This window comes from Symphalangus syndactylus, chromosome 1, assembly GCF_028878055.3.
Source record: "Symphalangus syndactylus isolate Jambi chromosome 1, NHGRI_mSymSyn1-v2.1_pri, whole genome shotgun sequence".
NCBI classification, from domain to species: Eukaryota; Metazoa; Chordata; class Mammalia; order Primates; family Hylobatidae; genus Symphalangus; species Symphalangus syndactylus.
The window spans coordinates 20,677,714-20,966,071 of NC_072423.2; the positions used below are offsets into that span (position 1 = coordinate 20,677,714).

Genomic DNA, 288,358 nt, shown 5'->3' on the forward strand with positions numbered 1-288,358 from the left:
AATCCTTACGTGTGTAACTACAATGCCTGTGATATAAAACACTAAGCGAAATTGGCTTAGATCCTTTACTTCGACATGTACACATCACCTTCCAAAAGGCCAGTGATCTTTTAACCTTGTTTTTCCTATCCTTTTAAAGACTTTAATTTTTGATATAATCAAATTTATTGATTTTTAGCCTTAAGATTTGTGAATTTGTTTTTTTTTTTTAAATCTTATTTAGCAAGTCTTTCACAATATAGAGCACAATGAATATCTTCCACAGTGATATTACCAGTAGGGTAAAACTTGTTACAATCAGGTTTTTAGTCTCTCTAGAGTTAGAAGTAAGAATTAAGTTTTATTTTTCTCCTTTTGACAAATCAGTTTTCTCCAAATGTTTGGTTATTTATTCTTTTCTTTTGATTTGGGGGCCACTTTGTTGTAAATTAGGTTCTTATAAAGTTATATTCCCAAATAATATCTTCCACTCTTCTGATTAAAACCTCCAAAGCTTTTATGTAGTTTAAATGACAAACTCCTTAACGTGGAATTTCTTTCTTTATTTATTCCCAAAATATCTACTATGTGTCAAAGCTGTCTGTCAGAATTAAATACTGTCTCTGCCTTCATGAATCTTGCTGTCAGATATCACCGCCACTGAACAGGTAATTACAAGTGGATGGTGATTGGAAAGAGGAAGAATAGGTTGCTTTCAGACTGTTCTGGGTGCCTGCTAAAGTCTAGGGGTTAGTGCATGTTCTCATTTATAAGTGAAGGCTAAACATTGAGCACACATAGACATAAACATGGGAAGAGCAGACACTGTGAACTACTAGAAGGAGGAGGGAGGGAAGGGATCATAGGTTTAAAAAGCACTTATCAGGTACTATGCTCACTACCTGGATGATAGGATCCATACCCCAAACTCCAGCATCACACAGTATTCTCATTAACAAACCTGCGCATGCACTCCCTGCATCCAAATTAAAAGTTGAAATTTAAATAATAACAATAAGTAAATAAAAATAAAAATGTGGGAATAAGCCATTAATAAAAATAAAGTCTGGGGATTAGGATAAACTGCACTATGCGAATGACATTTCCCCTAAGAAGGCAACGTGGAAGCAGAATGTGGCCAAATGAGGGGCAGAAGACACATGAAGCAGGTTTCAAGTAAAGGAAATACTATGTTGAAGGACGTAGAATGCATGGAGATTGTGGCTTCCCCTAGACACTGGGTCACTTCTCTAGTACAGTTGAAGCAAAGAAAATGTCAGAGGTCAGATCCAGATTGCAAAGAAGTGTCAGAGGTTAGATTCAGAAGGTCTTGGAACACCTGCGAAGACCTTTCCCATCTGCCCAATAGCTGAGCTTCATTTCTTTTACTTTCCTTAACATTCTTGCTATTTTCAAAACATACCATGTATTTTTACCTGTTCTTGTGTCTTTCAACCTGTTCTCTCTGCTTGTGTTACGCTCTTATTTCTCCCCATCTCCAGTAAAATCCCACATGTCCATCTTTATTTAATTCAGCCTTTACTTCAGTCCTTAAGGTTGTCATACTTTCATCAGTCTAAATGATGTCTTGGCTAGCAGAACACATACCTGTCACCTCCATTAATATGCACTTAGATCCATTTCTTCTTCACATATTACCAAAATGCTATGTTGTATGTAAGTACATTTTCTCATCTTTCTGAGATAACTGCATAAATCATGGAATGGCCATAAGGATTAAATGAGATTATTGATGTAAAGCACTTGGCATGGTGTCTGGTACATAACATACCTTCAAGAGAATTCATTATTTTTATGATAATTATCATGTTTGTCACTACTACCATCATCGTCATCCTGCATTTTCTAGAGCCTTCTCTGAAATCTTTCACTTCTTAGAAAATATATGTCTCAGAAACTATTTTTATCCATACGTACTTTTCTTTTATATTTGTTATGTTCTGTTTCCTTCATCTTCTCTGGTGCTGAATCAGGGTTTGTGACAAGGCTGGAAGAACATTTGGTCTGGCTAAAGTGTGGAAAGAGGTAAAACCATATTCAAGCCATTCTGAATCCTTTGCTTTCTCCAACTTTCTTATACACCTCAAAACTCCCCAATAATAGAAAATTTGTAGCATTTGTCTGCCTTATTTACCTCTAAAAGATATCCATTTAGATAACTGTGTATTCAAAAAGTAATATAGACCTAAAGGATGCCTTCTTCCCCAAGAGCTCTGTTCTTAGTACTTCAGATGTGCTTCAGCTCTATGGTGACCATGGCTCAGGAGGCATGAAGCTTTCCAGCCCAAGCAAAAGTTCACCATAATTGAGGTCAAATACTTGAAATATGCTGCATGATAATCTAATATTTTCTCAGTACATGTCTGTCTAGTTATATACTCCTTGCTTATGACAATCCATATTCGTTTTGTCATTTGATTTTTTCAGAGTAGCTGAAAGCATTCATTTTAAGTACTAAATTATAAGAATGTATGAAATTACAGAAATTAATTTATAAAAACAAATTTTAATGTTGAATCTCTTTAAAAATAAGCTTAAATGTGATTAATATGTAGCTCTTGATAAATTGGTATGGTAATAATGAATACATTAAGTATAGCAATGATAATTCTGAGATCATAGAAGATAAATAATGTTAACAGATATTTTTATCCCATGCCATTAATGATCTCTGATAACCAGGCATTAATTATACTAGCTATAAATCACTGTTAAGTTTAACCCACAATGTATTTATAGTTTAGTTTCTAAAGAAATCTACATAGATAATCATATATATGCATTCCTCTTTTTTTAATTTTACTTTAAGTTCTGGGATACATGTGCAGGACATGCAGGTTTGTTACATCAGTATACATGTGCCATGGTGGTTTGCTGCATCCATCAACCTGTCATCTAGGTTTTGAGCCCCGCATGCATTAGGTATTTTAACACACCCTTCTTTCTCCTCCATTTGTATTTCCTCTGCTCAGTGATAAATTGATTGCAGCTCAGTTCAGACACAGAATTGAGCGCCAAGGGACTCTGACTACAAAGTGTTGTTAGAAGGTCAGCATGAATCATTGCAGCTAATTTAGATCTCCATACATGAAAAAAGATGAAAGAGACAACCTGCCCATAATTTTCATATTATAGCGGAGGGGGAAAATAACAAATATAGACAAGGATTTGATGTTATGCCAAGCATTTATTTTTCCAATTCATGAAAGTTCATATAAGCATAAGTTATCATTTTATGTTGCTATGGCAGTCTTTACGAGAGCTGCACACAAAATGTGCTGCCAAGCCACACACAAGAGAATTGAACTTGTATCTTGAGAGAGGGAGGAAGAAGGAAATGTGGCAGTTGGTTAAAATAAGGAGTTTATAAGATGAAATATAAAAACATAAGTTTGCGATGTTAGAGACTTAAGCATCCAACAGAATTTATACACTCCTAATGTTGAAAGCAAGACACTAAAGATAGAATCCTTTCCACTGACAATATTTACATATCACACTTGAAGGAATATATATGCTTTAGTAGTTAAAAGAATACTTGAGCTAAAGTCAAATATGAAGACCAGAGGGCATGGACTAGCGATAGGATAAGTGCTCAGAGAATATGAGTATTTGTCTTTTAGAATGGGAGCAGCCACCCTGTAAAGTAAATGACTAAGAGAAGAATTAGCACAAAGGATTTTTAAATGTTGTTAAATGATCATATAATTTGAAAGAGTCATAAAGTTTCCATTATTATAAGGACTATACAGAGCACTTACATATTTTCAATGCACTTTATGATCATTAACTAGTGATTAGCAGAAAAAATTTCTCATTCCAGAGAAATAAATGAAAATACATATTTTGCTTTCCTTACCATATAAAATCTCCTATACAACTTCACCTAGCTTGTAGTGGATTTAATTCCTTGTTTTTCTCAGTATCTAGCAGAGGTCTAAACCTTTATTATTCGTATCAGTGTATTTACAAATGATTTAAAACATCCTTAAGAAGTTAGTATTCAAACATCATTAAATATTTAATACTGGAGGGATGCTAAAAGTTAGCTCCTGTTCCATGAGAATAGTGTTAAAGAACTCAACAAAAACTTATTAAAACTGCAGAACTGGAGCAGCAGAAAAGTAAGAGAATCCGAAATTAAAATCATTGTCTCAAGGCAAGCTATGACTAATGAAAATGTACTACTGATCATTGCCTTGCATGTAAACTGCTTTTATTGACAATCATATAAAATCACCAGAGGAGGTATGGAGAGTTATAGGAAGGAAAGAAAGCAACAAAAACATTAACTCTTACAGTAACCATTTCAAGTATTATTATATTAATTTACACGTGAAGAAACTGAAACCGAGAATGGTTAATTTAATAGTCCAAAGAATAGAGTAAGTGAATGTCAGAACAAGGATTCGAAGTTTATCTGATTCAAAATGGCTTCATCTCCTTGTCCTTCTATTTTCACTGCATCCTCTGCCATTTCATTACATGCAAAAATAGGGTCTAAATCTGAGTCCTATACTAAGAATTCTGTCCTATAAAGAATAGATAATGTACCTAAGTTCCTGAGATGTAAGATTTGATACTCAATATTTTCCAAAGTGGGTGGAGTAATGGGGTAAACAGGGAAAATGAAAGTTATATTGCTGTTAAAAATGCTGCTTTGTGGCAAAGCATAGTGATTTTGCTAGTGTGCCTTGTATATCTACCCAAATGGGTTTCAAGGACATAAGGAAATAAACAAACTGGTATATTATGTGTTGCTTTGGAAATGGCTAGGCAGCTGTCATGAGTCATTCATATGTATTAATTCTTAATGTTCCTCAAACATAACTTAACTATTATTGTTGTCTTTGTAGATTCATGCTCGTGCCAAGTATCAAGAAGGATATTCTGATGGACTGTCCAGAGCCCCAATTTCTTTAACTATCACTTCTCAGTGTATTGAAAGCTGCTAAACATTAGAATCAACTGAACTGACTTTATTATTTTATTACACTATATCGAATCGGGTTCTTTGAGATTCTTATTCTCCAAACAATGAAAGGAATAAATATAAACTATGTCTGACAAGTGAAGAAAAGATGGAGATCAAAAGCTTGTTAAAATAATTTTGATGTAAGCTATTATTATAAAATAAAATTTTTGTAGAATAATGTAGGTATGTCGCTGTCACTAAAGAGTTTTTTATGTATTCTCATCATTTAAAGCAAAGATAACAATATGTATTAATTTAAATTCAACAAATTTTACTATTAAAGTTATATCTAGATAGAAATTTATGATATTCAAAACTGGCTAATAAACAGGTTAAGAAAATGATCTAATTTAAGAAAAAATTATAGTTACTAGCTTGTTCTTTTGAATGGCTAGTGCAAATTATTAACAATTTCAGGAAAAAAAATTAAATTAATGATACAAAGCATAATATTTTGCAATGTCCTTAGGTATTTGTCCTAAATTTGATATCATATGGTTCCATATTTATGAAGAACTATTTCGACTATGTCCTAAGTTGGTTTGCTACAGTTTTCATATGACATCAGTTGAACACTCGTAAGACTAGCGTTTGAATAAAACGAGTTAATAAATGATAGACATTTCCCTGAGCACTTCATTTTATAGCAGTCTCAGAGTTTTTAGGTAGAAAGGTAAGATTATTCAAACAGTGAATTCACACTTCGGCGTGCTCAGAATCACCCGGAGGGCTTATTAAAGTTTGCTGGGCCCTACTTACAGAGTTTATGATATAGTAAATCTGAAAGAAAGATTTAGGGTAAAGGAGACTGGAGCAAGATTTGCATCTCTAACAAGTTCTCAGGTAATGTTGATACTTCCGCTCAGTGATCATCCTTCGAGAGACGCTACTATAAAGAAGGGTATTGAAGGTGGTTAGCCACCTGAGTATGAGCATTCAGAGTATTCTATATAATACTTCATGACAAAATTGATTACATTGATCACAATAAGGCAATTTTAAACTCATTCCAGAAAGAAAGGTTTGATTTTAATAAATCATTCACAATGTAGTTATTTTATAGCCTTCATAATTAGGTGAAAATATTTCATAAGATTAATATATTATCTAAATACTCCTTTGGGCTACTGGTCAGATTTAAGTTCACCATGCATATATGTCACTTTAGGTCATGTGAGGACTATCCAATCTAAGCTAGACCTACTTTGTTTAAATTAAACAATGAGACTAAAACATCAGAATGCGTGAAACTGAAAACCCAAGGTGACATTCTCCTAAACATTTAGCCATTATGGGAAAAAATAACAAAACAAGATAAAAACATGAAACAAAAATGACAGTTATTCATGTGTTTCAGCCCTTTCTGATATTTGTTAACCTTATAACCTAGTATATTTTGGTCATCTGTAACCTATTGTATGAGTTACCCACATCATTAAACTCCTTTTGGGAAATAAAAATGATGGAATATATACAACATATTAGATGCAGCCAATAAATAAGCCATCCCATTATATATATTTGACCATGCCTACCCTGAAGGAACCTAATAAAATCACACTTTCTTAGCATATCTTTGTTAAAACATAGCTGGTAGCAGATTTGAACAAAATCTACATGGTTCATTATGGGAAAATGAATTTGCAAAGTTTATTGTTTTAACGTGAACTAGAGTTTTGTTTACAAACTCTAGGGTTACAACTTAATGAACAAAGCTGATTAAACTATGATTCAAGAAAAAGATGATTGAAGAAAGAAAATTACCTGTGACTAAATATAGATAAATTATGGGTTAATTACCTGAGAGCCAGACCCAAAACAGAGAAATAATGTTTAAGGTCCAGGATATACTTAATATATAGGTAACGAGTATCATGAGAAATAAATTTTAAAACCCTAAACTATAATTAGGAAACATTTAATAGGTTTTCTTTTATCTCTATTTTACTCTCTTCCTTTATTTTGATGATAGTTTCAATGGTTTGAAGTTGTAGTTATGAATTTATTTCAGAAGAACCAGCCAGTACCCTTTATGTATGTTCTGGCAGTATAAAACAATGATTTACAGTGACTTATGTTGATAAAGAAAAACTTTAAAGCCCATCTGGCAACTTCAATGCAGATGGATTCACTGGACAAATATTGTCTCCCTAAGTTGGGGTGGGCCATAAGCAGATTAGCCATGGGTAATTATTAATTCCCAATTGTTTGCTTGGGCCGTATGGGAATATATTCAACTATGAAAAGCATCAAACTGTTCCACTTCATATAATAAGAAGGGCAGATAATCAATGACTTGAAACAAATGCTAATGATAGTTCTGTGTACAGATCTGAAGCTGGCACTTGAAGAATGTATGCAAATATAGTAAAAAATATGTGCATTATAACAAGCCCAGCAATATTAGAGGGTAAATTTTATGTCTCTAGTAACAGACTATCAAACTAATTGTTCAGAATAAATGTAGAAACCTCCAATAAATTTATTTATTTGTACCTCAGGTATGGAAGAATGAATCAGCATGGTAAAAATAGAATACCACATTTAGAAGGGCATGGCCCTTGGAACACTTTGAATGACAAGACTAAAATATATAAGGAAGAAAGATAAAGTACTGAAATGCGTAGGTATAAATGACTGTTATGTAGGTAAAATACACACGGCTTCATTGGAAGAGGGCTAAACATTTAATTGTGTATATGGGAATCTCTACTCTGGTCAAAATGGAATAACAGAGACTAGATTTATTCTCTACAATTGCAAAGCCAGAAAAAATAAATAAAATCACTCTTAACAACGTTAGACAGAAGACAATGAAAGACACTGATTTCTGAGGGACAGAAACAAATTACATGAACCCTACAAATGCCCTCAGATATATTACCAAAAAAAAATTTTGTGGACAGAAAAAAAGCACATGAAAAGGACTCAAGATCATTAGTTATTAGATAAGCACAAGTTAAAATCACAACTAGATAGCTCTACGTATCTACTTAAATGCCTAAAACTAAAAAGACTGTGCTTGTAGAGTGTTGGTGGGGATATGGAGCACTTGAAATGCTTATGTACTAGTGTGATAGATAAACATATACCCACCACAGGGCACAGCCATTCCTAACTTAGAGGAGATGAATATGTACTTTCATTAAAAGATTTCTACACAAATGTTTGTAGTGGCTTTGTCTGAAATAGCTAAAAACTGCAAACAATTGAAATGTCCACCCACAGGATTACAGAATATCTATACAATGGACTCTGATACAGTGCCCTCAGAGGAAAGAGGCCAAATAAATAAATAAATAGACATAAAGAAAAAGAAAAGAAAACAAAAAACAGATAGTTAATGCTCACTAATAATAAGAAGAAACTATGGACACACACAGAAATGCAATGTGGATGGATATTAAGTATTTATGCTGAACAGAAGAAGCTGGATAAAAAAATGCATTCCTTTCATATAAAATTTTAGAAAAATAAACTATTCTATAGTGAACCAGATCATTGGTTGCCTGTGGATGGTGGAGACACAAAAGGGCAAGAGAATGAGATTATGAAGGGGCACAGAGAAATTTTGGGTGGTGATGGATAGGTTCATTTTCTTGATTATGGTGATGAATTATCACCATATGTGAAAATATATGATACACTTTAATCATGTACTATATATTACAGTTCAATTATACCTTAATAAAACTGTAATAAAAATAAGCAAATAATTCCATACATTAGAGTTTGTGGATGTGACCTATCTATATTGGAAAATGTCAACTAGAGCATGGTGAAGAGGAGAAGTTGTAGGAATTCAAAGTGTTGCAACCATAGCTCAGAATGTGAGATCCTGATAATCTTTGGTATTGTAGAGCACTATATATATATATAATATATATAAAATAATGTATCTATAAAGAATTACAGTTTTGAATTCATAAATTGAGAATGTAAAAATAAGTTTTCAAAAATAAATCCTATTATATAATTTGAAGAATTTTATGGGACAAAGAATTAGCAATAACAGGAAAGTTAATAAGAGAATATTAGGTCAAAGTTGTACTTTAATTTTTTGGTATGACAAATCATATAATCCAAGCAGCATTAAGAAGAGAGATGTCTGAGAAATTGCAATGTCCAACAGTAACACAAATATCTAATCACTTTGGTTGCTTCAACATATTGAATTTAATGTGTAACTACTGAAATTGTGCCATTTGTTAAATGGCATTAGTCACAACGAGTTTGGCTTCTCTGACCAGCTTGGGTGCCCTAGAGCCCTAGACTTTGAAAGGTTTGTAAAAAATTTTTTATTCCTTTTAGGAACAATTTATGATATGTTGGACAGTGAGGGAAAATAGCAAAAAATTCGAATATCGGATGGTTTGATTATGGACTAAAATTACTTTAAATGTGCTGCAAGTATCATAACTCATAAGGCTAATTAATATCATTATTAATTGAAAGGCATTGATGCTCTTTACGAATTTATAACAGCTGGGCTAGAACATTTAGGGGATAACAATTATCTTGAAACCACAAAGCTTAATTAAATTGGGATAAATAAATAAAATTTGTAAGTCAATCTACTTAGGATCAAATGCAGTGGTGCAATCATATGTTATTATAAGACAGAACCCATGGAGTTGAAAAATAATCAACTTCCATGAAAAATACATTAAATGAACAGCAACTTTAAAGGAGAAGCTGAGAAGAAAGTAACCCATTATACTAGGTCATCTTAGTCTCAGGTAAGAGAACATGTCATTATTTTAGTAGTATCATAAAATTGAGTCAGAGCCCTCTTTAATTTTACTTTATATAAAAGTCAAACAAGGATACATAGTTCATTAAAGAGTATAGCAAACACAATTAAAAAAAACTTTTAAAGCAATATAACATGCAACTTTTCTTAATGATATGTAGAATTAAGTAGGAAATATTTCAAAAATTACCAAAAACAGGGGCTAAAGTGTACATTGTTTTCAGAATGTTATATTATCCTTCTAAGAAACTATGATGTTTGTGACTTTAAAATAATTATGTTACAGGATAGAGAAGTAAGACTCCCAATGTCCAAAACTAAAACAATAAAAAGTTAATATCTTCATTACAGAAGAGAGAGTCCAGCCCTTTGAGATGAGCAGGGACCAAGTAGAATCTACGGGCAGTGACCACAGACCAGCCTCTCTCTGCTTGCATTTCCTAACACACAGAACTCTGAAACAAAAACACTTCCAGTTTAGTTCATTGATCATCACTTAATATTATTCTGGATATAAAAACTGTTTTAATTGCACTGCAAATAATGTCAAGATAACTCCAAGTTTTCTCTGCAATTTAAGAAACATACCTTGAAATTGTAAATATTTTCTGCATATTTTATGAAATAATGAATTAAATAACCAAAAAGTGGCAAAGAAAGAGGGCCCATTCTAATCGTTGCCCGACTAATTTTTTCAACATATATTTTTGAGTCAGTGGACTTTAGAGTAGAATAGTAGAATATTTTCTAATGCCAGATCTCCTTGTATAGCACTCTGAGCTATACATTTTCAGTAATTCCTTTAACTTTGAATTCACATCAATAGGCTTATTGTTAACTTCTAACATCTCTTTCTCACAAAACTTAGATCAATAATTAGACTCATCTTCTTTTTAATATGACAATGCTCTTAATTTTTGCTGATGGTATTCATCCTAAACACTCTTTCCAGTTTATGTGACAGTCCACAAAGTTTATAGTATACACAGAATCGATATTTCTCCTCTTTGTATACACTACAATTAAGTCAAGTGTGAACTCATGTTCTGGATATGAGCAGTTTCATCCAAGTGTTAAAAATTTATATCCTGGTTTACAAGTGCGACGGCTTTTGTTCTTCCATGTTGTATAGCATTAATGCGAGGTGTAATTTAATAGTGCCTTTTGACAAATGATCTTGCCAATGGCCCATTTCTGCTGGTTTACATGTTTCTCAGCAATAGTGTTTCTTGTTTCCATTCTGGCTATGACACATGTCACTTTGAATTGTGCCTTTGTAATTTTGTCTACTTTTCTACCTTTTAATGTTAAATAATTAATTATATGTAAGAAGTGTTTGTTATTATGCTTGCGGAGAAAAAACGTATTGATTCACCCAAGAGATTAATGCCTTCTATAAATCATGTTAAAGTATTGATGGCTCATGCGACTTTTGATAAAGTTTCATATTGTGCACCTCTGCGGAAGCTAGGGCTCTGTGAATTGCAAAGCTAATATAATGCAATTTTTACTATTCATGGAGCTTCTTTCTTCATTTTTTAAAGCTAATTTTTTAAAAAAACAGCTTTTCATGAGTTAATTAATGCAGCTACAGAATCACCTGTTCAAGAACATATACATTCACATTCTGTATTGGCACTAGGCCCTAATTATTTGCATTAATAATGTTATTTTTAGTTGTAATCATTTTGTTAATAACATTACTACATTTATACTTCAATAACCCATATTTTGGCTAAAAATTCCGTCAGCATTTTGGAGATTTAATAGAATACAATAGTAATGGTTAAGCTGCAAATTTAATAAAGATAATGACAAAAAAGGGATGTAAAATTACATTTACAAACTACCCTCTGCTAATTTAGTATCAGCCAAGACAAACTCAACAAGGTAGGCCATATAGCACAAAGTAATATTGTTTTAAATGTAATGACATTTGCATAAAAAACTTATAATAAACGCTTTATTTCAATTTGTAAAATGAACATGCATTTTTGTTTCAAACTCTGTTTCCCTCTAAGTCACAAAACTGCCCAAAGACCAACAGGTTTTTGGAAAACTTGCCCCAGTGACTTGCTGACTCAGTATTAAAAACTTATTCTCTAAAAGATAAACCTTCTAATTATTTTAAAAGTTATTTTAAAGAAAAGATGATCATGTTCCACTGACATTTCCAAGCTATATTAAACCTATATTCCAAAAAGATTTTTCACTTTTCACATTAATACAATTTTTCGCACTTATTCTCTGATTCATTAAAGAATTTTGCTCAATTGTCATGGCAAATAGTCTTTTGCCTCATTTAGCTGAAGATTGTGACACCTAAATAAGAATAAAATAGAAACGAAATAATGAAATGTAGGACTAGAAGGAAAAAAAACTGAGGCAAAATCAATATAAGTAGAGAGTTTATTTGGGCCAAGCTTGAGGATTGCAAGCAGATAGCATAGATTCAAGTCTCTCTGAATATACACTCCAATTAGCAACAGTTACAAGTAGGTTTTTAAAGAAAAAGAAGAGGCAGTTCTAAAGTTGTTCGCCAAGAATTTACATTAAAATAACCTAAACTGGCCAGGCATGGTGGCTCATGCCTATAAACCCAGCACTTTGGGAGGCCGAGCTGGGTGGATCATTTGAGGTCAGGAGTTCGAGACCAGCCTGGGCAACATGGTGAAACCCCATCTCCACAAAAAAATACAAAAATTAGCTGGGCATGGTGGCATGCACCTGTAGTCACTTGGGAGGCTGAGGCATGAGAATCAAGAATCGCTTGAACCCGAGAGGCAGAGTTTGCAGTGAGCCGTGATTGTGTCAGTGCACTCCAACCTGAGCAACAGAGCAAGACTCTGTCACAAAAAGAAAGCACAACCATAAACTATTAATTGTCTATATATTGTTCTTTATTATCACACATTCCAGGAACGTGAAGATAATGGATAAAGCAGCCAGTCAGGAAAAAATTGGCTTTAAACAATTGCCCCCAGTCATCAGTGCCGTGGCAGCCTCAGACTGAAGTTCCATACTCCTACCACTCTGGGCCTGATAAATTCTGCATGCCGCACATAACTCAAACTGCTCTGGGCTATCTTCTTTTTCTCAGAAACCTGACGGAAATTTAAACACCTAAGAACACCTATGAAACCTACAACTGAAGGTGCGGTTGTATAAGATGATTAGTTTTATCCCCCTCTCTTTTTCCTGGGGCACACTTTGCTTATTCTTTGTTTTTGTTTTTGTTTCAAAGGCCAGTGTCACTTACAGTTTTGACACTTTTTTTTATATAAAAAGCTAATAACATAACCCATCAGATTATGTTTTGGAAACACTGGATTACAATAATATCTAATGGAAACAGAACTGTATGACCTTCAAAGAAGCTCAAGGAAAAAATATGAAAACTAATGAATTAAAACAAAAAAGTTGATAGATGAGGCAAATGTAGCCTATAGAAGGAAGTCTCATTTCTGTGCCAGTGAGAAATGAAGATTTCTGCTTTTTTTTTTTGGGACAGGGGGTCACGCAGGCTTATGATCTGCAGTGCCATAGAGGAAAGCGTATTTGTAAAAATGAATCTGGAGTAAGCTAATCTGACACCAGCTTTAATAAATTCCTGGCTTAGAGCCAAGGGAGCTGAAGTACAATGATAAATTAAGTTAATGACAATGGTTTTTACGTTATACTAGGACAAATCACCACTTTGCAACTGATTGGGGGAAATAACAACAAACTTTGTTTCTTAATCAAATAAATACTAATGGGAGAGAGGGAAAGAAGAATGTAGTTTAAAACTTAGTGTTTTGTTGATGAAAAAAGCCAAACTGTAAAATATTTGACTAGATTCTGAGCCAGATGTGAGGGCCATGACCCATGACACAGCCTCAGGAGGTCTTGAGAACATACCCCCAAGGTAGTTGGGTCACAGCTTGATTTTATACAATTTAGGGAGACAGAAAGCCAGGTGCGGTGGCTCATGCCTGTAATCCCAGCACTTTGGGAGGCTGAGGAGGCGGGCAGATCACCTGAGGCCAGGAGTTCAAGACCAGCCTAGCCAACACGGTGAAATCCCGTCTCTACTAAAAATACAAAAATTAGCTGGGCGTGGGGGTGCACACCTGTAATCCCAGTTACTTGGGAGGCTGAGGTAGAAGAATCTCTTGAACCCGGGAGGCAGAGGTTGCAGTGAGCCAAGTTTGTGTCACTGCACTCCAGCCTGGGGCACAGAGCGAGACTCCATCTCAAAACAAAACAAAACAAAAAACGTAAATCCATACTGGATTTTATTAAGAAACTTTTTTTTTCCCTTGGAATACTTAGGTAAATCACTTTAAATGAAAGCGGCAACAACAAAAAGCTCCTCTAATTGATAGCTGACCATAGCAATAAAATGCCATATAGCTAAAATGCCATATAGCTATTTTAGAAATTACAACCAATTTAAAAATATTTCAATCTGGTTTGCAGGACTTCCAGAGTCAAATCACAACTCAAATCTTAAAGCAATATTTTCCTTCTGCCCATAGTCTACAAGTTGTCCATTTTGGCAATATTCTTGCGAATGATGCAATTAGCGATCCCCAAACATGAAAAATACTCAAAATTCCAACCGATATTTTATAATTTTCTAAAACTTGTTTGAAGTTAAACTACTCTTTTAAAAATATATAATAAATTAGTGGCTCCATATCACTGCTTCAAAAGTCTACCATTAGGTCCATTGTTTGTTTGACATGGCAAATGTTAATATTACTGAGAATTTGTTTTCCCCAATTAATACCTATCAGTTTTTGAACTACTAAAATTTCTCCAGTGCTAGGAGATTTTTTTAACCTAGTACAATTATGTATAAACCATGATCATAAAAATAAGAATCATAAAAATACCGAAGCTGGGAACACTCATTCTATTTCATAGAATGAGGTAACGGCAGTTTCAAAAATCAAGAAAGAAAAAAAGCAAATCGTATCAAGGCCTAAATTATAGCATAGAATCTAAAAAATAAGGACTCTTCTGTTACTCTGTGCCATTTTTATCTTTCTTGCGTCAAGATACAGTATTCTTCAAGCAAGTACAAAGATTTTGAATGCTAGTCCACATGCTAGTTTAGAAAATCCTTTCCATTTGCAATCCATTATTTTTGAAAGCTAAGAGCACATACCCTGAGGCATGGCTTGCGCAAAGGTAAGGAGGAGAAGGAAAGAGTAATTCAGAATAAGTAAATAATCACTTTTTTGGTGGCTGCTAATGTGCCAATCATGTATTATAAACATTTTAAACATATTAACACATTGATTCTAATATTAGTACAGGATTACTAAATAGAAATATTTGTTCATTGAAAGCACACGACAGCAAAGAAGTCTCAGAAACAGCAGATTTTGATAAACTTCTTATCTCTGCTTTACTAGTTTTCTTTGTTGCTAAATTGATGCTGATTTTTAATCCTTTTTTTTCCTAGATGTAACCTTTATTACTCTCTTAAGTGGCCTTGATTTTTATCCTTTAGCTATTCATTTTTTTCTCCTTATGAAATTATGTTTTAAGGCCTTATTTGATTATAGCTAGAGACCCAAAAGGCCTTAAAGTTCTCCTCAGTTTGCCTGCAGTTTAGACAGGCTTCTTCCTGAGAGTAGACTAGACCTCTGATTTACCTTTTCTTATAACATTTACTGTAGAAAACTTGTCATTGTTAATCCTTTCTCTGTCACTTTGAGATGTAAATCATTTTAAAACCTCTTTATAGTTTTACAACCCAGGGATGTCTTTCTCAAGGACCTGGGAGCCATTCCTTTGAAATGTAATAATCAAGCAGGATAGTGCCCCACCTCCCAGTCTCTGTGGGAAGGTAGGGTCTTAACTTCACTGGGCACTTTGCCCCAAGTTGTAAAAACTACTCCCTGTCATGAAGATAGGAGTAGAAAATTTACTTTTCCTTCAGGTAAAGCCAATTAGCAAACATAGAAGGCTAAGATCTTCCCACTCCAGCTCATAAAAATTCTGAAGATTTCCACCCCGTTGTTTCAGGGGAGTTGAATGCAAACAGTTCTGGCCTCTCTCTTCCATTGCAAATAGCCTTAAACAAATTCTTGCTTGCCTGTTTAACAGTCTGGTGTAAATTTTTGCTTTGACAACAGCATTTCATAATAAGTTTGCATGTGGTCACTATTTTTAATTTTAAAATCACTTCTGCATGTACAATCTAAAATGCATCTTCTCCATAACTTGTAATCGGGTAAGAAAGTCCCTTAAAGTACTAACTTTTAAATGTTATTTTGCTTGCCCAAGAACACAAATAAAACCATGGCTACTGTTTATGGATCTCTTCCTACTTCCATAGGTAAGTCTATTGCATACATTAAATTAATTCCCATAATTACCCCATAATGTAGGGAATTGAGCTGCTTCATCAGGAAAATTGAGGCCTCTAAATGAGGCCAAATCTCAGCCATGTTGCAGCAGCAGAGAGATTCTGAGAAGTGTTTTGATAAAATGATATGCAGACTTTTGCTTTTTATATATCAGTATCTCAAAGGAGATAGATCAGAATAGTGTTGTCAGTTCTCTTCCATGGAAGGACAATTATAAAACAACAACTGTTATAAAATTGACTTTGTAAAGGAAAAATTACTTTGAAAACTAAAATTAGAAAGGATGTTATTTGAGAGTTAGGATAGCTTTTTAAATTAATTAAATTTAAATTTCTGTAGGAAATCATCTGTCTCATGGTTCTTATTGTCTAATTTGGAAATCATTAGTTCAGAATGCATAATAATATTAAATCTTGGAATGAGAACTAAAGTATTAGAGAGAAAGAAAGCGATGGAATATGGATCATTTAGGCATCAGTATGAGCATTCAAGACAGGTGGCTTGGTTTACTTACCTATGGAACAATGAACAGTAATTACACAGATCTGAATTGGGTAGGGTTGAAGTTGTTTCAATGCTTGGAAAGACCTGAGATCCCCTGTCTAGATCAATATGAATTTTGCATTAATTGAAAAAGGTGATGTCCGCTCAGAAGTCCAAAGCACAGTGGTGCTTGATAAGCCTCTAAGTGAAGAAAAAGGTGGCCCATCCTCCAAGCTGAGGCAGCCCTGGGACAGGGCACATGGCTTGGCTAGGAAAGAACCGGCTGGATCTCAATCTGTACTCCTTGTTTTTGCTGGGTGCTGTTATAAATTTCATAAACTGTGTTTTATTTTCTGCGGAGCAGAGGCTCTGAGGTCACAGATAGTGTTTATGTTTTGTTCTCTCTAGCTGATTAACGCTTGTGCTCAGCATTCTAGATAGCATAATAGTGTAAATCTGCCCTACATAGTTTGTCCATCATGAAGAAATTAGTTTTTAGGGATAAAAAAGGCAAAAGATCCAAAAATTTAGGAGAATAAGGCCTGCTTTTTTCTTTTTTTTCTTTTCCTTCAGGTCTTCGGCCTGCCAGCTTGCCCTATATATTTTGGACTGGCTAACCTCCACAAACATGAGAGCAAATTCCTTAAAATTTATCTCCTGCTGTCTTGCTCTCTCTATCTCCACATACACATACACATAAATTGTTACATATATGTATATATGTTATGTATGTGTATATGTTTATATGTATGCGTGTACATACAGATATATACACGCATGATTCATATGTGTATATATACATGTTATATACGTGTGTGTGTGTAAAAGACTCAGATTTAATTAAGTGCCCTGCGTTTTATCTGGCTATCCTAGTTTGAAGGGAAGTCACAGGAAGTGTAGAACAGACCTAGCGTGACAGACTGATTTCAATCATGTACCTAATGATGATTAATTTATCAACTTATTTGTATTTTCTTTATGACAAGCAAACACATGAAAAGCTTATTTTAGTGCAAACTATGCATGTCCACTGTCATAGATGCTCAATGTCATTGGTCCTAAGGAAAAAGCAAATTAATGTTAAAATCACAATGAGATACAACTACACATCTACTAGGAAGGTTAAAATTAAATGGACTGATTGTACCAAGGGTTGACAGAGAAACTTCAACTCTCAAATATTGCTGGGGGGAATAGAAAATGGTACAAGTTTGGAAAAGTTTTCCAGTTTCTTAATATAGTTAATAAATGCCTGCTATATTATCCAGGCATTTATACAAAAATATGAAATCCTATGTACACACAAACGATTATGCACAAATGGCCATAAAAGCTTTATTGGTAATAACCAAAACGGAAAAGAATCCAAATGTCCCTCAGGAAGTAAATGGATGAACAAATATTAGTATATTTATTAATAAAATACTAATGAGCAGGAAAAAAGAATGAACTACTGTTTCAACATCAATAAATCTCAAACGATTACCCTGATTGAAAGAAAACAGATTTTAAAAGATTATTCACAGTATGATGTAATTTACACAAAATTCTAGTAACTAATCTATAGTTACAGAAAGTTCAGTGGTTTCCTGTAAAGGGCATGGGTAAGGGGCAAGAAAAAAGAATTATATTTAACAGGAACACTTAGGCAATCAATTTCTTTCTAGGTACTACTTTGACTGCACCCTAAACCTTTTGAAATGTTAGGTTTTTGTCGCTTATCTTAAAAGATTTTATAAATTCTCTTGTGATTTTTTAAAATCCTATGATTTATTTAATAGTAATTCCAATATTGTGGGGCTTTTTAAAGTATCTTCTTGTTTTTATTTCTAACTTAATATTATTGTGGTCAGATAGCATAGTCTATTAAGATTTCACTTTTTAAAACACATTGGTCCTTATTTGATGCCAAGCCTATCCTCTGTTTTGGTGGGTATTAAATATGAACTTGGAAAATATAATTTATATTTTTCACTTGTTCAGTGTAATTTTCTATAGGTATCATTTAAGCTGTTTTGGTTTATATTGTTCTTTATATTTATTGCTGATTTTTAAAATTATTTTTATTTCAGTACGTCTTGGTATACAGGTGGTTTTGCTTACATTAAGAAGTTCTTTACTGGTGATTTCTGAGATTTTAGTGAACCTGCCATCAAAGCAGTGTACACTGTACCCAATACGTAGTGTTTTATCCCTCACTCCTCTCTCAACCTTGCCTTCCGAGTCCCCAAAAGTGATTGTATCATTGTTACGCCCTTGCATCCTCATAGCGTAGCTCCCACTTACAAATGAGAACATACAATATTTAGTTTTCCATTCCTGACTTACTTCACTTAGAATAATGACCTCCAGCTCTAACCAAGTCGCTGCAAAAGACATTGTTTTGATCCTTTTTATGGCTGAGTAGTATTCAATGTTGTATATATCCCACATATTCTTTCTCCACTCGTTGGTTGATTGGCACTTAGGTTGGTTACATATCTTCACACCTGAAAATTGTGCTCATATAAACATAAATGTGCATGTGTCTTTTTCATAAATGACTTCTTTTCCTTTTGGTAGATACCCAGTAGTGGGATTGCTGGAACAATCTACTTTTAGTTGTTTAAGGCATCTCCATACTGTTTTCCATAGTGGTTATACTAGTTTATATTCCCACCAGCAGTGCAAAAGTGTTCCCTTTTCACCACATCCATGCCAGCATCTATTGTTTTTTTTTCTAATTTTTAAATTATAGCCATCCTTGAAGAAGTAAGGTGATATCTCATTGTGATTTTAATTTCATTCCTGAAATTAAAATTAAAATTTTTTAAATCTCCATGTATTAATGTAGATTTAGCTTTTTTTAACTGCAGACCTTCCAGTTTTATTTCATAAATTCTGAAACTCTAATCAATACACGTTTTTACTTGTTACGTTTTCTTGATGAATTGATGTGTTCATCATTATGAAATATTTTATCTCTGGTGAGATTTATTACTTTGAAGTCTGTACTCGTTGATATTAATATAACTGCACAAGTTTTTAAGCAGAAAGTTTGTATGGTGTATTTTTTCCATATTATTCATTTCAACCTATGCTTGTTTTGATATGCACACCTACACTTTGTGCATCTTTTATATACAACATACAGTTATTTCTTGATTGACATCCAGTCTGAAAACCTCTTGTTTTCATTGAATTATTTTTTCTAATTATATTTCGTGTAATTTTGGTATCTTTTGGCTTAAGTCAACCATCTTGGTATGTGTCTTTCATTTATCATTTCTCCTTTTTGTTTCTCTGTTACTCCTTTCTCATATTACTTTGGCTTAATTGGCTGGGATTTTTTTCTTTTTTTTTTGTATTTTCCTTCTTTCCTCTTTGGGCTTTTTAGTCACTTTTTTTCTATCACTAATATTTAGTATCTGTGCTAGTTTAATGATATTCAACTTTAATCTATCAGACTGCTAAATTTCAAAGTTAATCACTTCACACTTCACTCATGTGCTCCTTTTCATTCAACAGCTGAACACCCTCTGGTTTCGCCTACCTCTATCTTCAAATGGTTATTTTTCGTCTATTTTAATGATAGAGTGTATCGTTAATTACAGGGAGATTTTTCTGATATAAGCTACTCCACCATCACTGGAAATGGAAGTCTTCATTTAATTTTATACACATGATAGCATATATCAGAAATTTCAGAATAAATAACACATTATCAAATATCTCTAGCAGGTTATTAAGACTACTCCAGAGATATTTGTTGTTTGTTTGTTTGTTTTCACATCATGATGTCTATTTTAGATCTGAGATACACTTCTTTAATATGTAAGGTTGAATGTATCTTTAGTGGATCACTGAGATTACTTATTCAAATTATGTTGATAGCCTCACCTCTTTTTCTTCTAGATTTCTTGTTCAAAACAATATATTTCAAGTATATGCTATGTGTTGCTCAGAAGCAAGTCTTCATATTTATTGAGTGAAATAAGACAGAGATTTTATCTTGTCTCAAGAAGTTTACTATATAGTTGAATACAACAAACATGTTTAACTTCAGATTTTTAAACCTGACAATAAAGTGTGTAATGGGTGTATAGATTTATGGGTCATAAGGTTTAGGGAAGTCTATAATGTCTAATTCGAACACATTATTGCATCTTCTCTTACTCTAAATTAAAGTTTTTAAGCTAGAACTCCTGAAGACCACTCACTAGCTAGAGTCAGATAAAGCAAATTAGAATTCACACAAAAGGTATATCCCTTTTAAATGGAAATAATGGTGTCAGCTCTTTCAAAGGAGTTAAGAGAGTCCTCCAAAACCACTGAATCAGAAGCTCACATTTTTAAATACTTTGCTTTTCCTTTGTTCCTTGGTTATGTGTTCCTTGGTTTACACTTGTGTTTGTATTTGGAAAGAGTATAGTGCAGTCTATAAGCTCTCTGTATGTTTATGATAAAGGAAGTTAATTATTTCTCGTCTGTTAGAATTATCTTGGAAAAAATAAAATGCTCAGTATATTTGATATGATGTGTTTGCCTTTTTTTTTTTTTTTTTTTTTTTTTTTTTTACCATTTCCAGATAATTAATGTTATTACACGGTTATTATCAGAGAGTTAGAGCTATCACATGGTCAAATTGAAAATACTTCCACCGGCCGGGCGCGGTGGCTCACGCCTGTAATCTCAGCACTTTGGGAGGCCGAGGCGGGCAGATCACCTGGGATCAGGAGTTTAAGACCAGCCTGGCCAACATGGTGAAACCCTGTCTCTACTAAAAATACAAAAATTAGCTGGGCCTGGTGGTGGGCGCCTGTAATCCCAGCTACCCGGGAGGCTGAGGCAGGAGAATTGCTTGAACCCGAGAGGCGGAGGTTGTAGTGAGCCAGGATCACACCACTGCACTCCAGCCTGGGCGACAGAGAGACTCCGTGTCAAAAAACAAGCAAACAAACAAACAAACAAACAAACAAAAAATACTTCAACCAGAATTTTAAAATACTTTGTCAATACAAGTATTGACCAAATACACAAACCCAGTTTTCCACTCTCAAAGAATGTACTGTCTGGGTACTTCCGAACTGTTTTTTTGTACAACACTTGTTATTATTTTTTGGGTTGATGCGGATTTTTTTCTACGCAATTATCTGATTTGTTTATAATAATGCAGGCATTCTTTCAGAATACAACTGGCATCATGCATCAAACTCAATTCCTCTTTAGCAAATTTTATGGCATGAATTCCAAACTTATTTCAAATTAGCATGCTCTTCACTGGGTCTGGAGTAAGAGAATCCCATAGAAACGGTGAAAAAGCACCAGACAGAGCAAAAGAATCATGGGGCATGTGAACAGTCACGTATTTCAAGTTGCTAAGGGCAGTCTTGTAAGATGCTAAGGGACTATTGCTCTCTAAATTGTCTCTTTTCATCCTTCTGTGTATTTTATGCTTATTTGAGAGGCTCAAAGGCACTGGATTTATTTCTTGCGGAATGCAGCTTATATCTTAGTCTCCTGTGTTCAATTTCACATTTTCCAAAGTGCACTACGTTTAATAAATCTAGGTTAACAGTTCTCACATGAATATAGGCAATTGTCAACAGAACACAACATATTTCTGAGCTGTTTAGAGGTTGTGGCACACACTCAGGAATCATGACACTGAGGTGATATGCACACATGATTAAAAATGCCTTTTCACTGCTTGCAAATGATGTACAATTTAAAAATCAAATCATTTGACTTTATTTTAGCTTTAAGCATAAAGTTTGAAAGTGATACAGAACATTCTGAAATTGAATGTCCAAGACTAACAATACCTGCAGAAATACTCAAAAAAATAAATTATTAATCTTCAGATAGTTCAATTATATCAGCACCTGAATTATATCCTGTTGCTCAATATGAAAGGAATAAATATACTACTTGAAACATTATGTCTTTTACACAGAAAAGAAATTCTAAAAAGTGAGTCAATCACAGCTTCAAAACAAACTTGAGAAAATAAACATAGAGGAATCTCTTGTATTAAACTGGGGAAGCACCTACAAAAGGAAGTATTCATGTAAGTTATTTTCAGTGTGATGCAAAGGCTTATCTCTAAATTTTTAAAAAATCCTTAATAAAGGAAAATGAATTTAATGATTGCCATTAGATTAAATCTTTTTTTCCTAAAAGAAAGGTAAGATATCATTAGTTACCTTTTAAGAGATACTGTGCACATGAAGGCCATTACAGTTATGTGCCTAGTTCAGTAGGAAGATGTATGAGTTTGCTTTATTTATTTCCTGAATTATAAGTAACTTAAATACCCAGCAAGCTGCAAAGAAAAAATAGTCTTTCATCTTGCAAAAGACTTCATGCAGCTATCCTAGTTTTGTAACATTATAGGGGAAAAAGTTCTGCAAGTATCAATACCCACATTTTGTCACTGAGGTATAGTAATGGGAAGTACATTTTCCAAGGATGGTGATACAGTTATTTGTGTTTTTTGTCCTCACCCCAATCTCATCTCGAATTGTAATCCCCATAATCCGCAGGTGTTAAGGGAGGTACCAGGTGGGGAGGTAATTGAATTATAGAGTTGGTTTCCGTCATGCTGTTTCTGTGATAGTGAGTGAGTTTTCAGGAGATCTGATGGCTTCATAAGCATCTGGCATTTGTCCTGCTAGTACTCTCTCCTGCCACCTTGTGAAGAAGACGCCTGCTTCTGCTTCACCTTGCACCAAGATTGTAAGTTTCCTGAGGCCTATCCAGCCATGCAGAACTGTGAGTTAATTTTGTATAAATTACCCAGTCTCAGGTATTTCTTTACAGCGGTGTGGAAATGGACTAATATAGGTGGTCTTTATGTCTTTGGCAACTTATAAATAGAAAACAAACTACCTGAGTCAGAACTGAATCTTGGAATCCAAGTTGAGTGAATGGCAACATATATACATACGTACCTAAGAGGATAAATATTTGACATCTGGACTCCTTTCTTTCATTAGTAATTCTGGTGGTGTTTAAAACAAGCTTTCTAAGTCCCAGTAGTTTGCATATTCATAGTAAGTATAATAATACATTGACTTAATATCCGCAGGCTAGAAAAATAAAACTAGTTCTCAATATTAGATACGTGAAATAATTTCTTTCTTAAGTTGCCTTTTCTTTCTTTGTTCAGGTTATAGTTCCAATTTTTAATCTAATTGGGTTTCAGAAAGGCAATTTTCTATAGTTTAAAAATATTTTTCTTGTAGACAATATCCCCAACTCACATGCTCTCAAATGGTTTGCAATTATTAAATACTTTTTATTCTCATATTTCAAACTAGTTATCTAATTAATCTGTATTTACTCTATAATACAACAAAATGAAGAAGTACTGAAAAGTTTAACGTTTTCTGCATACCTTTACCATCATTTCTAGCCTTCACAGGAAAATAGCTATGAAAGGGCAGAAACAGACAAATAGTGTTCAAGCCTTTATTTGTCCTTAGAAGAAAATGAATGTTTTAATTTTTATACAATTCACGCACATTTACTGTGTCCTTGAATGTAAAATGCAATGTAATATCACACACGGTAACTTTTGTTTTTCTGGGTACTGCCTGTAAAGCAAGGCAAAATTGTTTCAGAAGAAAAAGAAAATCTTTGAAGAGCATTTTTATAAAGTAAAAAGAACTTCATTCTTAATAATTCCGATCGAATGCATCTCCAAAGAGAAAACGATAAGTGCAGTTAAATGTCCTGTCGTATTCCAATAGAACCTCATTTCTCCTGGGTCGATTTCAGCTCTTCCTGTGAAGCTCTTGGGCAGTGGCAGTTTTTAGGCACCATTCCTTGTCTTAATGCTTTGCTGCTAAAATAGGTAAACTTGATGACTTTAGATTATTGCATTCCCTCAAAATTTAATCACATTTTACTTCTTTCAAGAAGATTTAGATACTTAGAATCCTAGAGTCAACTAAAGAGAATTTATTTCTCTTAAAAGTTTTATTATTTGAATTTCTATAGACCTGAGAAAGAATTTTCATTCAGTAGACCTCATCTTTTCAGATTTTCTTAGAATTTGTGGACATGTCTTACAAATCTCCAGTCATACAAAAAAGTAAAGCATAAAGAGAATTAAACAAATATTTCAAAAGTTTAAAATATAATATGAAAACTGGAGCAATAGAATAGTGATGAGTTGCAACAGGTTTTCACATTGGGGATGTCCTTTGATAGTACACAATAATCCTTAAAAGTCATGTTAGCTAATTGGATGCATTCAAAATATGATATTCCGTTTTTTAAAGGGGCTTTCGGGGGTAGTAGTGAGCATAAAGAGTTATTCAACAATATTGTCTTTGGATCTCTCTCTTTCTCTCTGATAGAAATAACAAAATTAAGTAGGCAAGAATGTATTTTTTTACTCATACAAATGGCCAAATTAGTGATGTATTAATAATTGATTATCATTAAGTGGAACTGAATATTTCTTCAACATTTTTTATTGATTTGTTTTTTGTTTTGTTTAGTTTTTATTTTTATTTTTATTTATTTTTTATTTTTTAGAGACAGAGTCTCACTCTGTCACCCAGTGTGGTATGCAGTGGTGCAAACATGGCTCACTGCAGCCTCCCGTCTTAGCCCCCGAGCAGCTGGGACTACAGGCACATGCCACCATACTCAGGTAATTTTTTATGTTTTGTAGAGGTGAGTCTCCCCTGTTGCCCAGACTGGTCTCAAATTCCTTGCCTTGAGCAATCCTCCCCCCTCAGCTACCCAAAGTGCTGGGATAGATGCCTAAGCCATGATGCCTGCCCATTCTCTAACTTTTAGAACAAGTTTCTACCACTACTCTTCTAGAAATAACAACAAAATGATGCAAGAATGCTTGGGCAGGTGGGAGGAGCGCTTTCATTCGTGGGTGGCTTCATACTTACACAATGGAAGTCACTCAGTAATGCCAACCATAATCTAGACCACAAAGACTCCCAAATGACTACCAGAATTAGACATGTTGGCAAATAGGCCACAGTGATAGGCTGTTTCTATTAGTTCATCCATTTGAGTTTATTTTTCCAAAGTAATCTAGGGAAAAAAATGATACAAGATTCCAGTTTGGTAAGATTTCTGTTTATTTGGCAAAGGCAGTGCCTAATACTGTTCTAAGTACTACTTCATAAGTGTTAATACATTTAACTGTTTTAGCATGCATAGGAAGTAGATTCTATTGTTATGCCCACTACATAGATGGTACATTTGAATATAGAGAGGCAAATCCTAGAGAATAGAGTCACTAAGAGAATAAGTAAGCTAGGAACCAGTAGGTCTACATCTAGTGGCTAGAAGTGGTGGTGCCAGGTGGTCTCTCCTAACTACTTCTGAAAAATTCACCTTAAGATGTCTGTGTATGTATGTGTCTGTGCATGTGAGCAGGTTGATAATTTAGTAAATCAGAAATTAGAAGGTCAATACACACCTTTGCTTAAATAATACATGTACTGTGTTGGGATATGGAAGTGTAGGGACAATTTTAGTTGAATTCTGGACATGGTCAATAAGTTCAGTAAGTGTTGAGCTCCTCCTGCTGCCAGAGGTTCTAGGATGTTTCTGTGATCCTTTCTCTCCCCTTAGTTATCTACTTTGCACTTTTGTCTCATCCATCATTAATATTTCTTCCACTTCCTCACGTTCCACTGATGATTTTGCTCTTCTGTTCAGCAAGAACAATAAAAGTAACCTAAGAAGAAATTCCACGTGTTCCCACTTGAACACGTTCCTGTTGATACTGGAATCATTATGCCTTATTATCTCTCATTTTTCTATTTCTGGACTCTTCTTTTTTCTACCTAAGACCAAACTTTATGCACTCACTATACCCATTAACTCTTACCTTCTAAAAGATATCACTTCAGAAATTTTCTCCCCTGCATTAGCTAGAGAAATATTGAACTATTGTCTTATCTTTTAAAAAAACTCTCCTCTGACCTTGCATTATCTTACAGCTATGTCGTCCTCTGCAATCCAACCACGTCACCGTCCAGCAGCCAAAGACTACCAGTAATAGACATATATAGTTCAACAATACTGAGTTTAGTTGTGATTCCCAACAAAGGAGAACACACAGTACATAATTGTTGGGCATCTTAGTATGAGGATGTTAGAAAAGGCATATTATCAGAGCTTGTGTTTAAGTGACATAGGAAAGTTTCAAGAAAGCAAGGTCTCTGAATTTGATGCTGCTGGGAATTAGGATGATATCCTGATTGAATATCTTAAGAAACCTTATCTAAAAGGTAGAAGGAATAAAGGGAAAGGTAAACTCATTGAGTTCATTATAGACAATGATATTTTATTTATTTATTTATTTATTTATTTATTTATTTATTTTTGAGTTGGAGTTTCTCCCTTGTTGGGCTGGAGTGCAATGGCGTGATCTCTGCTCACTGCAACCTCTGCCTCCCAGGTTCAAGCGATTCTCCTGCCTCAGCCTGCAGAGTAGCTGGGATTACAGATGCCTGCCACCACGCCTGACTAATTCTGTATTTTTAGTAGAGATGGGCTTTCACCATGTTGGTCAGGCTGGTCACGAACTACAGACCTCAGGTGATCTACCCACCTCGGCCTCCCAAAGTGTTGGGATTACAGGTGTGAGCCACTGTGCACGGCCCACAGTGATAATTTAAATAGGATTAAGACACAATTTAAGGTTCTTCAGTGGCAGATATTTAAAGGCAATACTATTAATTACACATAAAATTATAATTATATTTTATCTTTTGCCAGCCTTTAAAGCAGATAAAATAAGTCCCCCTCCATTTTATTTTATTGTGTTAGAGTGTATTTTGTCATTTTTACCTTCACTTACATATAATAATTTAAATTTCTTAAAAATACATTAATATGCAAAATGCTTCTCTACTATACTCTGAATCTGTCAGCTGGAAGAGTTTTGACAGTAAATAATACTCAGCAATGGCTTAAACCATTAGGCATTTATTATTTTCTTAATAAGTACAATGAATAAGAATGTATCACTTAAAATACTTCATGATATTCGCAATAGCTGCCATAATTTGAGTTAATATTTTCTAAAGAAAATTTCTAATTTTAAATTTACATAGATTTCCATTAAGCAAATCTATATCAAACCAATCAAATACTCTGTCATTCCCATAGTATTAAAAAGTGATGTCGGTTACAATCTTTATAGACCTTTATTTAAAAAAAAACTAATTGGCTTATTTAAAAATTAGTTATTATCACCTAATATTCCAATAATAAAATATGACCATTACTAATAATTACAATAACTAATTTTTAAATAAACCAATTAGTTTTATTACATATATATATATATACTTTATAGATCATCTCTTAGAATTTTGGAAAAAAAAATACTGTCATATGGAAAAAAGAATTACTGATCAGCAACTCTTTGGCAATCACCATAGAAACTATTGTACTTCCAAGTCTGCATTGTATATATCAGTATTGTCATGTGCAAATCTATCTTATTTTATCTTATCTATTTTGATTTATCTGGGGAACTAAGACAATGCTGTCTTTACTATTCTATTTCTGCTGTAATTAAATATATCATTTGTTATTTATTAAATACAGAAAGATTTCTTTATGTGATCTCGCAGGAGCTAGACTGTCAGGTTGTAGTTTCAGAAAAGCATTTAGGGAAAAAATTGCCTTCTAACTGTGAAAATAATTGCGTTGCATTTATACATTTTTTTTTGAGAATCTGGAACCTTCTCTAGCCTTTCTTTATATTTGTCGATCTTGACATTTTTGAAAAATATAAGCTCCTTATTTTGTATAATGTTGTTTTATGGTTTGTAGTGTGTCCTTCTAAATAGAAATAGGTTATAAATATCTGTCAGTAATAACAAAAGCAATGTTGTGTCCTCAGTGCATCATATCAGGAGACGTTTCACAATATTTGTTTCTAATCTTATTGATCAGCTAATTCATTGGTTCAGGCAGTGTCTCCCATATTTCTGCACCAGAAATTATTATTATTATTATTATTATTATTATTATTTTTCCTCTGTAATTAATAAATATCTTGTGAAAAGAAACGTTGAGTGTTATGTAAACATGTTTGTTGTCTCATGTTATACACTAGTTTTAGTAACCTTTGATGAATTTCTACTTTCATCATCCCTTCAATATTTATTGGTTGGCATCCTACTATAAGAAAATACTTTTATTAATCTTTATTTGTTTGTGCCAGCATGGACTCAGGTTATAACTCAGGTTATAATCCATGCTATTAAAGCGATATCATTGTCTGGAGCAATACCCCGGGTTTGTTTTCCCACAGCTATGGCAAACTGGATGTGGACACACCAGAGTGAGGTTAAGATTGGAAATTTAATAGGCAAAAGAAAGAGAAAAGCTCTCTCTGCTGCAGAGAGAGGGGTCCTGGAGAAAATGCGTTGCCACTTCTGTGGTGAAGTGCAGGACGTTTTATAGATGAGCTTGAGGAGGCAGTGTTTGATTTACATGGGGCATGAAAGATTGGTTAGACCAGGTGTGTGCGATTCGCATAGCGTGCAAAAATCTGGCCACCCCTACTCTAATCTTTGATTATGCAGTTGGGTTCTTTACCTGGCTGGTGCCATGTTGCCTGCTTCTTTTACTGCATGCATGGTGACAAAGAAAAGGGAAGATGGAGCCTCCATGTTGAACATACCCGGCCCACAGGTAGCCTTTTCCTAATGGAACAGCTGCCGGCCTTCACCCATGTACGCTTCCAGCTTGCTTATCTATGTCCGCAGCTTGATTTTTCAGGCTGCTCCTTGTTAAAAAGGAAATGATTTGGGTGCTGATTTTTATTAAAAAGAAAGCCTTGCCGAGGACCCCTTTACCCTCACTATCTGCCTAAATGATTTCTTTCTAGCTCGTCTATCACTCACTATTAGTACTTATTTTGATGGTCAAATTGCAAAAGACTATTTGAAGTGCTTCAAATCAATTATGATTATAAAACTTTCCTTACTCAATATAGAGACAAGTTGGTTCCCTGCATAATATTAGAATTAACATATAATGAATTTTATTTGCTGATTCTCATGGTGGAGAACCTGACAGAGGCACCGGTTGGGACATTTATTTTCTTTCTTTTCTTTCTCTCTTTCTTTCTTTCTTTCCTTCCTTCCTTCCTTCCTTCCTTCCTTCCTTCCTTCCTTCCTTCCTTCCTTCCTTCCTTCCTTCCTTCTTTCCCTCTTTTTTTTTTTGAGACAGTCTCGCTCTGTCACTCAGGCTGGAGTGCAATGGCATGATCTCAGCTCTCTGCAACCTCCACCTCCCGGGTTCAAGCAATTCTCCTGCCTCAGCCTCCTGAGTAGCTGGTACCACAGGCGCGTGCCACCATGACCAGCTAATTTTTATTTTATGTTATTTTATTTTTTATTTTATTTTTTTAATAGAGACTGGGTTTCACCTTGTTGGCCAGGATGGTCTCGATCTCTTGACCTTGTCATCCACCTGCCTTGGCCTCCCAAAGTGCTGGGATTATAGGCGTGAGCCACTGATCCTGGCTGGGACATTTTTCTGGTAGTTGTTAGTGATTAGGAGGAGAGGATGCCCTGAAATGCTAAGCTTTTCACTCCTAAAATTCAATGTACAATATGAAGTCTGCGGAAACACACAACAAAAATTCTGTTATGTAACAAGAATTACTATGACTTAGGTAATCCAAGAACCACATTCAGAGAAAACTGTCTAGTAGCTCTATAGTAATAATATCTCTTTAACTGACTGTTGTATGGCCAGTCACCACGCCATACAGATGCTTACTTCTAAATTAATGAATCAAGGGTAAGATTTGTAGAAGCTGAATTGAAGATGGGGAAGGAGTTTGACATGAATTACAACTAATTTGAATAATAATTTTCTATAAATATCTTACTTTCTTGTTTTATAATTTTTTGGTCTTATTTTTATCAACCCCTATTCTGCTCTAAATTACTGTACTTTCAAGGAACATTGTTTGAACCTTTCGGTAACAGTTTGAGTGGGTTTAAGAATGCAGACACCTTTTTCTAATTGTTTATATATTAATAGCCTTGAAGATGATTTCAACTGCAAACATAACATAGTAATTATCATAACAAAACTGTCCCTTGCCCGTTTCTGGTAGGTGCATTTGATCTCAGTGTGGTTAATACCGAGGATTTTTGTTTCCATCATGCCTTCTACTTCTAGCCCTCATCCATTATGTTTCGCTCCTTCACTTCTAATCTTTACAGTTGCCCAAAATGTTTATCAGGAATTCTTTTGCATTCCTGTTTGATTTGTATATACACCAATGTGGTGCTATGAAGGTGTACTGATATTTAAAACTTAAAGACTTGCCTACATAAATTTGACCATAAGCCTACTTCACACATTTTCTCACTGAAACATAGAGCTTAAAGGGTCATCTTTTTAGGGACCGTTCCCCTCTGACCACCTGAAAGAAAAACAATAAACTTTAATTACTTATACTTACCTACCTATGTGATGTTAATACATACATTTAACAGGTGAAATTACAGTATCATTATATGAAACTTCAAATTATGAACGTTCACAACAATGTTAAGGCAGAATGGAGTTAACCTGGTTCGGGTCCTGCCCTATCACTCAATGCTTGTGGAATGTTGGCCAATTCATCGAAACTCTTAAGAGTTTTACTTTCCTCGTGGGTTAAATGCTGGTAATAATACACGTCCTCAGAAAATATATGTGCAATAATGGTGAAATATACCTTTTTTATTTTTATTTATTTATTTATTTATTTATTTATTTTATTTATTTATTTTTTTTTGAGACAGAGTCTTGCTCTGTCGCCCGGGCTGGAGTGCAGTGGCGCAATCTCAGCTCACTGCAAGCTCCGCCTCCCGGATTCACGCCATTCTCCTGCCTCAGCCTCTCGGAGTAGCTGGGACTACAGGTGCCCGCCACCGCGCCCGGCTAATTGAAATATACCTTATATAAATAAGTTTCTTAAATTTCAGTTCAGGAGCATTTATGTGATTTAAACCTCTCCTATTATAATTATACATAATAAAAATAATAATTCATAATGCATATTTAAAATTTAAAAATGTCCTTTCTAAATAATTGGTACATATTATTCAACTAATTATTTTCATTTTGGAAACTAGATATTACATTTTTAGATTAAGCAAAGTGGAATATGAACCTTTTTAAGTTTTTTATATGAGTGAGACTTTTCTTTGGTCTCTTCCACATGCTTATAGTCATGTACACATTCTACTTAACCCACCATGAACTAGGAGACTAAATTTTATTCATTTATTATTCCTTTTGATGAGGGAACTGGATGGTTTTAGCTAGAAAGGATCTATGCCTGTCATACAACCCTGGCCTTGTTAACAGCTTAGGAAAACAAGTAGTGACACCATGCTCACCTCTGACCCACCATTGATGCTCAAAAAAAAAAAAAAAAAAAAGATAGCAATCTTTGCCTTGAACTAGAACTAAGAGAATCCCCTTTACTACCAAACTGTGAAATGGCAAAAGCACAGCTTAGTTATCTTTATGAAACTTTTAATCAAGATATCGAAGACCACCGAGAAGCAGTATAGATCAGAATTACTCACTGATACATCAATTGAGAGCTGAAGAATTGACCCAGTCCTCAACTCACCCGATTTTCTGGCTATTGAATATATTGTTAAAAGGATTTTGATGGACTAAAGAAGTAGGAAGAGAGCATTTAAAAGAGAAGAAAGGCCGGGCGCGGTGGCTCACGCTTGTAATTCCAGCACTTTGGGAGGCCGAGGTGGGCGGATCACGAGGTCAGGAGATCAAGACCACGGTGAAACCCCGTCTCTACTAAAAATACAAAAAATTAGCCGGGCGTAGTGGCGGGCGCCTGTAGTCCCAGCTACTCGGAGAGGCTGAGGCAGGAGAATGGCATGAACCCGGGAGGCGGAGCTTGCAGTGGGCCGAGATTGCGCCACTGCACTCCAGCCTGGGTGACAGAGCGAGACTCCGTCTCAAAAAAAAACAAAAAAAGAAAAAGAAAAAGAAAAAAGAGAAAAAAAAAAAAAAAGAGAGAAGAAAAAACACAAAATCTTGATTTATGCCACTTAAACCCTGATTATATTGTATCTTTTCTGCACAACCTAAATAAATCCCCCTTTTATTAGAGGGAAAAAATAGGGCTTTATTTTGATCTTCAATAACCCCAGAGAAAGTAATCCAAAACACCATAGAGAGAAAAGATAAATGAAAACACAGAGCCATATTTAATTATCTGATTGTAATTAAAATTGTTTGGGCATCCTGATCACTTTGCATAGGTGTGCCACACATTTTGGTGAATGTACATAATTTATTTTTGCTAGAATTGAAGCTTCATGAATTTATAACAATATTGGTTAAATGGACCATTAAGCTGAATAAATTAAACCAAGTCGTACAACGTCGGTAAAGCTTCCTATAAAGATAGTGGCATAGGAGGCTTCAGGTGAAGTTAAGCTACGATTAAAAAATGGGAAACACCTGGCATGGTGACTCACACCTGTAATTCCAGCATTTAGGGAGGCAGAGGCAGGAGGATAACTTGAGGTCAGGAGTTAAAAGCCAGCCTGGGAAACATAATGAGACCTTGTCTAAAAAAAAAAAAAAAAAGTGGGGGCAGTGGTGGTGTCACATAAGGCAGTGGAACATTCTAGAATTCTGATTAACAAGGATCACACTGGTTATAAGCATGTTAAACTCTGTATTTTATCCTTGTCCCTTATGTTCTGGCAGGTTATCTTTTTTTCTCTATGTGGCAGACTAGCTAATGTATTGCATTCTATTTTTTAGCTTCACAAGTTCCTTCTTGCACAGTGTCTAATATAGTATACACACTCTCCCTAGTACTTCTAGCTTCAAAGATATATTTAAACCTTAAATATACTGTTTGGTTATTTTGCAAGTATACACCATCATAGATCATCTTTTCATTATTCCTTGTGTTGTATTCTATATTCTACATTTTTCTTGTCATGTTTCTGATAATTACCTGAATTATCTGAAGTTCTTGGAGATTTCTATGAACCACCTCCTTCATGGTGGGTTATCGTCTGTGTTTGGTCATTTTTGACTGCTAATTCATATTCGGTCTAAAATAATCTATGGGAGGTAAGGGTGAAACTGTCCTCAGATGACATGAGCACCTTCATGGATCTTGGCTTGATGCAGGTACCTTGCTGCCTTCCACGAGCCCAGCACTAGGTTGGAACTACCCCCGTGGCAACTTCAGTGGACCTGTTTGTTGCTAGTTTAGCTTCATAAGATTTAGCTTTTTCTTTCTTTTTTTTCTTTTTCTTTTTGGAAAAGGTGGAGTGCTTGTTGGGATTTTTCTCCTACCCTTGTGTGCCAACTATTCAATAACAAGTTTATGAATCTGCAAAGCAGGTAACCCTCAGAAAATCCGGTCTACTGTGTTTTTATGCTCTCGTCCATCCTTACAACGATGTCCTACCTCAAAGACGTAATAGAGAATAGATTAGGACATACTGGTGAAGTGTCCTTGTAATGACAATATAAATATTTCTATTTTTCTCATTACATTGAAACAGAATTTAATGTCACTTCCTGATTAAGTCATTTTTAAAAAAGAATCATAAAGAAGTTTCATAATCCTAGTGAGGAAACTAAAGCATAATTAAGATTGGAAAGTTCAATTATTAGAGTTCCAGCTATCTTTTCCTCTTAAACCAAACCATCATTTATTGACAGTCTAATGTAAAAAGATAAAGGGCAAAATGTCCCAGTGTTGTTTTTTTTTCTTCTTCTTCTTCTTCTTTCATTTCTACCATTTACTTCACGTGTTTTATTTTGTTGTTGTTGTTTGTTTGTTTTGCATAAGTTAGTTATTCTGGGCATCAAAGTTTTTCCTTAAAAAACCTAACACTTCCTAACTTGAGTGATTCACAGACTTATAAGAAAATTGAAATCATGTATATTTTAGAATGTTATGGAACTTAAAATTACATATCTATGGAAAAACTTTATTATGATAATTTTATATTAAAAATTCAGTCACTTAGAAGAAAATGTTAAACTTTAATTACAATGATACTCATTTTCTGTATCGAGTTGTCAGGAGGTATAAGTTGGAAACCAGGTTGGCGCCACCATCACAGCTGAGAATGATGACAACAGAAGTCTTCATTGTAGTGTGTCAGGTCTTTTGAGGTTCCAAGAATTGCGGAAATTATTTTCTTCTATGTATCTTACTCTGTGACAATTTTTTCTTATTTTTTTTTAAATACAGCAAAACACACAAGAATACACAGCAATACACTCAGCTCTCACATTCTCATGGCTTGTCTTCCTACACTTATTCCAGTTCAGAGTACACTTTGTATACATCTCTTCACTTGTTAGTTCTGAAACAGTACTCTATTTCTTATATTTGTTTTAAACATCTCCGATACTGAATATTGTAGGAGTCTATTTGCCTGAAAGATAGCACTTGAGCTGAACGAAAATAATCTATTCGGTTCTGACACACATCCTGACCTCAGATTTTATGCTTCATGTCTCATTTCCAAGGTTAAGTGAACTGGATTTTCAGGATCAATTCTGCAGTCAATTGAATTAACATTTTTAAGGCTCTTTTACTATACAAGTGACTCATATATAAGCAAAAACATTACAAAAGTGGTTTTAATTCTTTTCAATGTAATTATAATGGAATCTCATAAACATAAAAATTATAGTTTCATTGAAAGTAATGCTGTGTGTTTTACTAATGTGAATTGTTCGTTCCTCTAAATTTGAGAAAAAAAATTCTGAAATCTCTACTAAAGAGAAGCTTTATAAGTGTGGAATTTTTCCTCAGTATGCTCATATAATTTAATTGTAGAGGTTGGATCTAATAGACATCTTAAAAACTACAAAGAAAATATTTAAAAGTCATTTACTTTACTTCAACATTTCGCCTCAAATTGTGTGTGTTCCTGCACATGTGTATGTATGTGTGCACATGCTGTCTATATATATACACACACATACACACACATAAGTCAAAGACAAATACATAATATATACTATATATAAGTTGTGTAGTGAGTTATTGTTCCTTTTCCTTTTATTTTTGGGCATTTAAAATTACTGCATGTAAAGTGAAATTGCTATATAGTTATCTAATGGTTTAAAACTTGATTGTTCTTAAAGTATTGGTCATATACAATATACAACATATTCCAGATCTTGATATACAAACACATAGCATTTATACTCACAAAAATAGAACATGAAGCTGTAGGGTAGTGAATCATATAATTTTTTCCTGCTTATAAAATATAAACCATTAGCATAATTATATTCATTAATAAAATGAAAATGCAAGTTTGTTTTTGAATGAAAGTATGCTGTACTTCTCAACATTCTCATTGGTTACATAGTTATTAATATATTTGTTTCTAGTATCTGTTCACATGAGCATAAAATAACCAGATAGCTAAGAGCTAAAGTTGAGAAGAGAGCTTATTAACATTCATCTTGGCATCACTGACAAAAAGTAATATCCATTGTATATTATTTTTTAGTTTCCTAGAGTTTCTTCATTTATAAGAGATTAAGATGAGCTGTTGTAAGATATAAGTGAGTTTGAGTCATCAAGAGTGCATTGCATTCAGGATGGTTTTCATGTTAAGTCAATATCATTGCATCTAATTTTTTCAAGTGTATAAATTATTAATTACACATATGTCATCGTGACTTTAAAAAGTATTGTATCCTCTAGAACTTCATTTTCTTTATCTACTCTGGATGGCTGGAAGACCACTTAACTTATACCCATTATTGTCTTTTTCTCTATTCTGGTGTTTTGTGTTCAGCGATGAGGGTGGGATCATCTAAAGGCAGGTCTTTATCTTTCACTCAGTTATCATCTTAAGTAGGAAAGATTTGTTCTTTATTTGTAATCCCATTCACATATGGATATCATTAATTCATATGAATGGTTGAATTATGTTGAGTTAAACTTCAATCTTTTAAGATCTTATGACTGTATTTGAGCGGCTTCAATTAATTATGACAATTATCTATTTGAATATTATTTCCCAATTTAGGATACCAAGTTGCATGTATTTTTCCTTTATGTATATATCTCCAAACAGAAATTCTCCGTTTACCACATAACAATTATCAACCTTTTTACATAATTCCCATAATAAAACTTTATCTTTTTATAGGGTTTTACAGTTTACACAGTCTTTCACTTAATCATTCATAAGCCTCTGAAACAGGATAATAATTAACTCAATTTTAATCATGAAGCTATAAAAGTTCAGAAAATCAAAATGGCATCTAGGGCACAGCAAAAATGTGGCGAAACTGAGCTTCTGAACTAGATTTTATAACCACAGACCAGAGGTAATTTCTGGTATACCACACTGACACCAAAGCCCAGTAACATTTAATAACAAATAATTCACACTCTATATTCTGTGTTAACAATGAGATTAAATCTGCACAATAATACGTGACAATTATACAAATAATTCAGCTAAATGTTCTTTCCTTAGCCACCAAAATCCTTACCTTAATATAAATTAGATTGTTACAGCAAATAAGATATTTCTCCTTTCATTCGGTACCATATTTTCTAGTCTTATTGCCTAACAGTCGCTTGGCAGGTGACAACAATATGCCAGCATTAACCAGGAATTATGAGACTCTTATTTTTACATTGCTTCATATAAATCTCTCAAGGTTCCCAATCACACACATAAAAACACACACACACGGCCGGGCGCGGTGGCTCACGCCTGTAATCCCAGCACTTTGGGAGGCCGAGGCGGGCGGATCAAGAGATCAGGAGATCGAGACCACGGTGAAACCCCGCCTCTACTAAAAATACAAAAAAATTAGCGGGGCGCGGTGGCAGGCGCCTGTAGTCCCAGCTACTCCGGAGGTTGAGGCAGAACGGCGTGAACCCTGGAGGCGGAGCTTGCAGTGATCGGAGATCGCGCCACTGCACCCCAGCCTGGGCGACAGAGCAAGACTCGGCGTAAAACAAAACAAAACAAAACAACAACAACAACAACAAAATACACACACACACACAGGCACACATCCTTTTCAGTTACATTCTAAGCCAGTAGAAGTTAGCACAACAATGCAAAAGTGTCAGAATGCAACACACACTGCCTGTCTTGATTTGCTTGAAAAATTTCCCACAGAATTATACGTTACAATGTCTGCCAAATCACAGCCTTAAACATCTCCCATTTTTCTTAAGGGCTTATCCCACTCTTCTGAAATAATTTCAATTACATTTAAAATGCAAATACTATTATTCCTTTCTTGTTGTTTATTATATCCAGCCAACCAACTAACATGATTATATTAGCTTTCATTGCCAACTTTCATACACCGTCATATATACACACAATATACATTAATCATAATTAAAAAATAAACACACACTAACAGAAAATAAATTGGCTTATCTATTATTTGTCATATATATTTCACTTGCCTCCAGGCATCGTGGACCAGAAAGAGTTAAAAAATAAGTTGAAGCTTACATCAACTTTAATTTGATTAGGTCAACTGTAAATAAAACTTTAAATGGTGACTTGGAAAATAATTAGGGTTATTATTAGAACAGTTTGTAAGTGAATACATGTTAAATTGAAAATCTGAAGATTAATATTTACAGCTAGTGCTTTAAAACTTTAACATGTTTAAACTAAATCATTTAGCTTTTTGCAGTTTAGCTTAGTTTATTTTAAGCTGCTTTAGATTTTATATTTCAATATAAATGCTTACACTATTTGCATTTGCGTTTCTTGGGCATGTGGGTCACATCATAAATATCATTCCTACATTGTGTAACTATGCCGTTGACATGAAAATAATTGCCTATGTCTGTTTATCGTCCAATGTAGTAAATGTAATTGTGCATGAAGATAAAGTAATTTAAAACTTCCTCAGAGGGCAGAGTGAAAAGGCAGCTACCATTACTTAACCACTACTACCTCCTGCGTCTATCTTGTAGACAACTAACCTCATTGTAGTCATCAGCAGAGCTTCCTGGCAAATAAAGATATTTACCAGATCCCAGATCTGGTGATTGCTTGTAGAAAAATCAAAAATCTACTTATTGCCTGCAAATTACTACCCAATTTTTTCTTGATGTCTCTTTCCTGATTTTGTTCTTTAGCTGGCTGATCTTGGAATATTTCTTTAACAGACTAATTTGTGAACTGAGACTGATAATTTAAGCTTGATCTCCAGAAATCCATTTTCTTAAGATTTGATTTTTATATTTTTATGTTGATTTTTAATAATGCAATGGTGACAATTCAGATTAAAGGCTTGGGTGTATTTCCTTGACATAGACAGTAACAAGTAAAATGCATCTGATTTTTCAATAAATTAAACTGTTCAAAATGGGCATAATTTGGCACACCCTGAGTTTCTATTGATGCTCCTGTATGGACAAGTGGAAAATAATTAAATGTATTGACTTCCTGAACTATTATCTCTACTTGAAATTTAGCCATTGTTTTCCATAAAGAAGTGAATCCTCTCCCTGTCTACAAGTAGCTCCAAGGATTTCACATCAGGAAATCACTACCACATACATTGATATTTAGTAGTAAAATATGGCATAAATTCCTTACATGTCATTATTTTAAACCATATAAATTCATACTATATTTACAATTATGACATTTCCTTTTATAAAATAATTTAAGCAGTAGAGTGCTGGTAAATGTTTAACAACTTGTTCTCCAGAGAAAAGGGTAGTGTTTGCTGATTACTGTTGTGGTCTAAATAATCCCACCAAGGCTGACATCAACCTACCAAAATGATATCACTGTACCTGGAGTTGGGAAGAGATATGCAGAATTAGTTCTTGTGAGCTCATTCTAGTTGGTTTCAGTATAATACTGAATTTAAGCAACTTGATAATATATATTTATTTAAATGATATTTGGAGAATTTGCCAACTAGATTTAATATTAATTTTATCAATCAACTCTTCAATCTCTGTTTTTGAAACAAAGCCTATATCTCAAGTATTGTCAGTCATCATATATAGCATTAGATTTCAGAAGAAAAAAGAAAACTAAAATAAGCAATGGCAAAAAATTTACTACTATTACAATTAAGCTTAGAATACTTCATATAAATACTACCTATATTAGGAACATTCTTCCAGCCATCTCAAGAAATTTTTTTAATTAAAAAAAAAACCACTGAATGAAATGTAATACTGTATTGATATAATCATCCACACATAAATAGCAATTGGGTATATGCAATAATTTTAAATTATTATTTAAATGTGAACCTTTCTTTTTCCAATCTATCATTGGTAACCATTTGAAGAAAATAATGAGAAAAAACACACATTTTTAAAGCAGAAAAAGCAGAGTGAATGATGTGTGTTCCTTTTCTAAAATACATCCACACCTCCGTTTAGTGGTATGTGCAAAAATCAGCAGTTTTGACAACATAATCCAAATGTACTAAACTATTTCTTCTTCTTGCAGACAACAAGGGGATTATTACAAACTGTTTTCTCAGCACCTTGCTGACTTAATATCTATGTAATTCCTGCACCACACTCTGATTTTATTGAACTGGGTAAATACACTGTTTTTTTGTTTTTTTGTTGTTGTTGTTGTTTGTTTTTGTTTTTTTTGTTTTTTTTTAGTTTGAAAAACTTGCATGTGTGATTAAAAGTTATGAACAGTATCTTTCACTATTATAATTTTTTAAAATATATACGCATATTAATACAGCAAGAAGCATATCTATATAGTCATAAAACAATATCTACAAAATTCTATTCAAATTAAAGAACTGTTTGCAGGTAATCAAATTTATTGGATTATTTATATTTATGAAGTTGAAGGCCACTTTTACATACTTCATTTCTAAAGTTTGGCTGCAAGTTTACAGAATCCTACATAGTTCTTCTTTGTGTAATCAACATATTAATATTCTAATTCCACTGTCTACCTTTCAAAAAGCACTTTTAGAACATGATTCTCTACACAGTGTTTACTATCTGTAAATGTATTAGGAACCCAACAATGAATTATTTTTAAAAGGAGAAAGGAAGAAAAAAATAAATCCATTCTTACTTGAATATATATGCACATTAGACTAGTATTAATCTAGGAAAAATAATAGGTAGGAACATCATTTTGGTCATGAAAGTCATACTGTAAGAAGCTCAACTCAAACACATGATGACTTGCAATTGCCTTCCTTCCTTTGGCACATCTAAACCACACAGAAATCATACATTGCTTAATTCTTGAGGGACATATTTGCATCAGAATTTGAAGACGGATTTTAATTTTTATAACATTATATTAAGACTTTTAAAAGCTCAATATTTTACTCAATATGTTTGCAGCAAGAAAGGCTGTGTTCTCGAAAGTCTTTGGAGCATGTAGAACTCATGATATTGAAAAATAATTCTTGCATCAAAGAAAATCTCCATTCCCTCTGAAGTCGTTCTAAAATACAAATATTTTATTTCAATGTTTTGACATTCTAATGGCTCAGAAGAACAAGTTATATGTCCTTGTAGCTGTGCTCCTCTTTGAGATGTGAACTGCAACAGGGCTCAATTGCTTTACTATTATTTCTCCATTTCCATGCTTCATTTCCTTCATGTAGCTCGGGCTGGAGAAAAATCAGCATGTTCTGATGAGTTTAATACTATGAGGCAGTATGATGGACCTGAATTTAGTGGAGATTGGAGCTCCAAAATAAATACAACACCATGTGTCAAATAAAAAAGAAATTCTCCTGTACAAATCAGAAGAGGTAATAAAAATCAATGAATAGACAGCAACTTTTTTTTGATCATACCTACACAAGCATCTCAAAATTATCAAATTATTTACCTTTTTCTTATTTGGAACACTTTATAATTTATTGGATAAACAATGGTTTATATTGCCTTAAACTAAATTTTATTGGCTTTGTGGTAGGGTTTTCAGTTAGGAAGGAATTTCTGAGAATTTATATATTCCTAAATAAAATATGTCTGTTAATCAAGAGCAATATAATTCTGTTGGATTCTATAATATAGTAAGCTATAAGCATCTCTGTAAATTAAATTTGTCCCAAGTTTTGATATTCAAGAAGTTCCAGGGTTTTTCAATAGCTCATCATGTTCTATTCCTCTCAATGACAGTACCATGAAGGTATGTACAGGGCATCTCTGACTCACTGACAACACAGGGCACTACTTTCTCATAGAGGTTTGGTGCCTTTGCAGGTATATGAGAGTTGCTATCTATTCACAAACCACTGAGCACTTATTTTCATCAAAACACCTTCAAATGCTCAGTCTGTGGTCAGTGCAGTCCCTTAGATAAGTCTAATGAAGATATGCCTCACCAAGGCAGAAATCTAAACAATTAAAAATGGAGAAATATTTACAACCATCTGTCTCCAGCAAGTGGAGTTCTTGTTTTCTGTATGTAGTGGTTTATTATTCTATTTTATTTTATTTTTTGCTGTTACTTTTTCTTCAGTACATTTCAAATTAAGGTTCCAAGGCTATGAGTACAAACTCTCTTGGCCAGTCCCATACATGTCCGCGAGTCGTTTAAAGCGAGGTCCCCAGTCACTTAGGTAGTCATAGTTCTGATCAGAGTTTGAGCTGATGGAATCTAAAGAGCTAAGTGATTCAGCAACTGAGCCATTTCCTTCAAAAGCATATGTCTGGAGGGAGTCATAAGGAGGAGCACCAGGATCAACATCGGCTTCTTTTAATCTTTCCCAAATAAATTCCCTAAAGATGACATTATCTGGGATACTTTTAAAAGCTGGTCGACTCAGGAATTGAATTTCTGGAGTCACATCCCTCCGGGTCTTGGTGTCTCGGATGACGTTGAGGTTTCTCAGTGCAGCCATGTCAAAAGCTTCTGTGTCCTCCTCTCCCCCGCCCTCATCATCATATCTCACAATATTTTCTCTGATGTCTCTTTCTTCGTCAAAAATAAGGGGCTCTTTTTTCCGTCTTCTCATAGTGATAATAAGGAGGATCAACACTGAAACAATGAGACAGGAAGAGAAGTTTCAGTAAACTCACCCATTGCCCCATGTCATGGTAAAATTAGGCCTAGGAGGCTGAATTACAGGTTTTCTTCCCTTTAAAGAGAAATGAATTGGCCACCTACTTCCACGAGGATTCACAGCGGTAGATGTGCTAAACTTGCTAAAATGGCTTTAAAATAGAACACTTTTATACATCAAGGAACCCTTTTCCACACCTGTTCAGAACTGATGTCTTCCTCTTTAACGTAACCTCCAATGTATTTGATAGAAGAAATTGAAGGGCCAGTTCATAATAAATATAATCATTTCAAAGCCAGGAAACACAAAGGGATTTTTTTGAACTCCTTAATTGCTGGAAAGGCAAATTGCAATTCATAAATGTTTTGTGTCTAATTTAACAACTGCAATTTCAGAAAGAAATGGATTATAGCATTCAGTCAGGTTCTTTGAAGAAATGCCTACTCCTTCTCTATGAAAGTCAACTGTTAAATAAAATCCAGCATGTCAGGCCATTTACAAAGATTAAAAGCTTCTCTATAATAAATTGAGTCCCACTTTCATGTATAAAATACTGAACTTGGTCTTTATCCATTATACCTACAGACAGAATACAAGCTGTGAGATTTTCAGCAACTGTCAAAGATAAATTTAAGAAATGAATCACCCCTTTAATGTTAGGAATTTATCTTCCTATATCAAAACTAAAAATCACATCTTAAAGCAGGAGGTTGCACTGTAAAGCAAATAAGAACAACTACACTGGCTATTTGGGGGACTTCAACAAGCAATGTATTCTGTGCATCTTTCACTAGTATACACAGATAAGGAAAGTGCTCTGGCCTCTGAGTGACTGCATGCTCCTTGAATTGGGAATACATTTGATTTCATTGCTACTTCAACTAAACTACAATGAAATAAAAAGAGTATTGTTGAATTCTGGAATTTAAAATTACTCCTTGTATATCTTTCTGTTCCCATAAGTAGTCTGGTATTCACCTTCCTTCCCTGTTAAGTGCATTGTCCTTTCTTGTCTACTGAGAATTAGCAGTTTCACCACTCTAATGCCTTGTAGTTCTCAAGGTACATGCCAGAATGCTACAACAGGAGCTGCAGCTTTGGTGTTACAAAGGTCTTGTCCAACCTTCCTACATATTAGCTGTGTGATGTTGGAACAAGTAACTTTCAAACTAACTGAAATTAGCAATATATGATAATAATAGTCAACATCAATCTTCACAGTGTGGACTGAAGAGATAAAGAAGATTGGAAATAACATAAGTAGCGTTAGCAGAATCCCAGTTACTTATCAGTATGCAACACAGCAGTTTGTTTTTAAGGTAACAAGCAGAGTAGAAAGTGTACCATATATGGCTAGGCATATGTACCAAAGATTAAATGGGAAATAGGAAAGGTGGTACCGTGAGAAATGAAGGTCTGCACACAGGACATATTATTTAACACTCACAACAATTCTCTGGGGTAGGTGTTTTTCCATTTGATGGTTGTCTTAGACACATAAAATAACCTGTCTAAATGTGATTAAATGCAATAGTGAGGGATGAGGCATACTCCATCTCAGTCTGTCTTCGAAGCCCTCGCACTATTTATAACACTGTATGCTTAGTACTTTCATAGAAGGTGATTAAAAAACAAAGGCTAAGGGTGACAAGTATGAAAGCTCAAAAGGCAATTTGCTTGCTCAAGAAAGATAACAATTTTTAAAAATACATGGATGAATAAACGATTATTTTATATTTATATACAACTTTAGTTTCTGAAATTTTTCACACTTTCCCCAAAATGAAAGTAATTGTAGTAGAAAGAAAGTAGAACTCAGTAGGACTTCTTAGTGAGAAATCAAAGTAAACCATGGAATGAAGAGGGGTGTTGAGAGAGAATAGTGATGAGATGCACAGATGGAGGCAGGTAGAAATAAGACATCTGTTACACATGTTGAACAGCAAAATTAAGGAGGAGAAATGTCCAGTTGAGAACAAAAGGATGTAAGAAATGAATGAGTATGAGAGTCAGTTAGGGTATAAAGAGGGTAAGAGTTATATAATAATTAGATGGTCTTTTATTTTAAATCAATGTCTAAGTAGACAAAACATTTCAAAATTATCAATTATTTAATTATAATAAATTTTGTCATAAATATATTGCTATAGATAGTATATATCAATTATTTCCTATATTCTATTGTAAATGTATTTCATGCTACTGATAAACTTGACTTTTGATTCTCAAGTCTTCAATCAAAGTAAAACTCTATAAAGTACCTGTGGGTATTTCAGCCCTAAGGTACAATACACATCAAGGATATTGATGTATTATGCAGTTTGCTTTATTTCCCAATCTTGTCCAAGGCAAAGAAAAACATGGTATTTTGGAAGGTTAGATAATTTAACATTTGAATGATCTCGGAAAATATTAATTTCTAACCATGCAAGCGCATACAAAAAATAGAATTTAATGTTTACATAGAACAAGAATTAACTGTTCTTCATAGACTATGGTGCTAGTCACTGTATTAAGAAGAATACTCTGCCTAAGTAAGCATAAGATTATATATTTTAGGCTGGGTGTGGTGGCTCACGCCTGTAATCCCAGCACTTTGGGAGGCCGAGGTGGGCAGATCACGAGGTCAGGAGATCGAGACCATCCTGGCTAACACGGTGAAACCCCGTCTCTACTAAAAATACAAAAAATTAGCCAGGCATGGTGGTGGGCACCTGTAGTCCCAGCTACTCGGGAGGCTGAGGCAGGAGAATGGCGTGAACACGGGAGGCGGAGCTTGTAGTGAGCCGAGATTGCGCCACTGCACTCCAGCCTGGGCAACAGAACGAGACTCTATTTCAAAAAAAAAAAAAAAAAAAAAGATTATATATTTTAAGAGGTTTTATCATTTCTCTTTTCTGTCATATGACCTCTACTTCTGAGTGGAAATAGAAGAAAAGATTTAGTTCTAGCTGAAATTTAGCCATGTGTGACACTTAGATTGTTCTGGTTGTTCAGGAATTTACATATCTGTTTAACAAAAATATGTTAACCATTTATTATATGCATTAGGTATTGTAGTGTAATATTGCACATAGAAGCAGACATACAACATTTACTCATGGACCTTACAATTCAGTGGGACCAACAGATATTGATCCAAACATTAAAATAAATAAATGTAAAAGTAAGATTGCAATAATTACTCCAAAAGAGGGAAACATGATCTTATAAAGAAGTGTACTAGGGGAAATAGATACAGATGAGAAAGACTTAACTGATGATAACTGGAGGCTGAGGATAGGGACGGGAAGGAGATGTGATATGGAAGAACATGTTTGGTACAGTGAGGACAGTGAGCAAATATTTGAGGCCAACGTGGCTGGAGGGCAAAGAAAGAGGTGAGGTAAGGTTGGAGCTGTAGGCATGAGTCAGACCCTACAGGTCCAAGAACAAACATATTTTAAGGACTGCATGATATAATCAGATTGTTTCAAAAAAATAAATGAAAATCATTCTTACTGGACCAAGGAGAGGAAGATAGGGGAGAAGATGTCACAAAAGAAGTTAGAGTGCTATTACAGCAGTAAACGTATGATGCAGGCCTAAATTTCTGATTTTGGAATTCAGTCTTACAACATTCAATTAAACATTTTCTGAGCAGTCTAGTAGGTAGGAAATAGTGCTGGATATTGGCAAAAGCATATCAACAGAGGGTTCCTACAAGTAAGCAGTTCCAACACTGTGGACTGTATATTCACAGATAAATACAGTATGAATCTTAGTGCAATTCACTGTACGAATATACAGACATGCACAGGTGCAGAGAAATATGCAGAAAAGAGAATTACAAGAATAAAATTATATAAAATTACAACACTCTACTGCGAACTATTTTACAAATTTGATGCAATTCTTTACACTCTTGAACTGATGTGTTGTCAGTTTTATTTATTTATTTATTTATTTATTTTTGGAGACAGAGTCTCACTTTGTCACCCAGGCTGAAGTGCAGCGGTAGGATCTCAGCTCACTGTATCCTCGACCTCCTGGGCTCAGGCAATATTCCTGCCTCAGCACTCCCAAGTAGCTGAGACTACAGCCATGCACCACCACACATGGCTATTTTTTGTACAGACAGGGTTTCACCATATTGCCCAGGCTGGTGTCGAACTCCTTGAGCTCAATGGAGTTTTGCCATTTTGCCCAGGCTGGTCTTGAGCTCCTTGAGCTCAAGTGATCCTCCGGCCTTGGCCTACCAAAGTTTTAGCATTACAGGTATGAGCCACCATGCCTGGCCTTTTTGTCAGTTTTAAATTAGTTTTAGTTGTCCAGCAACTGGATAGAATCATTCTCCCAAAACAAAGATAGATAAAAGGAAGGGAATACGGAGAAAAATATCAATGTGTAAAACACACACCATACTACAAATTAGTGGGCAGCTTTATTCTCAGCTTTACCGTGATCTTTGGCAGATGTCTATCTGCACAGTAAACTGCAACATGATTTCTACTGGACTATCATCAAGTCCTGTGGTCCTAATCAATCTCCCCACTTGATGATAACCACGGAATTACTGGTCTCTACAATTAAGTATCCCTTCTTTCCAACGAAAGTATTCTATTATGAACAGTCATATCCTCTTAAAGATGGCAGACACTTCAGAAGTCACCTAGATTTGCTCTACAGCAGGGGTGTCCAATCTTTTGGCTTCCCTTGCCCACACTGGAAGAATTGTCTTGGGCCACACATAAAATACACTAACACTAATGATAGCTGATGACCTAAAAAATTGCAAAAATATTTCATAATATATTAAGAAAGTGTACGAATTTGTGTTAGGCCAAATTCAAAGCCATCCTGGGCCACATGTGGCTCGCGGGCCTCAGGTTGAACAAGCTTGCTCCACATGCATGTGTAGTATTTAGCTTGTCTGGAGTTCAAAACCTCGTTGTCATCCTGAGTCCCCTACTCTGGATGTTCTGTGCTTACAAATGTCAGAATTCTCAATATTCAGTTTTGGCACCCAGAAATAGCAGAATTCTGCCAATGTGATCTGATCACCACAAAATGGTACCATTGCTAAATAAGGCCACATATCTATATATACATGTATGAAATTATAAATATATATATACACTTATATATGCATATATAAGTATATACATATAAAATAGGCATATTTGAATTTTTTAATTTTTATGTATTTAGGGAGTAGAAGTGCAGATTTTTTACATTTTACATTTATCTTGCAGTGGTGAAGTCTGGACTTTTGGTGTACATTACCCAAACAGTGAACATTGTACTCAACAGGTAGTTTTTCAACCCTTACTCCCGTCAACTCTCCCACCTTTTGTAGTTTCTAATGTCTATTATTCCACCGTGCTATATCCATGTGTATGCATTGTTTAGCTCCCACTTATAAATGAGAACATGAGGTATTCGGCTTTCTAAGGCTACTTATATTAAAGAGAAAGTAACTCCACTAATGCTTTTTTTTTAACATATTTAAAATGTTGAATCTGGTATCCTTTTAAAATCACTCAGTCATGTAAACTACATCCCACTAGGTTTTTTCCTAGCCTAAAACTCTGTAAAAAATGTTTTTTAAAACCAAATTGCATAAATTTATATTTGTATCTGTTAAATATCACTTTCTTAAGTTTAATCCGTTGTTTAGTGGCTACTACCACAGGTTTAAAGCCTAAATTCCATTTAATTCAATAATATTTTTAATGAGTACTGATTGCTAAAACTGTAAGCCATATGAAGGGCAGTGACTTTGCTTTCTACAGATTTACCCTAAGCACAAAGAATAATACATGATAGTAAGCATGTGCTCAATAAATATTTGTTAAATGGATTAATAAAGTATGGGCAAGGAAATGTGACTAGAAATATGTAGACTTGCTGGACTTGCCATCAACAAGCCAAACATTTTGAATAAAAAATAAACAGTTAAATATCATAGAATGAATTAAATATATAGCACTATAAAATATGCTAGGAAAATATGTATGGGAAAGGGATTATTTCTGCCCAGGATTCTCAGAGAAAGTCCAACAGAAGAGAAAACATTTGAAATGTGACTTGAGGGATGAGTAAGTCTTTACCAAAAACACCATCATCTATATGGTCTCTTATGAACAATCATCATTTCTAATTAGCCATAAAACAGTCATTTAAATTTTTGTTGTCTACCGTAGTTGCCAATAGCTACATGAGGCTATTGAGCACTTGGAATGTGGCTATTCTTCATTGAGATATGCTCTATGTGTAAAATAAACATATGATGTTCAAGACTTAAGTTTCTCCTTCTAAAAAAGTAAAATATCGTCTCAATAATCTTCATGGATTACATACTAAAATGATAATAGTTTGGTATAGTGTGTTTGAAATATATTATTGGCATTTATTTCAATAGTTTCTTTTTACTTTTTCTAATAAAACTGCGTGAAAATTTGAAATTACATATGCGTTTCACACTGATGGTTCACAATAACTTTATTTTGGACAACTGATCTGAACAAAAGACTCAAACACCAGAATACTCTAATTGCATATGGTGTTAGAGCTATTCTCAGATTTATTGTCAAATGACATATTGAACAAAGGACAGCTATAATCAGTTTAATGATTAGTGTACCGATAAGGTATACTTGAAAAATAATCTAATCAAAATAAAAAATCTGCCAGCACAGTCTGTATACAATTGCAATAATTTATTTTAAACAATCATCCACATTGATATGCAAGTATAACTTAGCCTTCCAATAACTTTCTATTTTTTAATTCTTCACCATTTATTGATCCTGTTGATTTACATGAAGTTTATTAAAAATCTGTCTTTTTTTTCTACTGGGCACTAATTAAGTTTTAGTAATTTTTTTGTTTAATTTCAAAAATTGTTTAATTCTGTTTTTTAAATTTATTTTTAATTTTTAGAGACATTTTAATTTTTTAAATTAATTTTATTATTATAATTTTTTCTCACTCTGTCACCCCGGCCAGAGTGATTATGACTCACTGCAGCCTCAAACTCCTAGGCTCAAGCAATCCTCCTGCCTCAGCTTCCCGAGCAGCTGGGACTTTGGGTGCATGCCACCATGCCTAGCTAATTGTTTTCTTTTCAGGGTCAACTTGAAACTCTCTCCACTATCTCCGGGCACACTATTCCATCAGAGCTCAAAAAGGGAGGACATTAAGTGGAAAGAGTTTCCTGAAATTTTCCAACCAACAATTTATCTTCATATACCCTCAATATTATTAACTTTTATTTTATGTAAAAGTAGCCTATTCCACATTTCCACTTTCTTATATCCTGATTGCTCTCAAACCAGAGCAATCTGAGTTTTCCCTGCTATTCCCCAGGGACCAAGGCTACCAATGACTCACATTTTGCCAAATCCAATGAGCACTTTGTGGCCCTTTTTTTTACATGGCATGTGTGTCCTATTTGACACAGAACTTCATGGGAAATTGTGTGGGTCTGCTATCTTGAACTTACTCAATAGTAAACAATGCAGCTGCTTGCAGCCAGTTTAAAAGAAAAAAAAAAACAATTTTCTTCTTTCAAACCATGTTTTTTTGTAGCTGCTCTTTTCTAAGAAGTACTTACAGTAAATCTGCCTCAAGTTCTATACTTGGTTTCTTGGCTTTTCAGCCCACATTCTTCCTAGGCAAGCCCAGTGAAACCCCAGGTTCAACTGCCTCTTGTATGGCAAGAGCTGATGTCTCTGACATCTAAATCTCTCACCTATCTCTTTGGATAACCAGACCGTATTTTAAAATGACTACTCCTATTTTTGATAATACAAATATATATACTCATCAGAATATAATAAATGTTCAAAATGGTAATTATTATCATTGTTATGATTTGTTATGACCCCTTCCTTTACTGATAACAACTTTCTGTCCAATGGCTCCCACTCATACACCATTCAAACTCTGTAAGTTTAATCTCATTAACGTTCCTCTGATTTGTTTCCTATCGTGTGCTCTTTTCTCAAGTAAGAGAATACCCAAACCAGAAACTCCAAGTCTTCTTTGACTCCAGCTTCTTCATTTCCTCTTTGCTTCAACTCTCCATCACTGCATGCTCCACTCAACCAATTCTTCTTACTGTAACCCAGAATATGCCTCAAGTCCTGTCCCTCAGCCCATAGCTCCTGCCTATTTAAGGACCTCATCTGCGTTGCATCCCTCTTATTCCATTTCTTGGATGTATGGAGGTAGGTGAGATACTTTATTTCTCCTTGCCTCAGTTACCTGCTCTCCAAAATGAAAATAATAGTCTTTACCTCTTAGAAACCACTTCATAGTAACTTTATGAAGATTAAATGAGTGTCTATTTGTAAAGGGCTTAAGTAGTGCTACCCCAGTAGGCAATATCTGTTTTTATTCAATAATAGGTCATACATTGTGGAATTTCTACAATAAATTCATACGATTCAGTTCCAAATTTTTTGGGCCTTGCTAAAATTTGAGTCATGTAATTCATACACAGATAAAATGTAAACTTTACCATGCTCTCACCTGTGATATTGATGACCTCCTGTAATGTAGTTAATTTATCTGATATCTACTCTATTCTATCTAACTGATGGCAGAATAATGAATTATAGAGGATACTGGACCTATTCTTGAAGGGATTAAAATATGTGGAAAAGGCTGCAAAATTTACAGTAGAGTGCAATAAATAATATTTATGTATTAAAAATATTGTCTCTATATGTGCCTATGACAGGCCCCAATAATATACTGGTTAAGAAGATAGAGAGACAAAGATCACTACATTCAAAAGCTTTTATGTTTGAGCAAAGAAAACAAACATATATAGTTACAAGTAAGTACTACAAAAGAAATAAATACTATGATGGAGAATAATGGTGCTTAGGACACTCCTCCTGGGGAGATAACACTGAAGCTGAGGCAGTAAAGATATCTAAACTTGACAGATGAAGGAATGCAACAAGACTGTTTCAGGAAGAGGGTAGCACACTTGAAAATAATGGAAGAAATGCACTGTGGGTCCTCCTACTGGGTGAGAGAAAGATCAGACAGCCTGATACTGTAGAGAGGTAAGCAGGTGGCCAAATATGCCTTGCTTTGTGGACCATGAGAAACATCTGGATTTCATGTAAGTGCATCTGAAATGTTTCAAGCAGAGATGTAAAATAATTTATGTCTTAAAAAGGAAAGTGAGAGGAAAAATGCAGGAGTACCAGCACCATCTGGTTGTGATCAGAAAAGGATGTCATCAGAAGTGGCATTTAAGCAAAGATCTGAAGGATGAGTAGATTTATGTGCTATGGAATCTGAGGCTCATGCCGATCCCCAGTCACACAAAGCTAAAATTTTATCTTGCACTTACAGACCAACTCTACTATTTTTATTTTTGCAAAGGATAACTAAAGATTCATAACTGGTATGATCCAAGTGAGTGACTGAGATATCAACTGTAACATTTAACTGAATTTTAAACTGATAAATAAAATATCTCTGACATCTCTTCTGCAATATTTTCTCCATCTACCTTTAGTCATATATTCTATTTTTCTTCTTAAGCCCTTATATAGTTCCATGGCTACTAACCTGCAAGCATCATTTAAATTCTTTTAATCTGTGACACATCAATTTTTCTGAAGAGTTAAGGAGATAGACTAAATCTCAGAAAAATGTCCTAAAAATACAAAGTCCTGGGAAATAGAAAAAACAGGGTCTAATGGAGATACTCCTATGGGTAATAAAAATAAGTCAAATCAATTATTCTTTTCCACAATTCAGTACATTCAAATCATTCATGCTTCATTCAGCATGCATGTATAGAATGTTCTGTATGTGTCAGATCAGCATCTGAATAGCTGATATAAATAATGACAAAATAATGCTCAGTCCTTGCCTCTAAAAGCAGTCTACTGGAAGAGATGGACAAGGAGATAAACCAATTAAACAGACAAGTCAACCATGTCAGATGCTCGAAGACTGCTAGATGCAAGGTATTATGGGGTCCTTAGGAACAGCATCCAACCTGGACTCAGAAGCCAAAGTAGTGAGTCTTGAATACAAAAAAAAAAAAAAAAAAGTGACCCACTTGTAGATTCTGAGAAGAGGTATTCCAGGCAGAAAGACAAAGCAGAATGAGTCTTAGAAAAAAGCAACGGATGCAGTTTGACTGAAGTACACCAAGTAAGTAGAGAAAAATAAAGTCAAACTGGATGAGAGCTGTCTGGTACCGGAGAGTGTGATTTTAGTCTGCAGACAATGGGATTTCATGAAAATATGATTTTAAGCTGGGGTGTTTCAAAATCCCATTTATTTTTTAAAAGCTTACTCTGAAACTCTGATGGGTTGGTTCTGATAGAGAATAGTAGAGTTGCCACAACTCAGGAGGAAAAGAGAAAAAGACCCTGGACAAAAATCAGGTGCAACAGTAAGAGACAGAAACAAATTGATTCAAAGCCCAAAAACTAAAGTTAACAGTATGTGCGGACTAATTGACCATGGAGGATGCAAGTGAGAAGACGGAAGTCTGACTGATTCCACTCAGAAAAACATATAAGTGGGGATTCAATCAGGAAAAGAGGCAAGAATGTAGGAAAATTGCTCAGGATTGATGTTTCTCTGGAGATTTGTAGTTTCAACTCTCCAGTAGAACAAGGAACATACATTGGTAGACCTCCTGTAATAGATCATATATGCTAAAAGGGGCTAATTCTTTCCAGGTCTCAAGAAAGGGGAAAGTTTAACTAAAATGGATCTTTTCTTTTCCCAAAACAAGTATCACAAAATTCATTTCCTTTAAATATGAGGGAGAATGATTTCACCTTAGTCTCAGTTAATATAGAAAAAAAATTTCCTAAGTACAATGAATGGTTTATGCACAAAGACAATTTGTGTATTAGATTTTGGTTGTACTGAAATATAACCTCATATTTAACATACACTCTTCTAAATATGTTTTCTAAAGACTGGAAGGAATTGGAAGATACTGTAAAATAGATACTCAGAGTTAACTGAATAAATAATAAAGCCACTATGTGAAACAGAGCAAAGATACTCCTGCACTTAATTTGGCAGTGCCCAGGCTGTAATATCCACAAACCTATAGGCATTTCCTAGAAACAGAGAGGTCTTTCACGTGGGGAAACATGTATGGAAAAATACCTTATAAAGAACAGGCTTCACTGTGTTTGGGTCCAGACTCTGACACTCGTTCGTTCTATAACTTTTCGTGTATTTCCTCTAAGTTGTAGTTTTCCTATATAAAATGTGGGCATAGTAATACTTGCCTAGGAAATCTGTTATGAGCATTAAATTAGATAATGCTTGTAAAACACTTAGGCTGATGTCTTGCACATAGTACGAGCTGATGAAATGCAATTCGTTTTTTATTATGCTCATGCTTGTTTGAAAGAGGAACACATCTGCTACCATAAATTAGCCAACAGTAGTCTGCACACTATTATCTCTAGGGCTGCCATGCCAGTTATGTTCTATCATTATAGATTATGATGGGGATCTATTTTTTTTTTACATACTGCTACCACTTTTTTTTTCTCCACAATTTAACGTATTTTTTCCTTCAGTGATGTTCACTATCATTTGCAAAAACAAGAAAGTATTTTTCTGCTGGAAAAAATCATGAATAGCCACAGTTACTGGTGGCCAAATATAGTTCAGTACTTGGGAGATCAGGGAAGAAAAGTGAAAATATGCATGACAGCTAACTGTCAAGCTGACCATTATAGACATACTGGAAGAGACTGAATCCCATGCAGTAAACAGCAAGTTTCTATAAACACCTTATTAAATCTGAGTTTATGAAGCTGGGCTGGTCTAACTAATCCCAGTTGTGACAGAAGAGCAAAGAACTGGAAGGAACACTACAGGACTTCAATTACGGGGCCTTCGAAGTCCAAGTACAGAAACACCCAAAACTTAATATAAATATAGTAAATTCAGTGGCAGCCTTATTGTGCAAGAAACAGGTTTTATTTTTGTGTGTGCCAAGGAACAGAAAGAATTTAGCTGTACTATTTTAAGAATAGGGGTACAATATTTAATATTGAAACCATATTTTTAAACAAAACAGTTGAAATTCTTCTCCTTTATTAAAAAAATCTACTGAATAAATAATCTAATGTCTTATTCATAGAATTTTTTTTCTTTAAAGTATTTTTAGCCTGGTGGAAGAATAACTGTATATGTCTATAAGTGTGAATTTAACTATGATAAAAATGCATAATTAAATTGGTATTGATGTCAGTTATGGGTTGTAATTTCTATTCAACATTTAGAATACAGGCCGGGCACGGTGGCTCATGCTTGTCATCACAGCACTTCGGGAGGCCGAGGCGGGTGGATCACGAGGTCAGGAGATCGAGACCATCCTGGCTAACACAGTGAAACCCCGTCTCTACTAAAAATACAAACAATTAATTGGGTGTGGTGGCAGGCACCTGTAGTCCCAGCTACTCGGGAGGCTGAGGCAGGAGTATGGCATGAACCCAGGAGGTGGAACTTGCAGTGAGTCGAGATTGCACCACTGCACTCCAGCCTGGGTGAAAGAGCGAGACCCTGTCTAAAAAAAAAAAAAAAAAAAAAAAAAAAAAAAAAAAAAAAAAATTAGAATACCAGAGTATCTTGCCATATGTTGATGAAATTTTTCTGCATGAAAAATAATTGAGGCATCTAATTGATTATTTTATGATGAAATGTGAGTATAGCTATAGTGTATCTCATTCAAACTGTACTCACTGTAAATAAAGGAAACCCATGTTCTAATTTTTGGATTTTTTTTTCATTTAAAGAATTCAGGTGCAAATAAATTAGAGAGAGAGCAAGAATGAGAAATCAGAAAGCAGTTCATCCATAAAGTTAGAAGAATACAGATAGAGATAAAGACTGACAAATACAACTTTGGATAACATGAATTATTTCAGCAATATATAGGCGTAAACATTTTTATATTTCACGATGTATTTCTTGCGCAGTTTAATAAAAATCAGTGATTGAGAATAAGGAGACCTAGAATCTTACCCCGTCATATCCTCTAACTTGTTATATGTACTCCTACAAACCTTCGAACTTACGCTACACCTCAAGTTTTCCCTCTGTAAGGTTTGGGTTAGCATCGATACCTGGGATGCCTTCCAGCATTAAACTTCTGGTAATGTCAGTGCATCCCCATCCGTCATGTTACATGTAGCTTTAATTAGTCACAACCCTGGAACACAAACTTAACATGTAGTCAAGTACCTTTATTTTTAAGATACTTCTATAGTTTCATTCTTAATTGAACTTGATTTTTAAGTTCTTATTCCCCATCTCACCTCCTCACCTTGCTTTTTCCTAGTAATATTTGTTCAGAAGTCTTAAAAGGTTTGAGTTACAAATCCTGATACCTAATGCCTAGAAACGAGATTCACACCACTTTCTGAGGTGTAATAAAGAATGAATTACTTGTGTACTAGAAATCAATTTTCATGCCAGGCTGTGGGCCCCACTTTCTCACCCTGTGAATACTTAATCTCATTGGCTTCAGCACTTATTGTGTGAAAATCCAAAGTCTATAATAGTAGTGACAAAACTAAAACAGTGTAAAAATTCCTGATTATCTGCTTTTAAAAACTTGGGAAATAAGACACAAAGAGACCACATTTCTGAGCTAAAATGCTAGTATTTGATGATACTGATTATTGTGTGGTCACTATAGAAATGGAAGCTGCAGGCAGAAGCCCCTTGTTCCAAACTGTATTTCAGTACAATAGACTTTGTTTTACTTACCGTTTTGGAGACTTACAGTAACTCTTAAAAAATGAATAAAATATAGGGCACAAAAAATTTGATCCTTAGAAGTGGAAGAGGCATTTCAAATTTGGTGTCTACTTAAGCAATATGTTCAAATTTAGCAGAAAGAGTAGCCATACTTAAATTTTGACAAAATCCCCCAAACTTTTATGCATAGACACACACACAAACACAAATGCACATACTGTATATGTATACAGTATATCTAAGAATGAAATCTAATAAAACTCTATTTCAGTTACTTTCAGTAATAATTATCTGATAATTCTTAATTAATTAGAATCATCAAGCAACCTAAATCGCAAAAAATCCCAAAGTCAAAGTTGAAAGCGTTTACTAAAGTGAAGCAAGCTTCATTAGACGCCTTAAAATAATAAAAAAACAACAATTCATTATTGAGGATAATTAAAATTTGGGGAATGCAATCTTATTCCTTTATGGCATAATCTAAGTTGTTTATGATACACTGACCAAACTTAAAAAGTCTTCCACACATCATCTACTTATTCTCTCATTATTCCTTCTCATTCTGCACCTTCAAGCTAAAGATATTCTAAACATGAATAGAATTTTTTTTTTTTTTTTTTTTTTTTTTTTTAGATGGAGTCTCGCTCTGTCGCCCAGGATGGAGTGCAGTGGCATGATCTCGGCACACTGCCACTCCACCTCCTGGGTTCACGCCATTCTCCTGCCTCAGCCTCCCAAGTAGCTGGGACTACAGGCACCCGCCACCACTCTCAGCTAAATTTTTTTTGTATTTTTAGTAGAGACAGGGTTTCACCGAGTTAGCCAGGATGGTCTCGATCTCCTGACTTCCTGATCCGCCCACCTCAGCCTCCCAAAGTGCAGGGATTACAGGCGTGAGCCACTACTTCCGGCCCATGAATGGAATTTTAAAATCCTCTAATGTAGGTTATTCTGCTACTATAAAATAAATATTCAATTTACATCTTTTTTATTAAGTTTTAGATTCCAAAATCTAAATTTTTTTGGCTTCCCTGGGCCACATTGGAAGAAGAATACTTGTCTTAGGCCACACATAAAATAGACTAACAATAGCTGATGGGCAAAAAAAAAAAAAAAAAAAAACAAAAAACAAAAAACCGCAAAACATTTCATAATGTTTTAAGAACATTTAAGAATTTGTGTCGGGACGCATTCAAAGCCATCTTTAGCTGCTTGCGGCTTGCAGGCCACAGGATGGACAAGTTTGTTTTAGAAGCTTCTAGACCAATAAAAAGTTGTTTGCAGTGGTTCTACCTTTTTCAAACTTTAATCCCTTATATTCTAATTAGATTTAGCAGGTAATTACTTCCCATTTCTAATGAAATTCTGAAAGTTTCTGCATCTGTGTAAAGTTCTATGCAAAATATAGTTTATTTTCTTTTAGATTTACTTGTTTAGCCTAAGTTACTTAAGACAATAACCTCCATTTTCACGACAGCATTTATAATGTATTAGTAACTAGGTCTTAGCTTATAATTTTCCATCAGTAACACATAAAATTTATTGAACATTCACCATACGGTATGGTATATTGAATGTTTACTTTGTTCTTGTTGTCCGTGTTACAGGAAGTTACAACGTGAAGAAAAATGTTGCTTTGGAATAAACCCATTACCCAATGTCCACATTGGACATCTCCCAATTTTTAAAAGGATGCTGCAAAATCTGAGTTACTGCAAATATGAGTTATAAATCTAATTTAACCAAGTAATAAAGTAATCATGGAAATGTACAATTAAATGTGTTAGTATTTAATACTTTAAAAATATAACATTTGCATTGCTGAAATTGCAATCATTTCAAATTTGCAAATAATTTAAGAAAGCGATCTTAAATATTTTCTTTAAAAAGTAGAATATAAAGCCATAATTTCTAAAATAAGCATATTATCAAAACAATATAGAAAATGTATTCTCCAGTCTAGTGTATCTCCTCTGTAGAGTGCTCTAAAGAAAAGAACTGGGAGAAGATAGATTATTTTTAATCCTAAAAAACATTAATTTAAAGCATAAGCCATTTATCTTCACTGTTGCTTTGAAAACGAAATTGATATAACTTGTTGTCTGAGTTATACTTTAAATACACCACTGGAAAGTGTGGCCAACAATTGTATTACTTAGTGAGCAAAACACCATCCAGGCCAGGAGCTGTGGCTCACTCCTGTAATCCCAGCACTTTGGGAGGCCAAAGTTGGTGGATCACCTGAGGTCAGGAGTTCAAGACCAGCCTGCCCAACATGGTGAAACCCTGTCTCTACTAATGACACAGAAGTTAGCTGGGTGTAGTGGTGCACCCCTGTAATCCCAGCTACTCGGGAGGCTGAGGTAGGAGAATTGCTTGAACCTGGGAGGCAGGGGCTGCAGTGAGCCGAGATCATGCTACTGCACTCCAGCCCGAGCAACAGAGTGAGACCCCGTCCCTAAGAAAAACAAAACAAAACAAACACCATCCAGTAGAATATCTGCATATGTTCACCAAATGGAGAAGTAAATAGGCAAGTCGTGACACATGGTTATTGTGACAGCTCTTTCAGAGCAAGCCCTGCAAACAGTACCTACCCAATAATGTCAAGACACAGGCGAGTATTGCTATCAGGGCTCCTGTACTGAGGCCAGCAGGTAAGACATAAGCCTCTGCATTGCAGGTCTGGGCTACGCCGTCAGCATCACAGTCACACACGCGGATGGTGAGGGTGTTGGTGCTGCTAAGTGAAGGAGAGCCACTGTCCACAATGAAAATTGGCAGATAATAAACTGATTGTTCCTGTCTCCGGAAGCCGTTTCTCCTGGTTAGTATTGAGGCTGTGTTGTCTAGGATAATGAAAGCAAATGTATAACACAAGATTTCTGATGGAATCAGTCTTCCCAAACTTTATTTAAGTCACTCTATTTACTTTGATGCCTTAATTAGGGAAATCTCTGGAGTTTCAGATTTATTTCAACAATTTTCTTTCAATTCTCTGGGACAGAGGGACATTTCCAGTTTAATACATTATAAGATATTTATGTTATTCTATGCAGTATAACAAAAGAAATAGTTATAAAGTAAAAAAATATGAAAATGTTTATGAATCACTTATTACATTAATTGCAACTTTATAAAAACTACACCTTTTACTTATCTTAAATTTTACACCATAAACTTATAGAAAGGATGGTACATATTAACTGGTTAAACATTTTGCAGCATCATCATATAGTACGGATGAAATTTTCAGTCTATCCTGTCTTAGACAAGTTTCAAGACCAATATTTAAAAAGGGTAAAATCAGCTACTTCAGCTTTATTTAAATTGAATATACAGGGATATTCAGAAGAATTTTATTGTAAAATTTTAAAAATTGTATATTGGTATTTATAGCTACTCTATGTGTATAAACATTTCGTCAGTGATAAAACAGGCCATTTATGTTTAACTTATATTCAATATTTGTGAATTCATCTAAGCAATTATAGTAATTATGAACTTTAAAAAAGTGATCAATAAGTCTATATAACATGTGTGATTTATGTATCAAAAATATGTTTCGTGTCTGTTAGCAGTTTTCCAACTAACTTGTCTTAATTAAATAATTACAGTGAGATTTTTAAAATTAATAGCTATTAATAAAAATATAAAGGAAAAGAAGAAAAATCAGGATCAGAGTTTCATGCAGTGTGCTTTTATCTATTTTTCTCTCTTCGAAACTGTCAAAAAGATTTATTCAATCATAGCATGAAAAAATTAACGGTACTCTAGTGAAACAGCAAGACGAAATCTGTCTCAAACAGCACAAAACAGCAAGCTCATATTAGACTGTAGAAAATGTATTACATGCAATTATAGAAGAGACAGTAATAAAACGGTTTGATTTTCAGATTCCATCTGGTAGATTTTTATGTAAACAAATCTTTTATTTTAGAATGTATGAATTCGAGAAGGTACTCACTAAAAAATTAAGCTGGAGCTGTTGAAGGATACTGTTTTGAGTAAGTTCCTGTACATTTCACAATAGCACGCAGGCCTAAGCGTCTGCCTTCTACCAACTCAGATGTCAGATGCATTTATGACTTGATACAAAAAGTTTTAGAAAGTTGTTGATTTGTAATCTAAAATGACTGATATCAAAATGACACACACACACACAGTGAATTGAGGAACACAAGCTGAAATGCCCAAAAAGTGAGAATATGACTCTATATTCAGAAAAGTGATCATACGGAAGACTTCTTAAGAACTGACTTTCTCTGTATTCACGTTTTCCTTCAAGGTACAGTCAAGGGAGCTCTGGGCTTAAGGTAGATAATTTTTCAATTGTGTGGCAATGTGGATGTCCTATAAATGCAGACATTTTAGTGCACGTGCTGTACAGCAGTCATGGTGGTATTGGATGATGACACGTGGGGGATATATTCACATTCTCCTTGTGAAGTTCATAGATTCCCTTCTCTGCATTTGTACCAGATGAATCTAAATGCTGAGAATTATCCTTCTTAACTATGATTAAGTCAGTGAGTCTGGAGTTACCCATGTAGAGAATGCTCTACCTTATATATTACTAAAGGGATACAATAGTATTCTCATTGAGTAGGAAGTAAGATCAGAAAAAATTATTATCTTCAGATTGAATTTTTTTGAGATTGAAATTTTTTGAGGCCTAGGTTGCACAAAATAAGGTGATGGCTTCATGCAAAACTTCTTATCCACCTTTTGGTAGTAAGTCTGTTTTAAACAAGCCAGTAATGACTAGCAAATCCAATTCTGTATTTTTTTCCTAAAACCAGATTTACATAAACAATATAAAATTTTCAAAATAGATATTTTCCATGTTGTTGGGGGGTACTATTCACCCTCTACATGAGTTTCAAATGCTCTCCTTCCACTAAAATAAGTACCTTGAATAAAAACTCATTCGAACATATAATTCAAAATTAGACAATGATAGCAGGTTCTCATGCTTTAAGTTCTTATAACTGTCAATATATATTATTAAGCAAAACTAAAATCTACTTGTAGGTATTTGAAAGTTATTTTACTACAATGATATTTAGGAAACTGCTAAGAGTGTTTACCTTTGAAGCAGAGAAATACAATTTGACATGATAGGGAGTTATTTTGTTATTTTTAATATTATATTTCTTAGCATCATAAATGTGTCATTATTTTATTATTATTTGCATGAATTACATTTGCATTTATGTAAAAATAATAAAGTAAGGGGCGTTATTGAAAACATTAAGTCAAAGTTGATTTAGATTAAAATGTGTAATGTCCAGTTCTTTTTCTTACGTCTCAAGTTGCATCTATGAGCATAGTACTTATTAGGGTATTTAGTTGACCATCAACTTTTTAGATTATTTGGATAACGAACTTGGTATACAAATAAGAAAATGAGTGCCTATAAGAAAAGAATAAGAAAACTCTAACTTTCCCTCCTATTTGGCTTTAGGCCTAAGATAATTTAAATAGCAGCTTTTCCTTCATGACAGTAAATCCATAGATAAAAATTACTTGAGTTCCTCATTGCCCTTTAATTATTGTCCTTGCTTTAAAAAAAAATCCATAATCAGCATTTCTGGGGACAAAAATACTTGCTTAGAGTATCTGTACCTGCTGCCTCTATCAGTAACAATACATTACCTTTGTTATCTTTCAATGAAAAGTTGTGGTTATTTGTTGCATCCGTTGTTAAGCTGAAGTAAAACTGGTGTCCATTGGATGGCTCATCTTTATCAACAGCACTGATTTTCTGGATAACCTAGGAAAAGAGAAAGTAAAAGATGAAATTGGTGTGCTATGCTTAGTTTTCTGTGGCAGGACAAAGCAATTTTACACTTTATAATAAATGCCATCTCCCTGAATGAGCTAGGGAGAAAGGATCCGATGTATTATTATGAACCCAATCTAAAAAAGGGCTCTGAAAAACAAATCATGTCCTTTTCTTAGTTCATGTTTGAATTCACTTATGTGAACTTCAGAAATAAGCGGTTCCAATTGATTAGACATCCCAGGAAACATCACAAGACACTGAACAATAGATGAACAAACCAAACTGAGACTGAACTGCACTTAATTCTTAGAATTGTAAGACACTTAAACCAGGTTGTGCAAGGTAGGAAACAGCCCAATCAGCTTACTATGCTGTCTTTCTCCGAAAGGAGTCTAAGTTCTTAGCCATTTAACAGAGCTTTTACAATGTTTACCTTTCCTTCCTGAGGAATTTTCATCACCCCAATTAAACTGGAACTTGCAGGTTCCTTTAATATTAGTTCATGCTGCACATCAAAGTGTTCGTTTTGCTGAAACAAGCTGATTATATTTTATCTTAAAGCTGGAAGAATTTCAAAGGCAACTGCTGCTGGATATTTTTTAAGAAACCACAGATTAGAAGCGAAGTGTTCTGAAGACTCTTACCTGCCCTGGCTGGGCATTTTCACAGACGGTGGTCTCATAGTCCATGGCAAATTCAGGGGCATTATCATTGATGTCAAGTATAGTGATGGCCACATAGCCTCTTCCTACTTGAGATGGATTCTCTAATAAATAAGACAGTGTCTCATCATTTACTCTTTGACTCTCTAAAGCACAATTCTAATAATAAAATGACGAAGCTGAGAATGAAATCTAGAATTATAATGCTGTATTACTTAAAAGGAGCTATAGAAAATATGAAAATATGATCCAAATACACACACACATTCATATGTATGTATTTGTATGTGTGTGTATATATATACACATACAAATATGTATATACATATATGTGTATGTACACATACATATGTATATACATATATGTGTATGTACACATACATATGTATACCCAAATATATACATATACATGATTATATGTGTGTGTATTTGGATATACATGCATATATATATATATAAATGTATATTATGGTCTACATGTGTACTCATAGTTTTTTAGTCCCTGATGAGAAAATTGTTGAAATAAGAATAAATGGTAAACCATGAATTTCAATATTCTTTGATGTTAGAGCTCATATTTGCATGACTATACATTTGTATTATCAACACATGTATTACAAATGCATACATATTAAAATACACAATATATCATATACATATATGCATGCAAATATGCATTCCTTTTTCAATAGTTTTTATTTTATTTTATTTATTATTTTATCTTTTATGAGGGACTAAACTTAGTTCAATATCAGAATATTCAAATCCAGATGTCTTGGTTATAGATCAATTTACTAATTATTATAAGCTATTTCACTAACTCCATAACAGCATAAACACAGTATATGAATTGCGATCAGAAAACAAGAAATCCTGTGAAGGTAATATAGGCTCATTGTTTTTTAGTCCTTGGTTTTCATAAATTTTGTAAAAATTAGCATATAAAGACAGTGAAGGTAAGTATATTTCACAGCTTAGAAATTTGGTATTCTCAAGTTTTTGTACAATTCAAATAAGGAACTACTTTAATTAAGTTGAATTTACAACCTCATGACAATCGATTCTCCACTCACTGTCCTCCATCTTAATTTAGTTTTAAGCCTCACAACTTACGGCTCTCCATTGCAAGGACTGTGATATTGTGAATAGCATTTGTCTCTCGATCCAAAGACTTGGCAGTTGTGATGACCCCACTGTTGGCATCAATATTGAAGTATCTCTCCAAGTCTGTGTTTCTGTCAATTGAGTACCTAATTGAACATTGAAGAAAGGAAAAGCCTTCAACATGTACGTTTGATTATAATTTGCTGAAACTATTTCATTATTTGTGTAGCTCATTACTAAATCCTACTGACTCTCTGATCTGTCATATTAATCACATAAATGCATGCCTTGTTTAAAACTCTCCCCACATATTAGATGGTTTATAACCTGTGTCTCACTAATATGTTTGCTTTCCTGTCAGACAGTACTAAATGAACACCACAGTAATCTTCACAATGGCTTTGAATATGTCATTAGAACTTCAAGTTCATTATTATTACTATTATTATTTATTTATTTTTGATACAGGGTCTTGCTGTCACCCAGGCTGGGGTGGAGTGGATCACTGTAACCTCAAACTCCTGGGCTTAAGGGATTCTCACCCCTCAGCCTCCTGAGTAGCTAGGACTAGAGGCATGCACCACCATATTTGGCTATTTTATTATCATCATTATTATTATTATTGTAGATGCAGGGTCTTGCTATATTCCTCAGGCTGGTCTTGAATTCCTGGGCTCAAGTGACCCTTCTGTCTCAGACTCCTAATATGCTGGGGTTACAGGCGTGAGCCACCGTCACTGGCTAAATTCATTATTATTATTATGACTCCTGTAAACCATTTACAATATATTTGGTAACCCTGGTCACGATTATGGACCCTTCTAAAATGAAACATGTAACCATCTTGCCCATTTGCATATACTTAGTAACATCTTTTGGTCTGACAGCACCAACCTGTTACTAACCCTTTTACTTTTTTTTTTTTTTTTTTTAATCTTACTCAGTGGTCTTGACCAGAATTCTAAAGACATGTTTCAAAGTGGAACCCCTAAGATTGCATGGCTATTTTTGCATGTAAAAGCCTCTTCTAGAAATATTTGTAATCCAAATATTTTTTCAGCAGTGAAAAATTACTACTCCACTTGTATTTTTAGTCCATGCTATTATTTGTTTTATACACAAAATTTACCCTCCCCTCATGATGATCGTCTTTAGGTTCCCCTCACAGGCTTTCTGGTTGGGTGAGATGGCTCTCATTTAAAAACAAACAATTAAACGAACAAATGAACGAAAGAACGAACAGGAAAAAAACATATACCCACTTTAGGCATGATGATTAGCAACTGCTTCAACTACACTCATGATCCATTAAACATAATGGCCTTTCATGTTCTTCATCTTCTTGATTCTTGATTTGCTCCTTTACTCCAGGTGTCATGGATTCTTATGAACATACCCTTGACTTGTCAGCTCTAATATACGCATTACTATTGGAAACTCTACTTCAAGCATCTTATTCTCTGTCCACCACCTCCCACTCCAGCAATTCTTCATCCTAATAGGGACCTACAGTTTATTGATGCTAGCAACACTTTCTTAAAATGAATTTGCCTTTATTTCCTCACATCTCTTACCAATTTATGTACTGTGAGCCCTCGTTATTATTACTCCTGTGTATATGGATATTACATTGTAATACATCAAATTTAGTGACATCAAACCATAATAATAATATATCTTATTTTGTTTATGTCAGGAATTTGAAAGTGTGTTTGTAGGGCAGTTTTAGCTCTTAATCTCACAGGAGGTTGTAGTCAAACGTTGGCTGGGTCTACAGTCATTTGATGATTTGACTGGGATTGGAGGATCCAGTTTCGAAGTGTCTTATTCACATTGATGGCATGTGCATGGCATGGATGGCGAGTTGGTGCTGCCAAATGGACTCCTCTCCACAACACTGCCTGAGTGTCCTTACGGCGGGAGAGCCAGCTTTCCCCATTTTTTTTTTTCCAATTGATTTGACAATGTGTTTTTTCTTCTTTAATTTCTTAATATGATGAATTATATTGATGAACTTTTGAATATTAAACCAATCTTATGCTTCTGGGATAAACCCTACTTTATCATGGTGAATTATTCTTTTATATATTGCTTGATTGAGTTATCTAAATGTCCTGTGGAAAATATTTGCATGAAAGTTTTGATCAAAGTTTTCTTTTCTTGTACTATGTCTACCTGGTTTTGGTAGTAAGAATAAGGCTGTACTTGTAAAACAGTTGGGATGCATTCCCTCTTCTCGTATTTCCTGAACAATACTGTGTAGACTTGGTAATTCTTCTTTAAGCGTTTAGTAAAAATTTGTCAGTGAAGCTATCTGGGCTTGGATATTTCCATTTTCAGTAAGTTTTTAACTAAAATTATAATTTAATAGTTATGGGATTATTTAGGTTATCTATTTCATATTGAGTGAGTTTTGAGCATTTACACTTTTTGAAAAATTGATCCATTTATTCTAAATTGCCAAATTTCATTGAAATTATAAAACTTATGTCAATAGATTTGTTTATAGTATTTTCTTATTCTGCTTTTTATGTTTGTGGGGTCTGTAACATCTCCTCTTTTGTTCTTAATATTTATTATTTTTTCTGCTTTTTTTTTCCTTTGTCAGTGTTGGTAGAGGTTTATCAATATTTAGGTCTGTTCAAAAAAACAAGCTTTTAATTTTATTGATTTCTGTATAATTTGTTTTGAAATGCATTGATTTATGTTCTTATTTTTATTGTTTTATTTCTTCACCTTGCTTTGGATTTATTCCACTGATGTTTTTCTAATTATTACTCTAGGACACAGGACAGTAGAGAGAAAATAATGATAAACTCATCACAGGTTTGGAGATACTCTGTAGTACTCTTCTTCACTAAACTACCTGCTAATTACTTTTCAGAGGCCTGATGGCTCCACTCTATCCAGGTTTCATAGCTGCATTTACTGTGAGATACAGGGTGGAATATGCTTACTTAGAACAGAGTTATGTGTGTATCTATGTGTGTGTGTGTGTGTGTATATATATATGTGTATATATATATATACATGTACACATATACTACATATATACGTATATGTATGAACCAATATGCATATATAAAATACACTTCTATATAAGTCATATCTAACGGCAATAGGACAACTGATATTAATGTTTGATAAGAGGATTATAACTTAATGAGATTATAACCCATACATTCATGCATCAATTAAGCCAATATTAAAACCTGAATTGCTCTCTTTGTCAAACCTCAGTTAATAACTGAGATAATGTTTGAATATTCATGAAAAAATAAATGTCTAGATTCCTAAAAGCGAAAAGGCCTTGAACTTGACAGACATCAGTCTAAATGAATTCATGTAATTCCCCACAGGGCTAAAGTCAATGACTAAAACACTTGCTTCTATTATCAATAGTCTCAAAGATCCTAGCATTAGAATAAAATTAAAGTTGAATTTATTTAATATGTTAAATGTCTCCAAGCAGTATTTGCCTCATAGAAAACTACAAATAATTTAGAGATCTAGTTATAACCTAGGCCTCTGTTTTGAAAAACATGGGCAACAAAAGTTTCTATCATTCAAATATTTACAATTTCTAAATTATACACTCTGCAGCTTCCCCTTGTAGATCTATTTATTTATTTATTTAGACAAAGTCTACTCTGGGGCCCAGGCTGGAGTACAGTGGTGCAACCACAGATCACTACAGTGATCCTCCCATCTCAGCCTCCCAAGGAGCAAGGTCTACACACGTGGTCCACTGTGCCAAGCTAATTTTTGTATTTTTTGTAGAGACACGGTCTCACTGTGCTGCCAGGGCTGGTCCCAAACTCCTGGGCTGAAGCAATTCTCCTGCCTCAGCCTCTCAAAGTGTTAGGATTACAGGCTTGAACCACACACCACGCCTGGCCCCCCTTTCTAAATTGTGTGTATTTGTTAATAACTATAATCCCCACTTAGATCTCACTAAATAGCATATAATATACATATATATGGTAATTTATGATGTTATCATTTCCTTATGTCTTCCATTTATTCATTTATGCATTCAGCAATTATTCTTTAGCACCTGCAAGTGACATACTATTTCAGGAAATACATTACATAAACAAATAATTTTTTTAATTGCAACCAAAATAATAAATATTGAGGAAGAAACTAAAGTTGTTATGAAGGAGGTCAGGGCATGTTTGCAGAAAGGTATTGACTTGAGATGAGATGGGATGCTTTGGCAAAGACAAGGATTAGACTGACCATCCAGAACAGTCCTGGTGGTTTTTACATTTCTTAATGGCAAGGACTTAGGGTCATCTAGTATTAAAGGGGTTTCCTATTTTCTACTAGCCCCTCTGGACATACCAAAACCTTAAGTTGTTGAATAAAGCATTAGCTAATGTATAAAGTTACTTGAGAAAAAAAAAAAATCCTTAGGTAAGAAAAATAAAGAAAATACAGATGCTTTTTAGAATGAGAAGTATAAAATATCTCTGCCTTAGTAATGTGGGATGGCTGATTGAGCCAAGAGAAGTTAGTGGTGGTTCATGACTAGGAAATCACCTATCCTGCACTTCTGACGCCATTAGTGGTGTGTGGACTTACAACAATCTCTCTAGATTCTGCAAATTACAGCCTAAAATACTTGGCTTCCTTTAGTGTATGTTGGAGTGGACAATTAGAGAGATCACTTCCATATTTTTGCAGCAACAGCAGTTAAGCTTCTGCCCCATCCACTTATTATGCTGACAGCTCTGTATCTCAATATCCAGCCTAAAACTACTTCCTGAAATTTTTGAACATTGCTTTATAGATGCCTTTACCATCATTAATTCAATCTCAATATATCTATGAGCAAATTCATCAACCTTTTCCCCAAATTACCCTACCTTCTGAACTTTTCTCTTTGCAGGATATAATATTTAAAATATAGTTTACCTTTTTTCCTTAACTCTCAAACAAATATGTAAGATCACATGTGGCAGAAACTTCCATTTGCATGCCTAATAATTATATTTCTCTTACTTCTTTTTAAGAGAACCATGTTTTTATTAGATGCAGCCATACGTCCCTCTGAAAAACTATATTTGCTAGCCTCCCTTGTAGATGTGATGTCTTTATATCTAAGTTTTGGAAAATGAGGTACAAAATACATTTTTAGCCTACAGCCTAATTGAAAAACCCCTTAAAGCATAAGTGATAGCTGTTAATTTAACTGGTATTTGATTTCTGCCCTTCCCCTTTCTCTCACCTGGGGCATAAACACAAAGGAAGAGATCCAGAAGCCATATTGTAAATAAGTGGCGATAAGTGCTTAAAAAATGAAGCGAAGGCTCTTGATGGCATTATACTGCCAACATGTCAGTCCTTGAGAGCATAGCTCCAGACTTCTCATTAGTATGTCATTAGTGTTAAGCTTTGCTGCTACTAGCCAAGCACAATTTCTAACTAACGCAAGCATGTATTATTATTGAGGTTATTTCAATACTGGACTCTAAAATTTCACAATTGGGGGTTGGATCCAAGATTTAGAATCATGACTATTTGAGTCAGTTTTCCGGCATACTATGTTGCATATAAATTAATTGTAGTTTCAGCCACCTACATCTCTATAACTCAGCTTCTATTTGTTTTTTTCACCCCTCTGCTTTTCTATCTAAACTCATAACCAGTCAAACTGATGTATTAATTGGTGAACAAATATACCACACACATCTCCAATTCTGTGCCTTTTCTCATGTTGGTCATTCTGTATTCCTGTTTTTCCTCCTTTCCAATTATTTTAGTTCTGCTATTCCTTGAAGACAAACTAGTAGCATTAAAGCAGCATGCTTTTCCAATTACATCAGAAGTCCTGCTTTTTTAAGAAAATCTGCAGGGTGTGTGATCCGTGGATCTTACCAAATGCTCCTTGTGCTACACCACCAGGAACCACAGACTGAGGATTAAAGGACGGTATTTCTGGCCCTGACCCCATCACTAACCTACTGTTCTAATTGGGGCTTTTCATCTGTGCTTTTCCGTTTCTTCATTTGTTCAATGAGAAAGTTTTACAAGATGAATTCTCATTTCAGATCTAACACTGAATTTTGTAAAATGAGTTTTCATGTAAGATCTCTTCTACAGCTACATAGCAAGTGGGTTTCTGCAAAAGACCATATCTCATACATCTGTGTGTCTTCAGTGTTCTGAACATCTGTTACAAAATGAATTCCTTAATGAATACTGGTGATTATCATGGCAGCTATTTGATGAGCTAAAGAGATCAATTAAAATGTTCTTCTTTATATTCACAGGTAGCATTCTTATCACCAGCTATTAATGTGCATATCAGTGTTCACAAACAGAAAGTGCAGGTGAGTGAGCTAGATTAACACAAATATATCATCAGTACTCCCAAAGTGGCAAAAGATAATGTAATAAAAAAGCATCAGAAAGTTTAATCAATTGAAATAGATGAATAATTTGAATTGAAAATTTATTCTAGTATAAAGTTTGTTGGTATGTGTGTGTGCATTTGTGTGAGTATATGTGGATTGCTGTAAGGATCATGCAGGTTTGATATAGACCTCACTAAAATCCTGGAACCATATTTTCTAACTGTGTGGCCAGGGACATATTTACTTCTAACATAGGAATAATAATGCTTGTCTCTTAGGAATTTAATGATAAGTAAACTTCAAAATAAACTATTGAGGCCGGGCACTGTGGCTCATGCCTATAATCCCAGCATTTTGGGAGGCCGAGGTGAGTGGATTTGTTGAGTTCAGGAGTTAGAGACCAGCCTAGGCAACATGGCAAAGCCCCGTCTCTATAAAAAACTAGCTGGGCATGGTGGTATGTGCCTATTGTCCTAGCTTCTGGGGAGGCTGAAATGGGTGGATCACCTGAGCCCAGAAGGCGGAAGTTGCAGTGAGCCATGATTGTGCCATTGCATTCCAGCCTGGGCAATAGAGTGAGGACCTGCCTCAAATAAATAAATAAATAAATAAAAAGAGAATAAAAATGAACTATTGATTTCTGAACTTAATGATAGCAGACACCTTGCTTGTATCCTCATCTCTCTTCTGATTATGTCAACACAATTTTCCTTTATGGTTTTAAACTTTTTCAAATCTCATATGCAATCTTCATGGCACTCAAGATGTCCAGAACGTTTTGGAGAAGAGACGGCCACATACATCAAGATATGCACAAAAAACAAAAACAAAAACAAACAAACAAACAAAACAAACAACTCTGCAGGAAATGTGAATGTGAATCTTAAACAGAGAGCTGCAAGAAAAGAGTTGCAGCTGATTCATCACAGTTGCCACATTCTGAAGAGCCTGCGACCCTTGCTACAAGTATTCACAGAGGAACCCTACTCCTCTCCTTTTCTGAAGACTGACCATTCAATTTTTTTTCCTTTGATTCTTTGAGCTGTACCCAATTATTTCAATAAACTTCTTTCTTTTTTTAATTAACCGTGGCCAATTTCTGTTGATTACAGTTAAAGAATGTTAAGAGGACAGTACATGATAAAAAGTAATATTCCCTAACTTTTTAACCCCATGAATAATTCTCTACCATTTACACCAAGAACATTGAATTTTTGTATTCCTTTATTAATGTGACTTTTCAACAAGTATTTAATTTAATAAATTATATTTTTAATATACATATTTGTGTGTGTGTGTGTGTTTGTGTGTGTATGGCAGGGTATCACTCTGTCACTAAGGCTGGAGTGCAGTGGCATCATCTCGGCTCACTGCACCCTCCGCCTCCTAGGTTCAAGAGATTCTTCTGCGTCAGCCTCCCGAGTAGCTGGGATTACAGGCACACACCGCCACACCTGGCTAATTTTTGTATTTTTTGTAAGGACGGAGCTTCACCACATGGGCCACGCTGGTCTTAAACTCCTGGTCTCAAATGACCCACTCACCTTGGTCTCCCAAAATGCTGGGATTACAGATGTGAGCCGTGCCCGGCCCTCAATAAGTATTTTAGATATGAAAAATACTGTAAGAAACAAATCAGAACAGATGTAATTTTCAGTGAATTTATTTTACCTGGAGTCTTCCAAAAAGGTAACTAAGAAAGTCTTTGCTGACAGCAGAGCTTTGTAATTCTAGAGCAATAGAATAAAACATGAAAAAATGGGCCAGGGGTGGTGGCTCATACCTGTAATCCCAGCACTTTGGGAGGTTGAGGCGGGTGGATCACCTGAGGTCAGGAGTTCAAGGCAAGTCTGGCCAACATGCTGAGACCCCGTCTCTACTAAAAATACAAAAATTAGTCAGGCATGGTGGCGGATGCCTGTAATGCCAGCTACTTGGGAGGCAGGGGCAGAAGAATTGCTTGAACTTGGGAGGTGGAAATTGCAGTGAACCGAGATTGCACCACTGCACTCCAGCCAGGCAAAAGAAAAGAAAGGAGGAGAGGGGAGGGGAGGGAAGGGGAGGGGAGGGGAGGAAGGGCTAAAATAAATTAGGCATTTCCTACAAAATTTAACCTACAAAAATTATCTCTGGATAGTAAGTACACTACTCTAACGAAAAAACACTATGTTTTCACCATACATGAACACATACTTTCTTTTTTTCATTTTTAGTGGTAGTTATGCTAAAATGAGCAGCATTTTGAAATAGAGTACAGATTATAGTCTTCTCACAGATTTAATACCCGCTATTTTTTAAGTGAATCAGTTTTACTGCTGGTATTACTTTTCTGTATGTTATGTTACTGGCTTGCTAATTTTCTTTGAATAAAATAGATATTCACAAATAATTTAGATTTCATATGTGCACATATATGAATGAATACAAGCTACTTAAAAATACACATTGAATTATTCAAACACCCCAAATACGTTCACACTAATCCATCACATAAAGTAATTTCCAACATAATATTATCACTTTTTATGTGAGGATATTCAGTAATAGGAATGCTGAAAAAGCCCACAGGTAAATATTATCCAAGTGTCCTTTAACATAAATACAAACATATTTCTATATTTAGATTATTAGACATTCTTAAAATGATGCCTATTACTTTTTGTTTTCCTGTCTTCATATCTGATCTTATTTGTAAAAATATCATGTTCTATTTCATTGGCCATTTTTAGCATAGGAACTTTGGGCTTGCTGTGATGCCTACAGAAATGAATTTGCCGATTTCATAATTTAGTACTAGGCTTTTAGGATATAACCAAATAAAACATAAATGTACTTTGCATGATGTTTTCTTGGCTTGTCCAAATCTTGCCATCCCTTGAAGCCCTACTTACACTACCACTCCTTCAAATGAAATCTCACAGCCAGTGAACTTGGAGTGCTGATTATTTATCTTACAGTTTGCCATATTACAGTGCTGGCATATTTTCCCTCATATTGGTTAACTTTTATGAGATCTTATTAGTTCATCCAGATTGTAAGTTCCTTGAGGTCAGAGGAAATGTTTTATTTATCTTTGTTTTCTCATTAGCATTTTCCCCAGTGCTTGCATAACACAGGCTTTTAAGGAATGCCTGTTCAGTCATTGATCAGTCTGCCAATGCTGACATGAGAAATGAGTCAAATCCTCTAGACTCTAGGCTGTTCTCACAGCTTTTACCATCTTGGATGAGAAACACAGAAGTGAAGTTTCTATCATTCAGAAACGTGACCAGAATCAGCAGACCACAATCTGTCCTTCCAAGTTCAACAGATAAAGCCCGATATTGAGTACTTAGGGCCAAAATTTACATGAAGAGATAAACAGCTACTTATCAAATAACAAGCCAGAAACGTGCTTGCCCTCAATTACCCACTTTTCTTTAAAAAAAAAAAAATTTTTTTTTCCTCTAAGTAATCTCAAGTATTAACTAACTTCCACCCTTGGCTTTGACTGCAATTTTAGTTTATGTATGGTTTTATTTCCACATACCACCCCTTGCCACAAAAGGACAGTACAGTGTACATGAAATGGTGGTCTAGATAAGCTATCTGGATGTTGGGTAAAGTATAAAAAAGACCTAACATTCACAATCGTGCTATGTTCTGGCCAGTTACTGGGCTTTGGTTTTTTTAAATCTTTCCATGTATGATGACTACACTTGTAAACGTCGAGAATGACCAAGTTCCAATAGTCATGTAGGTGCCCCAGTCTTTCTTTAAGGAAAAAGCAGATTCATAGAGAAGAGTTATGTATAGCCTTTCCTTGGTACTTTAGTAAAGTAGGTAGAAATTGTAAAATGCTGTGCAAGGCAGGGATCATATAGGAAGACAATATCAACTTTGCCTTGCTGGGGGCAACTAAGTGCATATTTTTCTAGAATTCTAATTTATTGCCTCATATACCAGAAAATACTACAAACATAAATGACATATGCTGGATTTCAGTATTATTCAACAGAGAATGTCAATAAATTCAAAACTAATCATTCCATTGGCCACACTGTTTTACAAGTCAAACCCTACTGGTCTCATTTTAAACAATTACAACAAAACATATAATGCTTTTCCATTCCTCCAAGAACTATAATATTGCTAAAGGTGTAAAGCACAAAGCTCACAACTGTTAAGACTCCTCATGTCCCATCTCAATCTGGAGATTCACTTTTCCTAGTACCTCAGAAGACTGTGCTATTTATTCATCCATTAACATATGTTTTATTATGTTAAACATATGAGACAAGATTTAAATTTTGATAGTTATTGGAGTGCCTAATGCAAATACATGTTTATATTCATCAAAAAGCCATACAATATATCTATTGGAATATGCGTGAGTACAAGACAACCTGCAATATAGATTGCCAATATGGTTGCATATAAAATGCTATGTCTCTTTTACTGACTTCATTAATCTCAGAATTAAAATGGCATGGAAACCCAATAACCTATAATAATAGCAATAATAATGATAATACATGGTAATATTCAAGTCATGATTCACAGTTTAAAAGCTTCATTTACTTTCTCACTCTTATTCAATCATCAGAAAAGCTTGGGATAAAGCATCAGTTACTTTTCCTTTTTGCTGGCTAATACAAAAACACAGGAGACAAGGTGACATCTCCTAGGCCATTCCACAAACAGCAGTGCTGGGAAGGGAACCAGTCTTCCAGAGAATGCATGAGAGTAATGCATATGCAACAAATTATAAAATAAGGAGACTGGCCTCTTAAGGGATATTATATGAATGGATAGAGGAAGAGAAGTATGTGAGAGACAAATGCAGAAAAAAAAGGTATAAATAATTGTGCTGACCTTATGAAAATTGTGTAAAAACTTTCAAGTATGTAAGTATTAAACATGACTCAAGAAATTGATTCTACAAATGCAAAAGAAATATTCATATATATAAAATAAAATTTTAATTCACTGGGGACAAAGTCCATCTATTTCTCTATTTGTGAGATAACGATGTAAGCTAATAGTAACCTGAACTTTCAGGTCACCACCATCACTTTTAAGGAAATGAAAGTGGGGTAAAAAATATGGTGCTGGGTAGGTACTCTTTCACTGATAAAGAACACAGAGATTTTTACTTCCAAAATCAGAAGTTCAGCCTTTGACCTCTGTGCTTCAGAGAACAGAACTGGAGCTCACTTCATCTCTCTCCAGTCACTACTTGCTCTTTCTCAAGCCACCTCCCATTTGGGCCCACTCTTCCTTCTTCTTCCTCAAATTATTATATAATAATATTGACATTTTTCAATGAAAATATTATAAAAAGTGAAATATTTTCTATGAAAGTCTTCAACAGAATGACAACAAGGGAGTGGGAAATAGAAGAATTTGAAAAGGATAAAAATATCAATGCAATCAATGAAAATATTCTTAAATCCTTTCATTTTTCTTATTCACTTATTTATTTTAGAGATAGGAGTCTCACTATGTTGTCCAGGCTGGAGTGCAGTGGTTATTTACAAGAGCAATTGTAGCTCACTGCAGTCTAGAACTCCTGGTCTCAAGTGATCCTCCTGTTTCAGCCTCCCAAGTTGCTAGAATTACAGGCATTTGTCACCCCACCTGGCTCCATCATTCATTTTAGTAGTAAATTATGATATATATTAATGTCTTTCAGTCATTCTCCATATCCCCAACTTTATGAAAGCATGTCTCTCTTTCTTTCCATTAAATTAAATAATTCAAGCAAAAATCAAATTGTCCTAAGTAGCTAATCTATGCCAGTAACTGTACTGTGGTTGATTGTTCATTAAGGTTTCACTAAGAGATGGAATGCTATAACAAAAATCAAACTCATGTTTGCCCAAATTAATATAACTTGGTATGTGGGGCTGAACTGCAGTCAGGAAGTTTTCTTGACCATGAAGTCAGGGCAATTACAGAGAAGAGGGGAAGGCTTATTCTATCTGCTATATTTGTGATTCATAAATATTCTTGTGCACAGATTATATTCTCGGAAATGGTCTATTATCACCACATTAAAAACAGTATAATCATCAATACGTTCTGAATTTGCTGCCTAGATAAGCACATATTACGTATGATTTCACTTTTTAATGAACTGTTAATCTATACCAGTCCTTTACTAGGTTCTATATACATATGTGTGTGTATATATATATATATATATACACATATATATATATATACACGTAACATATGTGTATATATATATATACACATATATGTATACACGTATACATATATATATATATACTACTTTAAAATATGTGTGTGTGTGTGTGTAAATGTACATAATCACTTTATTACTTTAAAAAGAAACAACATTATGGGCTTTTTTAAATCAACACATATTAAGTAATTTTCATGACAATTTAAGAGCCAACAAAATGTAATGTTGAAATATTTTGAAATGCTTGTATATCACCATTGTGTCAATCTTAAAGATATTATTTGGCTATAACAATATCTAGCCTAGATACAAGACTACTGAAAGGATATTTTTAATAGTCTTTACATGTAGATAGTTTTTTTTAAATTAAGTGGAAATATTAAACTGAACAAATATATACTGTTCAAGTAGACCAATATCAATAAAATGACTGGTTTACAAATTAGTCCCTAATTTGAATTGTTGATACAATTATTTTTTCTAACATATGCATGTATCCTACAACTAAAACATGCATCGCTTCATTTTTGAACATGTTTTGCTTTAAAAGAGATTCAGGATAATTGGTTGAATAGAAACATCAGCTATGGCTCGTGGATAATAATGGAGGCCTAAAAATATGGCTCAATGATAATGGCCTTGACAATCAGATGATATTTTTGAGTTAGTAAAATGTATGTTTCTAATGCTGTTTTACCTCTGCTGTTATAACTCGATATATATATATATATGGTATATATACATGGTATATATATATATATATATATGTATATATACATGGTATATATACATATATATGGTTTTTATTTGTTATGAACAAAGAAACATCATAGCGTAAAACAAGAGTTGTGAATAAGAATGCATTGTTTGTAAAACCATAGAAAAGGAAAACAATGAGTTTTTACCTCACAGGGCTATTGGAAGAATCTGGGTCATGAGCTGCTACAGTGCCAATGATATTCCCAACCTGGGTAGCTTCTGACACCTCCATAGGGTACAAGGGTGAAGAGAACACAGGGGGCTCATCCACATCTTCCACAATTATCTTCACGGTTGTCGTGTCGCTGAATGGACCCAAGCTTAGAAAGCGAGGGTCGGCATCTTTATTTGCAGCTTCTATCCGTAGCGTGTAACTTGTTTTGGCTTCAAAATCCAGCTCCTGTAAAGAAAGTCGTTAGGAAAATTAAATTACCAGTTAAACAGTCAGCAAAGCAGAGCCTTTTCATTTATGAATGTCAATAAGCATAGGAAGGACTCTGTCATGTAAATGCACCATCAGCATTCAAAAATAATAAATAACAATGCCAATCAGAATTCTTGGTGCTTTCCTGGCTCACAAACAATGGTCAGTGCTTTTCAATCAACTTCATGCACTCTGCTGCTATACGCTGCATAAACAGACAGATGCCAGTCTTTGGAATAATGATTTGAAAGAAAAACTGGTCAAATTTATTTTTTTTCCAACAGGGACTGTCAATGTAATATTCTTCAACCATGTAATTTAACTGTACTACCCAGGGTGCATTTTAAAAATTAAGAAAAACATTACTTTCTATTGAATTTCTCATTTAAAAGGTCAGTAATTGTGGGGACTACATTAGGATTCTGAGTTTTCAGGGCACTCAAAGTGTGGCTGCAGGGGCAAGTGTGCCATCCTGAGGTCATTCAGTCTGCAAACATGGCCAGTTCTTCTCCATGAAGCACCCATGACGTCTGCCTTCACTATTCCTCCATCAAAATATACTAGGATTCCATTTTAGAAGGTTAACAGTTATATCTCAGAATCTTTACATTGTATCTAATTTTCCAAGAGGATTTACATGCTACAATTTTCCTAAAAATTAGTGACCAACTCAAACCGCATGAGAGCTGAAAAAGGTTGTAAGGACAATTAAACTAGTTGCAGTAGCACAGCACCATCTTTGAAAATAAAAATCATATACACAACATATAGACGTTGGTTGTGACAATAACATGCTTCTTTTTCTTCAATGGATATAGAAAGTAACAGGTTTTAGGACTTTCAATTTCAGTCTTACCACTGCAAAACTGTCCCCAAATTCTTTTTACATTTAATGATGTAAAACAAAAAGAATTAAAAATAGTGAAAAAAAAAACTTTACAGGAATACTGCAAAATATAATACATACTTTACTTAGTTGTCAGTATACAAAAATAAAGCATTATGAAATGTGAGCTAATATGTAATACTGAGAACTGTAATTCAAATTCATTCACTATATGCTTGGGCATATGTGTGTGTATGTATGCAGGCACACATTTATTCCAACTTATCCCACAAAGGATGTAATAACCAAAATAAATAAAACAATATAGTTATATAAGTATAAAATAGGATATATATATACACATACTATACTGTATATGATATATCCCATACTGTGTACAGTGCATATTCACTTTGCTACATAAAATATAACACATATATACACACATATACACATTATATATATAAATATATGTATACACATTACATATGTATAAATATATATGTTTGCACACAAATATTAAAGAGATCCCACAGCTTATCTCCGAGTAAGAAAAAGGAAAATATATACATATATATATAAATCAATATACAAAATAGGCTTACAATATCTAGACCAGACAGTACTTACTAAAATGCTTATTTAACATCTATCTTAGCCACTAGATTTGAAGCCCTGACCATTTTGTTCATCACTATTGTTCCTAGTACCTAAAATGCTTTTGATACATACGGGAGTCTCAATAAATCCTTGAGCCTCCTTTTCTTGAATTAACACAACAACAACAACAAAAATTAGAACACAGTTATTCAGTGTAAAAGAGGCTGAAAACTGAACTATACATCTGACCCAAAGAATCTTGCTGGTCAAAATGAGAGATAAGGGAAGAAATACAGTCAAGTATATTGTTTTTCTTGAGCACAAAAACACTTTATAGAATTGCTGCAGGACAAAAAAGTTTTAATTTTTATCTGAGGTTTTACATAAAAATGTTGGGGCACATAGAAAATACTGCCATGACAACATTGTATTAACAAGCTCAGTAATATTTTTATGAGGCTGGCTTTTTTTGTTTGTTTATTATCTAAGAGTCGGTTTTGTCCAATGGTGGTCAAAAAAAAGGTGAGAATCAGAACCTACCAGAGACCCTTCTAAAACATGTGTGGCCCCTTCCAAGGGATTTTGATTCAGCAGGTGCAGGACGAGGCACAGGCAGATATATTTTTGGAAGGCTCATCAAGTGATTCTGATGCAAATCTTCTCTTAAGAAACCTGACCTATTCATTAAAATTTTCCTGGGCCTATCTATAAATTCCAGCCTTTATATTGGGGACACTTAGAAGCATTCTCATTTACCTAAAAGCATCTACTGAGAAACCAAAACATACTCGTAGTTTAGATGATAATCTCAGTTTGTTCTTATATTCTTTATAAAAATTAGTAACTATAAGACAAACCTTATTTTCAAATATGATGTGTCTATATGTAAAAGAATACACTTAGAAATCCCATTTGTCAGCTCCTTTCAAATCAATGCAAAACCACAACCTTTAAGTTATTTATTCAGGTTTTCACATTAGCAAAAGGCATACCAAGTATTTCTGTATTCAAGTAAAAGTTTGTCTCTCTTATGAAAGAATAATTTAAAATTTACTGCAGAAATGAATGCAATTTTTTATAGCAATTTGTTTTTTTAAATGTATCTAAAAAGGAGCAACATGAGGTATAGACATCTGGCTGCTAAAAAGTCATGAAGAAACACATTATTATGTATGATGATTGGTTGCCTAAAAGCTATTATGAAAATAAAGCAATAAAAGAATTCATATGAAAGTCTATGAATCAAGATTACAGACAAAAGGAATTGCTTCACAAATTATTTTCAGAGTATATCAGAATATGCCGGGATCTAGTTTTCAAATATGTGATGAATAAGACTGTTAAGCATTTGAATAAAAAAATAAATTTTTACAGTAAAATTTACTTTTTATATGATCTCATTGTTGATTTCTAGATAAGCAATATCGTCCATAACTATTAGAATTAATTATTAAGATTATACTTGAAAAATAACAAGAAAAGACACCAAAGAATGAAATAGAAAAAAAATAAAAGTAATTTCTAAATAAATTATCTCGATGTTTGGAAGTACACTGTATTAGTTTGTTTGCTCGCTGCTGATAAAGGCATACCCAAAATTGGGCAATTTACAAAAGAAAGGTTTAATGGACTCACAGTTCCAGGTGGCTGGGGAGGTCTCACAACCATGACAGAAGGTGAAAGGCACATCTCACGTGGTGGCAGACAAGAGATGAGCTTGTGCAGTGAAACTCCCCCTTATAAAACCATCAGATCTCATGAGACATATTCACTATCACAAGAGCAGTATGGGGGGAAACCACCTCCATGATTCAATTATCTCCCACTGGTTCCTTCCCACAACACATGGAAATCATGGGAGCTACAATTCAAGATGAGATTTGGGTGGGGACACAGTCAAACATATCATACATATAAGTGGATACTTATATAATTGGAAATTTAACCCGGGCTAAAAAAAAAAAAAGCTGCATCTCTCTTTTAGTGTCTCTAGGGTTCCCAGAATGACTCTGTGGCTTCACCACTTCAAGTCTGGAATCCAATGGGGGACATACAGACTGGTAGATACTTTTTCATACATCAAGTGACCTCTGTGTTAGAGAAACTAAAAGAGAGAAGCAGCTTTTTTGGTGTATTAGTTTCCAAAGTACAAAAATAGTCTTTAAATTTATTGTTATCAAGGATAATTAAAGTAGGATTGAATAAAAAGAATTCTGTGTAAGGCAAGGTTCTGCAAACTTTTTTGTGAAGTATAAATATTAGTGACTATTAGACTTGGCAGGACATACATTCTCTGCCACATGAAAATGAATAAATATGATTGTTGGCAAATAATAATTTTTTTGATAGGTAACTCAGATTTTAAATTCTACATGGCTTTCATGTATCATAACACATTTTTCTTGTTTTGAGTTTTTCCAATCATTTAAAAATACAAAACCATCTTTACCTCATGGGCTGGGCTAAAACAGACAGGCAGTTGTTTGCCAATCTCTGGCCTAAGGAGCCCAATATGGTAAGGCTAACATTCATGGCCTCCAGTGATCAGCATCCAGCACACTTTTTCTCTTCTAGTATATATCACCTGCTGCTCCTTCTTTCTCAGATGATTCAAAAATCATATTATTTCTCATATAACTTTGTCATTCCTCTCAGAGAAATCTTCTAGAGACTATCACCTTCTTAATAAGCATTTCCACAATCCCCTTACCTATGTAATAAAACTTTTTTACATTAAGAGCTAACTACAAAGAGTTGTACACACATCTTTAACATGCATTTTAAAAAATGTAAGATTAGTGTTTCTTTTGCATTTTATATTTGTGTCCACCCCCCAACTACCACCAAAATTCATACGTTCAAATCCTAACCTCCAAGGTGATGCTGTTAGGAGGTGAGACTTGTGGGATTTAATTAGCTTTTGGGTGTGGATCCCTCATGAATGGTATCAGTGCCCTTATAAATGAGACCTCAGAGAGCTCCCTCACCCCTTCTGCCATGAGAGGACACAGGATATGGCTGTGTATGAACCAGAAAGAGGGCCCTCGTCAGACACCAAATCTTGACTTTGGACTTCTCAGCCTCCACAGCTGTGAGAAATAAATATTTTCTGTTTAAACATCCAGCATATATTTCTGTTATAGTAGCCCAAACAGACTAAGACAATATTATTAATACATGTGAAAACTAAATAGCAAAGAGTTCTAGTAAAAGTCCAAAAAGCACATGTTTAAAGAGCACAGATACTGCATGAACTCATGGTCATCTATATCCATCACACTGTATGATGTTATCATGTATAAGCCCTTGCTGACCTCAACAACCTCATGAGGTTTTTGTAAATTACTGAGAAATAAATAGCACCTAGAACAGTGACTGACACAAAATAATCACTGTATAAATATTTGCTGTATTACTATTATACTGTTATTAGAAGCATTATTTCCTGCTAGATTATAAGCAAATAGAAAGTAAAGAGTACGTGTTTCTCATCTTTGTTCCACTCTGGCACCTAGGTTGTTGTCTTTGGCAAATTCTATTGTTGGATTAAAAAAATATGACTATCACAAATAGTGGAGTCTCAAAGTTTCCCTTGCCATTTGTAGCCTTTTCAATATTAAAGCAAGTTAATTATTGAATTCATTTAATAAAATCATTGCACTTCATTTTTCTTCATTAATATAGCTTTGCTTCTGGTTTATAGCCAAATATATACTCGTTAAGTTCAATGATCTCCTTATATATCTCGCACCTTTAGCCAACAATGTTGTTAATGTTTCAGGAATTGATCCAAGTTAAATCCTTCTAAAATTTCCATTCTGTTCTCTTTAATGGTAGCATGATACTATCAGGGCTGGATAGTGTATGTGTATATGTGCGTGTCTATATACTTAATGTCTTACGTTTAATTTTGATTTTGTTCAAAAGTTCTATGACTGTCTTCATTAAGAGTATTTCTTTCTCTGGAGATTCTAGCTGTTTTTCAGATGAAAGTATATTTTGTAGCTTTCAATATCTGTAGCTTTTCCCTACTTCTTGAACAAATAAATGTAAATCTTTTTTCCTAAGTAAATGGGCTTAAATGAGACCATACCTATGGGAAAATAACCCTCATTTATAACTTTTCCCTTACAATAATTTTATGTTAGGTCAGGCACGGTGGCTCACACCTGTAATTCCAGCACTTTGGGAGGCCAAGGCGGGCAGATCATGAGGTCAAGAATTCAAGACCAGCCTGGTCAATATGGTGAAATCCCGTCTCTACTAAAAATACAAAAGTTAGCCTGCCATGGTAGCACGTGCCTGTAATCCCAGCTACTGGGGAGGCTGAGGCAGGAGAATTGCTTGAACCCAGCAGGCAGAGGTTGCAGTGAGCCGAGATTGTGCCACTGCACTCCAGCCTGGGTGACAGAGCAAGACTCCTTCTCAAAAAAAAAAAAAAAAATTACTCTAAATCTCTAAATAAACATACTACCTAGAACCTTAAACCTGATCTACAACTTTGGATGAGGTTTAAAAGCAGGAATAATTCTGTACATTTAAATATAATGATTCCCCAAGATCTTTCCAAAGCAAAATACATCCTCTTTATTATTAACAACTGCATTATGTGGTTTCTATTTTCATATTTCCCTGGGTTATGACCAAGAAGGCCTTATGTTTCTTTTAGCTTGAGTAAATTTAGACAGGTTTCTTTCTAATTTTAGGCCCCTGACCTCTCTTTAGAAAATTCGTCATTGTAAATCTTTTTTTCTGCCCCTTTAATATGTAAATCTTTAAAAAATCCTCTTGACAATTTTATTACTAAGGAATGTCTTCCTCAAGGGCCCCAAAGCCATCTCTATGAAATTTTATCATCAAGGAAGACAGAACCAATACCTACCAGTTTCTGTAGAAGGATAAGAGCTTAACTTCAGCAGGAGCCTTTTTCCAGGTTGTAAAACTAGCCCCTGTCATGATGGTACAAGAACATTTACTTTCCTGTTGGTTAAAGCCAATCACCAAACACAACTGGCGTATGATCCCCACCCTCCATCCTAGCTCATAAACACTCTGCAGCCCTTTGCTTTAGCCAAGTTGAGTTTGGACTGAGTCTGGTTTCTCTCTCCTATTGCAACAGACTTGAATAAAATCTTCCTTACCTGTTTAACTGTCCTGTGTAATTTTTGCTTTCACAGCAGCAAGTGATCTTAGTAGGTAGATGAGGGCTCTACTTTGAAATTTTTGGGACTCATGAATTTTAGCAAGAAATTATATTTTCTAGAGAAGAAGGTGAGAGAAAGATGATATATAAACAATAAATACTATGTTCTACCTAGATGCACGCTGTTGATGCATTCATAAAGGTCTATGGGTTATGGGGGAGAAGAGGTCTGGAGGTCTTGCCAGCTCTGTGTATTCTCTGCAGCAGGACTGATACTTTCTCATCTTTCTAACTGTACTAGACTTGAGATTCCTATAAAAGGATCCTAACTTTATTAATCTTACAAATCTACAATAGATATAATTATTTTTGAATAAAATAGAGATTTACTGATTTACAAAGAAAAAATATCTAAGGCCAAACAAATTACCTGAAAAACAGTAAAATAAGTGTAAGCAAATTTAGAATAAGCAAAAGAGATTACTGGTTGTCTCCATGTTCATTTTATACTTTTATGACAGTCATTATTATTATTATTTTAATTATATTTGAACACAGATATGAGGACAGTACATGAACAAACATTTGCAGTTTGCAAATGGATTATTACCAGTAGATAGAAAGTGTCTGTGCTCCAAAGGCAGGTTGAAACAAAATACAATGAATAATTGCAGAAATGATTTCAGCCTAAAACCATAAATTATACAAAGATATGATCAGGAATACAATAATGATATAAATATCAAGAGATATTATTTTCATCATCTAGTAATACAAGTTAATATTGAGGAATATTATCATCAAAGTAACCACAGCCATCATGTATTATTTTAAACTTAGCACAGTTTAAAATAGGCTCTGCCTATCCAGATTCTTATTCATACTTAGTTAACGAGTGTCTTCTTTTCTCTCTTCTGTTCTCCTGTCTGGATCAGCTTTCGCCCCCATAGAAACGTTCCGTTTTGACTTCTGCATTAATTAATTTCATACTGCTACAGTAATAAATTACCAAAATCTTAGTGGCTTAAAAAACAAATTTATTGCTTTATAGTTTGGGAGTTCAGAAGTCTAAAATCAAGGTGTTGGCAGAGCTTCATTCTTTCTGGAGGCTTCGGGGAAGAATTGTCCCAGTGTCCAAAAGCTGCATGTATTCTTGGCTCATAGCCCCTCCTCCATCTTCAGAGTGCATCACTCCAAGCTTGGGTTCCGTTACTGTATCTCTTTTTTATAACACTGACTCATCCTTCTTTCCTCTTTAAGGAGCCTTGTGATTATACTGCACCCAATTATGTGATCCAGGATAATGTTCCCATTAAGCTTCGCAACTTAATCACGTTTCCAAAATTCACTTTACCACATAAGGTAAAACATTCACATATTCTGTGAATATCTTTTTGAGGAGGAGGCATTATTGTGTCTACCACAGCCTCCTACTCTGAACTTAGGTAGTCTGTTTTGATTTTATAAGCATAAAGTAGAAAACAAGCTTTGGAAAGGACTGCATTTCTGCCCAGCATCTAAAACCTGGTTTACAGCTCAGGCCAATTCCCTTACTATGCTGAGGTCAACATTTTCCAGCATGCACTATAGTTGCACCCAATGACTTCTAGAGGGTTTCATACATTGTCTGGGAAGCAGAATCCACATTATGACCTGAAGACAACTTAGCACATGTTTTCCTGGAACCCTTCATCAAACAGTGGCAAATCTTAACTGATCTTGATCAATAAAATGACTTTATGAGATAGGCTAATAGAGGAGAAAGGATGACGAGGGAAGTGGGCAGACGTGAGATTCAGTATTTCCTTTGCCATTTCATGAAGTGTAACCTGAAGGTTAGTTAGTATCTCTGGAGCAGCGCTGGAACTCAACATATTTTTTTTACTTTCCCTGTGTCCACAATACTTTATTGCTTCTTTCTTCTCAGGGATGTTTTTTTCCCTTCACTAGCTGAATCTAGGTTGTCCTGTGTCTTGCTTGGGTCAATATGATGTGGCAGAAATGACGATGTGTCAATTCTGTCAAACAGCCTCAAAAGACCATACAACCTCTGTTCTTACCATCCTTGGAATCAGCCCAGGTAGCCCATGGGATGATGGGAGGCAGAGGTCCAGGCTCCTTGTTTTCCGGGCAGACAGACAGCCACCTCCATAGAGGCAGAGCCACCTTGATGACCAATAGCTGATGTATGTGTGAACCCACTTAAGACCAGCATAAAAATATCTTACTGAGCCCAGGCCAAATTACTGACCCACAAAATCATGAGCTAAGGAAATTAAAGCACCAAGTTTGGGGATGATTTATTAAGCAATAAGGTAGTTGATACAACCCAGACAGAAAAAGAATGAGAGTTGGTGACCAGTTTTTGTCAGGTGATTGCAGCATATCCAGATAAAATGAACCAAAATAAACTTGAAATGGCCAAATTAAACAGTGGGGAAGAAGTCAGATCTCCACAAGGGAATTTCTTTGAACTCAGCAAGAGCCCCAGTTCCTTGACTATTCTAATCTTTGCTTTATCTGTTATGTTCCATCATTACTATGTATCATGGATGTCAGGATCCATCAGTTCTCTCTTCTATTGATAATATATGCAATTTCTTCTATTCATCTAAATATAAAACTTTGTTTGTTAGTCTTTTTGATAAGTTATTTTTAGCCCCTCTTAAAATACCTTAATTCTGGAAGAATAAAACAGTTTGCCTTCTCTGAGTCTTTCTTTGCCATGCTAACTTAAATTTTTCAGTTTCACCAAGAAATTTTCATCATTTCACTTATGCCCTCCATGGATGTTATCAATGGTCTCTTTAATTTTGATTGCCATGCGTGTACATATAACTCCTAGACCTAAGAATGTACTATAGAGCTTTTCCTTGAACTACAGGCCTATATTCATGACTTCTTAGACATATTTACCTTGCTATTACAGTGCATCAAACATCACTTGTTCCAAGCCATCCTACACGTCTCCACTGTATTCTCAGAGAACAACGCAAGTATTCAGCTAGTTACACAAACTAGAAACACTGGCTTTATCTTTAAATTCTCCTTTTAACCTTCCTTATACAATTATTAAATTCTCTCCTATCTATTTCTTAAATATCTCTTTCTTGGAATCCTACCCACTGAAATTGACCTAGGAATCAACATGCCGTGGGAGGGCAGGGGGGAAAGGAAGGACAATTTTACATGATCTGTGACTTGTACTCAGCAAAATAAATTCCATAATGGACTCACTGGAAAACATCTTTGATATACACATATTCTGAGAATACTACTATAAGAGCTATCAAAATTTTAAAAAATCAAACAAAAGCTGAAATACTCTTAAGTGAACAAAATCAACAAAAGCTGAAATAATCCTAAGTGAACAAAGTCAGTGCCTTCTGATCAGGTCAAACGCGTCGACATGTAAATTAGTATCATTTTCTTCAAAGAATGTTAATTTTTTATCTTTTTAAAGAACTCTATGTTCATCTCTACTCTTGACTACTCAAGCACAGGTAAATTTAAACCTTAATAAGCAGATAATAAGCCTATATACACAAACACATACACATAATGATTAAAGCATGTTAGTATATAGTTATATACATAGTAACAATGATTGAATTAAGTGGAAAATATAATCTGAAGTTCAGAAGCTCACCAAGTTATCTCAGCCTTTAAAACTAAAATAATCCAAAATTTATGCCTTTTCACAGTCAAATGAGAGCAATGTCTTTGCTCAATTTTAAGAAATATGCATCCTGAGCAGCAGGATTAATTGAATAAAATGTTTGAAAGAAAAAAATTAATGAAAGGAAGAAAAATAAATTGGAATTAACCTTGGTTTGATTCTCTCTCACCACATATCAGCAACATTTATGAAAAACTAAATAAAATACATATTTGATTGTAGAAATTGGCCCTCAATATTGCAAGTAATAGGCAAAAGACACATTTCAGTACAAGATAGTAAACCCCAGATAGTCCACATCTGTGCAGCTTGAGTTGAAGGTTGGAAGGCCACTGTGCTATCAAACTTAGCGCAGTGAATGGCAGGTAGACAGCATTATTAACACCTCAACGTAATGTTCTATTATTTTGACTTCATTCAGCCTTTCATAGGGTATGGATATAAGCATATTTTGAATCTAGCCCAGCAAAATTAGACTTTAAAAGCCTAAATGTCTTAATAGTGTGACAATGTGGACCACCAAATAAATCACATGTCATATACCGGATGCATAGTTATCTTTCATAGAAAATTAATTTTGAAAATACTCATTTTTTACTCTATAGTAACTCCACAGTAATGCATTTTATAGAAAAAAATTTCCATATTTAATCACAACTGAAGACTTATATTGAAAACTGAGGTACATTAGAGGAAAGACTTCCATATATTAAAGAAAAAAAACTAAAGTACCTAATTTTAAGTTATGATAGCAAATGTAAAAAGAAAGAATTCTAGGTGAAACAAAAACTATATTCACTCAAATGTGATAATCTTTATGTTTACTCTTTGTAAATTTTGAAGTCATATTTAACTGGTTATAAAGGTTATCACAGAAGCATTCATAAATGGTCAAGGAATAGCATTTGCATTGCTTTAACTGTTTAAGATGAAAATTTCATCATCATTTTTATATTTAAACTATATAATCAAGTTTATTCTTAAAGTATAAGAGCGATTCAATCATAAAAACTCTATGTCATTATTTACAGCAATCTTTAGCCTTGTGGATTCTGCACATTTTGTCATATTAATAAACATTTTTCTGTATAAGATATTGGAACAATAATAGAATAACCAACAGCATTTTTTCATTTTCTCTATTTATTCTTTTTCAAATATATATTTTGAAAAGGATTGTTTCTCTGCTTTTCTCTTCCTGATTCTAAAAGTATTCTATGCCAAGTATAGCACATTCAAATGTTGCAAAATACAATGATAATTTTCACAAACTGGAATCCATCTCATTATACATATAATAGTACATTATTTATGAAAAGGATATGGACCAAAGTTTTATTATAGTATAGAGTAGAGAGAAAATAAATTCAGATGATTATCAAGCATGGTCCGCAGGTAGAAAATAATCTAATTACAATAGAAATTACTCTATCCAGATGGACATTGAAACTGTATTGTCCAAATGTGAAGTAATATTTAGACATTCGAGCCACCAGAACAAATACATTTATGACTTTAACAAAAATCTTGTCAACATCTGAGCAATGTCTGGTTGTAAATGTTTTCTTATGTGGAGAAGGGACTGGGAGACCAACCAAAAAACTGTTCATTTTGGTGGACTGTCCATAGCATTCCATTGTTTATCTCAGTAAAAAATTTAAAATACTCTGGGGTTGTAAGGAGGCCAAATTTATCTCTTTTTTTTTTCAGAATTTCTGGGTTTTAGTCTTCCAACTCGGATTCAAAAATCCATTCTAAATTTCACAGACAATGCCACTACTTTCTGGTACAGAAAGAATACTGAAATTGGGGGACTCATATATTGTTTTGCAGATTCCCCTTGCTGTGAAAGGTCCCTGGAAAAGGCTTATCTAGGGTATAATGTAGCCTCCATGTTTATTGATATCTTGGTAAGTAGAATTGAAAATCAAAATCCTGTCTTGTTAGGGCCACAAACAGTTAACTGTTAGTTCAGACTGAGGAAATCTTAAGAACAAGACTTCCTTGATTCTGGGAAAACAACTCCAAATAAATTCTAGTTACAAAATGGTAAGCAAATATTTTCTTCTGAAATTGAGTATAGAGATACTGTTGGCCTCATGATGGAAAGGCACTTGAATTTGGGGGTAAAGACTTCCTTTGTTGGACCAGCAGATCACGTTCTTTTAAGATGGAAGGTTTTAGGGATGTGAATGAGAGTGGTGGATATTCCTTACATAGGTCCTCACAGGTTGCTCTTCCATGGTTAGATTAAGCCCAGAAACTCACACCAATGTTCTCATGAAGTACATAGAGTGAAAGTATTGATTTTTAACTTTTTTTTTTAGCTCTCATTAATGAAAGTTCTCATTAATTTGACAAAATTATAATAAATTATTTTATAATTTCTAAGTATATAATATCATCATTCTACCATAATTATTTCACTGCTTCCTTTCAATTGCTGGTATTATTCTGTCTTATTCCCTGAGTGTAAGGTAGATTCTTTTAAGACTAGCTGGAATAATAAAAATATATAGTTTTGAGTTTTAAACAGCAATTTTTTAAAAAGATGTATTTAAAAATGAAGAAGCTAGAAGCAGGCTATGAGCTAGGTGTGGGGGACATAAAAATAACTTAGAGGTGAAGCAACGATCAGTAAGCTTAGGATAGTGTCAAAGGGAAAATAAACAGTCAAGAGCTATCATGACAGGAAGAGGCAAGGAAAGAAACTTAAAATGATTTCAAGGCTAAGAAAGAATAAGAAAACGAGAGAGAAAAGAAAGAAAGAAAGAAAGAAAGAAAGAAAGAAAGAAAGAAAGAAAGAAAGAAAGAAAGAAAGAAAGAGAGAAAGAGAGAGAGAGAGAAAGAAAGAAAGGAAAGAAAGAAAGAAAGAAAGAGAAAGAAAGAGAAAGAGAGAGAAAGAAAGGAAGGAAGGAAGGAAGGAAGGAAGGAAGGAAAGAAGGAAGGAAGGAAGGAAGGGAGAGAAAGAAAGGAAAGGAAAGGAAAGGAAGAGAGAGAAAGGCAGGAAAGAAGGAAGGGAAGGGAAGGGAAGGGAAGGGAAGGGGGGAGGGAAGGAGAGAGGGAGGAAAGAAGGAAGGAAGGAAGGAAGGAAGGAAGGGAGGGAGGGAGGAAGGGAGGAAGGAAATCTATTTATAACCAGGAAAGTAATAATGATTTAAATAAATATTGATATTCATTATAATACAGTCCTTTGAAAAGAAGCAAAAGGCTTGAAATGAATTAAAGTTATCACAGGCACTTCCATGAATAAGTGTTCAAGAGAAATAAGCAAATATTTTAATTTTCTACTCATATTTTATTGAGCTGCACCTAAAATGCCTTACAATATGTATTATGTGTAATCCACTCTATTTGCAAAGCACTGTACATGTATGTTCCTATTTACCAACAGCAGTTTTGTGAAGGAGCATTCAGAGCCCTCTCATTTACATTACCTCATCTGTTGCCCACATTCCCTTCCTCATTATCCTCCAATGAAATTGCCCCAGTTCTTCTTTCTGTATTTAGTAGGTTATCTCATAAGTGAAGTCTCTGCACAGGTGATTACCTCTGTGCTGCTTCCCCTTGTCTACCCGAGAAAAACAGTGTTATGAATCCACTATTCAACTTCTTCCCCAGGGCATGTTCAAATCCTTGAAAGCCCTGGTAGGACTGACCAGTTGGCTGACAGATGGGGCCTGAGTTCTCTTAGACACTTCTACAGAGCCTTGGATATTTATTCAATCCTTGTGGCCACAGCTAAGTCTATGAAAAAAATCAGAATATTTATGGAACTGGGACATCTACATTCCATGATTAGACCAGTTCCCATGATTCAATACACACACACACACACACACACACACACACAGACACACACACACTCCCTTCCTTGGGAAAAAAAAAAATGCATCTTGCTGGTACAGGCGCTGTGCTGCTTCTGTTTACTGTTTAAAGGAATAATAGGAGGGATGTTTTAGACTCAAAAGATAAGTATGGTAAGGGGGCATGAAAGCAGAGTGCAGGGGAGTCAACAGGCAGGGGGAGGTTTGAAGAACTGGAAAAAACTTTACGTTGCTTTCCAGGAATTACAAGTAGTTTAGTGACTGCTCTAGATTGTTGAGTGAAACTGAGGAATAGTGAAATATGTATCTGGCAAATATGAGTCTGAAGCACCACAAGTTTTTTTTTTTTAATTTTACCTATTTCAAACAGCAACGTTTCAGATATCTTATCTTAATACACATGTATCCTATCCTGATGAGTTAATGGTCATAAAAATTTTACAGACCAGGCGGGCGGATCACAAGGTCAGGAGATCGAGACCATCCTGGCTAACACAGTGAAACCCCGTCTCTACTAAAAATACAAAAATTAGCTGGGAGTAGTGGCGGGCGCCTGTGGTCCCAGCTACTCAGAAGGCTGAGGCAGGAGAATGGTGTGAACCCGGGAGGTGGAGCTTGCAGTGAGCCAAGATTGCGCCACTGCACTCCAGCCTGGGCGACAGAGTGAGACTCCATCTCAAAACAAAACAAAACAAAAACAAAAACAAAATAAAAAAATAATTACAGACCATACTGCTTAGGTTCATGCCTTCTGTTGCTATACATTATTTCACTTTTTGAATCTAATGGTTCTGTCTCAGAATGGTAAATATATTCTCCACATTAAGATAAAACTTAAAAATCAGATCTATTTTGCACATTAGAAAACTGACAGCAAGTTTAAGAGATCTCGATTCTAGGCATCCAATAGTTCTTTGAAGTTCATAGAAAGTTAGAATATGAACAATGAGGGTAACAGGACAAACCCTGGATTATTCTGGAACCAAGTACAGGGTAAGAGGCATAGAAGCTACACATAAACTGTGAATTATATATTTCAATAAATTAATAAAATAATTGCTGAGAATAAGAAAATTATGAATTAATGGTAAATTTTCATCTAAAAACGAGATGAATATACAATTGACCCCTGAAAAACACAGGGATTAGAAGAACCACCACTGACACAACCAAAAATCTGTGTATAACTTTGGATCGCTCAAAACTTAACTACTAATATCCTATTGTTGACCAGAAGCCTTACTGATAACACAATTATTCTATTAACACATAAACAGTCTAATATCTTCATATATTTTAGGCATTTAATACATACCAATTTTTTATCAAAATGTTCAAGATCTCTAGGCTACATAAGTCATCTGTGAGTATTTTCAGATTGTCACAAATTTCCAAAAAGACTAATATATTTATTGAAAAAAATCCATATATAAGTGGACTCACTCAGTTAAAACTCATGTTTTTTAAGGATCAACTGTGTAACACTATAAGCAATTTTTGCAAGTGAAAAGAAAACCTTTGTAATTAGTAAGCTTAAACTGCAGTAAAACACAAATGTATCATTTCCACTATTTTTAGTCAACTCTTACATAAATTATTTATTTATGTTTGTTTATTCCAATACGGATGAGAAAGTAGGATTGTTTGGACACTGGAACATATTAACAGATAATAAAAATGTGTAAAATTTTTAAAAATTAGTTTGGAGGTGGAGGGAGCTTTGGAAATAAAAATTAAGTTCCTGTATATGAATTAATTTTCCCACTATCTAGTATCTACTCACAACTACATGGAGAAGGAGGGTAGGAAGAAAGAAAAAAGTAATGTTTGCTAAGCCTAAAGATTTTTAGCATGACGAAAACTGAGATTTTGTTTTCATTTATTTCCATGTTGATATTATCTGCACTGTATAAAAGCACGATAGGTGTTTTTAAAACATTTTTATCTATTTCAAACAGCAAAATTTCAGGTATCTTGTCTTAACACCCATGCATTCTATCATGATGAATTAATGAACATAAAAATTGCAGACCATACTGCTTAGGTTCATGCCATCTGTTGCTATACATCATTTTACTTTTAGAATCTAATGGTTTTGCCTCAATATGGCATCTATATATTCTCCACATTAAGATAAAACTTAAAAATCAGATCTACTTTGCACATTAGAAAACTGAAAGCAAGTTTGCGCAATCCCCTTTAAGAGTAATAAACTACGACTAACTTCTTAGTCTAAATTATTGTTCATATAAACAGTGTGTTTAGGCTCAAAATGATATGGAAAATCATGTTAGCATTCAACATCTGAACTGTCTACTGGTGTATTTAAAATCCCTGGATTTAACCTAAATGTTATTTTTTTGACCTTTGATAGCTCGATAGTCGGTTTGGTTCTCCATAGTAATTCAGGATGAATAAGAATTGTTTCCTTACATATTAAAATTTACCTTAGCTACTTATGATACAGAAGTAATATTATGAAATTTTTCACCACCATTGTTTCTTAAGATTCTCCTGTACATTGTGTGTGCTTAATTTTTCCTAAATAATCTTTGATGTTATATAAGAAAACAAAGAATTAGACAAGTATTTATGTATTAGAAGTCACTTAAGAAAATAAAATTTAATTTTAGTTGCTAACAATCTCAACTAAAAATAATGGAGTTTTGACCTCGTATTTAGTGAAAAAATTGTTAAAATATTTAGCTAACTCCTTATATAATGACTGATGAATAAACAATAATAACTAATTATTGGTTTTATTAGATTCAAGGCATCATTCAGATTTCTGGGCAGAAGTAAGGAATCTCTACTATCAAAACCAAAAATTCTATTAATCTAAACATTTAAAAATTTGGAATCTTTTAAAATCATAATTTATTAAATAGAATATTATGTTTTTTTAATACCTTCAACAATACACGAACTTAAGAACTTCAACAATACATGAAATTTGAACCCACTGAATACCATCTCTGTGACTTATTTCTGCATTTGTAAAATAATTTTGATCTCTAATAATAGTCAAAGTAGATTATACAGTGTTTTTAATGAGATTCTTTTAATGAGATTTATTTCCATTTGGCTTTTGAATAACTTTTATATATTTAACAACATTTCAATTATAACAATAACTAGTGAATGTTACATATTATTGAAAAAGCAGTGAAGGTAAGATTTAGAAATGATACTATTAACATTTGAATATTTTTCTTATAATCTGTTATTCTGTAAAAATACAATTTTAATTTATCCAGACTTTGTAAAAGTTTGGACACTGCCTTTTAATAATTTTTGAATAAAAATTTTCCATATTCATTTGCAAAAACATCACCACATTACTACAATGATGGATGAAAATTCCTTAATATGATATCATAAATTATTTACCATTTCTTCCATTGTTCAATATTTTATAATGTTTCTATATTTTCAGTGTCCTAATAATAGCTTCATGAGATTGTTGAGAAAATAAAATAAAGCCTTTAAGTTACTCAAAAAGAAAAGCCTGACAGATATTAATTGATACCTATAAGAATAATAACGATTATTTGTGATGTTTTTCTATTGCTATAAGTTAGAATCAAATTTCTCCTTGCAATTTTTAATGAGCTTTATGCTTTTAGATGACATAATTTTTAATCTAGGTTTTTTATGTCTCTTTTTCTAGCAATTTTCTAAAATTTCCAGAAACGATATTATAAAATTAGAAAATAAGTTTTATTTTTCCCTTACTAAATCAAATATTTTATATCGAATTTAGAATTTTCAAAGATTTGTGCTGCCTTCATTATAATATATAAAATATAGTTATTTGTTCAATAAAAAGTTTCAATTTGCATAAAAAATTCTTGAATATGAACAGATTGATTTCAGACGACTCTCTGAAATCTTTGAGCAGCATTGTACCTTACTGAATTCCTTTTATTTTAGACAACATAACAAAACATTTTACCAACAGTTGGCCTACCCTAGTTATTAAAACTTTTATACACAGATTGTCACCAGCTTAGCTAAAACAGCAGCTGTCCACTGGAAATAATTGCAGAAATGCTTTTCTCATTGGCCTGAAATCAAACATATGTTTTCCTATAACAAATAAAATATAACTTTTTTTACTGATATGTGCTAATTATTGAAAAGCTTAATTACAAAGTTATACATTGGATTTTCATACTGACAAAAATTTCATATCTTAGGCGTCAAGATATTGATATATTTTTAATGTTTCAAATAGTTGATAAACTAAGACTACATTTTGAAATAATAGCTTTTGAGTTATTATTTTTCATTAAATATTTGTAAAAAGTCATGTCTCTAAATTGAAAAGAGAGTAAAGAGTCCATTTGCTCCCATAATTGTGTTTAGAGCTAATTTAAATACATTATGGAAAATAATCTTTAGTTTGGGCTGTACTGACTTTCTGTATCTTTCACACTCGCTCTATAGAAAGTATGATAGGTTTTACAACTTTTCATGCTCTTCTCGTACGAAATATTCAAGTCTTCCAATTACTATAAATTTTAAATGGCAATAATTGGTAATGTAGCAAGTCTTCAACATTTTGGTTTCTACTTGAAATCATATTATTTTCATTTATGGAGAAAATAATAGCATCTGTTGTTTGCATACAGAGGCTTTTGGTTGATTTTAGGGTTTCATTAGTGGAATAGTCAAGGCAGAAACATATTCGTCTCTCCAAATAGGTCTTTAAAACAGCACATTGCCAGTTTGCTTTATTTTTATAGTGCTATAGATAACGGCTGCGAGTTTCTTAAAGAATAGAATTGATGGGTGTTATTACAAATGTAACTCAAGGTTCCCTAAGAGTCTGACATCTAAAAATAAATGCATAGCTTATCTTACTAAAATTAAAATAGTAATGGTCCCATATGGCCATTCGGTTTGTCTAGTACATTCTCCCATCAAACAGAAAGGACTTTTCAGTAATCTGTGATAAAAGATAAAGAAAACATTACCTTCTGTATAGTAATGATTCCTTCCTGGGTTTCTTTGTCAACAGAAATCTTAAAAATGCCCAAACCATCACCATCCACAATCTTGTACTCCATTTCAGCATTAGCTCCAATATCTGCATCAGCAGCTTTAATTCTGGCCACAACTGAGGCTACAGGTAATGATTCTGGGACGTTATATTGATAAGACCCTGTGAAATTCAAAACAAGAAATGAACACGTTACACCAAACTAACCAATAAAAATTTAACTACTGAGTTATTTTGGCATCACCGTAGCACAACTTCTTTTTATTTTTTAATAAAAAATATGCTAAGGTAATGGAAAACAAATGATGAGTTTCATATAGCCTTAAGAGATATGATGGGAATGATTAGTTAATAATCACTGTGATAGCAGAAATAGATGGTGAGGAAAAGCAAGAGAAGAATCTCTAAGTCCTGTATTTCTGGCGATGAGAAATATCCTAAACTGAAAAATAAAAATAAACTTAAAGTAATTATAATTGATATATAATTAGTAAATGTAATTCAATATGATAATTACAATAATGTGTAAAATACTAAGAAATAAAAATAGAATAAATTGGGCTTGAAATGGGCAAATAGAAGCCTAAATCATTTTCATAACTTAATGTTGGAATTTACTTAGCATTTTTACCAAGAGAGTTTCAGAAAGATGGGTAAGAAAACTGGATAAGAAAGGATAAGAATGATTTGTGTGGGTTGTATGTAGAACTGATTTGGGCCACAATGGTCCAGGAGCCTAGACAATATTTGTTGAACAGAAAAAAAAAAAAAAAGTAAAAGAGAAAAAATAACTTCTAAAATTTTTGGTTTAACTTTTGTAATAACTCCTCTTCACCATCCCTCAAACTAAAGAAAAAGTTTGGGGGCAGATGAAGAAATACATGAACTACATCACTCAGAAATGAGGAAACACCTCAGAACAGTATATTCCTTCATTATTTTTTCTCTAATTATTTAATTTTTCCTGCCTCCTGCATCTACTTCCGTTTCCTTTGGTTGTTAAATTGTGGTGCATTTGTCCTGTCTTGTGAAGGGAGAAGAATATAGAAAGGAAAATGTGTCTGTATTATGGAAATATGTATTAGACTGAGACTTGTTTGCAATTTTCTAGACTTTGTGAATAGTTACTGTTTGTTTTTTAAATGATTATAACATATGCTATTACTTTTGATTGACCCCTTTCACATATCTCAAAGTGTCCTTCATAAAATTCCAAAATGTCAAGATTAAACTAGTGATTCAATGGTAGAGAAAAATCCCAGCAAAAATGAATAACAATGATATATCCTTGACTTTTTTCACTTTAATAAGTTTGAGGGGATCTATAATGGCCTAGAAAACCTGTATCTTACTAAAATTCTACATAATGTTATCAATCTAAGCTTAAAAGGAAAGCAGTTCATTTCATTATGAGCCCAAGATAATTGCACTATTGCATTTTTTAATTCTAAAAGTCCCTCCTTCTCCATGATAAGCCATCAAGATCACAATTAAGAATAGGCTTATTTAAAGAAAACAATGCTAAACCTGGGGTCACTTTTTTATATTACCAGGAGATACCATTTCTTGTATAATAATATAAATATTAAAAATATGTAAGATAAAGAGGAAAATTTTAAAGAAGCAGTCATTGAAGGAAAAAACAGTGACACTTGTATTTGCTCAGAAAGGTTCCTTTTTTTGATATAATTCACTTCTAAATTCTGTTGGTAGGGAGTTTAGTTCCCCATTTCTACTGGAAAAGCATTTTAGAGACATTGTACTGACATTATGGTCTGTACAATCTCTTTATTTTCTTGAGCATTCTAACGAATTAACACACACACTTAGGGAAAAAAGGGAACTAAAAAGAAAGTGAGATGAAACGTTATTTACAAACAGCACACCTCTATCTAGAGAATTTTTTTTCTTTTTTCTTGGTTAAGTTAAAAGCCCCTTTGGTCAAATAAGTGGAATTGAGGGCATTTGGTTTTCTAGTTCTTTAGATTGGTTTTTAAAACACTGAATGTTTGCACAAGAAAGACGTGGGGGAACTGTTAAAGGAATGTTCAGTGTGTATAAACTGGCTTTAAAAAGTGTGAAATGATAAAATGAAAACGTTTATTACTCCTTTTTAATTTTCAAAAATAAATCAGTATTTTAGTACATAGAATGAATAAAATGTATTTGAATATTATTAATTGGCAACAACTTTACAATTTACAAAATATAAAAATAGCAATTCTTAGAAAAAAAGACTAATACATAAACACAATTAATAATTGTCTAGTATTCAAAATGTGAATGAAAGAAAAATCTTACTATATTTAAGATAGAAGTAATGCAAATATATGATGACTTCTATTTCTTCTCAATACCCTTATAATCCACATTGCTGAATCAAAATTATGTCTCTAATAAAATGCAAATTTGGGAGAATGAAGTAAGATAATTATTTGCTTTAGAAGTATTTGAAAAAAAGTCATTTTAAAGATGTATTTTATAGACTGTCGGGGAAAGTTATTGCACTTGTATCATTTAAGAAAACAACTTACTTCGAGGAAAGCGAGGTGGATTATCGTTGACATCAGTTAGGGTCACAGTGACTGATGTAGTTCCTGACAGTCCTCCATTTTGACCAACCATATCCTTTGCCTGAATAACAAGCAAATACTGGTCTTTAGCCTCTCTATCCATGTTTGGAAGGGCAGTCTTGATGACTCCTGTAAAATTTCAAATCCCAGTAAAACTCATCATGAATCACTGCATTTATACTAACAAAGAATACTGATACAAGTAGTAATTCCCTCTTGAGTTGTTTCCTTTTGTTGTTTTGTTTGTTTACTTTAAATAATTTTACTGTGTATTAAAGACCAAAGAAATATAATAGTTTTACACAATGTTACAAAACAGAGAAAACATTATTAACGTGGTTTTCTCAATACTGAATAAAGAGGATTATCTTTAGGTTTCATGGAAAAGTGGTTAAGGAAATAACAATTTATAAATAAATAAAATGGCCTTTTACCTAGAATAATGGACAGTCACCTGTGTAAGTACACAGCAATGAACTTGTCTTTTTCTTCCATCTCAACAACTAATAAAAATGCATAACCACTTATTATCAGTTTTCAAGTTAAATAATATTCCTACTATCTTTAAACAAATAAACAAATTTGTTTAAATCTGAGCACACTAGCTCTCAAACACAAATGCACACATCCATCAGCAACAGATCTACATTTTAGGCATTCAAATTACACTTACTTGAAAAGTCCAGGTTGCTTATTTATTTTTTGACATTACTCATTTATTCTAATACACTAACTGTAGCTGGATGCCATTGTCACGGCAATCCAGGCTCACTTTAAGTAACACTTTCAATGAATCCTTATGTGTGTCTACATATTTTATAATTGACCTTTGAAATATTATAATAAAAATGAAAAAAAACCTATACAAATTAGGTCCAGGTGGTAAGTATCTAACATATAGATATTCTTCTTAGAGCCATAATGATTTTATGGATTTTTCTGTTTGCTCTTCAATATTTCTATTAACTCTAATTTACAACAAAGCAAATATTGACTTCCCTAATACTGTCACCAAACATAAACAATCTTTGTGTGAGAGTTCTGGGACATATCTCCACCTTTTTCTTTTCTTGTTTTTTTTTGTTTGTTTGTTTGTTATTTTTTGCTGTTAATTATCTTTATTTCTGTAACCCCATTTTTTAAAATTGAGCATTGCCTATTTTGAACATGACCAACACATATTTCATTTATATGAAAAAATATTAACAAAATGAGTTATTTTTAGAAAATAAGTCCCAATTATTTTTTATGTTTTTTTAAATTTGATTCATCTCTCATTTTTCCTTCTAATATCAGTATGTGTGTTATCATCTGTGCACATTTATTGTGTTGGAGAGAAGTCTATAACCCCTCAACTAATCAGTAAAGGAAACACTGCAGCCTCATCCTCTCATGGGTTTGCTTTGTGGAATTATTTTTGAAAGGAAATATAGCATCATTAAGATAGAAGTCTGGTAGTCAAAGTTTCTCACTTATTTTTCACACATCTAATTGTCTCTTTATAAGTGAGCCTATAAATAACACCTTTCCAAGGCAGAAATCATCACAAAGTTTGCAAATCAATGCAGGTAGGAAAGGTAATTTCCAAATTCCTCAACTATTGAACATATTTTTGACAAGAATAACATAATTGGGAAAAGTTGATTTGAAATAAGAACACCCACTAATAAGAGATTTCTACTTGTATGGCATTTTCTCACTTTTACTTTTAAGTAAAAACTGTCTAAATTTGGAAAAGCATTCTCATACATTGGATTTCATTTGTGTTTTGTCATGTATTATATAATTCTGTATATAAATACACACACACACACACAGAAAATTGTTAATACCGTATGATTGAACTAGTAAAGTCTAGTCTTGACCAATTGGATAGCTATAACTCTGTGAGATTTTCATCCTTAATAATAGTCAATAATTTTAAGTCACTTAGGCTCAGCAAAAAAAAAAAAAAATCTATCTAGGGCTCTTTGGAAAAGACAATGGCTCATATTTTAGGCTTTGTGAATAATAATTTTTCTATAGCTATATCATCTGATACCATAACTCAGAACTTTTCATTTATTTATAATCCATGTTCAGAAAAAGCATTGTGCATGTAAAACATAAACTTACATTGCTATTGTTCAAAAGCTGTTTTTAAGTATTGGAAAAAAATCTGATGATCTAATATCCTATCAGCCTCAGATTATTTTTTTAAAGCATATTCTGCTACTATTGAATCTTCTTAAAAATTTGGTATATGTACCTCATGTAACAGACGATAGCCATTTCTGAAATCTTTCGCACTTTAGGGAAGCAAAGGAACACGGGTTCTGCATATTCAGGCTTCGAATTACCCTCAGGAGTCTGGACAACCACAGGAACCCAAGGATTAATAACCAGGGGCTGGGGAGATTCACGCTGTGAGGGCTCAACCCTTTAGGATTGTTCTCACTAAAACTAAATAAACGTTTTTGGATATCACTTTGACTGGACTACCATTCTAAGGGGAATCTCAATATTGCAAAACCAGCTTTCTCAGGGATCTTGTTAACTGAGGAAGCACCTTCTCACCATAACCAGGATCTGGGTCGTCTGCACTTCCAATTCCCAAAGCCCTTCATTCTCCTCACTCTCTCCATTACAGCCTTTTTTGTCTGTAGCTATTCCAAGAATTCTAAAACCATACAATGGGACATTAAAGATACGGGTTTCCTTACAGCTTCTATGTACTTAATAATATATATCAAGAGGTAAGTAATACCAAACAGTCAAGCCCCCAAATTGGGACTTAGCCCACGAGGTTCTTGGCTTTGCCCAAGAAAGAATTCAAGGGTAATCCAGTGGTTTTGGACAGCAACTTTTATTAAATGGTACTGCTCTTTGTGGGGCAGTGCGAACTCATAGGCAGTGTGCCCAAACTCTGCAATCTATGGTCTCTTGGCAAATTTATTTATACTTATGTAAACCCAATTTTGATTACATGCAAATTGAGGAGTGGGTCAATGCAAATTGAGGGTAGATTATTTAGAAATTATTAGGAAAGAAGGCAGTAACTTCCACGTCACTGCGGCGGAGACAGGTGGTAACTTCCAAGTTGTTGCCATAGTATTTATAAACTGTCATGGCACTGGTGGGAACGTCTTATGCCAATGAGCAATGAGGGCTGCTAGGGACTGCTTATGTGGACATCTGCTGGTTCCTGCCAGTTTCTTCACTTTATCCTGTCTGGACCAGATCCTGTTTTGGTCAACAAGTTTGTGACCAGAAAATAAGCCCTGCTGTTCTCCTACCTCATAAGGACCATGAATGAACTAAAACCATTTGGTATGGCCATCACCGAAATGGAGCAGCCAATGAAGGGAGCACCGTTGAAACATGGACAGTAGAATCATGCACCAGCAAAAAATCATTTAAAATACATGTAGTTTGGCTGTTTGCTTTGCTTTTGTTCTAACAGAACTAATTGGATATCATGTTAGCTCTCTTGGTAACTCCTTTAAAGATAATTATTTTTGTGTAATTATTCCCTAGTGAATGAGAATAATAGATATAACTGGTAATGAACTGAATACATATTTATGTAATCAGTTTCTGTCAATATGTATTCTTAGTATTTAAAACATCTCAGTGATGCTTGTGACCAATATTCGCTTATTCTGTTTTATATTATATCAATGAGTGTTATATTACATGATGTTTAGAAATATAGTACATATTCAGGAAAAAAATTCCAATATGATGTTTTGCTATTAAAGACACAATTGAATATTTTAATGCAATGTAATCAGCTGTTATGTTATAGGTGAGAAGTACTCCCCCATGCACATTCTGACTGAATAACAATAATCACTTTTGTAAATTTATTCTGAGTCCTAACTGCCACCTTCTTTCCCTTGGAGAGCTCCTGTTGGAGCAATTCACCAATTGTTATAAACCCAATTCATTCTGTAACATATTGATAACTATTGAAATTAAAAAAGAAAAAAACTCAAAACCTTATAGCATACAAAGTTAACTAAAAGTAAATTAGAAATGAAATGGAGAATGGGATGTATAGACATTCTTAGGTGTGTGTATCTTTGAGACTTGAATTGCATTGTGAAAATACATGTACCACTTTATATTTTAAAAATACTCTATTACGAGTGCAATTTGTAACACAAGACATTGTGAAGTCTTGTGTTACATATTTGTAGAATTCCAGAGATGAATACAGATTGGTGTCAAGCAACACTCTTTCCTGCAAATGTAGACACTGATGCATGAGGAAATAGATCCTGAATACAGAAGTTTCAAATTAAAAAAAATACTCATGATCCTTGAAAGTTAAATTTCAAAGGAACTTAGAAACTAAAATGAGCACAAATGTTTCAGGCTTGCTTTCTATTTTTAAAAATATCCTTTGATGATAATAGTTTACTGCAATACAAATTATAAATGAATTTCATATAATAGGCAATAAAATCAAGCATGGCACTTTTATTACAGACGTTTATCAGTAAATCAAATATGAAAGAAATGCACAGCCCTGGCTATACAGAAACTATGTTACTGATTAGCTGAGAAAACTCTTGGGAGGGAGAACCTATTTATAAAACAAAATCACAAAAGTTTTTGGATGCTCATTTTGTTTTACACTTAAGATAAAAATCTGCTAATGAGTTTCTATTTCTTTCTAAATTGTGTGCCTAAGCTCTGTATTATTTGGCTTGTCTATCTGTAGGGTGGATATGAGAGGGCTATAAAAAGATGAAGAAGAATCAACAACAGTGAAGTGGTAAAGTTGGAAGCTTCTGGAACAACAAAGAATTCCAGTGCTGGCAGCAAATGAAGAGTCATTGAGGAGGGGATTCTTTTTGCAACCTGTGGGGGATGCTCTCAGCAAGCTTTCAAAAGAGACAGCACTCTTGCATAGAATGAGAACCGGGCGTGTGGGAAGGGTGTAGTTAGAAGGGGTCACTTGTTATGACAATACCTCTTACATAAAATTATGATGTAATAGATATGCATACAACATATAATGCAGCCACCACGTAGTCATACTTCTTATGTCTAAAAAAGAACTCCTAAATGACAAATGATGTTTAACACTCAATCCATTTTCCAGAGCTTGCTTCATGGCTAGATGACCTGTGCCGTCATTCTGACCCTGTACTCAGTTTAAAGCTCTGCTGATGATGTATTTAAATCCTTAATCATTTAAGAACAAAGGACCTGCATGTTCAGTTTAAGCTACGAATTAGGTAGGCAATCCTCCCATATATCACACAGATCCAAAAAAGGTATCTGTTTGCTTGCAGGTTACAAAATAAACAGATACACTTTAGAATACTCCTAAGTATGTTTAATGGAATAAATGTAATGTCCATAATCTCCTAGTAAATTTGGGACATTATGAAATTAGGTGGTGAGAAGTTTCAAGGGAATGTTGCTTTACCTTGTTTCCAGTGTCATGCTACCTTGCTTGTTAAAGTCAACTGTCAACACTGGGTTTTGCAACTACTCACATTCTAGGTTGAGGGAAGGAGAAATTGACACAGAAAATATAGTTACCCTCTGGTCATTCAGCCTGTAAATAGTGCTATAGATGAAATTTGTGCTCTGAGATTTTAGCCATGTCATTTTCTTAGAAATTGAGAAGAAGAACTAAACTAAACTTTCCTCTTCTCTTATAACACACAATCCTTTCAACTCTGAAATTAAAATCAGGGTTGAAGTATTAATAATGTAATCCTAAGACATATACCATTGTCTAGTTGATCAACCAGTAAGGCTTTATCTCCATAGGGTTATATGGAAATCCTGTTATTTTGCAGCAAAGCCAAAATCACAAGCCAATCATTAGCAGCAGAAAAATATTTTATCCTTGGACTTAATACATGCTATTTTTGGACAAGTTATATAAAGCAGGAGTGTATGATTGTGAGCAAATTGTCAGAAACTTGTCAATGTCTTTTTAGGTTGCCAAGAGTAGGCATAGAAGGGAAGAGGTGGGTGTTTGAATTTAGGTTTCTCAGATCTATCATTCAGTCAAACAGAAGCACGCTTTCCACAGTCACAGGATTCATATCATAAATCAAATACTTTCATTTACTTCTCCTTTAATACTTGCTTAATCATGACTGTTTCTTCCTTACTAGACTTTCCATGTGGTTTCCAAGCCCTATCACTATCCTGGTATAAAATATGCATTCTATCTCTATGAAAGCTCTAATGAATGAGCTAAGATTGAATTTACTTCTCTGTTCATGCACATTACAATGGTCATTCTCAAAAGGTGTCCAAAACATTTATCCCCATGGTGATTTGAGAATAAATTAATACTGCCCTTTTGTTAAATATGGAAAACAGGATCAATGGCATTAAAATATTCATTTAGGATTACAGGTACTAATGAATATTCACAATCATAAATGTATATATTTGAATAATTCTGACTCCATGATAAAGGCAAAATTATTTTTTAAAAGAGAAAATGTGGATTTTCACAGTGATTTAAAAAATCAGTGACACACACCCACTAATATTCACACCCACCTGCCCTTCCCTACACACACAGGACCAGAAAAACTGAATACATTAAAATATCAATTAATAACCAAGATAACAATGTCCCATGTTATAGCCTTAATGTAAACAGTTTCAGCTTACATAAAAGCAAAACAGAACAAACCAACTACATATTCTATCCATACCACTTTTCAACTCAGTAAAAATTGTTCCCCAAAATTAAAAATATATATATATATTTAGTTTAGTTTTTGATCTGGCAGATCATCACCCTAATTGTTATGTTTAAACTAATTTCCCTGAGAAAAATATCATCTGGAAGAATAAACTGAAAGTATTACCTATTATACTACATGGTAGAGAGGTTTCTACTTGCGATATAAAGATTACCATGTATAATTTTCCATGTGAATGAAAACACAAAACAAAATACAAGTAAAACTCTGAGGCAAACAATCGAAATTTTCTTAAGCACTCAGGAGATAGAAGCTGAAATACTTTTAAATATATAGCATTATTTTTAATTTTGTTAAGATACTGATGAATAAAATATTTTTAAACGGTGATAAATCCTCAATAATACGATGCTTACCGAAGTAGACATATTGAGAGAAGCATAATAAAATGGTATGTTATTAGTGTCAACTATATTTAGAAATAATATTAATTCTAGGCAACAAACAAATTATGACTTTACAAGAATGTCACATTTCAATTTTTACCTGTTTTTGGCTCCACTGAGAAGTATGGCTGTCCTTGCAGAATACTGTAGACCACTCTGGCACTGTTGCCATACGTAGGATCATCAGCATCCGTCGCTGTCACTTGTACCACTGAGGTCCCTAGATGCCAATCCCAAAACCACTGAATTAAAAACTTTCAAATGCCACAAAACAAAAAACTTACAAAATGTTACTGATTCCACATTAAGCTGATTTGAAAATTTTCATTTATCTTTTTCAAGACACATAAAAAAATTGATACAGTATTTTTTTAAGTAAACCAGCCCCAAAGAGATGATAAATATTTACAAAACTCTTGAAATATTTAAGGGATAAGAAAATATTCTGGCAAAAAAAAATACCATTGATGATGCACATTAGGCTGGGATATACTCTGAATTGGATGGGACTGATACTTTAGGTGTCTCATCCATTGGGCTCAGGTAATATATTTTCATCAAGAGCAGCTTCTCTAAGACTCAATCACTGTCTAGAAAGCAGCAAGACAACAGCATCTTGGACATTCGAATCATTGCAGGTATACAACTGTCATAGTTAAGAAGATCCAGATAGAAATCAAAATGTCATTAATTGACAAAGAATATTTGACGCACCTAACTGTATATTAGGTGGCTACCCTATCTCCTTGGGATTTTTTAAAAATTTTCTCTGCCAATTGATTTAAAAACAAAACAGGAAATGAAAGAGGAAAGCTGTGGAAACTTTAAAAATTGCATCAATAGTTTTTTCTTTGTTATATGATGAAATGTTGTATTCTTTCTTCATTTACTATATATTCACACATTCAATATGGAAAGCATTTCTTCTGATCTGTTTTTCTTTTTTTTCCATTTGGAATGTAATCTTTAAAATATTAGAGAGACTTATGTTTATTTAGTTTATATATTTAGTTATATACTATTATTTAGTAAATATCCTATTTTTTAAATACGGAACAAGCCCCTTTCTTTATGTATTATTTAAGGTCCTAGTTTGTTTCAAATAATTTCCTGAATATGACATTTTAAAGCAAACATATTTTTAGATTGATTTCTATGTAAATATCTCTTTCAAAATGCCTTAAGCAAGTCATTAATGCCCATTTTGCTATAAATCCGCTTTATTTTCTATATGTATTTCATTGCCAATGACATTTTCTTTAAAATTACGTGGAAATTATAAAAGTTAAGTGTATAGCACTATTCTTTGAATCCTGAAGATTTTATTTTATTTTATTTTATTTTATTTTATTTTATTTTATTTTATTTTATATTTTGAGACAGAGTTTTGCTCTTCTTGCCCAGGCTGGAGTGCAATGGCACAATCGTGGCTCACCGTAACCTCTGCCTCCCAGATTCAAGTGATTCTCCTGCCTCAGCCTCCTGAGTAGCTGGGATTACAGGCGTGCACCACCATGCCCAGCTAATTTTGTATTTTTAATAGAGACAGGGTTTCTCCATGTTGGTCAGGCTGGTCTCAAACTCCTGACCTCAGGTGATCTGCTCGCCTTGGCCTCCCAAAGTACTGGGATTCCAGGCATGAGCCACCACACCCAGCCTGAAGTTTTTTATTTTACGGACTTAGATGATTGTGCCCTGTGGATGTCTGGTAGGGCCAAGATGGTAAATAATGCATATTTTTAAATCTTTTTAAGAATTCAATTGTGAATATTTAAAAAGTTACAATAAATTACATTGATGTTCTCTCTTTCCTCTATATGTATCAGCTTTACAATATTTATTTTGGTAATGTGCCTAAGTATTATTTTGCAACTTCATTTTAAAAGAAAGCAAACAATTTTAAACCAAATAATAAAAACTAAACTTCAGTAAGTTTGGCTGTGTACAGTAACACATTTTTTTTTCTGAAAAGTTCATTATCTCATTTAACACATATAGACACACACACCAGATACACACACATATTCACAAATAAATTTAAGCTTTCCATGCCTGTCTATGTTCTTCTGGCAATAAATAAAGTATCCTAAAGGCTTACTAGTGTGTTTAAAATTTTATGATTAGTTAATATCCAATAAAAAATGATCCCTGAATATTAAACACTGAAAGCTTGCATGGTCTATAACATACTATTTGATGGCTATTTTACTTGGTTAGACTTAAGCACTTTGATTAACTATAGTGTTTGATAAACTGTAAGTCCATACAACATATGTTATGTAGTTTAGGTATTCCATGTTCTATGTTCCAATTTTTATATTAAGTTAGTGGTCGGAATTGGTGTCAAGTACACCCTGAAGACATCAGAAAATAATTCTCTAAGAAAATTCCAAACCCATTTGAATCAGCCAAGTATATAACTTAAATATAAATTATTTAAGCACTGTGATATTGGCCAGGTACACACCTGTAATCCCAGCACTTTGGGAGGCTGAGTCGGGCAGATCAAAAGGTCAAGAGATCGAGACCATCCTGGCCAACATGGTGAAACCCCGTTTCTACTAAAAATACAAAAATTAGCTGGGAGTGGTGGTGCACACCTGTAGTCCCAGCTACTTGGGAGGCTGAGGCAGGAGAATTGCTTGAACCCGGGAGGTGGAGGTTGCAGTAGGCCAAGATTACACCACTGCACTCTAGCCTGTCAACAGAGCGAGACTCCATCTCAAAAAAAAAAAAACAGAAAAGAAATAAAAAGGTACTGTGATATGAAACAGCATGACTATTGTGCACACTTAAATAACATAATTTATTTAACTTATACATTATTCAAGTGTGCATAATAGTCATGCTGTTTCGTGTCAGAGTACCATCAAAATCAAAACAACAGTGCACTACTAGCTTCTAAATCAAAAAGTTCACATATCTATATTCTATGTAGGAAAGGAAAACCTTAGCAAGCCAATGAAGAACAACCAAAATGTCCATGAGATCTAGGAATATGAAGTTTAATTGAATTGCTCAAACACATCTCAAAAATTCCTGTTTTACTAAACATTACTAATCTGGGGAGGAAAATGTGCCCTTTCTTTTTTCTAAAACCCCCAAAATCTTGTAACAGTTACTGTTGCTGCTGCTCTTGTTGGTAAGCAAGAGCAGCAGGAAGCACTCGGAAGGTGTGGACGGTAGTGAGGAAGTGTGAATACACCTGTTTGGTCACAGAAATGCTAGCAGTGCTTACATACGTGCTAATTATAGTAAGATCATGCCACTGTGGTTCAAACTCTTCCTGGCCACAAGCATTGATTCTTCTGTCTCCTTGTCATTTGGTATTTCTCTAGCAGCTAGAGCCATGGTGGTGACCCAAATAATTTCCCCTCTCTCTTCTAATAGGAACAGAAATTTAGGGCCACTAAACTGTGATCCCCTTAAGAGCACACATGATACACATCTTTGCAACCCCACTCCTCAGTGTCGTAGGTATGTTGATTGCATGATTGGATGAATGAAATGACCTTTTTTTTTTTTTTAATAAATCACATTGGTTAAAATACCCATGTGATAAAATACAAGTTCCATTATCATTTTAAATAAACTTCCTATTTCAATATTAAAAACAGCAGGAAATAAATATACAATAATCAACCCATCTCTCATCCAGTCTAATAACTTTTTTTTAATAAGATTTCCTACACTTAAATTACATACTGGCCGTAAACTATTCCAAAAGTACTTGAATAAATGAAATTTAAAAGAGAATTTCTATTATTCGATATAAATAAACACTAGAAATGCTTTACTAGGTATCTTTCTAGTAATGGTGCAATGACAAAAGGCCTTGAATAAAAAAGCCTTCATTTTTTAAATATATATCTCCAAATGGGTATCTCCTTACCATTGTTATAAATTCACTATACATTTTCATGCACTTAAGTTTTTGGAGACATTTTTTTAAAATTAGCGGTGGCATGGACACATGGCAGGTACCCACACACACTGGGGCCTGTTGGAGGGTTGGGGGTAGGAGGAAGAGCATCAGGAAGAGCAGCTTAGTGATGCTGGGCTTAATACTTAGGCGATGGGATAATCTATGCAGCAAACCACCATGGCACACGTTTACCTATCTAACCTGCACATCCTGCACATGTATCCCTGAACTTAAAATTTTAAAATAATCAGTGGTGGCATGTGGATGGCCATTTGTAGGTTCAAGCATACTCATTACAATTAAACAGATCAGCCAATCCAAATATTAGCCCGGCTAGCCACTGATGGCCTTCTTGATACATTGGCCATAGAGAGATGTTCAGAACAATGAATCAATATCTTAATATCATGGAAAGAAAAAAAGATCATCACTGGCCTGTGTCTGGAATAATTCTGTTTGTTAACTTCTGAAGCATCACTGTAATCATTTAAAAATATAAATAAATATCAAGTTGAAAAAATGTAAGATTAATTTCCTGAAAACACTGAAATGCTGTATAAAAACAATTTCCTAATTTTCCATACAAATAAATTAATAAGTTAAGTTAATGGATACTGGCCACCAACATGACTCAAATGTTCCCCTTACCCTAACTGACAATTAATACATACATACTATTATGTTTTTTTTTTCAGTACTTACTGAAGATTTAATTTTAAATACAAATCTCCTCAAATCAGCCACAAGCTACAAAAGCAGAGTGTTCTTTACTTACCCACGGGAGACATTTCGGGAACTCCTGCCGTGTATGGGCCATCCAAAAATTTGGGTTCATTGTCATTGATATCTTGAATTTTGATGACAAACTCCGACTCGGGCTCCACAGGTTTGTTGGTGAGCCTGTCCAGTGCTTGAGCTCGGAGCGTGTAGTAGGCCTGCTCCTCACGATCCAGTCTCTTGGTGGCGTGAATATCCCCAGTGTTCTCATCAATAATGAAAATGGAACTTGCCCCTTCGCCTGACAAGATGTATTTGATGGAACCATCTCCTTTATCAACATCAGAGTGAAGCTGGTGAAAAATTCATGTGAGATGAGATTAACTTACAAGAGAGTCAGCGATATGGAGATATGTAAAAATAATTCTTATGTCAGGGAGGAGTACATGAAATTTTATTGTTCTTGGAAAGATAAGCTGAACGCTTATTGTGCACAGCAGAAAGGCTATTAGAATGTGTCAGCTTGTACACGTGAACAAGACAATTTCATTTCTTCCTGTAAACAGCCTCATTTCCAAAGGCATTTTATATCAGTCCCAAAGTTGGGAACTGGTTGTAGTGTTATTTTGTGTTTGATCTGTCCTTGCCAGTTTTAGCCATCTTCTTTGAACACAGCAGGCATTCAGTAAACATGTATAATTGGTTGATTTGATCTACTCCAAGCAAAGAAACTTTCTATAGAACATTTGTAAATCTAGTTCCAATATACCATTTAATGTGCTTAGAAACTCCCATATTATTTAAGGGTGCCCTTCTCTCCCTCTTCCCTGCCCTGTCCCCACCTAACACTCTGTGATCAACGAGTATGGCTGGATGTCCAGTCTCTAAATTTGTCTCCAAATCCTGTTCTGTATTTTAAAAATTGCAGCTGAAAAAAATGACACTGCTCTCTCAAGTAGGAATTTTAAATCAATACATGCATGGGACTTCAACTAAAACCTTTCTTAACACACCAAGAACCGCATTAGATTTGCATGATTAAGCACAGCATCAGCAGCAGGGCAGCACCTCCCGATTTGCATTTCACATCTGGAACTGTCCCTGCTGTATGTCAGAACGTAATGTTGAACAGAGGAACCTCAGGAAACTCAGACGTAATTACACATTTCCCTGAACTTCATAACCTGAGAAACACGCTACTCCATCTGTCATTTCAACAATCTTTCACCCTCTATAACTGCCATCATTCTGGACTTTGGTTAATATGAATGTAAAAACCCAATTTACCAAATAATGAAGCTTTTCACTGCCCTTAAGAACTACGTTTGCATTTTTTAAAAGACAAGGTGCTAAAGATATATAAAATATGAAAAAAAAAAACACCAAGAAAAGTATGGACACAGTACATTGTCATCCTTCCCTGTAGCTGTTGAGGACATAGCTTTTTGTACCTTGAATTTCTGTGATTCTTTCCCTGCACTGTAATGGCTGTGTTTATCCTCTGCTTCCAAGTACTTGAATACCTGATTTATCTTTTGGTTTCTGTAGGACTAAATAATACAAAAAGTAAATTTCTGGCACAAGTTATAATTTAACTTTTTTCAGTGTGAATTATCTAGTAGATCCTAAGCCATATGTTTATTCAGTGTAGGGAAAGGTGTGTTCTTCAACTATTGTGAATTATTTAACTGTTTTAAGTCATTTTTAGGGTTACTATTATATATGTATCTCCCTCTAATTTATAATACAAAGGGTGAAATATGAGAATTATTATAGTTTTAATTATTAAGAACTTCCTAGATGTCAGTCACTATGCTTACCATTCTTTTTTAAAAAACAAAACAAAGCAAAAACTTTTATTTCAGGTTCAGAGGTACATGTGAAGGTTTGTTACATGGGTAAAACATTATTTACATAGTAATTCATTCAGTATTCACATCTGCTCCTAATCCTACTAACAAATGAGGAAACTGAGGTAGAGAAAGGCTAAGAACTCTGCCTGAAGTGGCCTGGCCAACTCTCTGGCAGATCCAGGATTACAAAAACTGGCAGGCTGGTCTAAAGCCCACATCCCCACTCCCTATAATGAGATCCAGGCTCCAGGATAGGAACTGCTGCGCTGTGTGCTAGGAGGGGAACTTGAGGAAAGAAGGGAATATGCAACCAACCCCACCTGATCACCCCCCAAATCTTCAAGAAGCTCAGTGCTTGTGATTTTCTTGTACACCAATAACAGACAAACAGAGAGCCAAATCATGAGTGAACTCCCATTCACAATTGCTTCAAGAGAATAAAATACCTAGGAATCCAACTTACAAGGGATGTGAAGGACCTCTTCAAGGAGAACTACAAACCACTGCTCAATGAAATAAAAGAGGATACAAACAAATGGAAGAACATTCCATGCTCATGGGTTGGAAGAATCAATATCGTGAAAATGGCCATACTGCCCAAGGTAATTTATAGATTCAATGCCATCCCCATCAAGCTACCAATGACTTTCTTCAAAGAATTGGAAAAAACTACTTTAAAGTTCATATGGAACCAAAAAAGAGCCCGCATCGCCAAGTCAATCCTAAGCCAAAAGAACAAAGCTGGAGGCATCATGCTACCCGACTTTAAATTATACTACAAGGCTACAGTAACCCAAACAGCATGGTACTGGTACCACAACAGAGGCATAGATCAATGGAACAGAACAGAGCCCTCAGAAATGATGCCGCATGTCTAAAACTATCTGATCTTTGACAAACCTGACAAAAACAAGAAACGGGGAAAGGATTCCCTATTTAATAAATGGTGCTGGGAAACCTGGCTAGCCATATGTAGAAAGCTGAAACTGGATCCCTTCCTTACACCTTATACAAAAATTAATTCAAGGTGGATTAAAGACTTAAATGTTAGACCTAAAACCATTAAAATCCTACAAGAAAACCTAGGCAATACCATTCAGGACATAGGCGTGGGCAAGGACTTCATGTCTAAAACACCAAAAGCAATGGCAACAAAAGCCAAAATTGACAAATGGGATCTAATTAAACTAAAGAGCTTCTGCACAGCCAAATAAACTACCATCAGAGTGAACAGGCAACCTACAGAATGGGAGAAAATTTTTGCAATCTATCCATCTGACAAAGAGCTAATATCCAGAATCTACAAAGAGCTCAAACAAATTTACAAGAAAAAAACAACCCCATCAAAAAGTGGGCAGAGGACATGAACAGACACTTCTCAAAAGAAGACATTTATGCAGCCAAAAAACACATGAAGAAATGCTCATCATCACTGGCCATCAGAGAAATGCAAATCAAAACCACAGTGAGATACCATCTCACACCAGTTAGAATGGCCATCATTAAAAAAGCAGGAAACAACAGGTGCTGGAGAGGATGTGGAGAAATAGGAACACTTTTACACTGTTGGTGGGACTGTAAACTAGTTCAACCATTGTGGAAGTCAGTGTGGCGATTCCTCAGGGATCTAGAACTAGAAATACCATTTGACCCAGCCATCCCATTACTGGGTATATACCCAAAGGACTATAAATCATGCTGCTATAAAGACACATGCACACGTATGTTTATTGTGGCACTATTCACAATAGCAAAGAGTTGGAACCAACCCAAATGTCCAACAACAATAGACTGGATTAAGAAAATGTGGCACATATACACCATGGAATACTATGCAGCCATAAAAAATGATGAGTCCATGTCCTTTGTAGGGACATGGATGAAACTGGAAAACATCATTCTCAGTAAACTATCGCAAGGACAAAAAACCAAACACTGCATGTTCTCACTCATAGGTGGGAATTGAACAATGAGAACTCATGGACACAGGAAGGGGAACATCACGCTCCGGGGACTGTTGTGGGGTGGGGGGAGGGGGGAGGGACAGCATTAGGAGATATAGCTAATGCTAAATGACGAGTTAATGGGTGCAGGAAATCAACATGGCACATGGATACATATGTAACAAACCTGCACATTGTGCACATGTACCCTAAAACCTAAAGTATAATAAATTAAAAAAAAAAAGTAAAAAAAAAAAAAAAAAGAAGCTCAGTGCTTCTAGTGGTTTCCATGTGTGCATTTTATGACTTATGAGAAGGGTCCCTTCGCCATTACATAACAGTAAACTCCACCACACTCAGCAGAACATAGCAAAAAACTTGACTCCCAAGACAAATGCAGATGATGGCTGAAAATAAGTTGTTTTTACGCTTCCAGTCCCTGGGCCGCTTAAACGCTCAGTGCTGCTCTCCTAATGCTCCCTCACCCTCATCTGTGCTCCTATGAGGCGGTACCTGGTGGCAACTTATCTACACGTTACTGCTGACAGTGGCGTGCAATGTTAGAAGAACATCCAGGAGTCCACAAGAAATATCAATTATATATATGGGTCATGTCTTTAATCAAAGCTTTTTTACAGTGAAATCACATTAACGACTTTCATTTGTAGAACAAGCCCTTACGATTCATTTACCTAATTCCCACCAACTGATCACTGTTTTCGTGGCATGGTGCTACAATGTCCCTGTGGTATTCCAAGTATGAGAAACAAAATAAATTTATTTTCAAGAAAAATCACACAGTAAGCCCTGACTGTGAAGTTCAACCTGAGCTCTGATGCTGCGTTTTATTAAACATTACGGGGTTGTCAGTTGTTCTCCATTACTGACAGCAATAAGAACTTAAAAGTAGAAGTTTCACACTGCTTGCTTCTCCAATCATTCAACAATCAAATTCTTTCTCTTCTATTACCTACCCATGCCCCAGCCGTGCCCCACCCCACCCCACGCACACATCCTGTTTCAGAAGTCCTAAACTTTGCTATTCTTCCCATCGCTGACAATTTTCTCCCAGCTGGTATCATCACTAGGCTTCTAACCACTGCCAAAATTCACAAGCAGAAAATTGCTTGGAGTCTAAACTCAGTGTCTTTGCAAAATTACTGTAAGCATCTGTGGTTAAAATTGACCAACTTTGAATTGTTAAAATGGGTACACAATTATCTGAGGCATTCAGACATTTAATCTGTGAGACTTTGTGCATTATACTAATCCTAATAGATGGAGTGAGATCCACACTCTTAGTAAAACACTCCTCTCTCCTTGATGAAAAAGAATGCTCAGCAAAGAAGAGAAATGTTGCCAAGTGTAGAAATAGCAAATCACGTTAAGTTGACAAGTGTCTATGTAGGCATGTGCACACTCACGGACACACACACACACACACATGCATGGACACCTTTGAGAATAACTATTACAACCTGAACAGAAGAATGTTACTCTCCACTGTGAAAACCTTTAACCAAGAAAAACACAAACTATGATCCTATGAAATGGTAATAAGTACATAAACAAAATAAAAAACGCAACCAAAGACAAGTATTTGTGCTCTATTTGAGGGCAGAATAGGAATCATCTAGGTCTATTCTACTCACAGATACCCTTGCAAATGTGAACCTGAGATTAGCCTAAATGATAACCAAAAAAAAATCTCTATTAATAAGCAGACAAAACTTACCTTTACTGCCTGGGTTCCTAAATCCTTTTCAAAGTATTTGTTTTGACTTCAAAGTAACTATTTAAAGATTTTTTTTTTAAATGAGCACAAAAAGTGAGAGGCATAGAACCCTTAGTTGAATCTAGCTCATGATAAGGCAAAAAATAAGCTGAGGAGGAGGGACAATTATGTAAATCTGGTGTCATTATGTCAGCATTATATATTAATATGTAAGAAATATCAATCAGACTCTCATAAACTACATAGACCATGAATGCAAATCACATTTTACATGTACCCTAAAATAAATTTCTGAATACTCCATTAACGTTCCATCAGGCCCTGCTTGATAGAGCACCCCCCACCATGCATCTATTATATCTGAGCCCTTTTTCATTCATTCTGAACTGTAATCCTAGTTCAGAATCTTCTAACCTTTCACTTGGGCTATTGCAAAACACCTCAATTATTTTTTTTTTAATTTTAATAACTCACATTGTCTAGGCTGTCATAATCAAATTATTTCCTCTAAAACATATATTAAATTATATCACACTCCTCATTAAATATGTTTTTGTCCACAAGAGTATCTTTATTGATAAGTCCTGAAAGATAACACTGAGATATCATAATATCTCATATTCGCACAACAATGTTAGCTCTGAATGACTTTCATGATGGATCGGCCCCTGGGCATGGCCCGGAGCTTCCCTATGGTCCAGCCAATTGTGGCTGATAATTCCAGGAAGCATCCATTGCTATGTTTATGCTCATTTTAGAGCCCATGGAAAGTATGTCTTTGCTGAGAATTCAAATCTTTTGAAGTTATTTCAAAGTGAATGGCACAGTTACTTGGCTGACTCTTGATCCTCCTTCTTTGGCCTTTTCAGCATGCTCACCAAACATATTTAATTGCTTCCCATGGTCTACGGATTTAACCAAAAATTCTAGGCATGAGTCCCAATCTGACTCCGTACTATCTCCCAGGCCTCTTTTTCCCACATCTCACAGTGTAGTCTACGGTCCAAGCATACTGGACTAGTTCTCACTGCCTGAGCATAGCAAGCATTTCCATGCTTCCCAACACACCCACTCAGAGACATCCAATTCAGCTCGATGCAAGTTCCCTTTTCCTGAAGTCTTACAACTGTCCTGTTTATTTTCCATAGTTTCTTGTTTCAATTTCTATGACAGAATTCATTTAATTCTGCTTTATATTGAAAATCTAGTTATTTTTATATCCAACTTTAATTTATAAACTCCTTAAGAACTAAGTTCTTTTTATCTCTATGTTCTACATTCTTAATAAAGTCTGTTGTATTAAATTTGGTAAATTTATAATCCACTTTGTAAAATAGCAGTATTTGTTTTATTTCAATTTCTGTCCATTTAAGTTTTAATAGCTTTTTGAAGAAAAAAAATAAAACAAAACAAAAAACATCCTGTATCACTGGTTAGTTCTCCATAATCCTCTGAACCACTTAGATGGAGTTCACACGCCTTGCTTTGTTGCTCATGGTAACACTTAGTGTGTGATTTTGTACTTTCACACTTACATGTTTATGTTCCCCAGGAGACAGAGCCCTGGTAGAAACAGGCGTCTTTCTTATTCCTGTTTCCTCAGCTTTTATACACTAGTTCTCTCTCCCTTTTTCTCTCTCTCACATAAATACACACACACACACACACACACACACACGTGTGTTAAGGGAGGGTTGGAACCTGCTTGCATGTCCTTGGGTGCCAGAATCTCCATTGCCTTCATTAAATTTTTATCCACCTTATTTTTAAATTTAAGATTGTAGAGCCCAAAACTAAAAGAGCAACGCACTGCTGTTCTGGTGATCTTTTTACATCTGTGTAACCAGATTAAGCATGATATGAACTACCTGGTCTACCACTTTCAATCCATCTGCTTAAATAAAAGTCTAAAAATGGAAAATGTCCTCAATTTAGGAGATAAAGGTAAAAAAAAATCAATGCAGTATATTAATCAACTTTTCTTTCCTCTAGTACTTCTTAAACTCTGCTTATTTGATCTTACTGATGATCTTGTCTTTACTACCTAAAGCTTAACCCTGTAAAATAGAGATAAATATACTCACACTTGAACTTGCATAACTGTGACCACTACTTGAGATGATACAGTGGAATAGGATTCATAAAGGTAAATTATTATAATGTTAGAGTTGCACTTTTTGATGTCTTTGCCTTTGAAAAAAATACTAAATTTTCATGCCACAAAAAGACTATCTATAAACATAAGGTGAAATTTTATGAAAGAGATAATAGGTATTGTGAAAGCTTTAACATTAATAAATGAAACTAGGAACTAAAGCCTCTGTGATGCTCACTGACTTATTGGCAATAAGGATGACAATAATTGCAGCTTTGTATTAAATTTTTCCTTATAATGAACGTTGGAGTAAGAAAAATACACTGAAATATAAATAAAACTTTTATTGCTATTGCATTTGTGTCAAAAAATGAAGTAATGATGGCAAAGTAAAAAGTGTGGTTTTTTTTTTTTTTACCACTGATTTACTTATTATAGATTCCTCACTTTTAAAGAATAAAAGTGTATTCCAGATTATCGGAACCCATACAGGGTAATTTTATTAAAATTTTACAAGGTTAAAATTATAAGTATAGAAGGTACATTTAAACAACGATTGGAAGAAGTAAAACTGCCTGAATATACATATTATAAACAAGTTTTCTTTTCTATTGTCTTTTAATAAATATTTTCCACATACCACTGTATATATTGCAATTATCAAGCTGTTGAAGAAATGTTACAGATGAAAACAAATGTATGAGTCATTTCTTTCTGGTTGAAGTATTCCTAATTTATAATTATTACTGTGGTTCAAGGTAATGGAACACAATTTACTTATAAAGCATCTCTAATGAAGACATGTGGTTTAAGAAGATATTAATTGTTTTACAAACAGGAATAAAGGAAAGAGATATAATTCAGGAAGTGCATAGATAATGGTAATATTGCCCTAAACATCATTTCTTTTATTAAGTAACAAATGAAAAGAAAAAAATACTACTCATATTGTTTTTATTCTCAGAAAAATTTTTGTTCACAGTAATTCACTTGTGACAAACAGCCATTCTAGGGGGTCACGGTCCATTTTCTTAGAAGCAGAATGGTCCGATTGGAAGGCCAATGCAAAGAAGCCCCAGGTGTGGCTACTGAGTCTCCATTCTGCTCCATGTTGTGCTGTCTTGATGGTGCTTGGGTCTCAGTTTATTCATCTGTTATAGATCCATATCTGTAAATGTACAATTGGCTTTGAATGTTGAAGTGAGGATAAAATAAAAAGATGCATTTGGAAGTAATTTTGTAAAATGAAATTTTCCATCCATATTAATATATTTCCATATAGTGGTGTAATATAATTATCTGCATTCCTTAGGGAAAACAGTCCTGCTTTGGAATGAAAAGGTCATAGATCTGTGCCTATGACATGGTTACTTAGAGCTTCATGTTCACAGACACAGCTTTTTCATCAGGGACCAAGAGACAGCAACCCAAAAAAGCATTCTTTATTCCACACAGCTACATTCACTTCCCTAAAGAAAACCCCACTCATCCTACCTCTGATTGCTGTCTCCAGGCCAGATCCACAACTCTCACACAACTTAAGAAATCCGCCTACAGTCGAATTCTTAATGATCAAAATTGAAGCTGAGGCTTCGTCCTCGCTTAGTGTAATTGTGAATGCTTCATGTTCTCTACTTGAGGGCTCGCCAGATAGGAGAGTACCTTGCTCTCTTAGTTGTAAACTCCATGAAATAGGCCAGAAGCACTTAAAAGCAACCCCTGGAGAGGCTAAGCTTTTTAACAAAAGAAGAACTTTTAATTTTGCTTTTTAAAATGAGGCTGGTTGAGCAGAAAACGTATATAAGCAAGGCAAAAGTATCACCACTCAAAGTGAGGTATCTGTTTTTCTGAATTAAGATAAAAACAGAATTTGAGAGGAATGGCTTAGCAACTGTTATCATCAGCTCCCCAAATAATTTCATGTCTATTGAACCCAAATACAATAATGAAAATAATGGGAACTAATTTTTTTCATCTAAAAAATTTATTTTTATTGCATTTTACAAAACTAGCATCCAGTGACAATAGTATAGTGTGTTCTTAAAAAAACAAATGTGTGCACAAAAACACAACCAACAACAAAACACCCCTTGGCCTTTCATCACAGATCCACTGAGAAGCACTGGGCCCATGAATAAAAACCCTACATGAAAACTCTTTTGAATGCTTCTAGGCAAAAGTCCATCTAACACTTCTTCCCTGTCATAACATTAGAGACGACTGGAAGAAACTCACCACAATGGAGGCAGAACAATCTGAAAGCTCATCTTTAAGACTTGCACAAATGTTTTGTACCTGGCATTTTGGAGAAGGTATGCACATATGTGTTGCAGACGCCAATGGCATAAGGTGTCTGCAAAATATTTCTTGGAGTTGTCTGCACTACACTGCTTTGTCCATTAGAAAATACCAACAATAACAGCTAAAGCAATGAAAATAACATTTTAGAGTCTGCATTTGGTTGAGGGGAGAAACTGTCAACACCTGTATAATCTAAAGAGAGAATTTTTTAAAGTATCTTTTCAATTCCAATATAAGAATAATATTTGTTCAGTGTGGCCTAATGGAAGCCAATGCTAGAAAAAGATACAGACAAACACAGAATGTCAGAGATAACACAGAACAAGGGGGGCAAACTCAAAAAGGAGCTAGCCAAGAAGAGGATAGATGGTGACTTAGCCATTCAACTCTTAAACTTACTAATGAGATCTTGGTAAGGAGGCTCTGTTTACTCTAAATCCATCAAAAGTGCGCATATACATTGCTATTCGGTAATATTTAGAAAAGTTGGTCTCAATGATTCTCTCTTGGGTGTTTAGTATTTGTATAGTTCATCCTTTCTAGCATCTTTGTAAAAATTACAGATTAAAAGTGTCCCTTTAGCTGTTATTTGAAGTACCACGTTAAAACTAGTACCATCTAGTGCACAGTAGCTATTATGTGGACTAGATGGATACAATTTGCATGATCCCGATGCCTAAACTAGATTGTCCTGATAAATTGAATCTAGCCTGGTTGTTTCTTCATCTGCACACTCAACATATAGTAATCACCTATTAAAAATAACTGTGGACTATCTACTATATGCCTGGCTTATTGGGGCTTGTGGATGAAAACCAGAAGGGGTAACAAGAGGGAGCCTAAAGTCTTGAATCAAGTAGCCCCTGCCTTCATGAGTTTACAGTGGGGTATGCTGTCAGTGTAGAAAGTTGAACAAATAACTGTAATTTTGGTGACCACACAAAAACACTCAAAGAATACCAAGAAATCATACGGCAGGAAAACCAAGCTGAGCCCAGGGTTCAGGGAAGCGCTTTTTAAAGAAATGATATTTAAGTTGGGACAAAAAGGATGCTCCTAAGAGTTAGTTTCACAATGAAAGGAGGAACTTGATTTCCAGGAATAGACTTGACTAAAAGATGAAATCAATTCCTTTCTAAGGATACTCTGACTGAGTAACACACAGAATCTACCAAGGTATAATACAGAATAATTAATTTTGGCATGAGATCTATAAAAAGAGGCCTTATCACATACATATATTATAACCTATATTCTGTAAACATCTATTTAAATAATTCAAAAAAAATTAAACAGTATAGAATAATTTATTCATCTTCTCCTATTTTGCTAATCACTTTATTATTTTGTGAAATTTAGTATGTAGGTTTCTAGTTTCTAACATCAAGTGGGATGTTGGTTGAAATGCAAATTTTTGAGCTCTGCCTGAGGTCTACAGAACTAGAATCTCTTTTATTTGGGACCAGAAATCTATTTTCAACGAGCACTCCAGGTCAGAAACACCACCAGCACACAAAGCATTTTTTATCAATAATATTGGTGCTGTAAATACTTAATTACTTTTAAGTATATTGAATTTAAAATGTCTTCTAGAGCTGGCTGGCCACGATGGCTGATGGCTGTACTCCCACCACTCTGGGAGGCTGAGGCAGGCAGATCACAAGGTCAGGAGATCGAGACCATCCTGGCTAACATGGTGAAACCTCGTCTCTACTAAAAATACAAAAAATAAGCTGGGCAAGGTGGCACGCACCTGTAGTCCCAGCTACTCGGGAGGCTGAGGCAGGAGAATCACTTGAACCTGGGAGATGGAGGTTGCAGTGAGCCGAGATCGCACCACTTCACTCCAGCCTGGGCGACAGAATGAGACTTCGTCTCAAAAAAATAAAAAATAAAAATAAAATGTCTTCTAGAGTTGTTACACAAAATTTAATCTGTTTTGATTTGTTTTATATATTTTACTCTAAAGGGAACTGTCTCTTCTCTAACTAAAAATAGTACAGAAGAAAAAGTATGCAGTGTATATTTATGTACTCATAAAATAGCATATGTTGATATACTTTTTAAAGTGGCCATACTTAAATTCTAAGTCACACGAAAACTATTTCAATCATTCATGAGAGAGAGAGGGAAAACAATTTCCTTTTTGCCATAGTTCACGTTTCAGGGAAACCCAAAAGAATGAGAAGCTAATTTGGGGAGTAATCACTGTGGTATGTCACACAGCTTCTGGGGGTAAGTAGAACATTGAAGACCAAGAACCAAAGGATCAGAGTAGGATTGTACCTTTTTTTTTTTTTTTTTTTTTTTGACACAGAGTGTGGCTCTGTTGCCCAGGCTGGAGTGCAGTGGCAAGATCTTGGCTCACTGCAAGCTCTGCCTCCTGGGTTCACGCCATTCTCCTGCCTCAGCCTCCCAAGTAGCTGTGACTACAGGCACCCGCCACCATGCCTGGCTAATTTTTGTGTTTTTAGTAGAGACGGGGTTTCACCTCAGTAGCCAGGATGGTCTCAACGTCCTGACCTCGTGACCCACCGGCCTCACCCTCCCAAAGTGCTGGGATTACAGGCTTGAGCCACCACGCCCAGCCAGGATTGTCCTTCTTACCTCACCCCTATTGACTCACTGGGGGTTGATGTGTGCTTCTCTTTCCTACAGCAGGGTGATCCTACCAGATTCACAAGGTATGTCTGCCCCATTCTCTTGGGACTCCTGGCACCAAGGGACCAGTAGGTTAGGACAGGTGTCACAATCCTCGTAGGTGTAACCTATCTTGATCATCAGGAGGAGGTGGGCTTCTGTTACCTAATGGTTAGTATCTGGGCACTAGAGTGTCTCTTGATGTTCTCTTGTCCATTTTAATGGCAAATGGACAAGTCTAAAAGCCTGTCCAAGGAGGAGTTGGAGATGAGAGGGATGTGATGAGTACCACTTGCAACCTGGTGATTCTTAATCTTCTTGTGAATTCCAGCAGGAAACAGGGCCTAACATATTTCTGCAGGAACTGTTTCCTGAACTTACTACATGAAGCAAGTGGATATGAGTGGTGCAAGGGGCTGACTCCAGCGCATGTCATGAAAGCCTCCCAGATCCCCTCCGTGCCTCACCAAATGAAACATTCGTGTGCTGGTGGCCAACGCATCTCAGCTAAGTCCTTTCCAAAAAGCGTCCTCAGTTGAAGAGAGCCACCTTGACCAAAGGTAACACATCTTTCTTAAGAACAGGCCACATCCAATGATTGGTTGCTGTGAGCCTTTAAAGCTCCTCCTTCTCCCCTTAGCTCAGGACAACTATGAAGACCCTTCTCTACTCCTGACCTACCCACAAGGTCAGCCAAGTCCTAGGCTGCTTTGCTCAATAATATTTACTGCCCAGTCCTATTTCCTTCTTTTCTGCCTCACAAGTGTTTATTCCGAGAATGGACTCCAATAAATTTCCTACAGGCAAATCCCTGGTCCAGGTGTGTTTCTTATGCAACCTGACCTGCAGCATGCACACACATTTCCAACTCAGTAACTAATGAATCACAGAGCTTGGCTCCTTGGTACTCATGCATACCATGCTCTCTCCTTCAGAGGCACAGGTGATAGAGGGGAACATTTATGTCATTTGTTGAGAGACATGTACTTGCTGATCAGAAGAAGAAGCCACTGAAGCAGAGGCTGTTAAACGGCAAAATTCATAAAAGTTGTAGCCCCAGGCAGGCAGTGTGTCACTTGTTTCTTTTGGTAGATAACTGACATACTCTTATTTTTCCATGCTCTCAAATGCTTTGACTTATGGAAACTTCACACTGTGAATGGACCAATCCCAAGAACATGAAGAATTCATTCTGGTGTTTTTTATTTGAGAAGAGAAAGAAGCAAAATTGCCTTAGCTCAGGGAAGCTAGTGACCCAGTTTGCATGCCCTCCTCCTTAGTTCTCTATGCCAAGGGTTGAGTATCTTATGTTCACTCAAGTGCTGTGATGTTCAGAACACACTACTGAATAATTCAATCAGAATATCCATCCATAGTCCCAGGTTTTTTATTTATAAAATCTTCCTAGGTCAAACTATTACACACCCAAGGTAAGAGCCACTGGCCTAAAAAGAAGAGAGAAATACAGAAGAAGTTTGAGGAAAATGTTCTTCCATTGTACTATCATTTTGAAAGACAGAGGAGAAACAGGGTTATTAACTAGCTATAAAAGAGGGAAAATAAACATGTCTGCAGAACGTTTGAAATAATTTGCTGAGAAGGTACAAATTTTTAAAAGCTTACCTCAAAAAGTCTCTGGCATAATTTCAATTTCAAAACACTAACGCTTCTAAATGAAAAACAAACCTGGTTCATGTAACAAGACCCTCCATGGGATATGTAATTGTCTCTTCTAAAATAGAGCAGATATAAAGAATAATAAGACTATACTCTGGCCCAGGTGACCTAAGGTGGCCTAAGAGAGGTTTTCTTCTCTAAGCAAAATATTATTTAGAAATACACGAGGAAAACAAAGTCTCTTCTGAGCCTCTCAGGGACTCATCTCTGCAACCAGAGAAACTTCCATCCCCTGCTTTCCTGCACGCTAACAATCTTGACTGCAGCTCTTAATGCCCTAAGGATAAACATTTTCATAAAGAAATGTAATAAAATTGGCAGAAATCAATAGGAAGAAAAAGGGAAAAAAGAGAGTAAGGTGGAAGAAACAGGCAATGACCACAATAAAGTCAATAATTAGGTTGATATGAGAATACGACATTCTCAAATAGCCATTAATATTATCCCATGGACTCTGGAAAGGCATATTGGTTTTGCTAGGAGAGACTGGCCATGATTTGTTGTTGTTGTTTTTGTTTTTGCATATTGGTTGCTCTGGTGTTAACAGGAGGCCACCACTAACACCACCTGGAGAGAGTCGACCACATCACAGAACTGAGGAACAGGCAAGGAAGAATCAGTAACGCCACTGCTTGAGGAAGACGGCTTTCTGCAAAATTCTGTTTAGCTTTTAAGCTGTTTAATTTCTGTTTAGATTTTTAAACTGTAATAGGTTTCCTATTTTCTTAACGGCTACATTTATTTCGCAGTTTGACTCTTCACTCCTTCTGTCCAAATGAGTATCAAATATAGAAGCATATTCGATTATTTATTAATCCATAGAACTGGGATTCAAGATGAATCAAACAACCTCTTCAGCAACATCATTAGAATTGCTCAAGCGAGTCAGCATATCAAAACTGCTTCAAAGCCTGCGTTATGCAACGTGCATGACAGCCATGGGATTTGGGGTCTCATGCCCTTGTGTCACTCTGATGTTGGACAACCTGGGGCCATCGGTACTTTCTCTGGTCTTTACTTTGTTCATCTACAAAATAGATTGAACCAAGAGATCTTAAAGATCTCTTCTATTCCCAAAACTCTGTACATCTCATCTAAATAAGTGTGGGTAAACTACAATAATTAACACAGTCAATAAATATGTAGTAGCTACCTAATGTATATTGTACATCCCAAGAACTGCACAAGGCATGGGGGACTCACTTCTGGATGTGTAATGTTGCCTTATTTTAAAATAATTTATGACATGACACATAGGAATTGTGTAGTTATGCCACCTTGGGAAAGTCAGGAGTGTTTTTAGAACATTTTCAGACTATTGTATCCAAAAAAAAATTATTCTATAATTTCAAAATGTCTATTTAGTAATGGCTTGTGAAAAAAAGGACAATAGGTCATTTATTTCCGGATGCTTGGGAGTGATGATCTGTGTTTTCTTGTGTATACTAGTTTGCAATTTGATTAAGATAATTCAACAGAAGAAACTAAATTTTGATTTAAAAATCTATGTCAAGAACATACACAAAATATCTTTAAAGAATATTATATTAGTCCATTCTCACACTGCCATGAAGAAATACCCAAGACTAGGTAATTTTATTTATTTTTTTTAAAGAAAGGTTTCATTGACTCACAGTTCTGCATGGCCGGGGAGGCTTCAGGAAACTTACAATCATGGTGGAAGGTAACTCTTCACAGGGTAGCAGGAGAGAGAATGAGGGCCGAGTGAAGGGGAGTGTTCCTTATAAAACTCAGATCTTGTGAGAACTCACTATCATGAGAACAGCATGGGGGAACCACCCCCATGATTCAATTACCTCCCACTGGGTCCCTCCCATGACATGAGATTATGAGATTACAATTCAAGATGAGATTTGGGTAAGGACAAAAAGCCAAACCATTTCAAGTGTTTCAATATAATATGTTACCTGAACATGCAATTTTCAGGGCAAGTGCATTTATTTCAAAGGACATATTATGAATGGTACTTACTTACAATTTATCTAATATCACGCACAAATCCAATTAGTATCACAAATATACACACTAAGAATGTTCATTCGCTCTTCATTTCTCTGAGATTTACAATGTTATACATTTTCTCTGTACTTCCTCCTGTCACATTATAGATACATAGTTTAGATGTATTATTCTATTTCAGTTTGAACTACCCAAAACTCCTTGCAGCAGTACTGGGATGATAATGATTTCCTGGTAGAAACCTGCTTCTGAGGGATATTATTATAGAGAAACATTCCTAGAGGGCATAATTTCGGATGGGTGTTTCCTCCCCTATTATCAATGTTGCTTCCATTAACTAAAACATCCTTCGCTGTGGGGGGAAAAAAATGCCAACTGAATCATCTTTCTTTTACATTGCTTATAATTTTAAAAACATATCCTATAACTGAACGGACATGTGTTAAATATAAAAAAATTAGTAATCATTGTTATGAGTTGACTCTGAACTTCAGTACTATGTGAAATGGGAACACTTTAGCAATGATGAAATTATGGTGGAAAATTTCCTGGCACACTTGATCCATTCTAATTCAAAATCCCATCACTACTATTTCTCTATTCCTTATACTACTTTACTTCATATTTGCAACCATGAATTTTATTCATTCCACTTCACAAATTGTTTCATAGCTCTTTTATTCAAATAATTAACAGCTAATATTTATTGAGCATAATTACGTGTCAGACACTGTGGTAAAGGGACCTTTAATTCTTCTGACAAACTTTTGTGGTAGGCATTATTGTCCTAATTTTATACATGAGAAAACTAAGATTAAGAGGATTCAGGCTTTTGTCCAAGTTTACACAATAATTTCACAGACTTGAATGCAGGTCTCCCCAACAATGAAGCCTGTATTCTCACCCACGACACCGCCGGGGTGTGCCCATTTCCACTCCCACCCATCTCCTCTCAGAAGAGAAGACTTAGAAGAGCTTGGATTCTTACATTTCCCCACACGAAAAATCCAACCATTATTAAGGCAAAAACGTGAACTTAAAACAACTAAATTTTCAGTTTTTTTTTTTTCTGACCCTTCCTTGTCCCTTGCTCCCGACCCCCAACTGGTTGTCAATTCACAATGTTCCATCTCCATAGCTCAATAATCTCCTTCCTGTTTGTCTCCACTCCACCCATTACTGCCCTGAATCAGGATGGTTTTATTTCTCACATAGATTAACAGCATAGCAATTTGTATTTTGTATAGTAAAAAGACGTGTAGATGTTTACAGGGTCACCTACTCAACATCTCTAATCCATAGTATTACATGATTGTCATGTGCATCTTATTAAAACACATAACTATTCTTCTCTAGAACAAAATCATCAATCGTTCCCTACAACTTTCCACATTAAAGATCAGCTTAGTATTCAATGTGTTCAATGGTATGGTCTCATTGACTATGTACACCATAATCTTACATACTACCACAAAAGAAAAACAAAACTGTGTATTATCACTCTAAAATGTTATTTATCATAACAAGCATCCTGATTTTGGAAGGCAAAATGTGGAAAAAGATGCATCTTATAATTGATAGTATGTGCTATTTCTGATTCTTGTCTCCTACTTCCTACTTCTAATTCTCTATTCTTCTATATTCCCCCTTCTGCCCTGGGAATGCACCAGGCTTTGCAAAGCAACAATATATCGCCCACAGCTTTCCTACAATCAAATGCATCAAATTCTATACCAAAATTATTCATATTTTGCACTTATCTAAAATAAAAATCAAGAAAAGCCAAATCAAAGTCTTACACTTTTCATGTGCTCCTTAGGAGCACATGAAGTCATGAATATTATGTGTTGTTCAAAGAAACGTGATGACGACAGCTTCAGTCAATGCCAGCATTTTGTTTATTACTGCTACGGCATGTGTTTTCTTCACATCTTCTAAGATTATCTTATTCTTATTTTCTTTACAAAATCAAGTCTCCTTTGCAATCACACTGAATGATAGGATACTTTGGTGATTAGTACAGTGTGATGAGATGTTCTAGGCAACTTATAATCACCACCATTAACAATAAATCTTACCTAATTTTTGAGATCTGATCTATAGACTTAGCTGTGATAATATTGTTTTATAGGCTTTTAATGCAGAGAGAAATATTTCTGTTTTGTAATAAAATAGAAATAAATGTATTTCCTGGAATTTCTCTCTCTCTTTCTTTTTTTTTTTTTTTTTTTGAGACTGGGTGTCGCTGTTACCCTGGCTGGAGTACAGTGGCACTAGAAGACTCCACCTCTCAGACTCAAGCAATCCTCCCACCACAGCCTGTGGAGAAGCTGAAATGACACATACATGACACCACAACCAGCTAACTTTTATATTTTTCGTAGAGACAGGGTTTCGCCCAGGCTGGTCTCAAACTCTTGAGCTCAAGTGGTCTGGCCACCTCAGCCTCCCAAAGTACTGAGATTACAGGTGTGAGCCTCTGCGCCTGGCCTCAGAATTTTTTCTAGATTTATTTAGAAAAAAAAAAAATGTTTCATAAACTTTATGGGGTGGAGAGTGAGAAACTCACCCACTGCACACAAATGCTCAAGTTGTAAGAGATAATTACTAAATCTCCCAGTACAACTAAAGAAGAGTGAGATAAACCAGTAGCTGATGCTCCACGGAGTACAGCATCAAGGAAAGTACATTAAACCCTCCAAGGCAGGGTCTCAGAGGTGGGACAGCCAAGGGCAGAATGCCAGATGAGGATTTGTGAAGAGGGATGCTGTACTGCACTCCCCGCTGCCTCCCTTATCTTTAATAATGACTTTTAAAATGTTACAAAATGCTTGATGTAATTGGGTTTTTTATGGACATTGGCAAAGAGCTGAGTTTTCATGCAGGCCAAACAGAATCAGGCTGCATGGATAAGAGGGCTTCTGGAGACTGGGTAACAACAGATAGAGTGAAGAGTGTTTTGATTTTTTTTTTCTTGTTTGCTTCTCTAGAGGGCACAGTGGCTACAACATTAGAATGCAACTCTGGGGCCATGTAAAGAAAAAGCAAAAAAGCTGAAAACCTACTATTCCAGAATACAGTATTATCTACACACATATTACCTCATAAGGAAGATACATAGATTCTTCTACCTGCATTGCCCTTTCTTAAATTATAAGGTGAAAACACTGTAAGGTAAAATGGCTAACACGCAGCCCTAGGGTGGAATATTGCCTGCTGCCTCACCTGCAAGCTTCTCTGAGGGAAATGACACGGGAGCCTTTTCAAGGTGTAGTTGTTGGATTCTTTACACTTGTACTCAGCAGACACTGACCTCCTTTTGAGCCCTAGGTGGCTTATCAATTCACTCTTCCCGAGTACAGAAATCAGAAAACCCTCCTTTTTCCTTTTCTTCTTCTCTTTCCCAAATTCTCTAAGATGTCTTCCCTATTTTGTCAGTCTTAAAAAAAAAAAAAAAAAAAGACTGGCTGCAGCAGACATTCCGGGTCTCCATGGAGTACAGCTAGAACTTTTAAGAGCCATTTTTAAATGCACAGAATGTCAGCCTCAGGGGCACTTAAGAAAAATATCTAATATGCCCCTATGTAATAAATAGTTAATGTGGTTTTCAAACCTTAATGTCTTGGTACAGTATAAACACATTAGCATACTAAGCCAAGAAAGTTTATTTAGTCAAAGGCCATTTAATTAAAAGCCAGAGATAGCCATTTAAAATAAAGGCCACAGAGAAACAGATGAAAGATAAGGACGATTGGAGAATATACACAACCATTACAGAAGAAGGAATTTAAACCAGACAAGTTGTTTTGTTTCCTCAATAATTCTGCCATATTCTAAAGAAATTATGAAACCAGGGACATTGTTTACTGAACAGAATCCCAGAGTGAGCATTACAGGATTATATACATTATGTCATGTAACAAGGCTCCTAAGAATTCCATAAGCCATTTTCTATATCTTTAAAGAACAGAAAATAACTCTTGACATAAGCTTGCTACACTGTAACATTATTGGACTAGTTCATGCACTGAGAATTCACAGCATCTGACATCGGATTAAACACAGAATGGCCCAGAGTGGAATGGAGAGCATGGTCTGTGATCAAGTAGGTTTGACTCTACTGCTTATTAAATTTTCTCTCGGCTTAACTTTCCCATATGTACAAATGAACTAGTGATCACAATGCTTCCTCTACCTCCTTTTTTTAAGACTCCAGTGAAATAATGTAAAAGAACATAGCTTACAAACCACATAATATTAAATAAAGGGAATTACGTTAGTGCTACTGGATTAAGAACACCACATAGAAAGAACAGGGTTTCAGATCAAACTGTGTTACTAATTTGTATGTAAAAATATACACAAAGAGCTGACCAATTAAATGTGTAACATTGTAATATACACAAACATGCACACATACGTAGACACACATACATGTACTCTCAGATGTTTCATGTTTCAAATGAAGATGCTAACCAGAGACTAAAAGACAGAGGTGTCGTTTCTAATAATCAGATTACATCATTCTTCAAATATTTTATAAATGTAAAGGAAAGTTGCCTCATATGTAAAAATATTCATGAAACCTTTAAGTTAAACATTTTTTACATTTTTGAAAGCCCTTTTTGTAAGTAACTAGATCGTTTTTCTGTTCAAGGTGTCCAAATAATGTACCCTTACAAACACAGCAACTGTTCATAGGTATTTCATCCTTTAGTGGGTCCATTTTGAACTAATCAATTACCTTTTGTTTGTTTGTTTTATTTTGTTTTGTTTTGAGGCAGAGTTTCACTCTGTTGCCTAAGCTGGAGTGCAGTGATGCAATCTCGGCTTACTGCAACCTCTGCTTCCGTGGTTCAGGCGATTCTCCTGCCTCAGCCTCCTGAGCTGCTGGGATTACAGGCGTGCACATCAGGCTAATTTTTGTATTTTTATTAGAGGCAGGATTTCACAGTGTTGGCAAGGCTGGTGTTGGACTCCTGACCTCAAGTGATCCTCCTGCCTTGGCCTCCCAAAGTGCTGGGATTGCAGGCGATCAGTTACCTTTTATACATAGTCTATAACAATGATTTTCCTATAAAGACTACTAAGACTACTTAATGTAGCATTTTTTTAAAATAGTATTCCTGACTACTTGGGCGAACGGAAAAAGAGAATGAGGAGGAGAAAGAGAATATAAAAATCAGTGTATTGTAGAGTACTTGTTCTTACACTCTCAAGGAGCCCTGTTAACAATCAAGCTTACAGTCTACTCTTCTTTATTGAGAGGCATTAAATAATGCATGCTTCACCATCAACCAGGTTCAATTATTTTTCCCATATACCTCTATACTTAGGAATTTGACTATTTCATGCATGCACACCTCCACATAGATATCCCTCAGGCAACTTCTTTTTTTTGAGAGAGAGTCTCACTCTGTCGCCCAGGCTGGAGTGCAGCAGCGCGATCTTGGCTTACTGCAAACTCTGCCTCCCGGGTTCACGCCATTCTCCTGCCTCAGCCTCCCGAGCACCTGGGACTACAGGCGCCCACTACCATGCCCGGCTAATTTTGTTTGTATTTTTAGTAGAGACAGGGTTTTACCGTGTTAGCCAGGATGTTCTCGATCTTCTGACCTCGTGATCCATCTGCCTCGGCCTCCCAAAGTACTGGGATTACAGGCATGAGCCACCGCGCCCAGCCTCCCTCAGGCAACTTCAAATTTAACATGGCCAAACTGCAACTTAATCTTATATATTCTGCCTAGAGCCAGAAACAGTGGATTTGTCATTCATTGAATAGTACCTGCTATGTGAGAGGTCCCCTTGCTGGTGCTGTAAATGCAACAATGAGTAAGACACCTCCCCACCTCCTTTCCCTCTGCCTAGATCCCTCCTAACATCCTCAACTCCATACTTAACTGTTAAACATCTCACAACTATTCTACTTTCCAAATAATTGTTATTTATCTGATCTTTTTAAATTCATCCATGACCATTTATCAGTCCTCACCATATCCTGCCTGGAATAAACTCTCACCGACTTGGTTTTCTGTCTCCTGTCTTACCCACCACCCCAAATGTTACAGACTTTGACTGTAACAGAATTGATGTTTCTAAAATGCAAATTGGCTCAGAACCATCCTCAAACTTACCAAAAGACAAACAAACACAAATAAAAAAACAAATAAAAAAATATTTAGCACATGTATTAAACTTTCACGATGTGGCTGGCTGTTGCTGGTTGTCTTAGTTTTTATTTGTCCTATACTTTGGCCATGTGAATCAATTACAGACTCCTAAACAGATTGTATTTTCTCAAGTCTCCACGCCTGTGCATAAGCTGCTTCTTTTGAACAATATCTTTTTCTCTAGTCCCATTTATTTAGGAGTCACTTTCTCATCCTTCGAGGCTGAGCTGAAATATTACCCCCTCTTTAAAGACCTGCCTGATGTCCCAGGCTGATTTTGATACTCTTTCCTTAATCTCCCACTGCACATTAATAAAATTCACCAGCAAACAACAGTGAGATTATATGTCGGTTTCCTCATATTACAATCTGCAGGAAGGACAAGAATATTTCTTTGCATCTTTGAAATCCCCAGTATGGCCACATGGGTGTACAAACTATATAAACCATAAATATTTGTTCAAAGAGTAAATTAATAAATATCCTTAAAAATATTCACGATAATATAACTTTTTATAGGACCATTATAGACTATGTATTCCTTGTTTTTTACACTTCCTTAACCCATACGTTTGATTTTCAACTAGGCAAACCGTGTTAGCTATAGGTAAAATCTAAACTTGGGTAGGGCAGAACTGTACAGAATAGATTCTTATTGAAAACTTTTACTCACTGGAAACTTTTTCATCTAAGCAAAAGCAGGTATAACTCTATTTCCTTTCTTCCATTAAAAATATATAAAAATAGCATTCACTATTCTGTTCTTTGAACTGCACAAGTGTCTGGCAAGTGGCATCAGCAAAAAGGTCTATCTGGTCCATGAGGTGGTGTTTTCAGAAGGCTGCAGGTGGCTAGAGGCTCAAGCAAATGCATTAGTTGAGCAAGCCGGCAGATGGCCCCTGTGATCTCTGCATCTGAAGTGATTATCTATAAACATACCTGCTCACACTACACAGCATGGCTTGCAGCTACCAACATGAACTTCACACACCATGTGATACGTAGGGTCTTTCTTTTTCTCTCTCATTTCCTCTCTCTTTCTTTCTTTTAGAATTTCATGTTTTTCATATGTTACTTAGGATGAGTAGATTAAAGCACTCGGAAGCCAACTATTTCAGTGATGATGACCACATATTGTTCCCTGTGTGCAAGACTTCTGTCTGTAAACTTAATTGATGATTTTAGATAGTAATGTAAAATTTGCTATGAATTTTAGTGGTGTGTCCTTGGTATATCCAGACAGGATGTTCACTTTAGCCCATGCTTTGCAAGCAACCAGTCCTGTGTCCAGAGCTGAACAGTTTAATAAGTTGTTCACATGATAAACTTGAATCAATTCCTGATTATACAAGCTTATTTTCAATGTGTGTTCAAATGAAGGAGGGAATTCAGTAAAAATAGTGGGGAAAAAAATCCTTAGAGTTAATATGTGTTTTTTCTCTTTGCCAAATATTTTAAGACATGATTTCAACACTTTGATTTTAGTATGATTTAATCTGTTAAAAAGTAAATGGGATTTACTCTTCTCCACTCTTCACACTAACTGGTTACTCGCTTTCTCTTAAATTTCACCAACTTTTTCAGGAAATATATTACTCATATATCTACTGACTGTATAGTCCTGTTAGGCTCAGACTACTTAAAAATTGTAGTATTGTAGCTATGTTCACCTGTGTAATGTATTTTAAAAACACATACATCAGATCATCTGCTAGGTGCTGAGAATGCAAAATTGAGAGCAGATCCTCTCTCACCCGAGAGAAGAGCAGTCCACTAAATGAGTAATCACAGCTCTGCCTTATGACTTTGTGGTTCCTGCCTTCATATATCTGGAAAGTCCATCCAGTCTTTCATTGTGTAGAATTTAAAATCAAAGCAGCTCTAAATTTGTCCTTTTTCTGTCTGGACCCTCATTACTCAGACCAAATCTCCTGAAATTTAGATGAAGAATTCCTTAAAATACGTTACTTGTATTTGGTAACTACTCTCCATCCTCCTGCTAGTAGGTAAACGCCTGTTGAATCTTGTAGAATGAGTGGCAAACACTCAATAAATCCTTGTTAAATTAAATTGAACTGATGTCAGAATCATTTCCACTAACAGGAGCAGCACCAACTGTGGCAGCAACAGAAGCAATAATTCGGAACAGTGTATAACCACCCCCCAATCAAGTTCTAATAATCTTTCTTATATGTAGAAGGAATGTATGTTGCATAATTTGATAAATTTAAAACAATAAAATGTTTTGTCAGAAAAGCCCTTTCTACATATATATGAAATCTATTGAAATGTTAAAATAAATAATTTTCCATAAAAACTCTCTGTTTCATGCCTGACTTTTTGGCTGCATGTGTCAACAAATGCTGCTAATGATAACGATCCTGAATCTGTTTTGGTGAAAACATATAAATATGTGACAGTCTTTTGTCAGGAAAAAAAAAAAAAAAAGTTTTCATTGATGGGCATGAAACTTAGGAAATAGAGTGGGCCTAGTGGTTTGCACCTATAATCCCAGCTACTAGGGGGGCTGAGGCCAGAGGATCATTTGATGCCAGGAGTTCGAGACCAGCCTGGGCAACATACCAAGACTCTGTCTCTAAAAACATAAATTTTGATTAATTAGCTGTGCATAGTGACATACACCTGTAGTCTCAGCTACTCAAGAGGCTGAGGTGGGATGATTGTTTGAGACCAGGAATTTGGGGCTTCAGTGAGTTATGACTGTACCACTGCACTCCAGCCTGGGCAACAAAGCAAGATCTTATCTCAAAGAAAAAATAAAAAGAGAGAGAGAGAGAGAGAGAAAGAAGCAGCCAAGGAAATTATCTCTCACTCAGAGAGTTATCAGAGTTATCATACATCTTAAAGCTATCCTTTTCAACATCATTTTAAATAAGGGCTGAATCCCATCACAGACATTATATTAACATATTCAATTAAACATTATCAGTACAGATTTATGGTTTGCTATGCAGAGGTAGATTTACTCTGAAGCTGATGCAGGCTAAGATTTAGAGCCTCACACTTGCATAGGTCATTCAAAAATCCAAGAACTGGGGGAGAGGTTGTGGGCTTAGGAATGTAATGATAATTTTGTAAAATGTCTAAAATAAATTTTTATGTTATTTGAAGCTTTAAAATCCATATATTTCATGTCAGCCTGAGACCCCATAAAACTCATATCTATCCTTGGTTATGACTTTAAATGTTAGGTATGCTTCTAATGTCATTTGTCAATCAAATCAAACTTAGCTTGAAAAAAAAGTACTTTCTCATTGATCTCCCCGATATAATCAGGTACATTCAGTCTACAGACAGAAGCTTGAAAATATGTTAAACAATACAGTAAAAATTTCGTTGTTATCCATTCGTGTTACAACCATATTACTGGGCAGCTCTAACTCAGATCAATCACTACCATTTATTTATTCCGGGTAATATCCTGGGGCCTAGGGAACCAAAAGCTGCATGCCAATGTACGCGAAACATGCAGGTGCAATCAACACCACATGTATTTATAATGTGTTTTAAACTGAACATCCAGTATCCTAGTATAATATGCTGGTTAACATATTCTACTGATATACGTACTTTTACAAATTTTATTTCTTACGTTGAAAAGTTTACTTTTGTTTTAATTTTTGTGTTACTTTCTTAAGTAGAAAGGAACTCTTCTAAAGGAAAGAATTTTGCAAACATAATTTTCATGCTTTTTATTTGGCAATATCAAAATCAGAATAAAATTAATAAATACTCCCTCCATAACATATACAATGAACTCAAAACTAATGTCACTAGCAAAATAATATATATTAAGTTTCCCTAAACTCCATTAGATATTTTTTCATTGTTTTGTCACTTAGTTTTTTTTTTTCCTTTTTTCAAAGATTTTAGAGGTTTTCTCCTATATATGTAATATCTACTGCATTGGGCAGAGCTGTCTTAGAATGCTGGCTAAGAATTTATTGTTAATGTACCTTCTACCAATAAAAGCTCTATGCTAAAGAATGTGATTCTTAAATGGCCAGTATTTGCCTCAAGAATGACTCAATTAATTCCATGCTACAACTTTAACCAGACATATTTTTACTAAATTGTATTTAACGTTGTACATAACCTTATCTACAACACTGTCATCATAGTCTAATAAAATAATATAATTTTCATGCTATCTTTACAGAACACTATGTCATATTTGTTCCCATTATTTGAGAATTGCCTAATAATATATATATATGACATATATTGTATGACAAATATGCTTGTTTTAGACAAATCACGGTTCTCTAATAATCAGTTTCATAAAACTTGTCAGACACAACATACTGAATTCAGCCAAATTATAATTTAAATGTATTGCTTTGCAAGTGGATTGTTGCAATAAATAAACCAAAATTCTAGTTAACTAAAAATCAACTCAAAAGTCATTAATTGAACTGAAGTTGCCACAGATATCATAAAAGAACAAAAGTTCAATTTCCTGATTATTATTTATTTATTCATCTGCCGATTATAAATATCTTCATCTGGAAGGGAGTTATAATGGCTTACAAGGACTCTAGATATAATGTAACACATAAATGAACAAGGGTAAAAAATGTGGAGATACAGAAAAGAATTAGTAATAGGAGGGAATGAAAACATGCTATGCAGAACTTCTCGACATATTTGTTAGGTCACAAAACAAGTTCTGAGAATTGTGGCAAAAATCAAAAGCTTAGCAATTTAAAAATTCAACACGGAGATTAAGTGGAATGATTCCTGATATAAGGACCACTTAATGACTTTTCTCAAGGAATTCATAAAAAGAATACTGTGGAATGAAATTAACAAGATTAAGGCCAGTATTTCTACAGCAGACATAAAGAGGGGTTTTCTAGGACTTTTTCTCCTTATGGTATACTTTAACTGCAGTCCAACACCATTATGGCAAAGAGCACTTCACCCACTGGAATTATATGGTGGGTCAGATAATTCACCAACTTTGTGAGAAGCTGATTCTCCTTTCTTCCCATACGCTACTTATTCCAAATTAGCCACGCTGGCCTTTTCTACTTCCTGAAGCACAGTAGGGCCACTCCTGCTTAAGAGTCTGTGCTCTTGCTGTTTCCAATGCCTGAAATTCACTTTCCCCAGGTGTCCACTTTGTTCATTCCTGCATTTCTCTCTGGGCTTTGTAAAAATATCACTTTAGGTAAAGCTGACCACCCTTTTAAAAACTGCAACTTTTCAGCTAAGCACGGTGGCTCATGCCTGTAATCTCAGCACTTTGGGAAGCTGAGATGGGTGACTGAGCCTAGAGATTTGAGAGCAAACTGGGCAACTTGGCAAAACCCAATCTCTACCAAAAAAAAAAAAAAAAAAACTGCTGCAGGTGGTAATGCCTGTGGTCCCAGCTACTCAAGAAGCTGAGGTGGGTGGGAGCATCCCTTGAGCCAGGAAGGTGGAAGTTGTTGTGAGCCAAGATCACACTATTGCCCTCCAGCCTGAATGGAGCCTGACTCTGTCTCAAATAAATAATAAATAAATAAATAAATAAATAAATAATAAAATAAAAATTATGACTTCTCCATTGACAGCCTTTGTTTCTATTTTTTATGTGATTTATCTACAGGATTTATCAGCATCTATTACACTCTTTTTTAAATTTGATTTTGTTGTATCCCTCACTAGAATGTAAACTGTGTCATATTCTTGGTGTCTTTCTCTATCTTCATTTTCAGCTATTAAGACTACTCCTTGAATAGCTGTAGTCAGGATTTCCACGAAAAAGGTTAGACTAATAAAATACGGAGTCAGGCGCTTGTGAACCCCCACTGCAGTCTACATCAGTGACCCTCATGGTGCTATCTTCAGCCCACCAACGTCCTCACAAACTCTACAGAAATTTTTGGGCCACTGAATTTTCCATAGAAACTCTATATACTATTAAGGGTTAGTGCAACTACCTGACTAATTTGATATTCATAATCTAAAGTTAAGACACAATGGTCATTTGCAGATTAACTTGAAGTTCTACAAGAGACATGGCTATTAAGAAATAGTGCATTATTTTGTCAACCTCCCATGTTGTATATGTGCATAAAGTGATTTAAAAATCCCTTGTTTTCAGAAAGGATGCTGGATGATGAGTGATGTTATAAGCTTTTCAGAATTTTCAACTATTGCTATTCTTGCTTATAATTATCTTTCTGTTAATTTAACTTTTATTATTGTCAATTTTCTTTTCTCTGGATTGTTCATTTGGTTGGATTCATTATCTAATAACAGAATGTTGAAGTGTTCATGCACTGTGGTCCAAATGCTTACTCTTTCCTAAATAGATAGAGTTGATATTTATTATTGCAGGAATTTGTGTTTGGGAATTCATTTACTCAATAAAATGTATTTATCTGTGGTCATTCTTGAACATACACAGAGCAGCATAACATCTGAGTGTTCTGATTCACACACTCCCAACTAAGGTTGAAGAAAGCAACGCCCCTGTCTATCCTCATTCTGCTTCCATATTGTAAACAATTATCCTTTTTGCAGTCTGTTTGGTCACACATTTTTCCTACTTTGTACTTTCTGTTTGTGGTTTTGCTATTTAAAATGACCCCCAGACATAGCACTGAAATGCTGTCCAGTGTTCCTAGGCACAAAAAGGCTGTGATGTGCCTTAGGGAAGAAACATGTATGTTAAATGAGCTTTTCCAGGCATTAGTTACAGTGTGTTGTCTGTGAGTTTAATGTTAATGAATCAATAGTATATATTAAATAATATATTAAATTACACAGAAACACACATAAAGCAAGGTTAAGAGTTGATCGGTTCATGAAAATGTTGGGACCATAGTCTCATAAGAATCTAATCTCGTATTTCCCCTAAAAGCAATGGTTCCCTATTCACCAATTCAGTGTTCATGGTATCTTCATAGAAATAACTATCATAGATGAGAGTCAACTGTACATGCATTATCACCCATCCAAAAGAGAATTTTGCTCTATTTTAATATACTTGTAAACCCCACATTCCACTTCTACCTACAAATAGAAATCCGGCTGAGTAAGGTGGCTCATGCCTGTAATCCCAGCACTTTGGGAGGCAGAGGCAGGTGGATCACTTGAAGTTAGGAGTTCAAGACCAGCCTGGCGAAACCCCGTCTCTACTAAAAATACAAAAATTAGTCAGGTGTGGTGGCACGTGCCTGTAATCCCAGCTATTCGGGAGGCTGAGGTGGGAGAATCCCTTGAACCTGGGAGGTGGAGGTTGCAGTGAGCCGAGATGGTGCCACTGCACTACAGCCTGGGCAACGGAGTGAGACTCTGTCTCAAAAAAAAAAGAAAAAGAGAAAGAAATCAACCAACAGGGTAGCTAGAAAGGTTGTTTGCTCTATTTGCAGTTCTCCCTCTTAAGTATCAGACAGCTATTAAGATGTGACAGAAGAATGATTTTAAAAAAGGAATAGAGTGCAAAAGGTGGAAAAGGTAAGAAAAAGGATTTGAATTACATGTATTATGTTTTGTATTTCCTTCTCTCCAATAACATAGCCTTTTAAAATGTCTAAAATGTGAAATAATTCCAAACTTGTACCAAAAAAGCCACATTCAAGTATATAAAATATTCTGTGTAAAAATAGTTATGTTATTTATGCTTGCATATATTTGTATGTAATTTATATGTATGGTCAGATTATTTCACGCTATTTAAAACATAAAATTTAAATGTTAACCTGATTCCTTATTTAAATTAATGCTTCTTTTCCCAATCATGTTTTATTGCCTGCCAAATGTCGTTGACATAAAATTAAATATATCTGAAATACATACAAAGAAAAGTAAAATGAGGCTAATCTAAGTAAAAGGGCAATAAGCACCACTCTCAAATCTGAGGATTCAGTGTCAGTTCTCTGATAAACTGGCAATGAGGTAGCCATGAGACAGAATCAAATTTAAGTTCTGCCAGATGTTTCTCCTAAAACACTGAAAGAGATGCAATTCTTCCTATTCCAACACCATCTTGGGAAGATTCTTATTTGTGTTTTACAGCTCCATTGACTTCCAAAGAGTATTGATGAAGAACATATGCGACTCAAGTGAAGATGGGACCATAGCTAGTGCAAAAAATAAGCATCGGAGATTTGGATAGAAAAATCCTCCTATTTTCTCTGAAAACAACAACAACAACAACAACAAACAAACAAACAAACAAAACAGGAACAGAGAGAGGCAAACAAGGCAGCTAATGGTGCAAAACTGAAGGAGGAATTCTATCTCTGTGGTGGGCAACTGCTAACCCTACCCTTGTTTTTCCCTGAGAGTGTCAGCTTTCTTAAGAGTGAGACACTTGGGGCACGTAATTTTAAAAGGTGCTCACTCTCAGATTCCTTTAAGTGCTGACTGCAAAAGAGAATTGAAGGATGGTGGATATCCTGGGAATAAAAAGAAACCAGTTTCCTCTGTGCAGTTTTTCCTGGTTTGGTTTTGTAATTTAGCCCATCATGTTCTATAATTCTGTAGGAATTCAGGGTTATATGCTTTTGAGTCAGCATGGCACTAGGTTTTGTTTTGTTTTGTTTTTCTTTTCTTTTCTTTTTTTTTTTTTTTTTTTTTGAGATAGAGTCTCATTCTGTCACCCAAGCTGGAGTGCAGTGGCACGATCTCGGCTCACTGCAACCTCTCCCTCCTGGGTTCAAGGGATTCTCCTGCCTCAGCCTCCCAAGTAGCTGGGATTACAGGCACACACCACCATGACCGGCTAATTTTTTTGTATTTTTAGTAGAGACTGGGTTTCGCCATGTTGCCTAGGCTGGTTTCGAACTGCGGAGCTCAGACAATCGGCAACCCCTCACCCTGCTTTTTTGTTTGTTCTTGTTTTTGTTTTTTTTTTTTGGAGACGGAGTCTCACTCTGTCGCCCAGGCTGGAGTGCAGTGGAACCATCTCGGCTCGCTGCAAGCTCCACTTCCCAGGTTCAAGTTATTCTCCCGCCTAAGCCTCCAGAGTAGCTGGGATTACAGGTGCGTGTCACCATGCCCAGCTAATTTTTGTATTTTTAGTAGAGGGGGGTTTCACCATATTGGCCAGGCTGGTCTCGAACTCTTGAACTCATGATCCACCCGCCTCGGCTTTCCAAAGTGCTGGGATTACAGGCGTGAGCCACCATGCCCGGCTGGCACTAGTTCTAAATAAAAATAGTAATGATAGACACAGGTATCCTTAGCATTTTGTTGTAGATCAGCATAAAATATAAAGGAAAATTCATTTAGCCACTGAAAAATACAGACTAAAATTGCTAAATGGCTGATAACACTTCTCAATGAGATACAATCAAGCTCTGACAAATGTGAATCTAGAATTTAGCTTTTCTAAGGAGACATTGCAACAAACCAACAAAGGTGGCACTTGCAATGGCCATATTCTTATATACTCTTTAAAATTTAAAAATTACATAATAGTTATAATTTGGTGAATAGTAATTATACTCTGGTGGTGGATAGAAGGAGAGCATGAATTCCTACTAGAATTTTCATTTCATAAATGGCAGGGAGTAAGGGAGGAAGTGTGTTACCCTAAGTTATGTAGTGATGAATGTGTGATGCAAAGACAAGTATGCTTTCCACTTAACCAGACGCTTCTGCTTGGATGGATAAAACATAAATATATCCATTTGAGTGGATAAATTTTCTTCAGGTTTGGAGAGTTTTACTTTTCACCTGTAGGCTAGTCTCACTGCAGAGATCATATAATAAATCTCCTTTTGGAGACTCAGGAGCTTTTGGTGGGTTTAACATGCATTTTATCAAGAAACCTTGAGTATTTGCATACTCAGATGTAGAGAGTTTGCCCTAAAACTCATGTACTTTTCATCTGGATATAGTTAACTGACATAAATTATTATTGTTTATGAAGAAATACTCATCTTCACATTTCCTTCAGCTTTATATTGCAGAATTACATTACAGGAAGCCCCTGTGGATAATTACTTTCAGCATCAGGTCTTTCATTTTATTTAATTTGTGAAAAGAAGAGAAAAATAATCTCTGATTTTCATTTTTCTTCTGTTTTTTTCTAGAACACCTGCCTACCCAAACTGATTTGTTAGCAATGGCAACTCCTAAAAGCCTGGCAATAGTTCCCCTTTTGGACAGTCTACGCCCCTCCCTCTACACGTCAGTAAAACTATTAGAATTGTAAAATACTTGGTTTCTACTCATTTATCTTTCCAAAGGTATAAAAATGCCTGTTTATAGAAGTATGTAAATTATATCAAGATGTTCAGCTCCTTTTCCCTGCAAACTGTCAGAATTTCATTACTCTAAAAATGCAATCAGTATTAATTTTGAATACTTAAGCTGCTGATATTTAAATGCTACCACTTGTGGAACTAAAACAAATTTGTCAAACTCAGATCATGAATTCAGAACTTTATGGAGTATAGGATTGGTAAACCTCAGCGATATGATAGGTTGGAGCCAAACTTCAATGAATTCAATGATTCAATGAAGTTCTGACCTAAGGCATGGTCAAGAAAAAGAGAGAGAAAGAAGGAGAGTGAGAGAAAATTAACTGAGAGATGAGCAAGCAATCTCATTTATCTAGTTCCATTAGGCATCACTTTTCTTCAGTAGAATCCTAATGACACTAGAATCTCTTACCTCTTGGGAAACTCACAAGAATTTCATCAGCTTTCAGGATTTGAAAAGTATTTGAGAATAGAACAATCCTCTCTCCCTCTCTCCTTCTCTCTCTCTTCTCTCTCTCTCTCTCGGTGTGTGTGTGTGTGTTCTGTACTTTCTTCAAATGTGTGATTTGAAAAGCTGTCCTATGTAATTTTAATTCTGATTTGATTCTGAATATGTAAACTATTAAAACAGTAGCCGAATCCTGGAACTGTTTCTGGTATATATAAAATATTATTTGCTGGGCACAGTGGGGTGCATCTGTGGTCCCAGGTAATGACAAGACTCCATCTCTAAACAAAAATAAAATAAAGTATAAAATAATATGTATCACTCATCAATAATCGCCAAAAGATATTTCCCAAGTATTATAAATAATTACCAAAAGGGGTGTATGTGTTGCCAATTCTGTTCTTACTCTAATAATTTATAAATATAACTATTATCTGCTCTCTCCATCAGAAATAACTCTTACTTAACATTTAATACTTTCTATATTTCAAAGCATTTTAGCAGGAGTTATCTGATTCAAAGCTGACTCTAACTTTAAGGAGGAGGGATACCCGGCACTACAGTCCCTTTTTGATAGACGAGAGAACAAGGAAAGATAATTTAAAGGACTTGTCTGTTGTCACCAAGTGGCCAATGTGATGACTCTTGCTTGAGTTCATCCTTGTTTTTTCCTGAGACCAAACTTGTCCAACCCAAGGCCCACAGGCTACATCTAGCCCAGGATGGCTTTGAATGCAGCCCAGCACAAATTAATAAACTTTCTTAAAACGTTATTTTTTTTTTTCTTTAGTTCATCAGCTGTCATTAGTGTTACTGTATTTTATGTTTGGCCCAAGACAATTCTTTTTCTTTCAATGTGGTCCAAGGAAGACAAAAGATTGGACATCCCTGCCTTATCCTTTAGGTTGTTTTAAAAATATGCTTGAAAATAAAACACCTGAATTAGGACAGTTATAGAAAGTAGCAATTGATTTCAAAATAAAAATATGTATCACTATTGTTAACAACTAATCCTTAATGAATGTTTGCTGTATATAAAACAAGAAGTTCTTTACATATATTAACTTATTTAGTCCTGATAACAATTGTATTACATGAGACCTCTTGTTAAAACCATTTTACAGAAATTAAGCAGAGAAAAGCTGAGCCATTTCAAAGTTAATAGCAATGCTGAGACTCACAGTCATATCTTCCACACCCAGCACCACAGTGAAAACTACTAGGCTAAACTTCCTCTCTATGCACTGGCATAATCATAATTCATTATTATCTATGCCATCTGTGTTAGGTAACATAGCCAAAGACAATCATACAACATAGGAATTGCTGTGTAACTTTCAATTCTCTATGAGAAAACAAAACAAAAAGCTTCCATCTTTCCATCTTACTTTTCTAAAATCCTAACTTTCTAGGTTCAACACTCATTTCCTGTCTGTATATTCAATACTGTACTTATTAGGAAACCAACTGAAATCTTCTTACTATCTTTGCTTTGAGAGAGAAGGATGGGCCATACATTGAACATTCCAGATACCCACAAACAACCTAGCTCTTTTCTCCCTTCCCCGCCTCTTTTGCTATTATTTGTTTCCTTCACCTTGATTTATGGAAGATTTTAAAATAAAGCCAGGACTGTCACGGGAATTAGACAGATGGCGATATTCATGATCCTGCATCATCAGGGTGGTATAACCATCATTCAAATCCAGACCTCTCTTTCTCCCAGGCCCCACATCTTTCCATTGGACTAGACTATCCTGGAACCCAGGGCTCTCAACATTGTCTGAGATATGAGAATAGCTGTAGACACTCCCAATGACAGCCCCGAGGAAATCGTGCTGACTCAGGTACAACAGATTCAGTACCATATGGAAAATGAAGTGTCAGGCCCCCACAGCTGTGCAATGTATTACCACTGCAATAGGCTATCATTCTGCTTGGAGGAGAGAGCATTTGAAAAAGGTCGTTTTAATTTGTAAAACCAAATAAGAATGTGGAAGATCTGAAGGGAAGGGTAAGCAAAAGCAAATAACAGAATTTGCTATGAAAGAAGAGATATTGGGCTTCTCATTTAACATTTTTTTAAGAAAAATAATTTTTGAAGAGAGAGATTTTGGCATAAAAATGTTTAATTTTATTATAGCTTTCTTCAAGGTATTCACTAGTTATTTCTAATCATATATATTTAGTCTCAAATCCTATTTTTTCTTAGATTGTTTTCCTCGAGAGATGATCATAATATTAATAACAGTAATAATAAAATCATGGCTTGTATTAATAGACGGATAGAATATCAAGAGAAATAAAAATCCTGATTTTTATTTTTTGAATTGACTTATGGATTATCACAGATTACTGAGGTTCATTGCTGACCTTCATATTTTAGGATGCTGAGAAGCAAGCCCAGCTAAGTAGAAGGACAGTTTAAGAAGTCATGCCATACAAAATGCTCGAGAGCAATAATTATTTAATCTTTTTAAGTGTTCATTTAAAATTGGGTTGGGGGTGTAAAAATGTTGCCTTCAAATATTTGAATAGCCAAATGTAATTTCACCTCCTAGAAATATGTCATCCTAAAACTCAAAATCTTCTCACAGCAACGCTCATGGTTTCATGAGCTTCCCATACATGCAGTAACCATCCACTGAGAACATACAGATACTATGCTTGGATTGGACACAATCCCTTTCCTCATTAAGCTCACTAAACTTTTAAAAATATATTTTCATACCATATTTCAGGCTTTCATGTGCATTTGTGTTTCTTTTCATGTGTACAACAGCCTTGTGAGGTTAGTATTTTTGTTCCTATTTTATAAATGAATAAAATGAGGAAATAGGCTGTTTGCTTGAAGTTACATCATTTGTAAGTTAGGGAGCCAGTATGCAAACCCAAATCATGTGACTCTGAAATGTGTATTTTTAAGACAATTCCTGCTTCCACTAAGAGATGGACCTCAGGCTACCTGATCACTCATCAGGGATTTGTACAAAGAATTTCTGTATTCAGGAACCTAAAGTAAATGAGTTTCAAAGCCCAAGACATTCTCATATTAAAATACAATAATAAGAAGAATATATTTTTTCTTTTTAGTGAAAATATGTGATATTCATATAATATTTATATTCAAGTTTAAGGCATTTATATAATTTGATAAAATCATTATATGTGATTTATGTGTCTTTTATGACCAAAATTATATAAATTATACTTTTTGGTGAATTCCAAGACGATGCTTGAAAAAATAATAAAAAGAGCTGTTGTATGACTGTTGAACCTCTGAGGTAGCTTAAACTCCTTCCTCCTTAAACTTTCTATTCCTTGCACACATGCCTTAGCTCTGGTTGAGCAGAAAGTTAAAAGTTAAGCAAAAAACGGAAAAACTGGACTTTATCGATGTACCCAGAGTTAACAGAGAAATTAAACATAAATTGGAAGCCATAGACAGTGTGAAGAGAGCAGCACTGAGAAAAATATACATAGATTATAAGATGTTAATCATTTGAATATTGTTTTGGTCGTGAATATCCACTGTGAAATCTTAATTGGATCGTAAACAGAATGCGCTTCCTCCTCTGACCCTAACCCTGAATCCACACTCACTCATATGTATTTTCCATCATCAGTCAAGAAGATAACTTAGCCTTTGTAATAAAGCTTGTGTTTTTTATTTTAATAGCAAGCTTTAAACTGTATCTCATCATTAGATATTAAACTGTAAAAATCACTTTTCTAAGGTTGTGTCTATGTCCTATAATGCAGTTTCTTTTCTTTTATACCACATTACAGACTGTTTCATTATAAGCCTTATGTATGACTTTAGCTTTACAAATGTGATAATTTTTCAATGTGATAATTTTCATCTATTTCTTTGGTAATCATTTTTAACTGTTGATGGCTACATGTTCTTAGGTATAATTATATCAAATCCCAATGACTAGAACTCCCCAGTATCTGTTTCTCTAGATTAAGCAAAACATACCAGTTAACCACCTAAATTCAGCTCTTATGATTCAGTTGAGAAAATTATGTAAACTGCGTCAGGGATACAGTAGATGAGAAATACAGAACTGAGTTTCTCAGACATTTTATGGGAAAGAAAATGCCGATTTTTATCTTATTTCTTCTTCATTTCAAAGAATCAAGTGCGGAATGTGTAATCTTTTCTTCTCCATACACATTCCACTCCAATATGGACCCTTAAATGACTCACAAATCAGAAAAATCTAATTTAAGCATGGTTTGACTAATTTCACTGGTGATCATCACAAATCTTTCAAACTCACATCTGTTGAACATTATGTATGTGTTGTCCAAATTTTGATTGTGTGTTTTCAGTTAAATACCTTAAAACATGTCAGCATTTTAACGAAGGAGATAAGCAAACATTCTAAGGGAAGCATTCTTATCAGATAATTCTGCACTGTTTACACACACAACTTGCTGGAATGATGTTAATCATTTGGTTCTGGTACTTTAATTACCATTCCTGTAACACAGCCCCATCTTGAGAAATTACTCTTCTGCATTTATCTTACAAGACAAAGATTCTAGCCTAACTAGAAATGGAGATGGCCTCCCCATACTGGTTTGTTTTCCCCCAATGTCTTTTGGCTCCCTCTTTTTTTTTGTTTGTATGGCAAAACGACAGAAGGCAATTCTCAGGCCCTTGGCTTGAGATCTACAGCTGATTGAAGCAAACATGGGTAAAATTCCTAAACCTTCAGTTAAACTATATTTCTAATACTTTTTTTTTTTTTCTTTTGAGACAGAGTCTCACTTTGTAGACCAGGCCGGAGTGCAGTGGCATGATCTTGGCTCACTGCAGCCTCCACCTCTCGGGCTCAAGTGATTCTTCTTCCTCAGCCTCTCAAGTAGCTGGGATTACAACAGGCACATGGGATGATTTCCAGCTAATTTTTTTTTTTTTTTTTTTTTTTTTTTTTTTTTTTTTTTTTTTTTAAGTAGAGACGGGGTTTCACCTTGTTGGCCAGGCTGGTCTCAAACTCCTGATCTCAAGAGATCCACACATCCTCGGGCTCTCAAAATGCTGGGATTACATGCATGAGCCACTGTGTCCGGCTCTAATACATTTTTGAAATTGCTATGTAAACTTCTACTTGTTAAAACTAAACTATAGATTACATTATTATTGTCAACAATTACTTATTATTCGTTCATTTCTTATGAATTATAATGAATTTAGGTATTTGCTATGAACTGAGTCGTGACCCTCCCCCTTCAAAATTCATAAACTGAAACCGTAACTTCCAATGTGACTGATTTGTAGGTATGTCTTTTGCAAGTTAACTAAGGTTAAATGAGATTATATGGTTGGGACCTGAATCCCATAACACTGATAGTCTCATTAAAAGAGTAACAAATTTTTCTCTTCTGCCATGTGAGGACATGGAGAAGGCTGTGCTGTCCTCAAGCCAAGAAAAGAGCACTCACCAGAAACAGACTTTGCTGGCACTTTGATTGTGGACTTCTCAGCCAGAACGATGAGAAAGAAATTTCTATTGTTTAAGTTATCTAATCTGATATTTTGTTATGGAAACCAGAACAGACAAATACATACTGAACTTACAACTATCTTCAAAATATGATTGTTGGTATTACGACAGAGTAGTATTCATTTTAGTTCTAACTCTTCTAAAATTTTAAGATTTGAAAAAATGATAATTATTCAGTGTAGACATCTGATATGCCTTCTAGCTCTTCTCAATTATAATTCTAATGCTGTTCCATTATTCTACTTATTTTATTACCAAACATATATATTACTTGAACTCTAATATAAGAACATCACCTTTCTAATTCACAAGGCTTTCCAAAGATTTAATAAAATAAGTACTGACTAGGCAACAGGGATGTAAGTTTTAAACAAGAATAATTAGAAGAAACTGTCATTACTAATTTATTTCAACATTGAATATAATTCCATGAGTTGTTTAGATTTCAACCCTGTAAACATATTAAAATGTAATACATCAGATTGTAATGTCTTGTGTTAGTTCTTTAACTTATAGGATTCTAAGTGTTTATGATTCCAAAACAATGTTTCATTTGTAATTATGATGGCTAAGTATTTGGGGCCCAACCTTACAATGCAAAACAATTTTTTAGATTTTGTAGGCAATGTGGGGAGAAAGCTCTTATTTTAAACCCTATATTAGTGAAAACTTTCTTGCAATTCTGGACTATAAAGAATACTACTGCATGTTTCAGAAAAAAAAATAAGCAAAATCAATTGCCCTTTGACATCTTAAATTGATGTATTTTTGAGAAACACAGTCCATTGCTGCATAAAATTATGAACATTACCTAACTGTCTTACAGATTTAAATCTGGCTCACACTCCTCATTCTAAACATGGACAACAGATTGTACTGAATCAACCCTTGCACTTCCCTCAAACCAGCAGTAGTATTTATTCCCATCTGTAATGAGAGTTTAGGTTATTTTATATCTCTTTAAAGATTTTAGAACTTTCAGATAATGTTCATTCCGTGAAGGAACCTGGCAGACACCACCTTAACCAAGGGATCAAATTCAACATCATTATGAATGAGTCATGTCAACATCCTCTATCTTCTGACGTGATACAGTGAGAAGGGAAAAGCATCACTTCTGCCTTATACTTGCCAAAAATACATTCCCTGAAACATGTGCATTAAGAAGAAACATGAGACAGGCCCATATTATAAGATGTTCTACCCAATTATAGGTCAAGAATGACAATGAAAGACTATGGAACTATCCCAGACTGGGAAATATAATGAAAGGTGTGATATTGAACTGGTTCCTGCCAGAAACAAGTATTTAATACTTTATTAGAACAACTGGCAAATCCAATGTTAATTTCCTAGCTTAAATAATTGCTGTAGTCACATAAGATATTGCTATTTGCAAAAGCTGGATTAGAGAATAGCACTTTGCAACTTATTTATAAGTTTGAAATTAGTTCAAAATAAAAAAGTTTAAAACTTTACCAATTTGATCACATTTTACAGATGAGAAAATCAAAACTTATTGTTTCAGGGCTGTGTTTAAAATAACGAGAAAATTGCTACTTTAACCTGGAGTTTCTGCTTACTGATCTTTCTACTATATAAAGCTTCTCTCAATATAGTTTTAGAAAACTCTGCCCTATTTTCTAAAAAGATAATTTGCTTTTGCTTTGATTTGAAGATTGTATTAAAAAGATACAAAAATCACAGAGCTGCACCAGGTGTCCTCACGCAAGCGTTTGTTCTTGGATCTGTGAGTCTTCCTCTGTGGGAACCACCTCCACAGCTGTTGGTTAGTTTTGGAATTTACTGCTTTCCATTGCCATGGGGTTACCTGCTTGGCTTATCAACCAGACTGAATTTTATGAAAGAGTTTATTTTTTAATGTTTCTATCTAGCACATTATCAATCACAGTATAAGTATGTGATAAATATTTGAAAAAAAAAAGAGAGGAAAGGAGAAAGAAAACACAGAGGGTAGGTTTAGCAGCATACAAAAGAGATTTTCTTGGATACAATGTTAACCATGTTTGTACAAACTAGCGTTTCTTTCAGGTAATCAACCTAAGGCATATAATCAATACAAAGCATACAAAACAATGAGGACCCAATTTCTCCCAATATAGTCCTTGCCTACATATGCTCAACCCAGTAAAGTCTCAGTGACTGTCCTGCTGCTTATCTAATTCTGTCGTGTATCCTGGTGAGTCATGGAGGGCTGCAGATCCTATGACTCTGTATCTATGAGCAATGCACATAAAGCTTGTCCAAACAATTACAGTGCACTTTGTAGAGAAAAAAACTCAATCATCGTTTCAGTTTATATCTTGTCCTTTGCACCTAAAACCTCAATATAAATACAATGTTAAAACACAGCTAATATACACTTTGGGAGGCCGAGGCGGGCAGATCACGTGAGGTCAGGAGTTCGAAACCAGCCTGGCCTACATGGTGAAACCCTCATCTCTACTAAAAATACAAAAGCCATCCAAGTGCGGTGGTACATGCCTATAGTCCCAGATACTGGGGAGGCTGAGGCAGGAGAATTGCTTGAACCAGGAGGTGGAGGCTGCAGTGAGCTGAGATTGCATCACTACATGCCAGTCTGGGTAAGAAAGCAAGACTCCATCTCAAAACAAGAACCAAAAAAAAAAAAGAAGAAAAGAAAAAAAAAAAACAACGAATATAGACTGCATTTGAAAATGTTTGCTGCTTTCATCACAAAATAGGAGGCAAGTGGATTGCACATAAATACAAACATCGTTAAAAAGGCAGAATTTTTAAATGATTTTGATCGACATACACAGACAATCAGGAAATGTGGAGCCCAATCTAGAGTACCTAGTTTGGCTATCATCAGGCATATAACTGCAAGTCTTCCACTCTGTCCAACTTTTAGCTGTACAGTTAAAGCCTTCGGTAATTATAACCTTCATTTCTGAACTAAGATGACTTTTTAAGTTAATTAGCCATATTAAGCTGAATAAATGGTGAGTTTCTGCATTTTAGTGGCACAATCTAACATGTTATTTACCAAATGGTAAGAAAAAACCAAAATAACAATGTATTTGTTTATTGGAGTATTATAAGAGCTGAATATAACTGCCAAGAAGTATTTCTAAAAATATGAACTTATGTGCATCTGATAGAGCTGATCTGTGTCCAAATTCCTTTTGAAATCACCAGGAATTCCACACATCTATCAGCAAACTGACAGAGAAGAAGTGCCTTTACAAATTAACTCTGGTTGTAAAGTTATTATGAAAATGGGGTGCCTACTCATTCCTAGAAAAAATAAACTGTCTTTGTTTTCTTCTAAGAGTTGACCTGGCATTAGACAATCTACATTTTCAGAGGACACTTTTCCTGTTTGTCTTTTCTCAATAAAATCTATAACCTGTAAATTTTGCTATGATGACTATGCTCTTTCCTGTCGCTCATACTTGGCATTCATTATTGACCTTTTCTGTATCTAATATAAAATTTTCCAGTTAAGGAATCTAATTTGTAACCAAAGTTTTTAAAAATAAACACAACCTATTTTCAATATGAAACTTTCTTTTTTGGAACACTGAATGTATCTTTAGATATAAGGAGGTAGATAATTTGTTGGTGAGAGATACTGCTGAGGTATAATTAAATGCATTGAAAATGCTCACAAACACTTCCAAGTAAGCTTAAATTTAAAGCAAAGCCAATCCTGCAAACTGCATTTCTATGTATTTGATTTCTACTGGGGTAATAGGTATCAATTTTCCCTGAATGAGTTAGGAAGAAAGGGGAGTAGCAAAAAAAAAATAAAAAATAAAAAATAAAAGAAAGAGTGATGTTAACAGCTAGGGAAGCAACTGTGGAAGAGGCACGAAGCACACATTTCAGTGAAAGTAATGGCCTGGGGCACAGCGATCGGCTGGCAGCCCATTACGGTTAGGAAAGATGAAAAACACTCAATACCTGGAACAGAGGCTGAGTGGTTTTGTAGGCAATTTTTTTTTTTTTTTTTTACGTCAGATAGTTACAGGACGTTAAGTGAGTAATGCCAAGGTGATTAAAAGACTGGGCTGAAAAAATGCAGTGCGATCCAATGAAATGGGTGGAAACTGTGACCTCCTATGCACTGTAAATAGCCACAGGAGGGGTGATATAAAGTGAAAAGGAAAAAAGAAAGGATCCACCCCCCTTCCTTCTCCCCACATAAAAACAAGAAAACAGGCATGATGGTAATTAAAACATACATGTAAGGAAAGGGGCACTATTATTTTTTAAAACAGAACTCAGAGTAACATCCAAGGACTCTTTCCTTAAGTCTATACATTTATCAACTTATTTCACAAGAAATTGATTAAAACAGAACTCAGAGTAACATCCAAGGACTCCTTCCTTAAGTCTATACATTTATCAACTTATTTCACAAGAAAATGATGGGAAGCTAATGATAAAGGCTGCACCATCGGAGTCTAGCATAGCCCAGAAGTCTGTGCCCGGGTAGTTCCTGAGTAAGGGTTCTAGAAGCACTCCTGGTCCCATTCAACAGAATGTTCTACTTTGGTCTTTGGTTATCATAGGTAAAAACCAACTCAGTAAACTACCTAAAATAATATGCTTGAAAGCCATATTGTAGCCTCATTATCTTCAATGTCTTAAATGACCAAATTTTATTGACTGAAGAGTCATTTAATTGATCTTGCTGGTCACCTCCCATTAACATGGACTCGAAATTTGAAAGTTTTAAAAGACTCACAGATATAATTTCTGTGAATTTTTTACCCACTAATTATATCTCTGCCATAGTTTAATTGTATATAAATAATTTCTAAAAGCTGCATTATTAAGCACCCCCAAAACAGACATTCCTATAATTAACTGGAATAAATATAAACACTATTAGAACATAAAATAATACCGGCTTTCATCTGAGGAATCACACAGATAACATTTGACATGTAACAAAATAGATGATCCATAACTAAGTTAATTTATAATTAATATCTAATGAAATATAAAATATAATAATGTCCAGAGTAATTGAATGTAGGCCATAAATACTTTAATCAGATTTATTCAGTAACAGAATTGTAGATACCATTTTTCTATTTTATAGATTAGAAAACTAAAACTTAATGATATTAGGCAATTTGCCCCCAAGTTATACAACTAGTAGAAAGTGATAGAGCAAGAAAATAAAAATGATGTCAATTTGACACATACAGTAGTTATCCATTATGTGATCAAGTTAAGGTACAAAATGTATCGAAGTCATCACTTCTATTTTCCAAATTACCCAAATAGCTAGACTGTGTTAGGATGACTAAGAGTGTGACCATTTAACTAGCCTAGGTTGAATATACATCTGTGAAAAGCACTGATTAATTAGGTTCTTTCTTTTCTTCTATGATTAACTGCCCAGCCATTTCTTCACATCTTCTTCTATAATTTTTCTTTCTTTCTGTCCTATAAACATTTCTGGGCATAGACATCAACTCCCAAAACTGAAAAAAAAAAAAAAAAAGAAAAAAGGAAAAGAAAATGTGTCTATTTACCCAACTAATAAAAAATGTGGCCGGGCGCGGTGGCTCACGCTTGTAATCCCAGCACTTTGGGAGGCCGAGGCGGGCAGATCACGAGGTCAGGAGATCGAGACCACGGTGAAACCCTGTCTCTACTAAAAATACAAAAAAAATTAGCCGGGCGTGGTGGCGGGCGCCTGTAGTCCCAGCTACTCGGAGAGGCTGAGGCAGGAGAATGGCGTGAACCCGGGAGGCGGAGCTTGCAGTGAGCCGAGACTGCGCCACTGCACTCCAGCCTGGGTGACAGAGCGAGACTCCGTCTCAAAAAAAAAAAAAAAAAAAAAAAAAAAAAAAAATGTACTTAAGCCAAAGTTATTGTTATATCTCTGCTTATTCAGACCACCAAATTATCAATAAAAAGAATAATTTCATCATCTCAAATATAAAATCTATAGTACTCAAGTTCTCTGCCATTTTTTCCCAAGGATATATTTAAATTGTTCCTGTAAAGCCTTGCATTTGTCTCTCTTGTGTACAAATTCTCCTTCCATCTCAAATTATGTTACAGCCCTTTTTCTGTATTTTAGTCAATTTAAAAAAAAATTAAATCCATTTCCATCCTGGACAATTTACTATGAAAGGCGATATTGAACTACCAATGTACAGCACGCAAAAGATAAACACGAACTAACTTCTGTCATGTAAATGTAAATGACCTTCTTTGATTAGTTGAAAGGGAAGTACATAATATTTCTTGTTACCTAATCAAGAAACTACACAATTTCTCTTAGAAAAATAACACCTTTGCCCAACAACTTTGTTTGCATATGGAATTTAAGTAACATAGGGACATACCTCTTCATAATTTTAAATTGACTTATAGGAGTTTTATGGAATAAGCATTCTGAATTATTATGGGAAGTTTGTGAAATTCAAAAGAAGGGCGTTTAAATTTTAAAACTATATTGGTTTTTAAAATGTCAACTTCGCCGAAGCAACTCTATTTAATACCAAATTAAATGGCATTTACTTTGGAAACAGTTTTGCTGCTTTTAGAAAATTTTACATTGTCACAAAATATGGTTTTGCTTAATAACTATTACTTCCTTTTATACATTACTTGAATAGTATAGATCTGTCCATTTAAGAAAATTGGATGACTTTGTTAAATGTCCATTAAAAATGAATGAAATTAAGAGCTAGTTTCCTAATCAAATCCTAATCATTACGGTTACTCCTCTCAATTTCTTTATAAGAAAACAAGTAAAAAGAGAGTGAGACAGAAATTTAGCATATATATGTACAGTAAATATGATGGTGTTACCGGTAGAATGGCTATAAAAAATATATTTGTACACAAAACACCTCTGTATTTACATAAACTTAGGTAGGAAAATGCTGCAACTGGACCAAAAAAAAACATCCTAATTCACATCTCTAGAAACCTTTAACTTATTAACGTCCTTTTGTTTACAAGGCAGTAAAAGTCAATATTTATAAAATATAGAGACATTAAAATGAAATAATAAATATAATACAAATTACCTTGATTGATGTAGATGCTCATCAACAAACGTAATTTTGGCCCTTACTTAAGGTGTGATCAAACGAAAAAAGGACCCTTGGAGTAAATCACCAAGATTATTCCTCTATCTTTTAAAGTTGAAAAACTGATTTATAGATAAACTCATTAGGTAGCTATGCCTCATTTTACCAGGAAGACAAATATAAAACTGACAGAGTGAAGCGTAAAAATACAGAGGCACAGATTTCGTGCTAATATACCCTATTTAGAAAACCTTCACCAGTACTCAGTACCAAATTGAGAAATTCAGTAGGCCTTTAAAAATATTAAAATAATTGAACCGGAAGTAGACTAGGAACTGGGAACATGATATGCCAAATGGCAGAGAGAAGGCCATGCTTTCTAGAAGCACCTTTTGGTTCAGGAAGCTCTCCAATGAAAATCTCCTTCTCAAATATTCAGACAGAAGGAAACTGTGAAAAACAAAATGTCCGTCTAGCTAACACTTGGTCACCCAATAAATGCACCATGAACTGTCCATCACTTGTCTAACATCATTTCTAACTGACTTCTGTCCATGATCATTTTTAATCCAAAGGAAAATGTTTAAAGCAACCTAACACACACACACACACACACACACACACACTCACACCTATCAAAACAAGACTGCTAAGAAAAGTGGGTTTAAATTGTTCATAATTTAGAAACATTAGGGTCAATAGTTTCAATTTGCAGTTTTTCCACTGCAAGTATCAGGGAAGGATACCCAAGTATTAATATTAGTCTGGACATCATTTTCACAATACCCCAAAAGCAGCAACTGAAACCAACTGGTTATAAACTGGTTATAAGAACCTACTACTCTTCATTTTTTATGAATAGTCTTGTTCTACTTTGGTAATGACAGTTTTATCAGTGTGTTATGACCATAGTAAACTAGGCCTCTGTAGAATCCTCATCTGTTTCTAAGAATGAAGCATCATTCCCTAATATACAGCTTCACTGTAATGAATATTATACCTTGATTTCAACTTCGCAGTGACTATCGCCAAAAACCTTCATAAACTCTTTCATAGAAATGATGTCTTGTGTTTACCATCCCCATAGCAAAAAATAAATTATATATATATATAGCAGTTTTTCATCCAACCACAGACATGGACAATAATCATTTACAACTTTGAAAGGTCACAATACCCTACCTTTCCTACATAGAGGGGGTCTGAACCCATGTATTCCTCCAGCACAAAGAACTGATTCCACACCCAGCTGCGCTTGGTCCGGGACTTCCCTGATTGGAAATAGGGCTTTGATCTGGACCTTGAGAGTTCTGCTTGACTCATCCCAGAAAAACACAGGAAAAGAGCTATTAGCTGAAGAAAATGGCAGAACTCCACTTTGCCCAACTTCATCTTTTTTTTTTCTTTCTTTTTCCTGTGTAAGAAAAAAACCTTGACAAGAGAAAAGGCACAGTTCCAGTTGGCTTAGTAGCTCTTGCCTCCGGCAGGGTGTCAGCTGGGAATCCAGAGATAATAATTTGTAGAGTGTTGGATTGGAAGAGGTCACCACTGCTGAATAGCCTTCGCCAAAGAATGGTGTAATAAGTACCTATCAGAACAAAGAGAAGAGCTGGTGTCAGGAACCAAAACACATAATAATATTTAGCATTCATTGACTAACCTACTATTGATTTTCCTAAACTATACAAATTTCCTAAGATTATACCAATATCATAATTTGTGTAATTAAAATATTAATTATATACTTAAAAATTATAATACACATTAATATATTTGTGAATTACATAAATACAGCTGATGCAGAATTATCTTCATTTCATAACACTACTTTAAAATATCACTTTTCTTCTAGGGCATTTTATTTGAGCATATGGTTTATTTTACACAAATGTAGCGGCATCATTTTAAAAATCATTTTAATGTTAGCCTTTTTTTTTCTTTTATATTACAATGATTTTCGTTCGCTGGTATTAGAATGTGAAAGCAAAGCAACTCAAAGCAGAAATTTAACCAAATGGGAAGGACATATGCTGGTTTAAATCTCTTCTGTGAAACTGTAAAGAGAAATAAAGAAGTATGAGGTGATGCAAAACTGGTTGATTGATTCTGAGTCACAGAACACCAGCTGTTTTGATGTGTTCTGATTTGATTGTGATCAGCTGAAAAGCTCAGTAGTTTCCATTTTCCACTCTTCGAACTTACTGTCATGTATGCTGTGTAGCATGTTAGGTTATGCTATTGCATTGCGGTTATTTGCTATTTTACAATTATTTATTGAGAATCTTGCAGCATGAGTTGTGCATAGTAGGGCCTCCCTACATAAACATTTATAGAATTGAATTATGTTGATCAACAGACGAGTGAGAAAACAGCTGTATTTGTGAGGCCCATTCATTGCTGGCATGCACCCAGGAGGTGCTTTAGCAGAAGCATGGAAAAGCCCTTTTATTCTAATGTCTATTTATTTCAGTTACAGAATTCTGATTATGCAAGAGATATAAAATCAGTTACAAAACAAACTTTCGAACATACCCCTAAAACACAAAGGAATGAGAATTTACGACAAAGTCCTCACTTTAATCACCATGTTGCACTTTGGTTTATGAATTCATTTTACTTCGTATAAATAAATCAACAGTAGAACGATTAAGGCAAAGAAGTATCATTTGCCTATTTCTGGGTTGTTTTTTTTTGAGGAAGAGGAGAAAAATATAGTGTTGAGAACATAAAGCCAAAAGATGTCTCCTATTAAGGCAGAAAATGCACTATCCTCATAAGCTTTTCAGTCTTTCTACCTGTCCCTTCTGTCAGAGGAGTGTCTGTTATGCAATAAAAAAAATTTTTGATAGTCAAATTTCTTAAGAAAATACTATATGTAGTAAAAGAAATGTGAAACAAATATATACATACGTACAAATTTATAGTTCACACAACTAGAAAAAACAGGTTCCAATGACTTTGTGCAATGAACTGTTAAAATGAATGCATACATTTAAAAATATATATCTATAAAGTTTTGATATTCCAGAGGGCATTTAAGAAAAATCCAATGCTCATCTAATTACTGTACTTGAGAGCCACCAGGATGGTAACTCTTAACTGCACCCTGTGCAGAGAACACAATCTCCCCAAATCCAGATATCCTCTCCAAGGATCAAAAATAAATTTATTCCATTTAGAAACCACCCTAGAGGGCCAGTTGTTCTAGCCTTTGACTTACAAACAACAAGTAACTTGGGATCATGCCATGATATTCCAATGTAGGCTCCTTAATTAAGTTGAAAGTTTATTGTAGGTAGGTCTGACTAACCCACCTGAAAGGCATGCTTCCTACAGTTTAAAAAGGCAGGGAGGTGCTTAAACTTTGATCTGGACATGTTGCACTAGTGTAGGGATTAGTCCAGTGATGAGATGAGAATCGTGAAGAGTGGTCTTCAGTAGGAATGGCTGACAGTATGGGAAGGGGCAAAGTCATGTAGCTTCTTCCTTCATCTAGTGGTAAACCAGTGTCCTGGGGATGGGGAGGGATGGTTTAGAGCTCTGGTCAGGCGGCTGAGACAAGCATGTGAAGTCTGTGGCAATAGAACAGTTCCAGTTTCACCACTCTCCCTTCTCAAGAGAATGAATTCTCTCTTAAAGGCAATGACATAAACACTTTGGCTCCTGATAATATATTTTTTAGATGCAATAGAGCAAAATTACACCATTTAGGCTACTTTATGGATTGAGTGGATGTGGTAACATTGTTTCAGAGAGTGACAATACATCCAACTTCTAAAAACCTAAATAGCAAATGAGCTTTTGGAATTCAATACTTGAGGAGTTAGTTACCAGTAAAGACTGCTGGTGTCTGCATCGGATAAATATTCAAATTCTGGGCCAGTCATGTCTTAACTACGTAATTTTGAATAAGTTAAATACTAAGAAGTTCCAGAGATAAAACCTTAAGTCTCTCATCTATAAAACAAAGATGATAATAATGGCATCTACTTCATAGGATTAAATGAGCAAATCATGAGATGCCAAAAATAGTGCCTGGCAAACAAAAATGTATTTTTAAAAAGTTTTTGGGATTATTATCATATTTTTTAGTTTGAAACTGGCTATGTTAAAATTAGTTTATGGGTTGATGTTAGTTTTCATTCGAATGTTATCTATATTCAAATGTTTTAGACAACTCTTACACCAAGTGAAAGCATTTTGATAGTTGTAGTTGGTTCCAGAGAACCATATGGTCATAAATCAAAAAATCAAGATGAATACAAAGGCGCCAAAGTACTATATATATGTATAATTCTTTATTTCTTAAAGGCATGCCTTCTGTAATTTTTTAGAAATCAAACACAAATATCAGAACTGGAGAAATTTATTTTAGTTCACTAGGTGTTTACTGATGAGGAACAAAGCACACAGTCTGGACTAGGGATAAGATCACAGGACTCATTGTCCTACAAGCTCCACCACTTTCTGTATGACCTTGGATTGCTCTGGGATTTTATTTTCCACATTTGCAAAATGAAGGAGCTGAACTCAATTATCTCGTAAAAGTCTGCTTTTTTTTTCAGGTCTTACTTTTCTACTTTTTGACAATTACATAAAATTGATTTTGTTAGCTCTTTTAAAGCTGTGATAAAATACATATTGTTAATAATAAAAGATAATGGGGGCCGGGCGTGGTGGCTCATGCCTGTAATCCCAGCACTTTGGGAGACCGAGGAGGGAAAATCACAAGGTCAGGAGACCGAGACCATCCTGGCTAACACAGTGAAACTCTGTCTCTACTAAAAATTTAAAAAAAAAAAAAAAATTAGCTGGGCGTGGTGCCATGTGCCTGTAATCCCAGCTACTCGGGGGGCTGAGGCAGTAGAATCGCTTAAACTCGGGAGGTGGAGGTTGCAGGGAGCTGAGATGACGCCACTTCACTCTAGCCTGGGTGACAGAGTGAGATTCCGTCTCCAAAAACAAAAAAGATAATGGGCAGAGAAATTTAAGGAAGTTAGGAAGTTATAGGAATGTAAAAGAAACATTTGACTTGCTTATAAAATGCAACATTCACTTTAAGAAGAGCTATTTAATGTACTCTTCTTGCTCTTGAAGATTCTTTCTTTTCCATTCAACATGACTGGGGATTTATCAAATTAGCTAGAACATATAAAAGAAGAGAGTTACAGAACATGGCATGGGTGACATTAAAGTCATTGAAATAATGTCTGTGAAGGGAAGATACTTGATAATTGTGCAACTCATTTTAATTAAGGGTTTTTAAAAGCACCTAGTATAAACATAAACCTTGACGAAGAAGGAGATCCACCTTGTCGCATCTGTAGTATCTAAGACTGAAGTAGGCACATAATTGACATTCGGAAACCATTTACACATACTCATTTTCATTATGATCAACCTCATTTTTTAATATGAAAAGTTAACCATACAACAAGTCAAGATACAAATTCCTTGGTAAGTCAACCATGTTTATAAGTCACAGTCACTTTCAAGGAAATTCCATTCTATTTCTCTGCAATATTTGAAGTATTTGCCAACCTCTTGAGCTAAATTGTCTTTACCTTGATCCAAGTTCTACCAGAGTGCACAAGGGTATTTAACTGGCATTGTGTATATTATCAGAGGATGAAATTTTCTTTTTTGAGATAAATGTCTCTGTTATACTCTTTGTGGAATGCACTTGGAAAATCAGAAAACAGTGTGCGAACCATTGTGATCTGAAGTGAGGATGTTTCATAATGTGTTTCCCAGTATTTTTGGCAGTAATCAACTCTGCCAGGAACATATGCCCTCTATAGCAGCGGAAGAGTCGCATGGCCTCAGGTCAGGTGCCACCTTTCCTTATCAGTCTTTCACAAATGTTTGCCTTCCTTTTCAATCAAATCTCAATTTCAAGAGAAAGGCGAGTATAGCAGTTCCACTGATTTCATTCTGTCCTGATCTGGGTATCATGAAAGAAATAAGGGCTCTGAAGCATTATTTTAAGAAGCCTGTAGTTCTTTGTGGTTGTCAACCAGAAGTAATCCAAACTTAAACTTGAGATTTTTCTCACATACTGTATAACCTCTTTATAAGGCTTTTTATCTTCTCCCAAATATCAACATGTAGAAAGATACCACAATAACTTTTATTACATTTAAATGAACTTGAGTACAGAGTCAGTAACAAATTGCTGACTTTTCACAATGGATTAAATATTGCCTCACAAATCTGTGCCTAAAGCAAAAACACTGCATCCCTCTTTAGAAGTCTATGTTGTTTATCTTCTCTCTGTCTTCCACCTCCTTTCCTATCTGAGTTTCATATACAGGAGTTAAAAACAAGATTTATGTCAGAAAAAAATGAGTAATCTGCATCCATGCATGTGGTTTGGAGAGCTGACCTCTTCACTATTACTAGTTCTTTTAAAAAGTGCAGAAAAAAAAATATATATATATAAATATAAATGGATATACAGTTGAAGGAAAGTCTACAGATCTGTATAAACTTTTGGACATTGGAACATTTCTGAAGAGAAAAACAAGAACAGGTTATATCTGAGGAGAGAATGGCACAGAGGTAAATCACAGGTGTCTCAGGGAGTAGTAGTGATGGCTACTGGACAAATGATTAATCTGAAACAAAAAAAAAACTGAAGAAGATTTAGAATGTTTTTGTTTGATATCTTAAGGTTAAAACTTGTGTTTTAAAAAACAATTTATAATATTTTTCCATGTTTTACAAACTGAAATACATGAAAATAACCACAAGTAGTACTGTGATGAGCCTAATAGAGCATAACTTAATCATCAGAATATAAAATACAACACTGAAAAATATATTTTGAACAGACTGAAGCAAAAAGAAAAAAGAAGAGGTAAAAATCCCTTAAGCAGTATTTGCTAAATCAACATCATTTGATATGAAATCACTTGATCATGCTACCATTTTGTTCCAATTATTTTTGTTAAACTAAGTGGCAGTGCATTAGTTCCAAGTAGACTGTTTATTATCCATTTAACTTTAACAGCTAATGTTATTTTACCAAAACAAATTCATTACTATAAAGTTTTCTTGGAATTTCTACTCCACTTGACATCTCTAGGAAACCACTTTTAACAGATCAAGTGACTATCGTGCTCTTAATCAAATGGTGTTTTCAAACTTACAAACAATGACTAAAGGTCCTTTCATGCAAAAAAAAAAAAAACAAAAAAACAAAAAAACACTGTCATGCATTAGCATATCAATTACTAATCAGCAAAATTGCAAGTCTTCCAGAACCTGTTCCATTCAAAGTCAACATGCTAAAAACATAACAAGTATACATCATATTCAGCCATTGCACACTAATATATCACCACAAGAGTAGTTTTAAAAACATGGCTAACTGCCAATTAATTCATATGTTCTAGACTGCTTTTTTAAAAAGTAGACAGTGCTGTATGCTTTCTGGAAATAATATGTGCTATGATATATAACTATCAGCTATACTAAAAGGAAATATAGGACTATTTTTGGTTTTGTGGCACTTAAAGTTGAACTGGAATGTGTTTGTTGCTGTCCAATATAAATAAGCAATGGCTTATCACAATTAAAGACCACATTCCACCAAAATTTCTCTAAATTCTAGGCAAGGAGCAGCAGCTCATGCTCTCTGCCATCTGGAGTCCGCCTCAGATGCAGGTCTTCTGAAACTGTTTTGAAATATACTTAATATATAACCCGCTAACACACAGCTTACTATCAATTGGTAATGCTGATTTAAAGAAGTCATGCCTCTCTTTTAAAAATTGGTATAGTTTATGACTAGATGGAGAATGATAGTCCAAAACTAAATTCAATTATTTGCATTTTCTAGAAAAACAATTGTAGGAATGACATTTGAGGACTGTCAGTGTACTTAATAGAATAATCCACAAGAATCAGAAAAATCCATAATGGTTGTCTGACAAACACCTCCAGAATCCAACTGATATTCCCTGAGACATTTTGTTGGCTGACCTATGAAACATAACAGTACAAGAAATCACAGTTGGAATAATAGCAACAAAATAGAAAAAATCTTGTTGACCTATTGGGGGGAAACTGTCATTTCCAAGATTGCTTTAAGGTTGAACTACATTTAGGCAGCAGCATGTTTTTAAGGAATCTTTAAGCAGGGTGAAAGATGTACATGTTTAAAAGTGGAAATGACACCATTCCACAGCAAGAGAACTATGCAACATATTACCATTGTTTTAAGATGAACCTTCTATTTACTAGCTTTTTTTTGTTTTTGTTTTTGTTTTTTTTTTTGTTTGTTTTGTATAGTCTAGGAGAAGTCTGTTTCTTTTCAGGAATTCTTTGGATATTTAACGGTTTTATTTAAATTCAATGAAGAGACTGCCTCCTGATTCATCCACTGTCTTCTCTAAAGACTTTCATTTGCTCTTGTGTCCCCAGTACAGCTGCCACCTGTTACCACTGAGGTCCTCCCTGTGATTTAACCCAGTCCACAAAGTTAGAGTAGTCTGCTTTGTGTAAAGGATAGTACTTATTCATTGTTGCTTTTGCCCATTTTTAATGTAGAACCCCTTAATACATTTTTGGGAATGCCAAAGGGGGAAAATGTATTCTAATCCCCTCCTATTCATGACTGAGCAGATGCCAGAATACAACACTCGAGAGAAAATAGTCCTGGACAGAGTGTTATCAGAGCTGAAGCCACACTTCATTTCAAACCACAACATTACCAGCCACACTATTCAGGACAATGTCTAAGAGATAAATAAAGAGGATGCCATTTCAATACTGAAGAATGTAATAGCCTGGTTTCCATTAGGGTTCATGTTAGAGGAAAAACATTTTAAAATCTTCAAATTCTGCTGCTCCTTAAGTTTGAAGATTCCCAAAGTGGTGGAACCACAGATAGATGACATGTTTGAACTGCAATAGATGTTAGAAAATCCAAAGTAGCCCTTTCTTTACTTTGAACAAAATGGAAATCTACAGATTCCCAGTGAAATGCCCAAGGTCACACAGCTAGGTACTGATCCAATATCCATTGCATAACTGTATGTAATGAGTATTTTAAAGTATTTGTTAAAAATTGCTCATTCTGGTAATAAGTGCTTTTGCAATGTGTGATCTTTGGAACTTATCATCTTTCCTAAAAGCCAAACAAAGTAGATTTGACTGTACTTAAATTTTTATATGACCATAAGTTTTAATTTTCTAAGTAGGTAATGGTAACCATAATTATCATTCAGAAGGGCAGAGAATGCAGACTAAGAAGAAAGGGTGAAGGAACCTACTGTCTAGGGTTGTGTGTTTCTATCTTACAAAAAAATGAAGAGTGAGCTGTATCCAAATTTAAAATAGCTTTTTCCCTTCTAAACAACTCTGGAATCCAAAAATAATTTCCTACTACATTATGACACAAGGTTGCTAACTATTTCCACTGAAATTTAAACAACAGCTCAGTGAACATTGTAGAAATAGGGTACCAACTCAGGACAGTATATTAGGATATAAAACTCTCTCTATATGGGGCCATTTTGTTTGACAAAATAAGTATCATTCCTATTGTACCCTTTTGGTTGGTGATATAAGTCCTATATTTTGAGATGACTGCTTGCTGCTGATATTCCCATTATAATCATCCTAAACTTAATGTTGCTATCTTCAGTTTCCAGTACAGTAATATATTAACATTAATTTGTTTCATCTGTACACCATTTAAAGTTTAACATTACATTCAATAATTTTAATTCTGATGAAAGAGCCCTCTCTTTTGTACTTAAAAGGTATAATTTTTTACATTTTAATTAGTGAGGCTAGGGACTCTCTGTGATATGTGACTTCTCACGTAAAGAAACTGTGATCAAATCCATTAGCTCCCTGGGCCAGATAACATTACAACCACAGACCACAACCTCCTACTGTTAACTGGCCTAAATATGCAGGCAGGGGCCCTGGAAATGAATCACATAGCCTGTAGTGTGCATCTGGTTATCAAACACAGAAAGAAAACTTCTCAGAGTGGATTACAGACTCAATTTCAACTAAGCACAACCTCTTCCATGGGTGAAAGGAATTTTTAAAAAGACAAAACAAGAGTTTATAATTAACTAGAAGAAACATTTGTAAATTAAAAAGTAAACAAAGTAACAAGGCACACTCTTTCTGAGTTATTTATGTAATAACAAAATGGTAAAATTATATTCAGAGAGTTTTTTATAATTTATTCTTACAAGAAATCTTAGCTGTGTCAACTATAATTTTTAATTTGCCCTTGTATTTACCTTGTGCCACGTGTGATTTATGTGACTTCAATAAAAGTCATCAGGTTTCAATAAACACTTTGCAAAACAGCAGAAAAGAGACTCTACCAGAATGAAAATCTATACTATAATCTGAAATGAAGATATGGACAGATGTCTGCATATTCATTTGCACTGGTAATTTTATCTGTGAGACTTGCAGAAAAACAAGGGGGAAGTGCTTGCAGGGGTATCGTTCTGCAGAACCAGCAAATCCCCAGAGGAGGCACTCGTGTATTGCTGGTTACAGCTAGATCTGCTATGCTTGTCAGATGCTGGGGAGATGGTCACACACAAGACTCTGATCACATGTCTTCTTTCCTTGTCCTCAGCTCCCCTTTATCACCCCACCAAGTAGCATCTGATTCCTTCATCCAAGGAAGAAAAAGCTTCCATCTCAATCCCTTTGCAATCAACTAATGCATGTTAGTTATTTTAGAAGTTCCTGAAACTTCCAATTTAAGCTAAGGCTTTGAAGACTTCCAATCAAGTAAAAGACATTTGTGTGTGTGTGTAAGAGAGAGAGAACTGTGATGTGATACAAGCTATTAAAGCAATAAATGTAAAACCTTATGAAATCCAGGAAGATTGTAATTATTCAGCAATAAATATCCACAGCACAGAAGAATTTGTGAGTTTGGTATTTTATAAACTATTTCTGAAAGATCTGACAAAAAAGCATTCGCTCAACACAAAAATGTATTCACTTCCTCATATCAGTATACACTCTGAGGAGTTTATATCAGCTTTGCCATCAAAAAAGCAAAATGCTGAATAACAGGGAAACCAGTAAAGAAACCAGTGCCCAGGAGAGACAGTCATTTGATTTTTAGGCCAAGGAAGGCTGAACAGTGGCCAACTCCGCGTGCTCTCCACCCTCTCTTCTTCATTGGACACTAAACGCTAGAGTCAATTCAAGGGTAAATTGCAGTAATATAGATGCTTTACAATTATCCTTTTATAAGAAAGGAAAACGCTCTGTGCTATTAAATCAATAAAAGTAGACTTAAGAAGAGTTGTGAGTCTGTCAAGTGATTGTTAACACAATTCTAATGACCTCTTGCAGCCCTTAATTACAATAATATCTCACGTTGTAAGTGCACAATGCCCTTTTATTAAAGCTGCAAACCTTAATAGCTTTTAGCAGGGTGATGGTCTGTGCTACTGATTATTGTTTTCTTTATTTTTCTTTCCTCAGACAGACTCGGCTAGCTTTCCCAGATAAGACTATTAACGTTGGATGTTATCTAATTGCTCTGCTATCCCACTCCATATTAAACACTAACAGAGACGCAAGACTTCCACAAAGTTGCCAGTCTTCCTACCTGCCTCAATTCTTTTGCATTTTAATTCATACTGTTCCAAATAGCCTTAAAAATAAAGAAAAGGATTCTTCATGCATTTCCCCTTGACATACAGAACAAGAAAATATCCTAGGTAAACCAAAGTCTAACTAGTTCTTTAGGAAAGAAGTAATTCTTGGTGAGTTACTGAAAGCTTCAAATGTAATTAAATTTTTTTCTTAGCTCTTTTCTCCCATAACAATTTGCCTTTATAAAGACCCTCTTAAAACTATTTAGATATTGTGTCTATGCAAACTTTCCTTTAGAAAAAGACTGCTACTGCTCTTAAACTCTTAAAATACACATTTTTTGTGTGAGGTGTTATCTGCTTTTAAAAATACATACTTGTCACTTGGCAAGGGCCATATATTAACAAGTCACTTACATTTTTCTCTTATTTTTTGTATAAAGTTATGTTTATCTATTTCTGTATGAAAAATGATCTGAACACCTGTCTAGTAGCTACAGAAATTATGAGGACAAGTCTTACTTAAAGGTCTCACTTAATAAACGATCTAATAGAGACAAGATATTTATTGCAAAGCAAAAGATGTTGTAAGTACATTCCTGGTTCAATTCGCAGATCTCCAAAGCCTTGATACACCCAATCCTTGATGGTTTCTCAATAGTTTGCCATTTGCCCAGTGCTGGGTGAACTCATTGCCAATCTTTACTCACCTGAACTATGACATTTAAGAAATCCGTAGGGTTAACGATCTAAAACGTGAAGCGGTACAGAATAACGGGTCTTTTTTCATTAATCCACACTGGAAGGTTGAATACCAGCAACTAGCAGTGTACCATGTGCACCCATGAAGAAGTCCACCACGCATTCAGAGAAGCAGGGCGCCCTTTTCCCAGCGCACACTTAAGGTACTGCCAGGCAGAGGGGATGCAGGATGCAGATGAACCAGATCAGCAGAATACTAATTGCAGGGGAAAAAAGCAAAGCACCCTGAGGTGAGCTCCACCTTCACGAAAGGTAAAAGGTGTCTAGAGCCGATGGTTCAAAGGACTCCTGCCCACAGCGGCGCATACCCCCTTCCAGCCTCAGACCTCTGCAGAACCCGGCGGCACAGCCGGCGCGGAGTTGTGCCCCCACCAGTCCGAGGTTGAGGGAGGAGCCTGCTTGTGTTCCTCTTTGAGGAGAGTGCTCCAGCCTGCCCATGTTTGCCGCTGCACCTGGAGAGTGCCGGGATTTGCTCTTACCCTCAACAACTACTCCTCGTGTCGCACCTGGTGTCTGTCAACACCGGCTTTCCGGGCCAAACGCCCCCGGCTCCGTCCACAAGCCTGTCCTGCCTTGCAGAGCCACATCTCACGGCAACACGCAGTAACTTGGGGACGCCAAGGGAAACTCCGCACGGACATCCCCGCCCGCTCTCCGCTCACTGATTAGTCCTGCTTCCAAAGGCGCACAGCAAGGGCGCACATCTGCCCAGCGGCGCCTCCCCAGCCCCGCGCAGGCAGACACACTCACCTGGGGCCTCGCTGGCCTCCCCGCGGCGTCAGACGCCAGGGACCCGGGCGTGTGCATCCGAAAGGACCTGCGCTAGGCTGCCGGGCGCCCGCGGGCTCTTGGGGACCCAGTGCACGCAGCTCCGCGCGCGGGGCAGACTGGAGGCACCGGCTCGACACCCGCTCGGGCCCGCCCGGCACGGGCTCCTCCTCCAATCACAGCCCACTCCGCGGTGCGCGGGGACCCTGCCCCGGCCTCGGGCGCCGGGGGCCCGTTGCGTCTGCTCGCTGCGAGGGGCCCCTCCGGCTCGCCCGGGCGGCTGAGACGCAGGGTCCGGGGCCAGCGGGAGCGCGCGGCCGGAGAGAGGGCGAGAGGGCGCGCGGGAGAGGAGGGGAGAGCGCGCCAGAGCCCGGGCCGAAGAGGGAAGGGAAGAGGGCGAAGACGGTGGGCGGCGGGCGCCCGCTGTCAGCGCCGTCGGAGGCCGGCCCGGGGAGCCACTGAGACTTCCCCGCCTCCGGGAGACCCGGTGGGGGCTACTGGAAAAGAACACGAAAACGGAGCCGCTCGGCCGCCACGCGCGCACACACACACGCGCGCACCCTCGCGCACCCTCCTCCACCTCCCGCCTGGCGGATCTGTACAGATGGATTCCTTCGCAGGAAAATAAAGAAGAGGGGTGAAAGTAGGAGGGGCTGCAGCCCATCCATCTCTCCGCGAGGCATTTGCATCTGAAAGCACGGAGCTGGAGGAGAGTTTTGAGGGTATTTGCAAGCTGCCCCTCCAACACCCACCTTTGCCTGTCGTGAAAGCCGTGATCAATTGAGCTCCTGAGGCATGAAAGCAAAGTCATAAAACTAATCAGAACTTACAGTTTTCTTGCTTGATAATTTTGCCCTTTCAATCTCCTCTGACTGCCCTAGTTCTACTTTTTTTTTTTTTTTTTTTTTTAAACTTGCAGACAATTTTCTCCCCTGCTGGGCTCTCTAATGCTAAACTTCCAAAGTGTAGGATTTACTCGCAGTGCGGGACAGAGGACCCTTGCAAGGTGTGGAAGGAAGGAAAGAAGGAAGGAATGGGATCTGGTCTTTTCTTTAGAGCGCGGCGCAGCCCCTGGAGTTGAGCACGCTTTGTTTTCCCCTGCTCTGGTGCTCGCTTTAATCTGATGACTGGGTGTCCTGTCATAGGGGTTACGAGGGGGAAGAGATCATTTCCAACTAGGTTCGTTTCATTTTTCTCACTCTACCAATGGGAAGTGTCCTCTTTCTCTTACGCACTTATTCTTACTTAACCTTAGCAGTAATTCTACGGATACCAGTTACATGGGCTTAGGCTTGTCCGTGCCATTACCTCTGATTTCTTGTGCAGTCAAGCACACTTTTCTGTACCCAGTCCAGCCTCTCCTGGCCATTTAACTGGAACCATGCCTCCCCCACCTCGCCCATTCAATTTAGTCAATGTTTAAAGCCGAATTCTATGCTAATAATTCTAACAGCAATTTTGGACTCCTATTAAGTTCCAGATACCATCCTATACCATCCTATGTTGCTTACTTAACATTAATGCATTTTAAAAGTTCTAACTCCAACCCCAAAGCTCCCCAGATCCAGGGCTGCTTGGATGTCCATTTCATGGTCCATTTCCACTCAGCTGTCAGCCATCACCCAAATTCAAGATGCTTAAAAAAGACCTCTGTATCTTTTCTTAGATATTAGCTTGGATTTTCCCTGTAGGTTCTTTTCTTTCAGGGGCACTATCATTCACCTGGTAGCCAGGTATCAAACCTTGACTTCATCTTTGAGCTCTTTGAAATGCTTTTCTGTGTTAAAATGCTCACTCTGGCTCATGTAGTACAATCTTTAGATTAACTTTAGATTTTTCTGGTAACATTACATATATTCGCCTTGTTTTGCCTATGAACTGACTTCTGGGATGAGATTTTTTCTTATAACTGTTCTGAACTAAAAGCTTCAGGAGGGCGGTGATTAATATTCAATATCACCAAGACACAGCACATGTTTAGCCCATAGTAAGCATTTCTTGAATAAAGAAGTGTTTGTATCCCATCTAGCATTTATCACAAATCTGACCATACCAAGCTATTTTTAAACTGCTCATGGATTGCCTGGGTTGTTCATCTGTAGGAGGTCATATTGTGATTGGGAATCAGAAACTGCACTGTTTTCACCTACCGGCTTGTTTTGATCAAAGGACATTGCATAGAAAAGGAAAATGTTTTGAGGCCCTTTAAGAAAAAGATATTTTTCTTCAAGTTTTCATATTTTTTCTCTTCCTATGACTCCACATAAATGTTGATTCCAAATGCACGCTTTCTTCTTAAACCATTCTATGTGCCTTCCTTTTAAAAAATTTCCTTAATAACCTCTACAGAATCCAAAACAGGTGAAGTAATTTCAGTTAACCAGAATTGTAGCCCTGGTTCCCACACTAACAGCTGTTGATCTTAGAGGGAGGTCTAGATTCTTCTTGACCAAAAGACACAACCTAGAGCAAGGGTAAGAACTGGGACTAATACAGACAGTAACCAAGGGACACCTTTTATCTAAGGGATGGTCTCTTTCTGAGGAGATGGCACACAGCTGAAACGTAATGATGACAATGAGTCAGCATTGTGCAGCTCTGAGGGAAGAATGATCTAGGCAGAATAAACTAGGGGGATGTCTGCGGTAAGAAGGGGTTGGATGTATGTACTGCAGGAGGGGAGGAGAATGGAGATGGTTTATGTTGTAGTAATAGACATGGAATAGATCTTTCTAGGTCTTCCAGCCCCTGAAAGATGTTTATATTTTATTCTTAGGAGGAAGCTCAGCATCAAGAACAGCAAATAAGAGTTCACCAGGCTATAGCTGTTGTCAAGTTTAGGGTCAACACATGTTTTATTAGGTCCTTTCTCCTCTCCTTTCTTTTTCTCACAATTTCTGATTTGATTAGAAGACCCGGTTTTCTGAGAAACGCAAAAAAAAAACAAAAAACAAAAAACAAAAAAAACTGTAGTAGATGAATCCCAAGGCACTGCCAATTATTTAAGATTCCATGAACTACAAATGCAAGCCATAATGTCTTACTTACAAAATTTCATGTTTTCTTATACATTTCAAATGTATAATATTTCTATTCATATGTGTGTGTATATATTTTCAAATTCCCTCAGTTGAAGGCTTTATGTCTTTAGTGTTGTATATAGCATAATTTGAATAAATGTCCCCTTTTCTACCCTACTTTAAAGATCATCTTTTCAATTTATTTTCACTGTCTTGATTAAATTAATAAAAGTTAACCCATTCTGAAACTATATTTTGGAGAAGGAGGAATCAGTAAAATGTAGGAGAATTCTGTCACAGTTTCTGTTCGTATGAAAAGTACATTCTTAGGTGTTTTATCATTCAAAGTAGATATGATGTAAGCAAGTACTTTCTGATAAGATTGCTGATCAAATTTTATTCATATTCATTCCATTATGATCTTACTCTAAAACCAAAGACATAGGCCTGCTATCTGGTAGCTAAGAAGAGAACAGATGTAATCCTTGAGAACTAAGCAGTTCTAAACATTCCAGAGAACCTCAGGTAGGAAAACAGAGATGTGGCAGAAGGTAGGAGGCTCTCCCCATAAGGCCACAAAAGGTCTCAAAACATGGGACCACTTATGGTTTGTTGTGAATGTTTCTCCCATTATAAACTGTGAATAATAATAAAAATCTATATTTAAGGCTTAACATTTTTTCTGAGGGTATCTATGTGCTTCAATTTAGTTCATCTAATTAAATACGATTCCATCTTCTGGAAAGTAAGGACTTCTAGCACAAGGTAGCCATTTAGTGCATATTTACTGAACCCCTGCTATGTGATTCCTCAACTGGGGCATGGGAACACAAAGATAAATAAGATTTAGTTCTTAACTTCAAGAACTTCTCAATCTACTCTGAAAATAAAGAGGGGTGTACATCTCCACACGCCACGTGATGAGGTGGGCACAAAATGTCACATGTGGGAGTAAAACAAAGGGGCCATATGATGAAAAACCTTGAATGAAAGAAAAATGTTTGGAATGTGCTGTGAGGACAAAGGGACTCTATTGAGGAGTGTTATGAAGAAAAATGGTGATCATATTTGCATTAGAAGAAGAAACACCCTAGCCCCTTGTTAAGTCAGCCTTGGACCTGAGGTGAAAGAAATGTTAGGCCGGGCGCGGTGGCTCACGCTTGTAATCCCAGCACTTTGGGAGGCCGAGGCGGGCGGATCACGAGGTCAGGAGATCGAGACCACAGTGAAACCCTGTCTCTACTAAAAATACAAAAAAATTAGCCGGGCGTGGTGGTGGGCACCTGTAGTCCCAGCTACTCGGAGAGGCTGAGGCAGGAGAATGGCGTGAACCCGGGAGGCGGAGCTTGCAGTGAGCCGAGATTGCGCCACTGCACTCCAGCCTGGGCGACAGAGCGAGACTCCGTCTCAAAAAAAAAAAAAGGAATGTTTAGGAAGTTGTTTTAGAGATCCGGGTGCTGGGAAAAGCCTTGGCCTGGACTCTAGTTGTGGCACTGGAATTATATGAAAGTTCCTTGGATACAGTCAGAAAATATAAATAGATGTAAAGATTTTGTGACTAGAGTTATCACTAATGGAGCATAAATAATCACTAAAAGAAGAAGGATGCTGGTACCTAAGATTGGCATCACGGAGTCAACCCCCAAACAGCATCACTCATGACCATGCCACTTCATAGATTAACTAAACTAGAAAAATCCAAAATCTGAGGTAATACAACAATTTTGCTTCTTAGGATATACCCAAGGTCTCCTCCTTCACTATCAAAAAAATTCAGTTTTGCACAAAAATGAATACTTACCTGGAGAGTATACCACTCAGTTAAAGGACCCTAAAATATTCATAGAATAAAAGAGCTGCTTAGACACCACAGAAATATTTAGAAAATACAAAGATGGCCAGGCGCAGTGGCTCAGGCCTGTAATCCCAGCATTTTGGGAGGCTGAGGCGGGCAGATCACAAGGTCACGAGTTCAAGACCAGCCTGGCCAACATAGTGAAACCCCGTCTCTACTAAAAATACAACAGTTAACCGGGTGTGGTGGCACATGCCTGTAGTCTCAGCTACTCAGGAGGCTGAGGCAGGAGAATCGCTTGCACTCAAGAGGCGGAGGTTGCAGTGAGCCAGGACAATACCATTGCACTCTAGCCTGGGTGACAGAGTGAGGCTCCATCTTAAAAAAAAAAAGAAAGAAAAAAAGAAAAAAAAGAAAAGATGTTTGATGGGGTCTGAGGAATTTTATTGTGTAATCTGGGAGAAGGTAAGTGCAAATCCTCACGGAAGAATTCTGTGCAGCTTTCAGCCTGTGCTGCCAGAGATGGTGCTTCAGCTGGGTTTTGCAAATAACTTACTCCTTCCCTGAACCACTTAGAAAAATCCTTCAGAAAAGAAATGAGAAGGAAAGGACACCTAATGGGGTTGGAAAGCAAGGGTTAAAAGTCCATTTTAGCCCCATACTCAGCAAACGAAGTTTTTCCTATTATTATTCCAGTCTCCTACAGGTACTTAGGGCTTCTTTTCAGGCATGAGAAAATCTGTGATGGTGTGTGTCATTGGTTAACATCTTAAAGTAGGAGTTTAATTTTCTCCACTACATGTCAAATTTCAATATTTTCTTTCTGAAGAACAAAGTCAAACAGATAAACATGTGATTTCAATTTGGTGTCAAATGTCAAACCAGGGGAACACTTACTTATTAAAATAGCGTATGATACCACTGATGTGTGATTGTATCTCTGGATTCAGAATAGTTGGGACAAAAAATATTTTTAAAAAGCAGCTCAAATAAAAATTGTCAGAAATAATACAGCTAGGCCCACACTGTCTCTTGAATTATAGTTGTTCTGTAAAAGCCTTCTAAAACCTCAAGAGAGAAAAAAAATGCAAATTTCTGCTAAGCATTTCTCTATCTTTCACTTGCGATAAGCCATAGAATCGTTTTTAAAAAGTAGATGTTTGCAACGTCTCAATTCATTCCAAAAATATTTCTTAAGTATGTGCTATGTGGCAGGTTCTATGCCAAAACTTGCGAGATCTACCGAGGAAAGTAAGACTAAGGCCCCAAGCAGGTACAAGCATGAATATAACTAAAATACATACAAGTGAAAGACTAGGCTAAACTCAGTAAGCAAATAGCAAGCAGTAGGGTATGGGATTTGAAGGAGGAAGACAGCACATGCTATTAGAGAGTCCTAAAACCATTAACCAATGTGACATTTCATTTGGGCCTTGAAACCTGAGTTGGATACAGACAGGAAGGGACAGCAGAAAATTGAAAGAATGTTCAGAGAACTTTAATCTTCCAGAAGCATAAGGAATTAATATTTTTTTAGCTAAAATAAGATATATATATATAATTTTCTACTCACCTAAACAGAAAGAGAGCTTCCTAAGCATGCACTCACTCGGTTCACCTGCATTTGTACTTGGAGTACTGTTCCCCCCTCCACTCCATGCCCACTGCTTTTTTTCTCAGAAGAACTAACCTGATTGCTCCCTGCATGTAGATCCAGAGAGCTGGTTTGCCCTGGGTTCTGCAGGTTTTATAGCTGGTGTCACTCAATTTTATTTAGAGCTCTCCTAACATACATAAAATGTGCATGTAGAAATGACCCTACTTCCAGCTGATGCATTGAGCCAAGAGTACAACTCCCTGGTGTATGTGACTTTGAGGCTAAACTCATATTCAAAAGGAAAATTCAGAAGGGGAAAAATATGAGAAAAAACTGCATACCTTAGAAAGAAAGATTAGATAAAATAAGCCAGTTTATTCAAAGGTGAACTTTTAGGAAGAGAAGGATATTTAATAAAATATTGAAATACTGCCACCCTATGAGATACTTATGGTGAAGAGCAGTAATCCTTTTATGAACTTGAACTACTTTGTGCACAAAGGTGAATTCTGAGGCAGTCATTATCTTTGTGAACTGCAAGTGTCTCCACTTTCCACTTTTAGGTCTGAACGATTAAAAAGGGATGTAGCAAGCATCTCCTTCACTCTATCCTTATCTAGCAAACTGATTACTCTAAATCCAAAATTGAGGGAGGGCTCCAGCCTATAAAAGGTTAAATAAAACACTAATTCATTCAGAGTGACGCTGTATATTAGAACCAACATAAACAAATAGATCTAAGAAACAAAATAAACACAGTGTTTTCTAGCCTATTTGTGTATTTGTGTGAGAATAAGTTTTGATGGAAATGAACAATCATTATGCCACATTTATTTAATTAGGGCTTTTTATTTAACATTTAACACTGACAGAAAAATGTTATACTTACAGTATGTAATGTAACAATTTACTTCCAAATATAGTTGTGGGTACAAATAATGGTCTAAAAGGGTTAATGAGCCTCGTTAAGCAACTAAATTACCAGAGGCAGTCACTGAAGATAATTGAGCTCAATACCATATGCATGAAATGACCTATATACGACATCTTTGAAGACATGCATATTTCTTTTTATTTTATCAGTGACAAAACTGAAGTTTAGAAAAGTAAAGGAATTGATTTATGACCGCATGGTAAACTTCATCTGTGGAAATAAGAATCCAAACCCAGTAATAAAGCCTGGTTGATGCATACAGCAATATCCAAAGCAAGATTCCTAAAGATCCTAGATATTCAGATCATTATTATTTAATATTTTGTATTTCAAATACCAAACAGGACTTTTGTTTACATTTTCTAGCTTTTCTAAGCAATGGAATAAGAACTTGGTTGTAGCCTTTCTTGTTTGGAATTATTTGCTATAGCTTGTACTATAGTGAATTTACAATAGTAAAAACTGAATGTATTTTTATAAATATTTTAATAAATTATTTATAAAAACTATAAATATTTAAATAAATTATTTAAAAATTACAAATATTTTTATAAATAATTCTGTAGATGTGGCTATTGATGACACCTTGAAATTTTATTTAAATACTAATGTAAATCGTAATTCATATTTTTTTGAGACAGAATCTCCCTCTGCCACCCAAGCGACATCTGTCGTCCATCGTGCAGTGGCACAATCTCGGCTCACTGCAACATCTGCCTCCTGGATTCAAGCAGTTCTCTGCCTCTGCCTCAGCCTCCTGAGTAGCTGGGATTACAGGCACTCATCACCACTCCTGGCTAATTTTTGTATTTTTAGTAGAGACAGGGTTTCACCATCTTGACTAGGCTGGTCTTGAACTCCTGACCTCATGATATACCTGCCTCAGCCTCCCAAAGTGCTGGGATTACAGGCGTGAGCCATGCGTCCAGCCTTCATATTCTTAGAAGAATAAGAATTGAATGAGACAGTCACTTTATAGTAAAATACATATATTTTAGAGGACTATAAAGTCAAATTTTTAAGAATAGTCCATGTAGTCTCATGGCATGAGAGTAAGCTCGTCTTAGAATCTCATAATTCAGTTCCTCTATTCCATGAAAGATCAAAAAGGCCATATGCAGTGGCTCCTGCCTGTCCCAGTACCTTGGGAAGCTAAGGCAAGGGAATTGCTTGAGCCCAGGAGTTTGAGAACAACTTAGGGAACGTAGCAAATATCCTGTCACTATAACATTTTAAAAAATGAAATGAAAAATGAAAGAACTATTAGTTTCTACCCAAAAGTAAAGTTATTTAAAAGAACTAAATAATTTTATTCAAAATTTTATTGTGAAAAATAACAGCTTTATTACCTGTTAAAAAATTGTTAGGTGCTCAAACATTTAAGTATTTCCTTACAGACTAAAAGATGTCTTTCTTAATCCCCCAAAGACTGTTCATTAATTGACCTTGAAATTTGTCTAGTGTGAGTCTCATGTTTGCATGAATTCAAAAAAAAAGTAAGGCAAATAATATTTAGGTGTTATGGTTTGATTTAATCAAGGTGTGCCAGCTAACAGTTCTTCTGATTTCACCCAAACTGCAGATAAACTTTGGCCCACATAGTGCTTTTCTAAAAAGAGTTTTAAGTGTCTTCTAGGGTTTGTCATTAGAAGATGATACATACAAGACTCTATTTTTGACTTCTGTTAAACTCAGTGAAAATCTGACCATATCTGGTTTTTCATTTTGATAATCTCATCTATGACTGAACTTCAGGATTGTCTATTTGTTTGAAATGGGCCATGTATACTCCAGTTCACCATAGTCAACTCACCCCTTAATTTAGGTGTCAGGCTTCTGTAGGCAAGGGAGTTATGAATTACTAGTATAATATCAAAGGTAAGGTATACAAGGAGGTAGACATCAAAGCCTAAAGTGGTTTTTATTTTTGTCATTTAACCATTAGACATAATTAAATCTTATCATCCTTGTGTATGACAGTTGTGTGCAGTGTGTATTTGATGTGAATGGAAACCTCAGTACTAGCCCATTTGCATTATTACATACCTGGAAACCTTGAGTACCGTCCACTAGGTCATGTTTACCTTACTGTTTGTGAGTTTGAAAATTACCTTTGACCAATTTTGTTTTTTCCATTTCAAGTAAAATGGAATGCTTTCGAAGTTTTCCAGGCTTGGCAAATCTACTGTTTGAAGATATTAAAATATTATTTTAATAAATATTTAAATATTAAGATATAATTTAAGATATTAAATCAGTAGATTTGCCAAGCCTGGACAACTTTGAAAGCATTTAGGTAACTTTAGTAGAAGCAAGAAAAGCAAAACATCAATCATCCCATTCAATAAAGACTAGTTATGAAACTCTCTTAAGTAATTCTAATCTCCTCTCTCCTAGTAAGATGGTCTAGATGTTAGTGAACACCACCCAGTTTGTAAAAATTATTTTTTTTTAAAAATGCAACTATTTTGCTTATTCCCGGAATATTTTTCACATTTATAGTACATGATCTTATATTTCTCCATTTCTACTTCTTATGGTGGACTTGTTTTGCTATCTTTACTTTTGGTTTAAAAACTTTGAAAAACTTGACAATTACTAAAAAGAGTCATAAGAAGCACAAATACAATAGTGTACTTTTATATTTTTAATCGCACATATTTAAATAGCACTGAAAGCATAATAATGCAGTTAAACAAAAAAATTAACTCCTATTCAACATACTGTTGGAAGTTCTGGCCAGGGCAATCAGGCAGGAGAAGGAAATAAACAGTATTCAATTTGGAAAAGAGGAAGTCAAATTGTCCCTGTTTGCAGATGACATGATTGTATATCTAGAAAACCCCATTGTCTCAGCCCAAAATCTCCTTAAGCTGATAAGCAACTTCAGCAAAGTCTCAGGATACAAAATCAATGTGCAAAAATCACAAGCATTCTTATACACCAATAACAGAGAGCCGAATCATGAGAGAACTCCCATTCACAATTGCTTCAAAGAGAATAAAATACCTAGGAATCCAACTTACAAGGAATGTGAAGGACCTCTTCACGGAGAACTACAAACCACTGCTCAATGAAATAAAAGAGAATACAAACAAATGGAAGAACATTCTATGCTCATGGGTAGAAAGAATCAGTATCGTGAAAATGGCAATACTGCCCAAGGTAACTTATAGATTCCTAAGCCAAAAGAACAAAGCTGGAGACATCACGCTACCTGACTTCAAACTATACTACAAGCCTACAGTAACCAAAACAGCATGATACTGGTACCAAAACAGAGATATAGACCAATGGAACAGAACAGGGCCCTCAGAAATAATGCCACACATCTACAACTATCTGATCTTTGACAAACCTGACAAAAACAAGAAATGGGGAAATGATTCCCTGTTTAATAAATGGTGCTGGGAAAACTGGCTAGCCATATATAGAAAGCTGAAACTGGATCCCTTCCTTACACCTTATACAAAAATTAATTCAAGATGGATTAAAGACTTACATGTTAGACCTAAAACCATAAAAACCCTAGAAGAAAACCTAAGCAATACCATTCAGGACATAGGCATGGGCAAGGACTTCATGTCTGAAACACCAAAAGCAATGGCAACAAAAGCCAAAATTGACAAATGGGATCTAATTAAACTAAAGAGCTTCTGCACAGCAAAAGAAACTACCATCAGAGTGAACAGGCAACCTACAGCATGGGAGAAAATTTTTGCAAACTACTCATCTGACAAAGGGCTAATATCCAGAATCTACAATGAACTCAAACAAATTTACAAGAAAAAAACAAACAACCCCATCAACAAGTGGGCAAAGGATATTTACAGACACTTCTCAAAAGAAGACATTTATGCAGCCAAAAGACGCATGAAAAAATGCTCATCATCACTGGCCATCAGAGAAATGCAAATCAAAACCACGATGAGATACCATCTCACACCAGTTAGAATGGCCATCATTAAAAAGTCAAGAAACAACAAGTGCTGGAGAGGATGTGGAGAAATAGGAACACTTTTACACTGTTGGTGGGACTGTAAACTAGTTCAACCATTGTGGAAGTCAGTGTGGTGATTCCTCAGGGATCTAGAACTAGAAATACCATTTGACCCAGCCATCCCATTACTGGGTATATACCCAAAGGATTATAAATCATGCTGCTATAAAGACACATGCACACGTATGTTTATTGCGGCACTATTCACAATAGCAAAGACTTGGATCCAAGCCAAATGTCCAACAATGATAGACTGGATTAAGAAAATGTGGCATGTGTACACCATGGAATACTATGCAGCCATAAAAAATGATGAGTTCATGTCCTTTGTAGGGATGTGGATGAAGCTGGAAACCATTATTCTCAGCAAACTAACACAAGGACAAAAAACCAAACACTGCATGTTCTCACTCATAGGTGGGAATTGAACAATGAGAACACTTGGACACAGGAAGGGGAATATCACACACCGGGGCCTGTCATGGGGTCGGAGGAGGGGGGAGGGATGGCATTAGGAGATATACCTAATGTAAATGATGAGTTAATGGGTGTAGCACACCAACTTGGCACATGTATACATTTGTAACAAACCTGCACATTGTGCACATGTACCCTAAAACTTAAAGTATAATAAAAAAAAGAAAAAAATTAACTTTTTGGGGCATTAACATTTTAATTATGAAATAAAATATATTATACTCACTTTTGTAAGTTTAAAGGGCATTTTAAATAATACTTTAAAACATCATGTATTAATAAACTATATTGGTAAAATAACAAGCATCAAAAGATTATATATTTTTTAAATAAATGTAAAAATTCAGATATTTTCAGACATATCTCTATGTCCTTATTATAATAGGACAAGGTTCATCAGTATTAAAAGCATACACAAATCTGTTATTCTCTTGATATGCATAAATCTGCATCTTTAGATGTTGTCTTTAAATATATTTTCAAAATTATATGAATAACTCCAAAAACACATGTAATTAATAAAACTATCAATAATACCAAAAATATCAGGGCAGACACTGTAGCTCATGCCTGTAATCCCAGCACTTTGGGAGGCAGAGGCAGATGGATCCCTTGAGCCCAGGAGTTCAAGACCCACCTGGGCAACATAGAGGAACCTTATCTCTACAAAAAATGAGAAAATTAGCCTGGCATGGTGGTACGCATCTGTAGTCACAGCTACTCTGGAGGCTGAGGTGGGAGAACTGCTTGAGACCAGGAGGTGGAAGTTGCAGTGAGCTGAGATTGTGCTACTGCGCTCTGGCCTAGGTGACAGAGTGAGACCCTGTCTCTCTCTCTCTCTGTCTCTCTCTCAATATATATGTGTATATTTTATATATATATATATACATATATATGTATATATATATATACACATATATATGTGTATATATATATATACATATATATGTATATATATATACTTAAAAGGAAAAGAGAAACGTCTGAAACAAATACAAAACAATGGAAATATCTAAAATATACATGTATAATATATATACATATATAATTCTATTTTCTTTTACAAAACAGAAGCCAGTAGGTGATATATATATATATATACACATCAGCTGCATCTGCATCCTCATTTATGTGAAAGCATGTGATAGTTGGAGTGAACAAAATTGTTCATAAAAAAAAATCTTGCAAATAAAAGCAGGTAACTTTTTCTATATAAATTATCTCAAGTTAATGTTTACTGTAACCCATCATTAGATAAGTAGGGTAAGATGAACAGATCCATTGAAGGGAAAAATAATCAGTGTGAAATATTCATTTTCACAAAAAAGAATCTTCCTATTGCTCCCAAACTGTAGGAAAAAGTATAAAACTAACTTAATAAAAAAGGTCAAAAGTAACAGACATGATAAAACATACAGCATAAATTTCTTCACGCTTCTGATTAACTGAGCTTAAAGTTCAGAAATCATTGGGAATAAAAACAAGGAGTTTGAAATGTAACTTTTCTATATTTCTTTAAGGGCTTTAAGCACTAAGTGAGAAAAATATATATATATATATACATATTTTTTTTCTGGCAGTTTCATCAGGAGGTAGAGGAGAATAAACTTTCTTTATACTCAAAATGACAGAAACCACAAAAGACTCAAGTGGGTCTGAGGCAACATGGCCATACTCCCTTCAGTTGAGATCTTTCATTTTACCCTTTTCAATAGGACGTCAGTCCCCTTTTGAAAAGTTATTGTGCTCAACCAAGACCCTTGTGAAAGGCAACAGATGTTGCTAAGATTATACCAGCCTGTCTGCTATCTTGTTTCATTTTTAAAGAAAGGAGAGAGAGAGAGGGAGGGAAAGAGAAAAAGAAAAGAGAACAAGCCTTGCTCTAAATCATTGGACCATTTTGCACTTCAGCAAATCTGTTTGCACATGCTCTGTTGGCCTGGCAGAAAGGTCTGCGCCTTTTACATTCAGCTTGAGGTCAATCCTAATGTGATGTTCAGTGGTCCTCACGCCTTTCACATGAAGCAGCTGCCTCTGATTGCCAGAACAAATTGAGGTGATTCAAGCCACCAGCCGGGCATAACTATAACTTCCATTCACTGAGAAGGGAGGAAAAAGCTCAGAGCAGACCAACTGGGGTTGCCCACAATAAACCATAGGATTAGATTTGATACACTTGATATTAAGATATGGTCATATTGAAAAGTAGGCCATAATGTCATAAAAAAACTACAAGACAGTTATATGAATGACAATAAGGAAAAACATTACTTGTGCATTTATTAAGTTACACTTAATTATCAAATGCCCTATAAGTTTTGCCTCTTCCTAACACCTGAGGAATTCTCTTTGGCACTTAGATACATCATAAACTTTTTAGGTGCACCTGGTACATACAGAAAGGGTGGCTGAAAACATAAAGGAAAAACCTTTCATTAAATAAGAAGTGATTTTAAGCAAAGTGATGGTCGGGCAGCATTTATTAGTTTGTCTTCCAATTTAAGCATAGAATTAGATGAGCAGTTTCAAACTAAAAGCTAGATTTATACCAAAACGAAGCAGTAAAAGAAAATCTCCAAAGTGTAACAAATGAGTTAAGTAAAAAGCAGCATAAATAGATTTTAGTGACACTATCATTCTTAGTCAGGTTAGAAATCATTAGACAAAGAAATTTTAAATGTGCATGATTCAAATTTGTTATATTTACCTTTGAAATAAATGCACCTAATCCATTAATTGACATAAGAACATTAGGCAAACATTATCTTAAAATACATGAGGTTTTTTTTATTTAATGGAATTATAGTCATTTAATCATTAGCATCAATCCTACATTTTTCAGTCCGCAGCATTTATTAGGATGTTAAGGTTCAGGATAATTATTCCACGAGACCAGTGTAATTCCAGATCTCCCATTCATAGGCAGTGATGAGATTTTCATGTGTGAAAATTTTGCTTCAGAATATCTTTTCTTTGTATCCCCACTAGAACTGCCAGATATTGAGGATAGCAAACATTCTTTGTCCATGTTAGTAGAGCTTAGTAGAGGCTCTTACATAGCATATGCATTTAGTCAATGAATGAATTATATTTACATGTTAATGTAAATGAGATTAATGTAATAACAATGCAAAAATAAAGAAATGCAAATATGTAAAAGCTACTGTATTTTTTTAGCTGTCATTAAGCACAAAGCATATTTTTGGATCAAGTTATTCACCTCCTAAGTTATAAAGGGAGAATTATTCTGGCAGTGAAAAACCCGTTGGCCTTCGCTTTACTGAGTGAAAGCTGTCCTTTAAGTGAATTCTATGGTCATTTAAATGGAGATTGACTCCACTATTTCTGAAAGGATGATCTAAATTCTGCATAGTATTTAAAATTGAAATCTTTCTTCCATGTGGCCTCTATAATTTGCTCCTATGCGTAGCTCTTTTCACGATTGGCAATTTAAATATTTTTCAACTCGCTTGTTTCCTGATATATCTTAAAACGATTCTATGCCAAGAAGTCCTGTTCCTAAAGTCTAGAATTCACATGGATTTTGGAATTTAGCCACAGATTCATTTGAAGTACGTTATATACAAATAGAATTATCTCTTCAAGATATGCACACTATTAATAATGAAGACAAGGAATGATATCTGTTTTGGAAGTTAATTATCCTGCTGATATGGGTGCCAATAGCTCCATATCAAATATAATTTCAGTGTATTGATCCATTAGGGTCCAGAGTGTGTGTGATAACACAATGAAATTTACAGTGAAATTAATAGCAAGGAATTTATTTCATGACAATAAATTTTCAGGGAAAATAAAGAAAGACATTTGACATAAGTGAAATGGAGCCAATTATATATTTTGATAAACATAGTTTATTAATAATGCACTTTCAAACTACTGAGGGGAATACGAAATATAAGTAGAACAGTTTTTCTAAAAACAGTTGATCTGTAGCTAGTAAAACAAGATAGAACAATATATTAAACACTCATATGTGTTTTTTAAGAATAACATTCAAGGATTAACAATATTTTTCACCTGTGTAACTCTAGGCAACAGGATATGAATACAAGAAAATGATCCTGAAAATAATTAGACATTCACATGAGGAAGAGTAGCATCTGCAGTTACAGTACACTAGCTAGGATAGAATTACACCAGCTATCAATCTTCATGCTTCAGGGCAGAAGCTGCTCACCAGATGGGTCAGGAAGATATTCCCCCCTATGGTATAGTATTGTGAAATTAAGTGTATTATGGGAGGTTTATTTCTCTTAGTGAAACATCTGGCATTGGCCACCAGATGAGATTGACTCTCTGTCTGTTTCAGAATCATAACTCCAATTTTTTATCACAAAACAATTGTGTATACCAATTGAAGTCACGCGATCCTTACTTATATGTCATGACCAACCCTTCAATTCTTAAATACTTTTGCATTTTCATTCAACTTCTAAAAGAAAAAATGGAAGATTATTTAGAAATAATTTTCAATTATTACTGGAATTTCATTTGTCTTTATGAAATAAATAATTACAATAAAGGTAATGAGGAAACATATCCACCATGCCTATGCGTGTCCATCAATATTGGTCTCTCTCTTCAGTGTGGGCATTTGAATAAAGTACATTTTCCAGCCTTTCTTGAGCTGGGCATGGTTACGAGCCCAAATTTTTCTTAAAGGAATGTGAGTGATGTAATATGTGCACTAAAGAGAAATATCTGCCTCTTCTGTTCTTCCCCCTTCCCAGGCCTTTCTTGTCTGAAAAGACCATGCACAGAGCAGCCGTGGATACTGCATAGTAAATATGACAGAGCCATTGTCAGCTTAGGTTACTGGATGGTTTTGTTGCTGGGGACCTGCTTATCTTCCCTGAAACAATCATCTGAGAGACAAACGGTCTATCTTTTTGGTTCATTGCCTTTGGGTTCTCTCCATTATCAGAGTTTGCCTACTGTAATGCATCAACAATTTTCACGTTCACATGTTTCATTTCGCCATCATAGGAATTCAGAATCTCTAAACAACTACAGACAAAGTCTAAGGGCAATTGTTCATTTATTAAAGTTAACGTTTAGAAATCTATTAAATACATAAAATATAGTAAATTTAAATATCGAAAGCTTTTTATGTATCATCCAGTACTCATTAGTATTATTTAATGATGCACTTGAAGGCTGATAAACTATAATTAGGTAGCTCTTCTCCTAGTGTTATATATTTAGTTTCATTCCGAAATGTGAGGACTCTGGAGATGGATTTCTTGAGTTAGAATTCTGACTGTACTACCTACTGGCAGTACGACTTTGAGCAAGTCACTTAGCCTCTATTTTCTAATCTATAAAATGGAAAGATCATAATATCTAACTTTTTGGTTCATTTAAAGTAGTAGATGAGAAATCATGTACATAGAATTCAGAAGGGTCCCTACTATTTTGTGAGCACTCAGTATATGCTAGAAATTTAAGATTAGTATCCCAAAATTTTGCTCTTACAATTTGAAATTTCTATCTTCATACACAAAATGTTCTTCCTTATAATAATTTTCTTAAAAGTGGCTAATACCTTATTATCAGCCTGAAGATGTTTAAATAAAAGTGTTTAGGAGGATGTATTGCTAGATTTTCATGCTATGAGAACTGTAATACAATTTCCATCGCTTCACTGAGAATGAATTCCACATATATACATTTTCTACTCATCTAGACATTCATTTGAAAATTAACTATTTCTTACTGCCCTATTTCTGAATTATTATAATTTTATCTAATTTCTGTGAGCACATTATATGTAACAGTACCATATGGCAAATAGTAATTAAACCGTAGTAACACAAGTTTTTGTTTCCTCCTCGATTTGTTTTTAGTATTTTCTTTTTAAAATTCTTATCCTTCTTAGTTGATACTTCTAAACAGAGGTACCCCAAATCTCATTACTCCACTGTCTAGGATTGAATTTTTTTTAAGTCAAAAAGATTGGAAAGCCTTTTATTTTAGAGAAATTGTAGTATCTGTATTACAAGTCAAGATGATGTGTATGCAACTTACTTCTTGGCTGGGATCTCTATGACTTGCATTGCTGTAATCACTTATGCTGTAACTTCTTTCTTTGGATTAGCTCTTAATATATTTTATGCAATCATTGATATTGTAACTGAAAGTAATCTAAAACATGGAGCTGATTTTAAGCCACAGGAATTTGCCGTTGAGTTTAGAATTGTTTTTCTATATTTATTCACTAACAGGTATGTTCTAATTTTAAGAAATTTGAAATACACTATTTAATTTCTCATGATTTATAGCAGCTGTCTCCTTTTGTAAAGTGTGCTCAGAGGAATCTTTTTTGGTAAATAAAGTCTGCACCCAGACATCTCACTTTGTATACCATGGAGAGTTTACCATGACTCTTCTCAGTGATAAACTTCATTATTATTTAGAATAATCAGGAGAAAAAGAGAAATCCAGTAAAGAAATAAGTCTGTAGAAAGCAACAACCCTAATGATATATGATATCTATCTATCTATCTATCTATCTATCTATCTATCTATCTATCATCTATCTATTTATCTATCATTATATAAAATATATATTTTCTCCTGTATTGGGGCCCTGTTGTGTAAGCCCTGGTGAGACTCAAAAATTTGAATATTCCTTTTTTTTTTTTTTTTTGAGATGGAGTCTCACTCTGTCTCCCAGGCTGGACCTCAGTGGTGCAATCTCGGCTCACTGTAATCTCCACCTCCAGGGTTCAAGCAATTCTCCTGCTTCAGCCTCCAGAGTAGCTGCATTACAGGCGCCCGCCACCATGACCAGGTACTTTTTTTTTTTTTTTTTTTTTTTTTAGTGGAAATGGAGTTTCACCGGATTAGCCAGCATGGTCTCCATCTCCTGACCTCATGATCTGCCTGCCTCAGGCTCCCAAAGTGCTAGATTACAGGCGTGAACCAATGTGCCTGACCTATTTTTGCTCTTTTCAGAAGCTCATGGTCCACCAATAGGGGTCTTCATTGCACAACAGCAGAAATATGTAAAATTTTGGAAGAGGTTAACAACTTTTTTTTTTTAAAGACTATCATTAAAAAATTGGATGAATGGAAGAAAATCCAAACAATACAGAAAATGATAAATAAAAAAGTTTTCTCTGATAAGGCACAGCAAATGCAGACTAACCCAAGCTGCGACCACCAGGCCTGGATTTCGTCTAGAAGAGAAGTGTGTGCTATGGCATCCCATGAGGGAGATCCTCAGGGAGTTACGATGCAGTTCTGAGAGGGGTCTGCGCCTAGCTGTCAGAAGAGAAGCTATAGCTTGAGGTATTACTGGTTCGTAAGATTCACAAAAGAATGATCATAAATGTTTCCAGTTTAATGTCAAGGTTGGTCCAGCAACCTGAGTTATAAGTAGGATGATTATATACCTTGGTTTCTTTAGGACAGTCCTTGTTTAAAATTCCTGTTTTCACATTTGGTGCGTGCTCCATTTCACTCTAATGTAAGCTGATATTGAACTCTGAATTATATTCGCACCCTGGCTCTATTCCAATACTGCCTCAAACGTGCTACTTTGTATTTTATTTCATGCTGATGTTCACTCTGCCAATAGGGGCAATTACGGCAATGCAATTTATAAAGCTGCAACCAATGAGAGGTTGGGAATCTTAAGAGAAGACATTCTATCCATCTCCAAGGAGCTTCATAGGGCAACCTCCTCAAATTCATCATGGTTCCAACATTGGCTCTAAATCTAGGAGGCTTAGAAAGCTGATTTATCAACATACCAGAAGTAACCCCACTCAAAAAGAATGATGCATACCAGTTTTTCAATTTATAATGAGCAATCTAATTGGAGACGCAACCAGACACTCCACTTGCAGGTGTACCACATGGAAAGCCACAGAGTAATCAGGCTATTACCTGGTGGTCATGAAATCACAATAAGGATCGTTAGCTACGTGATTTAGAAGTGTGAAGGCATCAAGCTAAAATAGGCTCATGCATGTCTACTCAAATAGCTTACTATGTTTCCATTTTTACTACCCCACCTTCTCTGATCAACACTTTATCTAGATACATCGATAAGGTTTTTTGGTTTGTTTCCTTGTTTTTTCTTCTCTCCAGGCTTTATCTTATCTGGGAGCTATTGCCTTTGCTGATGACTTCACTTGATCTCTAATTCAATCCATCGAGTGACATAAGGGATCTGTCTGATTCTGAAATCTTTCTTTTTCCACTATCCCACACCCAGAATCCTTAGCAGAAACATTTCCCAGTGGTTTTGAGATAGAGGGATGGAGAATGATGTCTTGTTTAACAGACCAACAATTATAGTCACTTATTTTTATAGCATATTAGAATTAGGCTGTCACATCGAAACAGCCTTAGAGTCTGCATGAAGAGCACATGAAATGCTTTTGTTAAACACAGCAAAAACAGTAAGAAAAATAAAATATTCACATTTAGTGAAAGACCTTATGAAAGATTGTCATCTTCAAAGTGTGTAAGAGCAAGTTGCTTCTGAAAATTGATTTGGGGCATGTATATGCATATAAATGTCTTCTCCAACATCAGTTTACTCTTTTGCATGGTATCATATCCTAACACACATTAAGTACTGTTTTTAACTACCAAATCATGTACACAATACATTTTTTAAATTATAGCGTTCATTTAAGACCTTTTTTATTTTACATCTGTTGATGAAGTTTATTTATAACATTGAAGCTTCTTTGATTCCATTACCTTTAAAACATTATAGGACCTCTTTTATGCTTTGAATGACTTTTTAAACCAGCCATATAGTGTCATGAAGACAGCTGTTACTCACAAGTTAGCATTGGTTTTGGGAGGTTGCTTTGCTTTTGATGTTGATACTACCTTCATTGAGAGAAAAGTTTATTATAGGGACACTTAGCTTGTTCCAAACCACATTAATTATCCTGTCTTTAAATATTGTAAGTGTAACAGGCTCATTGCCCAACGCATGTGAAAAGTCAATATGTGGAAACACTAGATTGCAACAGAAAAAAGAGGTTTAACTGTAGGGCCACTAAATGAGACGAGACGGGAGAAAACCTCAAATTAATCTCTCCAGGGAATGTGGGGCTAGGGGTTTAAGGGTTTTGGAGTGGCCAAAGTGTAGAGATTATTGATTGGTCGAAGAGTGCGGGGTGAAGTTATGGGACAAAAGGATAAAGAAACTATTTTCATGCTGATTTTGTTCCTCTGATGGGGTCTTTAAACTGATTGGTGTCAGCTGTTCCACTGGAATTCAGGATCTGCTTAAATAATTCTTTAAAAAAAGCCTTATGTTTCTAACATCAGAAATTTTATCTATAGTAACAATGGGGATGCAAATGGTCAGTTTCTAATGCTTTGTGACTTTTGGTTTGGAGGCAGTGGGCGAAAGTGCAGCCTGATTAATTCTTAATTACAACTATATATTTCCATCAGAATTCTTATTAACTCTGTGAGGGCAGCTTCAATATTTAGTCTGCCAGAGTGACTTCTCTCCTTCGGTTACAGCCATCTTCCTCTCCTTGATATTTCTCACTCTCTACACCCAGTTATCAAATACCGTTTTCTCTCCTATCTGTTCTCCTCCCCACTCTTACAGTGGATGCCCAGCCTCAGGTTTGGGTTGTCATTACATGACTGGCCTATGGAGGAAACTCCTAATTAGTCTCCCTGCCTGTTTTTTGTTTTGTTTTGTTTTGTTTTCTGTGCTCACATTTTGATCTTTTACACTGCTGCCAGTCATTTTCATAAACTAGACTAAATTATGCTGGTACCTTCTCTTTAAAACCTGTAGAGTTTCCTTATTGTCTAACGGGACATGCCACAGTTCCTTAGGTTGCATTCCAGACGGTCCAGGGTCTGGCCACATCTCCCCTTTCCACTCCATCTGGAAGCACACCTCTGTGCTCATATTGACTACTTATTATTCCCTGAACACAGACAAATTTTAACGCCAATTAACTTTGTTCATAGTGTTTGTTCTCCTACTATATCAAAGCCCCATTCGACCTTTAAGTCTCTATTCAAATGTTATTTCTTTCATAAAAACTTCTCTGATCGCTCTTTTAAGAATTTTTTCTCCTTCTGCAATTCCACGGAATGTTGTTTGTTTCCTGACAGAACACCAGTGCCTTATGCTTTTTATTCAAGTGCCTCCTCCTACCCTGCCAACAATAAGCGTTACCTTATTCAGATAGTGAGTGTGTGTTTCATAGCTGTATGAGTCCAGTAAATGTTAGCTGAGCAGGCTACCTTTCTGCTGGAGATGTAGCAGCACTGATTTCAGATTTTTTTCCCATGTTTTTCAATCCATATAGGAATATATAAAATATCAGATGACCTTATAATCCTGGTCAGTTAGAGAGCTGGTTAATCACAAATGTTAAACGAACCCTGGAGCTAAGGGAAGCATTGTGGTCTGTCTAACCTGGACTGTAAACTTTTCACCAATAATGTGAGTTGTATTAGACCAGTGAGCAAGATTCCTATAAGACCCAATAATTACTTTCATATTAAGTACTGTATAATAGTTATTCAATATCCTGAAATGGAATTCATAGATAGTAAACCCACCTATACACTCACAATAACCAAAAATTATCAATATAATATCCCAACAAAAAATACTGAGAAATTTAAAAAGTAGTTTATAATAAAATAATGCATATTTCAATATGTAAATGCTTGGTGGGGGGAGCAGAACTGCCCCTACCAATACCCAAAATGCCTATACTGAAAATTTTGGATTTAGATACATTTCGGAAGGACAGAGGCATTGTCTTTTTAGAGATCTGGAATACCTACTCCTAGGTTTCTGTGATACATGTAGAGAAAATAGCGACAAATAATTGGGTAGGTCTCAACAGCAGTGTCCTCTCTTTGTTGTTATATGTTAAGAGCAGAGAGGCAGATGATCATCATTTGAATGGAGAGAATAAAGTTTTCCTGGACTTAAGGTGTCCAGAAAGTATAAGAGGGAAATGTGGCTCAGTTGCCTCAAACAGTATGATGTTATTGGTTTATTTCTTCGAATCTGTAATCTAGTATCAAAGCAGTCCTGCAGATACAACCTCTAATTGAGGGGTAAGAAAATTTAGAAGAATCCTTTGCTTCCAATTTTTTTTCTTTGATCTCCTTATTGCCTCAGAAACTTCCTTTTATTCCTCACCTGATTTAATTGCAAGGAAGACAAGTACAAAATAAATTAGCAGGCTAATACTATTGCTGCCAATTTTGATGTTTAGGGTTAGGTGTAAGTGCCAGCATTCCTCCTGGGACTTTTCCTGCTTAGGAAGGCCCACTGCAGTTGTTTCCACATCAGTGATCGCTTTCTAATAAGGCCTGAAATAGAATTAGACTCTACAATCATAACTTTTTGGAGTTGGTAAATCCATTGCCTATCATATAATTCAATCTTCTCATTTTACAAGTGAGAAAAATAAGTCCTCAAGATCTTAGGTGACTCCAAGATCTTTCAGCTTGTTAATGTCAAAGCCTGGCCTCGAACCCATATCTGCTGGCTGCAGGCCCAGAGCTTTTTTCTGAATAACTCGTTGCCTCCCTTAACTGCTGGCAGATTTAGCTCTTCCAGAGCTCTGCCAGCACACGAAGCCTTTGAAAGCCACCTTTACTTCTCCCATTTTCCCCCATGGTTCCTCTCCAGGCACATTTCTTCTAGTAACCTGTAGAACAAGGTTAAATATAAAAAGCCATAAATCCTTGTCTAAATTGGCCTCCAGGATATATATATATATATATAGATAGATAGATAGATATTTTATAATATAGGATATATATATAGATATTTTATAATATAGGATATATATATAGATATTTTATAATATAGGATATATATATAGATATTTTATATATAGGATATATATATATAGATAGATATTTTATACTTGTTTAGTGCTCTACAGTTTACAAAGTGCTTTCATACCACTATTTGATTCTTTCTGGAATCCTAGGGATAACAGATATTATTATCTGTATCTATATCTATATCTATATCTATATCTATATCTATAGATAGATATCTTCATCTATATATAGATATAGATATATATCTTCATCTATCCATCTATCTATCCATCTATCTATCTATCTATCTAGATATATATCTTCCTTCTCCCTATATATCTATATTCTTTTCTGTCAGTCAGTTCTCCAAGCCAGCTGGTGTGATTTGATGGAGAGAGCACTGAGCTAGTTTCCTACCCCCTTAGCCTCTGTGCTTTATTAGGCCTGTCATTATTGTTATTTTAAGTATCCACTAATTCCTCTGTGCCACAGGGTTAGTAATAATATCTGTTATTCCTAGGATTCCAGAAAGAATCAAATAGTGGTATGAAAGCACTTTGTAAACTGTAGAGCACTAAACAAGTATAAAATATCCATATTTTCTTACTTTTAATTTTATAGTCATACTAAATGCATCCTGGAACCACCCCTCTGTCACTAATTTTCAAGCTAATCTTGGGAAAACTGTATTTCTACACTTTGCTGCTTTCACATCTGCTAACGGGAATAAAGCTTGTATTGTGGAATTATAGGGATTGGATTTAGGGAATATGTATCTCTCAGTGCAGGCTAGGTACATTGGTCTGTACGTGGGATTTGCGTTCTTATTTTATGTTATTACTTTGATCTTTATTATTATTGCTACTATTGGTATTTCTCACAAAGCCTCATTTATTTTCTTGTTTTCTCTACCCATATCTTGATACCCACAGCATTTCCATGATATATCTAGACGGGCCAATTTGTTTTAGAGTTGTGTCATCTTGATTCATAAAGTTGTTAGTGAACCATTCTCTAACATTACTCAGTGGCCACAAATGAGGCTGAGGAATAATCATGCTAAGATGGTGCTTTACCCATTCAGTTTCAATAGAATAGCGGAAACATTGACTACAGCACGTTTTATTGCTGAATGCAATTTTCGGCTATTTTGCAACACTTTTCTAACATACGTAAAATGAGATTGTATATGGAAAAGTTGAATATCTTGTGTACTTACTGTGTATATTGTTATGAATAAATCCCTAAGCTATAACAAATGAATACAAAATAAAGTCAGGGACTTTCTTCTAAAAATGCTTCATCTTAAAACTGACAATAACAAATGAAAGGGAAATTTCTTGGCAATAAACAAATGAAAAGGAAAATTGAAAAGGAAAAGAGAGGTACCATTCAATATTGATTTCTTTCCTTTTTCCAAATTGTGTACTTCAGTATCTCTCTACCTATCTTCTCACATTTGTAAGAAAGAGGAGTCCTGCTTCACAGACAAAGAGAGAAAAACAAAAACAGAACCACTCAATACATCCAGACATATCACTAAATGTTTTAATTTCATTTAATGTTGAAATGTTTGTGATAGTATCATTTTCAGTTGGCATTTCCACATTTGTTACTAACATACATGAAGATTAGGAGTCTTTCGTATGTAAAACTATTTTTAAAGCAACTTTTTTTTTTTTTTTTTTTTCAGAAAGTCTGTGAGAATCAGACTTACTGCACTGGATTTTTAGGCAGTGACTCTCTTTAAAAAACTGCTACATTACACTGTATTTCACCTGAATAGAACACTTGCATAATGTACTTGTTTAAATGCGTCAGAGATACAAGCATTTTTCTCAATCTAAAGAAAATCAGACTAGGCACAAATTCTGCAAGAAATCTAAAGGTAGAAAATGGCTCATCTGTTCTGAAACACTAACACTCAGTCTTTCCGTCTTTAGACACTCCAACTAAGGGCTAATTCCCACTCATTCTCTGTAAGTGATTATAGATACTGAATGGCCACAATTATGTTGCTGCATATGAATGTAGTGTTTGATGAATGTAACTACAACAATCACAAAGCAATAGAACTAAGAAGAAAAATGCAATAAACTATCATTTTTTAAATTGCCACACTGAAGCAAAATTATACATACTAAGAAAGACAAACACTCAGCAGATAAGATCTATTTGAGACAAAATTTTATTATACATGACAATAACTTGGTATTTTACTTTCTATTATACAAATTAATGATTGTGCTTAGTTTTTGTACTGCGAGAGAGCAATCCTCTCTAACATGTGCAAAGATATGTGCGATTAATAAAAATATAATAAAGGAGGTATGCTAGATAATACAAATTAAGACCTTCCTTAGAATCTGAATTTAAGTCTTCCAATTTGTTTTCAAACATGAACTTGGGAAACACTTTTAGCTTATTGTTATACTCGTCAATTAGGTCAGTGTCCTCTTACAAAGGATGCACTTTTGCCCCACCCAGTGGCCGCCTCACAAATAGCCACCGTTCCCCTGAGAAAGGTAATTCCTTTCCCCGGTGGGTTTTGGTACTAGAAACACAAGGGAATACGTTGTCCCTGTGGCTCAATGTGTACATGAAGCTGTAATTTCATCAGCACTGCTGCCATCTGTACTGAGCTGTGGAGCAAACTCACAAGAATGCCAGGCACTTCGGGACTTCCACCAAATGCTTCATTATGCAAGATCTACAAAGTCAACTATGCTTTCATCCAAAACACCAAAAGAAAGAGCAAACTCACATCTATAGTAATAAGATTGAGTTGATGAGAGGAAGAGAAAGGAGGCAAAGTAATTTCATGACAGAGAGTACAGATCCAGGAGGTTTCACTCTATTCTAATTATATAAATTTGAGCAATTCATTTGTATTTTACTTGCTTATACATTACTGTAAAAGGAGGAGAGTAAAATTTAAGTAAAATCAAGCAACTGGAAAAAGGTAAAGTCTCTACAAAAATTGCAAGAAAATATTTAATATTTTTATTCTACAGGTCATATAATATTTTTCTGTTTGTGTCTCATGCATACATATATGCATGCACAAACTGAAAATCACAATTTTACTATCAATAAAAAAACTATAGCAAAATTAAAATTAAATTAAATGGCATTGATGAAATTACCTTGTCAAGGATTTGGGAGATGTGTAAGAAGTTTTGCTAGGAGGTATCTAGATAAGTGATTCGAAAGAATGATTGCTTTATTATCATATGAGATTGTTTCTCTTATTGCTCCCATCACACTATCTAAATTTAGAAATTATTCCTAAACAAATTGAATAATTTTATAAAAATATTTTTCAGATTCTAAATAGTAATATTAGTATAAAAACAATGCCACCATTGAAACCACATCAGCAAACTGAAAAAATAAAGAAAGAAACTTGCGGGTTAACTGTCAAGGATACCAGCAGGAGGTCTACAAGATACCAAATTCTCCCCCAGAGGTTCAATAGCTAGTGTGGGTGAATATAAGCCTCTCACTTGCTAGCCTGCCAAATCCTCTGACCACATGAACACTTTGATGATTTCCTAGTCTTACCATAAGATATGCTGTTTCCTTTTAAATACAACTTTAAATATTTTGCTCTATCCATGCATTCAACTAATCATTTATACATCCTTCCACGTGATTCCTTGTACTCTTGTGTCATGTTCCTAACTAGAGGAAAGACATTTCCCATGCCCTGTAAAGAATGGCAGTGTATTGAGACAAACAGTAATTAAAACAATACTGTTAGAAAGCACACTCCACAGATTGGTAGCGGGCTTGAGCAAGGGGCTCAAGAGTGCTGGTTACAGAATTTTCTGGGATTTAAATACCCTCTAGAGGTTTCTCACTGGTTACTTGGTTACACCCTAGTAAATTAGGACTTGGATTGCAACCAGTCTGATTAGTTGTGGAAGGAAACTAATGAGAGCTGAAGTGAAGTTACAAAGTTACACCCTATATAAATGAAGATGACTTATGACCAATCTGATTGGTTCTGGGAGGGGACCAATCAGAGGTACTTTCCATTTGTTATCTGGGAAGCGGTGCAAAGGGAGTAGCCTCTGATCCTCTTGTTACTTGGATGTGGACAGGTGGGGTTTTCCTTTTGATTCAGTTCTAGGAAGTCAGCACAAATTAGCCTTAGGTTTCCTTCCTCCAGGCCCTATTCTCCTGCCTCAAAATGATGAGACAGGGATGGAGATAAGGCAAAGTTTTGTGGGAAAACAGAAGAAAAGAACCTATCCCAAAATAGGTGTATCTGTGATTGTTTCCTTAAACAACAACAACAAAAAGTGTCATTCCTATGAGTCTGGGAAAATGAGAATAATTGTAGATAGAATCTAAGTCATCTATGTCTTTTAGAAATGTCTTCTTGTCTTTTTGGTAAAATTGTTTCCAGATAGATGTGTGGCTCCTAAACTGTGACTTGAAGTCTCCTGGAGTCTCTGAGATGTTGTTCAGGGTCTGCTAGATCCTCCCTTTTCGACTACGTATGTGTGTAAGTTTGTATTTTCTTCATGTTCTTCAAACCAAACATTGTATCTTACCAAACTGAATGCAGACCCAAATATGAGAATCCTGCTTTGTTATTAAGCCAGACATTGGATTTGCAAAAGTGTTAAACAGCAACAAATATCATTGCTTTTTTTCCAAAAATATTACTTTACCTAAAATATTTATATCCTCAGTAGTTTTTAAAAATATAAAAGGTCCTTGTCCTTATGAGCTCATTATCTAGTATAAAATATTTTAATGACTCATGTGACTTCATATTATATTATTAATGCTTTTAGAAGTCATAATCTAGAAGGTCAGAATTTCACAAAGAATTTATTTTTGTTTCATTTGGAATATTACATTAGAAGTCTGAATTTGTTCATTACCTGTTACAGGTCTATTTCTACAAATCAAAGATTTCTAACGTGGATGCATCCAATTTCTGATTTCCAGGTTTGTTGTTATTGTTGTTTTGTTTGTTTATTTTTTATTTTTGTGTATATGCAGAATTTTGAACAACTTTTATGGGGCTATATGTATAATTATTTATATATAAATAATTTATATTATATATTTATAAATTTATAAATATATTTTATATATAGATATAAAATATATTTATAAATTTATAAATATACTATATTATATATTATATATAATATATAAATTTATTTATATATTTATAAATATTTATAAATATTAAATTATTTATATATAATGATATATAAATAAAGTTATTAAAATGATATTAAGTTGCATACTTAAGATAGTTGTATACATGTGTATATATAGTTATTTTAACCATCATAAGTATGCAATTTAATATCATTATTTGTATTCACAGTATTGTGCAACTGTCATCGCTATCTATTTTCAAAACTCTATTAACTGCTCAAACAGAATCTCTGTAACCATTACAAAATTACTCTACATTCCTCCCTTTGCCAGTACCTGATTCCTCTAATTTACTTTCAGCCCTTACAAATTTGGCTATTTCATATAAATGGAATCCTACAATATTTGTCCTTTGTGTCTGGATAATTTCATTTAGCCAAATGTTTTCAAAGTCCGTCCATGGTGTAGCATTTATCAGAATCTCATGCGTTTTTAAAGCTGAATAATATTCCATTGCAGATACATACCACTTTTTGTTTATCCATCCATTTGTTGTTGCGCTCCCAGGTTGTTTCTGCCTTTTGACTACTGTAAATAATTCTCCAATGAACATTGCTCTACAAGTAACTGTTTGAGTCTCTGTTTCTAATTCTTTTGGATATATGCCTAGAAATGAAATTTCTAGGTCATATGGTAATTCTATCTTTAGTTTCCTGAGGAACTGCCAAACTATTTTTTACAGCAGTTGCATCATTTTTCATTCTCACCAGCAATGTATGAGGGCTCTGATTTCTCCAGATCTTTGCCCACACTGGTCCCCTACTCCTTTGGTGTTGCTGTTGTTATAAACATCCTAGAAAAGGGATGAAGTGATATCTTCTGGTTCTGATTTGCATTTCCCTAGGACTAATGGTGTTGAGAATCTTTTCATGTGCTTAGTGGCTACTGATGTGTATATTCTCTAGAGAAAAGCCTTTGCCTATTTTTTAATTGGGTTACTATATCTTTGTAGACAAATTCTAGGAGTTCTTTGTCTATTCTGGATATTAAACCCTTATCAGATAAATGATTTGCAAATATTTTCTCCCACCATACAGGTTTTCCTTTCACTTTCTTAACAATGTTCTTTGATCACAAAAGTTTTTAATATTGATTAAATCAAATTTATCTTGTTGTTTTTCTCTTTTTGCTCACACATTTGATGGCACACCTAAGATTCTATTGTCAAAGTCAAGGTCATGAAGATTTGCTCCTTTGTTTTCCTTGAAGAGTTATGATTTTAGGTCTGATATTTAGGTCGTTGATCCATTTTAAGGATATCAAGTTGTATGATAGTGGGAGCCATTTTATTATACATGGTATGGTATGACCATTGTTTGATAGAGATATCCAACATATTCTTTTGCATGTGGAATCTAGTTATCTCAGCCACATTTTTGAAGACACTGTTTGTCTTAGTCTACTTTCTGCTGCTGTAACAAAATACCACAGATAGGGTAATTTATAAATAGCAGATGTTTACGTGGCTCACATTTATGGATGTTGGGAAGTCCAAGAGCATGGCACTGGCAGATGATAAGGGCATTCTTGTGCATTAACCCCTGGGGCATAGGTAGGCAGGGACGTGAGACAGAGATATACAATGGGGCCAAATCTATCCTTTCTTCAGGAGTCCACTTCTGCAATAACTAACCCATTTCTGAGATAATAGCATTAAGCACTTTATGAGAGAAGAGTACTCATAACCCATCTAGCTTTTAAGGGTCTTGCCTCTGAATACCATTACAATGGCAATTAAATTAAATTTCTACATGAGTTCTTCTTCCATTTAATGGAAAAGGAACTTTGGGCCTTTGCCAATAAGTTGGCCATAAATATAAGGTTTTATTTATTGACTTTCAATTTTATTTCCTTGGTCTATATGTCTTTCCTATGCCAATACCTTACTGTTTTGGTAACTGTAGTTTGTGCTAGGTTTTGAAATTAAAAAATATAAGAACTATCACTTATTCTTCTTTTTAAATATTAGATTTGCTACTTGGGTCCCTTTGCAATTTCATATGGATTAAAACATCAGATTTTTCATTTATGCAAGAAAGGATGTTGGTATATTGACAGGTTTGGGGTTGAGTATATATATATAGATCATTTTGGGTAGTATTGATATCTTAACAATATTAAGTTTTCTAATAGAGAAAACGGGATACATTTCTTTTTTAAATAAAATGTCTTTAATTTCTTTCACCATTTTTCTTGTAGTTTTCAGGGTACAAATCTTTCATGTCTTTGACTAAATATATTCTTAAGTATTTTATTATTTTAGATGCTGCTATAAATGGCATTGTTTTCTTAATTTCCTTTTTGGTTTGCTTATTTCCAGTGTATAAATATGCATTTGATTTTTGGGTATAGATTTTCTATCCTGCATTGTTTCTGCTTTTGTTTATTAGCTATAAATTTTTTTTTTTTTTTTTACTTTTAGTGTAATCTTGAGGGTTTTTCATGTATAAGATGATTATATCTGCACACAGAGAAAATTTTAGTCATTTCCAATTTGAATACTGTTTGTTAATTAGTTAATTTACTTAGTTTTGGCTAAGTGCCCTTTCTAGGACTTCCAGTGCTATGTTAATTGAAGCAGTGAAAGTGGACATTCTTGTGTTATTTCTGAAAATTTTTCATTCCTCCCACATGGAGTATGCTATTAGCTGTGATTTTTTATATATGGCCTTTATCATAATGAGGAACTTTCTTTCTATTCCTAGGTTGGGTATTTTTTTTTTATATTGAAAGAATGTTCAATTTTGTCAAATTTTTTTTTCTGTTCAATTGAGATTATTGTGCATTTTTTTATTCCATTAATATTATGTATTCCATTAATTGATTTTTGCTTTTAAAACACAATTGCATTCTTGGGATAAATCCCACATAGTCATGATTTATAATCCTTTTAATATGCTGTTGAATTCAATTTGTTAATATTTCTTTGAGGCTTTTTTTAATCTCTATGCACAAGGGAAATCGACCTGTGGTTTTCTTTTCTGGTGATGTCTTTATCTCACTTTTGTATCTGAGTAATGCTGGCCTCTTAGAATGACTTAGGAAGTGTATCCTCCTTTTCAATTTTATGGAAAACCTTGAGAAGAATTGGTGGTATTGTTTTTTAAATATTTGGTAGAATTCACTGGTAAAGCCACTGGTTCTTTTTCTTGTTAGGAAGTTTTTGATTACTGTTTCAATGTCTTGTTACAAAATGGTTGAAAATTTCTGTTCTTTCTTGAGTCAATTTAGGTAATACGTGTGTTCCCAAAAGATTGCATTTATCCTCGGTTTTATAATTTGGTAGTGTAAAATTGTTCATAGTATTATTTTACAATCCTTTTTATTTCTGTAAAGTTGGTAGTATAGTCAACAGTTTTATTTCTGATTTTATTTATTTTCGTCAGTCTAGCTAAAGAGTTGCCAATTTTGTTGATGTTTTCAAAGACCATACATCTAGTTTTGTTGACTGTCTTGTTTTATTACTCTCTATTTTATTTATCTCCACTCTAATATTTATTATTTCTTTCCTTCTACCTTTCAGTTTAGCTGGCTTTTTATAGTTTCTCAAAATGTAAAACTAGGTTCTTAATTTGAGATCTTTCTTCTTTTTCAAGGTATGCATTTATAACATAAATTTCCCTTGGTATTGCCTTTACTCTAACCTATGAGTTTTGATATGCTGTGTTTTTATTTTCATTTGTCTCTAAGTATGTTTTTAAATTTTTCTTGTGACATTTTTCTCTGACTTATTGGTTTTGAGTGCATTATTTCCATGTACTTGTGAAATTCTCAGTTTTCATTCTGTTATTGATATCTAGCTTCATATCATGTGGTCAGAAAAGATAGATTATATTATTTCAATTTTTAAATTTATGTTTATTATTATTTTTTAAGTTCCAGGGTACATGTACAGGAAACGCAGGTTTTTTACACAGGTAAACCTGTGCCATGATGGTTTGCTGCACCTATCAACCCATCACCCAGGCATTAAGCCCAGTGAGTTTTGTTCCCCTCCCTGTGTCCATGTGTTCTCATTGTTCAGCACCCACTTATAAGTGGGAACACGCACTGTTTGGTGTTCTGTTCCTGCATTAGTTTGCTGAGGATAATGGCTTCCAGTTTCATCCGTGTCCCTGCAAAAGACATGATCTTGTTCATTTTTATGGCTGCATAGTATTCCATGGTGCACCACATCTTCTTTATCCAGTTTATCATTGATGGGCATTTGGGTTGATTCTATATATTTGCTATTGTGAATAGTGCTTCAGTGAACATACACATGCATGTATCTTTATAATAGAATAATTTATATTTCTTTGGGTATATACCCAATAATGGATTTACTGGGTCAAATTATATTTCCGGTTCTGAATCTTTGAGGAATCTCTACACTGTCTTCAACAGTGGTTGAACTAATTTCCATTCCCACCAACAGTGTAAAAGCATTCCTATTTCTCTGCAACCTTGTCAGCATCTGTTGTTTCTTGACTTTTTAGTAATCTCTGTTCTGACTGGTATGAGATGGTATTTCATTTGCATTTCTCTAATAATTGTTTTGTGGCCTATTTGATCTATCCTACAGAATGTTCCATGTGCACCTGAAAATAATGAGTGTGCTGCTACTGTTGGGTGAAATGTTTTATATAGATCTGTTAGGTCTAGTAGGTTCATAGTGTTGTACAAGTTATCTATTCTCTTATTAATCTATATATAGATGTTCTATCCATTATTGGAAGTGGTGTATTGAAATTTCCAACTATTGTAAAATTGCCTACTTTTCTCCTCTTTTTTTATCAATGTTTGCTTCATACATTTTGGGATCAGTTTATTTGGTATGTATGTTTTTGTTATACCTTTCTGAGAAATTAAAATTCTTATCAATATGTAATGTCCTTTTTTGTTGCATGTAACCTTTTTTTTCACATACAGTCTGTTTTGCATGATATTGGTAGTCACTTCAGCTTCCTTTTGATTATTATTTGCATACAATATCATTTTCCATTCATTAACTTTTAATCTACTGTGTCCTTGGATCTAAAATGAGTATCTGGGAGATAGTGTGTAGTTGTATCATGTTGTGTTTTATTTTAAAATAACCCATTTACATTTAAAGCAATTATTGATAAGGAAAAACTTATTTCTACCCTCTGTCATTTTATTATTTGTTTCCTTTATGTCTTATAGTTCTTTTTCTTTCATTCCTTCCATTCTTTCATTCTTCTATGTTTAGTTGATTTTTTTTAGTAAACTCTTTCGATTCTCTTCTCATTTCCTTCCATGTATATTTTTAAAACATTTTATTTGTGGTTTCCATGGGGATTACATTTAAAATCCTAAATTTGTAACAACTTGATTTAAATTGATATCAACATAACTTCAATAGCATACCAAATTTACATATGTCTACAGCTCTATCTTTTCACCCTATATGCTGTAGTCACACATTATATTTTTATACACTTGTGTCCAATAGTAGAGGTTTATAATTATTTTTATGTGTTTGTCTTTTAAACCCTGTAGATAGTTTTTATAAAATTTACTTCTTTCTTTTACTGGGAATGAGGTTTCATAATTTTCTGTAATCTCATTTTTATAACACTATTTTGTAATTTGAGAAAAATCAGGCACTCTGGATTTAATTTATTTTCACAAGTTTTTAAATAGATAAAATATTAACACAAGAATAGTACTATTAAGACATGGTGGAAAATTATATTACTAACTTTCCAAATGAAGAAGTGTTTTATGCCTTAGTTTCTCTGATCAAATTAGTAATTATAATGCTGTCTATTTAAAAGGGAAATTAGCCTCATCTCTAGACTAAGATAATCCTTTCATTCTAAATTTTCTGACACCTGTTACAATTTAATGAGATTAAAATATTATTATTATATTATGATCAATATTAAAATGTTATAAATGAAAAAGTAAAGTGATTGTTTTATATTATTTTTTGTAAATAAATCTTTTTTTTTTTTGGCCTTAAACACTAAAGGCACATTCTAAAAGATTTTAAGGGTTAAGTCAGTATTTAAATCAGATGAGCGTTCATGAGTTTTATAAAAATAAAAATCATATCCTCATTATGTACTACCTTTATCTGACATTTTTTCTCCCAGTCTGTTAATATTAATCTTATAATTATTCTTTTATTCCTATATGTTTATCAATAAATATAGGCCCAGTTACCAGAAGGCTGCTAATATAATGAAAATTCAATTAATTTTGTTTTTTTTTAAAAGAGGAATTCTCTTCTGATATTATTTTAGAATTGATGAGTATTAGCTGGTTGAACACTTACCTGAACACCTCCCCCCAAATAAAATTAATAGTATAAAACATTGGCATATTTCTCAAAAAAACCCCAAAGGTTTTTTTGTACATGTAAATGTAGCCTTTAAAACTATTCAGCATTTAAAATGAAATAATACTATTAATTAGCGTTAAGTAGGGAAATGTGTCTATTCAAACAAACCAATCAGCCCCATCTGGTAGAAAGTATATGTGTGCATCTATGAGCATCAGTGCTCAGCCCACTACAGCAGAGCATGCTTAAGTCGTATGTCAGTGAATCTTGGCCAAAACAACTAAGCTCAACACTCTGTTCAGAGATTGCAGCTTGAATGATCCTATGCATGTATAGAATGAATAGCATGGTTTGCCTAGTCAGTCAGCTTTCAGTGTTCATCTCGGCATACATTTTGAAGTTAATTTACATTTCTAATCAATAATTTATTTTAACTATCGCCTTTCAATGCTGACTATATGAGTTAATCCAAATGTGTTGGAACATTATCTGAAGCATTTACAAGAAAAATAACTTTGTATTCCATAAGGAATATATTATTGATATTTTTAATAATTATAAGGAAATAACTACCAGATCACACCTAATAATCTCAAAGCCACAACAAAGATGTAGATGATGATTCTATTAAGCCTCCTCTCTTTGTCTTTTCCAGTTATAGTTAAAAGTAGTCAATCTTTTAAGATTTTCAATCCTAATACTCAAGTAAAACATATTTAAATATGGTTTTGTATATTGATTTGTTAAGACTTCCAATGTCTCAATTTCCATTGCATAACAACTGAAATTTCACTTACTCATCTTTAACACAGTAACGTTTTATCTCATTCATAATTTATAGAGCTTTCTTAATCTTTACATTTGCATTGAGAGACATTTAAGCCCTACTTGAAACATCCACATAATGGAATGGTATGGAGCCTTTAGAAAGTGAGACATAGCCAGACGGGTGCAGTGGCTTATGCCTGTAATCTCAGCGCTTTGGGAGGCTGAGGCGGGCAGATCACGAGGTCAGGAGTTCAAGACCAGCCTGGCCAACATGGTGAAACCCCATCTCTACAAAACATACAAAATTAGCCGGGTGTGGTGGCGTACACCTGTAATCCCAGCTACTGGGGAGGCTGAGGCAGAAGAAACGCTTGAACCCAAGAGGCAGAGTTTGCAGTGAGCCGAGATCATGCCACTGCACTCCAGCCTGGATGATAGACCAAGACTCTGTCTAAAAAAAAAAAAAAAAAAAAAAAAGAAAAGAAAATGAGACATAGCTCACCATCCTCTTCAAGAATATGAGCAAAATATATTAAATGGAGCAGATGAAGTGCTCCATAGTGTGTATGGTAGAATAACCTATAGAAGCCATTAGCCACATGTGGCTTCTCAGCATGTGACATGTGGCTACTTCAAATTGAGATGTACTCTAAGTGTAAAATACACTAATTTTAAAGACAATATTTAAAACATCAAATATCTCATTACTATGCCTTATGTTGACTTGTTGGAGATATAATATTTGAGATATATTGAGTTAAATAAAATGTATTATTAAAGTATTTACCTGTGTTTTTGTTAATTTGACTATTAAAAAATTAAGATCATGCATGTGGTGTACAAGTGTGAGTGCACTGTCTTCTATTGGATACCACTTAAATACAAGATAAAAGTTGGTCATATATCCAAATATTTGCATGTATATGTAAGAGAATCTTGGTGAGGATCTAGAAAAGACTGGGGACTTAGTGAATTGGAGAGGCAGAAATAAAAGTAATTTTATTTGTACTCTAAATATGTTATCTTTGTAATCTTTTCTTTGTCTTTTTTTTTTCAAGATGGAGTTTCGCTCTTGTTGCCCAGGCTAGAGTGCAATGGCGTGATCTCGGCTCACCGCAACCTCTGCCTCCCAGGTTCAAGTGATTCTCCTGCCTCAGCCTCCCGAGTAGCTGGGATTACAGGCATGTGCCATTACGCCCAGCTAATTTTGTATTTTTAGTAGAGATAGGGTTTCTCCATGTTGGTCAGGTGATCCACCTGCCTTGGCCTCCCAATGTGCTGGGATTACAGGCGTGAGCCACCATGCCCAGCCTCTTTCTTTCTTTTCTTTCTTTCTTTCTTTCTTTCTTTCTTTCTTTCTTTCTTTCTTTCTTTCTTTCTTCTTTTTTTCTTTCTTTCTTCTTTCTTTTCTTTCCTCCTTTCTTTCTTTCTTTTTCCCCTTATTTTAAATAGATGTATCTGTGGATAGATGGATGGATGGATGGATGAATGGATGGATGAGTGAATGGGTAATGGATGGGCAGATGGACAAGCATGCCAGCAGGCAGACAGATTGATCAATAGCATGATAGAATGAAGAAAGAAAGAAAGAAAGAAAGAAAGAAGAGAAAGAAAGAAAAAGAAAGAAGAAAGTAGGAAAGAGAAAGAAAGAAGGAAGGAAGGAAGGAAAGAAGAAAGAAAGAAAGAAAAAGAAAGAAAGAAAGAAAGAAAGAAAGAAAGAAAGAAAGAAAGAAAGAAAGAAAGAAAGAAAGAAGGGAGGGAGGGAGGGAGGGGAAAGAAAGAAAAAGAAAGAGAAGGGGAGGAAGGAAGGAAAAAAGGGAGGGAGGGAGGGGAGAAGGAAGGGAAAAAGGAAGAGAGAGAGAGAGAGGAAGGGAGGGAGGAAGGAAGAGAGACAGAGAGAAAGAAACAGAAGGAGGAAGGGAATAAAAAAGGGAGGAAGTGAGGAAGGAAGGAAAGGACACAATGTTTTATTGTAGTTTATGCACACCAGAGGCTTGTTCTCTCATTCTGTCTCTGGGCTGGAAGAAAACAAAGACAGAGAAATCACCAAGGATCACTATAAGGACACCTCGTTTTTGTTATTACCTAATTTTGCACCTTGGCTGCAGTAATAGCTTTATTTTTGCATCTTAGTTCTTGAAGACAAGCTCCACATCCTTTATCTTAAAATCAGTGACTGAGCTCCTGCCTCAGCACACATTGCAGTGCCGTGTCTGTCTATGATAATGACTTGGTCTTTATTTCTTTTGGGGAAAGAAGTTCTATCTAGATACTATATCTTCACGTTGCTGTCCTTCCCCTCAGTGACCAGATGCTTCTACATTTAAGTTCACCATGGGACTGGTGCTTAGACAGCTCCCTATCTTATTTTAATCAATACATAATCATTGTATGTATTTATGAGGTACATGTGATATTTTCATGCATACAATGTGTAATGATCAAATCAAGGTAATTAGGATTTCATCACATCAAACATTTATCCTTTATTTGTGTTGAAAACATTTCAAATCTCTTCTAGCTATTTCAAAATATACAATAAATTATCAATTGTAGCCCACCCTACTATGCTATCGAACATTAGGACGTATTCCTTCTATCTAACTGTATTTTTGTACCTATTTACCAACTTTGCTTTATCCATCCTTTCCACTACCCTTCTCAGACTCTGATAACTTTCTACTCTCTACCTTCATAAAATCAACTTTTTAAAGCTCCTGCACATGTACTATTTGCCTTTTTGGTCCGAACTTATTTCACTTAACACAATATCCTTCAGGTGTATCCATGTTGCTGCTAATGACAGACATTTATATTTTTTATGGCTGAGAATATTTTATTCTGTATAACTACCACATTTCCTTTATCCATTTATCTGTCGATGAAACTTAGGCTGATTCTATATCTTGGCTACTGTGAATAGTGCTGCAATAAATACAGGAATACAGATATCTCTTTGACATACTGATTTTGCTTCTTTTGGATATACAGGCAGTAGTGGGATTGCTGTATCATGTGGTAGTTACGTTCTTTGTCTTTTGAGGAACCTTCATACTGTTACTCATAATGGCAGTACCAATTTACACTGTCACCAACCTTGTATAAGAGTTCCGTTTTCTCAGAATTCTGGCCAGCATTTGTTACTGTCTTTTTGGTAACAGCCATTTTAACTGGTATGGGATGATACCTCATTGTGGTTTTGATTTGCATTTCTTCGATAATCAGTAATGTTGAGCATTTTAAAAATGTGCTTGTTGGCCATTCGTGTATTTTCTTTTGAGACATGTCTACTCAGACCTTTTGCTCATTTTTAAATCAGATTGTTAATATTATTTTTGCTATTGGGTGCTTTTGCCTTCTTCTTCTAGCTATTAATCCCTTGTCAAGTGGATGTTTTCTCCCATTCTGTATTCTGTCTTCACTCTGTTTATTGTTTTCATTTCTGTACAGCAGATTTTTAGCTTGATATAATCTTATTTTGTTATACCTGCATTTGTTTCCTGTGCTTTTGTGGCCTTACCAAAAAAAAAAAAAAAAAAATCTTTGCCCAGGCCAATGGTTTATGTTAGTAGTTTCATAGCTTCAGTTCTCACATTTAATATTTTAATCCATTTTAAGTTGACTTTTATACATGGTAAAAGATCAGAATCAAGTTACATTCTTCTGCATGTAAATATCCAGTTTCTATCTTTTGCCCCATCCATGCCTATCATTCTGCTGTCTGAATCTCAGCACCCTCCACACATTCCTTTCCTATGTCAAGTGCTGGTTAAAGAAAAGAGAGAATATTACTTTTATAGAAAACACAAAGTTGTGCCGAACCCCCTTTTAAAAATATAATAGAAATGATCATTTACCGGCCTTTTAAATTGTATTCAGCATTATTAACGTTATACTATGTAGTAGAGATTGTATTATTGAGATCAGCAACCTAGCCTTTTTATTTTAAGAAATAACTATTGCTTCTAATAGTGTATCTTCAAAACATTCAAATACTTTAATCATTTCAAACCCTGAACTTCTGTCCATTATAAATTAGGATTGACACAATGACTGTGTACAATATGGTAGATTATCAGTGACTTATTAAGATGTTAAATGTTTCCTATGATTCAAGATGAAGTAGTACCAACTTAGTATATTATTGATTTCCCTCCTTTGTGCCTATTTACCAACTTTGTAATTATAAATGATTTAGTCAGCAGTGGACTGTATTAAAATCTTGCTTTGGTTAATTTTCCAGAACTAGAGAATTGAACCATACACCTGAACGAAATGCCACAGTCTTTACATGCTGCTTTATCTATTTTTGAAACTATCCACTTTTAGCATCCATTCATAAAACCCTTTGCTTCAATTAATCAAGATTTTCTCTTTAAAACGTTAATTTTTTGTAGGGAGAGGTAAAGTTTTTAACTGATATGTGAAACCAATCCAAAAGAGATTTCCAGTGAAGAAAATAGAAAGTTTTTAAAGTTTAGAATATTTAGACCAAATTTTTACAATAAAACACTTATTTCTACAACAGTTTGTAAAAAAATCTCATTTCATACTGACCTCAATTCCAAAATACTTTGTTCGAGCTTGAAAACATATTATATTAATCCAAAGAGTGTCAAATGGTAATAAAGCACATAAACTCTCATACCTTTTATTTAAATATTATATAAGTACTTTATTATTTGTAAAGCCACATGTATTGCAGCAGCAGAGAACTGGATATATCTGTCTAATCTATTTCCGCAACCAAGTAATCTTTTATTACATGAAAAATAATTAGAGTTTATTAAAAACATTTTTTAAAATGCTCTGAACATGACATCAGAAATGAAATATACATCTTTGAGTAATTCCACACAATGACTTACATTTCTGTATCCAAAATAATTGAAGGTAATCAAAAACTTCTTTTAAAATACTGTAAACATATTACTATCAATATCTAAATTTACATGTAAAAAAGTTCTACTTGTTAGTGGGTTTATTCAACTTAAACAACTAATTCTAAAATCACACCTAAAATAGCTAATTTAGTGAAAATAAATGATTGAGAAGCAAGTCAGACAAAGAGTATAATTGAAATAGCCATGTTTAAGTGAGTGTCAGCCAAAATGGATGAATGTTGTGGAAATATACAACATCTCAGATTCCTTACTGTTGACAAGAACACTAAGGGTTCATTAAATTTAGCCAGCAGTTCTGTCAAGCCTGAACTATACAATCACTCATACATTCCCTGCAGTGTTCTTTCAAAGATTCTCTCTATTTAGAAGCTATTTGACTTTTTGAGATGACATAATCATATACCATCAATTATTCTCATATTGAGAAAAGACTTTACCAAAAGAAATGCACTTGCTCAGTGAAATAAATGATTAAGTAAATTAAATAAATCACTAAATGCATTTTAACAAAAAAACCCCTAAAAATGAGTGATAAAAATAAAGCGATGAAGTATTAAAAGAAAATTATCAACACAGAACAAATTTGTTTCTAAAAACAAATATAGCACACTACTGAAAAATATTGTTTTAAGAGTATTTCATGTATACATGGTGTGTACATTGTAAGTATACACTATATATACATTTTGTGTATGTACAAAATATAACTATATGATATTAAAGTACCTAGGAAAATATAAATATTTTGGAAACAAAAACATCAAGCTTAAATTTTATTTATTTATTTTTAATTTTTTAATTTTAGGTTTGGAGGTACATGTGAAGGTTTGTTACGTAGATAAATATATGTCAGGGGGGTTTGTTGTACGTATTATTTGGTCACCCAGGTATTAAACTCAGTACCCAACAGTTATTTTTTCTGCTCCTCTCTCTCCTCCCACACCCCTCCATCGAGCAGACTCCAGTGTTTGTTGTTTTCTTTGTGTTCATATGTTCTTATCATTTAGCTCCCACTTACAAGTGAGAACATGCAGTATCTGGTTTTCTGTTCCTGCATTAGTTTGCTAAGGATGGTAGCCTCCAGCTCCATCCATGTTCTCGCAAAAGACATGATCTTGGTCTTTTTTATGACTGCATAATACACCATGGCATATGTATCACATTGTGTATATGTGCCACATTTTTTTTATTCAGCCTGTCATTGATGGGCATTTAAGTTGATTCCATGTCTCTGCTATTGTGAACAGCGCTGCAGTGAACATTTGAGCGCATGTGTCTTTATGGTAGAATCAAGCTCAAATTTTAAGATAACATACAGTGGGATATAACACAAGCAACTTATTAACTTAGGGCAGTTTTAGGTAAAGGTAAAATATTTAAGCAAAAATTGAACAATTCAGTCAGTTGTGTTCATATTTGGTATATCAGAGACCAAACCCCTAGATTTTCAGTCATTTCATTAAGAGGTTTTATACTTTATAGAATTTTTTATCGCATTATCACTTACCATAAATGAAAAAAGGTATATTTTTATTCTGAAAGAAAATAATATTGAATAATTAGCTTCAGTTCAGTCTCAAATAAATTTGCTACATTCTTCTGTGTTAAAAATAATATTTAAGATAAATAGGCAAACTATTAACCATCTCTCTGAATCTCTAAGTTTCACAAGAACTTTTAAGTTATTTTTTAACTAAAAACATTCTGCATTCATGACACAAGAGAGTATTCAAATTAATGATCTCTCTTTTAGTGCCATTATATAATAGACAATTGAATATTTCTCTTTTTTAAGATTTTGCTATTCTTTTAACAATGCTTTATTTTAATTAGGATCTTTTTCAGCAAAAAAATCAATATTGTATATAGCCACACATTTCATTTATGAATATTTATATTTGATTTCATAAATGACATTTACTTTAAGCAACACAGACATCTTTTGAGAAATTAGTACAATGCTTACAAACATTTAACTAATGGATGAAGAATAATTTTCTCTAAAGCAGATGGTACTCCTACTTCTTATTTCTAAGGCTTCATAGTGGGTGCATTTTCCCCATTCCTTCTAACCACTCAGTACACCCACAGTCAATTCAAAAAACAATTGTAATATGAAATTCAATTTTTATAAATGTGGGATTTTTAAATGTAGTCTCAGTTTCTTCTAATTTGCAAAATTTGTTGACATTTAAATTTATGAGTAGGTATCTATTTACTGTGTGTGTGTGTGTGTGTGCGTGGGTGTGTGTGTGTGTGAAAGAGAGAGAGAGAGACAGTTTTGCTCCATCACCCAGCCTGGATTGCAGTGGCCTAATCTTGGTTCACTGCAGCCTTGACTTCCTGGGCTCAAGGGATCCTTCCACCTCAGCTTCCCAAGTAGCGGGGACTACAGGTACGCACTACCAGACACAACTAATTTTGTTTAATTTTTGTAGAGATGAAGTCCCACTATGTTATCCAGGCTGGTCTTGAACTCTTTTATTTTTTATTTTTATTTTTATTTTTTTGAGACAGAGTCTCGCTCTGTCGCCCAGGCTGGGGTACAGTGGCGTGATCTAGGCTCACTGCAAGCCCTGCCTCCCGGATTCACACCATTCTCCTGCCTTAGCCTCCCGAGTAGCTGGGACTACAGGTGCCCACCAACATGCCCAGCTAATTTTTTTGTATATTTTTAGTAGAGACGGGGTTTCATCGTGTTAGCCAGCAAGGTCTTGATCTCCTGACCTTGTGATCCACCCATCTCAGCCTCCCAAAGTTCTGGGATTACAGTCGTGAGCCACCGCGCCCGGCCCCTGGTCTTGAACTCTTGAACTCAAATGATCCTCCCAATTCCGCCTCCCAGAGTGCTGGGATTAAAGTGGGGAGCCATTGTGCCTGGCCTCCATTTACTTTGTGTGTGTGTGTGTGTGTGTGTGTGTGTGTGTGTGTGTGTGTGAGACAGGATCTGACTCTGTTGCCCAGGCTGGAGAGCAGTGACACGATCACAGTTCACTGCAGCCCTGATCGCCTTGGACTCCGGTAATTTTTTCACTTCAGCTTTCTGAGTAGCTGCGATCACCAGCACCTGCCACCATGCCCAGCTAATTTTTGTATTTTTGTAGAGATGGGTTTTTGCCATGTTGCCCAGGCTTGTCTCAAGCTCCTTGGCTCAAGCAATCTGCCTGCCTCAGCCTCCCAAAGTTCTGTCATTACAGGTGTGAGCCACCATGCCCAGTCCCCCAATTATTTTTTAATAAAAATGTTACAATAGGAATAATTTCATTGATTAAAAAAATCAGTAGTTTGTAAACATTTGATCTCACATATTCCTAGTCTTTATGTATTTAGTTTAAGAACTGAAGTACAATAATGATACACAATAATATCATACATATATTATGCTTAAGAAATTAAACATATAAAATTAAACTAAAAATATAAGTAAAATATATTCAATTATATAAAATTATTTAAATAAAAGGAAAATTTTATAGCTACTGTATCCTTTAAAAGGGAAAATTTTTTTTAGAGACATTTAACTATTACTCTTTTTAAAAAGTTTTATTTTATTTTTAATTGACACATAATAATTGTGCATATGTATGGGGTACAGTGTGATGTTTCAATACATGTATACATGGTGTAATGATCAAATAAGGGTATTTAGCACAAACATCAGCTCAAACATTTATCATTTATTTGTGGTGAGAACATTCAAAATCCTCTCTTATAGTTATCTTGAAATATACGATATTGTTAACTATTGCCACTCTACTATGTGATAGAACACCAGAGCTGATTCTTCTTATGCCCATTGATCAATCTCTCCCCTTCTCCCACCTTTCTATTACCCTCCTTAGCCTCTGGTAACCACTATTCTACTCTTTACTTCTATGATACCAGATTTTTTGATTCCTAAAATGAGTAAGTTCATGCAATATTTATTTTTTCATGCTTGACATATTTCACTTAACATAATGCCCCCTAGGTTTATTGACGTTGCTGTGAATGACAGGATTTTATTTTTTTTCTGTGGCTGACAGTATTCCATTGTGTATAGATACCACATTTTCTTTATACATCTGTTCATGAACACTTAGGTTGATACCATATCTAGGCTATTGAGGATAGTGCAGCAGTAAATATAAGAGAACAGCTATCTCATTGACTTACTGATTTCATTTCCTTTGAACAAATAGCCAGTAGTGGGACTGCTGGATCATATGATTAGTTATATTTCTTCTTCTTTTTTTTTTTATACTTGAAGTTCTGGGATACATGTGCAGAACTTGCCGGTTTGTTACATAGGTATACACGTGCCATAGTGGTTTGTTGCAACCATCAACCCATCATCTGCATTAGGTATTTATCCTAATGCTATCCCTCCCCTAGCCACCCCTTCCCCGACGGGCCCTGGTGTGTGATGTTCCCCTCCCTGTGTCCATGTGTTCTCACTGTTCAACTCCCACTTATGAATGAGAACATGCAGTGTTTGGTTTTCTGTTCCTGTGTTGGTTTTCTGAGAATGATGGTTTCTAGCTTCATCCATGTCCCTGCAAAGGACATGAACTCATCATTTTTTATGGATGCACAGTATTCCATGTTGTATACATGCCACATTTTCTTTATCCAGTCTATCATTGGTGAGCATTTGGGTTGCTTCCAAGTCTTTGCTATTGTGAATAGTGCTGCAGTAAACATAGATGTGCACGTGTCTTTATGGTAGAATGATTTATAATACTTTGAGTGTATACCCAGTAATGAAATTGCTGGGTCAAATAGTATTTCTGGTTCTAGATCCTTGAGGAATCTCTACACTGTCTTCCACAATGGTTGAACTAATTTACACTCCTACCAACAGTGTAAAAGCGTTCCTATTTCTCCACATCCTCTCCATTATCTGTTGTTTCCTGATGTTTTAATGATCATCATTCTAACTGGCATGAGGTATCTCATTGTGGTTTTTATTTGCATTTCTCTAATGGCCAGTGATGATGAGCATTTTTACGTATGTTTGTTGGCTGCATAAATGTCTTCTTTTGAGAAATGTCTGTTCATAACCTTCACCCACTATTTTACTGCATTGTTTGTTTTTTCTTGTCAATTTGTTTATGTTCCTTGTATATTCCGGATATTAGCCCTTTGTCGGATGGATAGATTGTAAAAATTTTCTCCCATTCTGTAGGTTGCCTGCTCACACTGATGATAGTTTCTTTTGCTGTGCAGAAGCTCTTTAGTTTAATTAGATTGCATTTGTCTATTTTGGCTTTTGTTGCCATGGTTTTTGGTGTTTTAGTCATGAAGTCTTTGCCCGTGCCTATGTCCTGAATGGTATTGCCTAGGTTGTCTTCTAGGGTTTTTATGGTGTTAGGTCTTACGTTTAAGTCTTTAATTCTTCTTGAGTTAATTTTTGTATAAGGTGTAAGAAAGGGGTTCAGTTTCAGTTTTCTGCATATGGCTAGCCAGTTTTCCCAACACCATTTATTAAATAGGGAATCCTTTCCCCATTGCTTGTTTTTGTCAATTTTGTCAAAAATCAGATGGTTGTAAATGTGTGGCATTATTTCTGAGGCCTCTGTTCTATTCCATTGGTCTATATATCTGTCTTGTACCAGTACCATGCGGTTTTGGTTACTGTAGCCTTATAGTATAGTTTGAAGTCAGGTATCGTGATGCCTCCAGCTTTGTTCCTTTTGCTTAGAATTGTCTTGTCTATGCGGGCCCTTTTTTGGTTCCATATGAAATGTAGTTTTTTTCTAATTCTCTGAAGAAAGTCAATGGTAACTTGATGGGGATAGCACTGAATCTATAAATTACTTTGGGCACTTTGGCCATTTTCACGATATTGATTCTTTCTATCCATGAGCATGGAATGTTCTTCCATTTGTTTGTATCCTCTTTTATTTCCTTGAGCAGTTGTTTGCAGTTCTTGAAGAGGTCTTTCACATCCCTTGTAAGTTGTATTCCTAGGTATTTTATTCTCTTTGTAGCAATTGTGAATGGGAGTTCACTCATGATTTGGCTCTGTACTATTAGTGTACAGGAATGCTTGTGATTTTTGTACATTGATTTTGTGTCCTAAGACTTTGCTGAAGTTGCTTATCAAATTAAGGATATTTTTGGGCTGAGGCAATGGGGTTTTCTAAATGTACAGTGATGTCATCTGCAAACAGAGACTATTTGACTTCCTCTCTTTCTATTTGAATACCCTTTATTTCTTTCTCTTGCCTGGTTGCACGCGCTGAAACTTCCAATACATTGATTTTTTTGAAGGGTTTTTCGTGTCTCTATCTCCTTCAGTTCTGCTCTTATCTTAGTTATTTCTTGTCTTCTGCTAGCTCTTGAATTTGTTTGCTCTTGCTTTTCTAGTTCTTTTAATTGTGATGTTAGGGTGTCAATTTTAGATATTTCCCACTTTCTCCTGTGGGCATTTAGTGCTATAAATTTCCCTCTAAACCTGTTTTAGGTGTGTCCCAGAGATTCTGGTACGTTGTATCTTTGCTCTTACTGGTTTCAAAATAACTTATTTATTTCTGCCTTAATTTGTTACTTATGCAGTAGTCATTCAGGAGCAGGTTGTTCAGTTTCCATGTAGTTGTGTGGTTTTGAGTGAGTTTTTTTTTTTTTTTCCGACTGAGTCTCACTTTGTCACCCAGGCTCACTGCAAGCTCCACCTCCCAGGTTCATGCCATTCTCCTGCCTCAGCCTCCTGAGTATCTGAGACTACAGGCGCCCGCCACCACACCCAGCTAATTTTTTTGTATTTTTAATAGAGACAGGGTTTCACTGTGTTAGCCAGGATGGTCTCAATCTCCTGATTTCGTGATCCGCCTCCCCTTGGCCTCCCAAAGTTCTGGGATTATAGGCGTGAGCCACCGTGCCCGGCCTTGAGTGAGTTTCTTAACCCTGAGTTCTAATATGATTGCACTGTGGTCTGAGAGACTACTTGTTACAATTTTCTTTCTTTTGCATTTACTGAGGAGTGTTTTACTTATGTGGGCAATTTTAGAATAAGTCCAATGTGTACTTATGGCATAGTCCCTCACAGCTTCCCTTGGCTAGAGGAGAGAGTTCCCAGACCCCTTGTGCTTCCTGGGTGGGGCGATGCCCCACCATGCTTCAGCTCTCCCTCCATGGGCTGCACCCACTGCCTAACCAGTCCCAATGAGATGAGTCGGGTACCTCAGTTGGAAATGCAGCAAGCACCTGCCTTCTGTGTTCATCTTGCTGGGAGCTGCAGACCAGAGCTCTTCTTATTCAGCCATCTTCCCAGCCACCAACGGTTTGGTGCCTTTTTGTAATGATAAACTTTGATTCGCTTCTTTCTCACTCATATATCTGCTGAGTTTTTTGTTTTTTGTTTTGTAGTTACTCTGGGGCTTACATTTAAAAATCTTACAGTTATAAAAAGCATTTAAAGCTGTTAACATTTTATCTTTAATCATATACAAATATTTTAGACTTTCATTCTCCCCCTGACAATTTGTTGTTACCTTAATTAAATTTTTATATTGTGTATTCCTTAACTTATTTTAGCCATGTTTGTCATTGGCCATTTTGACTTTTAACCTTAATACTAAACATCTAAAAGATTATATACCATCGTTACAGTAATAGAGTATTCTAAATTAGATTATAAGTTTTATACTTTTTATAATTTTATGTTAATAATTAATGTTCCTTCACTTTCATTTAAAGTACTCCCTTAAGCAGTTCCTGTAAGGCCAGTCTAGTGGTGACAAATTTCCTCAGCTTTTGCTTCTCTGGGAAAGACTATTTCTCCTTTATTTCTGAAGGATAGAATTGCTGGCTACAGTATTCTTGAATGGTAGTTTTTTGTTTGTTTTTCTCCAGTACATTGGATTTAGCATCCCATTCTCTCCTGGCCTACAAGAATTCTGCTGGGAAATTTTCTGATATTCCAATAGCAGATCTCTTTTTTTGCAACTTGTCACATTTTTCTTACTGATGTTAGAATTCTGTTTTTGTATTTGACTTTTGACAGATTTATTGTAATGTGCCCTAGAGAGGACTTTTCAGGCTGAATCTAACTGGGGTCATTGAACTTTATGAATTTGAAGATTCATCTCTCCCAAGACTTGGAAAGTTTTCAGCTTTTATTTTGTTTATTAAGCATTCTGTGATTTTTTCCATATCTTCTCCCTCTTTAATTAACACACTGCAAAACTCTGTTTGCTTAATGACATCCTATTAGTCTTGTAGTGTTTCTCTACTCTTTTTAATTCTTTTTAAAATATCTTTCCTCTGATTAGAATATTGCCAAAAAAGAAAAATCCTTCAAGTTAAATTTTTTTCTTCTTTTCTTCTGCTTTATCTAGTCTGCTACTGAAGCTGTAAATATAACTTTTTATTTCATTAATTGAAGTCTTCAACCCCAAGATTTTTGTTTGCATTTCTGTTTTGCTTGGATTATATGTATCTTTGCTGATTTTCTTATTTAGCTCCTGAATTGTTTTCCAGATTTTGTTGAATAGTCTGTCTGTATTCTCTTTCATCTCACTGACGTTTTTAAAGTTTATTATTTTAAATTCTTTGTCACAGAAGTTGAACATTTCCATTTTGAGGGTTTTACTGGAGACTTACTGACTTCTTTGATGGTGTCATTTTTCTTGACTTTTCATGTTTCTGGCATCAATGTGTTGATATCTCAGCATCTAATGGAATGGTCTCCTCTACCAATTTTATAAGGTGGCTCTCATAGGTAAATATTTTTGCCTGCAGACAAGGTGTCAGGAAGATTACTTTGCTTTGGTTCTGGTGGGGAACAGTAGTGCAGTCTGTGAATTTCTTCAATTGTAGTCAACTGGATGCAATTACCTCAGTTGTCTAGGCTGTAGAAGTTTGTGTGGCTTCTCTGCTAGGTTGGGCATGATCTTTCTTCTGACAGTGGGGAAGCTGGGCTGTCCTGTATGCCAAGGGTGCAGGGGGACTGCTTCACTGGCTTGGTTGCAGCCTCCTACTGGAGGCAGTCATTCAGGGGCTGCTCTGCTGGATTGAGAGCACCCTCCCCACAACATGCCTTGACAGGCATGGTAACATGTGGGATTGGGCAGTGGGTTACGGCTGTACTTCTGGGCCTAGGCTCTGAGTAGCCAGGGCTGGGGCACTGCAGTCACTGGGTTGGGAAAGATGGATTGCCTCCTAGGCAGTACATTCTCAGGGAGTAGGAAGCTATCGTTGCTCAGCTGAGGAATGGTGTGTTTCCATGTGTCAACATAGTGAAGTGGCAGCAGAGCCTCAGGGAAGGGGAGATGTAGTGGTTATTGGTCCCTGAAGCCAGGCACAACATGGGCCTCTCCTTTGGAATAACACAGCTGTATGAATTCCAGGCTACTCTCTACATTGAGCTCAGGGACTGTGAAGACTACAGGGTTCTTCAACAGCAAAGACTACAGGTATTCTCAGCTATAATGGGGGTTGCTATGGGCCTCCTACTTACCTTTTACCGGCAGAGAAATTCTCTTTTGGTTCTAAGCTGATCCCAACTGGGCAGATGGGGTGGCAAAATCAGGGTGTTTGTTCCCTTTTTTATACAACTATCCTGAATCTCCATGCTCCATAGGGTCTCTGCCACTCCCCTGAAGTACTCCAACGTTCTCCTTCAGCTACGTTAGTGAAAATTGTGTTATTTGTGTGTGTTGGGGGTGGGGGGTGAACATTCAGCACCTCCAGTCAACCATCTTATTGATGTCACTCCTGATTATTGCTCTTTGTATATAACAACTTCTAACTCCGAAATTTATCTTTTATTCTTTTAAAGTTTATTAAACAATTTTCAATAAAAGAAATGTATTTACTGCATTTTTAAAAGGATAATTAGATTATCATTTTATTATGATATATTTTATTACAAAGCAGATTACACATTTTAGTGTTTGTAGATAAATTACATTGTTTCTGATGAAATATCGAAATATTCTTTTAAGGTATGCGCTATTTTTACACCATGATTATGCTTTTAAACTATAACAGAAACAAGATTACTACAGCTATCATCACTTAGGTATTAGAAGGTGTGCATATATTAGGTTCCTATTAGGGGCTCTTCTTTCCTGTACATCTCTTAGTTAAATAAATAAATTCATTACTTCCCTCAAATATACTCTCAATTGTTAATTCCTCAATTAGGTATATCATTCCAACCATTTTAAATTATAAGTCTCTGTTTAAAATTTCTCACTTTCCTTAACTTGCTTTATTTTTATTTTATCCTGTTCGCTTTCTAATATAGTACATATTTATTGTAAGAAAATAATATCAGCTCCAAAAGGACAAGTTGATGAGCAACTTGTAGTAAAATTCTGAAGAAAATAAAATAAAATTTCCCTTTATTTATATATATATATTTTTTCTACCATAGCTCAGAAGACCTAGCATAGGTTTAGGGAACTCACATTGGGTCTATCCAACTTTGAACTTCTTCCAGGGAGCAAAATCTATTGTAGAACAAGATGGAGAAGAAAAGCTGAGGACATTCACAAGCATATAATCAAGGATGAGACTCTGGAGTTTGTGCTGGATAGGAATTAACAAACAAAAAAAGAAGTTGAGAGAAATAAAGAAGAGGAGGTCAGGGTTTAGAGGTGTCAGTAATGTTGAAAAGCAAAATAAAGGTAATAGTGGTATTGAATATTTGGATGATCTGAACTATGAGACGTTAAAGGATATCTGAGTTTATGATTTCAGAGAATTAAGCTGCCTTTGGAAGAAAAGTCTTTGACTCTCAAAGCGATTTTTACTGTTCTTCACTGTTCTGCTCTTTTTTAAAAAAAGTCTTATTTGTATTTTTGGTTCTGTTTACTTATTTTGGAATAAAGAGCTGTCTAGCCTATTTATTGTTTCTAGAAAAAAATCACGTTATGGCATACAGTGACTTTTCTCACTCTCCATTGAGTATACTTCTTAGATAGCATTAGAAAATAATTGCTGGGATGAAGCCTTTTGCTTATGTAATTAAGCAACCAGTTAGCAAAGTTTTGCATGACTGAAGCCTGTGGAATAAGGAAGACCACTTTAATATATGCCACTTTATAGCATTTGTTTGCTTTCTAAACAGAAAGTTGAAATACCAACCTGTTTAGTGGAGAGGAAAAAAGCAAGCAAATCTCAGCTTATTGATCTGTATACATCAGGTTGATGGTAGAGCTTCTGGACCCATTTCATGGGCTGGAAAATACTTATGTAATGTGATTCCACTTGACTGAGCTATAATAGTCTTAAAAAGCCATGACTACTTTATTTGACACTATGCTAAATAAAATAATTCAAAAAATATATATACTTCTTAATAGACATGAATAGTGGCAGCCCTATTGGTGACTTGCCAACAGAATTTAACACGTTTGGGTAATACTTTACAGGATATAATATATCAATCTCCGACTCTCTGTCCTCATTCTATTTTTTAAAACCTTACATTATATATTATGAGAGGTACTTGAGAGCAGTGTAGCAACAGGAAATCAGGTATACTATTATCCCCTAAAAATCTTATGTCTGTGCAGTAGGAGGGCAGCTTCCAGGTTTTCTGTTGGCATAGATTCTGGTCTCTTACCAGGGGGAGGTTGTGGCACAGGACCAAAGCATATCTATACCATCTGCTCCAATTGTAAAAGCTCATGCCAGCTGCCAATTGTAATCCTCAATTCAGCCCCATAGGTCTTGTACTTCCTTTTAGATTATTGTAATATTTTATAGTTTTCAGTATTATGAGATTTGGTGTTTCTGAGCCATCATATGTATTTTTAAGAAAAATTGATAGAAGCTTAGTACATCTGAAGATTCTAAGTACAAATTAACTCCAACAATAAGTATAAAATTTAAAGCTTTATGAATAGGTTAAAGAGTGGTAAGGATTATATTTATAACATATAACTCAATAAATATTACCTTGAAGTAAACCCAAACAAATGGAACTCTGGAAAGAAATTATAAAATACAAAAACAATAAAGCCACAATAAACATACATGTGCATGTGTCTTTATAGCAGCATGATTTATAATCCTTTGGTTATATACCCAGTAATGGGATGGCTGGGTCAAATGGTATTTCTAGTTCTAGATCCTTGAGGAATTGCCACACTGTCTTCCACAATGGTTGAACTTGTTTACAGTCCCACCAACAGTGTAAAGGTGTTCCTATTTCTCCACATCCTCTCCAGCACCTGTTGTTTTCTGATTTGTTAATGATCGCCATTCTAACTGGTGTGAGATGGTATCTCACTGTGGTTTTGATTTGCATTTCTCTGATGGCCAGTGATGTTGTGCATTTTTTCATGTGTCTGTTGGCTGCGGGAATTGAACAACACACCGGGGCCTGTCATGGGGTGGGCGGACGGGGGAGGGATAGCATTAGGAGATATACCTAATGTAAATGACGAGTTAATGGGTGCAGCACACCAACATGGCACATGTATACGTATGTAACAAACCTGCACATTGTGCACATGTACCCTAGAACTGAAAGTATAATAAAAAATAAATTAATTAATTAAAAAAACAGAAACAAATTCTTGAGAAAAATAATAAAACCATCATTTTGTATTTTCAAGAAAATGATCTACACTGAAGCTATAACAGACTCTTTTGAAATAAAAAAAAATTTGTCAACCTATAGAAGAATGTGTGACTTTTATAACAGAGCATTAACAAACCACTATATCTTTCTTGAGAGTTGTGACAAAAATACACAAGAATATTGTGATAGACTAATGGCCCCATGAAGATGTCCATGTCCTAATACCTGGAATCTGTGCTTATGTTATGTTCCTTGGAAAAAGGGAATTAGAGTTGGAGATAGAATTAAATAAACGAGCATTGTTACCACTTTGGTTGTGATCTTGAAATACGATTTCCCACCAAAGAACTAAAGCTTCTTGGATTAATGGCTGAATTTAGATATGGGCCAAGAAGAAAGTAAGAAGTGTGCTATAGTTTGAATGCTTTTGTCTCCTTCCAAATTCATGTCGAAAGTTAATTCTCTCTGAAATTCAGGTGTTGCCGATGTGATAGTATTAAGAAGTAGGCTATTTAAGAAGTGGTTAGGCCATGAAGTTTCCTTCCTTACTAACAGGATTAAGGCCCTTATAAAACAGGTTTCATGCAGAATTAGGAAAGCTTCAGAGCTTGTCCTTCTGTCATGTTTAGATGCAGAAAGAAGGCCCTTGCTAATGCCACACCAGATGCTAATGCCACACCAGATGCTAATGCCTTGCTTTTGGACTTTTCTGCCTGCAGAACTGAGATAAATAAATGAAGATAAAATATTTCTGGCTTCAATAAAGATAAAATCCTATTGACCTAACCATTTTAAAGCTATTTAAATCCATTCATTCATTATTATACACACATAAACTAATTGTTCAACTTTTCAGGAAACTGGGAACCAAGTCATGATTTTTAAAAAGTAGTCTGTAAGACAAATAAATTCAACATTTCTTGTACATCATTGTAAAAAAAAGTACCACTGGGCAAACTAAATAGTAACATACAGAAGTATTTCTCATTAATTAAAATTAATGATTGAATTAGATATTAGGTATAACCTTTTTACAACTGTGATAAATTGAAAGGTCTAAATACTGAATATCAATGGCTACTAACTACACATAAATAGTTGCCTAAGCATTGCATATCTCACGATAGAAAAACAAAACTTACTTGTTAGGTTTTTCTGGCAAAATGTCACACTTGGAACAGAGCAAGCCTGTGCAACCAATCAACTTCTAGAAAATTTTAAAAGAATAGAGGAACATGTCAGACTACACTAGATGAATGTAATAAAAGAAATTAAAACTGGTAATCTCTACAGCAGTGAACTGAGGGTGGTCCAACATTTTTCACTGGTATGTGATAAATTAAGTACAGTACTTAAAAGTAAACATTAATGATATTCTTAAAGGTTGAGTATCCCCAATTCAAAAATCTGAAATTTGAAATGCTCCTTCTGAGCTGTTTGGAAGTAGGAAGATTAGAAAACTGGAGATAAAGAGCTCTGGGTAAGAGACATAAAGGTGTATCTATTACAATGAGAAGCAAGCAGAAATATGTTTTTATGCTGTTTCAAACCATGGGAAAGCATGTACTAAAAATGACATGCAACACAGCCAAATAAACAAAAGAAAGACTCAGCTGAAGTAAATCAATGTCTCTTGCTGGCCATCGCAATGGTGACAAAAAGGCTTATGAATAGAATGATCATAGTGGCAGTGATGAAGTCTGTTCATGAGTTCACAAGTTAATCTATCATTCCAATGATGATCTAACTATTGACAAACTTTCCAAGCTATGCACCTGACAGGGACCAAAGCTATGCACCTGATATGACATCATACACAAAAGAGAAATTAACCTAGGTGGCAAGTTGAAGATACTGGATTGCTTCTCCTGGGAAAATAAGTGTTACCTCTTAAAATTGAATTGCATATATCCTGGTTATAGAAGAACAAAACTTATTTGTTAAGTTTTTCTGGCAAAATGTCAGAAAAACTTATAGGTTTGCCTTCCTATTGCATGACCTTGACCAGAAGTCTACATATAGAGTAATCTGTTCACACAGGGTGCTATGTAATATTCCTCCAGAATAATCCATCTATTTTATAGCAAAGTGATTGTGAAAATGGTCACTTAACCTTGGAATACACTGATTCTATTGAAAACCACAATCTAGAAACCACTGTCCATCGGAATGGCTCCTTAAAGACAAAACTAATAGGCTAAAATAGATATGCCACCTTGTGAGAATAAGGTAGTCTCCACCAAGCTGTGATATATACCTTAAATTAATTTTTACTGAATTGTATTGTGTCCTCAATAGGTAGAATAAACAGGTCTGGGGTAGAATAAACAGGTCTGGGTATCAAAGGATGGAAGAAAGAATAGGCTCATTTACCATCACTATTGTTAACTGACTTGGATTATTTGCCCTTCCTCTCACTGTGCATTTAGAGGTCCATGTTCCCAGAGTGGAATGAGTTCTAGAAGAGAAGACCTTAAGAGTTCCAGGGAACTTTAAATAGTAGGTATTTATCTTGATAGCTATTAACATAATACATAATAAAATAGCTCTGATAGCTATTTTGATAGATAATATCTATTCACTTTGGGTTCATCATGCTGAAAGAGCATCAGGCAAGGAAATTGTCACCATACTTGCTGGTAATATACTCTGGTATCAAGAAAGGCAGGGCTGCCTCTACACAATGAGCGCAGGGAGTATATGATTAGCATTCACACAATAATCTGTGGCCAGTTGCCCCATTTTAATAGTAAATCAGTAAGTATAGCAGCTACAGACTGAGAAGAGCATGACAACCAAAATGAACATCTGATCATCTTATACACAAGGTATCTGGACTAAAAATAATGCCACAAAGGGTGGGGGAATCTTGAATGAGTTATGGAGAAGAGGGATAATAAGAATCAGTTGCATTTTCCAGATGCAGTGGAGCACTGTGAGTTGTTATTTATCACACTAGCACTTCTAAGTTTCACAAAAATGAGAACAAGATAGGAGAAGTGACTGTAAGACGTAGGTGAATCTGAGCACTGCAGGGGCTTGTCTATAGAAGTGATGTGGTGTTCTGCCTAGGTTCCCTCTTTTCTGCTAGTACAACCACCTTGAGATGCTGATAATATCCCTGTCTGAGCAACAGGGAACTACCTTGCCTAAAAAGTACACCTTTTCTTTTTCTTTTGTTTTTTTTTTTTTTCTTTTTTTTTGAGATGGAGTCTCGCTCTGTCACCCAGGCTGGAGTGCAGTGGCACGATCTCGGTTCATGGGAACCTCTGCCTTCTGGGTTCAAGCAATTCTCCCTGCCTCAGTCTCCCCGAGTAGTTGGGATTACAGGTGCGCACCATGCCCAGCTAATTTTTTGTATTTTTAGTAGAGATGGGGTTTCGCCATGTTGGCCAGGCTGGTCTCGAACTCCTGACCTCAGGTGATCCACCTACGTTGGCCTCCCAAAGTGATGGCATGAGCCACCGCGCCCGGCCAAGTACACCTTTTCTAAGGAACAACCTGCAGCCAGTGACTGGCTAATAGGGGCATAAAAGTCCCATCTTCTTTGCCTAATTGGAACAACACTGAAGGGCCAGCTTCAGAGATCCTATTAGGTATGGGATCAGCTGTCACTTCACTGCAGGTTAGCTTCTCCTTCTGTGGAATCCTGCTTTCTTCATTTCCTTACATTTCTCCATAAGATATCTTCTCGATAAAAATTCTACACACAATTTTCCATCCTAGATTTGACTTCCCAGGAACCAAAACCAAACTAAAGTCCTGAAAAAGACCTTATCATTTAGAGATCATACTATAGTATTTATAGGTGAAGTGACAGGACATATGCAATTTGATTTAAAATACTGCAGAAAAAAATATTTATGTAAGGTCCAATTTATGATTCAAGAATCCCAAGAAATCAAATAAAATATGTATGTTATTTAGAATATAATTTCAAAAAAGACAAAATTTTCTAAATGAGTAAGAAATGTTTCCAATCCTATATGTATTTTTTAAATTAAAAAGAATATGAACGGCTGTGGCTCATGCCTGTAATCCCAGCACTTTGGGAAGCCGAGGTGGGCAGATCACAAGGTCAGGAGATCGAGACCATCCTGGCTAACATGGTGAAATCCCATCTCTACTAAAAATACAAAAAAAAAAATCAGCCAGGTGTGGTGGCGGGCACCTGTAGTCTCAGCTACTTGGGAGGCCGAGGCAGGAGAATGGTGTGAACTTGGGAGGCGGAGCTTGCAGTGAGCCGAGATCGGGCCAGTGCACTCCAGCCTGGGTGACAGAGCGAGACTCTGTCAAAAAAAAAAAAAAAAAAAAGAATATGAATAAATGATTTAATATAAAAGTACACCAAACATGTGAATGGAGATTTTATAATAAAATAATTGCTATTGTGTAATTATGTATCAATAGAGATGACACATAATGCATACACATGTCAATGTATTCATTTAAATGTTTATCTTCTCTAATAGAATTAAATGTAAATTAAATGGAATATGCACTACCTTTTCACTGGTTGAACTAGTAAAGACTTAAGTGTGCTAAAATATGGTCCCTTTTTCTTCTTGTATTTGTGTCAGAGCTTTCTGAAAGGCATTTGCAAATATGTGCAAACATATAAAACTCTGTACCTTTTGACAACTCGCATCTTGAAATGTGTCCTACAAAAAAAGCAAAGATGTGCCAAAGAATTTTATTAAAAGTGTTATCTAGTATTTTCATTATAATTAAATTTTAAAACATTTTAAATATCTAATGATAGAATATTAATTATGAAGGTATTAAATATTGTTTTATAACAGATGTAATGATTGAAATATCAACAATGTAATTATTTTAAAGAATAGAAAATGCATATAAACAGGATAATATCAGTCTGTTATATAATACACACCTACAGTCAATATTACAGGATAGTATAGTCAAGGGAGGTGGTTATATAAGGACATTAAGACAACAAGTTAAAAATCTTATCAGATCATATCCATCTATCTATCATTCATCATTTATCCAACCTTCCATCACTCATCTACCTATTTTGGATGTAGTTATCCCTGGGTTCCAGTGTTTAAATAATTATTTTTATACCCATCTGAATTTTATAACTTCTCTGCATTCAAACATGATTCAATTTTATACATGCACTTGCAGACACACACACACACATAAACACACACCCTCACATATCCTTTTCACAATATCAAGGAGGAAACAATGTCAGACAATATGTTTTTTGATTTGGTTATGGGAGTGATTTGCTGGAAGGATGATGTGAATGCCTGCCAAGGAATCATTACTGTGTGTTAAGAGAATTTACTTTTGTGGAGATTAAAGTTACCCAGAATCATGGGAGAATTATCTGTTTAAAGGAAACCTGTGAAATCATGGGACATACTCCTCTGAATAGGGTTTGAATGACAGAGCAGGGACAATAAGCCATATGGGGTTAGTGTTAAATATCATAATAATCAGAAGTTACTTCAATATAGCTTGTATTGAATCTATAGATCAAGTTTTGGAAAATTCATGTATTAAAAATATAACAATTTTATATCTTAACAGGACATCTTTTCATATATTTAGGCCATCTTTAGTTTCAGTGATGTTTTAAAGTTCTCAGTGTAAAGGGCTCACTAATTTCTCAATATATAAGTACATGATGTTTTTAGATGCTATTGTGAATGGCATTTATGTTTGGTGTTAGATGATAAGGTTGAGTTAAATTATGTATTAGGTCTACCAAAGCTCTTGAAATGGCTGTAAATATCTAAAACAAAATAAACTAACCACTAAACTCAATTTATCAATAGGAAGTTTTTCCTTAGTTTCTTTTTTATCCTCTGAACTGATTCTGGTTGCTGTTTTTATATCTTCACAGCAACAACTTTAATGTTGTAAGCCATCATAAAGTCCATTGCTTACCAAAACATAGGATACATATGAATTGTATACCAGATATTTCCTACTAAAAACAATTACAGTGGATAATACAAACATAATTTTACAAAAATGATAAAAGTGATCATATAAATTGTATTTTTTAATGTAATGGATATTGCCAAGGTATCATGAGTGGTGCTGTTTCTTTATGACAGGATGGAGGAAGAGCTACTGTACACAGGATAGTCTACTGAAAGTATTGATTTAAAAAAATCTAACCTATAATGGATTATTTTGAGAGGGCTTGTGTCTATTGATAGAGCCAAAAATAAGAAAGTTTGAGTAATACAGTATTGTTGGATTTTTGTTACAGTATTTTTGGTAAGAAGCCTGTTGCTTACTTGCTTGAGAATATGTAGTTTTGTCTTCTTAGCTAAAGGATAATTTGCTTTATATATATATGTTTGAGTCACTCACTCTTTATATTATTTTTCCAGCTTTATGGTTTGCAATAGAAAAATGCAACAGCATAGATTTTCCCCTTGTCATTCTTTCACCTTTTCTGCCTACCAGACCACACAGCACTTCATATAGACTTTAAACACAGGAACATGGTGTTGGTTATGATAGCCAATTTTTCTTGGGCAATGGAATATATCAATGAACAGAAGTGAGGATATGAGTGTTTTTGTGCTGGTGAGTGGATAAAGGAAATGTGGTACTTCTACAAAATGGAGTACTATTAACATATAAAAAAGAATGATATGAGATCCCGTCATTTGCAACAACACGGATGCAACTGGTGGTCATTATGCAAAGTGAAATAAACCAGGCACAGAGAGACAAGTATAATTTTTGAGATCTAAAAACCAAAACAATTAAAGTCATTGAGATATTTGTGTGTCTTTTAATAATAATTTTTAAATTATACTTGATTATTTTTTAATTGGTTATGGATTTCTTAAAATCTCTTCACCATGTTTTAAATTGTGGATTCTGCTGGGTTTTTAAAATTGTTTTCCATTTACTGTAATGTTCAATTTCATTATTAATTTTTATTTTTTTCTGAGGTTATTCTGCTCTATATTCAATCCCATTTTTTTTTTTTTTCAGTTGAGACAAAATTTACACATAGTGAAATGTTCAGTCATCATCTGAACACATATGCTGTGAGTTTTTCTTTTCTTATTTTTTTTTGGCAGCAGGGCGTTGACGCTTGCTGAGATTTCCAGTAATATGTTTAATAGAAGTGGTTAGAGACATATTTGTCTTATTCCAGGTGCAGTGGAAGCTCTAGTGTTCATCAGCACCAACCCCAGGGACCTGCTCTGCAGAGGCATCAGCAACCTTCACCACTGAAGTCACCAACAGCCATAGCAATTATAGACACCCTGGAGAAAGAGACACTGCTGCACAACCACCACCACCTCCAGAAGGATCTGCTGTCCCATCACATTGGGGAGCATGGCTGCCAACTTCCTACAACCGTTTCTATGCTCCAGATCCCAAGACCACAGCTGCATTGTTTATGTTCAGCTCCAGACCCTGAATCTGGGGGTGATCTACACAAGACTGTGTTCCATACCTGGCTCTGTAGCTGACAAATGCATACTTATGTCTCAGCCACCAGAAATGTGCTACCATGAGCTAGCCAGAATTCTAGATCCCAGAAATACTGTCATTCCATGAACACCATGCTCCAAATCCTATACCCATGGTCGTTCCACAAGCACTCATGCATTAGACAGTAGTGCTACCACCACTGCAAAGGTGCCCATGATCTGATCCTGTCACCAAGAGTGATAATATCCCCAAAGGGAGATAAAGAAATCAGGAGGGCCCTAGGAGCCTTTGCCACCAAAGATCTCTAGAGCCTTTGCTGGTACTGTGAACACTCGATGTCTTTGCTTTTGAGGACTTCTACAATCTCCTCTAATGCTGATCTCAGGTAACAGAGATGCATGGAGACTACACTGTCAGGCCATCCTCAGAGCTGTAAGTGCCACATTTCATCCTGGCCTCTCTGAAAGATCCATGATGTCTTTAAATGTGAGAGTGGGGTGATCATTCAGACCTTTAGCACTTTGGACATCCTCAGGAAAGTGACATAACCATTTCTTCCATTATCTTTTCTTTCTTGTGATACTTTCCTTTCAAGCCTAAGTGCCTCTTGATCCGAAACTGTTTTGTAAGTCCTTCATGGAATCACTAACATCTTCGTCAGCACCCCTAATCAGATACTGCTTAGAATATGCTGTGAATGTTGCGCATAAAATTTGGTCCGAAAAATTGCAGTTAAGTATGTATTTTGAGGCAAAAAGCCCACTTCACTCTACTCTCTATAAATCAATAGTTTAGATATTAATAAATACATTCCTGATGTATTGTCTATTATCCAGGGGCACTGTTTGTAAGATTTTCTTTCTTTCGGTATAAATGTGCCCAAAGTTAAATAACCTACTTTCTCACTGGGCTTTACTATTTGAGCACTATATAACAAGCAGTGCACACTCCAACATTATTTAGGTCCGTGGAGTTTTGGAGTAATATACCAAGAAAGATTTTACCTTTGTTTTCATAATTTCTACTCCAGAGCAGAATGTGTCTATCTTTGGACACTTAAAGTGCCACATGGTTTTTTTTCACCTCCAATATAATCAGAAAATGGCCACTTGCTTCCAATGAGTATTGCTTTATTCAAATTACAATATTTGCTTTGCATTACAGCCAACTTTTGCTACCAGGAGTGGCTAGTGGCTAATGCAGTCTCGCTTTCAATGTAACGCATTTCACCATTGATCTTCACATTATATAGTCATGAAAGATTCTTTAATCCCCCAAACCATCTCAATCTTGCTTTCAAATTCAATTCTCTAAACCATCTCTTTGTTTCATCACTTTTTTTTCCAGCTCCTCAAAGACTTTCCAGCACTTTCTTCTATGTCAACAAGATTCTCAATGGTATATATAGGAACTAGGACATTTTGATCTTTTGTGACAATGATTATCTAGCATTTCAAAAATACTACACAGTGCTCAAGTATCCTGGTGTGATTACCCAGATACTTGGACCAATAAAACTCTTGGACCAATAAAACTCTTGTGAAATTTGTGCATGGCTAAGCTTATGTTGTTTAGGCATATACAACTCCCAGTAAGTTTCCTTACCAAATTTTCTTCTAACGAGTGAGTTTTTCTGGTCTTCTTAGGCCCACCTACTTTCTTTGCAAGATTTTACAATGTATGTGACTTTTCTTTCTTACTTAAAAATGAGGAGTCTAGCAGGGCATACTGGCCCATGCCTACAGTTCCAACACATTGGGACACCTCAGTGGGAGGATTGCTTCAGGCCAGGAGTTTGAGGCCTTGAGGCAGGAGGATTATTTGAGCCCAGAAGTTTGAGGCTGCAGCAAGCTATGATCCCACCTCTGCACTCTAACCTGGGCAACAGAGTGAGAATCTATTTCAAAAAACAAAAAGCCTATAAAAATGATAGTGCACAACCACAAATGCAAGATACAATTCTGCTATGAGGAAGCTGAGATATGAGTACAGCACACACTACAGCTTCTCCCTTAAACTTATGCAATTGGAATGTTTTCTCTCCTTGCATGAACATGTCAAATTGCTATACAGACATTGTGTTTGGAGCAAATTTCACAAGTTATGACAACTGGACAGGAAGAATTAAGATAGGGAGGATACCTATGCATTTTATTTCAGGAGTTCCTGAGTGAATTCTGAAATAAAAGTAAAGGACATTTTGGATGAAGTAAATTGGATTCTTCCAAATCCAAGCCATTGTTTGTTTGTTATCCCATTCCATGCCAAAACAAAAAGCACTTGTTGGGAACCAAATAGTCTGTTTTCAGCTCAACTACAAAGGCATCTGTCAGTAACTGGACAGGGAGAAACTAAATTACCTGGATGAATTTCACCCATTTGGAGAGGTCTTTAACATACTAACCTTTTTTTATTTATTTTATTTATTTATTTTTTTTGAGATGGTGTCTCGCTCTGTCGCCCAGGCTGGAGTGCAGTGGCGCAATCTCGGCTCACTGTAAGCTCTGCCTCCCGGGTTCACGCCATTCTCCTGCCTCAGCCTCTCTGAGAAGCTGGGACTACAGGCGCCCGCCACCACGCCCGGCTAATTTTTTTCTATTTTTAGTAGAGATGGGGTTTCACCGTGGTCTCGATCTCCTGACCTCGTGATCCACCTGCCTCGGCCTCCCAAAGTGCTGGGATTACAAGCGTGATCCACCGCGCCTGGCCAACATACTAACTTTTGACCTATGATAAGCCATGTAATCTGATACCTTTAAAACGTGAGGATGGATCAGACTATAAAATCTCTTTTTCAGTTTTTCTTCTGCTGTCAAGACAGCTTATAAAATCATGTGTTCACATATAAACCCCTATGTCTTAACCTCCCCAAAGCAAGAAATCACTTCAGAAATAAGATTTAGTTGTGTCCAGCAAAAACTTTGCCAACACCTGCCATTCATATTCATATAGATTGAGTGTATATTATTTAAAATGCTTTATTTATGGTACTTACACATTTTCCCATGAATATATTTGCCTTATTAAATTTTCACATAATTATAGCTTTCCTTTTGAATAGATTATAAATTCTGAGAAATGATGAATTATATAAAATCCTCTTTTTTTGTGTGTAGCACCTAGCACACTGCTGAAAAAGAGGTCAAACCTCTACAATACTTCATTTGTTCATTTTTTTAAAAAATGATAATCTCTTGAAATCTTTTAAAAAATGATAATCTCTTGAAAACGAGGTGTTGCAACAATGTTCTCTGTGGTGGAGGTTGAACTTCATTTCTGGAAAGAAGCAAATGATCAAATAGAACATAGAAGGAAAGCCATGGCCAAGAAAGGTGGTCAAAATAAAAATGAGGACATAAGTGATCTCATTTTATTAAGAAATAAGAAATTATGAAATTGAAATTGAATTTAAAATTAATTATAAATTCAACTTTTTGTGATTCTGCCAATTTATGAATCAACTAATTTTTAATGATACTTAAAAGTTTTACAGCATGAGCATTTTGTATCATGTCATACAGAAAACAATAAATTTATGCTAAGGTTGAACATATGTCTTATTTCTCAATGACAACAACAAACTGCTACTTTCTGTTCATTCTACATTTGTTAGAGATGTTCTACATAAATATGTTGAAGTGATTCACTCTTGGAAGTTGAAAGATGTTATGTCATTTTTGTCTTCTAACCAGATAAAGTCATTATTTAAAGACATCAGGTATATTTTAAGTGCTATTGCTACCTTATAAACAACATGACATAACATTAATCATTTGATAACTGATGGTAAAAGAAATATCATTGAAAAATTTTCCCAATTCAGTTTAGATTATTTCTATCCAAACCAATTCTCTGTAGGAAATAATGCCAAACAATAACAACACCATTAGATATGATGGGATTCTTTTCAAGCAAACTTATTCAAAAATGTTTTTTTTTTTTTTTTTGCAATTGAATATAACAGAAATTGATTGGGCTTTTCTCAGTGCCTGCAGTACAACAGCGAAGCAACAATTTGCTAAAGGTCTTCTGTTACTCTTAGGAAAGCATTTTATTTCACAACAAATTTATAGACTTTATGTTATTCTATACATTTCCTGTCACTTTTAACCATACCAATAGAGAAAACTATTAATAGAAGAGAGACAAATATTTAAAAAATAAAACTGCATGATGACTTCAACTGGTTTAGACCTTGAAGATTAAATATTATGATCTTGAATTAACCAATGAGGTTTTTTTGCCCTTAAATTGTCCATGGAATTAGTTATACTTTCCATATAACACCCCTTATGCATGCTGTTATGACTTATGTCATTATGTATGATTTAAGGGAAACAATATGGGCTAAATTGTATCCCTCCTAAAATTCGTATACCGAAGTCCTAATGCCCATTACCTTAGAACGTGAGCTGATTTAGAGAAAGGGTCTTTAAAGAGGTGACTAATTTAAAATGAATTCAATAGGGAAGAACTTAATCTAATGTGAATAGTGTTCTAATAAAAAGAAAAAAACTTGGGCAGAGGTACAGTGGGAAGACCATGTGAAGAAAGGAAAGACAGTCATCTACAAACCAAGAAGAGAGGCCTGGAATAGATTGTTCTCTCACAAGCCTCATAGGAGCCAAGCCTGCTGACACCTTGATCTTAAACTCTGGTCTCCAGAATTACAAGGAAATACATTTCTTTTGTTTAACACACAGTTTGTGGTGCTCTGTTGTGGCAGCCTAGCAAAGTAAAACAGAGAGTAAACAAATATTTGCATGATTGTAAAAAGTTTAAAAATTATCCGATATTGGATAAATAACAGAAATTTAGATGGGAAGACATGTCTACAATATAACTGAACATGAGGTGTTGCAAAAATGTTCTCTGTGGTTGAGGTTGAACTTCATTCCTGGAAAGAAGCTGAGCGAGCAAATGATCAAATAGAACATAGAAGGAAAGACATGGCCAAGAGAGGTGGTCAAAAATAAAATGAGGCCATAAGTTATCCCGTTTTATTAAGAAATAAGAGATGATGAAATTGAATTTAAAACATATATATATATATTTTAAGACAAGGTCTTGCTTTGTCAACCAGGCTGGAGTGCAGTGGTGCAAGCAAGGCTTACTGCAGCCTTGACCTCCCTAGGCCCAGACGGTCCTCCCTCCTCAGCCTCTCAAGTAGCTGTGACTACAGGCATACATGACTACACTCCACTAAATTTTGTATTTTTTATTTGTTTGGTTTTTTGTAGAGAGGGGATTTCTCCATGTTGCTCGAGCTGGTCTTGAACTCCCGGGCCCAAGTAATCTGCTTGCCTTTGCATTCCAAAGTGCTGGGATTATGGGAGTGCACCACCACACCTGGCCTAGAATTTCCACAGGTTCAAATGGTGATATAATCATCTGCTGTAGACATAGCAAGAGTGAGGTTATGGGCATGACAGCACAAAGTCTTGTGAGAATTACTGAACTGGAAAGTACAGAGCATACAGAAGGTTGAAAAAGTTAGTAAAGTGTTTGAGAATTTGAAAAATGCCTAATCACTTGTACTTAATTTTAGAGGCAACAGGGAGACCTCAAACATTTGGGCTGAATGTTGACTTTCCTATAACTAGTTTTAAGAAAGATCATTCCACTGGCACTTTGAACATAGCTGTAATGAAGGTGGTGCAGACTGGAAATATGCCCCAGAAATCTTGTATTTGGAAATACTGGATGTATGAAGATGCATTGAGTGGGTACCTTTATTATTTTATTCATTTTCTCCCACTGGCCTTTTTATAAATGTGTTGAATGTCAAATATATGAATGTACCCCATTATGTAATAAGTTCATTAATGTCCTGGGCTACTCTAGCTAGGGGAGGGAGAGAGCGAACAAACGCACCTCCTGTTTCATTTTAGCCTTGTATGGAGTTTGGATTCTTTGGATGGAAACCAATGAACACAAAGAGATTGAGGAAGATATGATGATGGTCTGGATTAGGGTAATAGATTTTAGTGTGCATAAGAATAGACTGGGAAATGTGCAGAGAAAAAAGGGACCAAGAAAAATGAATGGAAAAATAAAAGCAGATTGCTGTGTTGTGCCTCTAGAATTTCTGATTCAGTTGGTCTAGGATGGGGATATTGAGAATTTGCATTGTTAAAAGATTCTCAGATAATGATGATGCTTCTAGTTCCAGAAAAATACTGGGCTAGAGAAATGGAACTAAGAATGGAAAGTGAAGTGGGTGGGAAAAAGCACTTCCTCAAGGACTAGACTGTTTTAGTTTTGTTTCTTTGTTTGCTTAATGGAGCATACAAGAACAGGGTATAATGGAGCCTCCACTCACTACATTATTATGTTATTTTAAAATTAATTATCTTGTTAATTACTCTTTTTAAAATTGTACTTAAATAGTTTTGGGGGAGCAGGTGGTTTTTCATTACATGAAAAAGTTCTTTAGTGGTGATTTCTGAGATTTGGTGCACCTGTCACTCGAGTACTGTACACTGCACCCAATATGTAATATTTTGTCCCTCACCTCTCTCCCATCCTTCCCCCCAAGTCTCCAAAATCACTCTTTATTGTTATACTTTTCCTATTTTATATTTATTTCTTATTTTTCTTTCTCATTTCTTGTTTTCATCCGTTTTTCCAAATGTATAATAGTCAAAAGAAATGGCTTTAAATTATTAGGCTTAATACCTGGGTAATGAAATAATCTGTACAACAAACCCCCATGACACAAATTTACCTGTGTAACAAACCTGCACATGTACCTCTGAACTTAAAATACCAGTTAAAAAAGAATAAGTCTTTAATATAGGAGATTTTGTGTAAATTCATAATTTTCTCTGTTTCTGGAAAAAATGTGTTGGGTGTGTTATTCAAATCTTCTTTGAGCTTATTGATAAGTATATTAATTAAGCATAGATCAACTTCTTTTTTGATGATGACTTTCATTAGCTTAAAAGTTGCATACATCCAGATGTGTTTTTTAAAAATTGGTAGGTAATTAGAAACACTTTATTTCAATCAAGGAAAATTATGCCATCAGGTATTAGAATAACAATGCACATTCAAGAACATATTTAACAGTAATTATTATGTTCTACTGTACTTTCTGAGTAGCTAAAAGTTCACTATTTTTACGAACATGTCAAAATGTTAGCAGGTAGAGTGGTCTAGTAATGTTCGTGGTATTTGATTCATGTGATTTTTAAGAAAAGCATTGCAGTATTCATTGGTGGTTTAAAGTACATTAAAAAGCTCAGTATTTCTGGTAAATTTCTGTCCTAAATCATAGAGTAATATCATGGAAATTGTCTGTTAGTCATTTTAAATGTACTTTCGTGTTCTACAATTTTACCCTCCCAACTCAAGACGAATTCTTTTCAAAAACCACATATTATTCGAAGTATAGGCAGCATATGCATATAGTGTTTTCAGAAGACTTGTGTCACTCTGTTGCTTGTTATACATTAGTGCTTGATGAAAAGATATTGTTTCTGAGAAATGGTGAGCCCCTTGCAATTCAATGAAGTTCAATTAATCACAATGCTCCACATGTTCTTGGAACAGGTAACTAGAATGGAATCTATAGAAATTGTGTAATTCATGTCTCTTCTGAAAAGAAATTTAAGACAGCAAGAAATTATAGTCATATACATTAAATGCTTGATTCTCAGGCTATGTCTGTCTGTAATATTTATAACTGTGTGCTAAATATTTGTGTGAATTACCTGCATTGCCTGATATCAAACAGTGAGAAAACATACTGTATTTTTTTTTTTTTTGCTTGTATGCATGTCATTACTGTTTGAATAAGTAAGTCTGGGGACATAAACAACTATATGAGTAGCCAACTTTGCTTTCAGTTATTATTTCTAAAACCTGACAAAGAGACTTAATTGTTGATGGTGAAAAGATATCTGATTAAAGTGAAAACACCTGTGGTGAGCTATTGGCAAACTGAATAAATCAGTGTTCACAAAGTATATAGCTGTTTAATTGTTGATTTGGTGTTATTTAAATTCAACATATAAAAAACAACTAGCTTTGTTATTGATAGCACATCTAATCAATTCTACTTTATCTACTAATAAATTAAATTAACATTGTTGTCTAGAATGTAAAAAATTTATGCAGAGATATAACAGGAATTTATAATTATTATAAGACCATTGTCACAATGTAATTGTGAACAAGAAAATCTGACACTGTAAGATCATTTGAAAGATTTAATTCACCATCCAATTAAATTCAGAAAATTTTAGATGCAAATACTAGTTTGCAAAAAACAAAATGGGAGAAATAGTTAAATGAAGAATAATTTGAGAATTATACTTTATACCATTTGTCTTTACAACTGTATTAAGAATTGTATTTACATATGTATACGTATGTATTTATTTTAGTGAACAATATTAAACATTTATGTCTCAGAGATTCATAATTCACTAATTCAAGCATGATTCTTAGATATCCAACTCTGCTTAAAACAATTCCAACTCATGGTGAAAACCCAGAGAAGGTACTGGGGTTTTATTTGTTCAGAGAATCGCCATTAATAAACTATAGAAATTTTATTGTAATTGAAGTTAAGGACCAATACAGAGAGTAGAAAATGTTACTAATTATAGGGACAGTATATTAAGTTTTTAGAATATGTGTCTTTTTATGTAATCTCAATAAAAGTTTTTCATAATCAGCCTTTTATCAATGAGGAATAACATCTTTACCTGTGCTTGGATTTCATGTCATTATCACTCATAAAAAGTCACATTAAGACATTGTTTCAACAGTCTTACTACACTGATGAGGCAGAAACAATATAGCATGCCAAAATATAGGGCTAATTTATTAGCATTATATGTTATATGTAGCATATTAGCATTTGTTATATGTTATATGTAGCATTATATGTTATATGTTGCATATAACATTATACATATAATTGTACATATAACATTATATGTTATATGTAGCATATTAGCATTTGTATATGTTACCTATAATTATATGTAGCATATTGGCATTTGTTATAAATAGAATAGTGCCCCTCAAAGATCCACATCCTAGAATCTCCAAATCTTGTAATGTGTTGCTTTAAATGATGTATTATTTTTCTGGGGCTTCTATAACCTATTACCATAAAATGGATGGCTTTACACAAAGGAAATGTATCTTATATTAATAGTTAGGGAGGCCAGAAGCATGAAATCAAGGTCTTGGCAGGGTTGATTCCTTCTGGAGGCTCAGACGGAGAATCCACCTCCATCTTCTATTGCGCATCAGTGTATAATTTTTTTTCTGTCCTTATAAGGACACTCCTCATTAGATTTAGAACCCACTCTAATTCACAAGGCTCTCATTCTATGATCTTTAACTACATCTTCAAAGTCATTTATTCCAAATAAGGTCACATTCTGAGGTTCCAGTAGGCATGCCTTCTGGGAATGCTATTCAACCCACTAAACATAGCCGAAAAGGATATTGCATATGTGATTAAATTGGGCCTTAAAATGGGAGAGGTTATCCTGGGTTACCTGAATGTGCTCAGTATAACCATAAAGAGATTTATAAGAAAATGGATAAAGCAGGATAGTCAGAGTCAGAAAAGGAGACGTTACAGTGGAGGCAAGAGAGAGAAAAAGAGAGAGAACTGAAAATGTTTTTGCTGGCTTAGAAGATACAGAAATAGGCCAGGAGCCAAGGAAAGCAGGTAGCCTCTAGAAGCTGGAAAAGACAAAGAAACAGATTCTGCTCCAGCACCTCCAGATGAAACACAGCCCTATTTACCCCTTGATTTTCATACTTTTGATCTACAGAACTGTAAACTAACACATTTGTGTAATTTTGAGAGTCAAAATTTGTGTTTACTTGTTACTGCAGCAATAGAAAATAAATACACATTTTCACAAATCCACGTAATCAGGAATTATCTACACCCTGTCCTCCTACAGTAGGAATACTTATAAATTATTAAGATTCTTATTTCTAAGCCACACTAGTAAGTATTTCCAAACGTATGTATTTATTTTAGTGAACAATATGAAACATTTATGTCTCAGAGATTCATAATTCACTAATTCAAGCATGATTCTTAGATATCCAACTCTGCTTAAAACAATTCCAACTCATTTCAAAAATGTTTGTGGACATTTATAGTAAATAGCATTTTCCCTAATTTATCTTGGTTTTCGATACAAAACAAGTGTTGAACTATGAAAGTTTTTAAATGATTACTAAATGCAAGTTTTATGTGAAGAAATAAACTTGTTTTTATTTTATAATTATTGCAGACACACCTGACAGATTCTTGTTGTCTGTGGATAGCAATAATATGTTTCATCAAATTATGGAGCTAACTTAATACTAATTGTTCTGTTTAACTCATTTTGTTTTTTAATGTAATGAAGTTTTACAATTAGAAAAAATCCATTATACTTTCACATCTGACAAGTTTTTGCTGCACAAAAATTTCAATTTATGTAAGCACTAACATTGCAGCTAGCAACAATTTTAGAAAGTTTAGTGCTAATGCAAAAAAAAAAACCTTGCAAAATTTACCACAATTGTTTACTTTCTGAAAATGAGCACTAAACCATTTGCATAACATCTGTACTGCTTGGAGGGCTGAAACACTGAAGCAATTAGCTCTGTATTCTGTAATGCATGTCGCAACAGAGCAACACTGAAGTGAAGCTAACTTAATATTTAGTTAGAAGAGAAAAGGCACTTTGTTTGCCCTTTACTACTAGTGCTTCTTTAAACCACCCGATCATGGTAAATGTGTTAAGAATCTTTTTTTCAAGACAGTTCCAGGAAACATTATTTGAATTAAAAAATCTCTAAGGGACATCCATTTAGTCTTTCTAATATGTGTTTGTTTACATCTATTGTATGTGCTTGACTATTACAGACTTTATATACTTATTGTATAGTCTATAAAGCTTCAGATCTATTACAAAAATTACAAGAAATAACTTATAATAATCATATGCCAGAAAAACTGTGTTGACGTCAATTAGATGTATGGCCAATAGTTCTGATATCCCAAGCAGATGTCTTTACCTACACTCTTATTTTTAAGAAAATATGATATAACAAGAGTAGTCATGCTTGTTTTCGAATAGAGTCATTAGATTTAACAATGGACTATTTTCTGATTTCCAAATATGTTTAAATTTACAATTTTATATTTATTAAATTACATTAAATTTTGTATTAAAGTCACCCGATGATATGTACTATACTTTAATTCTAGATACTAAAGTATCACTATGTAACTTCATATATATATATATATATATATATACCTATACATACATATATCCTTTTTTTAAGAAAGCATTTTTACATTTGCAATTTATATAAATAAATAGTATGGTACAAGTGACGTTTTATTAGATAGATATATTGCATAGTGGCAAAGTCTGGGCTTTTAGGGTAGCCATCACCCAAACAGTGTACATTGTACCTTTCAAGTAAATTCTCATCCCTCACCCCCTCCCACCCTCCCACCCTACCAAGTCTCCAGTGTCTATTATTCCACAATCTATGTCCATGTGTACACATTATTTAGCTCCTGCTTATAAGTGACAACATGTGGTAAACTGAGTTATTTCACTTAAGATAAAGGCCTCCAGTTACATCCATGTTGCTGCAAAAGACATGACTACATTGTATATTTTATTCCATATATATGTATGTATGTATATATGCCACATTTTCTTTTTTTTTTTCCCCCTGAGACAGAGTTTCCGTCTATCACCCAGGCTAGAGTGCAGTGGTCCTATCTCAGCTCACTGAAACCTCCACCTCCCAGATCCAAGTGATTCTTATACCTCAGCCTCCCAAATAGCTGGGACTACAGGCATGAGCCATGATGCCCCGCCAATTTTTGCATTTTTGGTAGAGATGGAGTTTTGTCACGTTGGTGAGGTTGGGCTTGAACCCATGGCCTCAAATGATCTAAACATCTTGGCCTCCCAAAGTGCTGAGATTACAGGCATGAGCCACCATGCCTGGCCTATGTATCACATGTTCTTTATCCAATCCTGTCTTGATGGACACTTCATTTGATTTCATATTTTTGCTATTGTGAATAGTAATAAACATATAGGTGCAGAGGTATCTTTGTGGTATGATAATTGTCCAATTGGAGGCAGTGGACAATTTGCAATAGACAATTTTCTTTTTTTCCTTTCCAACTTTTATTGTAGGTTCCGGAGGTACATGTGCAAGTTAGTTACATGGGTAAATTGCACATCACAGGGGCTTACTGTGCAGATTATTTCACCCCCTAAGTAATGAGCATATTACCCAATAAGTAGTTTCTTGGTCCTCACTCTCCTGCCGCCCTCCACCTTCAAGCTGGCCCCAGTGCCTGTGGTTCCCTTCTTTGTGTCCATGTGTACTCGATGTTTGGTTCCCACTTATAAGTGAGAACATGCAGTATGTGGTTTTCTGTTCCTATGTTAATTTACTTAGGATAATGGCCTCCAGCTGTATTCATGTTGCTACAAAGGGCATTATTTCACTCTTTTCTATGGCTGCATGGTATTCTGTAGTATGTATGTACCACATTTTCTTTATCCAGTACACCACTGATGGGTGTCTATATTAATTCCTTTTTTTTGAGACGGAATTTTGGTCTGTCACCCAGGCTGGAGTACAATGGCATGATCTTGGCTCACTGCAACCTCCACCTCCCGCGTTCTAGCAATTCTCCTGCCTCAGCCTCCCAAGTTGCTAGGACTACAAGCATGCGCCACTATTTCCTGCTAATTTTTTTGTATTTTATTAGAGACAGGGTTTCACCGTGTTGCCCAGGCTGGTCTTGAACTTCTGAGCTCAGGCAATCCACCCGCCTAGACATCCCAAAGTGCTGGGATTACAGGCGTGAGTCACCGCACCCGGCCTATTAATTTCATTTCTTTGCTATTGTGAATAGGGCTGTGTTGAGCATGTGTGTGCCTTTGTTTTTATGGTAAAATGATTATATTCCTTTGAGTATATACTCAGTAATGGGATTGCTTGGTTGAATGGTAGTTCTCTTTTTAGGTCTTTGAGAAACTGCCACACTGTTTTGTTCATTCCTTTTCATTCTTTTTTTCTCTATTCCTCTCTATCTGTCTTATTTCAGAAAGATAGTCTTCAAGCTCTGAGATTCTTTCCTCCACTTGGTCTATCCAGCTCTTGTTACTTGTGATTGCATTGTGAAGTTTTTGTGTTTTGTTTTTCAGCTCCATCAGGTCATTTATGTTCCTCTCCAAACTGGCTCTTCTGGTTATCAGCTCCTGTAATGTTTTCTCGTAATTCTTAGCTTCCTTGCATTGGGTTAACACATGTTCTTTTAGCTCAGTGAAGTTCGTTATTACCCATCTTCGGAAGCCTACTTCTGTCAATTCATCCATCTCAGCCTCCGCCAAGTTCTGTGCCCTTGCTGGAGAGGTGTTGCAATCATTTGGAGGAGAAAAGACACTCTGGCTTTTTGAGTTTTTAGCATTTTTGCCAGGATTACTTCTCATTTTGTGGGCTTACCTACCTTCGATCTTTGAGGTTGCTGACCTTTGAATGGGGTTTTAGTGGGGTCTTTTTTGTTGTTGTCGATGCTGTTGTTGTTGCTGCTTTGTGTTTGTTTGTTTTTCATTTAACAGTCCGGCCCCTCTTCCACAGGTCTGCTGTGGTTTGCTGGCAGTCTACTGCAGACCCTAGTTGCCTGGGACCCTCTCGCACCTGTAAGTATCACCAGTGATGGCTGCAAAACAGCAAACAAGGCAGCCTGCTCCTTCCTCTGGGAGCTCTGTTCCAGGAGGGCACCGACCTGATGCCGGCACAAATGCTCCTGTAGGATGTGTATGGAGGCGCTTATTGGGAGATCACACCCAGTTAGGAGGAACAGAATCAGGGACCTCCTTAAGGAAGCAGTCTGGCTGCCCCTTGGCAGAGTAGGTGCACCGCGCTGGGGGAATCTCCCGCAGTCAGACCTCTGGGACTTTCCAGAGCCAGAAGGCAGGAAAGGGTGTTGGCTGAACTGCAAATACAATGGCCACCCCTCCCCCAACTGGCTCCATCCCAGGGAGTGATCAGAATTATTTCTTGTCTGCTAGCTTTGGGGTTGGTTTGCTCTTGTTTTCCTAGTTCCTCTAGGTGTGATATTAGGTTGTTAATTTGAGATCTTTCTAACTTTCTGATGTGGGTGTTTAGTGCTATCTATAAACTTTCCTCTTACTACTGCTTTAACTGTTTGCCAGAGATTCTGGTATGTTTTATCTTTGTTTTCATTAGTTTCAAAGAATTTCTTGATTTCTGCATTAATTTCATTCTTTACCCAAAAGTTATTCAGGAGCAAGTTGATTAATTTCCATGGAATTGTATGATTTTAAGATACCTTTTTCGTATTGATGTCTATTTTTGTTGCAGTGTGGTTTGAGAGTGTGGTTAGTATAATTTCAGTTTTTTTTTTTTTTTTTAACTTTTTTAAAAGTGCTTTATGGCTGAGTGTGTGGTCAATTTTAGAGTGTGCAGATGAGAAAAATGTATATTCGTGTGCAGATGAGAAAAATGTATATTCTGTTGTTGTTGGATGGTGCTCTGTAGATTCCTATTAGGTCCATTACATCAAGTGTTGAGTTGGATCCCAAATATCTTTCTTAGTTTTCCATTCGATAATGTGTCTAATACTGTCCTGTTGAAGTCTCCCGCTATTGTTGTGTGGCTATGTAAGTCTCCTTTGTAGGCCTCTAAGAACTTGTTTTATGAAGCTGGATGCTCTAGCTGGGCGAATACGTATTTATGATACTTAAGTCTTCTTATTAAATTGAACCATTTATCATTAGGTAATGCCTTTCTTGTCCTTTTTGATTGTTGTTGGTTTAAAGTCTGCTTTGTCTGAAATGAGAATAGCAACACACTTGCTCTTTTTTTTGTTTGTTTGTTTGATATATCTTTCTCTATTCCTTTACCTTAAGCTTATGGGTGTCATTGAATTGTGATATGGGTCTCTTGAAAACAGTACACAGTTAGGTCTTGCTTTTTATTTATGTTGTCACTCTGTGCCTCTTGTGTGGGGTGCTTAGCCCATTTATATTTAAGGTTAATATTGTTATTTCAGGACTTGATCTCGTCATGTGTGGTTAGCTGGTTGTCACATAACAAGTCTACATAGACCTGCTTGTGTTGTTACTTTAAAGTTACAATAGACAATTTTCTACCAGCAATACTGTAACTAATGCAAACTGATTCAGAAATAAATAAAAATTACAATAGATTTATAATCACTGAAAAAAAATTGAGTAAATCAAATAAGCTTACCAATTTATTTCAAAAAATGCATTGGACACTTGCTAGAAATATCTAAAGAAGATTTTAGGGCTATTGCAAGAAAGCAGAGGGAACTCAGTCTTGCTGAAATAAAAAGAGAGAGGATTTTTAAATACAGGAGTGAGCTAATGGAAATGTACTGAACGATATTGAGGAGAGGTTGGTAAAAGCAATTAGGCCATCTGTGTTTGCTAACTGTTGCTTGATTATTGACTTTAGGCTTCCATCTTCCACAGAGATTGGGAAATAGAGGAACTATCTCCTCAGATGATGACTGTAATTATCACATTTCAAAAACACAACTCCCAGGTCCTTGAGAAAGATATTTCTTGTTTGCAGAAGATTTACATAAAAAGGACAATAGAAATAATTTACAATCCCAAATGTTCTAAAGTAAATGCTCTAAGGGAGGACAGGGACCTGTAGTTTGGAAGAAACTTGTCTCAAGTTTTCCATCTTGGCCATGGATAATGATAGAAGTATCAAGATTAAAATTATCTTCAGCCCAGGCCCAGAAGCTTGAGGGTGGGGTAAATAGAAAAATGATGGTCAAAAGGTACAAAGCCTCAATTATGTAGGATGAGCAGCTTCTGGAAGTCTGATGTACAGCATGGTGACTATAGTTAATAATATTCTACTGTGCACTTGAAATTTGCTCATCTCTAACTGTTCTCATCACACACACACAAAAATAACCATTACATGAGATGAAGGATATGGTAATTAGCTTGATTGTAGTAATTGCATTACAATGTATCTCTATTTATAAGGAACTTAAACAATTCAATAAGCAAAAAACAAATGACTCCATTAAAAAGTGGGCAAAGGATATGAACAGACACTTCTCAAAAGAAGACATACAAGCAGCCAACAAACGTGAAAAATGCTCAACATTATTAACCATCAGCAAAATGCAAATCAAAATAAGGTGATACTATGTCATACCAGTCAGAATGACGATTATTATAAAGTCAGAAAATAACAGATGCCGGCAAGGTTTTAGAGAAAAGGGAACACTTATATGCAACTGGTGGGAGTGTAAATTAGTTCAACCACTTGAAATGTAGTTTAGAGATTTCTCAAAGAACTTAAAAACAGAGCTACCATTTGACCTAGCAAATGGATATATATCCAAAAGAAAATAAATTGTTCTACTAAAAAGACACACACACTTGTACCTTCATTGTAACATTATTCACGATAGTAAAGACATGGAATCAACCTATGTGCCCATCAACAGTGGATTAGATAAAGAAAATGTGGTACATGTACACCATGGAATATTATGTGGCCATAAAAAGGAAAGAAATCATGTCCTTTGCAGCAACTTGGATGTAGCTGGAGGCCATCACCCCAAGCAAACTAATGTAGGAACAGAAAACCAAATACCAAATGTTCTTATTTATAAATGGGAGCTAATTATTTGGTACTCATGCACAGAAAGGAGGTGGTCAAGTGTTGAAAACTAAATATTGGTTACTATGCTCACTACTTAGGTCATGGGGTCATTTGTACCACAAACCTCAGCATCATGTAGTATATCCATGTAATAAATCTGCACACATACCCATGAAGACATACAAGAGACTAACAAGCATATGAACAATGCTCAGCATCACTGATCATCAGAGAAATGCAAATCAAAACCAAAAATAAAAGTTGAAATTATTTAAAAAAGCAGAATCCGCACCTCAGTAAAAAGGAGTGGATGGCTGGTGTATGCTTGTCTGAATTCATCAAATGGTATATATTAAATACGTGTTGTTTCTTATACATCAATGATACCTCAATAAAGCTGTAAAAATAACAGCACACTGTACTCCCAATATATATGATTTTTGTCAAGTGTACCTCAATAACACTGGAAAAAATAGAATTATATTTGCCAAGTATATTGGTACTTTAAAATTTCAAGATGACTAATTTGAACAATAGGGTAGATATGAATGGAGAATTACACACTCTGGTGTATTAAAAAAAGACTAACTTTATGAATAAATATATCAGATTAATCTTGTCTGTATTATCTTTGCTGGGGAGTAAGGAACGTAAAATGCAAACTTGAGGTAAGGATAGAGTCGAGGAGTCTAATAGAGAAAAAGAAAGGAAAAGATTAATTGAGTTTAATTTTTACTTATTACTGGGACTCATATGACTTAAAATTACAAAATGTTTCAAAAATGTACTTTTTAACTTGAAGGTAAATTGTTCAGTCTTTCATTTTACTTGAAGATTTTCCATGGGAAGTTTCAATTGATTCAACTGAAACAAAGTTGCACTCCATCCCCCTACAGGGTGAGGCATGAAGTTGACACAGATCTAAGAGTCCTGGACATGGTTTCTAACATTAGATGAGATACCATGAAATACTGACCCCTATTTTTAATTTGTAATTATGAAACCTAAAAGGCCATCACTCAATAAGATGATACAACTGAAGTCTTACTCAATTCGAATGCCTCCCCATGAGTGTTGGGCACTTTTTTAGGAGTATTAACTTTTTCATGCCACCAAGGAATTATGCACTGCACTGCACAAATGATGTGTTCAGCCCTGGTGGACTTGAAATGTTGATGCACTTTTTAAAAATGCCATATTTGCACCATTTGAGTAAACTGGGCATTGGGAGAGTTGAGATGTAAAATTCAACATTGATGATCTGATTTCAGTGCTGAGCTCCTTTGGAGAACTGGGCAACCAGAAGCACATAGATACTTTTAATATTCAAATGTATCTAATGTTGCATGATAAATCATTTCAGTAATTGTATTCACTTTGTATTAATAGGCTGACACATTTTTTAATAGTGTGCTTTAAAAATTCACATCTTTTTTGATAAAATACTATTTTTCAGTTATTTTAATGTTACACTTTTTCAGCTACTACTACATATGCAATAGAAATTTGATATAGCTTATTTAATATAGAATTGAATTTTAGTGTCATACAATTAAGAAAACAGATTTAGTGATTGAAGATTTTAAAAGAAATTTAGTAGAATATTTTCTTTACTACAAAGGCGTGTCTTAGTGTATATTTCATAAAACCATTATAACTAGACTCAAAAGATTTTCTTTTATTGTTTCTAACTAATCCTAAAAGAAAATCTATAAATTCATAATCCAGAAAGGTCAATATATATGACATATTCACATTTAAGCATTTTTAATTCTGAAGAATTCTTCAAAGTTGCTCATAACAGTCTCATTAAAAACATATGCAATACTAATCTCAAACCAAATATTAATAAAATTACCTAAAAACACTAATTGTCAAAATTATACTATTTTCACAGTAAAACTAAAGTTTATTGTTAATGGTGTTCATTCACGTTTATTAGCTTAAAATAATTATTAGTTTGATATTATAACAGTTCATATTTTTGAAATCATATATAACCAAAATACTGTATATGATCAAAATAGAAAACTGTAAGGATAAACAAAAAAGTAACAAATAATACTGAAAATGGTATTAAAGGATATTAAGAAAGATTCTGTTAAGAATGCAGCTATGTCACAATCACTTGAAATTCATACCAGAGAAATATAATATTTTATACAAATTTAATTAAATTATTTAATTTGTTTTGAAAAAAGCTAAGATAAAGCTGAAGTTATTTTACATGATGCATTTGTTAAATTTTTTTGACTGAAAACCTTTAAATACAACTTAATTCCAATGGGTTTTTAAAATGCTAATATATCACGTAGGTACTATTTTACTATAATTAGATGGGTGTTTACCACCGTATAGATGAGCCTCAACACTATAATAATTTCCAAAATAAAAGAATGCAATGAGCTTTCTTAAGAGACTCAGCTTTTCAAAACACATTTCAAATGGTCTTGCCAGTTGTATAGTTATAAACAGCTTGTAGTGGAAAGCATTGCTGATATAAAGAATAATGTTGCGAACCATATTTTCAAATCTTTTTTTAGTTTATTTTATTTTCTGACCAACAGCCTCATTTCTGTTTGGTCTTGTCTAATTTCTTTCAATATAGGTTTACATGACTGATGCAGAAAGCAAGAATGATAAAACTGAAGTATCAAATCCTTGATGAATTTAAATTTACTTATGAATATCCTGCTATAAATCCGAGCAGAAGAAATTGAAAGAATAATATAGAATACAATCTGTCAATGAGTATTAAGTAGTAGAGTAAAAAGTTTTTCATTAATCCTTGTATTTATTTTACTCAGAGAATAAAAGAAATTTTTAAATTGGAAAAAATATGTTATTCGTTAATTTTAAGTAAACTTTTGGTAATGCCTATATTTATCTATACAAAATTAATCACCCTTTTATATCATCATGTTTTCATAATAAATATTATATTGTGCAGATAGAAAAACAAATATAATTACTTTTCTCTCTTATTATCTTCTTATGTTACCTGTTTATATCAGGTTCGTTATGGTATAATTATATAGAAGTATTTTATGTAATCCCAAAGAACAGGACAAGTGGTAAGAGAAAAAAATCATGTATACAAGTACATATGGAGCTTTTGATGGCAACAGAAAGGACTCATGTCTTCCAAGAGGAGTAGAAGAAATATCACCATTCAGCTTATGAACATCAAGACATGCAAAAGTTGGGTGTTTCATGGATGAAATGGAAGAATGTGGGGTATAGGCTATAATAAGGCTATAGAAACTGAACAGCATGTCACTCATTTTCCAGAATATATTTTTTAAGTTTTTTTTTTATGACTTTTTGCCTTAACCATCTTTAACTTCACAGTAAAATATCCTTGGAAAACATACCGTTTATTTTTACATATATTTATAGCTCAAATATATATTTAGGATTTTCTATTAAGAATAATATACTATTCTTACTTTGCCTGAATTCACACAGGAGTAATTCTCTACAGGCCTACACTTCATTTACTTTTTAAGTGTGTAACTCTGGAAATGATTTGAATATAATGAAAATGCTATTAAATGCACTTTTGTTGAACAGCGTAATGAGCCTCACTTTAATAATCAAAATGTAATCCAGTCATTCGTCTTCTTGGAGAACATTGCAAGCCTGGTATGAAAGGTAAAAGGGCTCTGAATGTGTCATTTCTTCTATTTTAATATCTAACCGAAGCCAAGAAAGAATTATAAGTTATGACACATGCATTATTTGTTAAAACCAAACTCATACAACTATACTTATATCCTGGGGATAAAATATTAAATGAATAGAAGCTGAAGAATGTATTTTTTATTTTTTACACCTTTATTGGTAAGAATAGCATTAAGGGCATGTAAAAATGGCGGAAATTATAAGACATCTTGTGAAATTATAAAGAAAAGTACACAGAATTATAGTGGGAGGAAAATACTCTATGTTGTTGAATATTGGCAAGACTCTGATTGAAAGGTTGTACTCATTCAGACCTCTTCAATTACAAAATAGTAATTACTTTTATTTTGCCTTTGTTTAAAGCACCCGTGCAGATATGCTTAAGAGAAACATTATTCTTTGCAGAACACTACTGAGATTTGAAGAGCCAATGGTTAAAAGAAGATAGGGTTCAACGTAAGACATCGATATATTTTAAAAGATAACATGATTTCACAATCGAGACTTAATATCTTCCCCAAATTGAGTATAACACTATGTAATATTCTCTTAATTTGAATATCATTATTTAGAAACACTTGCCCCCATTAGATATGATGATTCTTCCTTAGCATTGACGAAGACTCTTTCCTTTGAACAAAACTTTAGTCAGGCTCCTCAGAGTCTTCTTCTGCTTGGCGAGGCCCAACCTTGGGCTTCCCTCTGTGTCCTTGTAGAATCCAGTTTGAGTAAGAATTGTGCTAAGTCAGTTTATTAAAATTCATCCTCACCCTCTGCTGGTATGGCATTGGACAAGCCTGGATGGCTGATCACCCTGGCTTACCTTTAGCAATAATCCCATTAAGTCAGGTTAGCCAGAAACCCCTTATCCCTGATGTTTTCTCTTAGCAATTTTCTATCCATTGACACCCACCCTGCTTCTTGGTTAAAAATCTCCACTTGTCCATGTTGGAATCGGAGTTGAGTCCAATCTCTCTTTCCCAATGCAAGACTGCATTTACCGATGGCAATGGTCACCTTGGATAAAATCTGCCTTACCATGCTTAACAAGTGTGATGAATATCTTTTTTTTTTCTTTAACATCAGCACATCGACTGCTTTCATTTGCAAGATTATATAATTAATTTTATTCTCTTACAAAAAAACTTGGTTTCTAAAACAACCTGATTTCATTCATGTTAAGTACTCCAGTGACCCTTAGCTATTAGAAACATAATATAGGCTATATGTAATTAGCTGCAGTCAAGTGAGGTCTAAAATCACTGAATCCAAGTCCTCTGATTAGCCTGGTTAACTTCATCCCTCATGTGAATGGGAGCCTTCCATTCCTGCACTCAGAGCCCATGCTGGTTTATCCTTGCCAGTGTCTCAGTAGTCATCCCTCCCATGGGGTTTGGCCCGTCTCAATACTCTGCACAGACCATATTGCAATACTTAGGAAATCTGTAAGCCCTAAATTTGGAAGGCGATGGAGAGGTGGAGTTAGGCATCCAGCCTGGTGGTGTGTGCGAATGTGGATGTAGAGTAGGGGAGAAAGCTCCCACAGAGTAACTGAGGGCATGAACTAGGGTAGCTCTCACAGGGGCACTAGTTACTGATAACAGCTTTATATGGATGAACTGCTTGTCATCTGAATGAACTGCTTCTCATTGTTATTGTCCAGCTTATTATCTACAAATCCAAATGGTTACATTTTCCATAGCATATGGATAATTAAAACAATTTTAATAAAGAGGATGTTTGCACAGAATAATGGATTCGAACAGTTATTCAAATCACTTTATAGAAGGAAATGGTTACCATGTTCATAGTCCTTGAAGTAAATTTAATTGATTTTATTAATTTAATGTGAGAAAATTAACAAAAACCCCAATGTGTCTAATATCAAGGGAGACTTTATTCAGAAAAGATCATATAGAAAGAAGAAAAAAATGGACCAAATAATGTATGTGGTTTTCACATACTCTGAATGGGAAAAATTAACATAAAGACTTTTAAGTATTTTTGCACTGCAGAGAACAGTTTTTCATTTAATAAAGATATAAGGAGAAGATTTTCTCTGGATTCATCTAATTTAACGTTTTCTATGACATTTCTCTGATGACCTCTGATTATTTTGTACCCATGTAGCTCTGCCTACAGGGAAGAAGATGACAATGCGAATGTGAGTGTTTTGATCCCTGTAAAATCCCCAGAAATTCTACTCATTAAAATTTACTTTTAAAATAATTATGAACTTACTTAATGTGGCTCAACAATTGAAGAAAGGGAATGGCTCTGGTGTGCTAAGAAAATAGAATTTTTGAGTCTGAAAGCTTGAGGGCTTAACATTATTTCTGAAATGCACACCTGAAGTCTGAATCCAACTACTGTTTGAAATCTCCAGTGAACTTTTTTTTTAATTTTTAAATTTAACTAACATCTAAAAATCTAGGAATTTCTTATGAAATCCAGATTTATTGTTTTTTTTTTTTTTTAATTGATCTGTGACAACTCGTATTCCCACATGACAGCAACTGGCTGAAGCTGAGAAAGAGGTGGTAACTTGGAAACTTCAGAATCCATGTAGATGGCCTCTCTGTTCCTAGATGACTCTTTAGTAACCATCCACTATTAGGGTCAAATTGGGGCTTTAAAAAATATCAATGCCTCAGCCCCACCCCAAGAATTTCCCACTTGATTTTCGATGGAACTGGGAATATTTTAAAAGCTTTGCAGTTGATTTTAATATGCAATTAGTATTGAGAACCACTATTCTAGACCAGTGTTTCTCAAGCTTAATGTGCATTTGAATCACCTGGAGAACTGTCTAAGATGCAAATCCTGATTCAACTGAGAGTTTATACTTATAAAAGCTCCCAGGAGATCCAGTTGATGCTAGACCCTGGGTGGCATTTCTAGCATGATTCTAGAACACTATTCAAAAGCAGAAACTCCAAAATGCCATGTTTAGTGCCCAAATTTCAACAATTTCTCAGCAACCATAGAACCTCCGTCTGTTGAATCCAATAACTTACAAAGGCTATCCTATCCCTCTTTTCTGCCCCTAACTTAGATTTCATACTTAGTAGTCCTAATGAACTATTCACATCTACTTCATATAATTTCTTCTTTCTGTATACTCTTGGTAAAACTCCGTCTCTGATTAGAGACAAGGCTCTCCCTGAAGCTGAATAGCTGAACCCAATGGATTAAACATTAAAACATACAGATTAGCTTGAAATTTAAGACTACAGATCTCTAGTGGACAATCAGCATTGCAAATTAATCCTGCAGGTAATAGAATCACTCTCCCACTTGCAGATGAAACTTTCAGCACAGAAATACATTGTAACTGTACTCCATCTTCCCTCCCATTATTAGGTTAACCAGAGATGCAGCAAGAACCAACAGAAGGAGGCTGTGTTCACACCTTACCTGTAAGACGATTGCCTTTTTTGTCTTCTTCTTTCCTGCCTTTGCCTCCAATGATAGAGGAGTTGGGGCTTAGAAGGGGAAGGGAAAGACGGAGTTTGAGCTCCAGAACCTCCCCCACCACAGGAAGCCCACATGCATGCACAACAACTCACACTCATGAAAGTCGTGGCTTTAGCCTACACTGCAGAGATGAGAAGACCCTTGACCCAGTTTTGAAATTGTCAGTTCAAAGTCAACATGACTATGTCTTAAACACAAGAATGGGATTGTAATGATAGTACATGTGGCCAAAAACTTAAGTATTTTGGGAAGAACCATCAAAGAAAGTGGGTTCATAAAGCTAGGAAAAAGAGAAGCATTGACGTTGGAAAAATAAAAAGCCATTTCTTGTTGAGATTCCTCAGTTTACCAGAGATATTGTTAACTTTTTATCTCTCCTTTGGCCATTGATTAGTCTTTTAATAGCACATTAGTTGCATTGCTCACTCTAATTACCTTGTCCCAGAATTAGATCTCTTTACTTTGAACAACCCAACTTTTTTCATTATTATCCTCTTATCTGAAAGAAATGTTTAAATATAAATCAACCATTACTATGTAAATATTATATTTTCTGTTATAATTTTTCTTAATCAGAGGACTAGTTTCCTTTTATTTACATTGTGTGTTTATCCCTCTGCATTAAATATTTGATTTCTAGGGTTTTATTTCAAATTTTTAGGCTCATTAATTTATTTATATATACAGTCACAAATATTTACTGAGTTTAATCTGCATTCTAGAAAACAGGAATCAGAAATAAATGAAATCAATTTATTCAAGGGGCTTATAGTCTACTTTAACATTTGCCCAGCTTTTCTCAAACTTGGTTTTATTGTTCTTAAAGTTATGTCCATTTTTAGATATATAAAGTTTTCAATACATATTTTAAGAAATTAGTATTATTCTCAAAGAGCTACATAAAAGTTTCCCTCCAAATTATTTATAAAACAATTACAGGTTTTTAAAAATAAAATGTGTTTTTAAATCTTCTTTGAAGATTTGCATTGAAAGCATACACCTGTCTATCAAGCACATAGATTGAGGGAGATTATAATATCATTTTCATCTTTGACTTGAAACTGATGCACCACAGAACTAATTAAGCTTAAGCTTCACAGCCTTGTCCTTGCAATGCCACAGATAAATCTTATCACTGTATTCACATGGTCATATGCATCTTTTTAATTTTCAAAAATTGCATATTTAAACTCAAATTAGTTAAGATTGCTGGCTTTTTGCATTACATTATTATTATTATTATTATTTTTGCTGTACTTTTCCTTGTTTAGAATTTAATAGATTGGACTTAGGCATCATGGGAAGGAAGATAGACTGGAAAACTACAATTTGGGGAAAAATACATTTTGAAAAGTTTCAATAAATTAAGAAACTGCAAATTCCTGAATTAAAACTACATGTGAATATTAAATTTATTTAGTAAAGACCTGAGAGAAAATGTAGCTAAAATTGATGGAATGCAAAATTAAAGTAATAAGTTGAAATAATTCTGACATGAAGATGCTAATTGTAATGAAAAATGACTTCAAGTTACACCAAAGCAGTAACTCACGTAAGAGAAGAGATACATGTTGAACACAAGTAATTAAAAGGCTTCTGTATTGTGTTATAATCCCATTAGTGAAGTGGACTGAGTCATATAAACATGTTGGAAAAATAATTTTTTTGCTGATGTAATGTGAAATAGTGATATGAACAAAGACAACATAAAACTCACATCTCTGAAACCAGGACATCAGTACAAATTGGCCAATGACTATTGTCAATTTAAAGCATGTGTGAGATTAGCTACTGCAGAAGGAACCTGGAAGTGCTCTGCAATCCTACATCTCATATGTAAAAAATATTTCTAGCAATTTTCTCTCATTTGAAAAAAATTATAAAATATACTTGAATTTTAAAATGATGGGGAATTGTTAGGGATTATAAATAATAATTAAATATTGCTGAATGTATCCACAGAAAATACTGAATTACTCTGCTATTCTCTCTCTAGAAAATATTACAAAATTGTTGTCAAATGAGGATGCATTCAAAAAATACTGAGCCAAAAATCAGGAGAGAAAACTATTAGGTAATGTGTCAGGGGGCTAATTAATAAAAGTATTAATTTTTCTGAACTTTCTGATGTTTGTAATATTTGCTAGCATTCAGTTTTAATCTATTGTTACATATATTCACAATCTAAATAACTATTTATTTTGTGACTCAACTTGCACTTAACACTTCCTATTTTTTTAAAGGGCCCCCTACCTCTGAATTAGTATAAGCTTCAGCACTCACAAAACTGGATCTACATTTGCTTTTGCCTATTTTTCAGGCTTAACTGAGCATGTTAAAAACAAGATGAATGCAGTGAGAATATATAAATGTACAAAAATAAACCACTTTTGCTTTAAATTGTGTGAGATGATTTCAAACAGGAGATTTCACAAGCAATATTGACTGAACCCAAAATTGATTTACTAATTGCAATTTTTTTAAATTCGTGAGATTTTTCTTTGCAAAAATACTTTTAAAGCAGTCAATAGTCTTTTTAAAATTACTTTACAAAATATGCATCAAATCAAAATATTCAAATTTTCTAAAATACCTGCTCTCTGCTAGGCACCCTTAAGGGCCATTAAATGCAATCGTCAATGATGCCTCCTTGATTCCTTCATGCAGTGGTGCTTGGGAAGAAAATAAAAGAATAGGCCAGGCTCAGCGGCTCATGCTTCTAATCCCAGAACTTTGGGAAGCCAAGATGAGCAGACCATTTGAGCCCAAGAGTTTGAGACCAGCATGGGCAACATGGCAAAAGCCTGTCTCGAAAAATATTAAAATTAAAATTAGAAGAAAATAAAAGACTAAATAAGCATAATTATTAATTGTCATAATGAAGAAAATAGGGTCTTGTCATAGAGCATAATGGGAAAAAAGAATGCTACTTTGGGTAAGATGGTTAGACAATTTCCCTAAGAATGAGAATGAGTCATGGTACCTGAAATTTGAGAAGTAGGCAGCCATCCAAAATTCCCAGGAAGAGCAAGTACAAAGTCCACAGCAATATCTGGGTATTTTAAAATATAAACCTACTTCTTTCTTTTTTTTTTTTTTTTCTGAGACGGAGTCTCGCTCTGTCGCCCAGGCTGGAGTGCATTGCCACGATCTCTGCTCACTGCAAGCTCCACCTGCCAGGTTCATGCCATTCTCCCGCCTCAGCCTCCTGAGTAGCTGGGACTACAGGCGCCCGCCACCACGCCCGGCTAATTTTTGTATTTTTAGTAGAGACGGGGTTTCACCGTGTTAGCCAGGATGGTCTCGATCTTCTGACCTTGTGATCCGCCTGCCTTGGCCTCCCAAAGTGCTGGGATTACAGGCGTGAGCCACTGTGCCCGGCCTACTCCTTAATATTCTTAACACCTCTTCTCTTATTTGGTTTTAATTAAGCCTATATTTATAATATTTTCTCCATCTAATATAATATTCTTTATGAGAGATACTTAAATGTGTTGAGAAATACCAGGTACACAGTCAGTTTTGCCTACCATTGACACTTCAATTAATACGTCCCACAAGACGATTCGAATCCTGTTTAAAATGAGCTTCCCTGCAACTTGATATTTGTCTTGAATTAATTACGAAGAAACAACATATGATGGAACTTGACAACTAACTGCATCACTAGCAAAGGAAGAGTTCTTGTTAGGGCTGTGACAAGACTAATCATGACCTTAGTGGTTTTTAAGGAATTTTATACTTGACAGCTTGCTGAAACAGCTGCTGTCAAATGTAAAGAGTAATAAAGTATTACTCTTTGAAAAGTAATGCAGCCATTCATCACCTTCATAATTGATAATATATCCTACAAAATGATTTCATTTAAGGACAGACAAATAAAGAATACCTTTTGGAAGGATGTAATGAATTTGAAAAACCAAAGAAATTTGAAATAGAAAAGCACATTATGAGGATAACAGTCTGTACAAAGTCTATTAATATGCACTTTATATTAGTCATTGGGTACAGGGCAAGGTCTCAGAAGTCAGCCTGAGTTAAAATGCCTGTTCTTCCACCTTTTAGCTCTTTAACCTTAATAACCATTTAAACTCTCTGTGCCTTAGTTTCTCAACAATAACTAAGGACAACAATAATATTTAACTCATAGCTTTATTGTAAACACATCAAACAGAACTTTGTAAGCAATGTCTATCACTATATATTTTATATATATATAATCATTACTTCGATTTTCTTAAAATATTAAAAAATATCTAACTTGTTAACTCTTTCAAACAACTCCAATAAGTGAAAATACATCTCCTGCTGGTGGTTTGGTAAAACACGTTGTCTTCAGTTGATGATATTATGTCGGTCAGGGTTCTCTAGAAGAGCAGAACCAAAAGGAGGGATACAGATGCATAGGGTGTGTGTGTGTGTGTGTGTGTATAAAATAGACAATATATGTATTATATGTGATGTACTATATACATAGTTTATATTAGATGGTAAAAGAGATTTATTGTAAAGTATTTGTTATGTGATTACAGAGGCTGAGAGATCCTACAATGGACCATCTGCCAGTTGGGCACCAAGGAAAGCTGGTGGTGTGATTTGAAGGCCTGAAAGCAGGAGGACCAACAGTGCTGAAGGTGAAGATTCTGATCTAGTCTTGAAGGCCTAAGAAACAGGAGCACTGTGGGCCAATCCATGTTCCAGCTCAAGCACTCACAAGCAGAGAGCGAATTCAACTTTCCTCTGCCATTTTGTTCTGTTCAGGCCGTGAAGGGATTGGGTGATGCCCACTGTAAGAAACACACATTTACCCATCCAAACCCAAAGAATGGACCCAGAGACACGAAGAACAGCAGAAGCCAGACTTTTAATGGCGGTCTTGCAAGATCGGGTGTCTGGTAGGCAGGCACACCTGGGGCAGTTGTAGCAGGCAATTTATTTCCTAGGACACAAGTCCTTCCCCAAGTCCCTCGTTGGTGGAATACTATGGGGTTACAATCTTCCTGGACATCAACTAAGTTTCATTATCCCCTTTATAAGGTTATACCCCATCCCCTTCCCCGCTTAAGTTTTGATTTATCAATAATAAAAGCTTCTACCCTACATTCTGTTCACTTATTGTGACCTTCTAGGTGCATTAGCCCTGTGGTTTGTTACATCTGCAGGCTGACTGCCAGTACTTAGATTTATCATGCCTTGAAAATGGACCATTTAAAATGTTTTCTCACACCCACCCCCACTGAGAAGGGCCATCTGCCTTACTCAGACCACCCATTTAAATGCTAATCTCTTCTGGAAACACCATCACACATACACCTAGAAATAACATTTAGCCAATTATCTTGGTATCTCATGGCCAAGTCAAGTTGACATGTGAAATTAACCATTGAAGGTATTAATTATAATCCTTTTCCATTCTTTCCACTTCCTTTGGTTGTATTTAAATGTTTAAAATATAATACAGTGAATCTTAAATATTAAATGACAATACAGCCTGTATCTTTCATTAAAAATGACTTCCAGTGAACTGATGTAACTGAAATTTACCATGTGATTCGTATATTACTTGATATGATTAGTGTCCCAGCCCAAATCTCATGTTGAATTGGAGGAGGGGTTGGTGGGAGGTGATTGGATCATGAGGGCAGATTTCGCCCTTGCTGTTCTTCTGATAGTGAGTTAGTTTGCATGAGATCTGATGGTTTAAAAGTGTGTGGCACTTCCCATTTATTTCTCACTCTCTCCTGCCACCATGTGAAGAAGGTGCTTGCTTCTTCTTCACCTTGTGCCATGATTGTAAATTTCCTGAAGCCTCTCAGTCATGCTTCCTGTTAAACCCATGGAACTCTGAGTCAATTAAACCACTTTCTTCATAAATTACCCAGTCTCAGGTAGTTCTTTATAGCAGTGTCAGAATGGACTAATACACCACTCCTGTGGTAATTATTTAAGATGTAAACATACATGTGTATGAGCCATCAATTCCTTGGGGCATCTCAAGGCTCTAACTCTCAAGGATCTTGTTCTTTACCCTACTACAAACTCTCAGTCCCTGTTTATAGTTCACATTTTGTCTTTACAATAACTGCAATTCCTCCAGAATCCATTCTGAAGCATTCTACTCTCTGATCACCATCAAATTATATTCCTAAACTTTTCCTCTAGTTTCAATTGTTAGTGAATCCTTAGATCCCACCAGAATTTAGGATTTATAGACTTGCTTTCTCACTCCGTTTTTTCACTTCTTTCTTTACAGAGTTTAAAGTCCAATCATCATAAGCATGTCCTTGCATTCAGCCTCCACTATCTTTCTTCTCCATAGCTTTGTCCTTGTTTGGCTAAACTTCAGCTCTGATTATATCTAACTCTTGATCTGCTCTGTACCTTTGCCCTGAAACTGCAGCTGAACATGATCAAAGGTAAGAAAGACACCATTAGCTGACTGGTCTTACTAAACTCAGGATTCTCCTGTTGGTCAATGCAGTCTTTAGTGTTTCTTGGCAGTCACACAATGTTTTACTCATGCATTGAGACTCACTTCTGTCTAAGAATGTTCCCCTGACATCTCTTCTCTCTTTAAATTTTCAGCATCTCCTTTCCCAACTTTTTTCGTTGTTAATAACTTAATTCTCTCTTTCTTTGAGAAAATGGAACAGACCAAAAATTCTATAAGCCCCATAACAACATTATCTACCCAGTTGTCTGTAATTGTGCTGATAAAACCAATGACAATCCTGATAATATTGATGCACTTTCTGTACTGCTAGCAAAGACCAACACTGCTATGTGTGTACTTCTTTCTACTTCCTTTTAATTACTCAAGAACTTGACTCCAGCAACTTTTTCCCTTTCCAGACATTAATTCCTAGTCCTCCCACATAAGGATCTTTTCCATTAGAATATACACATAATTGTATTTCTACCATCTTGAAAAACTATTGACTTCATTATTCCTTTCAGCAATTACTCAACTCCCTCCTGCCTTTAACAGTAAAATACCATAAAATTATCTCTTCAGTAGTTGTAGATTATTTTCTTATTCTGTCTTGAAAAAGTCTGAATGGGCTTGCACACTCATCAAACAGATCTTGTCATAATTACCAATCACCTCTACTTTGCTAAATACAATGTTCAGTTCGAAAGCTTTGTCTCTCCATTGACTTATCAGACTTTGACATTCCCTTCTCTTCTAAACCTTTCTTATATGGCTTTTGGACATGGATATCTCAGGTTTCCTCTTACTTCTTTGGCCTTTACTTCTGTGTCTCCTTCCTCTGACCACCTTCCCTTCTGTTTCTCCTTATTTCCCTGACTCCTTCACAGTGAACATATTCAGGGCTCTCTGTCTTTACACACTTTATTTCTCTCTCTCTCTCTCTCTTTTTTTTTTTGGTTTACTTTTAAGTTCAGGGGTACATATACAGGTTTGTTATATAGGTAAACTCATTCACAGAGGGTTGTTGTACAGGTTATTTTGTCACCTAGGTACTAATCCTAGTACCCATTACTTATTTTTCCTGATCCTCTTCCACCTCTCATTCTCCACTCTCCAGTAGTTCCTCTCTTTGTGTCCATGTGTTCTCATCTTTTAGCTCTCACTTATAAGTTATAATATGCAGTATTTGGTTTTCTGTTTCTGCATTAGTTTCCTAAGGAAAATAGCCTCCAGCTCCACTTATCATCCTGCAAATGACGTGATTTCATTTTTTATGGCTGTGTAGTATTCCATAGTGTGTATGTACCACATTTTCTTTATCAAGTCTAGCATTGATGTGCATTTAGGCTGATTCCATGTCTTTGCTATTGTGAATAGCGCTGCAATGAACATATGCGTGCATGTGTCTTTATGGTAGAATGATTTATATTCCGTTAGGTATATACCCAGTAATGGGATTGCTTGGTTGAACAGTAGTTCTTTTTTTAGGTCTTTGAGGAATTGCCAGCCTGTTTTCCACAATGGTTGAACTTATTTACACTTCCACCAGCAGTGCGTAAGCATTCCTTTTTCTCCACAACCTTGCCAGCACCTGTTATTTTGACTTTTTAAAAATAGCCATTCTGACTGGTACACACCTTATTTCAACATGCATAGGCCTGTGGTCAATCTCATCCTGACTAGTGGCTTCTTATACCGTGCATACATAAGTGATTCCCAATTTCATGTCTCCAAACTTATCTCTTCAACCACTCCCTCAATATCGCCACTGGGTTGCATAAAAGCTATTTTAAACATAGGTTTATTTTCCCCATACGTTCCTCTCTTGAAATCCTCATCCTCAGTTAGTGGCTGTTTTATCCTTTCAGCAGTTCAGATGATCAAATGAAATCTTTGAATCCGCTCTTTCTCTCTCACACAACATGTATACAACAATCAAGTCTTATTGAGTCTATCTTCAAAATATATTTAAATTACAATAACTTCAAATTTCATCCACTGCTATCACTTTGGTGAAGACCACTATTATCTCTCTATAGGCTTCTTATAACAGACTCCTAACTGATCCCCAGTTTCCTCCCTGTGCTTTCCTCTTCTCCTCATCAGCCAGAGTGATCCTGTGAAAATATAGGCCTGGTCTTTCTCTTCTATAAATCCTTCAATGCTTCCAATGTCTTCTCTTCTCCCTTCAGGTGAACATCAAAGTTTTACAATAGCCTTATATATGTAACACTGCAGTCCTCACCATTACTTATCTAGCCTCATCTTCTACTTTTTTCTCTATAGCTCATTCTGCCCTTTCCACACTGGCCTCATGCTTTATCTTGTGGAAAAAGAAAAAAAAAGAAAAAGAAAAAAGCAGTTTTAGCTCAGGGAGTTTTTATTTGCCCTTCTTATTGCTTGAAATCCTCTTCCCACACATATTTGCCTAGCAAGTGCCCTCAGTCCTTTCAGGTCTTCTCTCAAAAGGCTGCCATCTCAAATCTCTCTTCTATATTATCTACCTTTTCATATATCTGAGATTCAATCTGAATTTTTAATTTTTTTTATATATTCCAGTTCACTAATTCTCCCTTTAATTTTGTTCAATCTTCTGTTAAAGTCATACATTGTAATCATGGTTACAGTTATTATATATATTGCTCAGATTTTTATATGTTTCTTTTTTGTTGCATTTCTTATCTGCTACATTTCTCAATTTTGACATTTATTTCTTGAAGTATATTAAGCATAGTTGTTTTAAAGTTGGGGCTTCACACACAGTCTTTAATATACAGATTTCTTGTGGGTTATTTTTTTCTGTTGTCCCCTTTCTGTGTGTTCTCTCTTCTTTCATGCAGCTTTGTCCCCTCATGTGCCTAAATATTTTTGATTAAATGCTGGACATTACAAATGAAAAGGCTTTGAAATAATTCAAGGCCTATCTATCACCTCCAGATAGAATTTTTATTTTCATCTGAAAAGTGGCTAAGAACAATAGAAGTCTGAAATCATCCTAATCAAATTTCTCAGATTAAGGTGATTTGAAACTGAGATTTAGTTTCTGCAAGAACCAGTTGTCTTTTAGGTCACTTTTACTTATAAAATGTGTACCTTGGGAAAATCTCAACCAAAAGTGTAAATGGTACTTATAATAAACATCCCCACTTGATCGTCCTGGACTCTTATTTATATATCCCTATCCCATAAGATTTTAAAATATGCTGCTAAATTTGAGAAGTGGCACTTTTCTAGAATGAGAATTTCTTCTAGAAGTAGAACTCACAGGAGAAACCATCTTTATATTCTGGACTCACCTTTCCAGGTTTCAAAATATTTTTCTAGTTTTTGGACCTATAACTTTTTACAGTCTTAGTTCTCTAGTGACATTAAGCAGATTTTGATAAATATAATCAGCTTTTCTATAAGGGTTCAGCAGGGATGTTGGTTCAAATCACTCTTTATATATTTTTCTATTATTTCCTTATCTCTTGTCTTTGATTTCCTTCTCAATTTCAGCATGGCCTCTCCAAGTCTAAGATAAAAGTATTCTTTATATATAATGTAAATATAAATGAGGCTAAGTGAAAATTGTATAATCCATAGCACTTTGAAGAAAGTACTTTAATAATAATTATTTTTCTGATATATTATTAGGTATTAAGTAACTGAAGAAATAAAAACAAAATTCAAAACTTTAACTGCAGTGTCTTTTTGGCCTATAATTAATGTATAGGTTTTCTACTTTTTATCATGACTTTTTCTAACATGTTTTATTTGTGAGGAAAAAAATTGCAAATTTTGCACGCAAAGGGTAATAATTAAATGCACTATAGATTTCTATGACTAGATTTCTCACACAAATGAAATAAATTAGATCAGGGAAAGTAAAATCCAAAGTGTAATAGACCTATTATACACAGTACTCTGTGCCCAAATTTATTTCCAAATTCAAGTGAAAATGATGACTTTTTCTATGGCTCTTAGAGTCACTACTATTTCATTGTCTTCTTCCCTAATGAATATCTTATTTCTAAAAGACTCCCTAATCTAAGAAGAGACTGAATATCATCATGTATGGCCTTTTGGCCAATATCTGGGTAAAGGTCCAATTGGATAGGCCCTCAGGTGACGATGGGTAGGGACAGAAACACATTTTGGGAATTCAGTCAAGGAATTCAGGGCCAAATCTTAGAAGATGAGGTTTACAAAAGAGAGTAGTGTGGTTGACTATTGTTCTCATTATTATGGAAAATAATTAACTTCATATAAAGTAGACAATTTATTTTGAAAAGTTGTATATGTTTCAAGTTTATCATTCATTAACGAAGTATATATTGATAGCATTTCTGACCAATGATAGAGACGAACATAGCTTTCAAATGCAAAGTTAGACCTACAAAGGGAAGATGAGCAGCCTAAAAATCTTTAAGAAATAGCATATTCATTTCCTGGAATTTCTTTTTGTAACTCACTGTTTGTCAAGCCAAGAGCAACGTAATGTTTAAGGCTGAATCTTCCTTGCTCTTAGTAGTGGAAAAAGCAGAAGCCCAGCAATATATTAATAACAATGAACTGAGGCTCATAAACCTAAAAAATCAGCATCATTGAGTCATATCTTATGCATTTTGGTCTTTCTTTGAGGAAAAAACTATCACCATCTGCTTCTGTTTGCTCTTGCCTACTTCTTGTAAATATGGAAAGCATAGGAGTAGAGCTCCAAAATTCTCTAGACCTTGTTTGGTTGCATTTAATAAGGTAATTGGGAGAAGAAGAAGGTGAGGATGTGATAGAACACTAATGTATATCTCCACGTATGCTGTACTCAAATGGTGTATTTGTACATTTGTGTGTCTTTTATGCACATTAATCCATAAAAGTTATTGCCTATGTAACACTGATCATTACAGCCTTCCCCTTTAGAATCCTCTGCCACATGCACTTCACAAAATCAATTTCATAGCAAACCTGAAAAAAAATATTGTCTACCTTGAAAAGAAAATTAAATATTCTAACACCCAAATGAAAGGCAGTGGCATATTAAGGAAAATAAACTTTCAGACAGAGCCATAAATGTCTCTTCATAGATCCTAAATACTGTGGCAATATAACCACATTTAAAATATTCCTGGGCCTCAAACCTCTTTACTTTGTATACTTATTTTCCCAATTATGAATCACCAGCAGTCAGTTTTTCTTTTTTTATCCCCTCTGAGAAAATTTTCAACTTTTTTTTTGAGGCAGTCTCTCTATGTCACCCAGGTTGGAGTGCAGTGGCATGATCTTGGCTCACTGCAACCTCCAGTTCCCAGGATCAAGCCATTCTGCCTCAGCCTCCAGAGTAGCTACAGGTGTGTGCCATCATGCCCAGCTAATTTTTGTATTTTTTAGTAGAGACGGAGGTCTCACCATGTTGGCCAGGCTGGTCTCGAACTCCTGGCCTCAAGTGATCTGCCCTCCTCGACCTCCCGAAGTGTTGGGATTAGAGGCGTGAGCCATCATGCCAGGACAGTTTTCAACTTCTTATTGTTGGTGCTTAAATTACATAATTAAAAGTTTAGATAATTGATTAAATTTATGAATTTTAGAGTTATCCTAAAAATATATAGATGCACATTATATGTTCTTGGCTATGTTTGATGTGGTAAGTGGCTGGGCTGACCTAAGTCCCCAGTGTTTTAATCAAACATGAATCTAGGTGCTGCTGTAAAGGGATTTTGTAGATGTAAAAGCTCTACAAACAGCTGACATTTTTTCAGTGACATTATCCTGAATGGGCCTCATTTATTCAATTAGGAGGCCTTAAAAGATGGCTCGGCCTCCCTTTGAGAGAGAGAAATTGAATCTCACCCCTGGATGTCTCTCCTGCCCTTGCCTCTGTGGGGTTATATTCTGCTCACGATCCATCCTTCTTGTCTAATCTATTTACTACAAGAATACAAACTTTGGACTTGCCTAGACAGCATTCACAGTTGTTTAAAACAAGTCTTTATTCTGTCTCTGTTTCTGTCTCTTTTTCTCTCCTCTGGTGGTTCTGCTTTTCAGGTTGAACCCTGACTGAAAATTCCTGCAGGGCTTTTAATAAAAATCACCTGTATTGAGAGCAAAAAAAAAAATATTGAACTATAACTTAAACCGTAAGCTTCTCTAAAAAAAAAAAAGTAATGAAACTTTCTATTGAATTTCATCAAGAGAAAGCCAAGTCATTGTCTTTACTTCTTAGATTGGTCCTGGTCAAGATTAATCACAGTGTTTTTTAAAAAAGGTCTATGGGAAAAATTATTTTCATATTGCACTCAGGCCTGCTTCTTCATAATGCAGTTTATTTCATTTTTCTTCCAGATTATGCTAAATAGGATTGAACTTATAAAACAAAGTAAAAGTTCTTCAAGGATTAATTTTGTCTTGGCTACACAGTATATAATTGATATCTTTCGTCCCATTCCATAGTTATATAAATATATATGTGTCTCATAGTTTGTGAATTAAGCATATTCTAGCTAATTTACTATAAATTATAGATAGAAAATTTTAATATTCCATGCGGTATCAATGTAATTTTGTTGTGGAATAAGATTAAGTTTAAAAGTTTTTGGAAAGAGGTTGATATGACAGTGGGTTTCTAGCATGCAGCATAATATTATACAGAAGTAGATTTCAGCTTCTGAGATTTTCTGACCTACCAATTCTCATTCCCAGTGAAGCAAGTTTTGGCCTGAAAATCTTTTCTGTCACTCAGTCTGGTACTTTTGTGGACCACAAGAATATCTCACATACATAATGAATATTTTAATGAGCCTCTGATTCCAATCTTAGAAAAAATCAGGAAACAACAGGTGCTGGAGAGGATGTGGAGAAATAGGAACACTTTTACACTGTTGGTGGGACTGTAAACTAGTTCAACCATTGTGGAAGTCAGTGTGGCGATTCCTCAGGGATCTAGAACTAGAAATACCATTTGACCCAGCCATCCCATTACTGGGTATATACCCAAAGGACTATAAATCATGCTGCTATAAAGACACATGCACACGTATGTTTATTGCGGCACTATTCACAATAGCAAAGACTTGGAACCAACCCAAATGTCCAACAATGATAGACTGGATTAAGAAAATGTGGCACATATGGAATACTATGCAGCCGTAAAAAATGATGAGTTCGTGTCCTTTGTAGGGACATGGATGAAACTGGAAAACATCATTCTCAGTAAACTATCGCAAGGACAAAAAACCAAACACCGCATGTTCTCACTCATAGGTGGGAATTGAACAATGAGAACTCATGGACACAGGAAGGGGAACATCACGCTCCGGGGACTGTTGTGGGGTAGGGGGAGGGGGGAGGGACAGCATTAGGAGATACACCTAATGCTAAATGACGAGTTAATGGGTGCAGGAAATCAACATGGCACATGGATACACATGTAACAAACCTGCACATTGTGCACATGTACCCTAAAACCCTAAAGTATAATAAAAAAAAAAAAAAAAAAGAAAAGTGATTTTCTCTTCTAGTTTCATAATAGTATATATTGCCTAAAGGAATTTAACCCTGACAGTTCTCAGCTCAAAAGTCTTTAAGATGTAATGTTATGGTTTTATAAAGTAAATTAGGTTACTACTTCATAACTATATCAATTTCAAATAGTTATGTGTTAGATTTTTGAAACAATGAGTATATAGACCCTGTAACACACAGGATACTTTGTCAATGTATGATTTTGAATATAATATTTTACTAACTGTCAAAATAAAGTTTCATTTTGGGTTACTTCATATGTTATGAAAACACACAGCCTCTGACCCAGCCATCCCATTACTGGGTATATACTCAAAGGACTATAAATCATGCTGCTATAAAGACACATGCACACGTATGTTTATTGTGGCACTATTCACAATAGCAAAGACTTGGAACCAACCCAAATTTCCAACAACGATAGACTGGATTAAGAAAATGTGGCACATATACACCATGGAATACTATGCAGCCATAAAAAATGATGAGTTCATGTCCTTTGTAGGGACATGGATGAAACTGGAAACCATCATTCTCAGTAAACTATCGCAAGGACAAAAAACCAAACACCGCATGTTCTCACTCATAGGTGGGAATTGAACAATGAGAACTCATGGACACAGGAAGGGGAACATCACACTCCGGGGACTGTTGTGGGGTGGGGGGAGGGGGGAGGGACAGCATTAGGAGATATATCTAATGCTAAATGACGAGTTAATGGGTGCAGCAAACCAACATGGCACATGGATACATATGTAACAAACCTGCACATTGTGCACATATACCCTAAAACCTAAAGTATAATACTAATAAAAAAAAAAACATACAAGGTAGCAAAAATTAAAACAAAGTGAACTAAGAAAGAAAATACAAATTCAGGAATGATGCTTAAAATGCATACCACAATGACAATTAATCTGTTTTTAGTAGGCAAGAAATTTGTCTCCAAACTCCTCTCTACAAGTTAGCTCAGTAAGGGAATCTTGTCACTTACCGTGTTCACCTTGACAATGGGTGGGGGGAATGATTGTTCAAGATAAATATAATTATTGGTATTAAAATATGAAAAGATTTAAAAAAAAAAACACACAGCCTCTTTCTTTGAAGAAAAATGAATTTCCTTAATCTTTAAAACACACTGCCAATAATTCATTTTAATGAACCTCTAAAAACTAATACAAGTTTTTAAATGACCACCTGTGGGAGAGGGCATTTTTTAAATTCTATTATGTTATTAGTTACATGAAAATCATAGTGCCATAGTATTCCACAACATTTCCAGTTTCATTTAGAACAATATAGCTATGTTATATCTCTATTTTTAAAGGATACATTTGTCTGTATATAACAAAAAACCTAAGCAAAGAGTGTCATGAAGAAATAGCAACTTATTTGTCCTATATAATAATTTGAGAGATAGGAGTCCTGGACTAATGTGGGTATTTACTCACCCCCTCAGTAATTCAGGCTCTTTCTTTTCTGTCTCTCATCCACAGTGGGTAGACTTCTATGACTATACTTTCCAATTCATGAGAGCAAGAGTTCTGCTGTTCATTTGTGTCTGTTCCAGGAAGAGAGAAAAAGAAAGTTTAAGGGGTATAAATATTTCCACATAGCAAGACTTTGCTTTTATTTTATTTTATTATTATTATTTTGATTTGGGAAGACACTTTATTCAGAGACTCCACCTGTATCTCATGAAACATTTTTATGTTTTGTGTACTCCCTAGTTAAAAATGTGTTATTAGATGGAGTATTTAGTTTACTATTCCCAACATTAGAGAAAGCAAATGGGAACAATTGATAATAGGTGTTGAGAGCGTTTGTTTGTTTTTGGTCTTTGGTTTTTGGTGTTTTTTTATTCTGTGTAATAAACTACATCAGAACCTAGTGGTCTAAAACAACAATTTTATTTGATTCTTACATTTGGAAATCAAAAACTTGTGGAAAGCCCAACTGTTTGGTTTCTCTGTTATCTACAAGATATCAGCTAGGGCAGCTGGAAACAGATAAGATTGTTGATTGCAGCAGGTAAAACATTAGAGTTCTAGCAATCTCATAAGGTTGAAGAGACAAAATTTTGAGTTTGAGAATTTTAAGGAATACCAAACTTAGAGATCCAAAATTCCAGAGACAAAAGAGAGATAGAGAAATAAATATGGCAGTGCAGATTTCTCCTAGATGGACATGCTGATTTCTTAAGCTCCGCAGTGTAAAGAGATAAAAAGGTAAGCTCAAAGCCTCTGAAAAGCAGAGAAAAGTTTGTATCAGTCTTATAGTGACAGGGGGACAATAAACAAGGTATAGAATCTGCCAAAAAAGAAACAACCTAGACTATTAAGTCTTGGTGGGGAGTTCTGATAAAATAAACTACAGAGGTTGGGATTAATCAGTAGTCCTACAAAAGCTATACTCAACCTTAAGTTAGCTCAGTTCCTGCTCTGTATGCTCAGCAGATAATATACTCACTCTAGAGCAAAGTAACATTATTGAATATCTCAAAAATGTTTCATACACAATATCCAGCAGTACTGGGTTGAATTGTTTCTCCCCAAAAGATAAATTCAAGTCTTAAACTTGGTAACTATAAATATGACCTTATTTACAAATAAGGTGTTTGCAGATGTAATCAAGCTAGAATGAGGTCACACTAAGTTAGAGTATGTCCTACCTTCAATGATTGGTGTTCTAAGAAGTGAGGAGAACATAGAGACACACACACATAAGGAAGAAGCTATGTGTTAATGGAATCAGAGGCTGGAGTGGTGAAGTTAAAAAACAAGGAATGCCAAGGATTGCCAGTAGACACCAGCAGCTGGAAGAGACAAGGAAGGAAGAAGTCTTCCCCAGAAACTTGAGTGGAGACATAGCCCTGAAGAAAATCTGATGTTAGACATCTAGCTTCCAGAACTGTCAGATAATAATGGCTTATTGATTTAAGCCACACAGTTTGTGTTAGTTTGTCACAGCAGCCTTAGGAAATGAATAAACAATCATTTAATTATATATGACTAGAAATACTAAAATCTAGCTTTAGAAAAAAATCAAGAATAGAATCAGGCCAGTAAATGACAGAGTTATAATTACCAGAATAACCATAAAATATGTGTTCAATAAAATATACGATATTTTGGAAAGTTGTTAATTAGAGAATTAAAGTTGATAAAAAGGTCACATGTAAAGTCCAGAATAAATATATAACACATATTCTGTATCCAGAATACACACACACACAGATATGGACACACACACACACACACACACATCATTATGCAAATAACTAATTTTAACCACATATTGGAATCAAATGAGGAGAAAATCAGATAATTGTAGAAAGATCAGTGGAAAAGATTCAATCTGAACAATGGACTATTAAAGGACTAGTTCATTAATATTAAAAATAGCTTAAAAGTTGTATGTATAGGAGTAAGTAAAAAGGTCTAACAGTTGTATAATTGGATTCCCATAAAAGTAGGATACAAAGAGTGACAAAAAATTGAAAATATAATGTTTAATAATTTTCTAAAACCAATAAGAGAAATCTATCTATATCATCAAGGGATTCTTCTAACATTGATAGGGTCAATAAAAGTAAAAATCATCTTAGATTTTCACAATGTAGAAAAATAAACATCACCAACAAAAGTAATGTATTAAAAGAATTCAGAGAATAAAGATACATTTTCTTATAAGGGGCAAAAATGAGAAAGAAGGCTGACTTTTTAATGAAAATAATGGAATTATATGCATATTGAAGTTCATAGCCCAAATGTATATATAAGTAAAGAATTGTTGAATGATAGAGCTTTAGGTATCCATTTTACAAATTTATAAAGAGCTTATTTAAAAACAGAATATCAATAAGAAAGTAAAAGAAAGGCAATAATAATGATAAAAAGAGAAAGCCGTAAAAGTTATAATAAATATACAATAGAGAGAATCAATGAAACCAGTTATTTTTGAAAGGGGAGAGGAAAGATTAATGAAATTGAAAACATAGCAAAATTAGTCAATAAGGAGAAAAGAAAATAGGAGAAAATTTTAAAAAGGAGAAATAGCACAGATTCTATGGATGTTAGAAGTTTATAAGATGATACCATGAATAATTAAAAATGCTTCTGGAAGATAAAATAACGAAAGTCAATGACCTTGGAGCAGGCAAAGATTATTTTCTTTTTCTTTCTTTTATTTATTTATTTATTTATTTTTGAGACAGAGTCTCACTCTGTCACCCAGGCTGGAGTGCAGTGGCACAATCTCTGCTCACTGCAAGCTCCGCCTGCCGGGTTCACACCATTCTCCTGCCTCGGCCTCCCAAGTAGCTGGGACTACAAGGTGCCCGCCACCATGCCCGGCTAATTTTTTGTATTTTTAGTAGAGATGGGGTTTCACCGTGTTAGCCAGGATGGTCTCGATCTCCTGGTCTCATGATCCGCCAGCCTCGGCCTCCCAAAGTGCTGGGATTACAGGCGTGAGCCACCTTGCCCAGCCCGATTGTTTTCATACTGGTCTAATGTAAAGGATAACATAGAACAACTGGACTGTGTTAAAACTAAGAATTTCTGTTCATTAAAAGCCACACTGTTACAATTATGCAAATAAGTCATAGAGAGGAATATTTGCAATATTTATGTTTGATTAAGAACCAGTGTTAAGAATAGAGAATTTTCTACAAGTCAATAAAAATGACAGAAAGATCAAGTTTTTAAAATGGACAAAACCTTGAGTGTCTGTTTACAAACGAGAGCATACATATGGTCAGTAAATTTATGAGAAAGCTGCTTGACCTTACTAGTAGTTAGGAAAATCCAAACCAATATCTCAACTTGATACTACTAATAAGATGACTACTACAATAAAGAAAGGAAAAAGACTGACAATGAAGGCTAAACAGTATTAAGGACATGGAGCAATAGGAATGCCCACAAAATGCTTGTTACTCTCATCCATAGCACTTTGGGAATCTTTGTCATATACTCATACAACAAATTCCATTGTTAGGCAAATACCCACCAGAATAGTTTAACAAATGATACGTACAAAGATGTTTATAGCAATGTTATTCATAATAAACAAAAACTGCCAACAAATATTCATCAACATTAGAACAGAGAAATACAGTGCAACAAAACACCGTGAGAATGAATGAACAATTTCTATACTCAGAAGTCTCAATCTTACAAACACAATGTTGAATGGATGAAGATAGACACACATATATATATTGAATAACTGTCTTTATAGAAGAAAATAACAACAAGACAAACAACAAATATCTAGTGTTAGAAGTCAAGATAATTATTTGTTTGTGTGCAGCTTAATTATGAGGAGGGGTAAAAGTTGGCGTTCTGAGGCACAGATAATATTCTATTTCTTGGTCTGTGTATCTATCACATGTTTGCTTTCATTTTATTAATATTTATAGTTTGTGCACTTTCCTGCATGGATGCATGGGTGTGTTTAGCTCCATAAAAAGTTTATTTAAATGTAATATGGAAGTAATGTTGATTAACAGCCACAATGGCTAAGACATTATAAAGCAGATACTGGAGAATAAACCTCCTGGACTGTAGGTTTGGTTAAAAGTGGACACTTTAGAGTCAGCTTGTGCTTCAATCTTAGCAGTGAAACTTCTGTGACCTTTGAAAAATTACTTAACATCTCTGAGCATTCAATCAATCATGTTATTTAAAATAGAAATGATAATACTTGTCTGTGGCAAAAATTTTAATCCATTTGTTCCTTCTTCCATAGTAGAATTTACATTGTGTTAAATATGACAACGTCTCTATCTTTTAAAACAGGGAAACAAACAAACAAAAAAATCTGTTTTTCATTGTGTATCATTAAAAACCTTTCTTATTTATTGTTTACAGCCAGTGTCAGTAACTACGTTAAATTCTGAGATACTAAATTGAATAATTCATGAATCTTTCTTGTAAAGAACTTGCAACATTTTAGGGGAAACGCAAGAAAGCCTCTAAGTCTCATTTGAAGGTATAAGCTCCATGACAACAGAAATCAAGCTTGTCTTTTTCATTCGTTTAGTCTAATGGCCTCTTATGAAAACATTTATTGTACTAAACAATACTCAATAAATATTTTGTGGAATGAATGAATGAACAGATGCGTGAATGAAAATTGCTGTGGCAGAAGACCTCACATGCTATCGTGGAAGAATGAAGCAAACTGTGAGCACCTATATCTAGGAGGGTTAAAAGATTCTCTACATATGAGGAAAATTTTGGCTTAAAGCTTAAGTTGGTAGGTATTCATCATCCTGTTTTGTGAGAGAAAATTGAGGGAAGATTAGCAAAGAAAGAGAAAATATCTAAGCAAAAGCCACATCATCAACAAAAGCACTGAAATCTTTTTCACCTGAAGAACAGAAAATCAGAGCAAGTTTAAAATAATGAAAGAAGCAGTGTTTCTCTGATACACTAAACCCTCATTAAGTTCTCCCTATAATTATAATGCACTAGTTTGCCAGTTTGGGTGACTATGTTGGTCTTCTATCCTGGGTAATCTCCCAAGATCAGTTGCCTTCCAGATTTAAAAGCTAGTTTACCTCGTTCCTTATCCCTCCTGGGATCTATAATATAATGTGGTTGAATAACTAATCTGATCAATAGATTTAAATCACAGCAATAACAGCTTAACATTTTAAATTTATGAGATACTTTTTCAAATGTCATTACTCAAAAAAAAATGGATAACTTGAGGATCTTGCCCTCCATGGAAGATATTTTGGCATATGCAGAAGTCTTTCTAGCATGACTTTGCTTTAAGATTTAGCTTTTCTGCTACTTCCTTTGTTGCATCTCGTCTGATAGGCAGGCCCAGACGTTATCCTTGACACGAGGAATAATCTTTGGTGGAACAGTTTTGCACATGACTGCTTGTCTGTGTTTCCCTTCGTCTATGAGCTCATTGAGGCCAATCATTTTATTTCCATTTTTTGTAGCCTTTGTGCCCAACAGCGTTCTTAGCAATCAGAAGTCAATCAATAAATATTTGTTGAATGAATGAATGTGTACAAAATGGGCATTACCTGATGACAATCTATGGTTTATATTGACTTGTCCAGGTGACTTTACCTGGTGACAATGTATGATTTCCTTAGATATACTGTTTACTTTAAATATATATGGGCTTCTTCTAAAGTTGAGCTTTTTGACTAAAGAGTCGAGTTTTCAGTGTTAAATCATTTTTTTAGGTAGGTTTTAATTTTTTGTTGTTAATTTCTGGTTGTGATTCCAGCTCACCATCCAACTTGCCTGTGGTACCAGCTGATCCACTGTGTGGACTCAGGCCTCAGGCAGCAAGGGGTGTCTTTATTAAGAAGTGACCCAGGTTGGGCCGGGTGCGGTGACTCACGCCTGTAATCCCAGCACTTTGGGAGGCCAAGGCAGGCAGATCACGAGGTCAGGAGATCGAGACCATCCTGGCTAACATGGTGAAACCCCATCTCTACTAAAAATACAAAAAATTAGCCAGGCGCGGTGGCGGGCGCCTGTAGTCCCAGCTACTCAGGAGGCTGAGGCAGGAGAATGGCGTGAACCCAGGAGGCAGAGGTAGAGCCTGAAATGAGCCGAGATTGCACCACCGCACTCCAGCCTGGGCGACAGCGAGACTCTGTCTCAAAAAAAAAAAAAAAAAGAAGTGACCCAGGTGGGAAGATGATTTTCCTGGTGAATCCCTTTATCAACAAACTCAGAGACTCCTTGTGACCACATGTCCCAAAGGAGACCCTTCTATTTCCCGGCAGCATCAAGAGGTCATTGTTGAGAACGGACATAGTAAATATGCCATTGCAGTAACAATAATATTAATAATGAACACATTGCTAAATATTCATAACAAGTACGTTATTGAATCAGGCATTGTTGCCTGGTTTCTAAAGTCTATTTCATCTCTTAGTCTTTATACCAATCTTATAGTTTAGGTGAGATTGACCTTCCCTTACTGCAAGGAAAGGTCTGATTGGCATAATGTATAAAATACAACCTCATTCTCCTCAGCAAACATAGCAAACAGCTCCATGGAACCATTCATCATATTATGACATATATGACAGCTATGGGTTTGTATCAGTGGAGACAAAAAATGATTCCATCTTGGATGCTAATCTGCCATGCTGACTTCTGATCAGCCCCTGTCTCATGAATGACCCCTGGTTTCTACATTAGTTCTTGTCCTTTGTGTAAGAACAAAGCAACCTTGATGTTACCACACAAATTATAGGCTATGACACACATAGCATTCTTGTCTGTTCTGGAGGATGCCTTTAGTTGTCTTGCTGGAGCACGTATACCTCTTCCAGATAAGTCTATGGAGTCACTGGGCAGAGATCTACTTGTCTTGTGGCTGCCCAAGACCACACTTCCATCCTTAAGTTCTCTTAATAAATCACCCAATACTGACAAACTAGGTTTGTCTGCCTCCTTCTTTGGTTTGGCTCCTTCAGCATTTGGGGGTCACTTTGCATATATGGCCCTTTCTTGGAGCAGTACTACAGAAAAAACATCTGAGAATTTAAAGCACAATTGACATATTTTTAACTTTATTCCTGCCACCATCAGAATGATTTGTTAAATACATGTACAGTAAAATGAAAATTCTTCTATAGTAAAGAGTGTGAATTTGCTGAAAGTCACCTGCCTTCATTTTTATTGAATGTGAGTTACCATTCTGTATGTGGCATTATGCATTCTCAATGGGGGTGATCTTGTCTTCAGTGGAGTGAAAGTTGGTTCTCATGGGAATAAGAAAAAAAAAAACTTAGACATTACAACAATGTGTGGGTCCCCAAATGATATTTCATATACAATATATCTGTGGGTAACACATTTTAGGGGAAAGGGTAATTAGGGGAAAAAAATCTTTAAAAGATACTTAGAAGAGTGATAATGAAAAAAAAAAGAAAGGTGTGAGAAACACATCTATAGATCACAAGTGGCAATTGACTACTGGATTGTGTTTGTGTGTCTTCCTTATTCCCCCACCCTACTTCTCATTTTTAGGTGGTATATGCAAGCTAATTTTATCAATAGTTCTAACAATCCTCTAACTAGGAAGTCAGATCTACACAAGATAAATTGTAAGACTACAGTTTATCTTGCAGCTAGTTACATGTATCTCTGAAGTGATTCTGAATTCTATGGTGGACATGGCAGCCAGGAGCAATTCTCCCTGAAAAGAGAGCTGTTGTAGAGAATGCAGTGCTAGCTGAACCCTGGTATTGGCTGGGCGGGCTCCGCAGGGGATGAGAGGAAAGAATATCTATATCACAGCCCCATTCAAGTGGCTTAAGTCACTGCCAGAAACCTCAGAACAAGAAGTAAGCAGGAAGGATAAATCTGGTTCTTTCCTGGGGTTCTTTATCTCAGTAAGGGACACTGTTATGAGCTGGACAGAAGGACACCAGTCCTTGATTTCTTCATCACTCTTCCATCATCAGCTCCTGATTATTTTAGCTCCTAAATGTCTCTTGATTTTTCTCTACTTTTTCTATCTTTAATGTCACCACTTCCCTTGGTCAGGTTCATTTTTCATCTTGGCTACTATGATTGCCTCCTAACATGCATCTCTATCTATTTTTGCAATTCCCCTTTCTCCATCCATTTTTGCACTGCAGCTAAAGTTTAGACAGACATAAATCATGACTTGGTTACTGATCTTCTTTGAAACCCTTAAATAGCTTCTCACTCTTATTAGTACAAAATTCAAATCCTCTGTATTAGTTATTTTAGTGTAATGAATTTCCTCAATACCCAGAAGCTTAAAACAACACTCATTTATTTCCTACAGTTTCTGTGAGCCAGAAATGTGGCTTAGGGTCTGTAACTGCTATCAATGTTTTGGCCAGCACTTCAGTCTTCTTAAGGCTTTACAGGGAAGAAGTTGCTTCCAACTTCAAGGATGCGGCTGTTGTCAGTCTTCAAGTTCTAAGAGGCTTTTGAATAAAGATATCAGTTCCTTGATACACAGCAGCTGGCTTGAGACAAAGGAAGAGTCACAGTGACAGAGTAAAATGGAAATCACAGTTTTTGTAACCTAATCTTCTAAATGACTTGATATCACTTTTCTGATCTTATAATTGAATCATGAGCCCAGACTCAATGGCATGAATACCAGCTGGCAGGAACCATTGGCAGCCTCTTAGAGGCTTCCTTTCACACTGCCCATCACGAACCTCCACATCAGGCTGCAATTCTCCTCTGTGCACTTAAAATATACCTCCCCATACTCTCTCCACACCTGCCTTTGGCACTCTTTCAGTCCCTGCTGTTCTCCAAGCTTTCTGCCACTGTGTCGTTCATATTTTCACCTTTTCCTGAGAAGCCCTTCTTTTTCCTCTTTGTTTATGTAACTATTTTTATTTTATTTTACTTTATTTACGTTCTGGGATACATGTGCAGAACGTGCAGGTTTCTTACATAGATATACATGTGCCATGGTCGTTTGCTGCACCTATCAACCTGTCATCTAGTTACTACTTATTTTTATTTAGCCCCGCATGCATTAGGTATTTGTCCTAATGCTCTCCCTCCCCTTTCCCCCCACCCCGCAACAGGCCCCATTGTGTGATGCTCCCCTCCCTGTGTCCACGTGTTCTCACTGTTTAACTCCCACTTATGAGTAAGAACATGTGGTGTTTGGTTTTGTGTTCTTGGGTTAGTTTGCTGAGAATGATGGCTTCCAGCTTCATCCATGTCCGCACAAAAGACATAAACTCATTCTATTTTATGGATGCATAGTATTCCATGCTGTAGATGTGCCACATTTTCTTTATTCAGTCTATCATTGATGGACATTTGGGTTGGTTCCAAGTCTTTCCTATTGTAAATGATACTACAGTAAACACACGTGTGCATGTGTCTTTATAGTAGAATGAGTTATAATCCTTTGGGTATATACCTAGTGATGGGATTCCTGAGTCAAATGGTATTTCTGGTTCTAGGTCCCTGAGGAATCGCCACACTGTCTTCCACAATGGTTGAACTAATTTATACTCTCACCAACATTGTAAAAGTGTTATTTCTCCACAGCCTTGCCAGCATCTATTGTTTCCTGTTTTAGATTTTACATTTATTTCATTGTTTCCTATTTTTAGAAAAAAAAAATGCCACCTTAAGTCCCATGAGTAGGGTTGCCAGACAAAATGCAGGATGCTTAGTTAAATTTGCACTTCAGATAATGCATGAATAATTTTTTTGGTGTAAGAATGTCCCAAATATTGCAGGAGACATACGTATACTAAAAATTATTTACTTTTTTAATCTGGATTTTAATTGTGCATTCTGTATTTCTCTTTGCTAAATTCGGTAACCTTACTTCTGAGAAGCATAATAAATTTCCCTGTTCCTAGGTCAGTGTCTGTCCTAACTAGCTGCAAGATAAATTACAGTCTTACAACTTATCTTATGTAGATCTGACTTCCCAGTTAGAGGATTTTTTGAAGTATTGATAAACTTAGCTTGCATATACCACCTAAAAATGATAGGGTGGAGAAACAAAGAAAAGACACAAATACAATCTAGTAGTGAATTTGTCCAAAAATATTCATTGGATCCATGAATGATAGTAATTTTTATTCTTGTAGGTTCTCAGAAGAAATGAATTATATAATCAGGAATGCAATATCTCTTAGTTGCTTAATAACTCGGGACCATTTAGAAAGATCAACGTTCCATACTTTTAGGCAGGTTTTGCTCTTCAATGAGCTGACAGAAACTATTGTGAGTGAAATTTTAATTTGTGTCCAATTTCTCTTCATTCAGCAAATCCCAGCATTACCACTCACTATCCAGTACAGAAAGCAACTTCTTTCAAAGTTATTTGAGAGACAAAATCGTAAAAAGGAAAGCTTGGTAATTAAGAGCAAACAACATAAACACTTTGAGCCTCAGTTATTTTTTCATCAAAGTGACAGGGAGAATAGGGTTCATGTGAGGATTAAATGGGTCAATGAGCAAACAGTAAGAAACATACTTGGCACTTAAAAGGTAGTTAATGAATCTTCCCTTAAGCTCTTTTTATCTCCATATCATGTATGTATTTTAAATTAGCTAAGACAAAGTATATTGATGGTGAAAACAGAAAGGCTCTAAAATTTAGGGACTACTTCAGAAGCAAAGAACATGTATTATTGTACATTTCAAATCTATTTAGGGAATTAGCCAAACCACTCTTCAGAAAGGTAGCTGAAATTTAAATTTAGTGTTTTTTGTTGTTGTTGTCTTCTTTTTTAAAAAATAGAATTGAAGTGTGTATAAAAATGTTGCTTAAAAATGGGTGTATAGAATCTAAAACATGTTCTATGTAATGATTTAAATCTTTAGTTCTGTCAAGAAATAATGAGCTTTAATAATGTCAGATTAGGGCAGGAAGAATCAGAAGGATCACTGAGCAAGGGTAGGCAAGTTTGCAGCACACTCCCTCCCCATTCAACTGCATCATTTAATTACTGGTTCAATGCAAGGTTAATAATTACTACCAACTGTCACATTCACTTAAGACTTTTCTGAGAAAATATTAACAAATCATTGACATTGTAGAGCTTGGGATTTCTATCAAGTAAGAGTGTCAGGGCAGGAAGCTTATGTGGGGGAATCCATTATACAGTATGCAGGCAAATGTAGATTTACAGCAGCAGTTTGGCCAGTTTAGCTAGTATAAATAACATTTAAAACCTCATAAAAATCTGTAATTTCTCATATTTTATGCTTCCTAATGGAATTTTGGTGGGAATAATACAGGTTAGGAAGACTGTCAGTCAAGAGAGCCAGTGTGTACCATCATTGAAGATTAGATTTAGATGAATAACTTTAAAAAAGAATTAAATATTATTTTTATAAACATTCTGAATAACTGTAACAAAATACATTAGCCAATGTTTGCTGTTATGCTAGAGGGAAAAGTATTTTTTGAGGAATATATCTATAATATGATCTATCCAAAATGACGTGCCTTGTTTCATAGGAAGAGGTAATCTTGACTGTACAAATTTCAAGCTGTTTAAATAATTGGAGACATGACAACTATTTTAAAAATCTTTCTTTTGATGTTTGACAGAAAAAACTCAACCTTTCTCTTCACATATTGAAGATAATTTAAATGTACTGATTCAAGAAGCTACTAATGCCCAAATATGTCTTTATTCTGTTTATGAGGATATAGAAGGAATAAAAGCCCAAATTAGATAAGAAAATAGATATTCAGTTTAAAGGACATGTGAATCATATTATATAATGTTTACCAAGACTTTTAAAAATAATACATAACATTTCATTTGTGAAGCTAATGCTATAAAATGTTGGACATTCAATAGCAGTTAGTTTATTTTTCTATTCAAAGTTTCATTTTTAAAAAATGCATATTTTACATCTTTTTTCTTTAAAAAATATTTGCGCTTTAGAAAAGAGATTAGATCCGTCTGCTTCTTACCCATAGGTCAAAACGTGACTATATTAACATTTTACTATTAACTATTACTATTACTTCAAGAGTTTGGAGTCCTTAGTTGTCTTGTCCATGTTGGGTTGTGGTTGCTGCAATGAACTATTAATGGCTATCACTGAGCACAAAAGCACAAAGATATATCCGAGTGAATTCATTTGATTCCAGGCATACTGCTCTGTTCCTGTGTGGCAGCAACCCTAGGCACTTGTGGTAGTCAAGGTCAATTATCCCTGCCACATTTGTTACTCCTTCCGTTGACCCCCAATACACCAGCAAGAGAATACTAAAATGGTCAGATGTCACTCATAGCTTTCAGTTAACCTAATCTAACAGATGCTTTCTCGACCTGTAAATCAGAACCTTTAACTGGTAGAGTTTAAGATTGTGGACTGAGAAACAAAAGTTCATAATTGAGTTCCCAGATGGGTAGCGATAGGACCCAGATATGCTGTCACTCTTCTGTTCCTGACCTACATATTCTAGGTATCGGGAATACCACACTTTATATCATCCTTTTGGATCATTGCATATAAACTGTTGGGTTTCAGAAAACAATACCCCAAATTAAAGGCCTCAGCAGCAGCCTGAGAAGCAAAAGTTTTTCTCTGACCTTCTCCTGTCCTCCTGTTTCTCAGTCCCATTTTCCGCTGAAGCTGGCTATAGAAACTAGAATCCCTCTTCCCCAGGGTGGGTCATAGAAACCAGAACTCCTTTTCCTGAAAGACAGCCATAGAACCTAAAAATATTCTGAGTAAAAACTGGCTATAAATAAACTCTCTGATCTACCTTATTTGATTGCAGATGAACATAAGACCCCCATTCCAGGAAGGTCCCTGCCCCACACTGAGAAGGAAAGAATGCATGCTCAGAGAGAACAAGAAGACTCTAAACAGACAGGCCTTACTGCGTTTTCCCACCCAGTCTATTAACATTAGATCATGTGCTCTTATCCAATCATATTTCTACATAGCTGTTCATACTTTGTTGAACCTAAGCATAAAAATGGGCAATTTCCCCTATATCTTGGGGTCTCAATTCTGAAGGCTTTCGTGTATATGCTTTAAACAAATTCATATGCCTTTTCTCCTATTAATCAATCTGTCTCATGTCAGTGAACTTCAGTGAACCTCCAGGAGGCCAACAGCCTTGGCCCCTACAAACCTAATGGAGAATAGTATATTCATCTTCTCTGGCTACCAGAGCTAAATGCTATAGCCTGGGTGCTTATGGAACAGAAATGTATTTCTTATAGTTCTAGAAACTGGGAAGTCTAAAGTCATATAAACCTGATAGCCAATTTTCTTCCTAGTGAGGAACAGAACTGACAGCCAGTTCTGTTCCTAGTGAGCCAAAGATGTTATTCAAGCTTATTGAAATAGGTGGGGCCATAACCAATCTGACATCACATTTCTTTTCCTAGTGAGGAACAGAATTGGCTGTCAAGTTGTCTGTTTCCTTCCTGGCTTGCAGATGGCCACCTTCTTGCTGTGCCCTCACGTGGTAGTGAGAACGAGAATGAGCTCTCTTGTTTATTTTCTTACAAAGATTCTAATCCTATCAGATTAAAACCCTACCATTATGACCTCATTTAACCTCAATTGCTTTTGTAAAGGCCCTTTTCCAAATATAGTCACATTAAGAGTTTGAGGTTTCAAAATATGAATTTTGGGGGCACAAAATTCAGTTCATAGTAATAGCATCCTCAATGCAGAAGACATTTTCCATGAGGTGGCACCTTAGCTGAGCTGAATTGGCTTAGGACTGGTGCCAGCTGACATCCAAGGTCAGGTCATCCAGCCACCTGCTAGTTGAGAGCCTCCTCTTAGGTGGATGCCCTCTGGCTGGCATTAATATAAGCTCTATTCGCTTGATGCCCATTCCAACAAGGACATCCAGAGGGCATTTTCCAAGAGTTTTTTAATCTTCCAGATGTTTCTCCCAGCCCCTTGACCAAGCAGCCAAGCTATTCACTACTGCTCAGTAAGTAATGTGCATCCATAAGTTGACTAACTCTTCCTTGGTATGAAATGAACGACCTCATGTACTACTTGCAGCTCTTCTCACCAGAATTCCCATTCAGAATGGTCAGCCACTACAGTGAGGGCTGCAATTGATGGGGGTGCAATTTTAACCACAATCAACATATCACATCAGCCACTTTGTGAAGCTGGCCTGAGTTATCTCGTATTCTGTCAGTTGGCCAGAGGTGTGAGTTGAAGGAGGAACATCAGTGCAATAGAAAGGATAGGTACCTGAGCTACCTGCTCATGTGATTTACCTCTTCTTTCTCATTTTTCCTAGGCCCATTTCAAATAAACATTTATATTTGACAGCAGAATGCTGGTGTGCTTGCTTGACATTGTCCTTGATGGATCTGTAATGCACAACTCATAATAAACAATTACTTGCAGTAACTATCACTAGGCCTCTATTTGAGCCAAGCAGCACACTAACAGTGTGTGTGTGTGTGTGTGTGTGTGTGTGAGAGAGAGAGAGAGAGAGAGAGAAAGAGAGAGAGAAAAGGGGACCAGTTCTCTGACATAGAATGATGTGGCCATAAATGTCTGTACTGCAGCTTTCTTAGGGAGCTTGTTAAATAATCTGCACAGCATTTTTGCCAATTTGTATATTTCTGGCATTATTTTGATCTGTTTCGTTAAATGGCCAAAGAGGTAGGGAAGCTCACGCTGCAGCCCAGGCCTGCTGTAATGTCCTCTCTTAATCTAGATCCACACTCAAAATGACTGTGAACTGATATGACTGTGAACTGATATGTTCACAGTCATTTTGAGTGTGGTCTAGATTCAGAAACATTGAAGCAGTATTTTCGTTTTACTTCTGAAATAAAAGCGGCCCACCCGGTGCTGTACTTCTTTCTCAGGTAGGGGATGCACAGAGCAACATTTGTCCTCTAGCTTAGAGGAGATGCTCGGGAGTATTCTAGATCACTGGATTCCTTAAAATGTACTAATGTTGTAGGCTTCTGAGTCCTTTTGTTGTTTATCTATCAAGTTAGCCACGTGTGTATCTTATTAGAGAACCTAAGGTTCTGGCCACCTCCTGTTCACTTTGTCTAATTAGGCCAATTTTCCTTGATATAGTAAAATACAGTGATGCTATCAGGAAGGTCAAAATGATCATGATCCTTACAGACTATCTGACAATAAAGGGCAGGAGAGTTAATTTATCCCTGTGGCAAAAAAAGGCAGGGGGGAATGTTGTCCTTAACAGGTAAAAATGACCTGATTTGAGCCCTTCTTGCCAAGAGGATTCAGAGAAATGTTCTTAACAAATCCAAAGCCTTATACCAATTTCAGAAGTTGTGCTAATAGCAGGCAGGAGCTGCAAATGAGGCTAATTAAGAGTGGTCCACTATGAATTACAATGATCCATGTTTTGGTGGTTGTTGTTAACTGAGATTAGACTCCTGAACTGAAAGATTGAAAGACGAAATACTGGAGACTACTATCCTTAAATTTTTCAAATATTTGATGGTGGCATTAATACATGAACTTCCTCCTCAGATGAGATATTGCTCCCAATATAAACTCCTGGATGGGAATGTGGGGTGGGCTCTTTCCTTGGCTTTCACTTTTCCCCTTCTACAATAATGGCTCTTACTTTACAGGTCAGAGAAACAACATGAAAGTTCTGCCAGCTGGTAAATATATTCAACCCAATTAAACTAATCAGGAAGCATATTAATACTCATAAGTATAGCTGGAGTCCATGGATGCACTGTATCTACAGTGAGATGAACTTGGGCCACCTCTTCATTCATTCCTTGACCTCCATTCTTCCCCTTTAACTTGAGAACCCTGATGGCATTTTAGGACTCTGGTTTCAGCTCATGCATTATATAAAAAGTTCTTCAAAATGTCTGTATTTCCCCATTTCCTCAGTGCACAGCTCCCTGAAGAACTGGCCGCAGGTCCTTTGAGGCATGATCAAAGTATTTTTGACCATATATTTATGGTATTGAAGGATCTTTCCTCAAGATGACCTTGTCTTCCTGTCAGTCAGTATATTATGGTCATGTGAACTAATTTGAGATCTGGAAATTGAGATAAGGACATATATTTTGCATTGTAGTGGATGAAAGTTTGCAAAGTCTCAGTTTTTTTATTTCTTATACAAATTGTGGAAACCTCTGCTTGACTGTCATATCCCTTGTGTTCAGTACAGCCACTTTAATTGTGGTAGGAGATTCAGAAATCTTTATTGTCATTTTACTATACCCATTAAGTTATCTGCATTCTTTGCTTCTGACAATACGTATTGCCACTGGCCTCTAAGATTCCAGATTCTTATTACTCACATTGATATGGGGCAGGTCTACAACAGGGTCTCTAACTCGTAATGCTCTTTTCCAAGGACACCTACCATTGAGCTTCTCAAACATTTTGATAACATCCTCATTAGGAAATTTTACACTGCCTCAGTGAAAGGATGGATTCTAGGACCTCCTGAGAAACAAGGGTGAGATCTCAGGTCTTACAGTAAATTTATTAATGCATATAATAAATGTACATGTAGTAAATCTATTAATACATATAGTAAATTTATTAATACATCCCTATAAGCTTTCTAACTCTTACTGACACACAGTATATGTGTGTATATATATACACATATATATATACACACTGACTAATTATATGTATACTAAACATATATATTATACTAATGTATAATTGTCAATATACACACAACATATATATGTGTGTGTATATATATATACATATATATATACATATATATGTATATATACATATATATGTATATATACTAATTCCAAAGCAAGAATTGAGCTTCACCACAAGTGCCAAGGCATACCTACCTAGACTCTGGTTATTGGGCTAAAAGCAATATCCTTGCTCCTTTGCAGATTACCACTCACTTGTACCTTATCACAGTTAATCATAGGTGAAGTTTTAATAATGATGATGCTAGAAATGAAGTTCATACTGACTTCAGATTTCTTGGCAAACTCCAAAAGCCCATCTGATCATATGCTTTCCAGAGTAGCTCTAGCTACTCAACTTCTTAATCTGAGTACCTTAGAAAAGAAGACTGGATGTGAAAATTTATGAGCCAACACTTTATTAGTTAGTGGGATCCTAGGGGAAGTGATCTGAGGCAATCAAGGAGGAAAGAAAATACATGAAAATGTATGACCAAATTTCATGAAAAATTAAAATTTCCAGCCTAAATGGATGTCCTCAGAGAGCCTGAAAAAAACTACTGCATCTCTGAACCATGGCTTGTGAGCAGGATGAGAGAGCAGAATTCATCCAACATCTCTTGCTCCTGGTGTAAGTTCACTGAGTACGGAGAGTGGCAGTACACAGCATGAGCAGAAACACGGGACACAGGGTGGAAGGTGAGGTATGGGTGTGGAGCAGGGATGGAGGTACCAGAGTCTGGTACCAAAGACCCTGGTAATACAGGCTTCAGCCATAAACCGGCAATGCACAGAGCTATGATGTGCATAAGCTAGAACCCTTACATACACATTTATGAATTTACTTAAGTTTTTATTCAAATTAAAGTCTTATAGGAAATATTACACACATTATAAAATTAATTACTAGTCATTAATTTATTACCTAATGGCCATCAAATATTAGGAGGCAACTTCTATATAAGAGAGAGAGGTGAGCAAAAGGACAATGACAAGCACATAAATAAGGGTTATTTGGGGTAAAAAAATATATAGCAGAAAGAAAAATGACTGGAAAGACTATAACACATATAGGTAAAGAACAAAGGTAGGCCGGGCACGGTGGCTCACACCTGTAATCCCAGCACTTTGGGAGGCCCAGGTGGGCAGATCACGAGGTCAGGAGATTGAGATTGTCCTGGCTAACACGGTGAAACCCCGTCTCTACTAAAAATACAAAAAATTAGCCTGGCGTGGTTGCAGGTGCCTGTAGTCCCAGCTACTAGGGAGGCTGAGCCAGGAGAATGGCCTGAACCTGGGAGGCAGAGCTTGCAGTGAGCAGAGCAGAGCAGAGCAGAGATCATGCCACTGCACTCTAGCCTGGGTGACAGAGCGAGCCTCCATCTCAAAAAAAAAAAAAAAAAAAAAAAAAAAAAAAGAACAAAGGTAGAGAATGGTTAGTAACTTAATCTGTGTGCATTTGTACTAATACCCAGCAAGACCCATTGTTTGTACTTCACAGCTTGCCAACAGTGCTGGTGCAGCCACTATTTGGAGTGAACATGTAATAGTTTTTATAACTATTATTTCATGTAATATAATATGCAAGATAACAACATGAAACTTGTAAAAATTATTAATGTGAATTATCTGCAGGATATCATCTTTGTTCTCAGTCTTAGGGACTTCAAATAATAGAAAAATAGCATTTATAGTCTCTATCTGCCAACATTTTCCTACTCATTATAACAATGGTGTCTAATAAAGCAGAATATACAAATAAGAATAATATTTTCATTCTAGAATAGGAATTAAATAATTAATTACTATTATTT

The 288,358-nt window shown here is 35.2% G+C and overlaps 1 protein-coding gene across 2 annotated transcripts; it reads right to left on the reverse strand.

The window, feature by feature from the left end:
• Positions 1–32,807: 32,807 nt before the first annotated feature.
• Positions 32,808–169,968, reverse strand: CDH7 (cadherin 7). 2 transcript variants are annotated; one of them, XM_055296971.2, is made up of 12 exons: positions 169,830–169,968; positions 157,903–158,308; positions 111,143–111,437; positions 106,543–106,662; positions 99,287–99,454; positions 96,727–96,914; positions 77,395–77,648; positions 63,947–64,083; positions 62,816–62,937; positions 62,042–62,159; positions 58,981–59,232; positions 32,808–42,597 (listed from the first exon to the last, which is right to left on the reverse strand). In XM_055296971.2, the coding sequence occupies exons 2-12, from the start codon at positions 158,110–158,112 to the stop codon at positions 42,104–42,106; spliced, it is 2,358 nt and encodes a 785-aa protein (XP_055152946.1). In that variant the 5' UTR covers positions 158,113–158,308; positions 169,830–169,968; the 3' UTR covers positions 32,808–42,103. The 2 variants fall into 2 exon arrangements, with proteins under 2 accessions (XP_055152946.1, XP_063493714.1); XM_063637644.1 differs by lacking the exon at positions 169,830–169,968 and adding an exon at positions 169,028–169,250.
• Between the last annotated feature and the right edge of the window lie 118,390 nt (positions 169,969–288,358).

Coding starts and splice junctions, on each gene's coding strand:
- CDH7 (XM_055296971.2), bottom strand. CDS start 158,112: ATGAAGTTGGGCAAAGTGGAGTTCTGCCATTTTCTTCAGCTAATAGCT. Junction 96,915..99,286: donor TCCACCTCGCTTTCCTCGAA/GTAAGTTGTTTT, acceptor TGAATTTCACAG/GGTCTTATCAATATAACGTC. Junction 62,938..63,946: donor AGTCCTTGCAATGGAGAGCC/GTAAGTTGTGAG, acceptor CTTATTTATTAG/AGAATCCATCTCAAGTAGGA.